Source organism: Plecotus auritus, assembly GCF_963455305.1.
Source record: "Plecotus auritus genome assembly, chromosome: 4".
NCBI lineage: Eukaryota > Metazoa > Chordata > Mammalia > Chiroptera > Vespertilionidae > Plecotus > Plecotus auritus.
The window spans coordinates 33,222,697-33,511,054 of NC_137775.1; the positions used below are offsets into that span (position 1 = coordinate 33,222,697).

Consider the following 288,358-nt stretch of genomic DNA (forward strand, 5'->3'; position numbering starts at 1 on the left):
GCTTCTCCTCTCTGGGACCACTCACTCCCAAAACTCTGCCTCTCTGAACATAGCTGCCACCCTGTGAAAAGCCCAGGCGACATGTGGGGCCATGCGAGGCGCTGTGATCAACATGCCCAGCTGAGTTCCAGCCTTCTGCCAGCATGAATGGCAGCCGTGTGAGTGAGCCACCTTGGATATCTCAGCCCAAGAGAACCACCCACTCGCTGTGACCCCAGGTGACATCTACAGACTAGAACTACCCAGGTGATTCCAATCAACACACAGAACCATGAGGAGTAATAAGAAGATTGTTTTAAGCTATTGCATTATGGCTGGTTTGTTATACAGCAATAGATGATCAAAATAATCATCTTGCATCAAGATGTATGTTAACTTGTGTTCAAAGTTAAGTGTTACAGATGGCAGAGTAAATAGAAAATTAGTAAATTTAACCTATATCAACAATTGTGCCTGCAATCTAATGGTCTCCTCAGAACCTTCCCACTAGGCATCCACTTAGAAAGCATCCCTCATGGATAAAGGGGGACTAACAGTATCATTACTCCCTTGTTTCTATTTCCTTTTATATTTCTCCTGAAACTTCGTATACATGGAATTACATAGCAAATACTCATATTTTGCTTCATTCATTAAACTTAATTTTTTATGATTTATCCAGGTATTTATCCATACATGGTTAATTCCTTTTTATTTCTGAATGGTATTATTGAAGTTATCATATTTTGTTTATTCTTCTATTGATGGAAATTTAGGTCATTTCCAATTTTTGCTATTATGAATAAGCTACTGTGCACTTTCTTACATGTATATTTATGTGGACATGTGTTTTAATTTCTCTTAGGTAAATGCCTAATTCTGGAATTGCTGGATATTAAGGTAAGTGTGTGTTTAACTTTATAAGAAGCTGACAAATACTTTTGCAGAGTCATTTCCCATCATCGGTGACTTAGAATTGCAGTTGCTTGGCCTCCTCTCAACATTCAATATTTGTATTGGTTTGTTTTTTGCTTCAAAATAAACGTCTACATAAATTAGAGCCAAAAAAATAACACTGCTCTAGCCAGCTTATTGGAACTGGATGGCTTCACTTGTATACTTGGTGGTACCTTATTGTCAACTGGGATGACAGGCATGGCTTGGCCTTGAGTGTTTCAAAGTCTAGCGAGGAGTCATACACATGGCAACTGGGATACAAAATCAGCGAGAGAAAGTGAGCTCCAATACACTTTTACTTTCCAACCCTCCTCTGGGTTCATGTTTGCTAATGTCCCAGTAGCCAGAGAAAGTCTTGTGGTCAAGAACATATTTAATGGGTGAAGAAATAGACTCTGCCTTTAATGGGAAGAACTGAAAGGTCACTTTGGAATAGAAAGTATTTGAGGCCTTTCTGCAATCTACCACAGTCTTCTCTTTAGCTCTTTAGCCACAAATCATTTTTATTCTCTTCACATGAAAAATATAATCATTCTCATTTCAGAATTCCCAAGTTTCATTTCATTGGTGGCATCAGACTCAGAGTTGAGGATATTTATTTAAATCAGATCCAAATGCAGATGAGGTGCCAAGAACTATAGTAATCAAGCTAACATGAGTGTTATTGGATAAAAATTAATTATAGAAATTAGACCTTACACAAAAGTGAGACTAGATGGACAGGTTGTGGAAGGATCAGAAAAAGAGTCCACTGAGTCTACCTAGTGTACTAGTGCAGGCAGACAAGTTAGAACTTGCAGGAAATTCTGAGAAACAAGTATATCCAGCCACTGCAGTAGGACCAAGAAGAGCAAGTTCATGGCAATCTCTATGGGAAGTTGTTGCCTTGGTGTAGGTACCATTTTTGGGGGTCCACAATCAAGTATCTGATGGTAGAACTGGGACTACTGTTGATCAGTCTGGATAATAGGTTGGACAACTTGGCAAAATGTGATCATACTGTGACCCAATGGACACAGCTGTTTCACTCTAGCACTAAATCTGACACCAATAAGAGTAATGGCCACTGTTTCATTTGTATGCTTTAAATCATACATAAATACCTCTTTTGGCCAAATCTAAAACAGAAAAGGAAATTCTGGAAAATGTAGTCCTCAAGTTGACCAGGTTGGCATAGAATAATCCACTATATTATTTATAGTGGGTTTTTTTTTTTTAATTTTAGCATTGTAGAAGATCTATGTCTACTCATTATATCTCATTGTTTTTGTTTTATTTTTTTTCTCATTGGGTTTTAATTTACACTACCCTAATGACTGTGCTTATTGGCCATTTATATACCTTACTTTGTAAATGCCAGAATTTTATGCCAAATTTTGTTTGTTGTCTTTTTATTATTGAATTTTAAAAATACTTTAAATATTTTAAGAACAAATCCTTTTTTTGCATAAATATATTGCAATACATTTATCTCATTGAGGCTTGCCTTTTAATTTTTCTTAATAATTACTTTTTAAACAGAAGTTTTTAATTTCAGTGAAGTTTAGTTTATCAAATAATTTTATTATGGTTAGTAATTTCTGTGCTCTAAAATGTCTTTGAATACTGTAAGGTTGCTGAGATATTGTCTGATATTTTCTTTAAGAAACCATTTAGATTGAATTTTTTGTTTAGATCTGCATTCTATCTCGAGTTCATTTTTGTATATGGAATAGTGTATGGATCAAGTTACAGTTGTTTACATGTAGAAATCCAGTTGTTCTGGTACTATATGTTGAAAAACACATATAATCTTTTCTATCCATATTAAATTTAATTGGTATATTTAAAAAATAAATTTACCACATTTTCTTATATATGTATCTATTTCTGACTTTCTATTTTGATTAATCTATTTTTCTATTCCCTATTAATGATTATTATGGCTTTATAGTAATTCTTGAAATAAAACAAATCTTCCAAATTTGTTTGATTTTCAATTTTAAAAGACTATATTGTTCTAGATCATTGGCCTACCTATATAAACATCAATATTAGATTGTCAATTTATAACAAAAAATAACCTGCTTGAGTTTTCATTGAAAACGCACTGATTCTATAGAATTCTGGGAAAAATTAACATTTTAATAATATTCGGTCTTGTAGTCTACGAATATGAGGTATTTCTTCATTTATTTGAGTCTTCTTTAACTTTAGCAATAAAATTTTCAGGTAGAAGCCATGTACAGCTTTTGCTCAGTTTTATTACTAGGCAGTTCTTCTTGCTGACATATTTTCAATAGGGCAGCCAGATTATTAGACTAAAATAAGTTAGATAATGTCACTCCTTGTTTCATGGCTAACAAGTGGCTTCTTTTTAGCAAGCATAGCAAACCTAAATAATTTTAATAGCCTAAAAATTCCTACATCATCCTGCCTCATTGCCTACAAATTCTTCCCCTTGTTTTCTCTTTAACAACCACACTGACCTCCTTTCTCCAAATGCCTCCATCTTCAGAGATTTTTCATTGTTGTTTCCTTCGCCTGCAACAGTCTACTTCCAATAAACGCATGTCTCCTTCCTTCACTGACTTCAGGTCTCTCCTCAGATGTCACCATCTCACCTCACTCGTGACCAACCACTTGATATGAAATAAACCTGACTCACCACCTCAGCACTCCCAATCCAATTCATCTGTGTGACTTTACATCTTCATCCACCCAGGATAGACACCCCCGCTTATGCCTGCTGACCTGGCATCCCATCCAGTTTTCAATTCCTTTTATTCTAAAAATTGTCCCAATTTGAACAATAAATTATTTATCACCCAAACTTATCCTGATTCATTTTTCTTCATGGCACTTATTAATTATGTGTCATATTGTACTTGCACTTTTGTTTTCTAGCTCTTCCAAAGGGACTGTAAATTCCACACAACAGACTCTATTTTTTATTGTTGACTGTTTTATCTTCAACCCTTCAGACGTCACCTAGCACCTAGTGCTCAGTAAATATTTGCTATATTGAGTAAATAATTAGTATGCTATACTAGCTGAGTGACTTTGGAAACTCACTTTGCCTTTTGAACTTCTGTTTTTTCCTCTCTCTGTAAAATGAACTCGTAGATTAAACAAGGTCATTAAGACCTTTCCAGCTCTAAAATACAAGGCTTGCATGGGAAACCTCACTCCTTGCTGATACAAATTTCATTTAAGTCAACAGTTGCTCTGTGCAGAGGGAGAACAGTAGAGCAGTGTTTTTCATAAGCTAGAGTAATCATCTAAAGCAATAAAAGAAATTGTTCTAAAGTGAAATCTCATCTAAGCAGCACAGATTGACTTAAAAATAATAACCAGGGTAACTTTACTTGCCAGAAGACTCAAGCACAAATTCTTCTTAATTATTTTCTGACCTGATTGAGCTTGTTTCCATACATTTTAGTAATATTAAAAAATATTTTATGAGATGGGTAAAGTAATTCAGGGAATTCATCTTATGAGGATGACCCCCAAATTTCTATCTCTAGTTCAGACTAGTCCCCTAAAGTTCAGACTCTCACATCTAACTGCCTCTCTGCTTGTGTTTCTAATAGGCAATTCAAATTGAGCATGTTCAAAGCTGAACTTCTCACTTTTCTCTAAAAATCTACTTCTCCAGTTTTTCTCATTTCAGTGGATGACAGTTCCATTTTTTTTATTTGTTTAGTTGCTCAGGTCAAAACGCTACTATCATCCTTTATTCCCCTTTATCTCATAGCCCACACCATTCTATCAGCATATCTTTTATCTATACCTTCAAATTCGCTGAGATCAACCCATTCTCACCCTTCCACACTTCTGCATTGTAGATAATGTTGCATTTCTCTGAATTACCACAATAGCATTTTAAATAATTTTCCCTAGCTTTTTCTCTCTTCACTTCTCAATACCTACCCTTGCCTATTATCAACAAAGCATCCATAAAGATTTCTTTAAAGCCTAAATCAGATCATGTCACTTCTCTGTCCCAAATCTAATTGCTTCCATCCAACTCTGAACAAATGCAATGTTTCTGAACAAATGCAATGTTTCTCTTAGGGGCCCATCGGGCACTCCACTGCCTCTCTTACTTTATGTTTCACGACTTTTCTCCTTGCTTTTTGCTCTGCTCATGGTGGCATAGAGCACACCACATACCCTCTTACCTCAAAAAAGTTCTTGCTATTGACCTTGCCTAAAATACTCTTTGCCTCAGAGGTCTGCATGGCTTGATTAGGTCTCTCTTCAGACATCACGTTACCAGAGGAGCCATTCCTGTGTTCTCCATGTAAAATATCAGCTTCCTCCCTCGTTCCCACATTTCCTGTTTTACCCTCATTCCTTTCTCTTGCTTAGTGATTAGACCCATCTGACATACTATAACAACACAATATATTCTGTGTATGTTTACTCTCTGTCTCCCTCACCTAGAATAAGTTCATGAGGTCTAAGGCTTTGTCTGTTTTATATCTCTCCATCCCCTAAAACTGGGACTGGAACATAGTAGATGTTCAATAAATATTTCTTAAATGAAAGAATGAGTGAATCTGTTTATTAAGCAGACTATTTATATTATCTAATGCTCTTCGTCCTCTTCTAATTTTTAACTTTAGCTCCATTAAAAAAGACTCAATGAAACAAATTTATTTTAAATGTCACCTTTACATTAATGTTCATTTTATAAAGCAGAAAATATGCACAAATGCAAACAATGTAAAGTGCCCAATCATACTTGTAAATATCATCCTCCAATTGCAAACACATGCTTGAAATCTAGAGGTTGTATGACAAGGTAGGATGTCAATCCTTCTAAGCTCTCAGAGGAGAGGAAAGGGCTGGTAGAGTCAGAGGAAGTTTGATGCTTTCCCACTTTTCCCAGTGCAAATGCTCACTTCTTGCTGTTTTACTTCTTTGAACAACCCACAAAGTGTAGGTCCTTATGCTGTCTTCAATATCTACTAAGTTCAGAGTTCTACTAAGATCTTCCCCACTGAAGTGATTTTAATCCTGGGAGTGCAGTTGTCTGTCTGTGTTAGCACTAAATAGGATGTGAAACTTCATCTAGTTCAGCCCAACAATTTTCTAAGTGAGGAAAGGGAACTCAGAGAGGGGAAATGACTTAACCAAAACTTCTCAGAGCTGACCCTGGAGTCCAGGCATCCAGTTCCCCATTCCTACTAATCTCTACTGCACTGAATTTCATTACCCTGTTTTCATATTAATGTAATATAAGAAATAAGCTACATGTCCAATAACAAGACAATGGTTAAATATGTCTGATGACCTACTACACAGCTATTAAAAATTATTGAATGACATGGGTAAATATTGGCAGTGTAGCTAACTAAAAAAATCAAGTAATATAACCTCAATTTTAGAAAATAGTTGTATATATAATGAAAAGACTCAATATGTCAAAATATTATTGGATGCTATTTCTGGAAGATGGGAGTAGAGATGTGTGTTTTTTTTTTAACTTGTATTTATACTTTTATAATTCCAAAATTAATAATTTTATAATAAAAGAATATTTTAAAGGAATATTTTAAACTTTCCCTCTGCACCATAGAGATAAAGATAGAAACATCAGTGAGAGAGAAATATTGATCAACTGCCTCCTACTAGGGATGGAGCCCAAAACTGGAACATGTGCTCTGATTGAAATCAAAAGTGACCTCCTGGTTCATGGGCCAACGCCTAATCATAACCATGGCACCACACCGGCCAGACTCATTGCATTGTTTTGTATCGGTTCTAGTTTCTGTTTGCTCCACAAGATTATGAGTTCTTCAGGGGCATGAACCAACTCTTATTAATCCATTTAATAATACCCAATGCATAGAATTAAATCTCCAGATAAATTAAACCTCCATATAAATACAATTAACTTAAAGATATAAAAGAAACAAATATTATTATTCATAGATATGATGCTAGCACCATACAAGGTAAAATTCACAATATCATGTAGCTAATAAAAAACGTATCAAATAAGCAGGAAAATACTTCCCATTAGGAGGGGGAAATGTAAATCAACTGAACTGACCCAGAAATGGTATAAATGATAAATTTAATAGGTCATTAAAAGTTATAACTATAGTTCATATTTTTAAGATGGCAATAGATATTCAGTTTCTTTATAATTACTATTTCCCTCAAACTGTCATAGGCCTGACATGCATCTGTCAGTGCATCCTCTTCCACTAATACCGGGTCCTAGTTTGCCACAGGTCAAAGTTGAACAATAGCACTGCGATTTTATGTCAGGGCTGTCAGAGCTCCATCTATCACCAATGACAACTTATCACCAATAGGCAGAATTTCCTGAAATTCTATTTTAAGATTTTTCCTTTTACTGTGATATCAATCAATTTGATTATGAATGTCCTTGCCTGTAGGGTTGTTGTTGTTGTTTTTCATGTTTATTGGGCTCAGGGTTTATTGAGTTTCAGGGATTTATAGCTTATACAAAATTTGGAAACATTTCAATCATTATTTTTCAGTGTCTTCTATCCACCCACCTTCCCTGCCTGTTCAGGGACTCCAACTGCATATATATTAGTCCATTTGAAGTTGTTTCATAGATGCCTGATGCTCTATTCTTCTTTTCTAAGTCTTTTTTTCTCTGTTTCATTTTAAATAGTTTCTATTGCTGTCTTCAAATGTGCTAATCTGTTCTTCTGCAATGTCTAATTTGCCATTATTGCTATCCAATCTATTTTTTCAACATAAACACTGTATTCACAGTTTTAGATGTTCTTAAGATGAACCTAACACATTCAATCTTTCTCCTAGCTTCTTAAACATATGGGATACAGTTATAACTATGTTAATGTCTGTGTTTTTTCTGAGTCATTTTCAACTGGTTGATTTTCCCCCCCTCTTAATAGGATATATTTTTCTACTTCTTTTTATCCTTAATAATTTTTATTGGACACCATTTATTTTGAATTTTACGTGTTGGGTGCTGGTTATTGTGGTATGCCTATAAATATTCTTAAGGTTTGTTCAGGGAAGCTATTGACTTACTTGGAAATAGTTTGATCAGTTCAATCCTGTTTTTAAGGCTTGTTAGATGGGACCAGTGAAGCATTTAGTCTAGGATGAGATTTTCACCACTACCCAGGGGGCAAAGCTCCATACCCCATTTCCTGTGAACTATGAGGTTTTTCTCATCATGCTGGTGAGAACAGGCCCATGTGAGCTCAGAGAAGTTATTCCTTTGAATCCTTTCATGTGTTTTTTTTCTGTGGCCTCAGAGCATTTCCTCATGTGCATGTGCTGATCAGTACTCAGGTGACACTGAGGGCCTATCCTCCCAGGGTGTCCTCCCTGCTACTCTCCCCTCCAAATCCTCTGCTCTGGGAACTTTAGCCGCCTACCCTCACTGGACTCCAGCTCCATCTCCCCAAATCAGGTCCACCATCAGGCATCCTGAGTTCCCTGGCCCTATGCCAGAGCCTCACAGTAAGCAGGGACAATGATAAAACATTTTTTGTTTTCCACCTCTCTGGGATCACTGCCTTTTATTGCCTGTTAGCCAATGTCTTCCTATATTTTATTTTGTTTATTAGTTATTGCATGTAAGAGGTTAAATTCACTCCTTGTTACCTCATCTTGCTTGGAAGCAAAAGTCTTCCCAAGTCTCATTTTACAGTCGGCTTCTTAGATATCAACTGGTCAAGGCCAGTTCCCAGGAAACAGATCCTAACGCTGTGATTTTCCTGTACAGTGTTCTCTGTAATATCTCTAAGGATGTAAGGCAAGCAGGATTGGACAGAACAAGAAGTTAAACCACAAAGTTGGGAGCTCTGGAGAGAAAATGATCTTTCAGAGCTGTCCCAGTTATATCCCTAGTGAGATGCAGGAGGCTATCAGGGAGAAGGCATAACCTTAGGTTGAGTGAAGTGGCTGCCTCTGGTGGGGGAGTGCCTTTGTCTGGAAGGGGATCTGGATTAGTACCACTGGATCTGCTGCATGGCCGCTTTCAACATTATACAAATGTGGGTAGTTGGCACCCTGATGAAGTGTTTTATTACAGTCAGAAAAACTATGGCTTCTTATTTAAATAGCTTATGAAAGTAGAAATTATTTTTTGCTAATAATTATTTTCTTATTATCCCATTTGTAAGACTCTTCAGAATTTCCTTTAAAAGATAACTAAACTATAACTTAGGGTTTGCGTAGAATAATGAGGCTTTCTCTGGTAGGGACAATTGGTTTCATATCTGCAGGATCCATGTCCTCCCTAACTAGTGGGCTCTGAGGAGACTGAAATTAGGAGACAGAACTAAGTGGCAATTTATAATATTTTCAATGACATAGAGTAAACATTTTTTGTACTCCCACTGTTTGAAGGAGGCAGTGTAGCAGAGGGCTTAAGACTATTCACAGGTATAAAATTTTAGTTATGCAAGGTGAATATGTTCTAGAGATCTGTTGCATAACATTGTAGCTATAATTAACAATATTATATTGTACACTCAAAAGTTTATTAAGTGTTCTTACCATAATGAAAAACATACTGCAGACAACTGCTGCACCCACGGAACAGCTGCGAGCCCCAGAACAACACCCCCCAATTGGCGCAAACACACGGGTTCAGAGGAGCTCTACACTCCACCACTGAAAGGTCAGATTTTGCCTGGGATAAGGAGAGAGAGAACTACATAACCAGACACCCAGAGAAGAGAGACAGACCATGGGGAGACAAAGAAACAGCCCACATATGAAAGAAAAGCAGGCATCAGCAGAAAAGGAAGTAAACGAAATGGAGGAAAGCAACCTTCTAGAAAAAGAATTCAGAGAAATGGTCATAAGGTGGATGAAAAGAATGGAAGACAAATTCGACAATATGAGCAAGAACGAAGAGGAAATGAAGAAGAACCAAGAAGAAATGAAAAATGACATCGCTGCTGTAAAGAACTCAATAGAAAGCATCAAGAGTAGACTAGAAGAAGCAGAGGACCACATCAGTGAGCTAGAAGACAAGATGAGAAAAAATACCCACGTAGAGCAACTTCTAGAAAAAAAAAGTTAAAAGGCAGGAGGAGAGCTTAAGGGAACTTTGGGACAACACGAAACAAAACAACATCCGCATAATAGGGGTTCCAGAAGGAAAGGAAGCTGAGAAAGGAATAGAAAACCTCTTTGAAGAAATAATGACAGAAAATTTCCCTGATATAGGGAAGAAAAAACCCACACAAATCCAAGAAGCTCACAGAGTCCCAAGCAAAATGAACCCCAAAAGACCGACGCTAAGGCACATTATAATTAAATTGGCAAACACCAAGGACAAAGTAAGAATCTTAAAAGCGGCAAGAGAGAGACAGAAAGTTACATACAAAGGAACCCCCATCAGACTAGCAACTGATTTCTCAACAGAAACTCAGCAGGCCAGAAAGGAATGGAATTAAATATACAAAGTCATGCAAAGTAAGGGTCTGAATCCAAGAATACTGTACCAGCAAGGCTATCAATCAAAACTGAAGGTGAAATCAGGAGCTTCACAGACAAAAAAGGACTAAGGGAATTTATTACCACCAAACCAGCAATGCAAGAAATGCTAAAGGGTCTACTGTAAAAAAAAAGAAATAGGAAGCAAAGAAGGAACACAGGGGTAAAGAATAGGAATGGCGATAAATAAGTACCTATCAATAATAACTTTAAATGTAAATGGATTAAATGCCCCAATCAAAAGTCATAGGGTAACGGATTGGATAAGAAAACACGACCCATATATCTGCTGTCTACAAGAAACCCATCTCAGAAAAAAGACGCACACACAGACTGAGGGTGAAGGGATGGAAAAAGGTTTTCCAGGCAAATGGAACTGAAAAAAAAAGCTGGGATAGCAATACTTATATCTGACAAATTAGATCTCAAAGTGAAGGACATAACAAGAGATAAGGAAGGCCACTTCATAATACTAAAGGGAGCAATCCAACAAGAAGAAATAACTCTGGTAAACATATATGCACCCAATACAGGAGCACCCAAATACATAAAAAAAAATCCTGGAGGATATCAATGGAGAGATTGACAGGAATACAATCATAGTAGGAGACTTTAATACCCCACTATCACCATTGGACAAATCCTCTAAACAAAAAATCAGCAAAGAAACATCAATCCTAAATGACTCACTAGACCAGATGGAATTAATTGACATATTCAGAACATTTCACCCCAAAGCCACAGAATATACATTCTTCTCAAGTGCACATGGGTCATTTTCAAAGATAGACCATATGTTGGGACATAGGCAAAGTCTCTTCAAATTCAAGAAGATAGAAATCATATCAAGCATCTTCTGAGACCACAGTGGCATAAAACTGGAAATCAACTACAATAAAAACAACCCAAAGAAATCAAACACATGGAGACTAAACAGCATGCTATTAAACCATGACTGGGTTACCAGAGAGATCAAAGAAGAAATAAAAAACATCATGGCAACAAATGACAATGAAAACACTACAATCCAAAATCTATGGGACACAGCGAAAGCAGTCTTGTTAGGGAAGTTCATAGATCTGCAAACCTACTGCAAAAAAACAAGAAACAATGGTAATAAATTACCTAACCCAACAACTCAAAGAGTTAGAAAAAGAGCAACAAGAAAAGCCCAGTGTAAGCAGAAGGAAGGAAATAATAAATATCAGAGCAGAGATAAATGACATAGATACCAAAAAAACAATATAAAAGATCAACAAAACCAAGAGCTGGTTCTTTGAAAGGATAAACAAGATTGATGAACCTCTAGCCAGGCTCACCAAGAAGCAAAGAGAGTTCCCAAATAAACAAAATCAGAAATGAAAGAGGTGAAATAACAACAGATCCCGCCGAAATACAAAGGATTGTTAAAAAATACTATGAACAACTCTATTCCAACAAACTGGACAACCTGGAGGAAATGGACATATTCCTAGAAAAATATAACCTTCCAAAACTCAATCAGGAAGAATCTAAACAGCTCAATATGCCAGTAACTATGGAAGAAATTGAAGCAGTCATCTAAGAGCTTCCGGCAAACAAAAGCCCAGGGCCAGACGGCTTCACAGGAGAGTTTTACCAAACATTCAAGGAAGAACTAAAACCTATCCTCCTCAGACTATCCCAAAAAATTCAAGAGGAAGGAACACTTCCAAGCTCCTTCTATGAAGCCAGCATCACCCTAATACCAAAACCAGATAAAGACAACACAATGAAGGAGAATTACAGGCCAATATCCCTCATGAATGTAGATGCCAAAATCCTCAAAAAAATTCTAGCAAATCGGATCCAGCAGTACATCAGAAAGATCATACACCATGACCAAGTAGGGTTTATCCCAGGAATGCAAGGATGGTACAATATCCACAAATCAATAAATGTGATACATCACATAAACAAATTGAGAGATAAAAATCACATAGTCATATCAAATGATGCAGAAAAGGCATTTGACAAAATCCAACACCCTTTCTTGATAAAAACTCTCAACAAGGTGGGAATAGAAGGATCATACCTCATCATAATAAAAGCTATATATGATAAACCCACAGCTAACATCATACTCAATGGTCAAAAACTAAAACCATTTCCCCTAAGAACAGGAACAAGACAGGGATGCCCACTCTCACCACTCCTGTTTGACATAGTACTGGAAGTATTAGCCATTGCAATTAGACAAGAAGAAGAAATAAAAGGCATCCAAATTTGAAAAGAAGAAGTAAAGCTGTCCTTATTTGCAGATGACATGATATTGTACATAAAAAACCCAAAAGACTCCATCAAAAAACTAACAGACTTAATAAATGAATTCGGCAATGTAGCAGGATACAAAATTAATGCCAAGAAATCTATGGCATTTCTATACACCAACAGTGAACTTACAGAAAGAGAGACTAAAAAAGCAATCCCATTTTCCATCGCACCAAAAAAATTAAGATACTTAGGAATAAACCTAACCAAGGAGGTAAAATGCCTATACGTGGAAAACTATAGGACACTGAAAAGAGAGATAGAGGAAGATGTAAACAGATGGAAGAACATACCATGTTCACGGATTGGTAGAATCAACGTCATTAAAATGTCCATACTACCCAAAGCAATCTATAGATTCAATGCACTCCCCATTAAAATACCAATGGCAAATTTCACAGACCTAGAAAGAACTCTCCAAAAATTCATCTGGAATAAAAAAATGACCCCGAATAGCCACAGCAATCCTGAGAAAGAAGAATAAAGTAGGAGGGATCTCAATACCAGATTTCAAGCTGTATTACAAAGCCACTGTCCTCAAAACAGCCTGGTACTGGCACAAGAACAGACATATAGATCAATGGAATAGAATAGAGAATCCAGATATCGACCCAAACCAATATGCGCAATTAATATTTGACAAAGGAGGCATGAGCATACAATGGAGTCAAGACAGTCACTTCAATAAATGGTGTTGGGAAAATTGGACAGATACATGCAAAAAAATGAAACTAGATCACCAACTTACCCCATACACAAAAATAAACTCAAAATGGATACAGGACTTAAATATAAGACGGGAAACCATAAAAATACTAGAGGAATCCACAGGCAACAAAATCTCAGACATATGCCAAAAGAACTTTTTCACTGATACTGCCCCTAGGGCAACAGAAGCCAAAGAGAAAATAAACAAATGGGACTACATCAAACTAAAAAGCTTTTGCACAGCAAAAGAAACCATCTACAAAACAACAAGAAACCCCACTGTATGGGAGAACATATTTGCAAATGTTATCACTGATAAAGGTTTAATCTCCAACATCTACAGGCAGCTTATACAACTTAATAAAAGGAAGATAAATGATCCAATAAAAAAAATGGGCAACGGACCTAAATAGAATCTTTTTGAAAGAAGACAGAAGGAAGGCCAAGAGACACATGAAAACATGCTCAAAGTCACTAATTATCTGAGAGATGCAAATCAAAATGACAATGCGATACCATCTCACACCTGTCAGAATGGCTATCATCAACTAATCAACAAACGACAAGTGTTGGCGAGTTTGCGGAGAAAAAGGAACCCTCGTGCACTGCTGGTGGGAATGCAGACTGGTGCAGCCACTGTGGAGAACAGTATGGAGTTTCCTTAAAAAACTGAAAATGGAACTCCCATTTGACCCAGTAATCCCACTCCTAGGAATATATCCTAAGAAACTAGAAACACCAATCAGAAAGGATATATGCACCCCTACGTTCATAGCAGCACAATTTACAATAGCTAAGATTTGGAAACAGCCTAGGTGCCCGTCAGCAGATGACTGGATCAGAAAACAATGGTACATCTACACAATGGAATACTATGCTGCCATAAAAAAGAAGGAATTACTACCATTTGTAGGCACCTCGATGGAATTAGAGAACATTATGCTAAGTGAAATAAGCCAGTCAATGAAAGAAAAATACCACATGATCTCACTCATTTGGGGATAATGAAAAACATTATAAACTGATGAACAAAAAGATAGATATAGAGGCAGTAAAGCATCAAACAGACTGTCAAATTACAGCGGTAAGGTTAGGGAGAGGTGGGGGAAATAAGTGATCAACTGAAGGACTTATATGCATGCATATAAGAGTAACCAACGGATGCAAAACATTGGGGGGTGAGGGCATGTATGGGAGTGGGGTGGGGGGGGGACAATGGTAAACTATGTACACATATAATACCTTAATAAAAAAAAGAAAAAAAAGAAAAAAGAAAAGAAAAACATACTGCATTACAATACAATACAATATTTGTGCACTCTGAGACTGCTCACTTTTACATCCTGGCTCCGCTTCCTCAGTGCTTTGGACTTTGGACAAGTTGCTATGCCTTTCTAAAGCTCACTTTCCTTCTCTATAAAATAGGCTGATTGTAACACCTCATAGGATTGTGATCATTGAGGGAGTCAGAGACAGAATAACCTGTTTATAGAGAGGACTGGTCTGGGGCTGACTTCATAGGCTTGAATCCTCACTAATTTAATTTAATCTCTGCCTGTGTTCTTATTTACAAAAGAGAGATTGTTATAATAACAAATTCCTAGGGTGTTTATAAGGATTGAGTTAGCAGAGAAAAAGAGCTTAGTAGAGTACCAAGCATATAGCAAGTGCTCAGTAAATGTGAGCTCTGACTATTAGATGTGAAGGGGGCTTGCAAAGTTTGAATTGAATTTGCTGAAAAGTAGAACCAGGTCCTGCTCAAAGGGCCCTTACAGTCTAATAAACAAGAAGGGCCAGGGCAAAAGTAATGATATATGTAGATTTTACGTTTGCTTATTTGGTTGGTTAAGTGTTGCAACCTGTTTCAATAAAATGAGGGATGACGAAATGACAGACAGCATACACACCGACAAGACAGACGCCTAGCTTGGTGAAGACTGCAGTAAGTTTATTAACTGCGTAATGCCTTTTATACACAAAACACTGAATAGGAGGTCTGTCAAGAGGAATGTATTCTTTGTTCCTCTTAATCTCTAAGGGAGAGACAGAGCAGAAGGACAAATTCTCAGTACAGCAAATCTCAGTAAATAGTGACAGACTTCTTGGTAAGCTATGAAAGGTTGCTCTCATTCTACTGATAACCGCCATCCAAGCAAGCCTGGGAAAACTGTGTGGGTAGGGGACCCAAAACTTTAAAGAATAGCTTTAAAGGTCATTCCCTTGTGGCCAAACCCACCCTTCCTGTTTGCAGGCAAGAGGGGAGCACATCTGTTTGCAGAATGTGCTTCTTTGGCATGTACACAGTTGGGAATGTTTCCAAGTTATGCTGTTTGCAGCTTTTCCTTGGCTGATCTCTTCAGTTAAGTTCTAGGCAATAGAATGTCCTGTGACTGTGGTTCCAAGTGTCTGAGGTGACTTAGAACTATGACTTTAAGAAACAGAAATGCTGCCCCTCTCCCTGCCCTACCCCTACCCTTATCCCTGTTTGGTTGCAGTCATCTGGAAGGGTGGAGAAGTGGTCACTGAAGCTCACTTTCCCATGTCAGCAATCCCTGAGCAGTCCAAAGACAGATCCCCTGCCTGTTCTGTTTCTGCTGGCATGGGGAAGTGAGCATTTCTAACCACTTCCCTACAGAGCAGGGGTTATTGAAGCCAAAGAATTCTTCCTCAAACATTAAGTATAGATTGGAGAGAGGCTCCACTCTAAGTAGCTGTAATAAAGTATAAGTCTTGTTTCTCAGCTTTTGAAAGTTATTTAACAGCCAGAGAGCTTGGAAGTCACCAAGCTGAGTTGCAGGGCAGTCATCTGCATTTGCTGTGCTCAGAAGTGACTCTGAAGGTCACAGCAAGGACCGTCAGCCTGCAGCATTGCAGAGAGCAAAGGGTATGCAGTCAGGTTGATCTTGCTCTACCACCTGCCCCATACCAGGCAAGTCCTTACCTGTCTACACTTCAGGCTTGTTACCTGTGAAATAGTGATAATATTGGCCATTACTATTTGAGTGCTTATGATGCTCCAAGCACAACATTTGAGGTAAGTACTATTCTTCCCTTTGCACAAATGAAGAAAATGGAATTCAGAGAGTTTAAATAACTTACTGAGGGTAAGAATCGGTGTTTATATTCAGGTCTGTCTCTAAAACCTATGCTAAGGAGCCAGAACCCCTCCCTAAGCCTGGAATGTAGCAGGAATGCATTAAATCACAACTCTTATTAACATTTAAAGATAACATTGACCATGATTATCATCTGCACTTAAGAATATGGGATAAAAGAAAAAAAAGATTAATGTAGGACCAATTGTCCTTTCACACTGACACATACAAATACCATCTTAAGGTTTATTGAGGAAAATATCCACTTCTTAGTATTATGGCTTGACCAGAATTTAACTCCATAAAGAAAAGAAATGCCATATTTGCATGCTGCATATATAATATAATAAAGGTGAAGGAAGATGGCACTAGAAATTAATAAGAGAAAAAGAAAACCTTGTACACTGTTGGTGGGACTGTAAATTGGTATAGCCAGAATGGAAGACAGTATGGAGGTTCCTCAAAAAATTAAAAATAGAGTTGCCATATGTCTCAGCAATTCTACTTCTGGGTATTTATTTGAAGACAACAAAAACACAAATTCAAAAAAATATATGCACCTCTATGTTCTTTGCAGCATTATTTACAGTTGTGAGGATATGGAAGCAACCTAGGTGTCCACTGATGGATGAATGGATAAAGAAGATGCAGTATATATACAATGGAATATTATTCAGCCCCCCCAAAAAATGAATGAAATCTTGTCATGGACCACCATATGGTTGGAAGTAAAGGATATTATACTACGTGAAATAAGTCAGACAAGGACAGATACTGTGTGATTTCACTTATATATGGAATATAGAAAAATACGCAAATGAATAAACAAATAAAATATAAGCAGATCCATAGATATAGAGAACAAGCTGATAGTTGCCAAAGGGGAGTGGGGAGTGGCAGGATGGGGGGGGGGAAAGAGACTAGAAAAAAAAAAGAAATGAATAAGCATTTTATAATTTTTCCAAAATATTTTATTATTTTATTCCATCTTATGTCAACTCCCTTATTTTTATCCAAATTTAAAATGAAAAAGCAGTCTCTGAGTATAACAATGCTATGTTTGGCTTACACTGGCGTTTCTCCCTTTCATGCCTCTATTCCAAACGCTACCACTGAGTAGCTATACAACCTTTGGCAAGACACCTCTCTTCTCTTGGCCTGGGTCACCTATTACCTATAAAATATGGGCAGGCTGTTGATCATTTCTAAGACTTTTCTTCTCTATTATCTTGGCATCTTACAAATATTAACCATGGATGGCTTCAGGGGTGGTCTGTTTCAAGATAAAACTCACCATGGGTTGGTTGCTTAAATTTTGCTATTTTTTTACCCAGTAGTCTTTATCTATGATTATGGCTATGCATTCAACTACTCTGATGAGATTTTTCTATTAAATAATATTTCCTCAAATTTTGATCCTCTGCTGTCATCCAAGAGAGATCTCTGGAAATTTTAATCATGGGATAAATGAAGGAACGCCCTCAAGATATCTCCATTGTCTTCACATAGATAGATGTTTTGTAGGGCACTTCTTCCATCATAACATTAACACTACTAACTTTGAAATTATTTATTTTGCTTATAGAAATACAACCAAGTTGAAAAGAAAGAAAGAGAGAAGTACAACAAAGTTGCTGTCTGATTGTTATCTGTATAACCCCCAATAACAATTAGATTGGGATAGTCTAACCAAGCAGAGGCTAAGCTAAGTGGAGAGTGGACATTCATTTGTCGGAGCAGTTGAAAGATTTGCTTTTCAGGAAGCTGTTTCTCCCCTGTAGTTGGGCCTCTGAGCATTGCCCAGTCCCAAGAGCAGAGTGTTCCTTTTTTTAAAGATGTTTATGTCTAGGCTCATGGGAGAGGCTACCTAGTGACCGGAGTTCTAAACCTCAGTCAGATCTCTCTGAAGTGACATTGAATTGGGCCAGCACAATGTTTTCTTTGGCTTTAATGAATTTAAAAATGTTTCCAGTCTAAGCGTTTCTCAGCTTCATTCATTCTTCTTTTTTTATTTTTTCCTGTTCCTTGAGGACAATGGATGGTAGCCAACATCTCTGAAACAGGGGCCCCCCATTTGCTGGCCTTTCATTGTGTGCTAAACATTTTACATACATTTCATTTATCCTCAAAATAGAATGGTGAGTTAGGTATACGTATCTCCTGTTTATAAATGAGTAAACTGAGATTCAAAGGAAGAACTTGCCCATGGCAAGATACTAATAAGTACGCCTCGGTTGGCTGAGCATTAAGCTGGAGCCTAATAGATCTTGGTTTGCTTGGATCGTGTCATTTGGCTCCGTGTCTTCTCAAGTGAGTGTTTCAAGGGCCACTGGACTCCACGACTTGGACTTGTTCTTTCAGATGAACAAACAAGACACTGGACTTTATTTGATCATGAACATCAAACCTTAAGCATCCACTATATTTAAACCATAGGCAAATTCAGTGATCTCATAATTTTTCTTTAGTTATTCTGGAAGGAACTTGTTCAGAGAAGACCTGGGAGAGTGACCCTCATAGTATCCGTCTTCAAATAGCAGAAAATCCAAGAGAGAGTATATACTAGTATATATATTACATATAGCAAGCCTGGTAGAACTCCAATTGATCAGGGCTGCCCATCAATCCTACTGTCAAGCCCAGATTCCTCCGCAGACCCCCAACCCCTGAGATTCCGCCTGGATGCAGAGATCTGGGCCTCTGCGTTTGCGCAGCACTCACGCCCCCAGAGCCCCGCCTGTGTCTACAGGGCGCGTGCTGTGGTCTCCTGGCAACGGCAGACGCGGAGCCCAGGGTCGCAGAGCCTGCTCCAGTCCCAGCTGAGCCCAGCCTTTGCCATGACCACCAAACAAGCCAAGAAGAAAGAGGTGCATGGTATCACCTCGGTGCATAGCTCGGATAAATCTAAAGAGTAAGGGACTTCTGCCGGCCCATCCACCCCTAGCCTAACTGCTTGGCCTTTTTTCTAGTCCAGGGGCTGCTTTCTTTAACAAACTGCCAGAGCTGGATTTTAGCGGGTCCTCCCAACTGCTTTATCTTCTGTGGGAACTCAGATCGGGAGATGGAGATTCTTGCTCCTGTTCCTCCCCCACGCCAGCTTCGACCGCCTCCTTCCCCAAGACCGCTGCTGCTGGGCTGTGTGTGTGTGTGTGTGTGTGTGTGTGTGTGTGTGTGTGTGTAAGAGAGAGAGAGAGAGAGAGAGAGAGAGAGAGAGAGAGAGAGAGAGAGAGAGAGAGAGAAGGAGGAGGAGGAGGAGGAGGAGGAGGAGGAGGAGGAGGAGGAGGAGGAGGAGGAGGAGGAATCTTAACTTTAAATGGTGATCCCCTAGTTTAGGTCTGCTCCCGTGTGTAGTTAACTAATGTTTACTCCAAGAAATTATACAGAGCCTAGCTTATGGAATCTGTATGTCTCTCTATCTGAGGTGTCTGTGTATGTACCTCCTTATTATTTTTTTCCCTTTGGTCTTCTTTTTTCTCTAGAAATACCCAGTCATGAATGGCACAGACTTTGGGCTACCATTTGAAGTTACAAAATTGCTAAAATATATTCCAGTTATGAGAGGGTGCCAGCTGCCAAATCTACCTCAGGGGGATCACTCATGTTCTTCTGGCTATGCCTGTGGGGGTGGGGAGAGGCATTCTTTTTAACTGGATTCTCACATTTGGATGCCTATTTCTTCGCCTCCTTCCTTGCCTAAAAAAAATCTCACTGGCCTTCTGTTCTGGTCCCTAGTATTTTTCCCCCCTAATCTCCTCTCCCATCCTCATTTCCATGTTCGTGATTCCAGATTCTCTAATTCCTAGTTCTGTCATAAACAGGCTTCCTGCTACCTGGCAGATAATACATTCATTTTTAACTTAATTTTTAGATAATGTATTATATACAAAAGTATAATTTTAACAAGATCGCTCCCCTGCTAATGGCTTCCATTCGTATAGATCCAAGACCCACAAGTCCCTATAAGATTAGGTCCCTATTACTTTTCTGGCTTTAGCTTCCCTTGTTCTCATATTGGCTTCCTCTGCCCTAGTACACCCGGGGCTTGTGCCTCCCTCAGGGCCTTTGCACTGGCTGTGTCCTCTGCTGCAAAGCTCTTCCTCACAGATCTCCATACTCTCCTCCCTCACTTCCACTAGGTGTTTACCTAAATGCCATTTCCTCATGTCAGCTTCTTTGGCCAATTGGTTTAAAATCGCAACCTCCACTTTTCTGTCCAAACCAAAAAACTCCCTGTTTTCCTTTTTCTTCATTAATCTTTTGCTCATTTAACATGCTATATATTTCACTTTTTAAAAATTTTGATTTACGTGTCTTCATAATAGAATGTAAGTTTCATAAAGGCAGGGCATTTCCCATTTCTATTTTATAAACCATTGAATCCTTAGTACCTTGACTGATTCCTGGGTCATACATGGTAGATACTAAAAAATATTTATTTAGTGAATGAATGACAATGATTAAATAAGAAGTTATAAAATTATTGTAAATAATTTTAATAGACTAAAAATAACTTAGTCAATGATGGTTAGCATTAATGCATATTGAAGGCTCATAACTCTTAAGGAACTTGGGAAAAAATGTTTGACTTTAAAGAGTTTATATCCTGGAAGACATGAGATTCCTAACTCCTGTAAGAAACTCATCAAACCAGATACCATAAACACAGTAGTGGCCTGGTCCTGTGATGGTTAATAATGCCCCTATGGTAAGATGCTAACTCTTTCCTTGCCTGTACTTCTTATTTCTTTTTGAGATGATAATGTTATTTCTAAAGTGTTTTCTTTTCCAGAAAATATCTGAGTTGAATTATGTCAGTAAAAACATATGTGTATATTTATGGAAATGGAAGAGTAAAAGCTAATAGTTATACAAAACCTAGGCTTTGCTAGAAACTATCTACTGAGCATTAAACATCAAATCATTAGGTTTGGCTGTAGCATTATATGATAGATTGTCAAGTTCATCATAAATCAAGTTTTTCCTCTAAGTCCCACTGGAGGACTAATCATAGATACCAGGCTAAGTCATTAATAAAAAATAGTGTTACACAGCATAGGGCCCAGAGGTCAAAGTCTGGCAAGGCTCTGCTGTAATTATTATTTGAATATACTGGGGACATATAGAGTAAGTTTTTATATGCCATTTTACAACACCTTGTGGTTATACATCCAATAAATGCTGCTAACTCTACCTAACGTGGTTGTCCTGGATAAATAAATAAAAAAAAAAGTCTTCAGAGTCTTGAAAATGGCCATCCCATGGAGTCTCATTCTCCGAGAGCTGCCATCTATAGCATATATCTTTTCTTCCCTAAAATTATGTGTCCGATTGGGAACAGGGACCATGTCTGGCCTTTGCCTAGCATGTGGCTGGCACATAATAAGCAGTTACCATTTGTTTATTAAATGAGTTCACAGTTTAGTTATACCCAGCTTGGTTTTCATTCTTTCCGATTTTGATGGAGGCCCAGTTCTCCTTCCCTTTCTGTCTGATTCACTGTTGGCAGAGTAAAAAAAAATTAAGATGTTACAATTGTGAAAGCAGAATTATCTATCCAGTTGTGACAAAATTTGTAAATAATTATGACTTTGAATCCCCAAGAAAAATTATGCCAGGTAACTGAGCTGTCAGTTTTACACAAAATTATCATATTTCTGCTTTAGTTATTCTCTATTTCTCTGTATTTGGGAAGAATAAAATCTATATTATAGGGTTTGCTTTGACACCAATTTTGTGATATTGGACATGTCATTTTTCTATTTCAACATTTAATTTTCTATTCTTTAAACGAAAGGCTATCTAATTAAAATCACTACCAATCCAACATATTCTGTCCTCTCTTCTCTGATTTATTTTTTTCTCTCTAAACTTCCATGACTTTCAATATATATATTTACCACCACTGTGTCCATGATAAATCAGGGAATTTTGCTATAGTTAAATAGTTAAAACTTTGAACTATATGTCATGGACAAGCACAGATGGTTTTAAATATTAAAATGATGAATTATGAGCTATAATTTGAAAACTGCATGGAATTCATACTGGATAAGAATCAGGGTAGCAAGAAATTGGTGATGGTCTGAGAACAGGGATGGCTGATTCTGGGAACTTTCAATGATAGGAATATTTTTAAATGGGGGAGGTGAATGGGTACAGAGCAGACCTGAAGGTGATTGTGGTCAAAGCCTACAAGAGCCAGATTTCTGATCTTCATTGAAGTGGCAAAATGTGCTCTGCTGTCTAGGTGATGATGCCACCACATCTGAAAAGACAAAAAATTAAATAGTGTAGATAAAATTCAATTACAATTTTCTAAATGCCTTGCCTTATTTATTTTTGCATTCTCTTCAGGGCCCGGCACAATGAGAGTTTAATAATGGTGTGTAATTTCATTGAGCTGAACTGGAAACCTGGTATGGCAGCTCGGCCATAAAACCCTCTGACTCAGAACCAGACGGGGACTGGAAGCCAGAGGGAAGCGGCCCTGTCAGTCACCCAGGGATGCAGGGCAGCACATGGCATAGACGGGGGCATTGTAGAAATGTCACAATATGTAAATATAAAAACCTAGCCCCAAAGCCCTGTTTAATGAGGTTAGATGTAGCCCCTTGGTCTTAGTGGGGTCTGCCTTCAGTTCTTCCTTTGGAATAGTCTTCATCTGAACATGTATTCAACAATTTATTAAAATTTGACACAGTTTAAGAATCATCTCTGGCAGTAAAATACATTTTTTTTAATCACCCAGTTTTTAGTTTGTTCAGTTAAAATGGTTCCAAATTTACTCTGTAGCATTTTTAGTGTAGTAGACATTAGATTAAAAAGACTTAAATTTATAAACTCATGGAATTTGTACTTTATTATTACCTAAAAAATAATAAAACTCATACTTTGAAACAACATTGTTGTTAATGTTTTTAGATTTAGCAAATTAATATTGCCTCAATCAGAAGCGACTATTTAAAAATATTTTGATTGACTTTAATATTTCTTTGGCATTTCCAGGTCACAGATTATTTAAATAATCTGTAAACTGGTCATGCCACTTAATGTGAAATAAAATTATTAAAACTGTATCCAAGATGGATTAAAAATATACCTCTGATATTACTTGTATACTTGGTATAATAGGACAGATTTCTCTCTCACTTTCGCCCTTGACAAAGAAGGTACACTGTTGTAAAAAGTAGCCAATCAAGGAATGTCAAAATTTTATTAACATTCCTTCCCAAGGTCAGTCCAGGCTAATTAATTCCAGGTTCTGGGGCTATAACTGTGTTAATTTTGTATGGCTGAATTAACATATGGTACATTTTTTAAAGTGAACAAATATTTATATTTTGTATGTTCTTTTTTGCGGGTGTCAAAATGAATGCAATAGTCCGAATATTTTGTAATTATTCTTAGTCCATCCTTCTGACCTGATAACTGTCAAAAGTTCATATATTCCCTCAGTTCAAGTTCACAGAAGATCCGTGTGCCCTTTCTGCCCCCATTCCCTCACTCTAATCTTCAGCCCAGGGTTGGGGCTTCCATCCACCCTCTCACACTCTCAGAGGTCCGGGTAAACTCAGGGCCGCTTCTCCTCATCTTAACTTCCCGCAGCACTTGTTTCTGAGTAGCACTGCTTAGGAGGGTGTTCAGAGGAAACGTATTAAAGCTGAGAGGAGGAAATGTACCTGGGTTAGTTATCAATTAATGAAAACGGCCACAGGTCACCAAACCTTGTGGATACACCGGCAAAAGGAGAGAAACAGGGAGAACTGTGAATGTTCTGCCTGCTTTTGCCCCAGGTCTGAGTCACAAACACAATGAGACTTGAACCAGGTCAGGCAAAGGTCAAAAGTGAAGGCTAGACTGATCACACTGCCAACAGAGCCCTTTCCGCATACCGTTATACTGAATTGGAAATTAGAGGCAAAGCATCCAAGGAGCACAAACAAGCTGGAGCTGCTCCACCTTGAATCGAAGGCTAGGGGGGATTTAGGACTGGATGCACCATAGACAAAGAATGAGCTTACGAGGAAAATAATTTGGAGTTGTGTAAAAAAAAAAATGTTCATTGGAACCTGTGCATGTACTCGCCTGTGGGTTTTGGTTAGAGTCATCATGGATACTCACGCTCTTGCATGCCATGTGCTGTGCTTGCTCTTTATAAACATCAGCTTTGCCGCTGGAGGTGTCGCACCCTGGGAAGTGGCAGAAGCTTAACTTACGATCCCAGCAGCCTTCCTGCACTGGGGCCAGAGCAGCAGGAGCAGCTCCAGCTCGTTTGTCCCTTCCTGGCTCTCAGGAGAGTTTGGCTGCTTGTAGGGGAACACGTGTCACTCCAGCTACACCCTGTCTGGACCTTGCCTGGAGTTCTCCCTTCTTTCTGCCCCTCCTTTGTTTCTTTCTTCTGTTCCCCAGAATTAAGTGATTCTCCAGCTTATTTCGCTCTCCTTTCTTCTCTCATCTGGTCATCTAAACAAGCAGTCCCGATTCAGACAACCAAGTTAGCATCTGTAGTCCTTGTCATGTAACTGAGCTCAAGTTCACTTGGATGTGCTCATATACTCCAAGCTAAATACGTCCAAAGTGGAGGTCATCAGTTTCTCTCCCAAATGCATATACCGGGGTGGGCCAAAGTAGGTCTAAAGTTGTGAGTATCCAAAATACAGAGCTTATTCTTGTATCGCTCTTTGTTAAGTATTGTATTAAAACTGTAAACCTACTTTTTCCCACCTCTGTATTTTCCGTGTTCATGTTGGAGAATCTTATTAGGACTTCCCTGACACCTCAAGTCTAAAGAGCAGTCATCTTTGACCTTCCCCTTGCCTCTGCTCATCCTATCCAGTCAATTTCCCTTTGAATTTCCCCTCCAAATTCTTTCTCTTCCCTGGCTCAGCATTCATTGTTTTCCTTGACATCCTCTAGTTTGGTCCTTTATAAATTCCAGGTAGAAGCATTGAGAAAACATTCTAGTTCCCTTGCCTTCAGTCATGGGTGTTTCTTACCCAGTGTACTTTATATGGAACTAGAAGCCCGATGCATGAAATTTGTGCAAGGGCCTTGGCCCTGGCCCCCACCCACTGCAGCTTTGTCCAGAAGGAAAGACATCTGGAAGGACATCCGGTCTAATTAGCATATTGCCCTTTTGTTACTGTCAGTAATCTTATTACTGACAATTCCAATGATGGATGTTCCTGTTTTAAAAAATAACAGAAGGAAAAGAGAGAGAGTGAGCTAAGTGTCAGGGCCCCACCAAGCTTCTGCTCCCTCCTGTTCTCTGTATCAACCAAATACTAACATACTATTTACAGTATCCACTTTCTCCCTTTGCGCCTCTTCCTATCCTCCTTTTAGCTGCTCTCCCCCAACCTTCAATCCCACCCTTAGTTTCAGTGCCACTTGTCCATGAAGCCATCATTTGATTTTTGAACTTGAAAGCAATTTTTCCACCTCTTCTGTGTCGACAAAGCACTTTGTTTATAAGTTCACTTAAACTCTTCACTTTGCCTTTGCATTTTTTATTGTGTGTACTTATTCCCATTAATTTTGTTATTTGAGAATAGAAACTGAGTCTTATTGATCTTTGTATTCACATAAGCACAATGTATTAAAAAAGATAATGTTGAACTTTTATTTTTTATTCTATTTTTAAAATTTTACTTCATTTTTCATCACGATTTATCCCCTCTATGCTCTCTTCTACCTCCACCCACTCCCCTCCACCCCCCATCACCACACTTCTAAAATTAAATGCCCAATTAAATACATCTACTAAAACCAGGAGAAAAAAGGTCAACATTGTAATCTGACTTTAACAATTTTAAATTTTTCTAAGATTGTAATTTATTTCCTTACATAGTTAATATTTCTGAAGAGTGTGGCTCAGAATGCTCTAATCCAAATTAAGTCAATTGTGTAATTCTATTCATATTTTGACTACTTCAGGATATTAGCTGACACTACTTATGATGACATGCTGATTGCACATTGCAGAAATAAACTGCCTCCCACAATGAATAAAATTATGTCCTTACCCTGAACAGCATGCTTGAGGAAAACAATGGCAAAATTTCAGAACCTCATTCTATTGAAATTTTAATATCCTTACAGTGAAATGATCTAACGAATATATAGGAGTTTGTGTGTGTGCATAAGATTTTGCTGCTTTTGTTCCTCCTAGAAGTCTCTGTGAAGATCTCTCCTCTAGTGCTCTGTCCTGCAAACTCTACCTGCCTTGGTCTCCCCAGACTCTCATCTCCTTCTCCTCTACCCAGGGAGTCTGCTGGGATATGCATGGGCTAACTCTCCTGCACTGGCCTACTTCTGGTGTCCTGACAGTTACAGGTTAAATTCAGCTTCTTTTCCAAAATACACTTAGAGACTTTTAAGCTTGGACTGCCTCTGCTCAAATCCAATTCCTCATACCTACTTGTAGATTTCATGCACTATTCCAGCCCCCAATCCACAATTAATTAGTCCATTGACTTTTTAAATTGAGATATAATTGACCTATTACAATATATTAGTTTCAGGTGTACAACATAATAATTTGATATTTGTATATATGGTTAAATGATCACTATAATAATTAGTTAATATATGTCATCATATATACTTTGCATATTCATTTTCTCATGCAAATTAAGATTTTTTTCTTGTGATGAGAACTTTTAAGATCTAATCTTCTAGCAACTTTCAAATATACAATATGGTATTATTAAATACTAGAGGCCCGGTGCACGAACTTTGTGCACGGGGGGGGGGGGGTCCCCTCAGCCCAGCCTGCACCCTCTCCAATCTGGGACCCCTCAGGGGATGTCCAGCTGCCAGTTTAGGCCCAATCCTGTGGATAGGGCCTAAACTGGCAGTCAGCCATCCCTCTCACAATCCGGAACCACTGGCTCCTAACTGCTCACCTGCCTGCCTGCCTGATTGCACCTAACTGCCCCCCCCTGCTGGCCTGGTCAACCCCAACTGCCCCTCCTGCAGGCATAGTCACCCCCAACTGCCCCCCACCTGCCGGCCTGGTTGCCCCTTAGTGCCCCCCGCTGGCCTGGTTGCCCCTTACTATACCCCCTGCTGGCATGGTCGCCCCCAACTGCCCCCCCCACCAACCTGGTTGCCCCTCACTGCTCCCACCTGCTGGTCTGGTTGCCCCCAACTGCCCCCTCTGCGGGCTTGGTAGCTCCATGCAGCCTGCTGCTCAGTCATTTGGTCACCCCTCACTAACCCCCTGCCAGCCTGGTCGCCTGACACAGCCTGCTGCTCAGTCATTTGGTCACCCCCTCACTAACCCCCTGCCAGCCTGGTCACCCCACGCAGCCTGCTGCTTGGTCACTTGGTCACCCCTCACTAACCCCCCTGCTGGCCTGGTTGCTCCATGCAGCCTGCTGCTTGGTCGTTTGGTCACCCCTCACTAACCCCCCTGCCAGCCTGGTCACCTCACACAGCCTGCTGCTCAGTCATTTGGTCACCCCTCACTAACCCCCTGCCAGCCTGGTCACCCCACACACCTGTTTGGTAGTCTGTTCAGTTGTTTCGGATGCAATGGTCGCTTAGCCTTATATATATATAGATTCTGCACCATCAGACTGTCAAACCTCCGAGGGAAGGTAGAGGAGGTGGGGGTAAAGGGGAGAGATCAACCAAAGGACTTGTATGTATGCATATAAGCCTAACTAATGGACACAGACACCAGGGGGGTGAGGGCATGAGTGGGAGGTGGGGTGGGAGAATGGGAGGATAAGGACACATACATAATACCTTAATCAATAAAAAAGTAATAAGAAAATAAAATAGTCACAAGTATGTTTTGTATATACAGACTTATAGTCTCTGCTGAAAAGGACATTGACAATCCTCCTATCTCAAAAGCATACTTAGACTGTGTGGAAGGGAGCGTTTAGCAATATATAAAGAGAATAGATTTATCTTTGAAATCTTTTATAAAACTTGTAATTTTAATGGATTGAATCATTTACTAATACTTGGGTATATTGCTATTTGAGTAAGATAACTCTGTGTATATCCCTGATTTTTTTTCCCAGTTTGTTATGTTTGATTTCTTTACATGTTTATATTTTCTAACATTTGGCAACATATATTTCCTAGTATTATCAGTTCTTAAATCTTCAAAAGTCCTAAGCTACTTTTATGTTTAAAGATTATCTTGTTCTCAGAATTGATGAGACCAAGAATGAGGTGATTTAAATATTTAAAGGATCCAGACTATGTAAGAGCAGTAGTTATACTCTGGCAGTGAACTTTAAAGGCATACCGTGCAGAGAGTTTCAACACTTGTACGTCATCATTTGAAGTCTGCAGTATATTTGACATTGGGCCTATTTGACCAGTGTTTATATTGTGTGTATATAGCACTATAGGTGAGCTACTGAACTGATATAAGATACCTCTAATTGGTACCAGCAATGTTGGCCCTCGGTTCCTGAGTTCAGCAAAAAAAGAAATCACACCCAATAACTCTAGTGAAAGAGGAAGTTTATTCGTTTATTTAGCATCAAAGTGAAAGTACATGAGAAGAGATTTGAGCAGGCTGCTCAGAGAGCTGCCTTGCCCCTATAGAAAGAAAGTTATAGGGGCAGAAGAATTGAGCCAGCTGGGCTGTGTGGACTCAGGAAATAAGTTACAGAGACAAAAGAAGGGCCCTTGGAGAGAGGTTCAGGGGATTAGCCCAGGATGAGCTGCCACTGCCCACTGCTGTCCTGGTTGCAAGTCTCCTGGGGACCCTTAGAGCTTAGGAGAAAGAAAGCAAAGATAGCCCTAGCTCAGTGGTCGGCAAGGGGGTTTGGCTCAGTGGGTACAGCATTGGTCTGTGTACTGAAGGGTCCCGGTTCAATTCCAGTCAAGGGCACATGCTGGGTTGAGGGCTTCATCCCCAATAGGGTGCATGCAGGAGGCAGCTGATCAATGATTCTCTCTCATCATTGATGTTTCTATCTCTCTCTCCCTCTACCTTCCTCTCTGAAATGTATATGAAAGCGAAGATACATCCCTGAAGAGAGAAGGTGTGGGCTTTCTCTAAAGAGAGAATATATACGGCATCCTTTGTCTTTAGGGGTTTTATTTGTTTTCTAAAGGCAGAAATTTTAGGGAAGGTCTCAGGGAAGGGTCTCAATAGAATATTTCACCAGCTATCCAGGTTTGTCCTTTAATATGCTGACTCATCAAAATGAACATATATGGTCAAGGTCGTGGTCTCTACTGATTGTTTAGTGCTAGGGCAGGGGGCCATTCATCAATGCTGCTGGTCCTGATGTTAGCCATGGTATTACTTCATCTGGTTTTGCTGTTTTTCTGGGCCTGCAGCTGAAACACAATTGAGGCCTGGATGTTATTTCTAGTTTGACCAAAACTCTGTCTCTTCAGGCTGCAGACCCAAAGCTTTGTTCCTAACATTATTTGATGCTGGTAAGAACCTCATTGTCTGAGGGCTTAATGCTTTAAGGAGTGGTCCTGCAATGGAGAAGGAGCCAGGTGAGTGGGGGTGCTGGCTATCTGTCTCAGTTTCCCTATTCCACTTGCCAATCAATTTTTCTGGCTTCGTACTATCCTGCCTCATAACGAGAGTCTTTTTAAATGATCTTCAACACAGATGGAAACAAATTTGACATGTTACAGGGAAAGTAGGCCAATTAGTGATAAAGATGAGCAGCTTAAGGGAGGGAGCCAGAACAGTTCCTTACACTTGACAGAATGAAGAGGAAAGCAAAACATGATCTTAGCAGGGTCCTCGTTTTTTAAGAAAGTAGATTTTCCTTTTATAAAAATAGCTTTCATTTGAGCTCCCCAAATGAGGTAATTTTATCATGGTTTGAGTGGATACAAAATCACCAATTTCTTTTATCTGTTGTACCAACACTCTTGATTTTTCCATTAATATGAAAAATTTCCCCTTTTTCCTAAAACAATTCTTCTCATCATTTTCTCATATTTCCCTACATGCTACTTAGGGACAGTCCTTTACAAAGTATATATTCTCAGACTTTCTTCTCCAACAAGATGGTAGATTAAGATTTTTTTGAAGGTAACAATATCTAGAAATGCTTACATAAAAAAAATCTCCAGAATTCAGAAATGAGGAGGGAACTGGAGGTCAAAATGTCATGACTCTGAGCTGAAGCTGCTCCTTCACTAGGGAAGGCTTACCAGTCTTATGAAAATGGAATCTTTTTTAAAAACCTATTTGGTCAAGGTCTTGAGCCCAGAAAAAGAAAAGGAGTGCTCCAACCTTAGATAAAGGCATGTCTTTCCAAGAACTAAATTCTCTTTAAAATGATGAATGTGAAAACCTACCCAACCACAAAAATAAACAGAGAAAGGTAGCTCTTCTCTGCGTGGGGTCTGACTGGAAAAAAGAAATTTTTTCTCAAGAAATAGAAACTCTTGCATGAGACTGCAAAAGTTTGAGATCTTGCTTTAAAGCACCTATGGGAAATGTAGGAAATGGAAAAAAAATTGGTGAGCATCTGGTCAAACTCTACCTACATGCAAAAATTTGAAACAGTATTAATTAGAAATATATAACTATAAAGACATTTGTTCTTTTATTTTATGTAAATAGATAGATGACAGAGAGACAAATAGATTGCCTATGTTGTTCAGGCACTAAATGTTGGAGATGAAGGGAATGAACAAATAACCCAATGTTCCTACCCATGTAGACAATACAAACCCTTCCTGTGGAAACATACAACAGCACATAAATAAGGATTGTCAAGCACTCTAGAAATAAAGCAACAAAAGCATGCAGAGAGGTGAGAGTTGCTATATAAGAAGTTCTTCCTGCCCCCAATCCGAGAAGGTGACTTTTGAGAGAGGCCTTAACCTTCTTGTTGCTAAGTACACTTATTTGTTTATACTTCATCTTGTTTGATCTATTAATAACATTTAGACCTGTAGCTCATTATCTCAGTTTTGAAAAAAATTGCTTTTCTTGACGTCCAAGGCATCACTCTCAATTATGTTTTTCTACCTCACTATTTCTTATCACTGCTGTAACATAACACCACAATCATGACTGAAAACAATATGAATTTATTATTTGCACTTGTAGAGGTCAGAAGTCCAAAAGCAGTCTCACTGAGCTAGCTTCCAGGTGTCAGCAAGGCTGTGTTCCTCTCTGAGACTGGAGCAAAGAATCGTTTCCAGTTTTTGAAAGGGTTCCACCTTCCTTGGCTGTGGCCTCTTTCCTCTTCGTCAAAACCAGCAATTTCGCCGAAACCGGTTTGGCTCAGTGGATAGAGCGTCGGCCTGCGGACTGAAGGGTCCCAGGTTCGATTCCTGTCAAGGGCATGTACCTTGGTTGCGGGCACATCCCCAGTAGGGGGCGTGCAGGAGGCAGCTGATCGATGTTTCTCTCTCATCGATGTTTCTAGCTCTCTATCCCTCTCCCTTCCTCTCTGTGAAATATCAATAAAATATATTTAAAAAAAAAATTAAAACCAGTAATTTCGCTTTTCTCTGTGCGTTCTTCAGGGGTCACATCTCCCTCTGACGACCACTGTCTCCTTCTTCCACTTTTGAGGACCTTTGGGATTACATTGGGCCCACCAGATAACCCAAGGATAATCACCCCATTTCAAGATACTTAAAGATATCGACAAACTCACTTTGCCACGAAAAAGAGATCCATGTATCCATTGGCTCCAGGAATTAGGATGTGGAGATACACATATATATTTTTTGTGGGGGGGGGGCGGGAGGTGGGGGGCATTATTTTGTCTATCATACTGACTGCTTTTCTCAGTTTTCTCCCTACTCTCTCTGACTTTTAACATGGAATGCTAGGGCAGATGTACAGCTATAGTGACAGTTCTAATCCTGAAACTTTGTGAGAGTGATTGGTGAATAGCCTTAACAATAACCTTACCAATAACCCTGAGCCCCAGATATTTCTGCCTCCTGCCCTGGGTCCTGACCTACCCTGAGGCCTTACATACCCAACCCACCACTTAAAGTAAAGAAGAAACGTCTGGCCTGTCTGGTAGCTTTGAGGACATGACCCAGCACTGTGACCAGGGTCCATTTAGATTTTTCATTCCATACCAGCTGTTACCTGTTTTGAATAGTGTCTCTGGGAGTGCCTATAATAAATTCATATTGTTTTAAGTCATGATATTTGTGGTGTAGGCTTGATCCCCCATTAGGGTGTGTGTGGGAGGCAGCCAATCCATGATTCTCTCTCATCATTGATGTTTTTATCTCTCACTTTCCCTTCCTCTCTGAAATCAATAAAAATGTATTTTTAAAAATGTGTTTAAAATATATTTTAAAAAAATATATTTTTTAAAATTTTAGTCATGTCATCTTATACTTCTGCTCAAAACCCTCCTTTGCTTCCCATCTTCCTCAGACTAACAACCAATGCTCTTACTTTGGCTTAGATCATCTTTACAATCTTAGCATCTCCTGTTATCTCTCATAATCTGCCCCCACCTTCCCTTCAGCCACACTGACCTCCATGTCATTCTTCAAATATGCCAGGATGCTCTCTGCATCTGGAATATCCTTCCTTGCTCTTTGGACTTGCTGTTCCTTGTGTCCAGAACATTCTTTCCACAGATATCCACACAGTTTGATTCTTTATTTTCTTTCACTACTTACTTCAATATTACCCTGTCATAGAACACTTTCCTTGACCACTGTATTAAAACTTGGGTATCTTACCTCTTCAGTTCCCTCATCCTGTTTTTATTTCCCCTTAACATTTCCCACTTTCTAATATACTGTATATTTTACTTAAATTATGCTGTTTATTTTGTGTCTTCACCCACTAGGATATGAACTCCATAAGGGTAGATTTTAGTTTGGTTTGTTTATTTCTTATTCCAGGGACTAGTGCAGGGTTGTAGCCTCATGTGTAGTTAAAACTTGAACAATTAAACAAGATGCCTAGTTTAGACTTTAACATTCATAAAAATAAAAGGTTTAGAGATGTGAAACTGTAATACACTAGTAATGAGATTATAAATCAAGTCCAACTTTTCTACAGAAAATTAGTCAAAATATATCATAAGCTATAAATATGCATATATTTTGGTAGAGTGAGTCTCTTTATTAAAAGCCATCCTAAGGAAATAATTAATAATGCATAGCAATATTGCATGTCCATATTTAAAAAATAGTCTTTAGGCTTGTTTTCAATAGTGAAAATATTTTAAGCCAATACCCTCAAATTTCTAAAATAGAAGATTATTTAAAGGAAAGGCAGTATATTCATATAACGAAATATTATGCAATCAGTAAATTTATATTTAGATAAATATTTATTGATTGGGGCACTGTTAACAATATGCTGATAAGTGGGTAAAAGCAGTCTATATAAAAAGAGTATGTTGAATGATGTCATCTTTGAAGAAAAGATGTATATTCTTGTATATTAGCTTAAGAAAATGGGCAGTTGTTAATGTGGTTTCTAGAATGGATTGGGTGTGCCCTTCTTATTTATCTGATTTGTTAAGTTTTCTTTTTAAATAATGATCACATAGTACTTTTATCCTGAGAAAAATAAAAATTACGTTTGTACTAATCTTCAGAAAGCTATTAGTATTATACATGTAAAGGATTTTCAAGTGGGAATTGTATATAAATATTTCCCTATGTGGCATCTTATAGGTTTATGATGAATGTCCTGCATTAGTAAGTAGGGATTAATGTACAACATTTATTTATGGAATTGTCTGGGGCATTTCAGTCTTTAGAACCCTAACATGTGGAAGCTGTTTGGCCATAGGTATGACTGTATTGAAAAATGCATTTACCATGACTGCTGACAAGAGAATTACATTTATGTCATGCAATTAATCTAACATTTCGCCTCAGAGATTTGAATTAAAACTAACCCACCTCCCTCCCGCTCTGTCTCTAGTCAGTACTCTTTTGGTAGTAACACACAAAGTACTATTGAACAGAAGAAGTGGAAATTCCCAATCTGGCCAGAATGGAATGAGATTGACATAAATGCAGAAAAGTGGGATGCAGGCAAAGTTGGAAAAGAAAAGGACAAAGCGGGGAAAAGCCCTATATTTGTAAGTAAATTTGAAGGTGACCAGATTTCATTTTGGTCTTTACAATAGAAAAAGATTTGCTAACCTGTAAGTGTACCCATTTTTCTCCACAGCCTCAATTCAAAAGAGAACTTCTGTTTTTGTCCTCATCCCACCTTGTCATCCAAACTTAGTCCTGAGCTTTGGTGGATCACACTTGAATAAATGGGATGAGGGAGATGACCAAACAGGCATATGAAATAAAAGGGAAATGGATAGGACAGGTTAGCTAGTGGGTTTTGGACAGAGTTGGGAACCAGGCATTTCCTTAACCAGGCTGTGGTTTAGAAAATGAGAGACCTCTGCAGACTTGTGAGCTGTTATTTGGAGATTACAGGAAAGACAGGTTTTTTTTGTTTTTGTTTTGTTTTAAAACAGAGTGAGAGAGTGTTGCAGAATGGCTAGGTTGAACTTTGGTGTCTTTATTTATATAGAGTACTCTGAAATAGTACTTAGTGGCATTTACATCTTTTTCATAAAATGCAGAATCCCAAACTGTATGATTTATATCAGTAACTTGTTTACAAAAGATATTCAATGCATATTACTAATTTCTGCCTCTCAGTACTTGAGCAATTTCACATTAGCAATGTGTGTGGGAATGCATTTTTTATACCACACCTAAGTTGATTATGGAACTCTTAGGTGCAGAGGGCTTTTTAACTTTCTGCGTCCAAATGAAAATGGTCACATTTTATATATTTTTATTGATTTTTTTTTTCGAGGGAGAGAGAGAGATAGATAGAGAGAGAGAGAGAGAGAGAGAGAGAGAGAGAGATGAGAGAGAGAGATGTGAGAGTGAAACATTGATTGGTTGCCTCCTGCTGGGGATCTAGCCTAAAACCTAGGCAATGTGCCCGGATTGGGAATTGAACGGGATTTGAACCGGCAACCTTGTGGTGCAAGGGACGATGCCCAACCAAGACATACCACCCAGGGCTATTTTCCATATTTTAACATCATTCCAAACTTATGGAGACTGTGTGAGTTTACATCAGGGAGGTAGTTTGTGCAAATCCTTAGTGAAGCCATTGAGCACAGCAGTGCCAAGTGGTACCATCTGGGACAGAACCTTGCCCCCCTGCCCCAGTTCTGTTCCTCAACGTCAGCGTTCATGGCTTGGGAAGCAGCAGTCCCTCCGCTGGAGTGAGTGGTGGACACCGCAAGGCTTGAGATTGCATTTCTGTGGTATATTGGCACAAGAGCTCTTAGCCATGATTTGCAGCATTGATTTTTTTTTTTACCATGGTTAATTGCCTTAAGCATCAAACCAAAGCAGAAATCCTTGAAACTTTACAGAAGGCCGCTACTTTGGTTGTGAGGCTAGTGATCAGGGTATTAGCCTCAGATGGATTAAACCTTCCCTGCAAGCCCAGAGTCCGGCCCCCTTCTTCAGCTAAGTAATGGCAATGAAAAGATATGATGGGTGAACCAAACTGAGAAGTATACGATGAAGTATTGCAAGGTGGATATAAGAAATATACCTAAAGTAAAGTGAAATGGAAAAGTTACCATTAACTTAATGTGAGGGGCTCAAATCCTATAGGAAAGGGAATCAAACCAGGATGAGCCCCACATTCGCCTTGGCTTTGTTGATTTGTTTCTCTCAAAGACATTTGTCAATTTAAGTCATGGCAATTAGAGTCCAAGTACAGACTAAGGCCTTGGAGCTCGTATCCGAAGGGAGAGAATCATTAAGGGCTGCCAAAGTAGGTAGAACTTGTCCAAAATCCCAGCGGTATCTACAGAGAAGTGATCTGATAATTTTGCAAATAATTTTATTTTGAGGCATTTGCCCAACTTCTAAGCTATGTGTTTGAAGCTTTTGCTGCTGAGAAAATGAGTAAAAAAAATTAGCAGTTTGAAGGCTAAATAACTGAGAAAAGAATTAGAGAATTCCTGGTGCTATTGCCAGAAATTGGAATTCAGGGTACACCAAGGGAAAGGACGCTGATAAAAACTCCATCCTTTCAGGTAGGACTGCACTGTGTTCTGGATTGAGGAAGGGCAAACCAAATTTACACCAGCCTTACCAAATCCTGAGGCCCATTCTTGACTGGATCAAGTTCGTCTTGTACTCTGCCTGCCAGAAGAGAATAAAATCCTCCTCTCTGGAGGAAGACATTATTATTTAGAGCCTGTAAAACTTTTTATGTTCAGTGTATAGCATACAATCAATTTTACTGGACATGAAGATAAATAGAACCAAGCAACAGAAAACCAAAAGGAAAAACTAGATAATATAAACAGAACCACGGGTGACTCTGATTTTTGAATTGTCAGATAGAGGATTTTAACCAAATTAATATTTGCAAGAAAAAAACAATGGGAGGGAACCCCAGAAGTCTAATAGAGCTCTGCCTATTGTTAAAAAACTCATTTGTGAATCATTTGACTAGATGTTGGGGTTGCCTTTGTCTCCATCCAAATTATTCCAGTATCTTAAATGTGTCAATAAACCACATGCTCCAGATTCATAATGTGTCAATAAACCACATGCTCCAGATTCATATAGACACTTAGCTTTAAAGCTTAGATGATGCCCTCGAATATAACTCATTCTCAGGACACTCCAGCATTGGGATAAAAATATGATTACCATGAAAATCACAAAACAGTATTTATTCTCCCTCATCCCCATTCATTCATATGAAATTTAGTTACCTTTTTTCCCCTGTGAAGATAGTTCATATTTCTTAAGTATTTTGTTTGTACTCCTACCACTTTTCATATAATTTCTTGTAAGGAGCTACACACACACACACACACACACACACACACACACACACACACCCCCTTACGAGCTGTGAAAACTTTTACACAGTACCTGCCTGAAGCCTCTCTAACTTACTAGACCACTAATACTTGTGAGTAGACTCTTAGATATCATTCTTTCTTCAGAGCTCACTAATTGACCTCAAAATTTAGTGAATTAATTTAATCTGGGGCATTTATCCCAGGGAAATGTAAATATGTTCACATAGAACCTGTAACCTGTACACAAATGTTCATAGTAGCTTTATTAGTAACAGCCTCGAACTGGAAACCGTCCAGATGTTCTTCAATGGATGGATAGATGGTAAGCAAACAGATATCCAGATCATGAACTATTGCTCAACAATTAACAAGAACAAACTATTGATACATACAACAACCTGGATGAAATGAATCTCCAGAGAATTAGGCTGAGAGGGGATAAAAACCGGTCTAAAAGGCTACAAACTATATGATTCCATTCATATAACATGATGGAAATGGCATAATTATGGAAATAGGACCCAGATTAATGATTGCTAGGTGGTAGGGATTAAGCACAGAGTGTGGAGTTTAGGGTAGGTGTGGCTATAAAAGGGCATAGGAAGGATCCTTGTGCTGATAAAATTGTTTTGTATCTTGACCATGTCGATGTCTATTTCCTGGTTGTGAAATTGTAGTATAGTTTTGCAAGATGTTACCATTGGGAAAAGAGAAAGCAGGAACTCTCATATTATTTCACACAATGGAATGTGAATGTATAATTATCTCAAAATAACAACTTTAATTAAAACAATAAATGAAAGTCAAATCAAAGGTACACATTGCATATACATATTATCTTGTTTATGGATTCTAACAGTTGACAAGTAAACTTGTTCAATTTTCTCCATTAAGTTAAACAAAAACAAAACAGTATTTTCAGTGGGAAGTAACTCCATATCTGACCTATCCAAAATTGTTTCTCTCCATTCCTAATTCACATTCCAAAGAAGCTCATGCTTGCTTTTCCTGTTTCTTCTCCAATCAAAATGCTACTCTACAATCAAGGTTTCATTAATTAAATACAGTATCGTTAACTTCAGTATTTTCCAAATATTCCATAAACTAGCTCTGAGACCAAACATACATAATGCTCTATAAATGCCTTTTTATTGATCTATGCATTATTAATTTTTAAGATTGAATTGTTTTTATTTTAATAAAACCATATAGAGATTAAAACTCAATGTATTTTTACGTAGCATTGTTTTGAAGACCCTGAAGGCAAGATTGAATTACCACCATCACTGAAAGTTTATTCCTGGAAACGTCCACAGGATTTTTTATTTAATCGGGTAAGAAGTATTTTTATTATTAAACAAAATATATATTAATGATGGCATGCAATATGCTAATTATGAAAATCTACATTTTTAAACAATTTAGGATAATTTTTTCTTGTGGTATTCAATAATAATAAGTAATTGCGTTTTGGCATTTAAATTAGAAATAAATGTTTATCGGTATGGTTGAATATTGCTTGTACTGATTTCCAAAAGAATATTGAAATTTTGTTTAGTGCCTCCAGTTTTCTTTTTCTTCTCCCCATGATGTCACATTATAGCCCTTAATTTCTGACAGACTTTCTCCTTTCCACTTTTTAGAAGGAACTTATATGGCATGAAGGTCTGTTTACTTTAGTGTTTATTAACCTTAATTTTCAAGCCCGAGAGACTTGCATTTGGATCTCTCTATCCCAGGGGATTGTTGAAGCACTTTCCAAGAGCCACCTTCCTTTCTGGACCCTACGCCCAGCCACTTTAATCATATTGACTAGGACGTCATCTGAGAAATCTTTATTTAAAATAGCACTTATGTACATGAAATGTTAGACCCACTGGCCTATCTTCCTAATAGCTATGTTCATTTAAATATATTTGGTGTTTCCAAGTACTTAATTATCTTTAATGCCTTTTTTCCCTTCTTGGATCTTTTATTATTTTTTATTTAATGCATAGAAAATCAGTAGGTTTAATTAGTTACTAGTTAGCTAGCCAAATGGTTGCAATGGAGCTGATTCTTGCATACATTATGGAATTCACTGAATCTCTGTTTCTACACAAAGTGATTTTAACCCAAAAGTTTTATCCTTTATAAGCACTACCAATGCAAGAAAATATAATTTATCCACCAGATTTTTCAATTACTGTTACTAGCTGAGGAAGTCAGATAATCCTACATTTAAAAATACTAAGATGAGAAAATGGAAAGATACATCTCTCTTCATCAGAGTATTTATGGAATGTCTACTTGTAAGACATTTTAAATGCAAGGAATCAAATATACATGAAGCATGCCTATAAATTACTTACAATGTTAAGTAATGTTGACCTAAAGACTACGAATTTATGATGTTAATATAATGCACTTAATATCAAGATATTATTAATAATATCTAAGCTCTGCTCAATTTAACTGCAGTGTTTGCATTCCATGCAAATAAAGGATATGAATGCCAGGAAATGGGAGTGTCACAAATTTGAATAAGTAGAAAAGTTTTATAAACCCTATTTTGTTCATTTTAGAATACCTTATTTCTGAGAGATACATTTACACTAAAAGTAAATTAATGGATTGTTGTTGATGATACTTCCACCAACATTTATCATAATATTGCCATCCCTCTACCTCTACTCTCCCTGGGCACTGACTCCTTCTTTTGATTCATCATGTTGATGTGTAGACAGACAGAACTGAAAGTCTAGCTATGTGGGAAAGTCTTCGGATAGTGTTTTTCAAATTTTAGTGTCTAAGTCCACCATGACAAATACATTTTACACTGGGACTCATTAAATATAGACATATATAAAGTTTAGACAAAATTTCTGCAAAATAATAATGACCTTTCTATATAAAATTTACTCTATTTTAGTGTACTCCTTAGATATATCCTTCTGATCATAATATATATATATATATGTATATATATATATATATATATATATATATATATTCCTGACTCATTAAGCTGATTTCATGAATCAGTAAATAAATTGCAACCCACAATTTAGAAGCACAATACAGCCTAGAAACATACCCCAGAACACACTAAGCAAAAGATGAAGTCAGAGGACATGATTTAAGTCAGAGAGAAGCTAAGATATTAACTTAAAGGCCTGGGTTTTGAGATATCAGAATCAACATGGACCATTCTTAATCAAGAAGGTTTGCAAGCCCTGAACACAGAATGAGGGAGCAAATCTGTTTATTGATAAGAACCAAATATTGGTGACCCAGGCCCATGACTGTTGATTATATTGAAAAAATGTAAGATGTCTGAGGACTTATCTTGCCCCAGGTATAGGCATAGGGGATAGAGATGCTAAAATACCATTGTGGATACCTCTGCCTCAGTATCTGTGTCTTTTACAAACTGTTAGTTCCTCTTTTTCTTTTGTCAGTATGTGTCTATTAAGTCTAACCCTTAAAACTTGAGGTATCCAATAGTTATTTAACTTTTAATTGACTAAGTATAATCAATCATATTTAACTAGAGGCCGGGTGCATGAAATTCGTGCACAGGGGGGCTAGGGAGTCCCTCAGCCCAGACTGTGCCCTCTCGAATCCTCGGAAGATGTCCAACATCCTATTTAGGCCCAATCCCTGCCTAAAGTGGCCGTCGGACATCCCTCTCGCAACCCAGGGCTGTTTAGACAAAATTTCTGCAAAATAATAATGACCTTTCTATATAAAATTTACTCTATTTTAGTGTACTCCTTAGATATATCCTTCTGATCATAATATATATATTATGATCAGCTCCTAACTGCTCACCTGCCTGCCTGATCACCCCTAACCACTCTTCCTGCCTGCCTGGTCGCCCCTAACTGCCCTCCCCTGCCGGCCTGGTCACCCTAACTGCCCTCCCCTGCCGGCCTGGTCGCCCCTAATTGTTTTCCCCTGCCTCTGCCTCGGCCTCCACCACCGTGGCTATGTCTGGAAGGATGTCTGGAAGGATGTCCAGAAGATGTCCAGTCTAATTAGCATATTACCCTTTTATTAGTATAGATATTTAGTTAATAAATTTTAAAGTTGGGCAAGAATTTTAAAAGCTGTCACAGTTAATAATTTTTTTTATCCAAGATGAAGATATTTTTTCAGCTACCAGATGTTAATTAAGCATCAGTTTTAGCTTGAGTAGTTAATTTAAATTTCAAATCACAATTTTAAACTCTCAGTTTATGCATGCTCAATTTGTCTGTATATATTATGTCTTATAACATTTTATTTATATGTTAAAATATTATATTTTATAGGCATTATATTATTAAATTAATGTCACCTGCACCTGTAACAGAAATAATGTGCTTACTTTTTGCCTCTAATTTCTCTGGTTGTGAGAAATGAAATCAGGTTTGGCCTGTGGACAGTACATGAGCTACATATCCTTTCTATTTCCTAAGGAATAATACCTTCTTTAAAATATTTTATTTCAGGTTCCAGTAGTTGTAAAGAATGAAACCCAGTTTGACTTGTTTTCAGTAAATGAACATTTACTCTGCAGTGAGGTATGTACAGAAGCATGAACTAAAGCCTCATTGCAAAATGCCTTCCTGACCAGCTTAAGCAATTCCCAGTCTCACTTCTCCTTTGATCACCTTTAAGTTTTGGTATAACTGAGCTGTGAATACACTGGACTTTCAAAGGGAAAGAGAAGCCCCTTTGTGTTCAGCATGCAAATTGTGGGGAGCTGTTAGTATCAGCACTGCTTGGTCCCCGCTTCTGCACAGGGTACTGGCTTCTCACAATCTAGGCTTTTCTCCTCCAGCTCCAGTGCCTGGCAATTGACTTAAAGTTGCTCTCCGCGAGAGTAGGGTGTTATATTGTTTGATTTGCTAATATGGGGGAAATCATGGGGTGCGGTTTGATTGCAACACCTCCTCTAAACAAGCCAGATATTCAGCACAGCGGTCCTACTTCCCGTGGGGGTGCACTTCCCCACCTCCCCACCCAGCCTTTTATCCATCAGAAGCAGACTTGTTCCACTTCCCCAACGTAGTTATTCAGAGACAGGGGATTTCTGATCATTTCCTTTTAAGACCAATCAGAGGAGTGGAACATAGTCATTATTGATTCAAACCCTTTGTCTTTCTTATGTTTAGTATCTCAACAAAATTATCTCCAAATTTATGAATCCTAAACATATATAGACTTTAGCTTTTTTATTTTTCAAGAGAGGAAATTATAAAATAATATATAGTATTGTCATATATATAAGAGGATATCTGATTGGCCTATTTCAACTTAACCAAAATAAAGCAAATTAAGAAAAACATAAATCTTATGAGGTGAGTTTCAAGTATTTAATCTGTAAATACCTGTCAGTAAAACATGAGATGAATATTTCAGAAAAGCTAGTACTACTGAGGGTGGTAATAGTTTTACTCAACACCCACTGTGACACATAAATTTCTTATGTATTGTTTCTATTACTCGCAAAGAAGGCTGAAAAATAGTTTAATCTACATTTAATAGATGAAAAACTGAAATTGATAGAGGTCAAAGTGACTTTACTCAAGAGCAGAAGGATTTGAAGGAGAATTCAAATCCTGGTCTCTATTTCTACTCCAAAGCTCAGCTCCCCACTGGGCCTTCCTGCACGTTTTTAATGCTGCAAGTGGGAGTTTCACTTGGAGCATTTCTGCATTTGTAGATCAACACATGAAATATGAGTTTAGAGTATATTTAAATGTGTGTGCAATTTTTACTTTTTCATGTCTCATTCCTTGTCTAATTAGTCTTATTGATAAGAAAGATATCTTTTTTTCTCAAACTTCTCAACATTTACAGAAAAGTAGCTCCCTCATTTATAAAAAGTTCATTCCAAAGTAAATCATTGTTTTCAGAAGCATTCAGTCTCTCTCTCTCTCTCTCTCTCTCTCTCTCTCTCTCTCTCTCACACACACACACACACACACACACACACACACACACAGAATTCAAATGAAGGTCTATGTCAAATGGAGGTCATTGACAGTTTACTCTGGAAGACGGATCTTAGCTAAGAATATGTTTAATATTACATCTTTTAGCCTGTAATATGACAATACTTCCCCAAAACAAAAGCAAGATGTATGACTTTATTCTGCAGGTCAGTAAAGAAAATGTGAACACATTACATATAGAATTTAATGTTATTATTGGAAGTAGGTTTTTAACTGATTTCTCCCCTAAATTACAGTGCCAACAACTGAAAATTAACTAATTAACACTAATGGTTTTTGTCTCTAGTTGATGAGATGGATTATCAGTGAAATCTATGCAGTGTGGAAGATATTCAATGGGGCTTTTCTGAACAATAATTTTAAAGGGACTACAGGGGAACCTCCTCTTCCCATCTGGAAGCCCTGGGAACACATTTACGCTCTGTGCAAAGCTGTGAAGGGTCACATGCCTTTGTACAATAGCTATGGAAAGTATATTGTGAAACTTTACTGGATGGTAAGTTCATGTTCGTGTGCACTGAAATTCATTTTCTTTAACATCGAAATATTTCTGCCTACGGGCTGATACCTAAGCTAATACAAAATGATGTAGTTTATCAATCCGGTAGCTGCTGGGGGGGTGGGGGGGAAATGTCCTGCGTTCGTAATTTGGGATTAATAAGAAACAGTTGTTTCTCCTGCGATACCAGTTCCCTGTGCTTTTTAAACCCGGTGCTTCATGAACCGTTTGTGGTTCAGGCAGGCAGGCTGTGCAGGCAGGTGGATGCACGGGGCTCTCTCCCTTCCTCTTTTCCCTGTGATGTGCTGTCAGGGTCATGAGCAGGAGGAAGTACTTGAGCATGGTCCACTCCTCTCCTGGCACTTGCTGCTGCTGAGGAACCTGATCCCATCGTGTGTTTTTTTTGTCCTAAACTTGAGATTTGTTTTCATGTAAACAAACCTTACAGTGACACAGAAATTTTTACCTCTGCCTAAAAGGAAGCCAGTGGGATAGTAAGAAGTACAAATAGAGAATAAAAAACCCTCAGTTATTAGGACAAGGTAGACTCACACCACGGGTAGCAATGCGAGATTATATTAGACACCTTTGGGTTGTTCATGGGGAAATGCTCTTTATGAAGACCCAGAGTCCTGGGCAAGACCAGCGACATGATTTGTGGGTCTCCTTGTCCAAAAGTTGTTAGCAATTTCAAGGCAGTGATAGCAGCACTTTAAGCCAAATCCGAGGCCCTTCTGAGCATGGGGTCTTGTGTGAAAGGTCATATACCCACGAAACTGGTCCTAGTCACCGAGAATGTTCTTGCACATTTGAAGAAGTGAGGAAAGCTTGAAGAGTTACACATTCCATTCTATATGTCTAGGAACATGACTTTTTCTTAGTGAGCCAAGCCATCCATCTGGCTGGGATAGGGAACGTTGAAAGACCAATGCTTAGGAATTAAAAGGACCATGACAGTGGGAAGGTGAAAGTAAAGAAGACAAGCTTAGCCACTATTTTCCAAAATAGGATTTTGGGGTTTGTTTTTGGTATTCATAGCAAGACCATAGACCTTGAAAGTCAAAATGTTATTAGAAAAGCCCAGCCTGTGTGGCTCAGTGGTTGAGCATCAACCCATGACCAGAAGGTCACAGTTCAATTCCTGGTCGGAGCACATGTGTGGGTTGCAGGCTCAAGGCAGCCAATCAGTGATTCTCTCTCATCATTGATGTTTCTATCTCTCTCCTCTCCTTTCCTACCTCTGAAATTATTGAAGTCGTATTTTTTTAAAAAAATGTTATTAGAAAATAACTTCTTAAATTCCCTTATCTATTTATTTATCATCAGGAAGTAGGCTGGCAGACTAGACTTCAGAGTTTAAATGTGTGCAGAGGCATGAGAGAGAGGCTATGGCATTGAGAAAGTGGATTCTTAGTAGATAGTGTTGAGGGATGATGGAAAGAATGTAAACATGGGAAGAGTGAGGAGGTCAGATGTCTGGGCATTTGGCCCCCAGTTCTGCACATTCACCTAAACCTGATTTGAGATGGGATTTGAAGTTATTAAGAATTTCAAAACAGCATCAGCAAAACATTAAACCAACAGAATTAGTTTCAACCTCAATCTCTCTCTCTCTCTCTTTCTCTCTCTCTCTCTCCCTCGCCCCTCTCTCTCTCTGCTTCCTGACATCCTTCCTTCTTTTCAAATTTCCTTCCAGACAGGGATCAACATTTATTAATACTGCATTCCATTTTGTATAGAAAACGTGATTTATTTCTCTTTAACTATATTGATTCCTCACTATCCCAAACCTACTTAGATTCAGAAAATTTTAAAAAATTGTATAGATAACATAGTCTGTCCTTGAGGTCTCAGAGCCTCTCTATATGAAATTTAAAGTTCAGGTTTTCATACCAGTTTTTCCCATAAAGTATTCCCGTTATTTCCAGTTTGGATTCTAAGTAAACAGCATCAAGGTTCTTTGACACCAGCCAGACCAGAATGTACTGTAGCATAAAGAACAGCATATGAGACAGAGCAGTTTTCTCTCTTCTTTCATCTGCAGTGATCACATCGCTACTGGGATATACAGAGTCTGGTCATGTACTTTCCAATGTCAGCATGCTTTTGGCTCCTTGAAAGAAACAAATTCATTATTGCTTTCCACTTGAAATATTCATTGCTCTTGGCAGCCATTCCATGATTGTCCCAATGCTTTCATTTGTCTCTGAATAAACAGAAAATACACACATTGGGACCAATAATTTTCCCCAGTTGCCATCAATCTATTGGTATAAAAACATGTATTAGCTTTTGTTTCTGATTAAACCTTGTACTTTTTAAGGACAGTATTATTGTAGAATTCAGAGTTTATTATTTTTATAGATTTTTATGGAGAAAGAGAGGAAGGGGGAGAGAAAGAGAGAGAGAGAGAGAGAGAGAGAGAGAGAGAGAGAGAGAGAGAGAGATGAGAGAGAGATTAATTTGTCATTGCACTTATTGATGCATCCGTTGGTTGATTCTTATATGTGCCCTGACCAGGGATCAAACCTGCAACCTTGGCGTGTTGGGAAGATGCTCTAACCAACTGTGCTACCCAGCCAGGGCCTGAATTCAGAGTTTCTTAAAGTGTGAAGGTGCAGAAAACCTTAAGTGCTTCCATGCCCCAGTCCAGATCCCCTGAGTCAGTCTCTGGGCAGAGCCTGCAATCTGCATTTGAAACAAACTCTCTCCAACCGGGGAGATTTTTGTTGTTCTTTAAACCATGTAAACAAGATATAGACCATGACATACTATTTTTCTAACATGCAATTACTTTTTTACAAAATGTAAATTTTTAAATTCTTATTTCATTATTATTCACATTCGACATGTTTTTAGTAAAACAAATTCAAACACTGTTAAAATGTTCAGAGTAGAAAATGAAAATTCCATGACTACCTATATAGACAATCACAGAAAATGATCCTATATAATAAAGAGGTAATATGCAAATTGACCATCACTCCAACACACAAGATGGCCACCCCCATGTGGACACAAGATAGCCGCCACAAGGTGGCCAGCAGGGGAGGGCTGTTGTGGGGGACCAGGCCTGCAGGGGAGGACAGTTAGGGGCGACCAGACTGGCAGGGGAGGGCAGTTAAGGGTGACCAGGCCAGCAGGGGAGGGCAGTTAGGGGCAATTGGGCTGGCAGGGGAGCAGTTAGGCATTGATCAGGCTGGCAGGGGAGTGGTTAGGGGGTGATCAGACTGGCAGGCAGAAGTGGTTAGGGGCAATCAGGAAGGCAGGCAGGCGAGCAGTTGGGAGCCAGCAGTCTTGGATTGTGAGAGGGATGTCCCAGATTCGAGAGGGTGCAGGCTGGGCTGTGGGACACACACCCGCCCCCTCCCTCTCTCCCCCTGCTCTGCATGAATTTTGTGCACTGGGCCTCTAGTTTATGTATATCCTCCTAAACTTTTTTCCTTATAAACATAAGCAAACCTACTGCATATCATTTGTAGCACCTATAATATTATGTAGTAGTTATTGTTCTGTAAAGTATGTTTTTCCTAACCATGGACTTTTTTTATGCCAGTTTATCTACCTTGTACTCCATTGTTTGAATATAACAATGACTACACATACTTTGCTAATTTCACATTGACAGACATTTAAGTTATGGACCAGTGTTTCACCAATACAAAAATAATACTGTAAAATAGCATCTTTGTGTATATACCTTTGCCCATTTTCATGAATATTTTTTCTTGGATTTCTACATGTGTAATTAATTTTTCTGTCAAAATACATGCAAATTATTAATGTTGATAATTATACTTAGTTACTCTTTTGTTTTAATTTGTGTGTACTTTTATATTTCATATAATTGGAATTTAAGTCTGTTAGTTTTTTTGGGGGGGAGGGATTTGTTTCCCTTTTCCTGTCCTCCTGTGAGTTTCTTGAACATTTCATAGGATTCCATTTTGATTTATCATCTATTCAGAGAGAAAGAAAAAGACATATAACCATTAAACCAGGCAATGTAAGTTTAGAGTTACAAGTGTCATACAAAGAAAGCATTTTTGTGTTTTCTGATGGTCTTAGGCTCTACAGCAATGCTTCTCAATCTGTGGGTCGCAATCCACGGGTTGAGAACCACTAGCAGGGTCGCCTAAGACCATCGGAAAACACAGATATTTACATTACGATTCATAACAGTAGCAAAATTACAATTATGAAGTAGCAACGAAAATAATTTTATGGTTGGGGGTCACCACAACATGAGGAACTGTATTAAAGGGTCGCGGCATTAGAAAGGTTGAGAACCACTGCTTTAGATGTAAGAAGTTAAAATAAAATTGTAAAACAAAAAATATAAAACAGTAAATAATGTCAGTAGTATACAAGGTGGGGCAAAAGTAGGTTTACAGTTGTTTGTTTGGAAAATAATACAGTAATTAATGAATAATAATCCAAGAATAAACTCTGTGTCACATACAATTGCAAACCTATTTTTGTCCCCCTGCTCCCCCTCCCCCGCGTAATAATGTATGAGTGAAAAGAACATAAATCATTGATGACATATTTCTTTCTTCTCATTTTTAGGGTTGCTGGAGAAAGATAACTATTGATGACTTTATGCCTTTTGATGAAGATAACAATCTATTGCTTCCAGCTACAACTTGTGAACTTGAACTCTGGCCAATGCTTTTGTCTAAAGCTATCATTAAGCTGGCAAATGTTGAGTATGTAGAATGTGGAATTATCATTCACTTGTATAAAAACAAAAAGGCAACCCACAGTAAAAACAACAGTACCACATCTATATTCCACAGATTTATTATTTTGATTAATTTTTTAAAACTTTCTTTTCAAACAGTGTAAATTTTCTTATGTAAAAACGTATATGCCAAAGTCACTAATTTGAAGTATTGGGTTAGCCAGCAATCAAATAAAATTCCCCCCAGTAAAAGTATTCAAGAAAACTATTCTATATTCAATGCTCTCCATGAATGGAAAGTCAATCACATAAATGAATGCTTCAGCATAAGGGGAGAAAGAAGTTGTTTTGTAGAGAAAAATACTGGCTCATCTAAATACTAAATAATATGCTGGGATCCAGTTAAAGGGTTAGGTCTGTCTGTGCAACAATAATGTGCTAATCTTGAAAACCCTGAACTGTTTTGAAGGATGCCAACATGCTCCTCATGCTGTTGATAACATTGGTCCCTTTCAATACATTCCTGGTATTAACTATTCATATTTCTTCAATATCCTTATGAAATCAGCTTGCATCCTGCATGACCTGTGCACCAGCATAGATGAGGGATTTCTGCTATGTTTATTCTCTCAGATTCCACGCGCAGAGACCTATGGTCATTCTATCTTGGCCCTAGTGACGCAAACAGGCTTAGATGCTTGAGTTGCCAATGCATGGGTACTTTGTGTCTTTGCTTGGTGGGAGAATGCTCACTTCCACTGCACCAGCTTGAATTTGACCCCCCGCCCCCGCCTGCCTCACAATGTGTTCTGATAGTTCAGTGTTTAACACAACAAATGTACAAGCTTTAACAGATCACATCTGCCATTTGCTCAAAGCCCAGCACTCTCCCCTTCTCTAAACACAGCAAGATCAGTCAGAAGGCAGGCCTGCTCTTCCTGGATTTTCTTTAGCTCAGCTTCCTTTTTCTCCCCGGAGGCTAAAAAACAAAACCACTCCTCCTGCCATCCTCTTCATCCCCCTTTTCTCTTAACAATCTTCAATTTCCCATTGGAAATTTGTTTCACCCAGCTTGCAGCACTTCATTTCAATAATTTTAAAAAAACAACCTTATCCGATAATTTTTTTGGTGTACTAGCACCCACTGCAGTTTATGTGTGACAGTTTGCATGGATTTACAGGTTTTTATAATCTAGTTTTCATAAAACTAACCCTAAAATAAAAATTATATATATATGGTGATGCTAGTAATCTCTCTAAATTATGAGATTCCCTCAAGTTTCCTTGTCTGTCATTCAGAGCAAGAGAGAGACCAGTGTCAATCTATTTATTAATTAGTAGTAAATCTTAATTTATGTTTTATTTTCTATAAAAATAACTCCAAAGCCCTAGCCAGTTTGGTTCAGTGGATAGAGCATCAGCTCATGGACCCAAGGGTCTCAGGTTCGATTCTGGTCAAGGGCATGTACCTAGGTTGCAGGCTCAATCCCCAACCCTAGTTCTTGGTGCATGTGGGAGGCAATCAATTGATGTGTCTCTCTCACCTCGATTTTTCTCTCTCTTAGTCTCTCTCCCTTCCACTCTCTCTAAAAATCAATAATCAATGGAAAAATATCCTTGGGTGAGGATCAACAAAAAAGATAATAATTTAAAAGTAACTCTAAGTTCAAAAGTTTTCTTCCTGTAAAATAAATAAATACTCATCCAATATGTTTCTAGGTAGCTAAACACTTCTAAGTATTCACACTGGTGACAACTATGTTTATTTTATTTATTTATTTATTTATTTATTTATTTATTTATCAATCCTCACCACAGGATATTTTTCCATTGATTTTTAGGGAGAGTAGAAGAGATAGGGAAAGACAGAGAGAAAAGTCACTTTTTAAAAGAACAATATGGCAATATATTGAATATATAAAATATATAGTATATTATCTGTATATATTTTAACATATATCACATATATGATTATGTTTTATGTATATGACAGTAATCTTAATTTATGTCTTTTAAAAATAAAGCTTATAATCATGTTTTGTAAATAGATATGACATTTTATCATTGGATCAACTTAAGTGCTTTGCCAAAACAAGTAATCTGACTGTTGGAATAGTATTTTCCTGTGCTATCATGTTTAACCAGTCTGACCCCTACGTTCATTATTATATCACTATTTAATAGAGATTCCTCTTCTTATATACTTCTCTGTGTTTCCAAATTTATTAACTGTACTTCTGTGTATTTGCTTCTTTAGCATCCATATAATAGAGAAGAGAGAGATGGGGGAGTCCACCATTATTCATGCACTTACAGGATGGCTACCAGAAGTCATTCCTCTCCAGTAGGTTTGACCATTAACTTACTTGTGCGTTTTTTTCTTTTTCCCCTTGTAAAGTTTCTTTAACCAAAATATTTGTACTTTCTAAGAAAGTTTCGAGAAAAGTTACATTTTATAAAAATGTTGGGGAGAATAACATTTTATAGTTTTACATAAAATTCTTTGAGAATTTCAAGATAAATTCTGTTTCCTTACATATATATTGTAAATTTAATCCTATAATATCTGAATTATAAATATTAAAATAATGTTATTAGACATTATGCACTTTAATATATCATTTCTAATTAAAAACCACAGTCCTGAAAAGATTATCTTATTTAATCATCCATATAACCCCATCAACCAAGTATATATCATTATAAGTGAGGAAACTGAAGCTCAGAGTGTTCGACCAAACCTGTTCACATTGTACCTGGAGGAGACAAAATTGGAATCTGAGTATTTTTGAGCGTATCATCAATTCAGATGTTGATTTTTACAAGAAGATCAAAGCCACATACAGTTCTCAATTTGCATCATCACTGATTGATTTTTGACTGATGTTGGGAAGCTACCACTCCCCAGGGTCCTGCTTAGAGGAGATTGAAGATAGGCCCTCGTAACTTGAATATTAGTTATATGATTTGCAAATATTTTCTCCCATTCTATAGGTTGCCTTTTCATTTTGTTGCTGGTTTCCTTTGCTGTGCAGAAGCTTTTTAGTTTCATGTAACTTTCCTTTATTTTTGCTTTTGTTGCCTTGGTGTTGAATCCAAGACCTCATTGTCAAGACCAGTGTCAAAGGTCTCACCACCTATGTTTTCTCTGGAAATTTTATGGTTTTTAGGTCTTATATTCATGTCTTCAATCCAATTTGAGTTGATTTCTATGTATGGTATAAGATAGTGGCCTAGTTTCATTCTTTTGTATGTGACTGTTCAGTTTTTCCAACACCATTTATTGGAGAGACTATGCTTTCCACGTTGTATATTCTTGGCTTCTTCTTTTTTTTTTTTTTTTGTCATGAATTAATTGACTGTATATATGTGAGTTTATTTCTGGGCTCTCTTTTCTGTTTCATTGATCTATATGTCAGCACTAAATAGAATGTTAGCTGTGGGCTTGTCATATATGGTCTTTACATTGAGATATGCTCTCTCTATACTCAAGTATTTGAGAATATTTATCATAAATGGATGATGCATGACAAAGGGTGCATAAAGATAGTGCCTGCCCTCTGGTCTGTGGAGAGAATTACAATTGGCCTTTAGATGTGTGTTTAATTATAAGCCTGTCCTTCAGGCCAATGCATTAAAATTAGCAAATAAGCCTCTTTCATATAAAGTTTGCTGCCTCTGCACTGGGCTTGGGGTGGGCAAGTCTGTGGGATCTTTTTAAGAACTATTTCTGAGGATACTAGCCTCATGTGTCTTTGGATGCAATCCCCATGAGCTTTCAAAGCTAGATGTTTTGTGGGCTCATTTATTAGGGGAAGGTCTTAAAAGTTTGGGTGCCAGATGTGAGTTTCAAACCCTTTGCACCTCAGGGATAAACTCAGGGTTGTGAGTTCCCTCCAGTTGTGGGTCACCATGCTGTGTTTATGGCGATATTGTACCTCAGTCTCTCCCACCTGCATCAATGTGGGTTTATTCTCATTCACCAGATGTGTAGGAGCCACTCAGCTACTTTTTTCCCCCCAGAGGTAACTGTTTTATATGTACCTATAGATTCAGGATAGTCATGGGAATGGATGAATTCAGAGTCCTCCTATGTCTCCATTCTGAACCAGAATTCCTTGTTTGGTCTCTTTCCATCAGCAAAGCCCAGCACATCATAGGCACTCAATTCAAATTTGTTTAATCAATGAATACATAATGGTGTTTTAAACTAATATTTGAAATTAGTCTTTTAAAATAGTAAGTTTATTTTTTTTCTGTCAATAATTTCTTGATGTGGAGTTTAAATCTTAATTTGAAAATTAGTGTTGATGTGTTTTATCAAAGCCCGCGATATATGGACAAAGTTTGGGAGCTCTTGAAAGAAATATTGCCTGAATTTAAGCTGACAAGTGAATCCAACTCTGAGAGTAAAATAACAGAGGTAGACAGCAAATTAAAAGATACAGGAAAAGAAGTGAATTATGGGAAAGAAGTGAATTATGGCAAAGAAGTGAAAGATGGGAAAGAAATGAAAGATGGCAAAGAAGTGAAAGATGGCAAAGAATTCAAACCTGAAACTTCAGCTACAACATTAAAATCACTTGAAAAAAGTGACAAAGTTCCAAAGGGTAAGGCATTATATATCACACATTATTTAATATGGATATTGTATGTAAATGCTTTACAAACATTGCTGAATTTGATGGTTCTTCATTGTTATGATCATGTATTAAATGTGGAAATAATTAAGATCCTTTCTTGATAGGATTTCAGAACTTCTAATGGTATTTGCTACATGTTAACTATTGTTTCATATTTTATTCTCTTTAGAAATCAAAGGAAATTATACAATTAGATGATACTAAATTAATATAGTATTAATATAGGAAGAGACATTAAGTTTTCAAGTTTCATCAAACACATCTTTCTTATATATTACTAGAGGCCCGGTGCACGAAATTCATGCACAGGGAGGGGGGTGTCCCTGAGCCCAGCCTGCACCCTCTCCAATCTGGGACCCCTCGAGGGATGTCCGACTGCCCGTTTAACCCGATCCCAGTGGGATAGGGCCTAAATGGGCGGTCAGATATCCCTCTCACAATCCAGGACTGCTGGCTCCCAAATGCTCGCCTGCCTGCCTTCCTGATTGCCCTAACCGCTTCTGCCTGCCAGCCTGATCACCCCCTAACCACTCCCCTGCCAGCCTGATTGATGCCTAACTGCTCCCCTGCCAGCCTGTTTGCCCCTAACTACCCTCCCCTGCAGGCCTGGTCACCCCTAACTGCCCTCCCCTGCAGGCCTGGTCACCCCAACTGCCCTTCCCTGCAGGCCTGGTTGCCCCAAACTTCCCTCCCTTGCAGGCCTGGTCACTCCAAAATGCCCTCCCTTGCTGGCCATCTTGTGGTGGCCATCTTGTGTCCACATGGGGGCAGGATCTTTGACCACATGGGGGCAGCCATCTTGTGTGTTGGAGTGATGGTCAATCTGCATATTACTCTTTTATTAGCTAGGATAGAGGCCTGGTGCACGGGTGGGGGCCAGCTGGTTTGCCCTGAAGGGTGTCCCGGATCAGGATGGGGGTTCCCTTGGGGCGTGGGGTGGCCTGGGCGAGGGGCCTGTGGTGGTTTGCAGGCCGGCCACGCCCCCTGGTGACCCAAGTGGAGGCCCTGGTATCTGGGGTTTATTTATCTTCTACAATTGAAACTTTGTAGCCTGGAGCAGAGCCAAGCCATCTGCTTGCTCTGTGGCGGCAGCCATTTTTGGGGGGATTTATGTATCTTCTATAATTGAAACTTTGTAGCCTTAAGCAAGGCCTGGGCCGGCCAGGGTGTGCGGAAAGCTTGGCTTCCTCCATCACCGGGGGCAACCCTAGCCTCCTGCTCTTTCCAGCTCCGTGGCTGCGCCATTTCTGTTTGGGTTTATGTATCTTCTATCATTGAAACTTTGTAGCCTTGAGTGGAGGCCTAGGCCAGCAAGGGCAGGCGGAAAGCTTGGCTTCCTCCATCGCCAGGGAAACCCAAGCCTCCCTCCTGCTCTCTGTGGCCGTAGCCATCTTGGTTGGGTTTATTTGCATATTCGCTCCTGATTGGCTGGTGGGCGTGGCTTGTGAGCATGGCTTGTGGGTGTAGCGGAGTGATGGTTAATTTGCATATTACTCTTTTATTAGATAGGATATGTAGGGCACAATGAACCAAAAGGGACAAAGTGGTCCTGTTTATTTTTTCAGGAAATGTGAAATGGCCAGGGATTAGATGATGATTCACTGATCATTTATTGTAAAGTGGAAGTTCAAATTTGAGAAAATAATTCTAGTTGTTTTACAAGTATAGGATTATTTATTTTCTTAAGGCAGGAAATGTATTGAGTAATTTTTATTTCTTAAATATTTTATATAGCTATGTAAATAAGCAATAATGCTTGTTAAATATTCTAGAAAAGACTCAGCTTCCTTTATATTTTGATCTTTCAAATATTTATGTTTTAGAAAATATTGACATTTTATCCAATTATTTTTTATCAAGGTCTTATCTACAGTACAGTGCATAGCAATTATTACCATAAACGTTCCTCAAAAATATACCAAGACCAAGTGTGTGAGTGATATCTGCCTATCATAGGCCCTTTTTGAAATGACCTAATATGCACTAGTATGAAAGAAAGCAAAAAAAGCCTGATCAAATTTGTTTTATCTAGTATATTCCCAATTAATTTCAACTGAGAAGCCCTTTCTCACATATCACAAATTAACAATTATCTATCCACCCATTCATCCAGCCACCCATTCATCCAATATACAATTTACTGAGTATAATTCCAATAAATGTTCCAGGGATTAGTGATAACTTGTTGAACAAAATCAGATGAGAAAGGTACTTCCTGAATCTTATTGTCTAGAGATAGAGACTAACATTCATTTAAAAATCATAACCACTTACTAACAAATAAGCCTTAAATGGAAATGAAAAAACTATGGGAGTTCATATAGGGGACTTAGCCTATGGTGTAGGGCAGTGGTCAGCAAACTCATTAGTCAACAAAGCAGCAAACCATGGCTCACTGACCACTGGTGTAGGGAAAGAATTTCCCAAGGAGTTTTGAGCTGTTTTTGCAAAGATGAGAGGAATATCTGGAAGAAGATGAGGGACTGTGGAAGAAAGGTCATTCTAAGTAGAGGAAATAACAGATATACTAGTAAAGGCTATAAGACAGTAGGAGGAATGACATTTTGGAAGACCTGGCAGAAGCTATATTTAGCTGGAAGAAAGGATGTGAGGATTAAAGGATTGTTTGAGAAAACCTGGAGAAGTAGGTAGGAGAATCCATACTAATAAAGAGGTAATATGCTAATCAGGACGTCTTCCGGACTTCCATCCAGACAAAGCCACAGTGGCTGCAAGGGCCTAGGGCCGGCTGCATGGGAGAGGCGCCACCGCAGGAGAGGTGGGCTGGTCCAGTGCCGCTAGTCCGGCGCTGTAGCCCCTTTTGCAGAGGCAGCGCCCGCGCGAGAATGTGGCGCCACACCTCCTTTTGCGCCCCCTTCCACAGAGGTGGCACGGGACAGGCTGTGGTGTGGCCCAGTCCAAGTGCTGCCCCTTCAGCAGCAGCAGCCACAGAGGCAGCAGCGCAGGCCTGGTCCAGGTGCCACACCTCTGGAGAGCTGGACAGGGTGCAGTCTGCTGTGCCTCAACCTCCCCTAGCTCCTCCCCCAGCTGGCCTGGCCCCAGATCACCCCCCACCCACCAGTGGGCGGGGGCAGGGCCAGCACTAAGAAGCAAGGGCCAAGGGCTGGCAGCTGCGGCGGCCGGCAGTGGCAGCAGCAGTGGGGTGATGGGGGCAGTGTCTTCCCTTGGTCAGCCTGTTTGCCTCCCGCAGAGGAGGACATCCCCTGAGGGCTCCTGGACTGTGAGGGGGGCAGGCCGGGCTGAGGGGCCCTCCCCCCCCAGTGCACAAATTTTTGTGCACAGGGCCTCTAGTGATCATATAAAATCTAGGTTGTGTTAAGATTATTGATCTTTATCATAAGAAAAACTGACAGCTAATGAAGAACAGACTAGATTCTGCACAATCTAAATCCTATTTTAAAAACAGCATTCTGATATTTAAAAAGAAAAGACCTTAGGGTGGGGGTCAGGACCTTGAGGTTTGGTGACATGAATGTATATAAAAAAACAGTTTGGAAACTCTTGTACCAGCTCATGTTAGAGACAGTGGTAGCTGGGAGTGGGTAGTAGGGTAATAACAGTGAAGTCCCAGACAAGGTGAATAATTTGAGAGATATTTAAAAAGTAAAAGACATGGTAGCTGAAATGGAGATGATGGTGGATACTGAAAAACAAATGGCTTTATGAGGAGAGATCATAAAATGATTTTGAACATATTGAATTTGAGGGACCTTTTGAGATACGTTATGAGTTTCGGGGTGGTAATATATGTTTCGGAATTATTGACAAATGCATGCTAAATGACACTATGAATGATAGTCTCAAGAAGACAGCATGGATTAAGAAGACGTGGCTGCCTGAGACTGAGCTTTAAAGAAGCTAAGCCTCTGAGAGCCAGGTACACAGTGATGATCTGGCAAAGGAGGCTAAGGGATGGCCAAAGAAGCAGGAAGAAAACCAGCAGAGCATGATGCTACTGAAGTCAAAAGGAGAGAGTTTCAAGAATCAGAAAGATAGTCTGTGTCCAATAGTGAGAGTTGAAATATGATGGGAACTTAGGTTTCCCTGTTGAAGGTTGTGATGTGAAGGTCATGGGCACTGGTGGAGGATGGGAGTGGAAGGCATATTGAGAGTGTTAAGAAGTTAGTGCAAAGTAAAATAGTGTACAAACAACCCTGTTAGAAGTTTGTGAACAGGAAAGCTACAAAGAGGAACCTGACAGGGACTATGTGGACTTACACGGGATACTTAGGTTTAATCTATTAAAGGAGAACTAAGTATTTTTAAGTGAAGATTGAGAGATTCCAGCTGAGATTTCAGCAATAGTGTATGTTTCCTGAGAAGGCAGGAAGAGGAGGACCGGAGTCCAGGTGGGAGAGCTTGGACCAATCTAGGGGAGCAGGCACTCCTCCATTCTACCAGGTGGGTTCATGCCACGAGAGAGGATAGGCGCAAATGTCGGTGGGTGAATGGGTTTCATAGGGAGAAGCTGAGTGTTTCTGACTAAAGGCCTCTATTTTTCTCTTTCTATAAGTAGCTTATTGATGAGCCCAGAGTGAGGTGGAGGTGGAAGGTGAAGGTTCTCATAGTGATTTAAATTAGATGTAGCAGAGGTTTGCAGAACTAGGGAAAGGTTATCTCCAGTAGGACTCAGCTGCTAACTTTACCTAAAGTGATATTTACTAGATGGGTGGCATGAAATGGCAGAGGAGCAACACATTTGGGTAAACACTGTTGTATATTATCCAAATTGCTATGTGAAAGAGTGTATTTTTCTATTTTTAACTTTTATTATAAATTATATTTTCTGAATTCTGAATAGGAGTTTGAAGGCTTTAAAGTCCCATTTTAAAATCATACACGAAATTATATATTTCTACCTAAAATTAATTTTATTGAGTGAAGTCAAATATTTATAGAAACCCAAAGCATAAAATTTGATAACTTGATAAAATTTGATAACTTGATATACTTTAGTTTCCTAGTTATATGTCTCCTCCTATACTTAAAGTTAACAGTTATCTTCACTTTTGTATCTTGCATAGGTGCTAAATCTACTATAAAAGCTAAGATATGAGACAGGTTTCCATTATAGGCTAAGGAACTTTACAAGTTGTTAATGTCCCAGTTTTTATTTATGCAAATTGAAAAAAAACAACCTGATTATAAATTTAGCAGATGATGAAAGAATAAAAAGGCAGAAATCTGATTTTTTGCTTCAGAATTGAATTGACTTCATTAGGGAATAAAAAATCTTGGATTTTTAATTTTCAATCTTTATACTAATTTTTTTCTTTTTAAATTAAAAAAATAATTACAGTTTGCATTCAATATTATTCTGTATTAGTTTCAGATGTACAGCATAGTGGTTAAAAATCATACTTTTCAGAGTGGTCCCCCGATATTTCAGGCACTCACTTGGCCCCATACACAGCTATCATGATATTCTTGACTATATTCCCATGCTGTAACCTACATCTGCATGACCATTCCGTAACTACCAATTTGTACTGCTTAATCTCTTCACCTTTTCCACCCAACTCTCAACCCCTGTCCCCTCTGATAATGGCCAATCTGTTCTCTGTATCTTTGACTCTGTTTCTATTTTGTTTGTTTATTTTGTTCTTTATGTTCCACATATAAGTGAAATCATATGGTATTTGTCTTTCTCTGACTTATTTCACATAGCATAATACCGTCTACCCAAGCTGTCAAAAAAGGTAAGATTTCATTCTTTTTTATGGCCATTGTGTATATGTGCCACAGCTTTTTTTTTTTTTTTTTAGCTGAATGTGAATACGTTTTATAGAAATGTAATTATGAATGGAAATTCAAAGGGTGCATATAGTTCTGTGTGTAGGATGTGATTAAGAAAGTCATTTTGGCCATAATGTATTGGTCTGGCATTCAGTTTTCATCAGAAGATATTCTGGAGACAGCAAGCTATATTTTCTTGAGATGTAGGGCCCAAATAAAAAAGATCTGAAAGGTCTCCACATTTAGAACTCAACTTTAAGAATATAATTTGTTATACTTTAATTTTTCCTTTTAAAATGAGAAAATTAGTCTGTAATTTTCTATACAAAAATCATATATCAAATTATCACCTATGTTGAACATAAAATGATGAGTAGGCAACAATAAATAGCGCTGCAGGTCTTTCACAATACACATTGATTTTCAAAATTTTGTCTTGCTTTATTTTAATGTTTCTAATTAGAGGTAAATAGTGTTTGAGGGACTTTGTGGCTATTGTGTTTGAGGTTTTATAATTAAAAGATTTATTATATTTTTTAATATGTTAGAAAAAGCAGATGCAAAAGACATTGGGAAGAAGAAGAGTAAAGATGGAGAAAAGGAAAGAGAAAAATTTAAATGGTCGTTTCATGGTTCCAGACCCTCATCAGAAGTCCAGAACTCTCTGCTGTCTCTGTCGGACTGTAAGCATGCACCAGGCCTCTAGTATATTATATATTAGCAGATTACAAAATTTATATTACTCTACATAAGTAAAATATGTTATATATTATTTATTCTATATAAAGTACATATATTAATATACAATTATACAAAGTGTATAAATATTAGCATATCCTATCTATAAAAGAGTAATATGCAAATTGACCGTCACTCCAAGACACAAGATGGCTGCCCCCATGTGGTCAAAGATGGCTGCCCCCATGTGGACACAAGATGGCCACCACAAGATGGCCAGCAGGGGAGGGCAGTTGTGGGCAGTTAGGGGTGACCAGGCCAGCAGAGGAGGGCAGTTGGGGGAGACCAGGCCACCAAGGGAGGGCAGTTGGGGGGACTAGACCTGCAGGGGAGGGCAGTTGTGGGCAATCAGGCAACCAGGGAGGGCAGTTAGGGGTGACTGGGCCGGCAGAGGAGGGTAGTTGGGGGAGACCAGGTCAGCAGGGGAGGGCAGTTAAGGGGGACCAGGACTGCAGTGGAGGGCAGTTGCGGGGGGAGGGACCAGGCCTGCAGTGGAGGGCAGTTGGGGGGGAATCAGGCCTACAGTGGAGGGCAGTGGAAGAGACCAGGCTAGCAGAGGAGGGCAGTTGGGGGGAACCAGGCCAACATGGGAGGGCAGTTGGGGGTGATCAGGCAGCAGGGAGGGCAGTTAAGGGTGACCAGGCCAGCAGAGGAGAGCAGTTGGGGGGTCCAGGCCAGCAGGGGAAGGCAGTTGGGGGGGACCAGGCCTGCAGGGGAGGGCAGTTGGTGGGGGACCAGGCCTGCAAGGGAGGACAGTTAGGGGGGGGGACCCAGGCCTGCAGGGGAGGGCAGTTGGGGGTGACTAGGCCAGCAGGGGAGGGCAGTTAGGGGCAACCAGGCCTGCAGGGGAGGACAGTTAGGGGCGACCAGACTAGCAGAGGAGGGCAGTTAGGGGTGACCAGGCTGGCAGGGAAGGGCAGTTAGGGTCAACTGGGCCAGCTGGGAATCAGTTAGGCATCCATCAGGCTGGCAGGGGAGTGGTTAAGGGGTGATCAGGCTGGCATGCAGAAACAGTTAGGGGCAATCAGGCAGAGGCAGGAGAGCTGTTGGGAGCCAGCAGTCCTGGATTGTGAGAGGGATGTCACTGGGATCGGGCCTAAAGAAGTGGTTAGACATCCCTCAAGAGGTACCAGATTGGAGAGGGTGCAGGCTGGGCTGAGGGACAACCCCCGCCCCGTGCACGAATTTCGTGCACTGGGCCTCTAGTGTATTATATATTAGTATATGTCTTCTGTATAAATTATATGTAACATATATAATATTTTAAGATTATATAATATATATTATACCTATTATCTTTGTTTTTAATAAATATGTTTTTATTGACTTCAGAGGAGGAGGGAGAGGAGAGGGAGAGAAATAGCAAGCAGCTGCCTCCCGCACACCACCTACTGGGGACCGAGCTCACAACCCAGGCATGTGCCCTGAGAGGAATTGACCCAGTGACCTCTCCATGTGTGGGAAGATGCTCAACTGAGACACACTGGCCAGGGCATATTATACACATTGTCTTTTTTAAAGACTTTATATTTCTACTATTGGGTCATCTATCTTGGTGCTTCCAGAATGTAGGTTCTAATTCTCAGCTTCCCGTTCATTCCATGGTTGGAAACACATCCCTTTTCTTCTAGCACCATGCTTTATCTAGTTTTTCTTTTCATTTTGTCTTCTTTTTTAATACATTATTATGGTTTTTGTGAGGGCATTTTAATAATTATGGTTTTTTATAATTACAAAAACATGTCTGGTGGTTTGTTAGAGTAAAGAGTCACTAGTCATATTTTTAATTCTGTATTAAAAATTTTCTTCTTTTGATGCCTTAAGCAATCTTTTTTTATAGTAGATGACATGACATTCCCAAAGTTACCGATAATTCATCATCACTGTGAAAATGACTAAACCTTTCTCTGAGTTTCTTTCTTTGGGAAAATAAAGTTAATAATGCCTTTTTCCCCTACCGAATTAAGAGATAAAGTTAATTTCAAGATACAGAATATGGTTTAGAATTTGGGCTGTGGATAAAACTGCCTGGGTTCAGATCTCTGCTCCATGAAAATCACACAAAGTTCAATTTTTTCATGTAAAAATATGTTTGTATAACTTTGTTATATTTTACAATTAATCCATTCAAGGGAGATTCTGTTTCATGTCTAATTTATATTTTGTGTCTCAAAAAATACTATTCTCAATGAACACATCTATTACAATTACATGTAAATGCTCAAATTAGTAAAGAAATAACACAAAACTTTTAATTAAAAATAAAAATAATAAAGGAAAATAAATTCTATTATTTTGGCCAGAATCTTTAAAGAACAAAAGGACACCCAATCAAATATAGAAATATCAGGGATGTTAAGGAACATGTTGATAAATAAGTGATGCTCAGAAGCAAAGTCTAAAAGCATTAAACATTTCAAACTAAGTTACTTATGTTTTCCTTCTTCCTGGACAGATTCATTTCTTTATAATTTTTTATTCCTTTTCTTTAGTTTTTATTGATTTTGTTGAGAGGAAGGGAAAGGGGGAGAGAGAGAGATAGAAACATGAATGATGAAGAGAATCATTGATCAGCTGCCTCCTGCATGCCCCCTACTGGGAATTGAGCCCACAACCTGGGCATGAGCCCTGACTAGGAATTGAATAGTTCAATTGCTGGTTCCTGTGTCAGCGCTCAACTACTGGGCCATGAAATGACATGAAAACTCCTGGACTTCTTTAAATTCAAAATAAAGATTTTTATATACGAAAGCTAAGAAATGTCACAATGTTAAAATCATTTGTTTGAACATAATTGCTTGTAGACCATCCTAAGTTAGATTGACTGATGACTAGTAACTCTATGTGATAACATTTTTACAGTGAGATAAAATGATTTTTAAGCAACTAAATGGTACTATAATGAAGGTAAAACTAATGAGATATTCTATAAAATGAATGCACATATTTATTTTAAAATTTAGAATCATCTATTTTTCACCAGCAAAGATAAGGAATTATCTTTAATTCTAATTTTTAACCTTTAATTCTATCTTAATGGCATTAAGGAATTTTGGAATGAACTACTGACAGACCCATTATAACACAATATATGCTTGCTTTTGTAGGTTCTTCAGGAATACAGTCCCCTCACATGGTTGTATATGCTACCTTTATTCCTCTCTATTTGTTTGAAAAGAGGATCTTTTCACTAGAGATGATGGTGAGTACTCATGTCCAGGAGGCACAGTATCATTTATGGTTTGTGTGTGTGTGTATGTGAGTGTGATTACTTCTTGTGATAGAAGGTATATCTGGGTTTAAATAGAAACCACTCCTTCCTGTAAAAGTCTCCCATACAACAAGGGTAATATTGTCAAGCTAATAGGACATAATGTGCCATTATGAATATATAGTACCAGTTTCTCTGTTTTAATTCAAAGTTTATTAACTTTAGCCTGGGTAAATCTCAGTGTGCTTCCCAGCCCGCCCTCCAATTTGAGCCTCTTGTGAATATCTGAATAGGCCATCTCAGCCCTAGTTTGTTGTTTGTTTGGTTAGTTGTTTCTAATTTCTTTTTTTATGGCATTGACTAAGGTGCTACCTTAGACATTTCCGAGAGATTAACTGTTCCAACACCAAGGGCTACAAAACAATATGAGCCATGCTTTTGGAGTGCCATGGTCTCAAGTAGAGGAACCACTGAAACACTTTTAAAGCTGAAAAATGTAAGGATGGATGAAGGCCTTACAAAAAGAAAAGGGCTCAAAAGAATCCATGTGAACTTCTTTCTGGTCATCCTACTTAAAAACTAACATTTAAGCACAAAGTTAAGTTTTGAATTTAAAAGATGAAAAAAAATGACATTTATTCATTAATTCAACAGATATTTATTGTTACTATAATGAGCTAGGTTCTGAACACGATGAACAAGATTAACAAAGTGCCTCCCACCTCTCCGCCCCAGGAAAGTTTAGTCTAATGAGGACGGCAGACAAGCAAACATCAGCAATGAAGTTAGAAAACTGGTCTAACAGGGAGCACACGAGGTGCTTGGCCTATGGTAGTGACGGTGTTCAAATAATGAGTTGGATGAGTGACCTAATGGATGGGAAACTGAATATGGCACACAGAGCAGAAACTCATCTTTCTGTCTAATGGTTGGCTACAGAAGTCTTCCCAAAGAAGAAATAAAGTTTAAGCTGTGGCCTTAAGAAGTTAGCCTAATTAATAGGAAAAGCTCTCAAAGCAGAGGAAAGCCTGAAGGTGAAGGAGAACCCACTGGGTTCAGGAAACGACTAGAGGTTGAATAGATTGCAAAGGAAAAGTCTTAGAGGCAGCTTGAGAAGTGAAAGGGAGTCAGGACAGAAAGAGAACTATTATTCCTCCTGACAATGGCTTGAGGGACTTGAGTCTCAGGAATTAGCCCAATGTCTGTAGCAGTAATTAAATGAACTTCAAGGCTGTAATGAACTGACTGTACTGTCAGTCTTCCTAACTTGCCTGCTAATTCTTTTATATTAGCCACTAGGGTGATCTAGTTCTCCTGGTAAAAATCAAAATTCAATGGAGGTATAATGTTTTAAAGATAGATCTACTGAAAAAATATCTGTTCTAATGGAATTTTGTCCAATGGATTGACAAAAATTATAGCCCCAAAGATAATGAGTCCAACATATAAAATAAAGACAATACCTTACATTTATTTAAAGAATTGGTCCAGAATGCAGAAAAGACAACAAAACTTGGGAAGGAAAAATATGTCATGAGCATTCCACATTTCCCCCATCTTCTTGCTCTTGAGTATTCTAAATGCATTTAGTTTTATTTAAATGGGTCCTAAAAAGGCCTCTCCCATCTGCTCAAACCCTACTTTTGGAATGTTTGAGGTGGGATGGGAAAAGGGAGTGAAAGGGTCTTATGGGCAAGGAAACTTCATTAATTATTTTTAAATATTTTAAAGTGCCTAGTTAGCATTTCATTAGACTGTTTCACTGTTCTAAATTCCTCTCTGTCCCTAATTCTAATCAAAGGAAACTTGAGATCCTTTAACAAAGTTTCTCAACATCAAACTATAACTACTATTAATAGCACTACCTTACATCACTCAGCAATATTTTGTGTTCCAAATAAAATGAAGCATGAAAAATTGGCTTACATACCTTAAATCTGGCTAGATAATACTTTTGCAGATTATTCAAACAATACAATAGGTACTAATACCAAACTTAATTATTTCATACAATAACTTACACTTTCAAAATATTTCAAATTGTCTTGTTTCATAACGTTTGACAGCTCAAAAACAGAAAGTAAATAGTCTGCAAGTTTGGTTGAAATTATGAGAGGGGATTGAGATTTGCACTAAATTTTATGAATAGTATACTGTCTTAGAAATATGTAGCTATCTTTGAGTATGACTTCTATTTTCAATATTACTTCAATGTAGATTTTATAGCAATATAATTTTTGTTTCATAACTGAGGCCATTATCTTTTTGAATAAGAGCCATAAATTTTATAATAAATTCCCATAAAAAGAATTACTTTAAAATATTGGGAAATTTCTAAAATTTGACAGGTTAAAACTGTAGAAAAAAAGTTAAACTTTAGAACATGCATGAAAGTAATTTTTAAGCTACTATTAGGCATAATTCCAGAGTTTCTGATTTTTTTCAATAAATTACTAACATTTCACAAAAGAGATTAAGTGAATGTGACAATTTTATTTATTTTTAAATTAGTCCTTTTTTAAAAAAATCACTATTCTCTTTATTTTGAATATTTATAACACTTTTATGCCTCATCTGGATTCAAAAGCACCCTGATGAACTCCTTACAATTCTTGTTACAATGACTGACTAACCCCTGAATTCAGGAGGAACTGTCCAATGTTACAGATGCCCCACCCCCTCCCTATTTGGTGTCTCCTTGAAGTTTAGATTGAGCTATAGAGAAAGTCACAAGAGCAAGGCATGTTCTAGCTGAGGCAATAATTTGGAGTAGCCTGAAAGGTGGGTTTCTGGTCCTAATGACAGCTTTATAAATTTACATTTTCAAGCATTTCTATTTACATAGAGATCAATGATGCAAAATCACCAGGAGAATAATAGTTACTGGTAAAACTGACTTTAATGTAGTTAATATTTTATTTTACTTTAACAGTTTCAACATGTAGACTGTGAGCATCAGAATTTGACTACAGTGTAAATTCCTTTAATCTTCACATTCTTCTTGATTTCTTATGGCATATCTCAGCCATCAGTCACTAACTGAATTGCTCCAAAGCCGAGTGGCTTCAGATCTGAATGGTGGAATATGGGAAGCATCTGCGTGGGAATCTACTTGCTTTGGCAGGATACAGGGCAGACTCTATTCTCTGTCCTATGAATGGCTCCATTGTCAGAGGGACCACGGGGATTTCCTGAGGGGAACTGCTGTTTGCAGGCGAGGGCATAAACTATGGACAAGGCAACTGATTATGCCCAGACACTCAGGGCAGTAGATTTTATGAACATTGTGTAGCGATTGCTGGACACCACACACACACACACACACACACACACACACAAACACACACACACTACATATTAAGTACCTGTATCAAAGTTTTAACCTATAAATGCCACGATTGATTACTTTGGACCAAAACCAATGTACTAAGATTTTCATAATCTCATAGATCAAACTTTTAGAACTCAAAAGTAGCTTATACCAGTAGTTCTAGAGTCTCATTTTGTAAGAAGGAAATGGGGCCACAGAAAAAAGAAGAGATGTTAAAAACACAAAAGGTAATAGTGCTTATGTTAAGAAATGTAGTAATATGGGTGCTTATTTCTTTTCCCATTATTACCACTACATCTCTATAGTGGTGGCAGTATTTCTATAATGACAAAAGTATTGTTTTAAACGCATGAGACAATGGCAAGCATCCTTTTAAATCTGCCTTTTACCTGTTAGACCACTTCTGCTGAGAAACTCAGAGAATATGGCCTGTCCCACATTTGCAGCCATCCTGTGCTGGTCACCAGAACCAGGTCCTGCCCACTCATAGCACCACCAAAACCACCACCAGTGCCCGCCTGGAAACTCATTCGTCTAAAAAGGGAAACTGTGGTAACAGCTGAACCTCAAGGTATGGCGTACATTGTCTGAAAGTCTTTCTAATCAACATCACTCTGTATGCAGGTTCATAGTTTAATTTGTAATGAAAGATGTGTTGCCCTAGCTGGTTTGTCTCAATGGATAGAGCATTGGCCTGTGGACTGAAGGGTCCCAGGTTTGATTCTAGTCAAGGGCACATGCAGAAGGCAGCCGATCAATAATCTTCTCTCATCATTGATGTTTCTATCTCTCTCTCCCTCTCCTTTCCTCTCTGAAATCAATAAAAAAAAGAAAGATGTGTATTAAGGCAAACCACCCAACATTATGCCTAAAGCCTTCATTGAATTTTATGTCTCCTTTGTAAAGTATATGATTATCTAACCACTATGTGGTATACCTGAAACATACAAAATAATATTGAATGAAATATTAATTTTTTTCATTAAATTTTATATCTTTAAAGGATTAATTCTCCATAAAAGATGGGGCAGTTTGGTTTATGCGTAAACTGACCAGCTATATCAAGGCCACTATGATTATTATAGTGGTAGAAAAGTGATTTGTAGTAAATAATATAGAAACTTGGGTAGCATAGGTTAAACTACTGCAGTGAATTTCTAATATAGAAATCACTCTAGGCTACCCTTAGGACAGTGGTCGGCAAACCGCGGCTCGCGAGCCACATGCGGTTCTTTGGCCCCTTGAGTGTGGCTCTTCCACAAAATACCATGGCCTGGGCGAGTCTATTTTGAAAAAGTGGCGTTAGAAGTTTAAGTTTAAAAAATTTGGCTCTCAAAAGAAATTTCAATCATTGTACTGTTGATATTGGCTCTGTCGACTAATGAGTTTGCCGACCACTGGCTTAGGACATAACCTTTGAAATAACTGGTTTCTATTTAAAACTTCTATAGGAATCAAACTTTTGTTCTGGGTTGCCTCCTGTGTTAACCTTATCATATAGCCACTTAGGGAGTGGCATTTGTCCTCAGAAATAGAGTCACACTGGCTGAGAGCGGGGCAGGGGAACCGTTCCCACCCTGCTGTTATTCCCTCAGCTCATTGCTAAATTCCTCACACCCCCTGCCAAACTCTTCACTTCTTCAGTATTTTTGTTGACAAGTCTTTTTCCATGGGCATTCACTGAATGAAAGAGAGACGAAGATGGCAAGAGAAGAAATGAGATCGTAATCGAAAAATCAATTTTAAAGTAGAAGCACAAATATAAGGAGATGGAATTAAAACAAAAAAGCACTAATAATTTAAAAATTATGACCTAGCAGAATAACTCATAATCAATGTTTCAACGAACAGAACCTTTCCATAGTGACTTTAGCAACTGTAGTTTTTTATGAAGGATGATAAAAAACTGGAGTGCTTCGTTATATATGTTATATATTGTTATTAAACAAGCTTAAGTTATGTTTAATAAGAACAACGGCTTTTGTTATTTTTTGGTGTCATTTTCTTGCTTTTGCACTTTCTCCCTTTGTGGTTTCTAAGACCTCATCATTATCTCAGTGCATTCTCCCCTCCCCAGTACTTCACGCCCCCGAGGTTAGTACATCAGGGGCTGTAGTCACAGGCCTGTCGCCTGAAGGAACAAGAAAACCAAAGCCACAATGAACATGCCACGTGCCAGTTTACAGAAGGCATCCCTGTGAAGCGTGTCAGGGTGCTTCAAGCCTGTGATCCCATGAGCCATGGTTTGTACCTCTACTGGCGGTGATGCTTGGTGTCGCTCCCGGTGCCAATGCAAGCATCGCTGATCCTTCCTTGCAGGTTACAAGAGAAGCACACCTCGGTCACAGTATAGTTCATACATCTCAATGGTACTCAGGGTCCTAGAGCTGCGATAACCACATGTGTTGGAATATATACCTATTCCTCACCTCCTACTTCCAACCATAGTTTCCACATTTTAAAAATGTAAATAACAACTGTTAGCCATGTCATTTTCTTCACATTTGCTTTCTGCCTACATTCATACAGCCAGTACAGCTGGTAGCAAAGCCTTCTCTAGCACAAATGTTTTATTCTTGCCAAGAAAGAACAGAGAATAAAGAAATGTCTGGTTTGGGTGGAGAGGAGAAATGGTCAACTTGTTCTTTCTTTAGGCCTATCTGCCTCTCTCCCTCCTGCTTGATTGTGTTAGTAATCTCTTTACATTTCTTGTGTTTCTGCAATGGGCTATTGGTGCCAAAAAGTGCCATCAGACACTGAAAAGGAAATAAACTCTTTTATCTTTAAACACAATATTTTAGTTAAGTGGACAGAGACACATTTAAAATCATTGTTCATCCAGATCAGGGGTCCTCACACTTTTTAAACAGGGGGCCAGTTCACTGTCCCTCAGACCGTTGGAGGGCCGGACTATAGTTTAAAAACAAAACTATGAACAAATTCCTATGCGCACTGTGGGCCCGGGACGAGTCAGCTGCTAAGCAGGACAGGCAGCGGCACCCGGCGGGCCAGATAAATGTCCTTGGCGGGCCGCATGTGGCCCGCGGGCCGTAGTTTGAGGACCCCTGATCCAGATCATCAAGGAATTTCTAAATGAAAGGAAAAATATTAAACATATAGATATTTTCTATTTCACTACTGATTGTTGTGTAATTCTATGAGTGATTGGTTTTGTAAGCTGGTCAAGAAAATTAAGGAATCAAGGGATTCCATAGTCACAGTGTCCCACCTCAAGACTTACAAATAATTGTCTCTCTTCTTTCAATTGGGTTTAATGTTTAAGGTGAAAACTAACAAGAAATAGAGAGAGAGCATTTCAGAGGCTACCCCAAGCAAGCACAGAAAAGTCATGTGCATGTGTCAAAGCTTCGGTTTCTCTCCAGCGGGCATCCCTTCACCGTTCCAGGAGCTTCTGTTAAAATAACCTTTCTTAGTGTTTAATTTCAGTGTTCACGAGGCCAGTGCAGAGTCTGTGTCCCGTGTCTACTGAGAATCCCTTCTAGGTTAGCCTCACATTCCTAGGAACATCCACATGTCCTTTCTCGACCTGCTGCTTTCTTTGCTGCTCATGACCTTTACTTTGTTACATTTCTGTTCTTCCACTACTACTTCCATGAGTTAGTCCACGTTTCCTTTTCATGTCCTAAGCTATTGCACAGGGGTTAACGAAGAGAACACCTTTTTTTTAGTAAAAGACTTTTTATAAAAAGCCACTCCTGTACTTGAAATAGCAAATGCCAGGTAATAACTCCAAAAGACATTGCTAATGTTCTCCATTGAGACTCCATTGTTTCATGCTGTAAACCTGAAAAGCAACTGAGAAGTAAGCTAAAGAAATCTCATATTGGCATGACTGATAAGCTTTTACTTTTTTTTTTTTTTTTAAGGAAAACTACCTTATGTATCCTAGGACATTCCTATTTAACTTTATTGAAATTTGATGGGTAAATAGTAATGCAGTTAGTATTACATGTAATCTTAGCAGATGGAGAAAAAGAACATCACACTGCCCTTTTCTCTTCAGAAATAATACAAAAGAAGCCTGAACAATTTCTTGAAATATCAAGTCCATTCTTGAATTTTAGAATGACTCCATTTACAATTCCAACAGAAACGTAAGTATGTTACATTCTTTCTTTTTTAAAATTTAAGAATGAATTTTATTTATTTTTTCAAAGCCGTTTATTTCTTATTTATTTTACATTTTATTTTTTAATTTTACTGGGATGACATTACTCAACATGAACATATAGGTTTCATGTGTGGATTACTAATGTACAAAATCTGTATATAGGACCATGTGCCCACCACCCAAAGTCAAATCTTCTCCTGTCACCTCATAGTAGGACCCCTTTCTTCCCTCCTCCTGCTCCCTCTGGCAACCACCACACTGCTGTTTGTGTTCATAAGTTTCAGTTTTATATTCCACATAGGAGTGAAATCATATGGTTCTTAGCTTTCTCTGTTTGACTTATTTCACTTCACATAATGTTCTCAAGGTCCATCCATGTTGTTGTAAAAGATGCTATTTCATCCTTTCTTATGGCCATTGTGTGTATATACCACATCTTCTTCATCCAGTCCTCTATCGTAGGACACTTTGGCTGTTTCCAACTCTTGGCCACCATGAATAATGCTGCAATGAACATAAGGTGCATATATCTTTGCAACCCTATGAATGATTTTGAGTTTTTCGGGTATATACCCAGGAGTAGGATTGTTGGGTTGTATGGTAGCTCTATTTTTAATTTTTTGAGGAATCACCAGACTGCTGTCCATAGTGGCTGTACCAGTCTACATTCCCACCAGCAGTGAATGAAGGTTCCCTTTTCCCACAACCTCTCCAACACCTGTTGTTGCTTGTCTTGCTGATAATGGCCACTCTAACTGGTGTGAGTTGGTATCTCATTGTATTTTTAATTTGCATTTCCCTGATTGCCAGTGAGGTTGAACATCTCTTCATATACCTATTGGCTGTTTGTATTCTTCTTGGGAGAAATGAAGCATGTTACATTCTTTCCCACAAATGCATCTTGCTCTCCAAAAAGTATTTTGTGGTTTGTGTGGATAAAAATAACACTAAATGGGAGCATTTTGAAAAAAATATTAATTTAATGAAAAGGTGAAATATATGTGTAAAATATAGTAGACGATACTTCTTGGACCTTGTACAGCTTGTGATTTCACTAATCTACTTAATTAACAAACATGTCTTTTTCACTTTTTATGTGTGAGTGTTATGGGCTGAATGTTTAAGCCCTGCTAAAATTCAGATGCTGAAGCACTAACCCCAGTGTGGCTGTTTTTGGAGATAGGGCCTCTAAGGAAGTAAGTGTGGTTAAATGAGATCATAAGATTAGTGTCCTCATAAGGAGACAGAGTTCTCTCTCTCTCTCTCTCTCTCTCTCTCTCTCTCTCTCTCTCTCTCTCTCCATCCACTGAGGAAAGGTTATGGGAGGGCACAGCTAGAAGGTAGCTGTCTGCCATCCAGGAAGAGTGTCCTCACTAGAAACTGACCATGCTGTCACTCTGACCTCAGACTGACAACCTTCATAACTGTGAGAAAATAAATTATTGTCTAGGCAACCCAGCAAACCTAGAAAACGACAACAGGGCACTATATTTCACTTGAAAATGGAAAGAGCACACTTGTCTTGCCCCACAGAGATGTCAGCTCCTGGGGAAGCTGTATGTATAAGGAAATAATTGTAATAAAGTATAATTGTCATAACAAAGGTATGTCCCAAATGCTATGGTTGCCACCCCCCCCGCCACGAACCTATTTTGCAGAAAGAATTAGAACCCCGAGTGAAGGAGCCCTGATGTCAGTGACTGTGCAGGCGGTGGGAGACCTTGCCACCGGCCTGGGATACAGGTGGCTCTCTTTGCAAATGTCATGGCTCCTCATCTCCCTGTTGGAAGTATGTGAGGGCCTGCCGGCTTCTCTCCCTCCATCACCCACAGATAACCTAATTCAGAGCTGCACTTCCAAGCCACAATGGAGGCTTTACCTGAGGCCAAAAGTTCCATTCAATTGCTGGGGAGGTGATTGGAGAGTTAGCTCACCTGCCCTCTCCATCATTTCCTGTTGCTTTGCCCATGTCTTTCCCTGGCCTCTGCTGCCTCCAATTTAAATTCTCCAGAGAGGCTCCAGGGTAACCTCACAGGCTTTGGATGCCCTCCTTTTTGTCCTAATGGGCTTTGGGGTTCTCTGCTTTGCTGGGTTTTGCCATCTACCTCTTCTTATCTGTCTCTAAGGGATGTGTTACTGTTCTAATCATGGCACCTCTGTTTTGCCAGTTCTGTATGATTTTGCTTTTATTTCTTCTGAGACCCCAGTGGGGTTGTAGGTGGGAGGAGTGCCTACAGTACAATACATCTGTGTTCAGTTTGGTGTCTTGAACTGGCTGTGTAACTCTGGTGGTGATTCCCTGTTTCTCCTGCCCCCTCATTTGCATTTCACCTGCCATGGCTGTTCTCTCCTCTCTGCTCCTTACCTATTGGGTCCAGAATTCACTTTACCTTAATTATTCGCTAGTTCCTATTCTCTAGAATAAACCAAACAAAAGCAAAACAAACAAGAAAAATACCCCAAAATTTGTGCATACAGCAGACTTTTTTTAATGGTACATGGAAAGTTAGGATAGGTTGAGGGAAGTATTATATTTTGGTCCTATTTGAGTAACCCAGTTAATTAAAAGAGAGGATTAGGTACGCCAGCTTTTAAATCATTCAGCCACTCTACTATTGGGAAATCCCATTGGCCACCATTCTCCATAGTCTCCACGCTTCTTGGCATGTTGCATAGTCTTGTCCATCTTCTCCTCAGGCTGGTCCCTCTCCATCTCTTCAGTTCTCATTCAGAGAGCAGGCTAGCCCTCCGTTTTGCTTTTGTGCTGCCTCTTCTCAGACGGTGTTCTCAAAGCACTTCTTACCTCACCCTTCCCTTACCCCTTGATCTAGCAAGTAATGTGTTCTGCCAAGATGTTTCCTAAATGAATACAGTTCTTCCCCCAAAAGGATTAACCTGTGAAATTATTAAATTAATATGCCTCAGTTTTTCATTATCTTACTACATATCAGATCTTTATATATTTAACAACAATTATATACCTATTAGGTTTCTAGACAGGTAAAGAGAATATTGCATAGGTTATTTTCCATTCCTGTTAGACTTTTCAGTTACAAAAGCCAATGTGGCTTCTTTTTCTACTAATTCTACCAATGAATTAGACTTCCTGCCATTTGGGGACAGAAATAGTCCTAACTATTAGTATAATATAAATGACACAAATGCTATCATCATCACTGTTGTCATGAATTTGATAAAAAAAAAGTTGTGTTATGGCAACTACTTGTTTATGTTATGAATATACACTGAGTGGCCAGATTATTATGATCTCTGAACGCATAATAATCTGGCCACTCAGTGTATATCCTATATAATAAAAGGCTAATATGCAAATTGTCCCCTCAACCAGAAGTTCGACCAGACGGCAGGCAGGCCAACCGCCCATGTCCCCTCCCCCTGGCCAGGCTGGCCGGACCCCACCCATGCACGAATTCATGCACCGGGCCTCTAATATATATATATATATATCCTATATAATAAAAGAGTAATATGCAAATTAACCATCACTCCGCTACACCAACAAGCCACGCCCACAAGCCATGCCCACAAGCCAATCAGGAGCGAATATGCAAATAAACCCAACCAAGATGGCTATGGCCACAGAGAGTAGGAGGGAGGCTTGGGTTTTCCCGGCAATGGAGGAAGCCAAGCTTTCCACCTGCCATGCCGGCCTAGGCCTCCACTCAAGGCTACAAAGTTTCAATGATAGAAGATACATAAAACCAAACAGAAATGGCGGCAGCCACGGAGCTGGAAAGAGCAGGAGGCTAGGGTTGCCCCCGGTGATGGAGGAAGCCAAGCTTTCCGCACACCCTGGCCGGCCCAGGCCTTGCTTAAGGCTACAAAGTTTCAATTATAGAAGATAAATAAATCCCAATAGAAATGGCTGCCGCCACGGAGCAAGCAGAAGGCTTGGCTCTGCTCCAGGCTACAAAGTTTCAATCATAGAAGATAAATATACCCCAGATACCAGGGCCTCCGCTTGGGTTGCCGGGGGGCGTGGCCGGCCTGCAAACCACCACAGGCCCCTCACCCAGGCCGCCCCACGCCCCAAGGGAACCCCCACCCTGATCCGGGACACCCTTCAGGGCAAACCAGCTAGCCCCCACCCGTGCACCAGGCCTCTATCCTATCTAATAAAAGAGTAATATGTAGATTGACCATCACTCCAACACACAAGATGGCTGCCCCCAGGTGGTCAAAGATCCTACCCCCATGTGGACACAAGATGGCCACCACAAGATGGCCAGCAGGGGAGGGCAGTTGGGAGTGATCAAGCCTGCTGGGGAGGGCAGTTAGGAGTGACCAAGCCAGCAGAGGAGGGAAGTTGGGGGCGACCAGGCTTGCAGGGAAAGGCAGTTGGGAGGGACCCAGGCCTGCAGGGGAGGGCAGTTGGGGGGGACCAGGCCTGCAGGGGAGGGCAGTTAGGGGTGACCAGGCCTGCAGGGGAGGGCAGTTAGGGGCAATCAGGCTGGCAGGGGAGCAGTTAGGCATCAATCAGGCTGGCAGGGGAGTGGTTAGGGGGTGATCAGGCTGGCAGGCAGAAGCAGTTAGGGGCAATCAGGAAGGCAGGCAGGCTAGCTGTTGGGAGCCAGCAGTCCTGGATTGTGAGAGGGATGTCTGACTGCCCGTTTAGGCCCGATCCCACCAGGATCGGGCTTAAACGGGCAGTTGGACATCCCTCGAGGGGTCCCAGATTGGAGAGGGTGCAGGCTGGGCTGAGGGACACCCCCCTCCCTGTGCACGAATTTCGTGCACCAGGCCTCTAATATATATATATATATATATATATATATATATATATATATATATATATATATATGCACACACACACACACACACACTGAGTGGCCAGATTATTATGTGTTCAGAGATCATAATAATCTGGGCACTCAGTGTATTATACAATGTCTTTTCTTCCTAAGTAGAGCACACTCTAAGGTTTCCTTACCTAAATGAATCATACTGAGCATTGTTGCTCTGCTGCTTTTCTTATGTCAGAGGGACTTCAAGAAACAAAACTTAACCAACACTCAATGGCCCCAGATGACCGGCTTCTCTGGAATGTGTTTGTTCGGTTGGTTTAGTTGTAGTTTTAGTTTTGCTTTCACAGTTCCGATTATGGTTTTATCAGTGCTCAATATTGTCTGCTTCTAGTAACTTAGCTTCCTCCAAACTTGGCCCTAAGTTTGTGGGTGCAATGAGAAACATCACCAAATTTTATGGCTTAAATAAAATGAGAATGGGGACCTTAAGGATGCATATTAGTCAGATATTTTGTAGATTATAAGAACTGACCCTGAAAGCCACTGGGACAAATTTCCTCACAGTTCAGAATGCCACCCAGACTTCTAAAATCTCTATGTCAACAGGGACCACAAACAGGTTTGTTTTATAATGGGAACTCCTCAATCTACTTTCTTACTTGATTTTCCTATGCCTCCTTTCAGCTTTATTACCTGATTAAGGTACATTGACTTCTATAACCCAAGTCCAGGTGACTAACACTTGATTTAATTCAACTAACCTGTTCACCACTTGAAACTGTTACGAATTTGTTAGCCTATTTGCTTTATCTGTCAGACGCAAACGCGAAGATATGTGAATGGCATTTTATCCCATGTGTGAAAGTAATATCCCTTCTCCCGCTTTGCTGTAGAATCTCAGTTCTCAGATCAACATAAAAGCAAGTCTTTTTCCCCCAAGCCCTTGAAAGTGACTGCTAGCACTATTGCCATTCATTGGAACAGTCCCTGTGTAGCAACAAGCCAGACTCACCCCTTCTTGGCTCCTGGCCTTGTCAGAATGGAAGCCTCATAAATATGCTTGTGCTGCCCTCTAGTGGCAGCTGCGTATGGCTTCAGGGGGATTAAGAAGTTTTATAGAACACTGGCAAGGGAAAAAAATCAAAACATTTAGGAAGTCTGTATACATGAATTTAATTTTATCTTTGAACACACTTACCTAAAAACATATATGTATACATATATACTAAAACAAATGTCTTTTTATTGAGCTTATAAATTTCTCACTATGCAATGATGATTTGGAGTCATATTTGCAATTAGGTACTTGAAAGGAAATACTGTAAACTTGGGTAGTTACTATGAATGTTTCAGTTATTAATTTGAGTGCTCATCACTCATAATTAAATCTGACTCTGAGCTCTATTTCCCTCATACATAACTCTGATGCTTAGGTAAATCAATTCTACATGTGGTCAAATTCCTATGTTCTGTTCATTGACATTCAAAATTGATAGCCATTGTTTTAAAATAAATAGTGCTTCAGAAAATTTTTGCACAAGTGCATTAACTGATAGAGGATACTTCTTTGGTCTTATAGAAAGAAGTTTAATGTTGTTGACAGGAAAGAAATACGATTGGTTGTAAAAAATGACAATGATGAAATGAACAAAATCATAACGTTCTGTTGTTGACAAACTTCAGTTAATTAATATCCAATGAAACATTATTCAACAATCGTAAATAAGGAAATCTTGCCATTGGCAACAACATGGGTGGACCTTGAGGATATTGTGCTAAGTGAAATTAGTCAGAGAAAGACAAATACCGTATGATCTCACTTATATATGAAGTCTTAAAGAAACAAACAAAAAAACAAACAAAAAACAAAAACAAAAAAACCCACAAATTCATAAGTACAAAGAACTTAGTGCAGAGGTTGGTTAGACTGGTGGGTGGGAAAAATGGGTGAAGGGGGTCATAAATTGCAGTTATAAACTAAATTCCTGGAGGCACAATGTGTAACATGGTGAATGTAGTTAATAACACTGTGTGTATATTTGAAAGTTACTAAGAGAGTAGATCACAAGAAAAAAAATGTAAGTATGAGTGGCTATGGAAGTTAACTAGACTTGTGGCGATCATTTTACAATATATACAAATTTCAAATTATAACTGAAACTAATATTATGTTATATGCCAATTATATCGCAATAAAAACTGCAGTTGTTGATCAGTAACTTTAAAGAAGAGATCAGATAACAAGTTTGTTTTTGCTTTCCATTAGTCATTTAGTACAATCTTTTATTAAGAAAGGGATGCCTCCAGCATCTGGTTTATCTTCCGTTCCTGAAAATGATGAGACTGCTATCTGTACCCAGTCAGATGTAAGTCAAGTGACAGGAACTACATCTCCGGTAACTATGTTACTTTTACTCTTGACCCAGTTCTTAATTATAGTAGATGTTTCTTCCATTGTAAAATATATTCTACATAAAAAAGATGTGTAACATGCATCTGAACAGAATAAAGAGTACTGTTACAAGAAGCTTCTTAGGTATCCATCACCTGTATTAGCAAAATGAATATTCATCGCTTACAAAAAGTCCCCTATGTGTCTCCCTTCTGAGTTGTATTTGCCATTCAGAATTTGGCATTAATTAACTCCATACACTTCTAATTTTCCAATTATCTGAACATTTATAAACCACGTGTATCTTAGTTTAATTGTTACATAATTGTGCTTAAATGGACTCTTGCATTAATTCTCCTGGGCCTTCATTCACTGAACCTTGTTAATGAGATGCATTTATTTTGCCACATGGTCACCGTTCACTCATTTCACTGGCCAAAGACATTTAATGTATAACTTTCACAGTGGTACCGACCATATCCATTGCTTGCTGTTCAGCGGTACCAGGGCTATTCTTGAATATCCCTGAACACATGCACAAGAGTTTTTTTAGTTCCAGAGTTGGTAAACTTTTATGTCATGGCTCCTTTTGTCAATTTTCTAAAACTTTAACACACAATGAAGCAAATCATCTCTTTCTGTGTATTAGTTGAGTGTTTTTGATAGGGAACAGGGGAAGGCAATATAGCTGTCTGGGTTAGCACTGGGAGGACACGCAAGTTCACTATTGGGTGGCTGAATGACTGCTAAACACAGTTGCTAGATAGTTGGCCAGCTGCAGGTCACAGAACTTTCTGTAGACAGAAAGATGTCACCACTTGAAATCTAACAATGGGCCTAATTACTGTTTTAATTTCAAAGTAGTGATGAGTGATATTTTAAGATATTTGCAACAATTGGAATATAATGTAAAATAGTGTGATTTATTTTCTGGATAAAGTCACAATTATTGAAAATTGAAGAAATGTTGAGTTTCAGCTAAAGATGTATTTTTTAAAACATATCCATGTTCATGAACTCCTGAAATCTAAGCATAGGCCCTGTTCACACTAGACTAGGAAGCCCTGCTAGGATAAGAATCTGGTCATAAGGCATGTATCTGTTTAATCTATACTAATAAAAGGGTAATATGCTAATCAGGGGGGACGCCTTCCAGACGTCCTTCTAAACAAAGCAACAGTGGCTGCGAGGGCCAAGGCGCAGCTGCAAAGGGCCCAGGCTCAGGCCGGCAGTGGCAGCACAGTGGGGTAATGGGGGCAGTGCCTTCCCCTGATCTGCCAGGTCGCCTCTGCAGAGGGAGGACAGACTGTGGCTTAGGCTGGGGGCCAAGGCAGAGGCAGTTAGGGGCAATCAGGCCGGCAGGGGGGCAAGATAGGGGTGATCAGGCCAGCAGGGGGCAAGGTAGGAGTGATCAGGCCAGCAGGGGGCAAGGTAGGGGCGATCAGGCTGGCAGGCAGAGGGGTTAGGGGTGATCAGGCAGGCGAGCGGTTAGGACCTAGTAGTCCTGGATTGCGAGAGGGATGTGTGGGATGGGACCTAAACCGGCAGTCAGATATCCTCTGAGGGGTCCCAGATTGGAGAGGGTGCAGGCCGGGCTGAGGGACCCCCTCTCCCCGTGCACAAATTTTGTGCACTGGGCCTCTAGTGATAAAATAAAATACCAAGCAATTTTCAATATTGGTGTATGCTTAACCACTCCTGTCAGCCCTGCATGAGAACTGTCTTTGCTCCATATCCTGGCCAAGACTTAAGTTGTCTGCCAGTTCAACATTTGCCAGTGTGGTGGGTGCGAAAAGATATTTGTTTTTAATAGGGAATATATTCACATGTTCAAAAACAAAAATATAAGGCATGCATTATGAAGTCTTAGAAGTCTTGCAGCTTTCCTCTTATATTCTCTTCTCAAAGTGTTCATCTATTTATCTATTGTATTGACTTTACCATTTAAACATTCTATTGAATATATTTAACTTTTCTATTTTTAGTTCCTAAGAGCTCTCTCTTGTTCTTGATTATATTTTTGTAGAAGTTTATTATTTGATAAATGAATACCCTCTTATCTTTCTGAAGGTACTAATTTAAAATTTTCCCCTTGGTTTCTGTTTTCTATGAATCTCCCCACTCACACCCATTAGTGTGTGTGTATATATATATATATACTAATGAATCTTTCCTCAATTATCTTGTGACACAATTTATTGTACATATGCATTTAAGGAATTTATGACATTAAAAAGCTACCCATTGGAAGCAACTTTATGACACTGATAGACCTTGTCAACTGGTAGCTTTAATTCAGGATAATTGGGGATGAATGAGCTTCATTTGAAGGTGGGATTAGTTCCAAATGTCAGATTCCCTGAGGCTTTCCCTGGACTCTGGTCAGTTTATCCAGTTGAGGGTCCTCTAATCTTTCTCTTGGGAAGGAGGGAGTCACAGGGATTGGCATGCACTTATCCATTAATGTTATTGAAGCCAAGCAGTACAGAATTACTATCAAGGTTCAGAATGTGGACTTCCTCTCTACATTGTAGACTCTCCTGCTTCCCATGGCATCTGTGAACCCAGATCTGAAGGTTTCTCAAGTAATTTCTTCACGTGTAGCAATTTCCAGGGCCCTGTTCAGGCAGAAGCAGGATAGATATTAAATGGATTAGAGAGAACTGGAGACTTACCTGTTCTTTATATAGATATTCAACCCCTTTCTGAGTGTTCAGCCCATATCTCTTTTTCTCTATTTCTCAGATACCTGCTAATTGTTTCTGGGGTCCTGAGGCTTGGCTGGGCTTCTTTCTCACTAGCACTTAGCTATTCAGTTATCTTTATTATAGTATCACCTCCATCCACTTTACATTATCCAAAATATTGTTGATATTACCCATCATAAGCATGTACAAATTTACACCATTTTAACTTCTATACTTATTTTAATTGTGTTAGAGAGAGAATAGGTTGTAAATGTGAATTCAACTAAATTTCCCTGTTAAAATTTTGAGGAATCATTTTTATAATTTGAAACCAGTCTTTTTATGATCTGTCCACTAATTGCCTATCATAACCTCAATATATTCAACCTGTGTTAATAACAGGTGCCTCATACTAAGTTATATATCTACTTAGGGATATTATTGTTTTAATTTAACTTTTATTATAAAATTAAATTATGGAAAGCCCTCAGATATTTTGTATTTTAATGTCAAATCTAAATCCTCAAGAAATTATTTAATTAAATTCACCTCTTGAATTTTAAGGTTAAGAAAATTCTCTGTTTTACTGTATGCTTTAGTATTTTCAGAAATCTATTTCTAATGTTTAAAAGACTGTATTAACTTTTAAAAACTGTGATGCTTTAGAACTATAATGTTTTGTTAAGTTTATAAATGGTTTCTTAGTGTGCTTTTTTTCAATTCACAGGGCAATGTTTACTCCCAAGTTATACATGGAAAAGGTAAGTGAATCTTCTCATGACTTTGCCTCTTGACAGCTTTGAGCTCTCCTCCTGACTCCCAGAAGCCTCTCTCCAGGGTCTCTTCTTATGTAATGAGGCTAATCTGCTCTCAGCTAGAAAAATCAGATAATCTCACTTGTTTAAAGTCAAAATAAAAGGCAATCTGATTAGTCCCATGAGTAAAGATCATGTGTTTTAATGCATGCATGTTTTGATCAAAGCACTAAAACATATTAGTTCTTGAACAAAGAAGACTTGGCCAAACCCAAAATCCCCAAAAGTGTTAGGTAGCAAATTTAGGTTCAAGAAGTCTATAGGAATTTTGTGGATTTACCAAATGAGCATGAAATAAGATCATGGGATTACCGACTGTAGGAGCAATTAAGTCACTTACTGAAATACATTGATTCTAATAAATCTTTCAAATTTTCATTTCTCCTTCTGTTATCTAAGCTATGCCCTCTTATATGAATATGTCTGTCTATTGTAGATTTTAAGTACATAAGCTAGCTAATTTCTGTTATCCTATCTAATAAAGAGGGACTATGCTAATTGACCCTCATGCTGTCACAAAGATGGAGGTGCCCACAGCCAATAAGGAGGGAATATGCTAACTGACTGCCCTGCCCTCAAATATGGCAGCGCCCACAGCTACAAGATGGGGGCACCCAGTCCCCTCAGCCCTGCCAGGGCGGCAGGCGCAGCGCGGGCCTGGCTGCTCCACGTGCCTGCCTCCATAGTCCCCCAGTCCCCTTAGCCCCCCTAGCCGCCCAGGGCTGGCCTGAGGTGCAGGCAACCCTTGGATGGTGGCTGCCCAGCTGCCAAGGGCCACCTGAGGCTCAGGTAACCAGGGCCGGCCAAGGCTTGTGCTGCCGGCAGTGGCAGCAGCAGAGGTGTGATAGGGCATCGCCTTCCCCTGATGGTCGGGTTGCCTCCTGCCCCTGAGGGCTACCAGACTGTGAGAGGGGGCAGGCCAGGCTGAGGGACCCCCCCGTCCAGTGCATGAATTTTCATGCACTGGGCCTGTAGTAACTTTATAATCTCTAAAGAATGTGTGCACAAATTTACAAAGTAAATTAGAAATTTCTAAAGACTCTACTATTCATATGTTATGAATAAATTATGTTGAGTTATGAAAATATTTATCTGTATGGACCTCCACAAATTTGAGGCCTGCATGTAAATGATTATCTCAGTAAATATCTTCTCAAAAGTAGACTTTGAACTGCCCTCTATGATTTTCCATGTCTTGATAACTTAATACTTAACAACATAGGTGGGTTTGACCTGTGGTTGTCTTCTGCCATGCACAGATGAACTGATAGACCTTGCTTTGAATGACTCATCCCATCCAGTTGACGGATTGAGTTTGGAAAGAGATCTGGTTAGCCTGACAACAACACTGGATAAATTACAGGAGGAAGTTACAGATATGAATACTAGTATTACTAAAGAAATATGGTTAGATTTTGAAGACTTCTATGCATGCTTTCAGTAAGTATGTTTTTCATGTGCATTTAACATAGTGGATATGTAAGGTATTAATTTTTAGCTATTACTTAAAAGGGTTAAGTCAATATTAGTCTGGTGTTGGTATAATATTAAGAAAAAATGTTAGGAGAAAAAATGGCTGAGCTGATTGTCCACATAGAACAGTAAGAGGTAAGCCAATTTTTAGGCCAGTTTTAGCTTATCCTCAAATACTTGCTTAATTAAAATAAAAACAGTTTATTCACTGAGGTCATTTTTGTCTCTTTCAGGCAATTCAATACAGTTGTTATTTTTTCCTAGATTTATTAACGTATAATTGACAAATAAATTTTTTACTGGTATTTAAAGTGTACATGGTTTTGAATTGATGTACAAATACATCATGAAAAATCCCCCCCCCATTGAGTTAATTAATATATTCATCGCCTCACATATTTACCTTTTAAAAATGAGAACACTTAAATTCTACTCTCTTAATAAATTTCAATTATATAAGCCAGTGTTATCCACTACAGTCACCATGTTATATATTAGATCTTCAAACCTTATTTATCTGAGAACTGAAAGTTTGTACCATTTTCTCAATCTCTCCCTATTTCCCCCACCCCTCTATCCCTGACAACTACTTTTCTTGTCTCTGTAGTTGCGGGGGCCAGATGCGGCTGGGGCCAGATATGGCGGGATCTCCCTTTTCTGCGTCCAGCACGGAAAGAGAGATGAACGAACCAGTTCTAAGTGGAGGCGGCCAGGGATTGAGAAATAAAAGAATGAAGGAAAGAAAGAAGATGCAGAGATGGATTTAAAAAGCTGGGAGCTGGGTGGAACCGCTGCCACCTCTGATGGAGAGGCAGGGACCCCAAGCCCAAGCAGTGCATTTATTTTATACCCCCAAATACCAGGAAGTAACACCAAAACTTAGGATCAAAGGAGCTTATTTGCATTCTTGAGTAGGCCCTAGTATTCCTGGTGCTTGCCTGGATTTACATATCAAAGCCTGCTCCCCGACACCTGGACTGAAATGAAGGCTGATAACATGTCCAGCCTTTTTGGGGAAGCATGTTCCCAGGGCGTGGCTCTGCCTATCGCCCTGAGTTCAGCTGACAATAATTAAAGAAATGCCCATGTGCCTTCCCAGACGCTATCTACATCAGTCATTATTTTTTAACTTTCATCTGTCTTTACTTTGTTCTGCCTATAATTAAATCTAAGAAATTTAACATGTAATAGTAATTTGTTGAATATAATGACAATAACCTATTATAAATAATGTTTTTCAGAAATCTGTATATTTTCCACAAGCCAAGTTCATATTGCTTTAACTTTCAAAAGTCAGAATTCAAGGTAAATAGTATGATCTCTTATCCTCTTTTCCTTCTTATACTTAAACTAGAGGCCCGGTGCATGAAATTCGTGTGGGGAGAGGCGTCCCTCAGCCTGGCCTGCACCCTCTCCAATGTGGGATCGGGCCTAAACCAGCAGTCAGACATCCCTATCACAATCTGGGACCGCTGGTTCCTAACCACTCACCTGCCTGCCTGCCTGATCACCCCTAACTGCCTCTCCCTGCCTGCCTGAACACCCATAACTGCCTCTGCCTGCCTGACTGATGCCCCTAACCACTCTACCCTGCCGGCCTGATCACCCCTAACTGCTCTGGCTGCCTGCCTGATCGCCCCTAACCGCCTCTGCCTCGGCCCCACCACCGTGGCTTTGTCCGGAAGGATATCCGGAAGATGTCTGGTCTATCTGGTGTAATTAGCATATTACCCTTTTATTAGTATAGATCTTTGATAGAATCATACTGGTAAAAAATACCTTCAAATTTAGCAAGCATTTCTAAATTTGTGATATAAGTATATTTTAAAATCAATTCTTAGCATTTTCTGCTAATTTCTTATCTAGATAACAAGCAAAATTCTGCTACTTCTTATCCCCAAGTGTAATTATGTTGTAGTGGTTCATTATTATATCAATTCACAAGAAGAAAATTTTCATCTTTGAGTAAATAAAAGAGAAGCACAAATAAATTCACTATATATGATTTCAATTAATTGTTTACTGAAACACTTGCAGTTCCTAAAACATAGCACACTTTTCACTAGCATTTATGTTATTTTTACCCACGTTCTTCCCTCTGCTGGGAGTTCATCCCCCTTCATTCATATTGCTTTCATCTAACTAATACCTATAAATCCTTCAGAACAGCGTGGATGTCCTTGACCCTGTCTGACCTCCTTCCCTGGCCATAAAATCTGGATTAAGTTCCCTGACTCCACAGACTCTGTAGAACCTGTTCTCACCCAGACACAGACCTCTCTCCATTCTAACTGCTTGACTACTTCTCCGTGTCCTTTCACCTTCTCACCCAACTGATATCAGCATCTTTGGGAGAAGAGCTCTGCCCCTTTGTTCACTATTGCAATACCCATCCTGGCATAAAACATTGTTGAGTGAATGCATGAACGAATGTCACCTTGAGGGGACTTTTTTGGAAAACTCTGAAACACGTTCTGGGAAACTAAATTGTTCTGAAATTGGCATGTTGCTTGCCCCACACCTCCGGGAGCAGTAGGCAGCATTGGGGGAAGTTAGGAGTCTTGGCGATGACTTTTCCTGTTGCACTTGGACTGGATGACAACACAGGCAGAGAAAAGCTTTTGAGCATTCTTCAAGAGGGGCTCTGTAGCCAGCTGCCTGCTCTGAAAGTAAGAGTCAAATCTGTAGTAGTGACTGGGGATGGGGTAGGCAAAACATGTTCAACCTAATCTTCAGTGTATCTATAAGAACACACAGAGGAATGCTTTGGCTTTATGAAAACAACAGAACTTTTAATTGCAAATGACTAAACCCAGAGTATGCCATGAGAATACTATACAGTTTACAGTTAACTTAGCAATATACCCATGTTCAAACTATTGGTAAAAATAAAATGATAGTCATTTATAGACGCTTACTCTCTTGTTACCCCTGAACTGGGCTCCTATAGCAAAGCCTGTGAAAGGACTATTGTTACAGTTTTTCAGGTAGGGAAACTAAGGCAGATCAAGGTTGAGTAAATTGCCCAAGATCACCAAACTAGTAAGTGGCACAAGCATCCTGAGAACTGGGTTGTCTGGTGTGGAGCCTGCGCGATTCTCACAGGTGGGCCTTTAGGAGGAACAAATTAGTGGCTCTGGAGTATCACTGGTTTTGAATCTGTGTCCCACTTGGGGAGGGACTCTGAGCAAGTTGCTTAACTTCTCTTTACCTTAGTTTTTTTCTCTGTAAAATGGCAGTAATAACAGACCTGCATCATAAAGTTGGAGGGTAAATGAGATAATGTGTGTAAAACACTTAGAAGAATGTCTGCTAGTAAATGAAAATAAATGTTGGCTGCCATTATTAATTACTAAGGACAGTTTGCATATGAGTGTTTATTTTATACATCACTATTCTAACATATTTATATGTATACTAGAGGCCCAGCCTGCAAAATCACGCAAGACCCAGACCTGCCGCGCCAACAGGACCCCAGACCCACCCTGCACAAGTCTCGGGCCCTGCCAGCACCACCAGCCCCACCAGCCCCGCCAGCCCCACCAGCCCCAGCCCCTGGTGACTGGTTGTTTGGTTGTTCCCCCATTACGGTGTCACTACCACAGACCTTTCATGACATAGATGTGTTTGAAAAATGGCCAACTGTTCTTTATGCTGATCCTGTTTTTAAGAAGTGATGGTAAATATGTGTTTTTTTTTTTTAATTTTAAAGTCCCAGCTTGGTAAAATAAAATGATGACATCTATATATGTTTCTCTTCATTACCCTGATTTTTTTAAATATCAATGGTGTGAGAAAATGATAACTTTTTCTTAGGATTTTTGGAATGCAAACTTAAAGACATTTAGTAAGGCAGGACAGGTTGTGGCCTGAGGCCAGGATTCCTGGTTCTAGTGGCCACAGCACCACCAGGCAGGCTGGAGGCGTGGAGCCTGAGGCCTCTCCTGGGCACCTTCCTTAGATGTTCCCTTGGTGCTCAGTGTTGGGGTGAGGCAGGGGCTCTCAAAGGTGCCTTGTGTGGCACCAAGGCAGTCTTTTCACATGGTCTCCAGGGCCATCCTGCCTCAAAATTCTCAGACCCTTAAAAATGACAGCAAATGAACTCTGCTTAGAAAATCCACTCAGGCATGCACACAGGGCTGGCCAACCCAGGGTCCTTCATAGGTTTAGATAGTGAGTATTTGAAACAACTGTCTCTATCCCAACATGCTATAGCTAAACAGAAACAAGGGAAATAAAGTGTCAAATGCTAAGTATTTCAAAATACTGGGGAAGCAATCATGGAACCCTTGTTACACTCTATGAAGCATTTCTAGCAATCCTGTCATATTTGATTAAATAGCAAGGTTTCATTTTTCACATTAATACTAGAGATTTTTCTTTCATATTTTAACTGGTTGTTTAAATATTGTGGTAAAATAACATGAAAAGCATTTAAAATATAGTGACAGTTAAATTAATTTAACACATTTACCATGTACCATAAGTCAAAATTATGTTGAAGCATTGAGAATCTGAGATGCAACAATAGCACAATAGTCGAGATTACTAGTCTTGGGGTCAGATAGACAGAAAGACCGACTTTTGAATCTCAGTTTTGCTACTTGCAAGCTCTGTGACCTTTGGAAAATTACCTACCCTTTCGTTTTTTTCATCCATAGTTATGGCTATTAGTAGTGCCATATAGGATGGATTGAGATTACATATATGTAACTCTTATGCGGCTGTCCTTTAAGGGAATTTTCAGTTTTGCTCAGTACTTTCTTCCATCTCCAAAACAAAAATCCAGGCTGGTGCCTTAGCGTGCAATGGATATAATACTGAGTGGCCAGATTATTATGATCTCTGATATATTAGAGGCCCAGTGCATGAATTCATGCATGGGTTGGCTCCAGCCAGCCTGGCCAGGGGGAGGGGACATGGGCAGTTGGCCAGCCTGCCTGATGGTCGAACTCCTGGTTGAGGGGACAATTTGCATATTGGTCTTTTATTATATAGGCTATACACTGAGTGGCCAAATTATTATGCGTTCAGAGATCATAATAATCAGGCCACTCAGTGTATTTCTGAAGATCTTGTAGAAAGAAGGAAGAGAGGGTTTATATGGCATTACACTCTGTAAAATACCTTAATGCGTCCCCATTACACACTTCCATTCTCTGCCAGAGTTACCCTGTGGCCTTCTGCCTATCAGGGACCCATTCTCTGAGCATTGCTCAGCCTGGGTCCAGTCTCCTCTCTATTTCCGGGACAAGCACACCCCTTTCATTCCTCATGGAGATGAACTTTGACTCTGATATGGGACCAATCCCCCACAGGCCCTATAGAACCTGCCAACATTAACTCTGTATGATTTTCTTCATCTCACGAAACCTGTAAAGGACTTATTGTGGTGTCTGGAACATAGTAAGTTCTCTGTAAATGTTAGATGTTGTATTATTATGAGAAGTGGGGAATACAGCACTTATAGGCGAATATTAAGTTCAATGTTTGGTATGATTTCTTGCAGTTCTCAGATGAGCGTGTGTCCTACTATCTCTTTGTGGATAGTCTAAAACCTATTGAACTACTCATTTGCTTTTCTGCGTTGGTACGCTGGGGAGAATCTGGAGGTAAGAGAGCTCTGAGGAAATTATAGACTTAAAGCCCAGCTTACTTTCATTCAGTCCAGGGGAAATACAATAATAATATTTTAAGGCTCTGTGTGAAGGAACTTATTTCCTCTTCAGACCCTCTTCAGGTGATTATAGGAGATGGTGTGTATATCTCTTGTAATTGTCTTGCTCCCCAGACATAAGGGTTGTGCTCACTTTTACCACCCACACCTCTTCCTGCAGTCATTTGTTCACCTCCTTGGCACACCTGGTCACCCTGTTCTTCAATTCTTTCAAAATCTATATGGAAGAGCATGAACTGCTTCTTCTTTAATTTGACAATTCTAAAGATCTTATTTCTCATCCACCTACTTTCATGATTATATTTTAGAACTCATTGTACCAGTAACTGCATCATATCCAATGTTTCAATTTCAAGCTCTCTTACAACTCCCTTCCCTCCCACCCCCAAACTGCCCCGATTCTCCAGTTCACTCTCTTGGGAACTCTCACTCCTACAATTGTTTGACTTCACTGGGACTACCATCCATTGGCCCTACCACTTTTTCTCTTTCTATTACTCTCCTCATATCTTTATTTCTCTCATTACTGGTATATTTTCCATGCTCCACCATTATAATTGTATTCTCACATGTACCTCAGCCTTCTCATCTGACCTTCCTGGAAAAATCACAATATTGGGTGAACTCAACAATGGAACTCTGCACCAATCCTGTGGTTACATCAGAGCAGCTGAATGTGACTGAAGAAAAAAAACAACAACAAAAAAACCATTTCAGCTAGCTCCACTTTAAATCGAGGACCACAGATCTCAAAAAGGCCTTGGGACACTGACGACATTTCTCAAGTTTGTTTATTCTCCCACTCTCGTTTTTCTGGATGTCTACCTTAGACCTTCAAATCTCTCCCTTCAGATGTTCACTACCCACTCTCATTCTTACTCATTTTCAACTGATGATGTTTTCACTGAAGAGATAGAAAAAATTCAGAAATGACCTGCCTCATACTCCCATAATGGACTCTTCCCAGCTTTAGTCAGCCTCCCTTCCACTTCTAATGGATGGACTGTTCCTGCTTCTAAGACCAGCCCTTTGCACACACACACACATTTGCACAAAATATTCTTAATTATTTGGCTTGTTTTCTTAAAACATTTATCTCTAACTCAAATTAACAGTACCTGGCACTGTAGAGGTTCAATACATATTTTTGAGTGGTTTATATTGAAAGTCCTACCAACATTGAGGGCAGAGACTATGTCTTTGCACTGAGATATAGCCAGTGTTTTCAATAGTATCAAGAATGTAGCAGGTGGGCAATAAATACTTGTTTAATAAACTTCAAACTTTAGTGGTGTAGGCTTAGTATTTCTACCTAAACAAGAGCTCCTAAGCCATACCATGTCCTCAAACATTTAAATTCTATGTGTATAGAGGTGCTTTGGGTCATGTTGGGATCCTTATATACTCAGCTTGAGTATTATCTGGAAATAAGGTAAAAATATAAATCCCAGAGGTGACTATAGTTAACAATAGTGTATGGTATATTTTAAAGTAACTAAGGCAGTAAATCTTAAAAGTCCCCATCACAAGAAAAAAAAAATGATGTGTGGTGATGGATGGTAACTGAACTTACTGTGATAATCATTTCATGATATAGCATATATCAAATCATTATGCTGTTCACCTTAAAATAGTGCAATGTTATATATCAATTTTATCTCAATTGTTTTTTAAAAATTTTAAATGTATTTTGCCCTCAGCTACAGATGAATAGTCAATATTCTTTATTTTAAGAGAAAACATGTAATATTAACATTAAATATATGTTAATTATTTGCTATTTCTACACCCAGTCAAAACTAAGAATCAAAAGTAAAACCTTTTATAAATAATGGACTCTTTTGACCTTGCTTTGCCACTCTCTTAGGAAAATCTTGATGTCTTTTTTTATTTAAAAGTACATCTAGAGGTATATTCTAATTCCTGCCACAGATAATAAAAGTGATGGTTTACTCCAATAAATGTCCTTGCCTGTTCTGTTCCTCACGTTCCCATCCCTGCTTTCTTCACCTGAGGAGATGCTTATGAGGAAGAAAATGGGATAGGAAGGAAGATCTGGATTCCACTTGAATATTATTTCCAATAAATATTTACCCAGAGTAATTTCTAATGTTTATGAAAATATTAGAACATCTCTATTTCCTGATGTTATTATGATTAATGTTGTGAAGTGAAAGCCAGCTACACTCTATCAATAAAATTTTAATATTTTTCACTTTTTCTAGCTCTTACAAAAGACAGCCCCCAGGTAGAGCCTGGACTACTTATAGTTGAAACATTTTTTTGGAAATCTGTGAAGCCACGTGACATCATTCTGAAGATTCATACTTATAATACCAAGGCATCTATGGTTCGCCTGCCTATTGGGTATGGAATGACTTTATTTTTCTCAGAGTAAGAATTTTTAAAGTCTTGTAAGCTGTTAATTATTAAGCAATTAAACAATAAAGAACCTCAGATATTATTCCCTAATGTGATTTGATAAGAACAAGTCTATCATTATGGTTATTGAGAACAAATAGTTTGAAAAAATGCTGTACACAAAATATCTTCTAGAAGATTCATAATTGTCAGACTAGTAATTTCTTTAGTAAAACATATGGTTTAAATTTATTTTATCAAGCATTTCCTAAAATTCATTTATTGAAAAATCTTTTTAGTTTTCTTGTAAATCTCATTATATTTCTTAGCAAGAACCATGGTTTTATTAAAAAGATTGAGAAAGAGAGCATTTCCCCTGCCAAACCATAGTTTTATCTGCAGTTTGTTTTTCATTTTACTTGTAGTTTTATTTTTCATTAAGATAAAGTTGGCTAATCAATCACATCACATTTTCCATTTTAAAGAAAACAGGTATAATCAGAGTTTTTTGATTTTGGTAAATAAAATTCAAAATATTACCTCATATTTTAGATGAATTGAATATTTTTCCTGGATTTCCCAAGATCAATCATGCTAATTCCAAGTGATCAATGACAAGCTATGGCTCTGGTACAAAAAAAAAAAAAAAAAAAAAAGGCAGAAGCAACAAAATCAACTGCTAAAGTAATCTATGGCAAGCATACAATATTTATTTAAAAATAATGAATTTTAGAACTTCAATAATTCTTACATCTGCCTTAAAAACTCTGGCATGGAGAGATTCTCTTAGAAATCTTACTCTTTCTGAGTGCTCATTCATTGAGACAACTAAGGTCAGGGACCTAATAAAAAATCTCCTTAGAACAACACTCCCCAATTGGCGAAAACACACGGGTTCAGAGGAGCTCTACACTCCACCACGGAAAGGTCAGATTTCGCCTGGGATAAGGTGAGAGAGAACTACATAACCAGACACCCAGAGAAGAGAGACCATGGGGACACAACGAAACAGCCCGCATATGAAAGAAAAGCAGGCATCAACAGAAAAGGAAGTAAACGAAATGGAGGCAAGCAACCTTCCAGAGAAAGAATTCAGAGAAATGGTCATAAGGTGGCTGAAAAGAATGGAAGACAAATTCGACAATATGAGCAAGAACGAAGAGGAAATGAAGAAGAACCAAGAAGAAATGAAAAATGGCATCGCTGCTATAAAGAACTCAATAGAAAGCATCAAGAGTAGACTAGAAGAAGCAGAGGACCGCATCAGTGAGCTATAAGACAAGATGTGAGAAAATACCCAAGTAGAGCAACTTCTAGAAAAAAAAATTAAAAGGCAGGAGGAGAGCCTAAGGGAACTTTGGGACAACACGAAACAAAACAACATCCGCATAATAAGGGTTCCAGAAGGAAAGGAAGCTGAGCAAGGAATAGAAAACCTCTTTGAAGAAATAATGACAGAAAATTTCCCTGATATAGGGAAGAAAAAACCCACACAAATCCAAGAAGCTCACAGAGTCCCAAGCAAAATGAACCCCAAAAGACCGACGCCAAGGCACATTATAATTAAATTGGCAAACACCAAGGACAAAGTAAGAATCTTAAAAGCGGCAAGAGAGAGACAGAAAGTTACATACAAAGGAACCCCCATCAGACTAGCAACTGATTTCTCAACAGAAACTCATCAGGCCAGAAAGGAATGGAATGAAATATACAAAGTCATGCAAAGGAAGGGTCTGAATCCAAGAATACTGTACCCAGCAAGGCTGTCAATCAAACTTGAAGGTGAAATCAGGAGCTTCACAGACAAAAAAGGACTAAGGGAATTTATTACCACCAAACCAGCAATGCAAGAAATGCTAAAGGGTCTGCTGTAAAAAAAAAGAAATAGAAAGCGAAGAAGGAACACTGGGGTAAAGAATAGGAATGGCGACAAATAAGCACCTATCAAAAATAACTTTAAATGTAAATGGATTAAATGCCCCAATCAAAAGACATAGGGTAAAGGATTGGATAAGAAAACACAACCCATATATCTGCTGTCTACAAGAAACCCACCTCAGAAAAAAAGACGCACACAGACTGAGGGTGAAGGGATGGAAAAAGGTTTTCCAGGCAAATGGAACTGAATAAAAAGCTGGGGTAGCAATACTTATATCTGACAAATTAGATCTCAAAGTGAAGGACATAACAAGAGATAAGGAAGGCCACTTCATAATACTAAAGGGAGCAATCCAACAAGAAGAAATAACTCTGGTAAACATATATGCACCCAATACAGGAGCACCCAAATACATAAAAAAAACTCCAGGAAGATATCAAGGGAGAGATTGACAGCAATACAATCATAGTAGGAGACTTTAATACCCCACTATCACCATTGGACAAATCCTCTAAACAAAAAATCAGCAAAGAAACATCAATCCTAAATGACTCACTAGACCAGATGGAATTAATTGACATCTTCAGAACATTTCACCCCAAAGCCACAGACTATACATTCTTCTCAAGTGCACATGGGTCATTTTGAAAGATAGACCATATGTTGGGACATAGGCAAAGTCTCTTCAAATTCAAGAAGATAGAAATCATATCAAGCATCTTCTCAGAACACAGTGGCATAAAACTGGAAATCAACTATAATAAAAACAACCCAAAGAAATCAAACACATGGAGACTAAACAGCATGCTATTAAACCATGACTGGGTTACCAGAGAGATCAAAGAAGAAATAAAAAACATCATGGCAACAAATGACAATGAAAACACTACAATCCAAAATCTATGGGACACAGCGAAAGCAGTCTTGAGAGGGAAGTTCATAGCTCTACAAGCCTACTGCAAAAAACAAGAAACAATGGTAATAAATTACCTAACCCAACAACTCAAAGAGTTAGAAAAGGAGCAACAAGAAAAGCCCAGTGTAAGCAGAAGGAAGGAAATAATAAAGATCAGAGTGGAGATAAACGACATAGAGACCAAAGAAACAATAGAAAAGATCAACAAAACCAAGAGCTGGTTCTTTGAAAGGATAAACAAGATTGATGAACCTCTAGCCAGGCTCACAAAGAAGCAAAGAGAGAGGACCCAAATAAACAAAATCAGAAATGAAAGAGGTGAAATAACAACAGATCCCACCGAAATACAATGGATTGTTAAAAAATACTGCGAACAACTCTATTCCAACAAACTGGACAACCTGGAGGAAATGGACATATTCCTAGAAAAATATAAACTTCCAAAACTTAATCAGGAAGAATCTAAACAGCTCAACATGCCAGTAACTATGGAAGAAATTGAAGCAGTCATCAAAGAGCTTCTGGCAAACAAAAGCCCGGGGCCAGACGGCTTCACAGGAGAGTTTTACCAAACATTCAAGGAAGAACTAAAACCTATCCTCCTCAGACTATTCCAAAAAATTCAAGAGGAAGGAACACTTCCAAGCTCCTTCTATGAAGCCAGCATCACCCTAATACCAAAACCAGATAAAGACAACACAATGAAGGAGAATTACAGGCCAATATCCCTCATGAATGTAGATGCCAAAATCCTCAACAAAATTCTAGCATATCGGATCCAGCAGTACATCAGAAAGATCATACACCATGACCAAGTAGGGTTTATCCCAGGAATGCAAGGATGGCACAATATCCACAAATCAATAAATGTGATACATCACATAAACAAATTGAGAGATAAAAATCACATAGCCATATCAATTGATGCAGAAAAAGCATTTGACAAAATCCAACACCCTTTCTTGATTAAAACTCTCAACAAGGTGGGAATAGAAGGATCATACCTCAACATAATAAAAGCTATATATGATAAACCCACAGCTAACATTACACTCAATGGGCAAAAACTAAAACCACTTCCCCTAAGAACAGGAACAAGACAGGGATGCCCACTCTCACCACTCCTGTTTGACATAGTACTGGAAGTATTAGCCACTGCAATTAGACAAGAAGAAGAAATAAAAGGCATCCAAATTGGAAAAGAAGAAGTAAAGCTGTCCTTATTTGCAGATGACATGATATTGTACATAAAAAACCCGAAAGACTCCATCAAAAAACTAACAGACTTAATAAATGAATTCGGCAATGTAGCAGGATACAAAATTAATGCCAAGAAATCTATGGCATTTCTATACACCAACAGTGAACTTACAGAAAGAGAGAGTAAAAAAGCAATCCCATTTTTCATCACACCAAAAAAATTAAGATACTTAGGAATAAACCTAACCAAGGAGGTAAAAGACCTATACGCGGAAAACTACAGGACATTGAAAAAAGAGATAGAGGAAGATGTAAACAGATGGAAGAACATACCATGTTCATGGATTGGTAGAATCAACATCATTAAAATGTCCATACTACCCAAAGCAATCTATAGATTCAATGCACTCCCCATTAAAATACCAACGGCATATTTCACAGACCTAGAAAGAACTCTCCAAAAATTCATCTGGAATAAAAAAAGACCCCGAATAGCCACAGCAATCCTGAGAAAGAAGAATAAAGTAGGAGGGATCTCAATACCAGATTTCAAGCTGTATTACAAAGCCACTGTCCTCAAAACAGCCTGGTACTGGCACAAGAACAGACATATGGATCAATGGAACAGAATAGAGAGTCCAGATATTGACCCAAACCAATATGCGCAATTAATATTTGACAAAGGAGGCATGAGCATACAATGGAGTCAAGACAGTCACTTCAATAAATGGTGTTGGGAAAATTGGACAGATACATGCAAAAAAATGAAACTAGATCACCAACTTACCCCATACACAAAAATAAACTCAAAATGGTTACAGGGCTTAAATATAAGACGGGAAACCATAAAAATACTAGAGGAATCCACAGGCAGCAAAATCTCAGACATATGCCAAAAGAACTTTTTCACTGATACTGCCCCTAGGGCAATGGAAGCCAAAGAGAAAATAAACAAATGGGACTACTTCAAAATAAAAAGCTTTTGCACAGCAAAATAAACCATCAACAAAACAACAAGAAACCCCACTGTATGGGAGAACATATTTGCAAATGTTATCACTTATAAAGGTTTAATCTCCAACATCTACAGGCAGCTTATACAACTTAATAAAAGGAAGATAAATGATCCAATAAAAAAAATGGGCAACGGACCTAACTAGAATCTTTTCAAAAGAAGACAGAAGGAAGGCCAAGAGATAGATGAAAACATGCTCAAAGTCACTAATCATCCGAGAGATGCAAATCAAAAAGACAATTCGATACCATCTCACACCTGTCAGAATGGCTATCATCAACAAATCAACAAACGACAAGTGTTGGCGAGGATGCGGAGAAAAAGGAACCCTCATGCACTGCTGGTGGGAATGCAGACTGGTGCAGCCACTGTGGAGAACAGTATGGAGTTTCCTCAATAAACTGAAAATGGAACTCCCATTTGACCCAGTAATCCCACTCCTAGGAATATATCCTAAGAAACTAGAAACACCAATCAGAAAGGATATATGCACACCTATGTTCATAGCAGCACAATTTACCATAGCTAAGATTTGGAAACAGCCTAAGTGCCCGTCAGCAGATGACTGGATCAGAAAACTATGGTACATCTACACAATGGAATACTATGCTGCCATAAAAAAGAAGGAATTACTACCATTTGTAGGCACCTGGATGGAATTAGAGAACATTATGCTAAGTGAAATAAGCCAGTCAATAAAAGAAAAATACCACATGATCTCACTCATTTGTGGATAATGAAAAACATTATAAACTGATGAACAAAAAGATAGATACAGAGGCAGGAAAGCATCAAACAGACTGTCAAATTACAGCGGTAAGGTTAGGGAGAGGTGGGGGAATTAAGAGATCAACTGAAGGACTTATATGCATGCATATAAGAGTAACCAAGGATGCAAAACATTGGGGGGTGAGGGCATGTATGGGAGTGGGGTAAGGGGGGGCAATGGTAAGATATGTACACATATAATACCTTAATTTAAAAAATTAAAAAAATAAAATAAAATAAAAACAGTTTCATTGGAAGGCAAAAAAAAAAAAAAAAAAAAAAGAATCTCCTTATATTCACGTTTTCCTCCACTGGGCTTCAAATATCAGCATGTGTGTTTTGAACATACTCTAATTGCTCAATAACTGAGAGAAATGAATCACCTGCTCTCGGTGACACTGCATCCTGGTAGGAGAGACATAAACCGCATTCATGAAAGTATGTATTTGTAAAAAAGTGACTATGAAATCTACAGAGACCTGCACCACCATGAATGATTGCTGTTCAGGAAACAACATGGAGAGGAGTCTTTCACAATGTGACCGCTGTGTGTGACAGGTGTGGCCACAGTGTGTACATCTGTCACTTAGTGTAACTATTTTCATCTGACAGTGAAATGTAGATTCTATGATATCTGATGGCTCTTTGCAGTGAAAATTCAAAGGGCTTTATTCCATCTGTGTTAAAGAATTCATTGCTGACTAATGTTTAACTTTGAGTGCAAACTGTCATCAAGAAACACACAGAGGCAAGAATTCCAACAAAGGAAGCCCTTGGTCCTCAGCATTCTCCATTCTCTCTAGGAGGCATTTGCTGCTCCTCACCGCGTACTCGCCCATCGGGCACTCCTTACACGTCTGCAGCATGGTGAATTTTGTCATCGGGGATGAGGATGTGGTGCTGCCCAACTTTGAGCTGGTAAATAATTTTAGCAACTGTGACATGTGTGTGTGTGTGTGTGTGTGTGTGTGCCTTATTTCCAAAGAATTTGCACTAAACCATGTTTTAATTTTATATTTGACTTGCCCATTTTTTAACCCTTTAAAACTATTATAAGTATACTCTGCAAGAAATTCCAGAATATGACATGTACAATAAACACTTTAAACTCTGCAGGGAGGCAAATAAAATAATTTTAGCTTTTCTCTAAAAACTACCTTCACCTCTGCTCTGTTGAATCCTCTTTCACATCTGTAAACATTTCACATAGATTCATTCCATAGAATTAGTGGTCTTTCGGGAGATAGAAGGATCAGTACAGTCCTTTTTAATATACTTTAAAATTTGGTATTATACCTTTCCCTAGGCCTGAGGAACCTACAGTGTGTGTCCCTGGCATTCAGGAGGAGAGGATCATGGAAGATTCTGTCCCTCTCCTTCATCTCCCCTTCCTCCTCCTCATGGCCTCTCCTTGGTTTCTGAAAGAAGAGAGGAGGTAAAGGGGTCCAGCATCTCCTCTGAGGGCCTGTCTTGGTTTTAGACATCCTCTAAGCGGCATCCTCTTTAGATATGTAGGCATGTACATTTGGGGGGCAGATTTGCATAGGGCCTTCCCACTACACAAGTCAGCTTTATCCCTCCCCCCAATTCATCTCCTACATAGCACAGTTTCATAGTAACAAGATGGGATTTTCTCAGCCAGAGAGTAAGCTCTTGGTCAGGGTAGCAACAAGATGGCTTAAGATCAACCACTGAGCCCAGGCAAGCTGAGGTCATGCATTCTTGCCTCTCTGGCCGTGGTTTTGCAGGCTGCCCCATGGCTGCCTCCAGTCTTTGCTGCACCGTCTCTCATGAGCCTCTCCCTCCTGCTCAATGGACACAAGGGAAGAACAGCAAGCCCACTTGATTAAGAGATGTCCCTCATTACCTTCATCATGTTTACCCTGCTTATTTTAAATTCTTGTTTTGTCTTTTCTCTCTCTAAAGAAAAATAACTGTTTTAGATAGCATGGATTTTCTGCTTTGTTTCTTTCGTTAGATGGCTTAACTTCCTAGGTGCTTAGTTATTTTGGTCTGTGAACCTATATTTCCCTGGGGTTATCAACTCCTCCATCTTATAAAAATTATTGGGGCTCAAGGCCAGGCTCCAGTGTTCTTTGGTTCTAATGAGAAAGCAAAAGGGGACAGCCTTTCGTTGTTTCTTCCTAGTTGATAGCAGGAAGGAGCCAGCATCCCATGCTAGTTCGCCTTCTTGTCTTCTCTTTTTAAAATATATTTTTTATTGATTTTAGAGAGTGAAAGAGAGAGGAAGAGAGAGGTAGAAACAGTGATGTGATGAGAGAGAATCATTGATCAGCTGCTTCCTGCATGACCTCCTGGTTCCTGGGCCAATGCTCAACCACTGAGCCATACTGGCTGGGCTACCATCTTGTCTTCTTGATCTTTATTGCTCTCTCCTGGACCCTTCCCTGCCCATATGTCCTCAGACCCCATGCTATTTTTGTCAGACTAATCCCTAGACATTCTTCACAACTAAGTCTGGATATTAATACTGTGGAGAAGCTTTCCCTAACTCCAATATCAAGTACGTAGTCTTCCTATGTGTTCCCACTGCAGCAGGAACCATGGTTTGAAATCTCTGAGACAACACCACCCAGTGAACAGCCTTGGTGAAATAACTTCTTTATAAGTAACTATTGAATCAGCCATGTAATAGAGATTTAATATATTCACAGAAATTAAATTGTTGTAAATCTAACTACACTTGACTAAATGAAAGTGAGGCTGGCTGCGATGCTTTCTCTTCACAGGAGAGCTACCGATTTACAGAGCAGGCTCTCACAATTTTGAAGGCTGTTGGAAATGTGATTGCTAATTTCAGAGACAAGGGCAAACTTTCTGCAGCGCTGAAGGACCTACAGGCAGCCCACTACCCTGTGCCCCTCCACAACAAAGAGCAAACTGCACAGCACTTCAGGGTAAGCACATCCACCACATGCTCTTAGGAGGAGACTTTCTCATAGAAAGTGACTCCCAAATCAGAGCCTGAGAAATGTTGTGGATGAAGGCAATTTGGGGGGAAAATGACTTTGGAAGCAGAAATGATGGAGTAGGCAGAATGAGATGATAAAGAATGTGGTATTCTGACTGACTTATTGCCAGAGGGAAGTGGGTTGGAGAAGAAGGTCCTACTATATGGTAACAGAAGATTTGACGTTGGGTGGTGGGCAGATGGTGCAATATACAGATGTTGTAACATAGAAACTCACACCTGAACCCTATATGTTCATGTTGACAAATGTCACCCCAATCAATTTAATAAATCAGAAAAAAAAGAATGTGTCATTGGCTGCTGTGGGCTGCTATGACTAAATTGTCCAGGGGATGCTGATAAGTTAGGACATTCTTTAGAAGGGTCCCACTAAAGGATGGGAGATGGTGACACACCCACCAACTCTTTTCCCACTGACAGGTGGTTACTCCCAGGGGCGGTAACTTCCCCACAGTTAAAACTTCCCAGTGGCGGGGAGGTGGGGGGTGAGCTGAGTAGCATGCTGGCTTCACAGAAAGCACTGAGGGAGTGAAACAGAAGACTCCATGGTACCTGCTAGGTTTTGGTTTTTCAATCCAGACACGATTGAAATGTTGGGCCAGATGATTTCTGTTGTGGGGTATGGCTGGCCTACACCCTCGAGATGCCAGTAGCATCCTGTTTTGACAACTAAAAATGGCTTCAGACATTATGAGATATCCCCTGGGCAGTAGCATTGCCAGATCTAGCAAATAAAGATACATGGCACCTGGTTAATGTTTTGTTTTGTTTTGTTTTGTTTTTGTTCTTTTACTAAAGACATTTTTATAGAATTTAGGTTTACAGCAAAATTGAGAAGAAGTTACAGAGATTTCTCATATTCTCCCTGCCTCCTCCCTTCCCTCCCCCCACAGGTACAACCTCCCCCATTAGCAGCATCCCCACCACAGTGGGACATTTGCTATATTGATCAACCTACATTCACACATGATTATCTCTCAAAGTCCTTAGCTTACATTAGGGGTCATTCTTGGTGTTGTGCATCCTATAGATTTAGACACATGTATAATGACATGTATCCATCATTATGATAGCAAACAGTATTTTCACTGACCTAAAAATCCTCTGTGTTTAACCTATTCATTCTTCCCTCACCCCAGCTCCTGGCAACCACTGCGCTTTTCACTCTCTCCATGGTTTTTCCTTTTCCATGATGTCATATACTATAGCTGGAATCATACATTACATAACCTTTTCAAATCGGCTCCTTTCACTTAGTAATATACGTTTAAGATTCCTCCATGTCTTTTCATTGCTTAATAGCTCTTCTTTTTAGTGCCGGATAATATTCCATCGTCTAGATGTGCCCTAGTTTATCCATTCACCTGCTGAAGGACATCTTGGCTGCTTTCAAGTTTTGGCAATTATGAATAGAGTGGCTATACACATCCATGTATTAGGTGTGTGTGTGTGTGTGTGTGTGTGTATGTATGTACATGCGTGTACATAAGTTTTTAACTACTTTGGGTAAATACTAGCCTGCATGACTGCAGGCTCATATAATAAAAGAATGTTTAGTGGCTGTACCATTTTTCATTCCCACCGTAAGGAAAGTAAGCTTCTGTGGCTCCATAGCCTCAGCAGCCTTAGGGGTGTTTCTGTCCGAGATCCTGCTTTTCCAGTGTGTAGTGCTATCTGTTTGTTGTTCTAATTTTCATTTTCCTGATGACATACGATATGGACCATCTTTCATATGCTTAATACCACCTGCATGTCTTCTTGGGTGAGTTGTATGTTCAGCTCATTGGCCCATTTTTAATCAGGTTGTTTGTTTTCTTATTGTTGAGTTGTAAGAGTTCTTTGTATAATCTGGATAATAGTTCTTTATTATATGTGTCTTTTGCAAATATTTTCTCCCATTCTATGGCTTGTCTTCTTATTCTCTTAACATTTTCTTTCACAAAGCAGGAGTTTTTCATTTTATGCAGCCTAGCTTTATCAATTCTTTTTTTCATGAATCATGTCTTTAGTGTTAATCTAAAAGGCCATTGCCATATCCAAACCCACTATTTTCTCCTAGGTTATCTTTTAGGGGTTGTATAGCTTTGCATTTTATATTTCTGTCTGTAATAAATTTTGAGTTAATTTTTGAGAATTGTGTCAGGCCTATGTATCAAGTTATTTCAGCAAGTTAAATTTTAATATTAACAAACAACATGTGCAATAAATAGGACATATACTAAAATTATTTATACAAAAATTTATTTTATGTATTATTCCAATTTAACTGGGGATTGGATTTTGTTGGGGAAAGGTAATTAAAAACAAAATCTCCAAACTCATAAAACCTCTCTATGAAAATAGAAGAGAAAGAAGGTAATTTTGTTGTTGAATGAGTATTAAACCAGGATAAAATGCACATCACACCAATCTGTTAAACAGATTACAAAGACAGAAAGAAATCTCACCCTCTTGCATGGCCAAGCACATATAGCTCATCACAGACATGTTCTAAAGATAAATGGTCACGAGTAAAAGAACTTGATAGCACCATTCGTCACACTGACTGAATACTAAATTCACTTGGTATTGGGGATGCTCGACTGAGTTTACTAATTGACTCTATCCAAAAGAAAAATAAACTTCTCTTGTATTTATAACAAAAGTCGTTTTTTTGCAACTTGGAGGTAGATGCCCAACAAAGTTAGGCGATGACCTTCCACAGATACTAGAAATAGTGGTGTCATCTCCCAGATGATTACTTTTCAAAGAGATGATTCCAAAATCCTTGAAAAATATATTTCTGTATCTTAAAGTTGGTAAAGGCTTATTTAGCTTTTAAAAAGAATTGCATACATTTTAAAGAGAGAGAAAGAACTTGCAACGATACGTTTTCTAAAGGAAATGCTCTAAGAAAAGGGAAGACAGGATCCTCTTCCCTTATTTTTCATAAGGAGAATTAAGTGTCTCATTTTTTAGTTGTATTTTCCTTTGCTGTGTCCTGTTGTTGTTTTCATTTGGCAACCTTACCTGGGATACAAATCACTCCCAATCGAAAACCATTCACCTGGGGCATGAATAATATACAAGAAATATCTGCTGAGATCCGCCTCTTGAGCCAGTATGATTGTGCCTCCTTTAGGAGAACTCTGTCATCCACTCTTAAAGTGGTGGCTCCAGATGGCTCAAGGTGGTAGTTAAAAGCTCTAAACATAATTAAATCATTATCTGGCAAGGCGACAACAGAGCCCACTGCTGGCCCCAGGCCATGATTGGTCTCCAGCACCTCTCTCCTCTCCTTCCCAGCCCATTCTTTCTAGAGCTCCCCTTTTTTCCAGCCAGTGTTTCATCTGATCTAGTTGGTTGCCTGATGGGTGACTGAGACCACCCATCTGATAGCTACAAGATCTTGACTGCCCTACTCTTATCAGGCCCCAATTGCTATAATTAATCATTTTTTGTAGAAGCACCAAGAAGTATCTGAGCAAATGCAGACATCATTCTTCCTGTCGCCATTTTGTGGCAGAAACCCTGCTCTTCCCCAACTCCGTTATATTAGTTCTGTTTTTCCTGCTTGTCCACCAGGATGAAGACCTCAGTCTTGTCCTCGGCATGAGTCATATGTCATAGTTAAGATTTATTGTAAATTATGTTGTGTTGCCTGGTGGGGCCTTTCCCTGCCACCCAACTCCAGGAATCAGATCCTCCATTCCAGCAAACTCCCTGTTGTGGGGACAGAAAACACTAATTATGGCAAATGAGTGACATGATGGTGAGTGAGACTGTCCTACATCGCATTTGTAAATCCCAGGTCTGTTTTACCTACTACAGATAGAGCACTACATATTGGCGTATGGTTCTGTACATACATCCTGCATCCTGCAAGGTACTGCTTCAATTAGGCAGGGTGTCATCTCCAGGCATTTTTTTTTTTTTTTTTACTTTCTTTCAGCTGAGCCTTTTATATGTCATTCCAATCTACCTGAATTTTTTTTTCATTTTTAATAAATCTTTATTGTTCAGATTATTACAGTTGTTCCTCTTTTTCCCACATAGCTCCCCTCCACCCGGTTCCCACCCCACCCTCTGCCCTTACTCCCCCGCACTGTCCTCATCCATAGGTGTACGATTTTTGTCCAGTCTCTTCCCGCACCCCCCACACCACTTTCCCACGAAGAATTGTCAGTCCACTCCCTTTCTATGCCCCTGATTCTATTATATTCACCAGTTTATTCTGTTCATCAGATTTTTTATTCACTTTATTTTTAGATTCACTTGTTGATAGATATGTATTTGTTATCACTTTGTTGTTCATAATTTTTTTATAATATATTTTTATTGATTTCAGAGAAGAAGGAAGAGGGAGAGATAGAAACATCAATGATGACAGAGAATCAATGATGGGCTGCCTCCTGCACACCCCCCACTGGGGATCGAACCCACAACCCAGGCATGTGCCCTTGACCGGAATCGAACCTGGGACCCTTCAGTCCACAGGCTAACGCTCTATCCACTGAGCCAAACTGGCTAGGGCAGTTGTTCATAATTTTTATCTTTACCTTTTTCTTCTTCTTCCTCTTCTTAAAGAATACCTTTCAACATTTCATATAATACTGGTTTGGTGGTGATGAACTCCTTTAGCTTTTTCTTATCTGTGAAGCTCTTTATCTGCCCTTCAATTCTGAATGATAGCTTTGCTGGGTAGAGTAATCTTGGTTGTAGGTTCTTGCTGTTCATCACTTTGAATATTTCTTGCCACTCCTGTCTGGCCTGCATAGTTTCTGTTGAGAAATCAGCTGACAATCGTATGGGTGCTCCCTTGTAGGTAACTAACTGTTTTTCTCTTGCTGCTTTTAATATTCTCTCTTTGTCTTTTGCTCTTGGCATTTTAATTATGATGTGTCTTGGTGTGGTCCTCTTTGGATTCCTTTTGTTTGGGGTTCTCTGTGCTTCCTGGACTTGTAAGTCTATTTCTTTCACCAGGTAGGGGAAGTTTTCTGTCATAATTTCTTCAAATAGGTTTTCAGTATCTTGCTCTCTCTCTTCTTCTGGCACCCCCATAATTCAGATGTTGGTATGCTTGAAGTTGTCCCAGAGGCTCCTTACACTAGCTTCATATTTTTGGATTCTTTTTTCTTTTTGCTTTTCTGGTTGGGTTTTCTGCTTTTTGTTTCTGCTTTTTGTTTTTTGCTTCTTTGTATTTCAAATCTTTGACTTGATTCTTGACATCCTCTAGTCTGCTGTTGGATCTTTGTATATTATTTTTTATTTCAGTCAGTGTATGCTTAATTTCTAATTGGTCATTTTTCCATATCCTCAAGGGTCTCGCTAAATTTATCGGCCTTTTCTAGAAGATTCTTGAGTAACCTTATAACCGTGGTTTTGAAATCTTTATCTAGTAGGTTGCTTTCCTCCATTTCTGTCATTTGTGACCTGTTTCTTTGTCTCTGCATTTTGGTTGCTTCCCTGAGTTGATAGATTGGCTTTGTGTACAAGGTGTCCTATAGGGCCCAGTGGCTCAGCCTCCCCAGTTACCTGAGGTGGACACTCTTGGTGCACCCCTTTGTGGGCTGTGTGTACAGTCTTGTTGTAGTTAAGACTTGATTGCTGTTGTTATTACTGGGAGGAATTGACCTCCATGCCAATTGGCTGTGAGGATCAGTTGTGTCTATGCTGGGAGAACTTCTGTGCTGGAGACACCCTTATGAGACAAGACTTGCTTCAGCGGGGCTTTGTTGCTCACTGAGTCTTCCCCCTGAGTATGTCCCTTATGGATCTGTGGAGTTGTGATCTGGATGGTCCCACTCTGACCCCTGGGTACACTGGCTCTTGGATCTCCAAGGAGGTGCTAATTTAGCCTCTGCCTGAGGCCACCCAGCAGGAGCTACAGAGAGATCTGCAGATTCCTCTTCTTTGTTTGGGTTTGGAGGTGCCCATATGAGGCCCAGCTGTGAAGCAATGAAAGCTGTTGCAGGGCCTTGGGCCTTCTTTTGGATGTTCTGGGTCTCACTGACTCAGCTGCAGTTTGTTAGGTAAGTTTAGAATTCAAAGGACCAGGTCATTCATATGCAAATGCATCTGCGCTCAGCTTGGATGGGGTGGAGTCTCAGGTTGGAGCAAATAGCTATGACTTCATGAGGCCGGATCTCAGGGCTGAGCATACAGCAATGGCTTCCCATCAGCCCTGCCCTAAGAGGCCCCTGGGTCTCAGTGTCCCATGGTAATCGCTGCAAGCACTTCTGAGAGAAAGCTGCCCTCGAGTTTTGCCCGCTGCCAGACTGTCCATTTTCTCCCCGTATGAGTCTGGGTACCCAGAGTCTCCCAGAACTGGAGTTCAGAGCAGTTGGGAGCTTTTGTCTCCCTCCTGCTTGAAAAAGCCAGCCGCATACTCAGTTGCCAGCCCTTCCCACGCATACGCAGTTGCCAGCCCTTTCTGGGCGTGCGCCTCCGTACCTCTGCCTTCCACAGCTCGTGTGAATCTCAGTGTGCTTTTCTCTTTCCTTCTAGTTGTAGAATTTCCACTCAGCCTGCCTTCCTGTGGTTCTGGATGATGTCCGTTTTGTCCTCTAGTTGTAGTTTTGAAATTGTTGTGCGAGGCAGCAGTTTAGGTGTTTACCTATGCCACCATCTTTTCTCCTCCCAATCTACCTGAAATTTTATCAATTCTATCTATGATATATGTTAGGACCAATGGGTTCCAAACATTCCCTGGTGGTTAAATCTGTATAATGTGACCCTTGGTCCAAGAGATGTTAGCTAGATCCCGTGTTTGTAAATCAAATTTTCTGTGACAGTTTAGATAGTGTTGGCACAGGTGCTGAGCACAGGAAAAGCAAACTCATATCTGAGTTAAGTATCAATTCTAGAAGGGCTTGCTGACTCTCCTTGATAGAAGTCCACTAAAATCAACTTGTCACCAAGTGGCTGACTGGGCTCCTCAGAGGACAGCACTATATCACAGGATCAGTCAGTTTCCACTGCCGACAGGTTAGACAGCTCAGCCTGGGTAAAGAGGGCCCATGCCATTGGGCCCATTCATACTTACTATCCCTGCTACCAAAGGGGCCTTTGTGTATGCATCATTTACACAGTAGGGAGTTATTGTGGTAATGAAATATCTTCATCTTATATTTTAAAAATTACACATCTATATGACATTTTTCAGAGAGCCAAGTTTCATAAATCAATAGATTCCAAGTTATTCTCAACAAATCAGGTGCATTGTGTTGTAAGTATCCCATAATAAGAACTCTCCCACTAGTAAATCACACCTGTGTGTGTGCTAGGAGGTCTTTCATTAGCAAGTTTATGAAAAAAATTGGAGCAGGTGATCTTTCTGTCTTTCCTGGCCTACCTAAACCTCCAGCAGACTGCTCTCTTGCTTTGGATCTCCCTCAAAGCTGATGGTTCTTTGAATTGTTCAATAAGTTCTTCAGAATAATATTCCCCAAAGCAGAATATTTTATGACCACAATCCAGAGAGGACCACCAAGCACTGTTCTTTTTCTTCATTGCAATATCTTATGCTATACTTTAGAGGGGATGTCTCAGCATATCCAGCCCTCTGGACACCTAAAATCTCCATTGATGTGGTAAATTCATGAATCCCTATAGGGATTATTCCCCACTCTCTAGCATTCATGTGTCTTAATCATGAATTCAGAGTACTGGCCACTTTCTGCCCACAGAAAGAGTTCACTGAATCAACAACATTCACTTATAGACCAGAGTGATGTCCTACAGAATGAAGATGATCAAGGACTATGAGCACTCAAGTGTAACAGAATGAAAGGATTAACATACTTATATATTGATTTTTTCCATTTTTATCTTGAATGTTGAAATATTTAGGACATTTTTAGCATGTCATAGAAAGCACCAAGAAGTTGGATGTGTGTATGTTGATCTATTATAAGAATACAGGGACATTTTTTTTGACACCTAAGGATAGGAAAGATTCAGTGAGGAACTGCAAAGAGGGAACAGAAGACCCTTAGAACTTTCCTTTCTTTTTCTATTTATAGATGTCTTTTCTCTACTCCTAAGTTCATATCATGGAAAATATGGCTCCTCCATTTTACATCCTTTTCCCTCATATGAGGCAAGTCTAGAATGTCTTGGTCCTGATTTTATTATTGGCCAAAGTGACAATGATTTGCTCTTGGGTTAACTGCTTGCACTCAGGATTGTCTACTATTGCTGGGTGATGGGGCAGGTACAAATACAGGTTATGAGATTAGGTGACGGTTTCTATACATACGGGGAGGAGTGAAGAGTTGTCAGAAAATGTGCACTAAGCAGGAACTGTAGCAGTCATTTGCCTTTGAAGGAACCATTTTTCACCAATTCTGTGATGCACATTTCTTCACCCTTTAACATCAGAACGAAATCAGAGTGTGTGCTATAATTGGTGGTACCTTATAATTGTTGCTTGTCAGGTGACCTCCAAATTCTCTGTGTGCTTGTGGACTAGTTCATAGGGTTTCATATCATCATTGCTTCAAAAGATATGAGTATTTATGTGTATCATTTGACAAAAGCCTAATCCTTCTGGGAAGAGAATTAAATGGCATAATAGAGATTCTCAAAAAAAATGTGAAGGGTGAGAGATTTTTCTCATACCAAAATGATCCCTTAAGGCTCAAACAACAACAACAAAAAGAGAGAAAGGTGTGACTGACAAAAAGTCACCTCAAATGGTCCCCCAGGAGCTCGGCATAATGCGCCCAGCACAGCGCTTCCTGTGGACAGGGAAAGAGCTGAAAGTAAGCCCGCAGAAATGTGTTGTGGCTTCATTGTTATTCTCAGTGGCTTGACTGCATAAATGGAATCCCTCAGCATTTTAGGGTAAAAACCATGAAACAGCATTGGAAGTCGTAATATGTGTTTTTATTGTTGTCTAAAATCATTCCATCAGTCATCTTTGGCAAGATAAAAAATGAGCCAGCACCAACACTTTCTGAATGAGGGTCAGTGGCTTCAGAAAACCCCAGGGACAAAACTAGAATATTCTTTAGGCAATGGTGCATCTTCAAAGCCTTTGATAACATAAAGGACACATTATATAGGAAAAACAGATGTTAAGTATTTTCTTTTATAACATGTAAATAATTTTATAAGTACTAGAAAGAAAAACCTGGTGAGTTTTTGTTGTTGTTGTTTTTAATCCTCGCCCCAGGATATTTTTACATTGCTTTTTAGAGAGAGTGGAAGGGAGAGGGAGAGACAGAGAGAAACGCGGATGTGAGAGAGACACATCTATTGGTTGACTCCCACATGCCCCCTACCAGGGCCAGGAGCCTGCAACTGAGGTACTGCCCTTGACTGGAATCAAACCCGGACCCTTCAGTCCACAGGCCGATGTTCTTTCCACTGAGCCAAAATGGCTAGGGCGAAAAACATGTTTTTAACAAAACTAGAGGAAGGTTAAAGTATCAGTTATGGAAATCAAAGAATGATGTTAAGTATTATCAAAAAAATAATTTGCAAAAGTATGAGTTTGAATATGAATAAGTTTTTGGAATACATAACCAATTTATGTAGCTTGTTTTATTTTTCATGTGTATTTAAGTGTGATAAATGAAAAACTGTGTCTAAATCTAAAAGAGCTTTTTCAATAAGAAGTAAATACTCATCGATAATAAGAAAGGGATAAAAACTCTAGTCTATTTTCTTTCCTGTAGCACATGAAATAATAGTCTTACAATAGATGGCATCTTAGAATCTATGAAATACAGTATTTAACTTGCTTAAGCTCAAGGATCATAATATTTTTTATCTTATGCTGAATCTTTTCAACCAGTTTAATGTTATATTTTGATTGAATGTACATTATAACAATTGTTATAGTGTTAACATTTTATTAGATTAGAAAATCATATGATTATTTTTGTTCTTAGTGGATGAGTGAGACTTTGAAGAGTCTTTTTGTAGATTGCGTATATATCTAAGAAATATATTTTTAAAACTTTTAGAGTATCTGAAGTTTTTTAGACCTCTCTGACCAGGTAATAGTATTTTCTAGGTTTAAAAAATACACTAACCTATTTCTGTTTTAGTTTTTTCACACTTCTTTATGGCGTTTAATGAAAAAAGCTCAAGTAACGAAACCTCCTTCAAACTTTAAATTTGCATTCCGTGCTATGGTTTTGGACTTGGATGTACTCGATTCCTCCTTGGAAGAGCCTTCTATAGGTACTGATTAATTTTAGATAATTATTAGACAAAAAAGTTCCCAGGCTCACATAGGAGAAATAATTTGAGAGAAGTGCACTCAAAGTGTTTGTGGAGTTGTAGAGTTCAAGGTGTGCTCTGGGATGCTCACAGGATTCCAAGGTTCTGTGTGTCCCCTGCCACACATACATCCAAAATCTCCTTGTTTCATTTGTTCTTGACCTTAAAAGTTATGAAATTCCTTAATATACAGGGTGTTCCCCCCCAAAAAAATGTATATATACTTTAACAGCTGATAGCTCAGTTTTGAAAGTGAAATGTATTTTAATGAACACTGCCTTTATTATTATTCAAAGTGTGTGTATACATTTTTGGCACACCCTATTTACAATATAATTTGAGGAATTCTGGAAAGTTTTTCTGATCCAGGTAATACTTTCTCACCTCTCCCAATACTCCACTGTATTTCCACCCTTTTAACATTTTCTTTTAATTTTGAGAGAAGCCTCTTGCTGCTTTCACAGAAGACTCAATAGTAGTTCACTAAGGTGTCAGTATTTAGTGTTACCTTCTCCAGAACAGTTATTTTCTAAACAAGGATCATGTATAGAGGACAATCATATCTAATAAAAGAGAAACATGCAAATTGACCATACCTCTGCTACACCCACAAGCCATGCCCACCAGCCAATCAGGAGCAAGTATGCAAATTAACCCAACCAAGATGGCAGCAGCCACGGAGCTGGAGCAAGCAGGAGGCTTGGGTTGTCACCGGTGATGGAGGAAGCCAAGCTTCACTCCGCCCTGGCCTACACTGGCCTCCACTCAAGGCTACAAAGTTTCAGTTATAGAACATAAATAAATCCCAGATACCTGCTTCCAGCCTATGCTTGGGTCACCGGGGGGCGTGGCTGACCTGCAAACCACCACAGGCCCCTCGCCCAGGCCACTCCACGCCCAAAGGGAACCCCCACCCTGATGCGGGACACCCTTCAGGGCAAACCTGCTGGCCCCCACCCGTGCACCAGGCCTCTATCTTATCTAATAAAAGAGTAATATGCAAATTGACCATCACTCCAAAACACAAGATGGCTGCCCCCATGTGGTCAAAGATAGCTGCCCCCATGTGGACACAAGATGGCCACCACAAGATGGCCAGCAGGGGAGGGCAGTTGTGAACAATCAGGCCAGCAGGGGAGGGCAGTTGGGAGGGACCAGGCCTGCAGGACAGGGCAGTTAGGGGTTACCAGGCCTGCAGGTGAGGGCAGTTGGGGGGACCAGGCCTGCAGGACAGGATAGTTAGGGGCGATGAGGCTGGGAGGGGAGGGCAATTAGGGGTGACCGGGTCAGCAGGGGAGGGCAGTTGGGGGAGACCAGAGCAGCAGGGGAGGGCAGTTGGGGGTGACCAGGCCTGCAGGGACAGGCTGTTAGGGGTGACCAGGCTGGCAGGGGAGGGCAGTTAAGGGTGACCAGGCCAGCAGGGGAGGGCAGTTAGGAGCAATCGGGCCAGAAGGGGAACAGTTAAGCATCAATCAGGCTGGCAGGAGAGTGGTTAGAGGGTGATCAGGCTGGCAGACAGAAGTGATTAGAGACAATCAGGAAGGCAGACAGGCCAGCGGTTGGGAGCCAGCAGTCCTGGATTGTGAGAGGGATGTCCCAGATTGGAGAGGGTGCAGGCTGGGCTGAGGGACACACCCTCGCGTGCACGAATTTTGTGCACCGGGCCTTTAGTGTTAAATAAAATAATAAATCTATAGTTGTGGGACTTTATATGTCAGAGGGCTTTAGTAGTTAAAGACATTGAAAATTGGGGAAGAGATTAAATATAGCTTTCAGTACACTTTGTTTTTCTCTTTCCAGCAGAATTAGCTGATGTGAAATATTTCGTGCCAGTAATTGATAAAGAGGCAGTAGCAGCAGCAAATAAAATTCAAGCCATGTGGAGAGGGACTTATGTGAGATTGCTTATGAAAGCTAGAACACCAGGTATAATTTTTCAATCACTTATAAAATGAACTTGCCTCTATATCTATGAATATTTGTGTGTGTGTTAATGAAAAATATTTTAGAGTCATCTTACTTTATGAACAGGCTAAATATTTTCATTTCTATAAATATTGAAATTTTTTGAGATCAAAAAACATTGTCAGTACACTCAATCTCTTGCTTTCAGAATTTAGCACAGTGCCTAGCACAGAGTAAGCACACAACAAATACTTGCTAAAAGAATGAATGGGAGAATGAATGAATGACTTGATGAATGGGTAAATGAAAGAATGAATGAATTGAATGAAGAGACTTCTATGTATGTCCATGGTGACATACATTTAGAAGGCAAACATTTTAAGTGTATTAGTATATTTATTAAATCAAATATATTTGTGTATATAAAATAAACAATTGTGTGAAAAGTTATATTTTATTGATATTTTTACAGAGAGGAAGGGAGAAGGATAGAGAGTTAGAAACATCGATGAGAGAGAAACATCGATCAGCTGCCTCCTGCACACCCCCTACTGGGGATGTGCCTGCAACCCAGGTACGTGCCCTTGACCGGAATCAAACCTGGGACCTTTCAGTCCGCAGGCTGACGCTCTACCCACTGAGCCAAACCGGTTTCAGCAGTTTTAACAACCTGTTGCAGTAAAACATTGCAGAGGCAAAAAATTAAATACAATTATTTTCATACTGCAATTTTGTTTACATTTACATAGGAAAAGCCTTCCCTCTAGTAGAATTCTTCAACTTTATTGAAACATTTTGTTATAAGAAATGTCTCTTACAACATTAATGAGAATCATCCAAATGTTTGCCTAAGCCATAAAAACTATACATGCACAAATGTAGAACAATCTAACTACACTGCATATTTTCATGATAGAAATATATTAGTGTTACATGATTTTTATATTTTTTCTATTAGAAAAATAATTATAAATTTGTCAAATTAACTATATGGTAAAATACACTTTTTATTGTCCAATTGCTATAAAAGTTACATTCATACGATAATTTTTTCTCTTGATGAAGACAAAATTTGAGCAATTTAAAAGTGTTTTCATAGTATTTGCACACCTTCATTCAGCACATACTTATTGAATAACTCTTGAGTATTCAGCACTGTTCTAGATTCTGGCCTTCTAGGAATCAGTAAAATCTGCAAGCTTTCTGCTCTGATGAATCTTGTGTTCTACTGGTGGTGGGCAAATAGTAGACAAGTAAATATATTAAGATATTAATTTCAGATACCGGTAAGTACTTTGAAAAAATCAAGATGAGGTAATTAGAAATATGTCAGTTTTTTACATCAAATTTGAAGTGTTTACTATATATTTGCATTTTTCTTTCTAAATCATTTACTCTTAAGCCATTTGTGAATTATTCTTTAGGTTGAACTTTAGTGAAATCTTATTAGTCACTGTTTTGTTTGTTTTTTTTAGAAAACTTGGATGGATTATTTTTTCTGACATGATAATTTTTTTAAATATATTTTATTGATTTTTTTTACAGAGAGGAAGGGAAAGGGATAGAGAGTTAGGAACATAGATGAGAGAGAAACATCGATCAGCTGCCTCCTGCACACCCCCTACTGGGGATGTGCCCACAACCAAGGTACATGCCCTTGACCAGAATCGAACCAGGGACCCTTCAGTCCACAGGCCGATCGATGCTCTATCCACTGAGCCAAACCAGTTAGGGCTGACATGATAATTTTCAAAACAAATTTTTGGTGCAATAAAAAGATCTGATGTGAACTCATTAATGAGTATTTCATTAGATAATAGAATATTTTATGATTTTTTAAACTAAAAATAAAGTGAAAGCATAAAATGGTGAACAATGCTCTCTGCTAGAGGGATATATCTTTATATTTTATACATGATTTTGCTGCTAATAAAGCCTATGACTTTGATACCACCTTACTCATGAGTTTCAATTTCCTTTGTAGAAAGAAGGCTTTGAACAAAATCATCTTCCAGGCAACTTACAGCATTTATATTGCTATTTTTATTGCTATTTTTAGACACAAAGGAAAATGCCAGTGTTGCAGATGTTCTTCAAAAAGTTTGGGCTACATTGGAAGTTAATATAGATCAGTATGCAGTTTCTCTCTTAAGGTAAAGTAATATAATGATATTTCTTTTTTTACTTAAAAACTTTTAAAATTATAGTTGACAGAAAATATTACACTAATTTCAGATAGTCAACATAGTGATTAGACATTTATATAATTTATGAAATCATCATTCAGATAAGTCTAGTATCCACTTAACCCCGTACCTAGTTATTACACCATTATTGACTATATTTCCTATGCTGTACTTTACATCCCCATGACGATTTTTTAACAACCAATTTGTACTTCATGTTTTCCTCTTTTTCACCCCTCCCTCCAACCCCCATTCTGGCAACCATCATTTTGTTCTCTGTATTTATGGATTTGTTTCTGTTTTGTTTGTTTGCTTATTTATTTATTTATTTATTTATTTATTTATTTATTATTTTTTATTTTTTATTTATCTAACATGGGCCAGAAATTATGCCCAATGCCTTACTTTCATGTAAATGAAGTGCTAAAAACATGACCTCCCCTCTGAGGGTATAAGATCAGTTCACTGTGGAGGTGTATTTGAAACACAGGCATAACTTCTTCAGGGGCCTGGTATTTCTCTCCAAATGACCTGCCCACCATAGCCAAGAGCATTTATTTCCCAGAAACTCAACAAATATCCAACATAGAGGACATGCTCTTTCAAAAGTTTGAATTCCACACCCATGTCTAGGGGACCAATGAAACTGACAAGTCTGACACTTAAATACCAGGAGCATCCAAAGCTACCTCCTCATTTTAGCAGGCATTAATTACACGGTCAAGAGCACATCTTTTGGTATAAGACCTAATGCCAACTTCAGCTCTGTTAATTATCAGATGTATGACCTGGGGTAAATTCCTTATTCCCTCTGAACTTATAATTATTTTTCATCTGTAATATTAGGGGTAAAATCTAGCTTATTTTACCATCCTAACTAATAAGAGTAATATGCAAATTGACCATCACTCCAACACACAAGATGGCCACCCCCATGTGGTCAAAAATGGCTGCCCCCATATGGACACAAGATGGCCACCACAAGATGGACAGCAGGGGAGGGCAGTTGTGGGTGATCAGGCCTGCAGGAGAGGGCAGTTAGGGGTGACTGGGCTGGCAGAGGAGGGCAGTTGGGGGGAACCAGGCCTGCAGGGGAGGGCACTTGGGGGGAGTGGGCCTGCAGGGGAGGGCAGTTGGGGGGGACCAGGCCAGCAGGGGAGGGAAGTTGGGGGGGCCAGGCCTGCAGGGGAGGGCAGTTGGGGGCAACCAGGCCTGTAGGGGAGGGCAGTTAGGGGTGACCAGGCCAGCAGGGGAAGGCAGTTAGGGGCATTCGGGCCAGAAGGGGAGCAGTTAGGAGTTGATCAGGCTGGCAGGGGAGTGGTTTGGGGGTGATCAGACTGGCAGGCAGAAGCGGTTAGGGGCAATCAGGCAGGCAGGCAGGCGAGTGGATGGGAGCCAGCAGTCCTAGATTGTGAGAGGGATGTCTGACTGCCTGTTTAGGCCTGATCCCAAGAATTTCATGCACCGGGCCTCTAGTTTCATTATATAGTTGTAAAGATAAATTAAAGTAACGCAGGAAACATATTTAGCACAATGCTGCACATTGAGCTAATACTATTATAAATTGTATATGTACACTATTATAATTATTGGCATTATTATTACTACTATATTGAGGACTTTGAGGTTGAGGAGCTGAGCCTTTTTGCTTAGACTAGAGGTCCAGTGCATGAAATTCATGCATGGGGGGTGGGGGGAGCAGGGAGTCCCCTCAGCCCGGCCTGCACCCTCTCCAATCTGGAACCCCTCAGGGGATGTCTGACTGCCTCTCGCAATCCAGGACTGCTGGCTCCTAACCACTTGCCTGCCTGCCTGCCTGATCACCTCTAACACCTCTGCCTGCCTGCCTGATCACCCCTAACTTCTCCCCTACTGGCCTAATTGCCCCTAACTGCTCCCCTGCTGGCCTGATTGCCCCTAACCACCTCTGCCTCACCTCACACCCAGGACCCAGGATTCCCTCCTCTGGCTGGTCACCTGGTACCTGGGCTTCCCTCCCTCTGGCCAGCTGCAGGCACCCAGGACCCAGGCTGGCTGCCCCTGGGCTGGCCCCAGCCACAGGGGACCATGGGTGGACAACTTTACCCTCTCCCAGGCTGCAGGCACAGGTGCTGCCACTGATGCCCAGGACCATAGGGCGGGAGGCTTGTCCCTTTCCCAGGCCACAGCCTGGCTGGTCCCAATTGCTCTCTCACTCGCTCTTTTGTTCCTGGCTGGTCCCCATTTCTCCTTCGTGAGCTCATTTGTGCCTGGCAGGTCCCCATTTCTCTCTCCCCAGTGTTGAGTGTCTGAGCCATTATGGAATGACAGCGTGAGGGCGTGATGACCATTTGAATATTAGCTCTTTATTATATAGGATCATAAGGGGCAGAACTTCCCCAAGTCTACTTTGGGCAAGGCTCAGTTTACCAATATGACTTTCTCTCTGTCTTAGAATGCAAAGTTAAAACAAAATCTTTCAAGTTTGTCAGGGTTATCTCTCTGGGTCATTCAAAATATTTTACATGGTTCATCAAGATAGTCTAATGAACATGGCTGGCCCCATCTTCATTAGAATTTCCTGAGGTGTATGAAAAAGGAAAGAAACTGGGGAGAAACCAAGATGGCAGCATAGGTAAATACCTAAACTTGCTGCCTTGCACAACCACTTCAAAACTACAACTAAAAGACAAAACAGAGTGGAGATCCAAGATGGCAGCGTAGGTAAACACCTAAACTGCTGCCTTGCACAACAATTTCAAAACTACAACTAAAAGACAAAACGTCTATCACCCAGAATCACGGGAAAGCTGGCTGAGTGGAAGTTCTACAACTAGAAGGAAAGAGCAAACAGCACTGAGGGGTGCACAAGCGCTGAAAAGCTGAGGTACAGAGACGTGCGAATCGGGCTGGCAACGGGTGACTGGGAGCGCTGCTGTTTTCAACCCGAAGGGAGATAAGCTCCCGATTACTCTGAACTCATTTCTGGGGAGACGCGGGGGACCCAAACTCCTACTGGGACAAGCTGGACTGTCTGCCGTGGTGTTGGAAAGTGAGGGAGGCTTGCTTGCATGGCTGCGCGCAGGAACAATTGTTTATTGTGCTGAGGCGCGAGACACGGGGACACAGTCGGAGACTCAGAGCCGCAGAGCCGGCTTACTGGCAGCCATTGCTGTTTGCCACGCCCTAGCCTAGTCACGCCCTGAGACCCCGCCCTGCACAATCTACGAACCCACCCAAGCTCCAAGCAGCGGCTTTAGCATATGAATGGCCTGCCCTATCACAGCTTAACCTAGCAAACTTGCAGCCCGGGTCAGACAGCTCCAAAACCTCCAAACCCCAAGCAAAGAGGAGAAAACTGTAGATCTTGCTGTAGCTCCTGCTGGGTGGCCTCAGACAGTAGCTGACCTGCACCCCATTGGAGATCCAGAAGCCAGTGTACCTAGTGGTCAGTGTGAGACACCAGATTTCAACTCCTCACATCCATAAGTGATACATTCAAGAGGCAGACTCAGTGAGCACCAAAGCCCCACTGAAACAAGTCCTGCACCATAAGCGTGTCTCCAGCGCAGCAGTTCTTCCATTATAGACACAGTGGGTCCTCACAGCCAGTTGGCCTGGAGGTCAATTCCTCCCAGTGTACCAACAGCAATCAAGGCTTAACTACACCAAGACTTTCACTCAGCCCACAAAGGGGTATACCAAAGGCGTCCACCTCAGGTGATTGGGGAGGCTGAGCTACTGGCCCCTATAGGTCACCTACCACACAAAGCCACTTTATCAACACAAGGAAGCAGCAAAATGTGGAGACAAAGAAACATGTCACGAATGAGAGAAATGGAGGAAAGCAAACTAATGGACGACATAGAGTTCAGAACCACATTTATAAGGTTACTCAAGAATCTTCTGAAAACCGCTGAGAAACTTGATGAGACCTCCAAGGAGCTTAGTGAGACCTTCAAGAACCTTAATGAGAATGCCAAAAAAATGGAAAAGGACCAGTCAGAAATTAAGCACACACTGTCTGAAATAAAGAATATACAGAATCTCAACTGTAGATCAACGTACCCTAAGAATCAAACCAAAGATCTGAAATATGAGGAAACAAAAAACACCCAACCAGAAAAACAAAAAGAAAAAAATCCAAAAATATGAAGATAGTGTAAGGAGCCTCTGGGACAACTTTAAGCGTACCAACATCCGAATTTTTGGGGTGCCAGAAGAAGAGAAAGAGCAAAATATTGAAAACCTATTAGAAGAAATAATGACAGAAAACTTTCCCTACCTGGTGAAAGAAATAGACTTACAAGTTCAGGAAGCACACAGAACCCCATACAAGAGGAATCCAAAGAGGACCACACCAAGACACATCATAATTAAAATGCCAAGGGCAAAAGACAAAGAGAGAATCTTGAAAGCAGCAAGAGAAAAATGGTTAGTTACCTACAAGGGAGCACCCATACAACTGTCAGCTGATTTCTCGGCAGAAACTATGCAGGCCAGAAGGGAGTGGCAAGAAATTTTCAAAGTGATGAACAGCAAGAACCTACAACCAAGATTACTCTACCCAGCAAAGCTATCATTCAGAGTTGAAGGTCAGATAAAGAGCTTCACAGACAAGAAAAAGCTAAAGGAGTTCATTACCACCAAACCAGGATTACATGAAATGCTGAAGGGTGTTCTTTAAGAAGAGGAAGAAGAAGAAAAAGGTAAAGATAAAAATTATGAACAACAAAATGACATCAAATACATACCTACCAACAAGTGAATCTAAAAATCAAGTGAATAAAAAATCTGAAGAACAGAATGGACTGGTGAATATAATAGAATCAGGGACATAGAAAGGGAGTGGACTGACAATTCTCAGGGGGGAGGGGGTGTGAGGGGTGCGGGAAGAGACTGGACAAAAAGCTTACACCTATGGATAAAGACAGTGGCGGGGGGTAAGGGCATGGGGTGGGTTGGGGAATCAGGTGGAGGGGAGCTAGGGGGAATAAAAGAGGAACACCTGTAATAATCTGAACAATAAAGATTTATTTAAAAAATAAATAAATAAAAGACAAAACAGATATCATCCAGAACCACAGGAAGGCTGGCTGAATGGAATTTATACAACTTGAAGGAAAGAGAAAAGCACATTGAGACTCGGAGGAGGTGCAGAAGTGAAGTGTGGAGGTACGGAGGCGCGTGCGGAAATGGGCTGGCAACTGAGTACGCTGTTGTCTTTTTCAATTGGGAGGGAGATACAAGCTCCCGATTGCTCTGAACTCCAGTTCCGGGTGAGACTCTGGGGACCCAGACTCATACAGGGAGAAACTGGACTGTCTGGCATCGGGCCCAGAACATGAGGATGGCTTTCTCTCAGAGGTGCTTGCAGCGATCATTGTTCCTGCACGGTGCCTCATGACACAGAGACCCGGGAACCTCTTCAGGGCAGGGCTAACAGTCATCCATTGCTGTTTCCTCTGCCCTGGTGATTCCCTGCGACCCCACCCAATTTACAACCCCACCCAAGCTGTGCGCAGAGGCTTTTGCATATGAGTGGCCTGGCCTTTTGCAATCTAAATCCTAACATATTGTAGCTGGGTCAGAGAGCTCCAGAGCCCCCAAAAGAAGGCCCAAAGCTGGACAGCAGCTTGCATTGCTTCACAGCTGGGCCTCATCTGGGCACCTCCAAACCCAAACAAAGAGGAGGAACCTGCAGATCTCTCTGTAGCTCCTGCTGGGTGGCCTCAGGCAGTGGCTGTCTTTGCACCTCCTTGGAGATCCAAGAGCCAGTGTACCCAGTTGTCAAATAAGACCATCCAGATTACAACTCTTCACATCCATAAGAGACACACTCAAGGGGCAGACTCAGTGAGCACCAAAGCCCCCACTGAAGCAAGTCTTGCCCCATAAGGGTGTCTCCAGCACAGAAGTTCTCCCATCGTATACACAACTGATCCTCATAGCCATTTGGCATGGAGGTCAGTTCCTCCCAGTAATAACAACAGCAATCAAGGCTTAACTACAACAAGGCTGTACACACAGCCCACAAAGGGGTGCACCAAGAGTGTCCACCCCAGGTAACTGGGGAGGCTGAGCCACTGGGCCCTATAGGACACCTCACACACAAAGCCAATCTATCAACTCAGGGAAGCAACCAAAATGCAGAGACAAAGAAACAGGTCTCAAATGACAGAAATGGAGGAAAGCAACCTACTAGATATAGATTTCAAAACCATGGTTATAAGGTTACTCAAGAATCTTCTAGAAACCTCTGATAAATTTAGCGAGACCCTCAAGGATATGAAAAAGGACCAATTAGAAATTGGGCATACACTGACTGAAATAAAGAATAATATACAGAGATTCAACAGACTAGAGGATCCTAAGAATCAAGTCAAAGATTTGAAATACAAAGAAGCAAAAAACACCCAACTGGAAAAGCAAAAAAAAAAAAAAAAGAATCCAAAAATATGAAGCTAGTGTAAGGAGTCTCTGGGACAACTTCAAGCATACCAACATCTGAATTATGGGGGTGCCAGAAGCAGAGAGAGAGCAAGATACTGAAAACTTATTTGAAGAAATAATGACAGAAAACTTCCCCTACCTGGTGAAAGAAATAGACTTACAAGTCCAGGAAGCACAGAGAACCCCAAACAAAAGGAATCCAAAGAGGACCACCCAAGACACATCATAATTAAAATGCCAAGAGCAAAAGACAAAGAGAGAATATTAAAAGCAGCAAGAGAAAAACAGTTAGTTACCTACAAGGGAGTACCCATACGATTGTCAGCTGATTTCTCAACAGAAACTATGCAGGCCAGACGGGAGTGGCAAGAAATATTCAAAGTGATGGCCGAAACCGGTTTGGCTCAGTGGATAGAGCGTCAGCCTGTGGACTGAAAGGTCCCTGGTTCGATTCCAGTCAAGGGCATGTACCTTGGTTGCAGGCACATCCCCAGTAGGGGGTGTGCAGGAGGCAGCTGATCGATGTTTCTCTCTCATCGATGCTTCTAACTCTCTATCCCTCTCCCTTCCTCTCTGTAAAAAATCAATAAAATATATTAAACAAACATACAAACAAAAAACAACAAAGTGATGAATAGCAAGAACCTACAACCAAGATTACTCTACCCAGCAAAGCCATCATTCAGAATTGAAGGTCAGATAAAGAGCTTCATAGATAAGAAAAAGCTAAAGGAGTTCATCACCACCAAACCAGTATTATATGAAATGCTGAAGGGTATTCTTTAAGAAGAGGAAGAAGAAGAAAAAGGTAAAGATAAAAATTATGAACAACAAAGTGATAACAAATACATATCTATCAACAAGTGAATCTAAAAATCAAGTGAATAAAAAATCTGATCAACAGAATGAACTGGTGAATATAATAGAATCAGGGGCATAGAAAGGGAGTGAACTGACAATTCTCGGGGGGGAAGGGGGTGTGGGGGTGCGGGAAGAGACTGGACAAAAATTGTACACCTAGGAATGAGGAAAGTGGGGGGAGTAAGGGCACAGGGTGGGGTGGGAACAGGGTGGAGGGGATCTATGGGAGGGGGAGAAAGAGGAACATCTGTAATAATCTGAACAATAAAGATTTATTTAAAAAAAAAAAAAAAGGAAAGAAACTTTGACAAGAATAGTGATTAGGCCAGCCCCAGGTGTTAGATGATGGTGTTCTACATTGTCAGACTACCACATTATAGTTGGTCATTAGGATGATTAGTTTATTTATCATCCAAACTGGGACACTTTTACAGACAGAGGGGGTACTGTTTATAATTATGCTAGGACTATGAGCATAACCCAGGCTGCTTCAAGTAAACCAGGATATATGGCCAGTCCTTGTTCTTGTGACTACTTTAAAAGGCTTAAAAGTCTTCCAAGTATAAACCTATCAATTTCCTCTCACCACCAAAGATGTGATCACATGGACATATAAATACAACCCCCCATGAGAATCTCCATGGCTTTACAATTAAACCATCTAGAAGCCAAGAACACTGAGAGCTCTGTCTAGACCTTTAGTAGGGAACCATTTTCTATGCTTATTATGCCTTCTATCCCAGCCACTACCAGGGAGATTATATGCAAGATCCTAGATTCCTTGTGCTAGATCCAGTTGCTGACAGAGTGGGAAGAATATGACCCAGAGAATCCCTCACTTCACTTTCATTATGTTCTGGAATATGTCACCGCCTTCCAGGGTGCAAACGTGGAGACACTTCAGCCCATAATTTACCAGTTGCACTCACTACTCACTCATGTACCAGAAATCATGTAAAAAGAAAGCTCTGCACTCTTCCCTTGTTCAAGGTCTTAGTCTTTTACTCTATATTTTTCTAAATCCATTCCACACTTTAAACTCCATCCTAGTATCGATTTCTCTATGTCCACTCCAGAATTTTCATGGCTGCCACCGAGTTTTATTGCTACTTTGCCTGCTTCTAGTTTTCCTACCCATACAGCTTGAACTTTGGTCCTGATTTTCCACCTATAAACACAATTACTCCCAGGATCATGAATTAGGTTCTTCCTTGACAAAGAACTGCAGATAACTTTGAGCACCTTTGAGTGATATCTTTCATGGTTGACCTGGAGTGGTCTGCCCTACCTTGATGCCATGACTGATGAGCCCCACAGCTCCCTTTGATCAATGAGTATAATACTTTATGCTAATTTTTACCAATTTCTTATTTTGTAAATAGAATTTATTTTTAAAGTTGCTGTTGCCATTGGTACTTAAATTATTTTTATATTTCTAGACTAATGTTTAAAAGCAAGTGCAAGTCTATTGAATCTTATCCATGCTATCAAGATGAAGAAACTAAGATTGCTTTTGCTGACTATACTGTAACTTACACAGACCAGCCACCAAATAGTTGGTTTATAGTATTCAGGTGAGGCTCTCATATATTGGTAAGTGATGTCTCCTTTAAAAGTCATGTATATTCATATATATAGAGTTTTATTCATGACAGTAGTAAATGCATGAACTTGTAAGTTGCTTTCATAGCTTAGTTAAAATTTTTTCTACATTTGCTATGGATCAATGAGATAGTACAGAAGTATTTATACATGTTTCCTTAGACAAAATATGAAAAATGTGAAGTTAATTATTAGAGCTTTTTATTAGTGTGGTAACCATAATATCATAAATTGATGTGCTTTTGGTATAGAAAGAAATAATTTAATTTCTAAGCAATGGCATATTAGGTAAAAGTCATAAATTACTTACAAAATTGAATTTCTTAACAGATTTGCATTGGCATGATAAAATAATATGTTAATCATCATTTTAAAGGAAAGCAATAGGTGCACCTTATAGTTATTTGGAACTTTAAACTTAAGTGTTTATTTCTTAGTATCAAACCTAATTTCAAACTTTCTTTACAATTCGTGTCAAGGGAAAGTTCATGCTTTTGTAATTACAGAGAAATATTTTCGTTTCATCAAGATATGATTTTGGTTCCCAAAGTATATACTACAATTCCAGTCTGTATGCTCCATGTTGTTAATAATGACACAATGGAACAAGTGCCAAAGCTATTCCAAAAAGTGGTGCCTTATCTTTATACCAAGAATAAGGTAGGTATAAAATTTATTCTCCCTGTCTGATAGAATGGCGGTGAAAAGCTTGTACTTTGTAGAGGTTTCAGGAGGAGGTACAGTGGAGATGCCTTCAATCTACGTAACGGAGGAATAAGGTCATGGTCTTGTTCCATAGAAGTTCTCTTATTTGACAGCAGAATGTACTTAATGTGAGTGCTAGGACATTCACCTCTAAACCCTCTTCTTTCTTCTCTCCAAAGAAAATAAGAAAAGGAAAGCAATAGAAATTCTCATTATTAAAATCATAAAACCATACAAACCCTTAAAATGGAAATGGAACTAAAGAGCTCGTTTAGTCCTATCCCTAAATCAAATCAGCTGGTTGTCTCAGTTTCCCACTAGGTCTTTATTCTATTCCTAAATATTTCAGATGACTGTACAGCCACTCAGCACCTGCCACCCCATATTTTCTAGGGCTACGATTCCTTCCCAGGAGAGGAGCACTTGGCACATTACTCCTGCTGTGTGAATGACCCTGTCATTCACTGAAATCACACTGCCTCTCTGTTTATTTGAATCTCATATTTGTGTTTTTGGTCATTTCCTCTGGGGGGAAATCATGACAAAAATTAGTGTATACATGGACTGGTAACCAGGAAATCTACTTTAGCTGTGATCTTTCATTGTTTAGCTGTATGACTTTGAACTTCACTTTTCTCTTTGAGTTGTGGTTGTAACTGACTTCTGAGGTTTACATCAGTCTATGATTCTATGCATTATTTTATAGAAATTAAGACATACCTATCTAATGAGTACTGATTTGTAGAAAAAATAAAAAAGTTTAATGATTCCATAAAAAACCCAATAGCTCTTTTGAGTTGTTTTAGTGATTTTTAAAAATAAGACCTAGCCGAAACCGGTTTGGCTCAGTGGATAGAGCGTCGGCCTGCGGGCTGAAGGGTCCCAGGTTCGATTCCGGTCAAGGGCACGTACCTTGGTTGTGGGCACATCCCCAGTAGGAGGTGTGCAGGAGGCAGCTGATCGATGTTTCTCTCTCATCGATGTTTCTAACTCTCTATCCCTCTCCCTTCCTCTCTCTAAAAAATTAATAAAATATATTTTAAAAAAAATAAGACCTAGATTTCCTTTTGAATAGAAACATTTATTTAATTTGTGATTATTGGAAATAATCACAAAGACTCATATAGAAAAGATTATTTTGTTCAAGGGGCAACTCTATCAAGGTCATAAATGTCATCAAATTCTAGAAATGAGCTCTTTGTTTTACTAGATAAGTAAACTTATATTAGTCACTGACACTTAATTTTGGTAGGGACCATTTGAGTTGAACCAAAAAAGAATCTGATACTTATTTACAGGTAGCATACTTTGTTGTTTGGATTTGGTTTGGTTTTTGTTTATTAACTCCAGTGAAGATCTCTCTTCTGTGAGTAAGCATGAATTTGGGGGCTCATTGGGGGAGCTCTAAATGATGCATTTTCAGTCCATATACAGAAGACCATCCTATTTTCCATCTATAATAATAAAAGCATAATATGCTAATTAGACCAGAGAGCTGAATGACCTTCCAGATATCCTTCTGGACAATCTTCCAGACAAAGCCAGGGCTGCGAGGGCTGAGCCTCTTGCACAAATTTCATGCATCAGGTCTCTTGTCCTATCTAATAAAAGAGAAACATGCAAATTGAATGTACCTCTGCTACGCCCACAAACCACGCCAACCAGCCAATCAGGAGCAAGTATGCAAATTAACCCAACAAATATGGCGGCGGCGACAGAGCTGGAGAGAGAAGGAGGCTTGGGTTGCCCCCGGCAATGGAGGAAGCCAAGCTTTCCGCCTGCCCTGGCCTGCCCTGACCTCCGCTCAAGGCTACAAAATTTCAATTATAGAAGATAAATAAATCCCAACAAAATGGCAGCAGCCATGGAGCTGGAGCCAGCTGGAGGCTAGGGTTGCCCCTGCCAATGGAGGAATCCAAACTTCCCGCCCGCCCTGGCTGGCCCTGGCCTCCGCTCAATGCTACAAAGTTCCAATTATAAAAGATAATTAAATCCCAGATACCAGGGCCTCCGCTTGAGTCGCCGGGGGGCGTGGCCAGCCTGCAAACCACAGGCCCCTCGCCCAGGCTGCTCCACACCCCAAGGGAACCCCCACCCTGCTCCGGGACACCCTTCAGGGCAAACCAGCCGGCCCCCTCCCATGCACCAGGCCTCTATCTTATCTAAGAAAAGAGTGATATGCAAATTGACCGTCACTCAAACACACAAGATGGCTGCCCCCATGTGGTCAAAGATAGTTGCTCCCATGTGGACACAAGATGGCCACCACAAGATGGCCAGCAGGGGAGGGCAACTGGGAGGAACCAGGCCTGCAAGGGAGGACAGTTGTGGGCAATCAGGCCAGGAGGGGAGAGCAGTTGGGGGGGGACCAGGCCTGCAAGGGAGGGCAGTTGGGGGCAATCAAGCCTGCAGGGGAGAGCAGTTAGGGGTGACCAGGCCAGCAGAGGAGGGAAGTTGGGGGCGACTGGGCCTGCAGGGAAGGGCAGTTGAGGGGGACCAGGCCTGCAGGGGAGGGCAGTTAGGGGTGACCATGCCTGCAGAGGAAGGCAGTTAGGGGTGACCAGGCCTTCAGGGGAGGGCAGTTAGGGGTGACCAGGCCAGCAGAGGAGGGCAGTTAGGGGCAATCAGGCTGGCAGGGGAGCAGTTAGGCATCAATCACGCTGGCAGGGGAGTGGTTAGGGGGTGATCAGGCTGGCAGGCAGAAGCGGTTAGGGGCAATCATGAAGACAGGCAGGCGAGCAGTTGGGAGCCAGCAGTCCTGGATTGTGAGAAGGATGTCTGACTGCCTGTTTAGGCCTGATCCGATAGGATCGGGCCTAAATGAGCAATCGGACATCCCTCGAGGGGTCCCAGATTGGAGAGGGTGGAGGCTGGACTGAGGGACACACCCCCCGTACACGAAATTCGTGCACGGGGCCTCTAGTTTAAGTATAATTTTTAATTGAAAATTCAGGATTGCAACAAAAGTAGCCACCCCCTCTCATATGAGCTAATTTTAGGGGGGTTGAAAGAATGAGGAGGATGATGTCTAAGAATAGCTTCAGTGGTTTCTTTTGTGGTATGGTTTTTCTTTCTTAATGATTCCTGTTCTTTGGATATTTCTCCAAATTATCTCTGTTCCTTCTATATTGTGGTTTCCAGAACTGAATGCAGCCTCTAAGGAAAATCTTGACCCACCTAAATCTAAGGAGGATCATTATTCCATTGTCTTGTAGCTCATGATTGCATTAGCATTTGGCACCTGCAAGGTATTTTGACAGTTGGTCAACATTTTTCAATGTATGTCCACATAACTAGTATCTCTCAAGATATTCATTTGTTTTATGTAAAAAAAAAAAACCTGTATTCTAGATTTAAAAAATAAAACAGGGTTAAACATTCGGAATTGTTTTATTTTTTCATAATATTTCAAAAACTGTGATTCAAAATACTCATTTATGAAGTTTCTCATTGTGCAGTAGTCTATTATGTTTCTCTTTTTACTCAAGAGTTTTAAAATCATTCAGAATAAGCCAGGTCTTCTCTTATAATCCTATCACTGGTTTAGCTTTAGATTTTCACTTACTGATACCTATCCTATTATTTTATAACTCTTCTTTTCCCTACCAAAGTTATTCTCTGAGTCTAGACCAACAAAAAATAAGAATCCTTTTACTTTGTTTTGCTCCTTTAATACATTAGTACACAAGTTCAAATAATAATGAAAATAGCAGTAAATCTTTGCATTACAATTTGCAGATAAAAATATTTCATATACCTGATTTATTTTTCTTTTCTCCTTGCTCTAAACATATCAAAAGGTCTTTATTAGTGTTGCAAGTCTCATCTCATTATGAGTATTTGCATTCTAGTTAATACTCCTGGACATTTATTGCAATGTTACGCATTTATTCTATCTTATGCATTCCTGATTTTTGTTTCTGGAAATCTAAACACATCAGAGAGCTTTCTCTCATCTGATAGCAACTGAAATACAAATCTTATCTTTTTCTTTCTTATTAGAAGTATCTGGAGTTATAAGCTCAAAATTACTTGGGGCTCTTGTGTCTCATTATGTTATTGTGCTTCTTTGTACTTCATTATCATCTCTTACTTCACCGACTCCTTGGCCAGTTATGTTGAACCCAGCTATTGCCCACTAGGATGTTATTACTTTCTCAGGTCCCTTAGCTGCTGCTTTTCTCCAACCTAAAGAGCTCATCTCCAGACTCACATCTCGGTTTCATGGAACCAGATCTGCTGTCAGTTTGTTATCTTTACCTCCCAAAGGAACTACATTTCCATAATCTCTTCTGCTTTCCTCATCTTGTACCTAGAAAGATGATTCGAGAAGACAGGGATATCAAGTAGGAAGCTACTGGGGTACTCCAGGATGATGCAATGATAAAAAGCTGCCTTAGGAACCAATAAAACAATTTATTACTACCGTTAATCACTTTATCTTATAGGTAGGGAATCACACAAATCAAAGTGTTAAGAGTTATTCATTGTCTCTGAAAACATGTAAGATGACTCTTTCTAAGAGGGATTTCAAGAAATAATGCTACTGATTTGGTGTTTATCAAAGACCTTGGGATCTTTATGTATATCAAGATGCTAAAGTATTTCAGTACTGAAAAGCCACATATTGTACATGGAAGAGACTAGTGGCAATGTGACTTTGTTCTGTGCAATTCTCTTTCCTTATCTTTAGAAAGGATACACATTCGTGGCTGAAGCATACACTGGTGACTCATATATATCCGCCTCACGATGGAAACTACGTCTCATTGGTTCTTACAACCCACTCCCAAGCCTCTCTCGAGATTTTCCATGCAGCACCTTTGCCATAAAAGAAATCAGAGATTACTATATACCCAATGATAAGAAAATTGTATTCAGGTATGAATATAATTCAGTACATGATAGAAGGGGAAATACAGTCTTCTTAAAATATTCCTTTTATTACATTTTTACATATTAGTATTATTAAAAACAATAAATTCTGTAGCAAAATTCTGAGTCATTTGGAATTTTAATTTATATACTCTCTTAGAAACAATTAAATTAGAGAGTAATTTTATTATATAGATGGTATACAGGATATCAAGCCTATGTGGTTGCATATAATGACAGTGATTCTAGCTAAGTATCATTGACTTTTATTAAGCATTCTTCATAGCACTCTTTTCTCTTAATACTTTCTTTTTGTGCTATTGCTTCTTTGACTAGTGGGTTTCTCCTTATCTGCCAATTAACCTTCTTTTCATGTGTATCTATATACTTTCCATGAAAAGCCTCATTATAGACTCCACTCTCTTTCGCTAATCAGTCCTTTTGCTTGCTAATCAGACTTGCCTTTAATCTCCAAGCCCTTCTCTCTGTTCTCAATGTCCCTCCACTACTTCAGAGCCTCATTATATTTTGTCTATAGAAATGCTGTTTTCTGGAATTTATGGCTCCATTGTATTTATGACATATGAGTTTGCTTTGCCCATGCCTTTTCTGTTATCTCAAAATAGCCTGGATTCATTTTTGTTATTTTTAAAGATCAATCACTTTTAATGATGATTTTCAACAGCTACTCCTCTGTGCTGAAATTTCAGAATACAATTTGTTGGTACTGGTCATTTCCTACAGCCCCTTCTTCTTTCTGAAAATATGATACAAAAGTTGTCATGCTCATAAGGGAAGAGTTTTAGAGAAGGTTGATTCAAACATATCAAATTCTCCTTAAAGGTCAATAAACATGAGAACCAGAAGTTTCTAAAGGGTGGTGACAAGCTGCTTGAAACTGTGTCAAGAGCAAGTTTCACACCTGGGTTGGGGGCCCAGTGGAGTGCTGTGAGCGACTGGGAGGTGATGAGATGAGGACGGTGGAGGTAGCCAAGTCCCCTAGATGGCGAGCTGGAGAGGAGTGAGAGTTCTTGGATGGCAGGGTTGGCTGGAGATTTTTTTGTTTTGTTTTTTGTTTTGTTTTGATGCGTTTTTAAGATGGATGAGACTGCACGTGTACAAAAACCAACAACAAGGAGGAATAAGGAGGGGTGTTAAGATAAAGGAAAGGGAGGATACTCAGAAAAGCTAATTTTAAGAGAAATTGAAAGTTGATAGGATTCTGAGCATTTGCAAGGATTCCACAATAATAGGGGAGGGGAAACCCAAAACAAACAAAAAAACCTCTTAAATTGTTTTAAGGGAGGAGTTGGGATGGAGTTTGACTGTATGGTCCAGTTTTTAGCAAGAGGTTCCCAACCTGCGCAGTAAAGGTTGCGCGTGCAGGCGGTGCAAACTACTTTTGATTTTTCTGTATTTTGAGAATCAAGGAAAGCTTTGAGGCCTGCTGCTCTGGCCAGCTGTGGTTTTTGCCCAGCTGGAGAGGAGGAGGCTGTATTGGACAAGTTTGACACTAGTTTGCCGATCTGTCAAGTTTTATAAGTGAATGCTTATCATAGCTAACAAAAAGTTACATTTTCTGTTTAAGATTTAATGATAACAATGAAGGTCCTATATTTATTTAATTGTACCAGACCTTTTTGGGAATTTTGCCAAAGTGTACAATAGCCATAATATTTACAGGATTTTAGTTGATTTTGCAGAGTGGTTTTACTTTTAGGTTATCATATCAGCAAGTTATAGTTTCCTTGCTGGTGGAGGAAAAGACCAATACAGTTGCTGATAAACTTGAGTGTCTTTCTTTATAGGTATTCGGTGAGAGCTGTATTACCACACCTTGTTACAATCCATGTACGTGTGTCCAAGCCAGATGCCTTCATCAAGCTACAGGTTCTAGAGAGTGAAGAAGTTGTCATTAGCACCACCGGGAAAGGCCAAGCCATAATCCCAGTATTTAGCTTCTTGGGGAATGAAAAAGTTCTGAGCTCCCAGTGTAAGCTTGTTTTGTTTGTTTGTTTGTTTGTTTTGTTTTGTTTTAATTATTTACTTATTTATTTATATTTTTATTTTATTAAAAAAGTTTTAATGTTGACATTATTGCAGTTGTACCCCTTTTTGTCATTGTAGCCCATGGATATGCCTTCCCAATATGATTAAGAATTTGGAGGAGCAGAGAACTGAAAAGACTCCACACTGTGATGACACTGTTAGCACACAGATGTAGTGCTTTAGATACAGGGAAGTGTCTAAAGCTCTACATACTATAAAACATGCATTGTGGCCGAAACCGGTTTGGCTTAGTGGATAGAGCGTCGGCCTGCGGACTGAAGGGTCCCGGGTTCTATTCCGGTCAAGGGCATGTACCTTGGTTGCGGGCACATCCCCAGTGGGAGGTGTGCAGGAGGCAGCTGATCGATGTTTCTCTCTCATCGATGTTTCTAACTCTCTATCCCTCCTCCTTCCTCTCTGTAAGAAATCAATAAAATATATTTAAAAAAAAAAAAAAAAAAACATGCATTGTGTCATATTAGTGAGGCTGAGCTTGGGTAAAATTGCAAGTTAAGCAGGTTTTTTGTGCGTTTTTTAAATATGTCTCCTCTCCCATCATTGGTCCTTCATCCCTGCACACCCTTTGGGTCATTTTCAGTACTCAATTCACATTGTAATTTTTCATTCAAATCTGCTTGTACAACATTAAGCATCTCCATTAGGCTCATAAAATAATTTGTTTGCCAGATACAGTTAGGTGTTTGTATAAATGAAGTTTAGAATTCAGCTAAGAACTCTGGTGGAACCCTCTGCATAATTCTGAGCTCCTTTGCTTCTTAGCTGCTTCCTCTGTGGTACCTTGCCTCACAAACTCCCATCTTTGCTTCCTGAACATAACAACACCGATGCTCCCTGTCGGGACTCTCCTTCCCTGTGCAGTGTAGAAAGTTCTCACAGGCAGAAATCTGGGGGAGTGGAGCCATCATCTTGTGTGTTTCCCTTTTATGAAGGACCACATCCTGGACTGTCTATTGCCCAGTGACTGCAAGTAGTTGCTTTATATATTTTGTCCAATTTTATCATTTGTATGGTATGAGGATAATCCAATGCCCATTATTCTGTCCTGGTTGAAATTGGAATACCTCTATGTTCTTCACTTATGTCCCCTCGATACACATTTAATGAATTAATAAATGACATTCCATACATCTTTATTTTTATCTCTCCCAGTGGTGCTCATTGTTAATTACAAAATAATGAATGTAGAAATTAAAATGAAAGTTTTTAAAAAGTGTGATAACATATACACACTTACTATAAAACACTGAAGCTGTCATATTGTGTGGTATTGGTATCACTGGAGTGGCGCAGAATGAATGAGAAATCGTTGAACTCTTGTGTATTCTTTCAGCAGTCAGCGGCTGCTCGGAAGATGCATTGCTCTGTGCTAGTCACATACTGTTATAGTAAGTTTCTGTAAGATCAGAATATTTCCAAGAAGCCAGTTGGTTTTTATCTCATTAAAACAAAACAAATTGACTTTCCTTTTGAATGTCTTATAAAGGAAAATAACTAAATAATACAGTCAGTAATATCTGTGCATTTCACATATTTTAACTTAAGCTTAATATTTTTTCTATTCAGCTAGCAAGCAAATTCTTTTACTTCATACTCCATCCAAGAAAGAACAAGAAATGTATGCTAAGAAGAAATTTTCCCAGGGAAGCCAGAGAGCCAGTAAAGGTAGACCTGGAAGTGCAACAATAGACACCAGTCAGCTTGTTTTGGAAGAGGAAACTGCCAATATGCCCTTGCTAGACGAAAATGCTGGCATATCACAGCAGGTATATTACATTTAAATTAAGTATTCAATTGCACTGCTCCTAAAAATCTCACGTAAATTCTTTTCCTAAAAATTGTCAATAAATAATGCTCTGTATATACACTGTCATGGGTGCATAATCAGAATTGAAGGGTTTCTCTATGCCAAAAATTTTAAATATGTGGCAATTCAATCTGTACACTGACCCTATAGTGTAAATATAATTATCTTATGTTACATAGGTGGTTATCCTAAGTTGTAAAAGGCCTCATAACTTTTAAAAGGGTCACAATATTAATAAAAACTGATTTGTATATCTTGTTAAAGAAATGTAAAACAATGCATATAATTTAAAGCAACAGAAAAAAAACAAAAAAACATGGCCTATCCATTGAAAACTAAAACAAGAAATTAAGAAAATAAAATGCCAGAAATGAATTCTGACAGTAATATAATAAATACAAATGGATTATTAATAAGTTGAAAAGATAAATGTTTAAAGTTAGATAAAATCAGGATCCACAGAAAGTTTAAAGCTGAAACAAAAGAGAGCTGTGATGATATTTTAATATCTCAATACACATAATTAATGAGATATTATAATAAACTAGAGGCCCAGTGCACAAATTCGTGCACCAGTGGGGTCCCTCAGCCAGACCTGTGGGGTCCCTCGGCTGGGATCAGGCAGAAACCGGCTCTCTGACATCCCCCAAAGGGTCCCAGATTGCAAGAGGGCACAGGCCAGGCCAAGGGACCCCACCAGTGCACAACTGGGGCCAGGGAGGGACATGGAGGTTGGCCAGCCAGGGTGGGACTGTAGGAGGGCTACAGGTGTGTCTGGCCCCTCTTGTTCAGTACTGATTGGCCGGACCCCAGCAACAAGCTAACCTACCAGAGTGTCTGCCCCCTGGTGGTCAGTGCACACCACAGTGAGCAGTTGAGCAGCCTTAGCATATCATTAGCATTATCACGCTTTGATTGGTTGAACAGCAGACCGGACAACTGGACACTTAGCATTTTAGGCTTTTATTATATAGGATAAAAAGCAAAAATTATTTTACAGAGAAAAATTAATGTTAATAATTAATAGTTAAGATTTTAACACAAATCTCTCAGCAACTGATAGGTCAAGCTGAAAAGCAAAACACTTAATTATCAGTAGGATTTGAAAAATATAGATATGTGTAAGCTTAATCCTTTAGACATCTATATAAACATCTCACCTAATAAACACGAAAAATACTTTTTTCATAACACAGAAAGCCTCAATAAAAAATCAAACTGTATTATGTAGATCAGAACAAAATGCAGTAATATAGAAGTTAATAAACAACCTAAAATTCCATAAATGTGGAAACAAAATAAAATATACTAATTTTTAGTGAAAACAGCAAAAAGAAATTATGAAATACAAAGAATTCAAAACAATAAAAAGTTTCATATCAAAATTTGTAAGTCACATCTAGAGTAGCATTTAGTGAAATGTTGACTTTTAAACTAATTCACTAGAAAGCATGAAAGATTGAAAAATGAGTTAAGCTATAGGAACAAAAAGTTAGAAAAAGAGCCAAAGATTAACTCAAAGAAAAAAACTTTAATAACATTGAGAACAAAATTTTAAAAGATTAACAAACCCTCATTTTTAAAAAAGAATAATACAGTAGACATGCTACTTATAAGACCAATTAAGAAAGAAAATATAAATAAATGAAATATAGAACCAAAAAAATAGGCTGGAAGTACAACTCCAAACAACAGGATTTAAAAAAATAGTATTATATACAACTTTGACAAATTTAAAACATAAAAAAAACATGATAAATTTCAGGGGGAAATGGAGGAATGTTGAAGCTGCTTCACTAGGAAATAGAAAATATAATAATAATAATAATAATGATAATAATAATTAGAAGAATAATTAATAAAACTGAATTGATAATCAAAGTCTTACCTTTCCAAAAGCCTAGGCCCAGCTGGCTTTACAGGTTAGTGCTAACAGACTTTTAAATTGTTCTAGAAAACTGAAAACAATACAAACTTTCTAGTCTTTCCTCTGAGATTAATGTAATCCTAATTAAAAACTGATAAATAGAACAAAAGTAAAATAAATACAATTTATTTATAACATGGATAAAAAAAATATAAATGCTAGAATATATCATGTCATGTATTGGTGGGAATGTGAGGATAAACTTTTATAGACTGCGGTGTTACAGAATTTGGGGGAACATCTGATAGTATGTAATTAAATTATGATTGTATGATTCAGAAAAAATAGGCACTTATTATGTGACTAAAATAATAGATTCTTAGGCACATATGTTTATTGTTATTGATTTTGCTTAAACATTGCATTTTATTTCAGACTTACAAGTATATTATACAGTGTTTGGTATTGTATAACAGTTGGCCTCTCACTGAAAGTCAACAGATATTTGTTCAAGCACTAAAAGACTTGGAGAAAAATGACATCAAAGGTATGTCAGCCTAATTATTATTTATGCATTTAGTATTTCATATAAATATTTAATAGTAAAATTATCATGTAATTATTAAAACATTATCAACTCAAAATGGATTAAAGACTTGATCATTAGACCAGAAACCAGAAACCCCTGGAAGAAAACATAGGGGGTAAGCCCCTTAGCATTGGCGTTGGCAATCATTTTTTGGATTTGATACCAAAAGCAAAAGTAAACAAGTGAGACCACATCAAACTAAAAAGTTTTTCCACAGCAAAGGAAACCACTAAAAAAATTAAAAAGCAACTCATGGAATGGGAGAAAATATTTGTGAATTATATACCTGAGAAAGAGTTAGTAATCCGAATATATAAAGAACTTATAAAACTCAATGGGAAAAAATCTGATTGAAAATGGGTAGAAAAATTGAATAAACATATTCCCAAAGAAGACATACAAATGGCCAACAGGTACATGAAAAGGTGCTTGACATCACTAGTCACCAGGGAAATTCAAATCAAAACCACAATGAAATACACCCCCTACCTGTTAGAGTGGCTCTCATCGAAAAGATAAGAAATAACAAGAATTGGCAAGGATGTGGAGAAAATGTAGAATGTATATTGATGTAGCCACTATGGAAAACAATATGGAGTCTCCTCAAAAAATTAAAAAGAGACCTACCATATAATCCAGCAATTTCACTTCTGGGTATAAATTAGAAGGAAATGAAATCACTATCTCAAAGAGATAACTGCACCCTCATGTTCGTTATTTACAATAGCCAAGATATGGAAACAAGATAGATGTCCATCAATGGATGAATGCATAAAGCAATTGTGGCATATATACACAATGGAATATTATTCAGTCATAAAAAGAAGGAAAACCTGCTCTTTGCAGCAATAAGAATGTACCTTAAGGGCATTATGCTAAGTGAAATAAGTCAGACGGAGTAAGACAAAAGCTGTATAGTCTATTTTATATGTGGAATCTGTAAAAAACAGAGATCATAGAAACAGAACTGATTGGTGGTTGCCAGAGAGGGAGCAAAAGGGTGGAGGAAATGGGTGAAAGTGGTCAGAAGGTAAATAAGTCTTGGGGCTGTAATGTATAGTATGATGATTATAGTTAACAACACTGTAGTATATAATTTAAACTTTCTACGTGAGTAGATCTTAAAAGTCCTCATCACAAGAAAAAATTTGTAACTGTGAGGTGATAGATGTAAACCAAACTTATTGTGGAAATTGTTTCACTGTGTATACTTATCATTATGTTGTACATCTTAAACTAATACAATGTTATACTGTATCTATTACATCTCAGTAAAACTTGACAAAAAAAAACATTGAAAACTCATGTCCATACACAAACCTTTACACCGATGTTTACAGCATCCTTATTCATAGGAGCTTCACATATATTGACACAATTAATCCTCACAATAAACCCATGAGGTAGATGCTATAAGTAATATTTTGCAGATGAGAAAACTGAGGCACAGACTGTTTAGTAACAGCTAGTTACTGCCATAGCTAGAATTTTGAATGGGAATTAACTGTTCAGTGAAAGCTTTTGAACAGGAAAAAAATAATTTACAGTAGTACCAGTTTCAGATCTTCATTGTGTCCTCAACAAATGCCTTGATTGGGGGAACTGCATGTTTTTTCAGTGAACATAAAAGTTTGTATAAATTATTTTATTATATTTTTCCTTAGGCTCTTTTAAGCTTCTCAACTCCAAGTTATTCAGCAAGATGGATTTCCAGTAAACAAACCACTATAACAAACTGCCATATTTAATACATTTAGGTATTTTGATGAATAAATGCTAAAAATTCTAGAGGAAAACCAAAGAAAAATATTGATAACTGAAATGGACACAGTGGTCTAATTCGTAAAATAGAATGGTGCAAAAACATAGAATTAGATAATGGTACAAAATTATAATATGAATTAAGTTTTTAAAAGGAAGTCAATATTAAATAAAGAAATGCAGCATAGCAACTAAACTACCCTAGGTTGGCTACCTGAACCTGGGTTATTGGTCACCTGTAAAATTAGAATGATAATCCCTATCTTTTAAAGTTGTTGTAAAGTTTCAAGATAATATACATATATTTCCTAGAATCCAGTAGCACTAAAAAAGGGTATTATTAGTAGTATATTTTCCAAGTAAAAAATAAGTCTTCAGAATTAATTGTCTTCTTTTCTGACATCACATTTGACAGTTTTATGAGTAAATGAGCAGCTGCTAAAATTAAATTACACCTTGCATTGCATAATACATTTGTTGCTGAAATTCAGAATTGAATTGTGTTTAAAATGAAACCAGGGAAATTTTCTATTTGAAAGAATATATGGGTTAATATTTTTGAAAGTTAAGCAGCTTTTGAATTTAGAATAATGTCTCTGATATGTTGATAAATGTGAACTTTTAGCTAATTTGTTTAAAACATATCAATATGTCAATTCTATGAGGAATTATATTTACAGCTCAGAACCTACAAACTTTAATTTTAAGGGTATGATATATTTTAGAAAAATTAAGTTGCTAATTTCTTCTGACTATAACTTAGCTTACTTTTTAATTATGAATAATTTATATCAGGAAGAAATTGGTCAGGCATTTTGTTAATATATTGGTGACCCAATTTAAAATTTTAGGTACATCCTAAAGTCAATGGAAATCTTGGCCCATTAACTTATTTAAACTCAACAGTTACTTTCTATGAAAAATGTGATACGTAACTTAATGTTTTTCAAGAATTTACACTTTTATTATCCATGATAAAAAGTAAGGCTTGAAATAAAGTGATATACATGCAACCTAGGATATTTGTGTCATAAATATGAAATTTAGAAAGTGTGGCCTCTGGTTAACATGAGGCAATAGTGCCACCTTTAGTTACAATTCTATACCTACGTTTTGGTAAAGATTGCTTACTGAGACAGCTCTCACTTAAGAAAATTGAAATTGGAGAGTCTTGAGCTGGTAGTACTGTGCTTAGTAATATTATCTGCTGTGATATGTAATTAGTGGTTTTGCAAAAACACATATAAACTTTGTTATCATTCTCAGTTCAGGTCTTTGAAGAAACAAAACCATTTTTATATGTATATTCCTGTTTCTGTTTACCAAAATGATTGTGGTTGGTAAATGTATACTTTGTCTTAAACAAGTATGCAAGTTTGGAAATTACATTAATGTTCAAATCCCAAGCAGTTTTTAGCTCCTGGATATCTATATATATAAAAGGCTAATATGCAAAGTGTCCCCTAGGGAGTTTGACTGGGAGACTGGGAGTTTGACTGCTCACTATGATGTGCGCTGACCACCAGGGGGTGGCATGGAACATGACGGGCGACCAGCTGTGGCAGTGGGGTGCTGAGGGAGTGATGGAAGGAGGAGGCAGGGAGGCAGGAGGGTGGGGGGAACTGCACAGTAGCTGCACGCAGGTGACGAGGGAAGGAGGAGGCGGGGAGGCGGGGAGGAGAAACCACGTGGTGGGGGTGCACGGGTGGGGAGGCAGGGAGGCGGGGAACCTTATTGGCCCCGGTCACTGGGAACCTACCTGTGCACAAGTTTCGTGCACTGGGCCTCTGGTATAAATATAAGCATTGAATTTTAATAATAAAATCAAAATTACATTCCTGTAAAAAGTGTTATAATTCACAAGACTTCTGTCTACTGTATGCTGGATATGTGTAAGATAATGTAAGGGCATATCTAAAGGCATAATGCTAAAGATCCTTTCAAGCTCATTTTATCAACAGATCCTCCCTGAGCAGGTCCTCTCTGCAAGCGGTATATTCGTTTATTTCAGTGGTCATTTCCTTTTCAGCTCTTCTAATTACATGAGTACACAGTGTGGGGGTAGGGCCACATTTTTTATAATTTTTGAATCAGTAGGATATTTAGTCCTACCTCTTACTGATATATACACTCCCAACACAGGCAGATTCCCTATAAAGCTTTACCTATGAAAGGTAACTACCTCATAATGAGTACATACTATAAGTTCAGCATTATATTAGGTGAAAGTAGGAATTTAAAATGCAGTGTATAATGGTATTCTGGCCTTTGGAAAACTTGTAAATCATGGGAGAAAAGGTTACCATGCTGTATGCCATTAAAATGTGGAAATTGTTTTAGTCTATTAACAACATAAGCAAATAAGATGGTGTACACACCTGCTATGTGCCGGACACTCTAGTAGATGTTCACTTATGTGAACTTGAATATTAGAATATGGCAATTTGAATAGAATCCAGACACTAAGACCTATAGATAAGAAAAAATGAATTCCAGAAATATCTAATGGGGCAGCTTGATAATCCATGTCATCTGACATTTGTTAACATCTTAAAATCCCAAGGCATACTAAGTATGATCCTATTTTTATTTTTTTAATTTCTTTATTGATTAAGGTATCACATATTTGTCTTCATCCCCCCATTCCCATCCCAAACCCCTCCCACACATGCCCCCACCCCCCTGTTGTCCGTGACCACTGGTTAGGCTTATATGCATGCATACAAGTCCTTTGGTTGATCTCTCCCCCTTACCCCCACCCTCCCCTACCTATGATCCTATTTTTAAAAGATTATTTTAATCCCTGTAGGCTTGATGTCAGTTTCTCCCTTAAACAGAGGAAACTTAAACTCAAAGAATGTAATAAACCTGCCAGAGTTAACCTATCCGCTGGCTAATCAAGGATTCACCTCCAAGTCATTTGACTATTTGGCTGAAAGATTTTCTCTAGTACAACACTTCTCAGCAGCTGGAATTGTTGGAGAAAAGCAAGTCACCCCTGTAAATGCATGGTGCTTATATTCAGTCCCTTCACCCTCACACAGGAGGATCTGCCCCCAGTTTGAAAGTACCTAGTAACTGGCACCTATAAGATCTGGATGCTTTACGATTACTATTTTACTTTGCTACTGGGGTGACTTACAAGACTTTTTGAAAGGGACAAACATGTGCTTTAAACTTGTATTTGAATTCCGATTCAATTCTTATCAGTTGGGAGAATTACGTAACCTCTCTGAACTTACCCTACTGGATGCTTCCAGAAATAAAAGAGAAAGAAACATAGTAGGGATTCAACTAAAATTATTTGCTCCCCTGCTACTTGGCTATTTAGTTGTTAGAATCAATAGAACATAAAAGGAAAAAACAAACAAACAAACAAACAAAACCTCATGTTGAGAAAAGGTAATGATGCCTCCTAAACGTAAACCAGTGGTTTTTCTAAATGTGGTCCTTGGACCAGCAGCCTCAGCACCCCTGGGAACTTGTTGGAATGCAAATTTGGGGCCTCTACCTCAGACCTACCAAATGAGAAATGTTAGGGGTTCTACCAGGAATTGGTTTTTAAACAAGCCCTTCTGTGATTTTGATGCAGGCCAACATTTCAGAACGAGGCTTATGAAGAAAAATCCAGCCTCCTTGAATTCTAAATCATTGGTCTTCTTCCCTTTAGCTCATCCTTTTGCAACACCTGTTTCTAGCAAAAGGGAGAATTGTCTCCATTTCTTAAAGCGGTGTTTCTCAAAGTACAGTCCACAGGCCATTCGAATCAGAAGTCCTTGAGGTAGTTTTTAAAGTTGTACATTCCTGGGCCCATATCAGACAAAGCCATTGAAATCTCTAGGTTAGGGCTCCAATATCTACATTTTATAGCTTTCTGGGTGATTCTTTTGTTCACCGAAATTGTGAATCACTGCATCGCTCTAACAGTTGACACTAGGAATTTAAAATGCAGTGCGTGATATTCTGGCCTTTGTATTAAGTAATACTTAACAGTTAGCATTACTGGGCAACAGTTATCTGGCAGCACGTGAAAAGAATGAGTTCTACCCCAGTTTTTGTGAGGTCCTTTTATCCAGCACTGGCCCCAGGCGGAGCTCTGTAATATAGTTACCTCCTGACTTTGCTAGCCGTGAAATCTCTGGGACCTGGATTTCACAGGAGCACGAAGCGGGGGTGGTGGCGGTGGCCACCGAGACTGGAGACAGCCCAGTGGTTTCATTTGGGGCTTAGGATGATGATGAGCTGGTGCTATGCCACCTTTACGTCGCAGAGGCAGCATGAGGAGACCAAAACACATGGGCTCCCATTTCTGTACAAGCAGTGTTTCTTCAATCTCAAAGTTTTTGATTGATAAAGGAGACCAAAGAAAATGTATCCTCTGCAGCCTCTGACCTTTTATCCTGGGTTTCTAATAAAACATGATTTTACTGCGTGGCTTCCAAAAAATATCTTTGTCCTTCTTCACTTGATACTATTTCAGTGGCTTATCATCTCTACCCGTATGCTTCATCCTCCTCTAACCTTATTTTTTTTTCTTTCTGTGGTCTCTTATTTTTATTTTTTGCTTTTCTGATCACAAGTTAAATCAGTCCTTTGTTGTTGTTCTTGTGGTTCTACTCATCACACTTAAGCGCTGAGCTACTTAGAATAGAATCTCACCTACCTCCACCGAGTTTTTTGCAATTCCATGCTTTTGTGACAGGGTCTCCATAGACAACTCTGAGAGACCTGGCCTATGTGAATTCTCCATTCTCTCAGGATTCTGCCCCAGACAAACAACATGCAGAGTTAAGTCAGGAGGTTCAAATAAGAACACACATCCAGGAGAACAATAATGGAAATGACAAAGTAAGGTCCAAAAATTAGCTCTTCCATAAAAAATCAACAAAAAAATAAATGGCAGAAATAATCAGACTCAACATTTTCAGAACTCTGGAAATTAACAAAAACTTTATTCAATAAAAACAGGCAAATCTCTTTGAAAGCAGTGAGTTGTATAGTATTTTAATTTGCCCCTGTCTCATCCCTTGGTCTCCGGCTCATAAGTCGCCTTGAAAACTAACAGCCTGTCTGCCTGGTGTGGGTTAGTAGCCACCAGAAAGAGCAGAATGGAAGTGGATCTCTTTTAAAGTCTCATTCCAAAAAATAAAACAAAACAAAACTGAGAAAAATTGTCACCAACAATTCTGCCTTCTGAGAAATACTAAAGAAAGTCCTTCAAACTGAAACAGAAGAACACTGGGCAGTAAATTGTATCTACGTGAGGAAATAAAATACACCATAAGAAAAAATTTAAAATACTTAGAGATGAATAAAAAGTATACCAAAACTGATGAAATGTAATGAAACCAGTGCTGAGGGAAATTTATTGATATAAGCTATCAATATAAGCTATAAGTGCTTATATTTAAAAAGAAAAATGTCCCTAGCTAGTTTGGCTCAGTGGATAGAGCATCAGCCAATGGACTGAAGGGTCCCGGGTTCGATTCTGGTCAATGCCCGGGTTGCAGCTCAATCCCCTGTACGGGTATGCAGGAGGCAGCCAAACAGTGATTTTCTCTTATCGTTGATGTTTCTATCTCTCTTCCTCCTTCTCTCTTCCTCTCTGAAATCAATTTAAAAAAGAGATATATTTAAATAAAAATAAATAAAAAGTAAAATGATCTCAAATCAGTAACTTAAACTTCCACCTTAAAAAATTAGAAAACTAGGAAAAAAGGAAACACTAAGCCCAAAGTAAGCAAAAGACAGGTAATAATAAATATTAAAGCAGACATGAATCAATTCACTATTGTTCTGGAGGTACTGGTCAGGACAACTATGCAAGAAAATTAACTGAAAACATACACATTAGAAACTAATTACATAATAGTGATGGTGTATAACCTTATGGATATTTCAGAACCCACTGATTTATATCCTTTAACGGTGAGTTTTTAGTATGTGAATTATTTCTCAATTATATAAAAGAGTCACAGATTTTTACAAAAAAAATCAGTTTGTTTGCTTGTTTAAAAGAAAAAGAAAAGAGAACCCAAATGCCTTAGACTAACCACTTTTTCTTGAATCACTTCCTTTGTTTCTACATGACATGATTTTATTGTTCTATCATGACTCACTGGTTTCCATTTTTATGTCTCCCTAGCTCATGGGGAGAGACATGAGGAATTAATTTCCTTGGGAATCCCAGATTCCCATTTTATTAGTGAGGGGCAGAAATCTTCAGGAACATCCAAAGCAACAAGGAAAGGCAAAGAAAAGTCTTCCGAGAGAGAAAAGACAGCCAAAGAAAAACAAGCACCTCGCTTTGAGTCTCAGGTGGGTGTGGCACTTTTTTGATTGGGGTTACTTAACACACAGGTTCATCGGGTCCCTCCTTGCCCATCAGGTCCCTCCTTGCCCATCGGGTCCTTCCTTGCCCATCGGGTCCCTCCTGAAGACAAAACTGTGAGAAGTTCCACCTCCCTGTTTTCATCAGCCATCTAGATAGCTTAAGGACAGCCCTTGAACACCTTCTGTAACAGCCTTCCCTGATTTAGTATCAAAAAGCATTAGTTTAACTTTTAATATGTAAGATAACTGTTTGGAGGTCTTGGGTTTCTAATAATAACATTATACACATCCCACCCTGAAAAAAATTACAGTCTGATGGAGGAGGCGGAAGGTAAACCATTTTAATTAGAGGCTGAATGTGCAGTGGAAGAAAGCATAGGTCCCTTATCTAGCTTCTTCCTAGAAGAGCAGAGTCCTGAACTGAGTCGATGAGCAAGGGCATGCTGGGGCAAAAATCTAACAATTTTTTAAAATTATTAAAGTATGAGATATAAAGCGGGAGGGGTAAGTATCCGATGGAGGAAAGCCTTTAAGCCTCATTAGAAGCTGGAGCTCTTTTACAGCCCAGGCATCCTTAACCCATATTCCTTCCGGGCCAGTTAGATAATTATAATGATGGGGATAAGAAAGATGTAGGTGGAAAATGTGAGGAGTGCAAGCACAGGCTTAAAAATATTCAAATTCAAGTTATTTAAACACTGACCTCAAAACAAAATACCTATGAGGAAGGTCTCTTCCCATCATTTGTGATCATTGTTTAAGCTAAGCAGGGCTGGGAGGTCAGGGGTTTAAAATGTGTATTGCCAAGGTCAGATTTACATTGCAGATCCCTGGTGACTTTTAAAGGTATGCATTTAAAGGAGGAAATAATAGAGATGGAGAAACCATTCAGGAAAGTACCCCAGTACTCCAGGTAAAAGAGTGTAAGATGTACTAGGTACAGTTCAAAGAAAGGAAGACTAGGACAAATCAAGAAATATCTAGGAAACACACAGGATATGTAGTTATTCATCCAACATAGAGGATAAGGAGCAAGAAAAAATGAAGGATATCTTCCAGGTTTCCAGGTGGATTAACTAAATAGGCTGATGGTACCACTAGTAAAATGGACACTAAAGAAAAATGAAAAAATTAGGAGATGATGACTCAGTTATCCCAGACTCCACTTGCATCTCCAAGATTTCATTTCTTAGCTGTTGGAGTCTACACTCCGCAACATTGAGAAGTAAATAAGCCATATCTGATTTCCACGGGGATAAGAGGGTGGCCCTGAGGCTACTGCTCTTCTGTTTGTGTCAGAAGCCCATCCGATGCAGCCCATCCCCAGTCCATGTCAGTGCGGGAAGAGGCAAGTTTCCGCTGCTGAAGTGGTTGCAGCCTGCCTCCCACAATGCAAATGTCTTATGGAAAAGCAGAGAAGCAAGCAACTGCTTTTCATGTGCTCACCTCCACATTATTGGATGGTAAGTCACATTAGTCTACAAAGAGGATCTCAAACAAGCAAAATAAAGTGTAAATGGACCAAAAACACAGCATGCACTTGAAGTAGCACTGTTAACTCTCCAAGCAACTATGGTTTACATATTGGGGCTTTGAAACTTAGCACTTCTGCTTTGCCAGGACTTACACAAGTGAGCCTTCCTGCCCTATTTTAAAAGCACTGTGAACTTTGTTTCAAAAGCTGTTCTTGACAATCAGAATGAAATGATTTTACGTTTAGCTCAACCTCAGTCTAGGTCTTGAAATCTTAAGAAAAGAAATGGATCCAATAGTGGCTGGTTAAAACAGAGAATTATTAAACAAACCATCATAACTCTTAAAAAGGCAGTGCTCAATTAGAAGAGCAGAGTTTTCCAGGAAAGGGAAGCCACGCTGTAGATGAAGATGAAGATACAGGAAACAAAGCCTCTTTCATTACACAAGTAGCTGAACCACAAATTTTGGAGAGTCATTCTACTTTTTACCAAATCATATTAATTCATACTTCAAATGTGAGGCTAAAACGTCCCAAAGAAAATAGACATTCCCAGAACAAATGAGAAATTAAAGATAAAAACACTGAAGAAGGGAAATGCTGTTCTGCTGATATGGGCCATGTGGGCATCTGGACTGATAAGAAGTGTGACTCTGAACCTTCTTGATAGACTGATCACAACAGGCAGGTCCCAGTGAGACATCTGAGGCTCATCCAGTTTCCCTTAAATGAAGTACTGCTAACGTTCTCATCCCACTGAGGGTGTCCAAACTTGAGCAGGTGGTTATGTTGGTGGACTTTTCTCCCCACGATTCAGTGAGAAGTCAGTTGGAACAGAAAGTGGCAATGAAAGCTGAGTAGGCTGTGAGCAAAGACAGAAAGGCATAGGAGTAAAGGTGTTTATCTCTCCCACCAGCAAAGATTGTGAGCATGAGTACTGATGACAGAACTTGGGTGTTAGTTCAAGCCTTAGGAACATCTGACCCAAAGCTCTACATCAACAGGATTGAAAAATTGACTTTTCATCTTCTAGAGTTTCCTGAGGGAAAAGGAGTGGCTGCCAAGGAAAGAATTATTCCATACTTTTTACTTGAGACAAATTAAGGGTGACATTCTTCAGACAGCAGTTAGATAAATTTTGGCCTTAATTGGCTGCATGAATCCATTAAAAGGAAGAGGAATCCTAATTTGAGCAATCGATGCTGTAGGAACAAGGGGTGTGGTTGCTCTTCAGATATAGCAAAAAGAAGCTGAACTGACTCAGAAGTCAATTCATTAGCTCATTAATTGCATTTGTGGTGTAAGCACAGGGACCATATGAGCTTTCCTGTTGGGATTGTTTCATATGCCCTCGCATAAATGTGAAGAACTTTACATAAAATTGGGGTCAGGTGAGGCTTCACAAAATGTCATTGTTGGAAGAGTCAAAATGACTTGGAGCCATGTGCTTTATGATAGTCAAATGTGGGGAAATAGTCTTAAGAACAGAATGGGATACATACTGATGATTAAAGCAGCAAGAAATCCCACACATCCTAAGGTAGATGCTAGTAAGTACCATGGTAAACAGAGGGATAATGCCAACAGCTTTTGTGTTCAGGCACTATGATCATTTTCTTGCAATCAACTCTTACCATGTGGGAGGCTGTTGTTATAAAACGTAGCAGGCCATTAGAGTTTCATCTGCTACTTTGCGGAGTGTGCATTTGGGAAATGATCTTCCTCGGGATGGAGGATTGCATCTGTATAACCCCTCAGCATTAGCGATGAATGACTTAAATCTCTTTGGCCAGATGTCCCATTAGAGTGCATAGTAAGCCTGGGCAATGGACATCATAAGAGTAATATGAGAAATACCATGGCATACACAAGCCTAGAAACCAACCTATCTAATGTTATCAACAGTGCTAAAGATACAGAAACAGGTCTTCTGACAACTATTTTAGATTCAGTCCTGTAATGCTGAAAACATACCTGTGGATGAAAGTCAAAATGAAAAGCTGAATCAGCTGCAGTTAAAAGGTTGAAGTTGTAGAAAGAAACAAAAAAAGAAGAAGAAGAAGAAGAAGAAGAAGAAGAAGAAGAAGAAGAAGAAGAAGAAGAAGAACCTTGAAAAATATTAAGCCAGAAAAACCAATTCTGCAAAACATTAATGATTGGATAAAACTAAAAACTGGCATATATGTAGCCTTCCATTCTTTTAAAATCCTGATAAATATATACGTGCAGTCTCAAAAATGAAAGACTCTGCAATATTATACATTGCATTTTTGCTTTAGTCTTCATAACCATGTGGAATTTATGCCATCATTGATTTTGTTTCAGACGGAAAAGCTAATTTTTTCTTAAATTTACATTGCTTATGTTTTCACTAGCATTTAGATTATTTTACAATCCAAATGCTGTCTTTTCCTGTAATATCATCTAAACAGATATGGAAAAATAATTTTTTTTATCTATCAAAGGATGATTACATTTGAAATATGAAAGAATTAGATGCAGTTTTCACTTCAAAGCTTGCTTGTTTCAACAGCTTGGTTCAAAAACATTGGTAGAGTTCCAATCAACTACTTTTTCCCCTTGAAACTTCAAGATAATTCTGTGTGTTAACTTTTTAGACGTAACTCCAGTTTTTTGTTCACTGTTATAAAAGCAATCCATTTAATTCATTGAGAAAATATCCCTTTCATTAACAAAAATAAACGATTGCAATTTAAAATAGACAAACTTAAGTCAATCCATAAATTCGTATAAGACATATAGCCTTCCCATTCTCCTTCATAGTGTTTTCTTCCCTGATCAAAACTTGATCCCAGAAAAGTTTGTGATAAACTCATTTATCCAGCAATATAAAAGATAGTAACAGTTCATGTATTGTGTTTTTTTCTTTCTTTTTTTATTAATTTCTTTATTGATTAAGGTATCACATATTTGTCCTCATCCCTCCATTCCCATCCCAAACCCCTCCCCACATGTATTGTGTTTTAAAAGGAAGAAATTTTTTTTAAAATCTAATTTTGAGATTTATGTTCTCATCAGAATGTTAGGAGAATATTGTAGGGAGCAAGGAGGTCTTTTTGGGAACATTAAAACCAAACTGAAAATTGTATTCAGTGACCTCCCCATCCCCACTTCCCCACCTGCATTATGGATGATTATGGGTACTTAACATTGCATGAGTCTTACCTAAAGTGACTATGAACCACATCAGATTCAAGCCTCTCACTGGATCAGGCAAACACCAACGAGCCTCACTTATCTGGATACTTTTAAGTCTAAGGCCCATGAAAGTGACCTTACAAAACATCAAAATGTTAACTTTCAAAATGAATATATCTGCAGTAAATTATCAGACTTGGAAATGATCAATTATTCTGCCCTCATTTTTCTGAAGAGATACTAGAAGCCTAACAGTAATTTAGAGTTTTTTGCTTAGTGTTTAGGTGAATTTTACATACAGTGAAATGCAACAATCTTAAATATATAATTCAATGAGTTTTGAAAGTTGCATTCATCATGTAACCCACATCTCAATCAAGATATAGGACAATTTCTATATTCTTAGAAATTCCCTCAAACCTCTTGGCAGTGGATTCTGTCATCCCCATACCTCATCCCAGGCAACGGATTTACCTGTCCTATAACATCATACAAAGGAGTCATGCAAGAAGTTTTCTTTTGTGTTCAATTTTATCTCAGTATAATGTCTATCTGTAAGAGTCAGTTACTATACTGTGATGTATATCCATTTGTTTATCCATCAAGCACCAGTCATTTATAGTGTTTCTTTTCTTTCTTTCTTTCTTTTTTTTTTTTTAAATATATTTTATTGATATTTCACAGAGAGGAAGGGAGAGGGATAGAGAGCCAGAAACATCGATGAGAGAGAAACATCGATCAGCTGCCTCCTGCACACCTCCCACTGGGGATGTGCCCGCAACCAAGGTACATGCCCTTGACCGGAATCGAACCCGGGACCCTTCAGTCCGCAGGCCGACGCTCTATCCACTGAGCCAAACCGGTTTTGGCCTTTTTTTTTTACTGTTATGAAAAGGGCCATAATGAATGTTCTTCTCCAGGTCTTTTTGTAAATAAATGTACTCATTTCTCTTGGGTAACTACTTAATAGGGAAATTATGGATCATAGGGTTAAATCTGAACCCTTTTGAAAGAAGGAAAGCATCTGACCCAAAGGTTTTTATTTTATTTTATCAGATACCCACTGCACACTTCCAGCAAGAAGACCCAAATAAACCCTACTGGATTTTGAGGTTGGTCACTGAACATAACGAAGCAGAATATCTTGAAGTGAAAAAAGATACAGAACGAGCAGATGAGATCCGAGCTATGAAGCAAGCCTGGGAGATGGCGGAGCCAGGAAGAGCCATCAAGGTCACTTGAGTTTGTAGAGTTGTACTTTTCCTTTTCGTTACTAGGCATGGTTGGAAGAAAGAGCCAGGTTGGTGAAACCGCATAGTCTTTCCTTCAGGAATGGCATCTGGAACTTTCTCAGACATTGGCTGACTCGATATGAAGACCACATTTGGACACACTGTCCTGATACCCAGATGACTTGCAAAAGCAAAGCATGCAATGGTGCCATGTGTTAACCCAAACTGTGGGTGACCTCATTCTTTTACATAGTCAGGCTCAATACTGTCTATCCTTCACGCTCCCAACTAAGACAGCCTAAAACTGCTTTCAAGGACTTCGAACAGCCTTAGGCACATAAAAAGCATGTGCTGCTGCCTGTGGTATAGTATATACAGGGGTGTGCAAAAGTAGGTTTACAGTTATAGTACAAATAAATAATACAATAACTAATAAGTAACGATACAAGAATGAACTCTGTTTCGCATAGTCACAACTGTAAACCTACTTTTGCCCCCTTATACCGCATGTCTCCCTCTCCCTACATTTTATGTAAGAACCGTTGCCATAGTGAAACAGTATTATCTGTGTGTGTTTCAGGTCCCAACTCAGGGTGACTGAGGCAGATGAAAGTGATTCAGAATCAGGAGACGGGATTTCAGTGCATTAATTTTAGGACCACTTCTTCGTTAGCTCTCAGAAATGGCTGTCAAAAACACGTATGGTTTAGAAATTGAGTTTATTTGCTAATTCACAAGCGTGGCCTGGTCCCAGCTGCCTCATTCATTCACAGTTCCCTGTGTGTTTTCTTGTTTTTCTTTGGGTCTTGAGAACCTTTAAGATGTCTGTACTGTCTGTTGATATTTTGTTCCTTAGGCCTATCAGGCTCGTCTGCACTACCTCAGCCGGTTCATTAAGAAAACACCTGATGGCGAGAGTGTATCTATGACTGTGCCTCTGACAGAAAGCCACTCGAGAGGAGTGGAAGAAGGTCGGTGAGCCTGCTCCCGCCACCCGCCCCCTCCGGGCCTCAGGGCCCTGCCCTCCAAAATGATAGGCAGCAAGTCATGCTTGTTAAAAAGAAACCATGTCAGAATCTGTTTTCTTAAGGGTTGTAAAAAGTCACATACAGTCCTATAAAAGATAGATATTTATTTCTTTTTCACCAAGCATATGTTTACGTTTCCCATCAAGAAGATATGGTTTTCTCCACTGAATGAGAGATGAAACCAGAAATAAGGGTCCGATCTGGCTGGAAATAGTAGTATGCAAACTTGAAGGCAGACATCCTGCTATAAATCTGGCACCTTTTCTAATCACCATAAACATGAATAATGGCAGTTAAGAATCATAGCTATTAAGTCAGTGATTGCCTTGGACATGGAACTGTGAAATGCTAATTATTTTAATACTCACATCAACCCATTGATATATAATATTATTCTCAACTTACCAAGAAGGACAAAGACCTATAATTATTTTCTCAGTAATTTACTAAATTCACAAGATAGCCAGGATCAAACCCAGCATGCGGACAGAGCCCTGCATCAGCCCAGGTGTATGGTATCTTCTTACCAATATGTGGTTGCCTCATTCACATCCCAAAACATGCTTTCCTATTCTCACATCTTCAGGAGAATAATTTAATAATTGTTATAAAAATAATGTTTCTTAACTTTTCTATAAACAATCTAAACAGTAAATATCACCCTAATTCTGTTATCCTGGGATGGAGCCTGTTCAAAATGCTTCATGTTTAGTATCTCACGTTAACCTATAGCACAAACCTTTAACTATGACACAAACATTACTATTTCCGTTTTATAGATAAAGAGACCAAAGCTCAGAAAGTCATCTTATTCTTCCTAAATCATATATATATATATAAAGTGACAACAATGGGATTTAAAATATTTCTAACTCCTAAAGTACTTACTCCTCTAATTGATGAAGTTAAATAATATTAGGAATACAAAGGTAAATAGAATACAGCTCTTGTTCTTTAAGCTCTAGATTATGATTATTATGTAAATGTATTACATTATATGTAAAAGAAAAATTGTTGTGCTGGATATTTGTTAAAAATGGCAAGAAAGACTTTATTCAAGACTATTGCAATTGGGAGAGAGATTGAATTCAACTCTGAATATTACAGGGACAAGTGGGGATTTATAGCCAATAGGCAGAGAGTAGAGAGAAAATACTCAGAGGAACTTGAATAGGTCTCAGGGGTCAAGGAAGCGGAACTTGATTAAGTATCAAAGATGGGAGAAAGAGAAGCTTAATTGGTTATCAAGGGTAAGGGCAATCTATAATAATAAAAGCAAAATATGCTAATTAGACCACAAGTCCTTCTGAACGACCTTCTAGACAAAGCCAGGGCTGTGAGGGAAGCCTGGGTCCCGGGTCCTAGAGGGAAGCCGGTGCTGGCAGCCGGGGGAAGGAAGGCCTACTCTTGCACGAATTTCGTGCATCAGGCCTCTAGTTCTCAATAAGCGGGTTTAGCAGGATTCTTTGCTAAAACTGGAATTCTTCCTAAGCCAAGGACAAGATCTAGTGGAGAGCAGGGCTCTGAGGAGCTTGATCTTGTCATCCAACATTGATGCAATAAAGGCACAAATCTCAATTCTACAAACTTAACAAATTTTCCCATATGTATGAAAATTCAGACCAAGATATAAAATACTTAATACATCCACAAAGTCCCCCTTATTCCCCTTCCCCGCCATTTCCTTCTTCAAAGTAACTACCGTACTAGTCTGACCTCTATCACTAGGAATTAATTTTCCTTGTTCTTGAACTTCATATATTTGAACTCACACACTATACGATGAGAGGTAAAGAAAAAGATATGGGTGGCCAATTTGAGGAGTGTGAGCATAGGCCTAACGTTACTCAAATTCAAGTTATTTAAACATTGACCTATGAGGAGGATTTCTTCCCATCATTTGTGATCATTGCTTAAGCAAAGCAGGGCTAGGAGGTCAGGGGTTTAAAAAGTGTATTGCCAAGGTCAGATTTACATTGCAGATCCCTGGTGACTTTCAAAGGGGAAAGAATACAGATGAGCAAACCGTTAGGAAAGTACTGCCACAGTCCAGGTAAATTTGTACAGTATATGCACCCTATATGTCTCGATATTTATCTCTTCTATTTCTTCTTGTGTCAAGGTTAGTAAGTTGTGTTTTACAAGAAATTTATCTATTATATCTATCTAACTTAAACTTCCTTTTGACAATACTGATGCAACCAACATTGACTCCTGATTGTTCTCCCTTTTATTTCAACATTTCTCCACACTCTTGAGCACTAACCTATTTCACTCAAGCAGAATATAACACCAGTTAAAACATGGGCACTTGATAAATAGAGGGAAAATGTCTGCATAATGTGGAAGTTGTGGTAGGTCTTCCAGTTTTTCCTGGGCACAGAGATATGGAACAAGGGGAGTAGAATTATAGCTTTAAGAAAAAAATTTTCAAATTTTGCAGCTTCACAAGAAAGATCCCTTTCCAGTTCTGTTTTACTAGTATGACAATTTTAGACAAGCACCTGCACACAGGGCTTGCTCTCCAGAAAGAAGGGTCCCATCGATTCTCAATTCTCACATGGGACAAGCGGCACTTCCTCCAGCACCAAGAGAACAGCAGCCCCAGTGGTTCAGAAACCCCCTTCCTTATTGGTAATGTCTTACCTCCACTAAGCTTCTGTTTTTATGTTACCTTTTTGTATCCTGAGGCAGCTTCCAGACCCAATGGCTGCTCAGGTCATCCATGTCACCTTCTGAAGTGCCAGTGGTTATTTTTGCCAGTGCTTTGGTTTAGAAGTTGCAAAGCTTTCAAGTCTTTTGCTCCAAACCTGTGCTCTCATAGCCCTGCTACTTTTTGCACATGATTTCGTAGAATGCAAGTTTTTTTGTCAGTAACGCACATGCCATGTTGTTAATAGAAACAGCTATAAGTTTTGCAAAAGAGCCAGAAACAAAGATTTTGGAGCCCAGAGAGCTAACACAACAGGGGAGTGTGCTGTGGAAGAAGTGGCAAATGACCAAGAGCTTAAAGGATCTGACCAAATCGGTAATGGGTGACTTCGGAGGGAAAGAGGACCATGAGCTGCTGCGGAAGGAAACCTGGAGTGAGTATCACTCTCGTGGGTAAGATAAGTACATATTTTGAAAGAAAAATCCTGGAACATATACTAACTTCAAAAAACGTGACGTCGAGGGTTATGCCACAGAAAAATTTGTATTTTAGATGCACAGGTCTTCATTTGGCTTATCAGACTTGATAATCTGCTTAAAAATCTGATTGTTTCAAGACTTATCCTAAAGATAAAAGTAGGCAAACATTTTTAAAAAGTAGCAGTTCCAAAGTGTGTAGTTATACCTGAAAGTAACATTGTACTAATGACAAACACATTGTCACCAAACACAGATCCTTTTTATTTTCTCTACAGTAATCTACAGGATAGATTTTCTTCTTTTCCTTTTATAACAAATTTTAAATATTTAGTTTCTAAAAGGTTGGAAGAAAGCAGTTTAAAAAAAGAAAGAAAGAAAGCAATTTTCAGTGGCACACAAGCCACACTGACTTGGTTCATTTTTGTGTGGCATGGATTTGCATTTATTTACTAAAAGGAGCCTAAGTCCTTCATGGAAGGTGTTACTGAGAGAGATGTCTGCACATTCCTGGCTTCCGGGGCAGAGGTGTTGGAGGACCGGTGAGGATTTTCCCTAAGCAACTCTCAGACTTTCTATTGTTAAGAGGCTTCGTGTCTTATCTGATTGATAGCTCTGGAAACAATAAATTGGGCTGCTCATGGGGGCCCAAGTTCCCTGCTCCTTCCTGAATCGGAAGCACTACTTATGAGTAAGGGGGGCCGCCTGCTGGCCACCTCCAGGGTTCTGTGATCTTGGCCCATTTGCCTCCCTGAGGCTACATCCTCCAGTTACACCTATATCAGTAGTAAAATCTCACTCTTTTGTTCTCTACTTGTTAAGAACCCAGGCAAGAGAGAAGAATGTTCTAGAAGGAAGCATCCTCAGAAATGCCAGCGATGGTTCTCTTTTCAAAATTACTGAACCAGTCTGAGAATTTTAAAATTAAAAACTTTAGGACTAAAACATGTCCTTAAATGATTTCCACTGTAAAGAAGAAAATTCAAAGGCTCTTTTATTACACTAAAAAGAGATACTGATAGTTTTGAACCTGTATTTTGAAAGCAAGCATTCATTTAATAGGTAGTGTGCATGGTAGTGGCACTAGGACATATCTATCACTTCAAATTAATATTCCATTGATAGAGTGCTTTGGCATATTTATCTCAGTTGAGCCTCTGTGAACTAGATAAAGGATATATGGTATCTCTGCCTTGGAAGTGAAGGAGTTGATAAATGAGGACTCACCCAAGGAGAGGAAGCTGGTGGAGTTTGGATAGAATGAGCACTAAGACCCTAATTCTTTTGATTCCATAAACTTTTTCCCCCACACTTAGTTAATTTAAAGATCTATAAAATGAAAATAGAATTTAATTCCCATATCAAATGGTTTATTTTTATGCTAATGAGGTACGCTTCCAGTTGACAAAATGGAATGTAACCAGAGCAGTCTGGATAACAGTGTCCTCTGCCATCAGAGTGCAGATTTTACTTTTAATCCCAAACCCCAGACCAGGCTTCCGTGTCAGTTCTCCTGCTGCTCATTTCTTCACACTTTTGGCCACTAGTCTTCAGACATTTGCCTTCAAGTTCGCACAACTGTAAAAGAGTATACTTTGGGGTGAGGAGGAGGGGTCAGCAAACAGGGAAGAAAGGTAAGAAGAGTAGCAGGAAAGGAGGACCACAGTAGCCTGTCCTTAAGCAAAAATTGCTTTAAAACATTCTTAAATACTTGGTGTTATAATTTTAATTTGATATAAGATGGAAAGTTAATTTACACACCATCAAGAAAAGCTGTGTTGTTGTGTGGTTGCAATACATCCTAACCCTCTGAAACATTGCCATGTGCCCAGATACCGTGGTTGTAGAAGGAATCCTACCGGAGATCATGGGTCTGATTGTTAGCTGTTATCTGGAACTTGCTATGTTACTCCCACTTCTGCTGTTGGTGCACCACAAATTGGCCCTCATCCCTGGAAAAGCATTGCCCATAAGATATTATATGAACTGCGTCCAGCATGGCCAGGGGTGAGCCTGAGGAGGGGCAGTGAAGGATTAAAGAAGACAGACGAGAGAATACAGTTGGGGCCAAGTGGATCACTGTGCCTGGATGAGGAAACAATGACACAGCCTGCAAGCCAAAGCTTTATTTTATAGTCAGATCACACAAAGCCAAACAAGGGCAAGATGTTTAAAATGTTCTTGCGAGTTTCAAATCTGCTTTTTTCCTGTTGTTGCCATTCTCTGAACTCTATCAAACTTTGTTTAGGCAGCACTTGCTGCACCTCCTGCAGCCCATACATCCCTTAGCTACCTAGGACTGCAGGGTCGGACTAAGGTCAAGCTTACAACCATAGCCTTTTGGCTATAATTGGGAGGGCTTTGCCCTCCAAGCTGGGACTTGTATGTGGCTTTGCCACAAGTCAGTCCGAGGCTTGAACCTGTCCAAATGCTGTAGCTGCTCTCTACAATTATAGACCCTGTGAGAGCTTCAAGTAGTGTGGCCTCTACCTTCCCATCAAGTGACCCTAAAGTGACCTTATTCTTGCTACTTTCCATTTTCATATAGTAGGTAACTTAGAACAACTTGCTTCATAATGAGAGAGGTCATGTAAACAATATCATTATGGAATTCACTCCTAAGCAGTCTTCTACACCAAGCCATCGTCAAGGCCAAGAGCCTAAACATTGCTTTCAACTTCCCTTTTATTTCTGGGGGCCTCTGAAAAGTGCCTCTTCCAGAGGTTGGACATGATCACTGTCTTTATTCTAAAATCTTTTCTTCAGACCACACAATCAGTCAAACCATTCTTTGCCATGACTTTTAAATACTAATTTTCATACTACCTGTCATGAAAGTCATCTTCGAGTCTTTTGCAAACTGAAACTTTGTAAAATATAATAAAATGACCTAGTGATGACCAATTGCTGTAAAAACACTCTTATGCATACTGTCACTTTCAGATGGAGGATGATATACATACACACAAAAACACACACACATACACACACACAAACTTTGAGCTGCACTGTTCAAAGGTTCAAGACTGTCATACTACACTCATACAACAGAGTTTTTGCTCTGATACAACAGAGTTTTGTAGATTAATATGAAGATTTCTCTGCCCATTTTCTACCCTCTGTGTTTAAATATATATCATTTGGCTGGATGTAAAAAATCACAAACATCTAATTAATCAGAAAATATTTTCTTTCCAGCCAAAGTCAGCAGTTGGTATCTTAGAGAAATAATTCGTTAGAAATGCCAAAAATACACCCAACATTAATATGGTAGATATGTGATAAGAAAAGCAAATGTACTTTAGAAACCTAAGATCCTAAAATAACTATGATGAAAAAAGAAAAGTTAGTGCTACTGGTTTTTAAAAGAGTGATATAATAAAATTTTAATACTTTAGCAATCTTTTATTTAATGTTATAAAATGAAAAACATGATTGAATTTTGTTTTAATAATGGAATAGAGTTGGGCTTTGTATTATTATGTTTTATTTTCTCAAGTGTACATTACTATGTATTTTTGGGAAAAAAACTAAAAAATTTATTTGGATGTTATTTTTTATATTTTTAAAGGTTTACATTAGATTATAAATATTTTGAATGAAAGATTGCTTTTAACAAGTTGTTAAAAATTGAATACTTTATAATATTTTCGGAGACTATTATAAGCACATGTAAAAAGCAAGGTTAAATAGTCAGTGTGGGGGGGAGGGGGTGAGACTTCTTAAATGGTGAATAGTTGACATGCCTCTTCTCAAAAAGCAGCGATAAGGAAAAAATGGCAAAAAAAAAAAAGACATTTCAAAACTCTGAAGGCATACAACAAAGTAAAAAATGTTTATTAAAAATAAGAACAACAAATAAATTTTCTTAATTGAATTAGTTTTCTTTTGCTGCTGTAACAACCACAAACTTAATGACTCAAAACAACACAAACTAATTTCTTATAGTTCTATGGGGAAGAAATTCTAAAATTCAAGTGTTGGCAGGGCTGCCTTTTTCCTGGAGGCTCCAGGGGAGGATCTGGGTCCCTTCGGGGACTGTGATGCTAGTCAAGGAAAGCAACTAATCAGTCAAAAATTGGACAGGGAGATCTGGGTAATAAAATGACTATAGTGATTTCAACCTAAGGTGAAGAACAAGGCAAAATGGCCACTCTAACCATCTATATGCAATACTTTAAAGGAAGTTCTAGCCATCTCAATAAGAAAAAATAAATAAAACACATCCATATTGGAAAGAAAGAAGTAAAACTGTATTATCAGACAAATTGATCCTGTATATTGAAAATCCTAAAGGATCAGAGAAAAAGAACCAAGAATATCATTTACAACTAATAAGTGAGTTTAGTGAGGTCACATGATAAAGATTAATATACAAAATATGCTTTTATTTCTGCATATTATCAATGAACAATCAAAATTAAATTTAGACATTTTCCATTACAATAGCATCACTAATGAATATATGGAAATAAATGTAATAAAAATGAAACATTTACATATTGCAAGTTATAAAACATCACTGAAAAAAATGTCAAAGATCTAAATAAAGAGAGAGGTAGTCCTTGCTTTGGATTAGAAGATTCAATATAGTAATACAGTATATTTATATTTAATTCTCTCCAAATTGATCTATAAATTTAGTGCTTTCCCTATTAAAATTCTAGTACATGTTTTACACAATTTGATAAGCTGACCTCCAAATTTATATCTATAATAATAAAAGCATAATATGCTAATTAGACTGGATGTCCTTCCGACGTCCTTCCTGGGGACTGAGGCAGAGGCAGCTGCCGCGATGGCAGGGGCTGAAGCCCTGGCACTAATTTTATGCATAAGGCCTCTAGTGGAAATATAAAAGGCTCAGAATGACCAAACTAATTCTGATAAAGAACCAAGGAGGAGGATTATGACTTTGTGATTTCAGAGTTTATTATGAAGCCAACAATAATCAAAACAATATGACTGGAAGTTTATTGAAAAGTTAGAAATCATTTTACCATTTCTACTTACATGAAATGTCCAAGAAAGGCAAATCTATAGAGACACAGAGTAGATTAATGGTTGGCTGGGACTTGTGGAGGACATGGAGAATGACTGTAAAAGGGCATGAGATTTTATTTGGGTAACAGAAATGGTTTAAAAGTGGATTTTGGTGCTGGTTGCACATCTCTGTAAATTTACTAAAAAGTATTGAATTATACTTTTTAAATGGGCAAAATTTATAGTGTATAAGTTATACTTTAGTAATTTTTTTAAAAAAGAAACTAAATGGTCTAGAAAGATGGAATATTATTCAGCCATAAAAAAATAAAATCTTGCCAGTTGCAACAACATAGATGAACCTAGAGGGTATTATCCTAAGTGAAATAAGCCAGACAGAGAAAGATAAATACCATATGAGTTCACTAATATGTGGAATATAAAAAAAACAAACACAAATGAATAAGCAAAAACAAAACAGAAATAAACTATAGATACCAGAGAACAAACTGATGGTTAGCCGAGGGGAGTGGGGTGGGGCAATGGGCAAAAAGTGCTGGGGATTAGAAGGTACAAACTTCCAGTTATAAGTCTCAGGAATATATTGTAAAGCATAGAGTCAATAATATTGTAATAACTATGTATGGTGTCAGATGGGTACCAGACTTATTGTGGTGATAACTTCATTATATAAAAGCCTAAATGACCGTCCAACCGTTTGACTGTTTGGTAGCTGTGATGCACACTGACCACCAGGGGGAAGACGCTCAATACACAGGCATAGAAGCATGGAACAGACTGATGAATCTCAGAGGAAAAGCGGGTGGGGGAAGGGTGGGAAGAGATTAACCAAAGATCTTATATGCATACTAGAGGCCCAGCATACGATATCATGTGAGATCCAGACCCGCTGTGCCGGCAGGACCCAGACTGACTCCCACCACGCTGGGCAGGATGCAGGACCCAGAGTCAAGTCCCCACCCACCCGCGCGTGCCTCACCGCACACACAGCCTCCTGGTGACCAGTCTTTGGTCATTCTGTGTTATGGTGTCACAGCCACAGGCTTTTATTAGTATAGACTAGAGGCCCAGTCCACAGATTGTGCACCTGTAGGGATCAGGCTGAATCTATATACTTGGCTTCTAGTATATAATATCTACACTAATAAAAGAGAAATATGCAAATTGACCATACCTCCACAATGCCCACCAGCCAATCAGGAGTGGGTATGCAAATTAACCCAACAAAGATGGTGGGTTAATTTGCATACCAGGAGCGAGTGAAGACTGAAGACTGAAGATGACTGAAGAGGCTTGGCTTCTCCTCTGCGGCTGGAGCGAAGGCCTGGGTCCCGGGTGCTGAAGGAAAACCAGTGCCGGCAGCCTGGGGAAGGAAGGCCTATTGCATGAATCTTCGTGCAACGGGCCTCTAGTATATATATGTATATATATATATATATATATATATATATATATATATATATATGCATATATATAATCACTATGTTATGTACTTGAAACTAATAATATAATATTGTATGTCAACTACAATTTAAAAATAAATATATTTTTATAAAATGGTCTGGAAAGGCTGATGGTAGGTTAGTATCCTAGATTCTGAAATTTTTCTTAACGCTGTTTTTATGGGTTTATATTGGTCTATAGAGTAAAAAGCTCCTACTAATTTGACATTCACTGTTTATCTATTGTATGTTGCCTACTCCACCAAACTAAAAGTTTTCTGAAGATAGAATACTGTGTCTTAAACATTTTTATGTTCTACTCATGCATGCTTAGTATAGCTTTCACATATAAACCAAGTTCTTTAAATTTTGGGCCATTTAATTTGTTTATAATGTAGTTTCATAACTTAAATGACTTCTTTTTGTTCCCACCTTCATTTAACCATAATTAGAGTAACATTTTATTACGTTTCTTATAGATTATATTCATTTTGTCATCTTTTTTATTTAACTATAAGTATAGTAACATCAGTGGAAGATAAATATAAAACATAATTATATTTTAAGGCATATTAAAACACATTAAAATCATTAAATAAGGCAAGTCCAATCAATTGTTGTTTTCTTAACAGAAAATATTATCTTTCATTAAAATGAAATCTAACACTCATTTAGTTAGTCATTGTTGATTTTTTTTTAAGTTTAAGACTTTTTTTTTTTTTAACAGGGATGACTACACAATCTCAATCATTTTTGGAAATGTCTCCACAACTTTTTCAAAAGGCGCTAGAAGATCTAGATATAAATCAATATGTACGGTAAGTTTTAGTAAACATGATTAGTGTAGACATCTGTGTTTGTAGAATTTTGGATATGCTGCTAATAGACAGCTGTTAAGTGAAATTTGAAATTAAATGCTTAATGTATTTTCAGTGTATTTAAATTTTTAGAAGTACATGAATTTCAGTGTTTTCTGTAAGACTTAATGTGCAGCTTGATTAAGGTGAGTTGAGCTACAGAAAATTCTCACCATATCTACTGCCATTATTTAGTTAGATTCAGCTTTCTTAAGAACTACACAATAGGATTAATAAGGAGCTAGTTACTCAAGCATATTTGTATGTTTGGAAACATTTTCAAAATTATTTAGCTGCTTAAATTAAAAAGGAAGACCTGAAAAATAGGCTCATATTTTCAAACACCACAAACATCTTATCAAATGGTGCATCTAATTATACTGATATTTTCCTAAAGTAATTTTCTAAAATATCGATGATTCAATGGATGGAACATAGTCCATCTAAAAATAATAGTTTATTCTTTCTATTCCTAATATTTGATTTTATTCAGACCACCATACTGTTATGATATTAAATTATTTGAGTTTTAAGATAAAATTCATTTTAGAGTTCCCAAATGATTCAAGTCCCTCTTTTATTTTTTATTTTAATTTTATTTTTTTCCATCTCCATTTATTGCCTCTCTTTCAATGTTTCTTATATGAAGGAAAACAAACACTGAGCCTTTGCTGCAAACAGATGATCTGAATCAGCAGCAGGCAATGCAAAAGGCAGAGGAGGTTCACCAGTTCCGACAGTATAGGGCCAGGATCCTTAGCATTCGAGACATTGACCAAGAAGAACGGGCTAAACTGCAGGACAAAGGCCTGGAGATGTATGCAGAAATGTGGGTGAGTCTAAAAATGCATGGATCACAGTCGACACATTCTTTTGCATTGTGTAAAAGGTGTCAGAGTCATATAGTACCTGGGAACAAAGAAGTCTTGAAAACATTTAGTTCCCAACTTCTCAGAAAAGACAGCAAATTGATTATACACACTAATTTCAATTATTCCCTAAAATCCCTCTACAATGCCATATTGGGAATCAGTCCACAAAGGGAGAAGAATGAGAGGGAAGACAACAAAATGTTTGCGAAGTTGGAAAACAGCTGATGAAGATTGCCTTAACAGACTTGAGGCAGCCAAAACTTAAGCTGGCAGTAAAAAAGAAACATGATCAGTATCGTGTTTTTCATCAGATAGGAGGAAAACGTACCAATCCTCAAGGGGTTTCTGACACATATTAAATGTAATTTACACTAAACCCTTAAGATGGCTCTTTCCATATTTTTTTAATGCCACTGCTATTATCCTGTACTTGTGCAAATAGTTTAGAAAAACCAATTTTATTATAGTAGATACAGTATTTTTCTCTCACCTTGTAAAACTATCAAACATTTCTTGAAGAATTTAGCAATGAACACAAAACATTTCTAGAAGCTTTTCTTATAGCCAGCATCGGTTCGTTAATCATTCTTTCATTATGTCATCTTGAAACAATAAACAACACATTGCACCATAACTGTGGCCATGCTATCAGAAATGCAAATGAAGTTAGGAATCACTGCCTTATTTACAGCCATTTTGTAATCCATTTCTAGAATGTTACCTGGAACTTACATTAAGTGTCCATGTCTACAGTTTTGAAAATTATTCTTCTTTTCTAAAATATTTATTGTAATGTTTCTAGTTTCCTGACACTTTCCATTTCCACAGTGTATTCACTCAACAAATATTTCTGGGTAGTTTTGTACTGGGGACTCTCCTAAGCATAAACAAAAGAGATAAACCCCTGGCTGCCCTGTGGAGTTCAAATTCTAGTGAGGAAATAGATGCTTAAATATAAACACAATACGAAAGTGCGTTGTATACTCTGATGGAAAGGGGTAAGTGTTGAGAGAGAAAAAAAGTAGAGTAGGATGAGAGCACAATGGTTGCACTTGGTGTGTTGGAGGAAGCACAGTGGGAGCCTGTGCCAGAGGAGCAGTGAACAGAGGGAAGTGACTGGAGAGGAGGTCAGAGATGAAATGGGGACATGGGGCTGGGAAGGTCATCGTGTAGGACTGCAAAGGCCACCATAAAAACTTCAGCTTTTATTCTGAGGGAAATATGGAGCCATGACAGGACTCCAAAGAGCAGGGGAGTAACATGATCTGACTTCAGTGTTAAAGGGATTGCTCTGAATATTGTGTGGAAAACAAGTAGAGAAGGGGGCACGTGCAAAAAAAGACAGATCTGTGAGGAGCACGTGAGCGGTAACCATGGTTCACACCAAGGTGGTAGGGTGGAGATGGTGGTGAGAAGCAGTGGAATTATATGTTCAAGGTAGAATCAATAGGATTTTCTGTTGGATTGTTGGTACAGTACAAGAGAAAGAGAGGAGTCAAGAAATGCTCTTAATTTTTTTGCCTAAACAACTGAAAGGATTGAGTTGCTATAAGATCTGATGGTTTGGGAGAAAAGATAAGGACTTCAATTTGGGGTATTTTTTTAATATACCTATTGTATCAAAGCAGGTATCTTAATTTATCTATTAGACAGTCATGTGAAAATTGTATTGAAGTTAGATGTGTTGATTCTGGAATTTGGAAGGGAGATATGGGCTAGAGATTTTAAAAAAAGGACCCATCAGTGTATACATGAAATTTAAAACCATAGAGTTAGATGAATGAGATTGCCAGGGGATGAGGCCTAAGATCTAAGGTGTGACCACTTCCACATTAAAAGATGAAGGAGAAAAAGAGAAAAAAGCAAAGGTGACTGATAAGGAACAGACAGTGAAGTGAAAGGAATGTTAAGAGGGTGTGATGTCAAAGAAACTAAGCGATGTCCATTGATTCAGGAGGAAAGAGTATGGTTAAGTAAGAATAGGACCAAGAAATTATCTTGGATTTAGCTACATATAGGTCATTGATGTCTTTGATGAATACTGTACAGTTTTTTCGAAGTGGTAAGAAGGAAAGCCAAACTGACACTAACAAAGATAACCAATGGATTAGGTGATATTTTTTGTAAGTACAACTGAGATATATTTTGTCAGGACTAGACTATGTGTGGGAAACTAGTACTTTATTGAGCACAGTTACTGTGGGAGACACACGAGAACTGTACATTTGATATAGATTATATTTGAACTCATTTAAAGCAGATAGCTGCTTTGCCAAAATGTCTGCCTATTTCTTAACTTTTTATTTTCCTCCTATTGATGCTTTTATTACTATTCTGTTAAAATCTCATGTACCCTTTGTTACTATTTCATGTTGTATGTATTGACAAACATTTGAGATCATTGCTTAATTGTCATCTTTCTTCAATAATTTCCCCCATTAATCTACTGGCGTCAAGAAAGGATCAAGGTCTTGCATTGTGCTTGTTTGTTTGTTTGTTTGTTTGTTTGTTTTCTGGGACCATAAGCCTTTAGCAGTGGGTCTTATTTGACTGAGTTTTTCTCTTGAAATAGGACTCCTTAGATGATGCCCGTCAAAAGATCTTCAATATTCGGGAAGAGTATAGAAACAAGATGCTGGAGGCTGAGCGCCTGAGGTTGGAGGCTCTGGCTGCAGAGGAAGCAGCAATGCGGGCAGAGACAGCAAAGAAGTCCTCCTCAGTCCATGAGAAAGACAAGAAGAAGAAAGGGAAGAAAAAGTAACCAGGAGATACCCAATACCACCTTTCTTCTGGAAAAGGAAAACCTGTTTTTCATTATCTTTAACTATTCCTGTTGACAAAAAAATAAAATAAAAAAATAGGAAGTTAAAAATTAAAAGTTTCCCTACCTTAGAAATAGTTTCTGTATTTTAATGTTAATTTGTTAGTTTTTTTCTCAGGAAGGTTTATTTGAAGTCATTGGGAGTTTAATTTTTCTAATTTCAATAAAAATGCCTCAAATAGATAGAATGTGATAAAATGTATGTCTCACTCTGAATTGTTCTGGTTTAGCTAATACTAAAACAAGATCATAAATGAGCAAACAGAATTGCCTTTGAAAAATTCAACGATGAGAGAAACAGCTATTGTTCTTAGAGAAAATTTCATCTCTAACTTTAAAGGCTTTACAATATTAAAAAAAAATATGTTCCAGACTTGTGCTTTTATTTTTTAAGCTGAATATCAATAAACCTCCCTCACTGGGCAAGAGCTATTGTGGCTTAAACTCATCCAAAGTGTTAGAACTATGAATCGTAACAGTGAGTCATGGTAACCCAGGAACAGAGAATATGATCACAAACATGTCTCTTGTCATGTGTACCCACATCATATTTTATGTAAGACAGAGAACCTGTTCCTGTACAGTTGTTTTAGAAAAATATGAGTAGATAACTGAGGCACACAGAAGGAAACTGGCTTTCCCAAAAGCACACTTCCAAATCATGACTTTCTCATATGAGAATTTTAACCAGTCAAAGCTATTTCACTGCGATAGGTGATTTTCCCTTTTTGCACTTATTTACATTTTTATTTTTAAAAATTAATTCTTTATACATACATGTCATTTTGTTTAAAGATGCACACACATGCTTGTTTTTCTCTGTTACTTTGTCTATACTTTCCTTCACAACCCTATGATCCTCCAGCCCTCTAAAATAATACATGATAACCTACTATGAATGTTTCCATATTTTTCACTTATTTCATATAATCATATATCAATATTTTACATAATATTATCATTTGTTTTGTAAAATGTCATTTTATTATACATGCTGTACTGGTTCTTGATTTTTTTTCTCATCAAACAATACAAAATCTTAGTCAAACATAACTTACTCTTTTTAAAAGCTGTGTAATATTCGATGGTACAAATACATCACAACTTATTCAGCTAATTCTCTATTGATAAATATTTGCTTTGTTTGTAGATATTTGCCATACAGGCTATCTACTTAAAAATGTGTGTGTCTTTGTGTATGTGTGTGTCAGCATATTAAAGTATTGACACTGGTATTAAATATCTCTTCAAGTTTCAAAATTCAGCTGCAAAAATATCTTATTCTTATAATGAAATGATATACAGGTACCCCTAGTTTCTGAAAGTTCAGGTTATTTCCATTTACTTATGAGAGAGAAAGAGAGAGGGAGAGAGAGGATAGAATATTGTTCAGCCATGAAAATAAAAGAAATCTTGCTATTTGTAAAAACATGGATCTGGAAGACTTTATGCCAGACACAGTAAGACAAATACTACCTGATCTTACTTACATGGAGAATCTAAAACAGTAAAAAAGAGACTAATTTATAGGTGGTTTGTAGTTGTGACTCACATATTTAGAATGGGGTGATACATTTTCCAAAATGGTAAACAACCCCTGGTAAATTTTCAATGATAACAATGTTTAGTCTGCCTTTATTGTACATAACGGTTGCATTTCTGAAATATTCAGTGAACTTTAAAACTACAAAAAATACCTTAGTTTTATATATCTTAAAGAGTTTCTTGGATCATTAAATTGCTTTGAAACCACATAAATAATGGTCCATTCAAATCATATAACACATAAGATAATTCTTCGTTGCATGTGACTCTTTCAAAAATTAGGGAATGTCTAACTTTCTTGACCTTCAGCCTCTAAATAGTAGTTCTCCCATTATTGGGACAACCCAAAATGCCCACCCATATTTCCTAAATATACTTTAGAGGTTTCACTGTCCCCACCGGGATCATCCCCAAGTAAAATAGTAAAGATTGCTGAGAAGCTAAACATTGTAATGTCTGTTGATGTCAGTTAATAAATAACTGCTTAGAATACATAGCCATAAAATACCCTCCATTGTGTTGACTGAGTTAACAGGGTATATCTGTGATGGATAGTATATGGTCTACCATTCCGTTTCTTTCTCCTTAGTCTCCTATCCATCTACCTCTTTGCATCCACTCCCCACCACCCAGATACTTCAAGGTCAGCCCCTTCTTTCTCAGGGCTCTTGTAAGGGCAAAGGAAACAGTTTTCCTCCTCTGCAGTCTCAGGCCTGCTTCTGAGTCAATAGTAATAATCCCCTGGGTGCAAGTCTGGTGATAATGAAACATCATTATAAGGGAAATTTAATACCTCGGTGCCTCCAACTCCTCCCCTGGAGAAAGGATTGTGGCTGTCCCTCTTGCAAAATCAGAGGGTCCACTAAGTGCTTTTAGAAATGTGACAAAGGAAAGTCTTCAGTTAAATGAATCAGAAATTTGCTGGCAACTTCAATAAAGTTTAACTGGCTTCTAGAAATCAAGTTTTCAAAAAAAAAAATAACAATAAACAAACAAACAGAAACAATAACTTCTAATCTCAAACCCCCCTGTTACATATAGATTATTTATACACATTAAAACGTTGCATAGTGTTATATGTTAACTGAAATTCACCTAGTGTCTCTCTCATTCAAAGGAAACCTTTGCATCCACTGTCTCTAGGAAATAGAGGGAGAAGTGATTAAAAGAACCGCGTAGTTCTGGAATTTGCCTCTGAAAAGAAACTGTGTGCCCCACTAGCACCCCTCTCTCATCCCCCAGCTTGGGTCATATCCCAGATGGGATTATTTATAGCAGATTTATGAGAGTTTCCAATGACCTTTACAAAACATTTCTGAAATTAATATTATGAAGGAACTTGGTTTCTAGCTGTTGTTTTAACATCTTTTGCCTAGTGAATTATAAAACAGATTTTCTTCATCTCAATTTAGGTAGTTTCTAACCACAGGTGTGTCTTCATGGGATAGTTTTATTATGTATTGAAGGCTTTGCATATACTTAGAACTTTAGGTTAAACATCCTTATTTTAGGTATGGGCACAGATGGCAATATCACCACACAGGAAGCCACCTTTAATACATTTTGTTAATCTAATCAGTAAAACCCTTTTCCATCTGGTATGTAATATAGTGGCACTCCTTATTTTCAATGTTTATCAAATTTTTTATTTCAGAATCAACAATTCAGATAGCATATGATGTCTCTTTCATTCTACTGTTAGAGGTTGATATATTTAGACAGATACAAAAAAACCTAGTAAACGTGTTATTTGCCTGTGTGGAAAAGATTCCAAATTAATATGTTACATAGCAAAGACTGATTAGTTAATATTTAAATTACTAAACAATATAAATCATGATTATACCTTGTTAGTGAAATTGGGCAAAATTGTTTAACATCTCTATAACATTTTACAGGTTTGAAAAGAAAATTTACATGCTTTTTTCACTGAAAGATTAGTTTAAACTTGTGGCAATGGTCAAAATCATAATAGATATAATAATCTGTCCATAAACCATTCCATTGTTTAAAAATAGTATGATTCAGCCCTGCCGGTACAGCCCAGTTGGTTGAGAGTTGACACAGGAGGTTGCCAGTTTGATTCCTGGTCAGGGTACATGCCCTGGATCAATCCTTAGTAGGGAGTGTGCAGGAGGTGGCCAATCAATATTTCTCTCTCATTGATGTTTCTATTTCTCTCTCCCTCTCCCTTTCTCTCTCTGAAATCAATTAAAATTTTTAAAAAAAATAATGGTATGTATATGCCCTGACTGGTTTGGCTCAGTGGATAGAGCATCAGCCTGTGGACTGAAGGGTCCCAGGTTCGATTCCAGTCAAGGGCATGTACTTTGGTTGCGGGCACATCCCCAGTAGGAGGTGTGAAGGAGGAGGCTGATCGATGTTTCTCTCTCATCGATGTTTCTAACTCTCTATCCCTCTCCCTTCCTCTCTGTAAAAAAAACAATAAAATATATTTTAAAAATAAAATAATGGTATGATATAAAATTGTTCCTATGTATTTTTTCCTCAATGAACTTTAATGTTTTCATGTATTTCACCTGGAACTTAGCCCAGTTTTAACTCAGTTGCTTCTGGTGTAGCATATGCCCAAAGTCTATATATTTTACAATACAATATCTGCAAAACAACCTTTGGCAAATAATACTAACATTTTTCTAAGGACCATCATTTCCATAGCAAACAATCTGAAGCCATTAAACTAGTAAAATAAGATTCCATGAAAACAGTTTTTAGAATAGTCAATTTGAATTCAAAAGCTGTTTTCCAATTATAATTCACATAGACTCCTTATAGTTCTTGTCTTTTTCCATTTATCAACATTTAAGTTATCTTTGGCTTGATAAAGACAGAAAGCAAGCAGGGGAAAATCCAAAGTTTCATTTGTGGTTTTCAGATATGATAAAAAAGTTATTGAAAGGAAGTTAAAATTCATCATGAAGCTGCTCATATGTCATTTGCAGATTTCAAAAATCCTTGGCCTCAGTACCCTGGATGCTTCAAATTTGGCTAAGCTTTATTTCTTCAGTTGTGCCATTACTGTTTAACTAGTTTATCACCTTAAGAGCATTTATAATACTTTGTATAAAGATTTTATTTATCTGTTATATAATGGGTTATAGTCTCCTTAAGTGCAAGAACTGTATCATAATTGTCATATATTGTGCATTTTAATTACCCACTGATTATAACATGAAACCTCATAGAATAGGCTCTCAGTAGATTATAGTTTAATAAAATACACTATTTGTATTACTTGGGCTATTAGGCTGATGCTAAAATGGGTCTACATAAAAGCTTATGCTAATTTTCTTTTCTTTTTCTTTTTGTTTTGTTAATCCTCACCCAAGGATATTTTTCATTGATTTTTAGGAAGAGTGGAAGAGAGAGGGAAAGACAGAGAGAAACATCGATGTGAGAGAAACACACTGATTGGTTGCCTCCTGCAGGAGCCCTGACCAGGGCCCAGGCCGGGGAGGAGCCTGAAACCAAGGTACATGTCCCTGACCAGAATCGAACCTGGGACCCTTTGGTCTGCAAGCCAATGCTCTATCCACTGAGAAAAACTGGCCAGGGTGAAGCTTATGCTGATTTTCAAAAATACATTAGATTGGCCTCAAGTGAAAATATTGAAAAATATAGTTTACAGAGCTTAAAAAAAAAGAGATTCACACCCTTAAGAGACTGTGATAATACCAGATGGCAGGTATTTTGCAATGTTCACAGAAGACATGTGTCATAGTCTAGTCGAGACAGCTTCATTTTTCAAATAGGATCTTAATTTATACACTCTCCTAAAGCAAACAAGGAGTTCATATGCATGCAATTAAAGTGAGAATGTTACAAACTTATGGCAGTATATATCTTTTACTGATGTCTTTGGCCAGAAGATCCCTTTGTTTTTGCCCATCCCCCACACAAATCCAATAAACAGTTGTAGATCAGAGAATAATCAATAAACACTCTTCAGAAAGGAGACACTGCTTCATAGCAATTCTGAAATTCCTCAGGGAGACATTATGAAGGCCCCACCAAGAGTAGGGAAGATCCTTAGTCAGGTCTGCTCTTGTACTATAGGACCTCTCTGTTCAGTTGATCTCCAGGACCCCTGGTTCTGTTTTCTGAGGATTTCTTTTTGTCTGTTATACGTTTTGGCCACATCTGAAGTGGTTGTTTGAAAATATATCTTTCTTGGAAGCTGACCTGATTCCTCAAAATCATATAGGTATGTTGTGTGTAGACCTAATAAGTAAGAGAATGATTGTCACCATAATGTAAATATCAAAGGCAGTTAAAATAAGGGATAGAAATAATTTCTATTCTTACCTCCCCAGAAATCCATGGATACTGTAATAAACATTGCTGGTTCTGCCTGCCCTGAATACCCTCTACTGTCTTTTGATAGCGACAACAAAAAAAGCTGAAGCTGTGTCAATATGAGCATCTCAAAGAGACTCTCCATTCCCTTAGCACATTCCTCACTTGTTGTTCTGTCTAGTAAGACTTTTCTTCAAATCTATGAGTGACTCAAATATATCACCAGTGACTCCTCCCCTGCCCTTAGTTAGCTAGAGTTTGTTTCTGTTAAATATAACCAAAGAATCATAATTTGTACACTCAAACCTCATTTTGGATTCTACTTCTTGAATTAGTTCCTATTTGAGAAACTTTGAAATTTAGGAGTCACCTTAGAAGTTCTCTAATAAAATTACCTATACTCCAGGCAGAGGATCTTAAGGCTTGTGGAGGGGGCTGGGGAGGGAGACCTTAGGTGACACCTGAGACTTCTGCAAGTATATATAAATTTCTTTTAGTGAAATCTATAACTTTAATCAAATGATTAAAGGAGTCTGTAACTCATAAAATTTTAACAAATACTACTCTAGAAATTTATTTTCAGTTTTCAATTTGCACAAGGGAAAGTAAAATGGTAAAATATTTTGTTCTAGTATAAATTATTTTTTCTTTGGAGAAAGGCTAATACCTAGTAAACTTGGAGAAATTTATTTGCAAATAAAGCTGCTAAAATTAGGATAAATCTGCACATATAACATGAAAATTATTCTCAAGAAGGTTTTAAAATGTAATGTAAATTGTTTGGTTTAAATTTGTCCTTAAAAAGATTGAGTTGTACATCTTACAAAGGGTTCTTTTGAACCCTTTCCAATCCCATGTTTTTAAGAGTCTGTCTTTTATTTGGGGGTGGGGGGGTAGAATGGCATTTAAATAGAAAATAATGTGTGGTGTCAGAGCTCTGGGCCAGAAGTTATTAAGGAAACAAGAGCAGAGAGTTTCAACTGGAAGGTGTTCGTTCAATTGGAAGGTAAAAGTGGAGCCTGCTTCTGCAGGTGAACTATCATGCGGGAGGGTCAAGCACTGAAGTGTGTACAGATACATTGGCAGGAGTTAGTCCACTCACCCAAATGTTGCACTTGGAAATGTCAACATGAGTCTTTATTCAGCGAGCAGATCTCTATCTTCATAGAAGTATTAGGTAGATACAAACACAAGGGCAGAGAAAATAAGGAGGGTTCACTTAGGGAGAGACACAGAGCGCCGATTCAAGTCCACAACGTTGCAGACGTTGGTGTTATGTAAGTCTGGCGGGATAATTAAGGGAAAGGAGTTTCATCTCCAGGCAGTTCAGTAGAACTCAACATCTCTCTCAGTGTGCATAGCCACTAACTAGTTAAAGACAGAACATGAAAAGAACTGCGTGTGATTTACAAGGGAATTTGGAAGATCAGTATACTTACTCAAATTGGAATTTAGCTTAGACTCTATTTTTGTCAAAGGAAAAATTTAAAAAACGTTTAAGCATTTTAATTAAGCACAAGCACATTGGTTAACTGGGGTTGTGGCAAATATTTTCTAGGCTCTGAAATTTCTGTTCCATTCTGCATAAGGGGTCATGTGCTGCTCTTGTTATACCAATATCTTTTGGATTAAATAAGCAGTTGCTTATCTACTTGGTTGTTTTTGGTTTTTTTTTAACATCTCTTTGATACAGCCTTACTTCTAGTCTTGTCCTTGCTCCTCCCCATTAAGTGCAACTATAAACTCTGGATGCCTCAGATAACCAGAGAACTCTTGAAAATGGTAAGAAGATGAACTGGTTTGGGACCCCAGGACTGGAGAAACAGCACAGCAGCAGTGGGGCATCTTTCTTTCGCCCACACAGCAAAGGTGGTCCACCCAGACCCATTGTCTTCTGATCACCAAACCAGCAAAAGAAGGCAGTCAAGGAGCGTTATTATTCTCCCGGTCAGAATGGGAGTCCTGAGAACATCAGGTGAGCTGACACCCTTGTAAGGATGGTCAGTTGGGGGTCCCACCACAAATAAGCAGTTAGAGGAAGCATTATCCTTCCCTGCTGGGTCTGCTTCCCTTTATCAATGAGATTCGGAGACAGGTCAGTGGAGCTAAAAGGAGGGACCTGGTCAAAGAAGCATCTTTGTCCCCATGGGCCCAAATTCTCTAGGACACAAGCCCTAGAATAGCTATTGACAAAGGAAGAAAGTCTCTATCCAATATTAAGGCTAACTTTCTAGCTATCCTACTCAAAATAATGTGGTAGTGGCAGCATGATAAACAGTAGATCAAGAGAACAGAGTAGTGAACCTAGAAAAAGATCTGCACAAATATGCCCAACTAATTTTTGAACAAACTGAGAATGGTGATGTCAATGTCCTGGAGATGACATTATAGTCTAGCACAGTGGTCGGCAAACTCATTAGTCAACAGAGCCAAATATCAACAGTACAACGATTGAAATTTCTTTTGAGAGCCAAATTTTTTAAACTTAAACTTCTTCTAACACCACTTCTTCAAAATAGACTCGCCCAGGCTGTGGTATTTTGTGGAAGAACCACACTCAAGGGGCCAAAGAGCCGCATGTGGCTCGCGAGCCGCAGTTTGCCGACCACGGGTCTAGCAGAAGGCAAACTATGTCCTTGAAGAGGTTGGGATTTGGGGTTTTTAGAAAGCAATGTTTCTCTTGCTTCCTATGTATGAACGGGATTGACAAGGACCAGGTTGACACTGGTAGTGTCATCTGCTGTCACAAGCAGTGAGTAGCTCTGTGTCCAAGCAAGAGCTCAGTTCCTGGGATGATAGTGACGATACATGATGACCATGGTAAGAACCATCTGAAATGAGGTGATTTCCTTAAAGGCTCAAAAGAAGAACTAATTCTTTTTAGACTTTAAACCCACATACCTATATCCCTGAAACCTCAAGGACCTGAAACTTACCCTGTTATTGAAATCAGTACACGAATCCTAGCTTTCAAAGAGAAAGTAGAGCTACTTCATTTGTGTTACTTTCCAAGTGGCTTTCCCCATCTGTCCTACTTTATTTTGGCTGGAATTGTGTGTGTTACAACAGAGTGGAGACAAGTCAATTATGAGATAACTTGATGCTACATTTAAAGATCTGTTGAAGTGTGAAATGATTCCCAAGCCTCAGATACAAGACTGAGTAATGGAGCACCCAGAATAACTTCTAATCTGTTAGAACCAAAAACCAAGGAAGGCCGTGGGGAAGAAAGTTTGATGTTGCAAATTGATAGACTTCAATTCCCAACAAAATTAAAGTCCATTATGTAAATATTTTCATGAACAAAGGAGGGAATAAAAGCTACGACTTTATACATCTTCAGTGATTCAGTGTTCTTACATTTCCCCCATATTCTTCCCTTTTAATTTTCATCTCCCATCCTTCCTCCTCCTCATAATCATTAGGAGATGTGCATTTATTTGTATTTCAAGGAAAAGAAGGCCTGTTTGCTCCATGCTCTTTGAATATCTCATCTATAGACCACACTCTACCAAAGAATGTCACTGGGTCAATAATCTAAGTCTAGTTTAGATTAACCCCATTAATTTACCTCTAAGGTCCCTCTCTCTCTGGTGTGGCAGTGGACAAAGTTGGACCATCACATTCCGGAAGTTCCCCAATTTCCTTACCCAACCCCAGTTATCAGTCTCCCCGTATAGCAGTTAAGTTGAAACCATGAATTCAGGGTTTCTATAATAAAATGTTATCATTATCAAGACTCTTCTACACTCAAAAAATAAAAACAAAAGCAGAGACAGAAGCAAGAATTAATAAATGGTTGATATTTTATACCTTACTAGGATGTGGAAAAAATATAGTCCATTTATCTTTTAAAAGTACAGCACTCAAAATGAAAAGACCTATTTTCCCTAGGAGTCCAAAACTAGAGAATTGTCTCCATCAGGAGTGTGGAATAAAGCCAGCACCAGGCCCTCCTCATAATCATTAGGAGATGTGCATTTGTTTGTATTTCAAGGAAAAGAAGGCCTGTTTGCTCCATGCTCTTTGAATAGCTGGAAAGAGCAGGAGGCTAGGGTTGCCCCTGGCGATGGAGGAAGCCAAGCTTCTGCAGCCCTGGCCAACCCAGGCCTTGCTTAAGGCTACAAAGTTTCAATTATAGAAGATACATAAATCCCAACAGAAATGGCTGCCGCCATGGAGCAAGCAGAAGGCTTGGCTCCGCTCCAGGCTACAAAGTTTCAATTGTAGAAGATAAATATACCCCAGATACCAGGGCCACTGCTTGGGTCTCCGGGGGGCGTGGCCGGCCTGCAAACCACCACAGGCCCCTCACCCAGGCCACCCCACGCCCCAAGGGAACTTCTACCCTGATCCTGGACACCCTTCAGGGCAAACGAGCTGGCCCCCACCCGTGCACCAGGCCTCTTTCCTATCTAATAAAAGAGTAATATGCAGATTGACCATCACTCCAACACACAAGATGGCTGCCCCCATGTGGTCAAAGATCCTGCCCCCATGTGGACACAAGATGGCCACCACAAGATGGCCAGCAGGGGAGGGCAGTTGGGAGGGATTCAGGCCTGCAGGGGAGAGCAGTTGGGGGGGACCAGGCCTGCTGGGGAGGCAGTTAGGGGTGAGCAGGCCTGCAGGGCAGGGCAGTTAGGGGCAAACTGACTGGCAGGGGAGCAGTTAGGCATCAATCAGGCTGGCAGGGGAGTGGTTAGGGGGTTATCAGGCTGGCAGGCAGAAGTGGTTATGGGCAATCAGGAAGGCAGGCAGGCAAGCAGTTGGGAGCCAGCAGTCCTGGATTGTGAGAGGGATGTCCGACTGCCCGTTTAGGCCTGATCCTCCCTTTCAGGCCTGGTCCCTCCCAACTGCCCTCCCCTGCTGGCCATCTTGTGGTGGCCATCTTGTGCCCTTAAAGGGGCAGTCAGACATTCCTCAAGGGGTCCCAGATTGGAGAGGGTGCAGGCTGGGCTGAGGGACACACACCCCCATGCACGAATTTCGTGTACTGGGCCTCTACTTTAAAAATAAAATTGAACCCTGGTCTCTGTGGCTCAGTTGATTGGAGTGTTGTCCTGTGCACCAAAAGGTTGCTGGTTCAATGCCTGGTTAGGGTGCATACCTGGTTTACAGGTTCAATCCCCAGTCTGGGTGTGTACAGGAGGTAGCCGATCCATGTTTCTCTCTCCTCTCTCTCTCTTTCTCCCCTTCCTTCCCCTCTCTCTAAAATCAGTAAAAACATATTCTCACATGAGGATTAATTTTTTTAATTGAACAATAAGATGTTTACAAAATTATAATGATAACTGCAATGCGTAGGTTATATTCTGTGTCTGGTAGCTAATTTTTTCACTTAATCATCACAACCATGCTGTGAAGTAAAATCATTATTATCCTTGATATTCAGGTTAAAAAAAGAAGGTGAGGCAAAGGAGTAGAGGGGTTATGTTGGTCAAAGTTTTATAGTTAACAAGTTAAGGTACTGGAAAGTGATCCTTATCTCTGTGCCTCAGGATCTTATAACTAATAATTAGCATGTTATATAAGCCCAGACATCATCACTATTAATAGTGTCATTCCACATCATTTTTACAAAAATGACGTTAAAACATATACTATTCAGCAACTTGCTTTTTTTCACTCACCAATCACAGATAACCTTGCACATTATGCATAAACTAGAGGCCCGGTGCACGAAATTCGTGCATGGGGGGTGTCCCTCAGCCCAGCCTGCACCCTCTCCAATCTGGGACCCCTAGAGGGATGTCTGACTCCCCTTTTAGGATCGGGCCTAAATGGGCAGTCAGACATCCCTCTCACAATACAGGACTGCTGGCTCCCAACCACTCACCTGCCTGCCTGCCTGATTGCCCCTAACTGCTTCTTCCTGCCAGCCTGATCACCTCCTAACTACTCCCCTGCCAGCCTGATCGATGCCTAACTGTTCCCCTGCTGGCCAAATTGCCCCTAACTGCCCTCCCCTGCTGGCCTAGTTGCCACTAACTGTCCTCCCCTGCAGGCATGGTTACCCCCAACTGTCCTCCCCTGCTGGCCTGGTCACCCCTAACTGCCCTCCTCTGCCAGCCTGGTTGCCACTAACTGTCCTCCCTTGCAGGCCTGGTCACCCCCAACTGCCCTCCCCTGCTGGCCTGGTCACCCTTAACTGCCCTCCCTTGCCAGCCTGGTCACCCCTAACTGCCCTCCCCTGCTGGCCTGGTCGCCTCCAACTGCCCTCTCCTGCAGGTTTAGTCCCTCCCCCAACTGCCCTCCCCTGCAGGCCTGGTCCCCCCGAACTACCCTCCCCTGTAGGCTTGGGTCCCCCCCCCAACTGCCCTCCCCTGCAGGCCTGGTCCCCCCGAACTACCCTCCCCTGTAGGCGTGGGTCCCCCCCCCCCCCAACTGTCCTCCCCTGCAGGCCTGGTTGCCCTCAATGGCCCTCCTCTGCCAGTCTGGTCACCCCCAACTGCCCTCCCCTGCAGGTCCAATTGCCCCCAACTGCCCTCCCCTGATGGCCATCTTGTGTTCTCATGGGGGTGGCCATCTTTGACCACATGGGGGAGGCCATCTTGTGTGTTGGAGTGATTGTCAATTTGCATATTACTTCTTTATTATATAGGATTATTATACAGGATGTTGTCAATATGTTCATGGCCTGCTTAACAACTTTAATTCATAACTGACACTGTGAGACCAAGTGTAAAGTCATTAAATTGAAAGGAAATATTTATATCAATTTTAATGGGAAAGATTGACTCCCTTCACCCCAACCTAAGATACCAAAATGATTTTCACAGAGAAAAAAATATATATATTAATTGACAACAAAGCCAAGTGTGTATAAGCAATGAGAAATAATGTGAGGAAAAGCAAAATGAGTTGTTTTATAAGAGCTGTAAATGTGATAATGTCATCAAGGTCAGTGGACTCATTAAGGAGGGAGAGATAGTGAATGGTGAGGAGGAGGGGGGTGGAGGGCAGACACTGGGAGGAAGGCTGAGAAAGATTAGGCAGTGGATTTTCAGCCAGGCATTCAATACCATATATTAGGAGAGTGAACTACGTTAAAAGGTTTCAGAAATTTTTCCTTTCCTGCTTTGATCCTCTTTTCTCCCACCCATCCTTTGCTTCATGATTAAAGTTGATCTCACTCTTGTTTCTGCAACAATTACTTTGTCGATTTGTGAGCCATATGGGGCTCATGGTTAACTTAAATCAAAGTATACTTGAAAATGAAGACTAAACACAAGAGTGGGTGGGACATTTGGAAATAGGAGTGCATGTGCGTGAAAGACCAAGAGCCTTAGAAGTTGCTACTTTATCCCTCTTGGTCTGTGTGTCCACATAAAGGAAGATGTCTCGGGGTCAGAAAAATCTAACAACAACTCAAATTTGTCCCACATATCTTCTCTGCACATAGAAATTGTGTTGAGTAAATGTGGAACGTGTCATTGCCTAAAATTATAAAGTCAAATATTATTTTTATTATATTTATTTTGTATGTTTTTAGGTGAAAGCATTGTTACTAAAAAGAAATAGTCACCCAAAAAGTGGTATAAATTTTCAAAAGACATTATGGTCAAAAGTTAGTAATTAAATGGTCATTTTGTGAAGTAGGTCTACAGTTTTGGTGGCATATAGAATCGCATAGAATGGATAAACTCCGAATTGTTTAACCAGTTCCCTATTAATAAATATTAATCACAGTGTTTAAATGGGTCTTCTTAAACTAACTTTATGTAGATTCCCTGATATGAAATTGCTGAGTTACAGGACAGATATATGTAGAATTTTAATAAATCACATCAAATTATTCTCCAAAGTATAGTGTAACTTATATTCTCTCTAATACTATGTAAAACAAATATCTTTTCTTATCACTTCACTGGAACTGAAAGTTATCAATTTAAACAAATTCTGTGGTTGTGATAAGTAAAACTTTTAACTAATTACTAGTCAGTATAAGCATCATTATCAATTTGATTACCATTTCATTCATATTCTTCAAGTATCTCTTCTATAAATATTGTACAAATATCTTTTCTCCATTTTTCTGGGGTTTTTTTTTGTTGTTCATTATCCTTTTATTGGAGCTTACCTGTACATTAGTGATATTAATATTGTGTTACTTAACATTTCAATTTGTTTAGATTTTACTTTGTAAGGTGTTCATTAATATACAAACATTTTAACATATTTTGCAATTAAATTTGTCATTTTCTTCTTAATGGTAGTTGAATTCTTCATCTTGCTTAAATAGGTTTTATCCACTATTAGTTTATTACAAACTGTGGCCAATATTTTTTTCTGCCATGCTTACAACATATGATATTAGAAGTATCTAAAAATTACTTGTATCACGGTATGTGTGAGAGATTTCGTTGGTGCCCATCATTACCTAGCTCTCCTCTCCTGCCTAGACATCCATCCAGACGATACTTCTCAGCCTTCAGGCAGTTGTGACAAATGGACTTGAATCGATGTACTGCAGGTGCCACTTCCATGTTGGAGCAGAAAACACCCCCCTTGTCATTTCAGCTCCTTTGTTTCCCTGTGTGCAGCAAGTGGAGGCCCTGAATTAAACTGTCAGAGCCATAAGACCCAAGCAGCCTGGGTCTCCGAGTCACATGTGGAAGACAATAGCCATGGAGATTCTTCTGACCTGCAGTGGATTTTTATGAGCAAGAAACAAACACCTGGTGTTAATCCGCTAGACTTTACGGGTGTTTTACTTCCCTTACTCCATCTGGTACCACCCTCCACTGCAGGAATTTTTACCACTTACAATCCCATGTAATTTTAGTTCTGTCCTCCATTTTTCTTTGTTTTTCTATTGTTTGCACTCACTTGAGTAGCCAATCCAGCCACACACACCTGGCAAAATAGGGAACTTTCTAGAAAGACTCTGAGAAAGCTACTACTCCTGGACTCAAGGAGTTCACCTTCTCGCTTGGCCAAGAGATTGGACTTGCCTAAACTCCCAGAAAGTGTATTTTTGTTCCTGAGACTTTAATGGATTTGTGTCCTGCCTCCTCTAAACACCTGGCACCTCAGTCTTCTGCTTCAACCACTCAGAGCACCCTCTGTGTGCCAGGCGAGGCCTCCTGCCAGGCTGCCTCCCTCAAACACAGGCAGCACGCCATGCTTTCTTCCTCATTAGGTGGCTTTAAATTCTTCCCTGTTCCCCACCCCTGCCTGTCCTGCTGTCTTCTCCTTCGTACCCTCCAGTTCTGCCCTCCAAGGATGCGAGAGTATTACCAGACCAGACACAGGCTGCCTGGGGTGCTTTTCTCATCAGCATTAACCATCTGACACATCTCCTGAAGTCTGTCCTTGCAGCTTTCCACCCCTAGGTTTGGGACCGCCTTTATTGTATTACTTATCCATTCATTCATTCATTACAATATTTCAGCATATTTGTCATAAAGGAGTATACATCCATTTTTTGCCTTCCCAGACTTCATTCATTCATTCACTCATTCATTCATTCACTCATTCATTCATTTACTCATTCATTCATCAAACATTGCTGAGTTCCTATTTTGTATAAGGTCATGTGCTACACGCTGGGGAGATAAAGACTAGGACAGTGGTTCTAATTCTTAGTTTATCCTTATAGTCATCTGAGAATCTTTTTTTAAAAAAAATATAGATGTCCTGGCTGCACTCCGAAGTTCTGATTTAATTGTTCTGGGGCAGAGCCTGCGCATCACTGATTTTTAAAAGCTCCCTGGGTGATTCTAAAGTGCAGCTAGGATGGAGAACATGAGAAGACAAGTACACAAAATAGCTTGGACCAAAACTAAATGGCAAGGGTCCCCTAAAAGATTCAGAGAAATTACTCTGGGGCCCACATTCTTTGCCTGCACAGCACTGCCCACCCCTGAGTCTCTGCTCAGCCAAGTCCACACTTGAGCCACAGGTCAGGTGGGAGATGCGTCACATCTGTTACGAGCTGAGCAAAGAGAAGGTAACAGTGTGGTTGACTTTTTCTCAGCTGAGCAATCATGAGGCCACCTTCCCTAGTGAAAATGCACGGTGGTATGAGAGTTGTGACGCTAGAGCCCACCTAAGGTCAGGGGTCATAAAACTTCGAAAGAGATGATTTGGAGACAAGACTGAACACCTCTGACATTTTTATGACTGGGTGAGGGCAACAGCTTTCCCTTCAATACAAGCCTGCAGTTCTAGACAAGTGACTGGTGATTTGTCAAGATTGGAGGAAGGGCAAGGAAAGAAGCGGGGGACATCCCCGCCGTCTGGGGGTCTTTCTGCTTCTAGGATGCTATGCTGAGGACTTAAAGGTGAGAGAAGGCTGCCAACCCGGCCCCTTCACCCTTCACGTTGGCCGCCTCTCTGCCTGGGGTCTGCATCCTTCACTGCAGGCTTAAAGGGAGAATCGGAGCCGTGTGGGGGAGCTGCTAGGAATGGGCCCCTGCTTCCACGAAAACTGTCTACTGATTGATGCTCCAGCGGATGTTCCGTGCTGCGGGGTGAAAGTTCCTTGCTTCTCTTACTCTGCAGAAAATCCCCTTCTGGTGGTGGCATGGTGAGAAAATACTAGACTAAGTGGAGAAGGCCCCGGGCAAGGAGCAGATGTCGGCGAAAGCGGCGTTCTTCTGTTTGTCCAGCAGAGGGAGCCTACGACAAGCGCGGGAGCGGCAGCGGGATGGTTATGCAACGCCCAGGGCGCGTGCTCGGCGGGGACCGCCCAGTGGGGCGCTGACGCAGGCCCTGCTCGGGAAGAGGCGCATCTGGGGCGCAAGCGGCCCATTTCCCCAGAGCCGAGGACAGGCCATTAGGACTCTGCATCCTTCCCGTGAAACCTTGGAAACAGTTCCGCAGTTCTGGTTGACTTGCTGCTGCGCACAGCTGTCAGCTGCCTGTGAACCCGGGGACACTAGCCCATGCTCCTGATTGTTTTCCAAAAGGGGTAGTCCTGATGGTGTTTTTAGACTAAATAATAATGGTTACTTTAGCGCCCTTTCCTCAGCAGCCCCCTGGATGCCTTCACTGAACCAGGCTCTCGGCGTGCGGAGTACCTTTTCCAGCTCTGCGTTTCCTATCCCCCAGCCTGCAGCCAGGGGTCCCACCAGCGCCTTGCAGCACCCCCGGCCGCAGCCCCAAGCACAGGTTGTTTTTAAAAGGGAGACAGAGGAAATCAATCCCTCCCCTGATGAACTCGATTTATCAAACAAAGAACTCGAGTTTAGACTAGAGAATGAACTGGAAACTATCCTCGGATTTCCTTCTTTTGAAACCAGTTGAATCCCATGGGGCGTGTGTGTGTGTGTGTGTGTGTGTGTGTGTGTGTGTGTGTGTGTGTGTGTGTTGTATTTATCAATCTCCCTCAAATGTGTTGATCTTTTCTGATACCGTATTTTAAAGAAGGATACTGGTTAAAAGGGAGAGAAAAGGCAGTTTGGAGTTTTTTTTTCTGGTCGGGAAAAGTGCTGCTTTTTTTCTTTTCATCCCTTTATTTCTTAGGTCATAAGAAAAATCATGAATTTTTCTTTATAAATAAGAAAATGGTCAAAACCAAGTTTACTTCAGTGAAGACATGTTAATTGTAGAAAATTTGGGAAATATGGATCTGGAAAAAATGAGGATAAAATTCACCCATAATCCTTTAATCTAGATATAGCTGTTATTTAATTTAGTGAATGAACTAATGGCCATTTTTTTCTAATGTTACATATACTAGGCTACAAAGTGTTATAATATTATACATACTGGTTTAAAAATCTATTGTTTTCCTCACTTAATATATTGTGATAATTTTTAAAGCCTGCATAGTATCTCTGATCGTATGTCATATAAATGTAGCAAACATATTCAGTTAATCACATCGCGATAGACGTTAAAGTTATTTCTATTTTTCACAATGGTAAACATCACTGGGATAATAATCTTTCTATACATTTGTATTTCCTTTGGGGAAATCCTAGAGGAGAAATTGAAGATCAACAGATTTTTGTTAAATTTATTGATTTTAGAGAGAGAAAGGAAAGGCGAGAGAGAGGGAAAGAGAGAAAATGAAACATGGATTTGTTGTTCCACTTTATGCATTCATTGGTTGATTCTCGTATGTGCCCTGACCGGGGGTGGAACCTGCACTTTGGCACGTTGGGATGACGCTCTAAGCAACTGAGCTACCCAGTCGGGGCCAGCATCCACAGATGTTTTAAGACACTCAGTGTGTGTTTACAAATGCCCCTCCAGAAGCATTGTGCCAGTTTGTATTTTGACCATCAATTATGAGCCAGCACCAGTATAATTCCTTTTTGTATGCTTTGCCAGTTTTATAGGTAACAAATAATATTTTGTTGTTCTAACTTGTATTCCACTGTCATTTTCTTTCGAATTTCCTTTAAGGACCTTTCTAACAGGTTTATATTCTGATGTAAGCAACAAAACATAAGAATGTTCAGCAGCCAAATAAACAAGGTATATGCAGTGAGATGTGCTGGCACTTAAGATATTTGACCCTTGAATAGACTGAGGTTTTTATAGAGACTCAGGAGCTATTTATTGGGAGAGAGTCACAGCCAAGAAAATTAGAGAGGAACTGTGCACTGGGGATGCAGGTGGGAATAATTCTTAAATTTGGTTATTCAACTTTAATAACTGAAAGACCCACCATGGTCAGAAAGAATAAACAGGAGAATTCTGGTGATTTTTGGTCCCAACGTGTCCTAATATAAGGCAACGTTGTAGCACGGGGGCAAGAGGCGACCTTTGAGAAGACATTCTTCACCTTGTGACTGGAACCCCATGACTGTGTGTGCTTACAGGTGTGCACATGTCATCTTGTGGTGTGCATATGTGCATCGTTGGGTATGCCTGTCTTCGCAGATGTCATCCTCCTCATTTTCATCGCGTGTGAATGAGACAGGAGCCTGTGCTGGAAAAGAGAGAGACAATTAGGAGATAGCTCTGCTTTGGGGAAACAGGTCAATTTACGAAAACACACATTTACTGAAAAATAATTTGCCAAGTGCCCAGTTTCCAAAATTGGAGAGATGTTTTAAAAGTTTTAGTTTCATCCTCACCCTGTGCTTTCCACTATCCCGTCTCAACAGTTTGCCTAGGCTGTTTTATTAGAAGCAGGGGCAAGTTCAGAGGCAGGGGCAAGAGGAAGCAGAAGGAAGGGTGAAACTAACACTTATAAACAAACTCCTCAATGAATTAAGAAATTGGTCACTCATGAAGTTAATTTTAGTCAAGTGGCTTTCAATAGATTGACCCAGGGCCCTGCTTTGGCACCTTCTTCTGGAAATATCTCCCTTTCCTTTCCCAGTCCTTCTCCACCCAAAGTTGTACTTCACCTAGACCTTGAGACATGCTATTCATAAGTGTAATCCTAACACTCACCACTTGCTTTAGGACAGAAAGATTTAACTGTTTACTGGCTAAAAAAAAATGCTTCTGTGGAATCTTAGAGAACCTTTAATAATGTCTGATAATACATTCAAAGTCCATAATATGATGATGATTTGGAAACAGCTTCTCTTACTTCTGCTAACCTATGTCCAGCTCCTTCTATGGTCATGAGCCCCATTGTTGGACAGAAAGCACCCCTGTTCCTCACCCTGCAAGCCCTTGCCTGCAGTCTGGCTATAGTCCTTCTGATCACCACCTGTAGGTCAAAATAAAGAAGTCAATACACAGCAGCCTCTGCCTCCTCCACTTGCCTCTGCTCCTGGGATGAGTTCCTGGAGGTTTGTTCCTGGACAGAGGCCTCGAAAGCTTGGAGATTAGCATGGACAGCCAGTCTCCCGGAGTGGAGGAGAGACAAAGGGGGGAGAAGGCATTTTGCACTGAGATTAGCTCCCTGCCAGTTTTCTCAAGAATTTCCCTAAGATAAAAGTGCAACTCCTTTTCAGCCTGCTTACAGTTGTAAAGTCCTCTTCTACTATGGCAGCCTTGATAGATGCCAGACTCCAGGGAGGATTAAGGTGATGGGGATGGTGGGAAAGATGAATCGACATAAAAGCTGTCCCTGCCACACGTTGAGTCATAGCAAAATTGGCAAAGCTCCCGTTATTTGCAGCCACCATTATCATCTCTGTATGGGAAATGTATACTGGCCTATAGTTACAGTGTACAGAGAGATAAAATATATTTACAAAAACTTCAAGAAAAGACCTTGTGTGCTAACTGGTAAGGCACCAGAATGGTCATAAACTTCACTGGGACATCAAGGATGTTGGCAGAGGTGACATCAGAAGCAAAATTGTGAGCCAAGTGCTGAAATGACTAAGAAAGATGGAAGAGTGAGCTGGAAGACAGTGTCAAGGGCACGTTGATATATGGCCTGAAGTATAAAAGAGGAGGCATAATAATTGAGTAATGGATGCAAAACACTTTCATCCATCATGTTGGAAATCTAGCAGGTGCCTCTTTACAGCCAACCACATAGAATTCTAGACCCAGGGATGATTTATCTGCAGGGGTGAGCCAGATTTGCTCTGGACCAAGCATGAAAACATATTAAATATGTAGCCTTTCAGAGAATCTTATTGCTATATTTACAGATATAGATATAGGTAGGTATTTCTGAATTGTGAATTGAGGCAGATCATAACATAATAAATTGAAAATCATTTGTGTTCTTTTTAAAAATTCTCATTCTGCGCAACAGAAGGAACAATTTCACGCTTTCAAAAAGGCAGCGTCACCTCTGATCTATGAACCATTTTATTTCAAACACAACTTACTCTTACAATTTTGTCTGCTGCTTGTTTGGGAAAAGGCCTTCCTATATCTCTCTCACTGCAGAGCAATTCAATTTTCTTGTAATATCCATCTGCTGTTTATATCCATCTCTTGAATTGTGGGGGCTATTAGAATTAGATAGAAATATTCCATGTAGAATGGAGTTAAGATTCATGGGGAGAGAGTAGGGGGGGAGAGAGAGAGAGAGAGAGAGAGAGAGAGAGAGAGAGAGAGAGAGAGAGAGAGAGAGAGAGGAGAGAGACAGAGAGGAAAGAGACAAGGAGACCAGAGACTATATGCTGAGGTCCTGGATGGTGGGTCACCATCAGCCTGAGGCAGCAGAGCACCTGGATTGGTTACACTGTCTCATTTCAGAACACCCGCCTCAACCCTTACCTCATTTATTTATTGACACTAGGAATTCTTTTTTCAAGAGGAAGAAATCTTTTCATTCTGATTAGAAATAAAGTTTAAAGAAAAATGGGTGGGAATGGTGATGTGTTTAAGCTCACACTTGGCTGTACAAGGTGGGTGTCAGAACTTTGTCAGGAGCAGGTTTCTGTGCAGGAAAGGAGTTAAAGGCAGTGTGCCACGGGCAGCTCAGGGAGAGGGGGAGGCATGGCCTGCAGGTACCAAGCCCACCTGGGCACTGGACACGTGGACCAGGGCACCCTTTACTCTCTAGAATATAGGTGTAAGCACCGTACACTTTCTAGGAATTCAATCTAGAAATTAAAGCCCAAACTACTGAAACTGCAATTATTGAGCATTAATAACTTCAGTCTTTATGTTTCCAGTTTGTGAAGAACAGCATCAGTTTATATCTGAAAATCCAAGGTTGCCCCTGGTGCCTGCCAGCCCTCCAGCAGGAGTTCTGAGTTGGGTGTGGACACAGTAGGACCACTGCTGGGGAGATTTACGGCATCATCCAGCATGGGGGGTGGGGGGAGCTTCCAGTCACCTCCCCCAGCCTCCAGGCTGACACAAGCACTCCCTTCCCAACAGGCCTCTCAGGGCCCTCTGGTCCTGGGCTGTCGAACCTAGACAAAGCCCGTGGTGCTGAGGATAGCCTCAATTGTAGGAAAAGTTTTTGTTATTTTTAGTCAAAATATATTCCTTTGTTTAACTTTGGTTCATAGGTTCTCCTCTAGCAACCCAGAAAACAAGGTGCCTCTTTTGACATCAGAGCCTTTGTCTAAAAGTCAGACATAAAATGGAAAGAGCGAGGGAGTAAGTTTCCAGAGTCCCAAATTTGCTCCTTCATTCTGCTGCAAATCAAATGCGTGACCTGTGCTTAAACTCAATTAGCCTTTTCCTAAGAATTTCTTTTTCTTTTTTTTTTCCTTCTTGGCGAGTTTCTTTTTTTAAAGATCAGCATCTGCACATTTCAAGGGGAAATACTTTTTTTTTTCTTTCAAATCATTTTAGTTTAAATTGGGAGGTAGGGTTTAACTCTTATTCTTATGAGAAATTTTAAGGCAAAAGTCAATGTAATAGAATAATGAATGCCCCTGTAGTCAACAGCCAGCTGCAATTATCAACTTGTGATCAATCTTATTTCATCTTTATACTCACCCATTTTCCCTCCTCCCTGGATTTGTTTTGAAGCAAATCCCAGATGCCTTACAAAATCATCCATAACATATAAGGACTCTGACTTTGTAACTACCACAATACCAATTTTATTCTCTTCCAAATTAAAAATAATTCCTAGCCCTAACCAGTTTGGCCCAGTGGATAGAGCATCAGTCTACAGACTAAAGCATCCTAGGTTGGATTCTGGTCAAGGGCATGTACCAGTGGGGGGTGTGCAGGAGGCAGCTGATGGATGTTTCTCTCTCATCGATGTTTCTAACTCTCTATCCCTCTCCCTTTCTTTCTGTAAAAAAAATCAATAAAATATATTTTTAAAAAATAATTCATAAATATCTTAAACTATACAGGCAGTGCTCACATTTTTTCCAACATACCTCCCTCTCTCTCTCTATCCCTCTCTTTCTCTCTGCTTGTTTAACATCAGGATGCAAATAAGGGCCTACCATTACAATTAGTTAATTCTCTTTTAATCTACTTTTTCCTTACAATTTTGTTAAAAACTAAGTTACATGTAACCACTGCACAGCGGATAACTTAGTAAATTTGTGTTCTGTGTTTTTGTTTTGTTTTTTTCATTTTCACCAGTTTATGTTCACATTAATGTCAGAGAAGTGGAATTTCTGGGTCAAAGAGTAAACGAATATGTAATTTCTTACAATACTGCAAAATATTACAATATTGTCTCCATAGGTCTCCTTTGCACTCCCACCATCCCTAAGAGGCCCCAAACTGATGATGTTGGAGGCCACTGACGTTCTCAAACTATAGAATAAGAATTTGATGAGACCGCCCAGGTTTTCACGACTCTTCTCTTTTCCAGCCTCAACTTATTCTGGTTCTTGCACATTTGATAAAGAACCTCAACTTATTCTGGTTCTTGTATCTTCTATGTTTATAGCCATTAATAAAATTATTAAAGACAAGTGGACTAAGATACCTTGACTAGCACCAGAACACTTCCTTCCAAGCTGCCATTGGTTGAGTATCTTTTTAAATATACACACACACACACACACACACACACACACACACACACACACACTGAGTGGCCAGATTATTATGCATTCAGAGATCATAATAATCTGGCCACTCAGTGTGTGTGTGTGTGTGTGTGTGTGTGTGTGTGTGTGTGTATGTGTGTGTATATTCAGAGAGGAAGGGAGGGGAAAGAGATAGAAACATCAATGATGAGAGAGAATCATTGATTGGCTGCCCCCTACTGGGGATTGAGCCCACAACCCTGGCATGTGCCCTGACCTGGAATTGAATCATGACCCCCTGGGTCATAGGTCAATGCTCAACCACTGAGTTACACGGGCTGGGAAAATATCTTGAATTTATCTAAAGGCCATCTATAATTTCTCCATTATGAGTTTGTATCCAGCGGCAGTCAAAATTAATATACCATCATTGTCCACATCTTTCCCCTAAAAGGCAGTGGGTATAACTAATTAAGATAATAACTGTTCTTTTGGATCAGTTATTTAAACCTCTGTGCTATGTAGGGATTTTAATAGTACCTGTTGTGATGATTATAAGAGATAATACACATAAAGTATTTAAAATAGCACCTTGAAAGTAGTATGTCTTCCAAAGATGGTTGTTCTTAAATGAAAACTACTAATCTGATAATAAGGTTTCAAAATATTAAGGTAATTTAGCAATAGTTGTTCTTATTGAATGTGTCTTGTCTCCTAAAAATCACCATTTCATTCCCTAAATACTTTCTAGGCGACTTAAAATGCTTTTTTATGGGTTTTTCCTGGAATTTATGCTCACTTATTTCTAGTCTCTAAAATCCATTTATGGTCTCTGGAAATTTTATCAGTTAGAATTAAGTTAAGCTGCATAATATACTCCAAAATAACATAATCTTAATCAAATAAAAGGTGTGTGGGTTTTTTCTCTGAAATAAAAGAAATCTAGAGGTAAACAGTTCAGAGTTGGGCATGATGGCACCATGGAACCATCAAGAAGCCAGGTTTTAATCTTTGTTTTTCACTTTTATTAGCATATAACTTTCCTCCTGCAGACTATGGCATGGTCTCAAATGGTTTCATTACAGTATGACAGTAGTTCAAAGAGAAAAGAGTCCAAAGGGCCACTCTTTCCAGGTCATTGATCTCAGTCAACCTGGAAGTTACATTAACGCCTGCTCTTTTATTTCATTGACCAGAAAATATACTCACATAGCCATAATGAACCATAAGAGAGACTGGGAAATGTATGTTTTGCATTGGATGCAGTAGGCCCCAAATGAAATAGGAGTCATGCTACTAAAGTAGAAAGAAGACTAGCCATTGGAATAGGCAACTAAATACCTTGGCCATAATATTTTTGCATCTTTTGACCCCTCGCTCATTCTTCATGTCTCATCACATATTACCAACAGTGATACTTGGATTACATCAACAAGTTATTTTAAGAACCTGGGATAAAATTTCTCCAAACTGTAGAATCAATGAAAGAAAGGTGGTGACTCTAGAACTATAGTAGGTTTTGGTGTTATGAAGATGAATAAAATAGAGCCACGCTTTTGTCGTTTTCAGAAACACTGCCCCTTAGGAGTCTAATAAAGATTGTTTTTTCTTTATGCATTGAGTCTTTCTTTTTTTTTCAGATCAAATTCCTTTTAAAAGTAGATACTGAGTGCTCTCCTACTGCACTAGTTTCTTAAACTGCCTCATTATCAATATCTTCCAAGATTGTATACTAGACTGTTCCTTTTGAGCTGTCTTTACTTTGTAAAAACTTCAACCTGTGGATTGTGTTATTTATTCTTCGTATTTCCCTCCTAGTTTATTATAAACACAAAAAAGACATGGTTACTGGTTACTTTCTCTCAACATTCTTTACTATTTTACTTCACTTCGAATTTCTTCCCAGTTTCTCAGACGTAAGTCTACAATGGTATCCCCCACCCCCCGCCCACACACACACCCTTTAAAGGTGAGCCTAGTGACAAAGCAAATTAAGGAATGCTCAGGAAATCTGCATTCATCAGAAAGAATTTTTCTACCAATATTCAAATGATCAAAATTTAAAATTCAGCATTGACCATGATTCAGTTACATTGTCTACACACACAAAAATAGGAAAACCCACCACTGTGTTCATGGAGAAAAAAAAAAATCAGACCAAGTGATTAGTATGATTTGCATTGCCAAAGATTTGAACATCTTCCAAAGCTTCAGAATGTGAAACAGTATGGTATCAGTGTCACGATAGGCACCCATATCAATAAAACAATACAAATACCAGAAAAAGGCCCATGTATAGAACTTTTTAGTGTGCATTTAAGGTAACATTTCAAATGAGTGGGGGAAATGATGAATTATTCATTAACTTGGATGATTTAATTATTTATAAAAGGCGATTACACAAGTGCCAATTGTATGTTGGAAGTGGGTTACAGATGAGCTGGGATGTGATCCCTTCAGTGATTAGGGTAGCTGATAAACTCTGGGAGAGCAACCTCATGTTTACCCCAGAGTGCCATAAAAATAAACATTTTCTATGTGCACTATAATGCAAAATATGATAGAAAGCACTCTTTTAATATATACCCAAATAAATTTAAAATGAATTTAAAACTAAGTGCAAACAAAACTATAAAAGAACTACCAGAAAATATGAACAAATATTTTAGGTTCAGGAGGCCTTTGGAAGAATAAAACTGAAGACATAAATTGCAAAGAAAAACAAATGAGATTTGATGAGCTAAAATGAAGATTTCTATACCTCAACAGTAGAATATTAACAGCATTAAATTGGACATAAGTGTCAGACAGTGTTGAACAAATGGAAACCTACTGCAAACCTATAAGGAAAAGAAAGATAAATATCTACAGATTTTTAAAAGTAAAAGGCATGAACAGGCATTCATATGGATGATTTAAAAAAAATCAAACTTATGCAAACATGTTAAAGATCATTAATAATAAAGAAATGCAAACTGAAAACATAGTGAGATTCACAAAGACAAAAAGATTCATGACTCCCAGGGGTGGCTAGGTTGTTGGGCATTGAGCACTTTCATTTGTTGCTGAGGAGTAAGTAAATGGAAATTAACATTTAAAGGGCACTTAAACATAGCTCTCCCAGGTTCTTAAAATGTTCATATATTTTGACCTAGTAGTTTGGGGGATCTATACTAAGTAAATAATTAAAGATGAAGTCAAAGTTACATATATCCAATCAGCCTAATTTATGAAAGGGGCAATTTAAAGGAATCTAAAAGTTGTTTAAGTAGGGGATTATTAATTTCTGTTATATATTTACTATAGAGTTCTATTTAGTCATTAAAAATGTTAGGGAAAACACTTACTGAAAAGAAAAATACTTACAAAATAGAGCCAAGTAATTAAATGCAGGATGTAAGAGTATGATGTTATTTTTTAAAAATAATATATAAACAAATGAAAACATAGTACACAACAAATATAATTGATTTTATATTGGTGCCAGATTATAGATAACTATTACTTATTCTCTGTGATTTTTCTATATTTTAAGTTATCTGCATGAACATGTAATCCTTCTGTAACTATTTTTAAAAGAAACTTTATTAAAATACAAAAAATAAAACACTTTATTGCATTTTCACTATGCTTATACAAGCATGATTTAAATTAGTAATTTAAGCTTCAGCTACATAGTAGGGTTCCTATCCCCAGAAGAATCATTCTCCTGATTATTGATTTGCTGTAATCACAGAAGATTGCAACATCTCACAAGATGGGATGATGAGATAGGAGTGGAAATATTTAATGGGACTTGTGCACTAACCAATTCTTCGGTTCTAGCTTTGCTGTACATCCCACTGAGAAGGCATCACCTGAATAAAAGTACCTTGTACTCAGCCAATAAATATTTGATGATGTCTTTGGAAGTTCCTACTGTTATTCACTTACATTGCAGAAATTTTGCATCTCTGATCCTGAAAAAAATGGCAATCACAAACTTCAAAACTATCATTTATATGTAAATTGCCTGAAATTGTGTGTTTATTTAGTGCTATATTTTAATTTTGCATATTAAGTTAAGAAATAAATTTAACTTTTAGGACCATATATAAAAGGAAAAACATTTGATCTAATCTGTTTGGGTGACACTCTGAGGTGGGATGTGGCTTTAGGTGTTCATATGTTTGGGGAACTTATACAATTTTATGACCTACTGAGATTTATTTATTTACTAGAGGCCGGTGCATGAAAATTTGTGCACTCGGGGGGAGGGGGTCCCTCAGCCTGGCCTGCACCCTTACACAATCTGGGACCCCTGGATAGGGTCCCTAGGCCTGGCCTGAGATCAGGGCTTATCGGGGCTTTCCTTCCCCGGGCTGCAGGCAGCTGGCCCCACCCCCGCCACTGCCACTGCTTGCCATCTGTGCAGCGCTGTCCCCCCCACCGCCCCCGTCCCCTGCCACCGGTGGCCTCCCTCTGCAGGAGACAGGCTGGGTGCAATGGCTTGGCTGGCCTGGGCCTCCCTCTTTCTTTGCTGGGGGGCGGGGCCAGCCCTGCAAGGGGCCATCTGCCTACCTGATCTCCTGTAATCCCTGGTCTGCCTACCTGATCACCCCTAATCACTCTGCCTGCCTGCCTGATTGCCCCTAACCACTGGTCTGCCTACCTGATCACCCCTAATCACTCTGCCTGCCTGCCTGATCACCCCTAACCACTGGTCTGCCTACCTGATCACCCCTAATCACTCTGCCTGCCTGCCTGATCACCCCTAACCACTGGTCTGCCTACCTGATCACCCCTAATCACTCTGCCTGCCTGCCTGATTGCCCCTACCACTTGCTTGGGGGCGGGGCCAGCCCAGCAAGGGGCCATCTGCCTACCTGATCTCCCCTAACCACTTGCCTGCCTACTTGATCACCCCTAACTGCTTGTCTACCTACCTGATCACCCCTAACCACTCTGCCTGCCTGCCTGATTGCCCCTAACACTTGCCTGGGGGCGGGGCCAGCTCAGAGAGGGCCAGTCTGCCTACCTGATCACCCCTAAGCACTCTGCTTGCCTGCCTGATTGCCCCTATCCACTTGCTTGGAGGTGGGGCCAGCACTGACTTCCAGTTGGTCAGCCTCGGGTTGTTACTGGTCGTTGCAACCAGGGTTTTTATATATTAGGATTTTTAGATGTAGAATATTGAAATGTAACATTTTCATGGATATAATGATATCGACAACATGGATTCTTGTTTGAAGACTTAAAGAGTGGAGCCACATAATTGGGCTTAAGAGAGAGAGTGTGTGAGCATGCTGTAAATGTCTTAAACATTTAGGGATATTTAAATATTTCTTGTAACTCAAGGCATTAAATAGAATAAAAATGGGGTGATGTGCAATTTGTGAATCTTTTCCTTTGTTCTGAAAAAAAGACTTGTACTACCTTTTACTCCAGAAAGGACACTCACTCTCCCAGTGAGTTTGAGGCTGAACTTGAACTTAGAATGAGCATGTAAAAGGCCCTCCTGACAAAAGTCTAGGAGGCACCTTAATGGATAATGGGTAGTATTTCACAGCATGGGTTTCGAAGCAACATCAATTTGACCATAATATGTTTCCATGGTTTCCACACTTATCACTCTCTACCTTGGTAATGAACACCAATAAAATATGACCTGACTGGATAATAGCAAGAGAAAAATCTGAAGAACACTCTCTTTTATAGTTTCTTCTCTTAAGAAATACTTGACTCACTCTTTTTGCTAAGGGCTATCCTAAATTTTACTGTACAGTGCAATATGAGGTCATCGGTTTTCAGTATTTCAGGAGGATTCTATGCTGCAATCAGATCAATATTGTGTGCCTCACCTTTGTTATTAGAAGAAGGAGATAGCTGCCTAGGAACTGTAGTGAGAGAAAAATGCTGGAGAGTGGCACAAACAGGAGAATGCCCGGTGCCACCAATGTCTATAAAATGCATGAAATGCACAAAAATCTGTATCTTTTATGGATAAGTAACAGATGGAGCTGTCAGGTAATGGTCAAAAGAAAAATCAATTGTAATTTAAATGATTCTCCCGAGCTGTCTGGAGAATAGACATGCTGCGTTCAACTTGCAGCTCGTTAGGGCTGTGTTAGGTGATAGAACAAGATGGAGCAGGTTTTCGTGGTGTGATGGATTAAAGGTCACTCAGTGACAATGAGGTCCTTTTGTGGAAGATTCAACAGCAACTTATGTTTCCTGTGCCATGTGTATGTCATTTTCATCAACAGGAATTCACAGTCTGTCGTTCCTTTTAATAGAATGTGCTGCCATGATTGGAAGAAGGGTTTTCCTCACTGTAATGTACAGCCTCGTGTGCACCCCCGCCGCTGCACCCCTCTCTTCCTCTCTCCTCTCCAGCACCTGGCTTGCCTAGTGCTGCCTCTCAGCTTCCCTCGTTGGGTAGGAGGCCTCACCAATGGGCTTTTTGGTATGTGTCTGGCTGGTAAAACTGGTATGAAGGACCTTGTGTCTCCAGCGGGAGGAGCAGCTTGATCGCAGGCATCCTTGTTGCTTGGGCTTTGACAGCGCTGATGACTGAGTCATGCTCAGAAAATCCCTAGAAAACGTCATAGGGACCTGTTTTTCTTGAGCATTGGAAAATCTCCTCTAGCCATCACTGGTAACAACTGTAGGATACAAGGTTTATCTTCTTTTTTAACCCCAAAGAAAACGAGAGAGAGAGAAAGAGAGAGAGAGAGAGAGAGAGAGAGAGAGAGAGAGAGAGAGAGAGAGAGAGAGGGAGAGAGAGAGGAAGTGACACAAAGAGAGAAAACAAAAATAAGCTTCTCAAGCTAATTGAACAGAGGTTGTGCAGTGACGGCGAAAATTCCTATCCATTTTCATATTCAGATACCTTGTTAAGAGTCTCAGGATAAGAAAACCACATTTTTTTAAAAAAAATTCCTCAAATGTTTAAGTCCAGATAGAGAACTCTAGTCATGGCCAAGTTATCTATTCCATCCTGAGCAATTTAAAGATTCCTCATCTGTAAAATTAAGATAGTGATGATTCCTACAATGCAGTCGTTGTGAAGCTTAAACAAGAGAATGCACCTGATGATGTGGCATATGACAAAAATTCAATAAATGTCACTTATCAGTGTTACAATTTCAGGGGGACAGAATAATATTTTTTCTAATTACTACACATTTTCTAGCTGTTCTATGCATAGTCTGCTTTTATTCAGGGGGAAAAATAACCTTCAAGAAGTGCTTTTATTTCCCAAGGGGCTATTAAAATGTCCAGTCCTATTATAAAGACTTTTTCTTTCAGCCCAATAGACATGCTCGGAAATGGAATGGACTCTGCGGCAATGGGGCTATGGGTTTAATGACATCAGGTACATAACTCCACTTCAGGCAAGTCTGAAAATGCCCTCTGCCCGGCCTGAACCCAACACAAGCCAAAACCTCACAAGTTACACAGCCGAGAAATGACTTCTGGGTTCCTGGGTCTGTTTTTATTAATTCTTTATCCATTATGTATTGAGTATTTATTGAGTTCTATGTGTGAAGTGTTGTTGGCTAGCTGCTTTGGGACTGCATAAAAATGTATCAGACACAGTTTTGTAACCCCCAGGAGCATATGTGTAGTAGAAAAATATTACATGAAGAAAAAATACAATAAAAGTAGGTGTGAAAACCACTGTCTGAGTCATGAGAGCTCAAAACATCCCCTTGGTTTCCACAAAAATGTTAGGATTTTGCTGGGTAATTATGCACTGAAGGAAAAGGCCTTCAAGAAGGAGCGAATGACATAAACAAAGGTGTTAACAATTCTGAAAACTATTACTGTAATAAATAACTAATTTACATTTTATACCAAGTGCTAGGTGATGTATCAGATCAAATGGATGGATGCTATAGAACATGTTAAGGCAGGCAAGGGATTAAGCTGCAAAGATAAGCTGATAAAAAAGGCATCTCTAACCACTCAGTGATGTCAAACTTTCCTACCTGGAATGAGATGTTTTCTGACCTGTGGTGAGCTTATGGTTCTAGTGTCTGGTGGCAGGTAACTAAATGAATGTAGGTCTAGTCTGACCAGCTTTTCGGATTCAGCACCTTACAACAATTTTATGATTTAGGCAGTGAAGGGATTGTTGCATCCAATTAACAAGTGATAAGAATGAGGCACAGGAGACTTAAGTGACTAAACCAAGAGTACTTGGGGGGTTGACTGCAGTGCTGGAATTAGAATCTGAACCTCACTTGACATACTTCCAATTCTCAAAGCCAAGTTGTTAGCCTGTGGCTCCAAAGCACCTCACATTACTGAGTTTGTAATGGAAGGCAAAACCATTATGTCCAGAGAGCACTATAATAGGTTATGATAAGTGGCAGCAAACCCAGTGTGCTTGGGCTACTTGAACTGCGTGCAAATTGCAGAGATGCTAATGGCTACAGTTTTGCTAATATTTACTTGAGAGGAGAGTTATAGGGGTGGCTCTGAAGGACTTGGGAGAGTCCAAGAACCTGAGCATCCAGAATTCATAGGTCACAGAATTTCAGAAGTGGGAGAAGTTTTGAGATCATCTCTCTTGTTTGTTTTACCAATGAAGAAACTAAGGCTCAGGGAGGTCAGGCAAATTGCTAAGGTCATATGGAGAGTGGAGTGGGAAAGAGCTTGGTCTCTTTAGTCTTAATCCACTTTATTAGTCAGGGTTCTACAGAGAAATAGAACCCACAGGATATAAATATCCATACATATCCATGTGTAGAGACATTTGTATGTTTTATGTAAGACTTATATACTTATGGGTAAAATAAATTTATGTTATGTATGGAGATTTATTTATTAGGTGGAATTGGCTCACACATTATGGAGGCTGAGAGTTCCATGATCTGCCATCTGTAAGCTAGAGACCTAGGAAAGCCATTGCTGTAATGAAGTCTGAGTCTGAGTCCTGAGTCCTGAGAACCAGGGAAGCCAATGGTACAAATGCCCATCCAAAGGCCAGAGAAGATGAGATGAGCTGTCTCAGCTCAAGCAACGCGGCAGGAAAAAAAAAAAGTCAAATTCTTCCTTCCTCTGCCTTTTATTCTATTCAGACCTGCAACAGATTGGTTGATGCCAACTCACATGGGGGAGGGCAGCCTACGCTACTGAGTCCACCAAGTCAAATGCTAAACCCATCCAGAAACACCTTAAAGACATACTCAATGATGTCTAAGCTAAGCAGCCCCACTGGTGGCCAGTCAAGTGGATACCGAACGGTAACCATCACAGCACTTCTTATGGGGAATAAAGATCTGAGTTCTCAGTCTTTTAGAAAAACCATTAAAAAGGGCAACAGATGAGGTGGAAAAAGTGGTGAGTCCAGGAACAGAACATAGTGAACTGAGCATGGCTGTGTGTCCAGAGGGGAAGTTGGTCCTATCAACAAATCCTGTAACATTTTCCAGAGCGGGATGCAAATGTGAAACTATAAAGTGTCCTGCTTCCCCTCTGAAACACTGCCTTCAGTTTTACCACATTCATTTTTACCAGGTTCCTCTCCAGACCAGGAAGTAGGAAAAGGTAAGTGGTCTTGAATATGTCTGAATTTTCAACCCTGATTGACTGAGAAGTCATTAAATTTTATTAGATTTGAATGGAATTGGTAGAATTAAATCTTCTACATAAGACAAATTGGGAGTTCAGAGTCATGCATTAAAATTTCGTTTTAGAAAATAAAGTTATAGTTCAGTGTCACCTGAGACTATCATGGTGAAGTTTGTATTTTATTTGTAAAAATTTGGGTGAAAAAAAAAACAAAAAAGATCGTGAGGCTTAAAATAAACTTTCAAAAAATTCTGATGTATTCCACAGAGAAGTTTGAAAATTTCTTATCCATTTCTACAGAGAAACTCAGGAATTTGCCCAAGGTCACAAATAACAGGAGCTAGAGCAAAAACATGACCCAGGGATATTTCTACATTGACTTAGAATTTTCACGAAGCAAAGGAATGCCAGGTGCTATTTGTGTTGAGTAGGATAGAATTCTTTTATAAACATACCTTCCTCTTCTATCTTGAGGTATCTTGGGGTGGATATTCCTGGTTCTTCCCAGGGTGATCTGAAGCCCCCTTTGGCTATGTCTATGTAGGTTGCAGAGACCATTGCAGTCCTGGGGGAAGAAACACTAGAACCAGACACTAGAACAGACTTGGACTGAAAGCTGCCCTCCTTAAGGCCTAAAGAGAAGGTGTATTCATTTGCATAAAAATCCCAGAGGCTTCTGGGAAGCAAGGAAATGAAGAACTTTGATATTTGCAGTTCAATAACGTGTATCCTAAATGACCAAAAGACCTATTGACAAGAAGAGACATCAAGTAAACTCATGGAAAGAGATGGGGTAAATTGCATTGGTAACTTTGGTACAACAAAAGCCTTCCAGGCCTAGGCAAGGAGGGCTGGTTCACATTATACAGATCCCTTCTGATAATAGTCTTCAGTGGTTCTCAACCTTCCTAATGCCACGACCCTTTAATACAGTTCCTCATGTTGTGGTGACCCCCAACCATAAAATTATTTTCATTGCTACTTCATAACTGTAGTGTTGCTACTGTTAATGAATTGTAATGTAAATATCTGTGTTTTCCGATGGTCTTAGGCAACCCTGCTAGCGGTTCTCAACCTGTGGGTTGCGAACCGCTAGCAGGGTTGCCTAAGACCATCGGAAAACACAGATATTTACATTATGATTCTTTACAGTAGCAAAATTACAGTTATGAAGTAGCAACGAAAATAATTTCATGGTTGGGGTTCACCACAACATGAGGAACTGTATTAAAGGGTCGCAGTATTAGAAAGGTTGAGAACCACTGAAGCATCCATCTTACATAAAAACTGCTGTTTGAAATTTTAACCCTGCTATTTTGACTTCTGTAAACGCTTGCTTGCTTAAATAATAAGGAAAATAAGACTACTCCCATTACAGAGAGGCCATGGACTATGCCCCAGACAGAGTTGTCAGTGCTGACACCAGGCCAGGCCTTGAGATATGGTCTCATGGCCCCTTCCCAGCATGTAGGCCTTCTCTCCCAGAAGGCCCGGAAGTCTCATTCCAAATTTGGGAGACAAAAGAGCTAGGAAAAGTATAAATAGAAAAGTTTTCCTCCATGTGGGGGGGCCCAGAATTTGAAAGGCACATTTTTCTGTGGCCCTGCCCTTAATAAAATGTAACTCCCTTTCTCTAAGCATGGCTTGTTTTTTTTCCAGTCTTCTGTAACACCACTCGTCTAGGGAATGTGCAGCATGAACTTAGAGTATAATGCCACATTATTTGCATGGCTACTTTTTTATTTTGTGGTTCCTTATTTTTAAAAATATATTTGTATAAAAGGTATTCCAGTGAAAGAATCATAGAATATCCTCTTTGTTTTCTTAATTTGATTTTACCCTTTAGATATAAAAATGTTACTAAGATACATTGTTAAAAAAACACACAAAAGGTGTATGAAGGCTGAAATATTCAGTAGTTACTTTAAAGTTTACAGGCATTTAGATTTTTTAAATGAATCTCTCTGCTTGTTAAATTTTCCCTAATTATTTCCAAACTTAATAGTAATTTCACCAGCAGTGCTTGTGTTAACAATAGAGAAATATTATTAGAGCCAAATGGGTGACTTTTACAGCAAATTCCCTTTTCCTGCAGTGGTATCAAAAGTTAAAAAGTCAAAGATTTTAATAAAACATTTCAAAGGATAGCCCTAACTGGTTTGGCTCAGTGGATAGAGCGTCGGCCTGCGGACTGAAGGGTCCCAGGTTCGATTCCGGTCAAGGGCATGTACCTTGGTTGTGGGCACATCCCCAGCAGGGGGTTTGCAGGAGGCAGCTGATTGATGTTTCTCTCTCATGGATGTTTCTAACTCTCTATCCCTCTCCCTTCCTCTCTGTAAAAAATCAATAAAATATATATTTAAAAAAAAACATTTCTAAGGATGAAACCAAATGTTCAAATCAGGAAACAAAAGACTCAAGTTATTTCTTCTTCCAAAATTGTGTCTAAAGATAGAGGTTGACAAGGAAGTGAAATGCTACCACCATGTTGCATAAGGCTGAATACTTTCCAGGTTTGCAGACAACGTTTTAGAGAAAGAGAGAGAAATCAGCAGGTCTTTGACTTTTCTTGGGACTAAACTAAGCAGATTTTTAAGCCACTTACACTCAGCTGCTTCAGGTGCATGAAGACTCTCTCCGGCTTGATTGAATTGCTGGTTAATACACAGGAACTAAATTAGGTCTATAATTTCAGATGCCCTTTTTTAATGACTCATTTTTCTGTCAATAAAATTGACAACACAGACCAGCACAGTTCCTTTGCCCACCTCTGATCTGCCTTGTTAATTCATGTGACATAGACGAGTGTTGCCAGATATAGGCCATCACTCTCTACTGGCGTTTTCATGGAAATAAGATTAAAGCAATGTAGCCTGCACAAACCCAGAGAGGTTTTCAGCAGACAGGAGGGAGGGCATCAATCACTCACCACCAAGTCTCACATGGGACCTTGTCATTGATAGGGCAGACTTCCTCTATTAAAAGGTAAAGTCAGTCCCTTTTCTGGTAAAAGTCATCTTCTTTGACATGGGGTTTCCTATACTGACCTCAAGAACTTCCCCAAAAAAATTCAAACAGCTTATCTATCTCCCATTCTTGAAACTAGAGAAGAATCTCTAAGATGAAATGAGGAAGTTACTTTTAATCATGAATTGAAGTCACATAAAGAATTTATAAAATGTGTTCATCACAGGGAAAAAGTCTATTAATCCCTTTACAGTCCTCTTCAAAGGAAATAAAAAGTATAACTCTCAGCGTTATTCTGCCATTTTCCATCATTGATGCCAATCCAGTCATTTATTGTTTAAGGTACCAGATAGATTCATGAATATGTCAACATTTAGAGAAAGATAACAAAGCGACAGGTATATGCTTACCAAAGGAGTCACATAAGGGATCCTATCTAATAAGAGAGAAACATGCAAATTGATGTACCTCCACTACGCCCACAAGCCACACCCACCAGTCAATCAGAAGCGAGTATGCAAATTAACCCAACAAATATGGTGGCAGCCACAGAGCTGGAACAACCAGGAGGCTTGGGTTGCCCCCGGTGATGGAGGAAGCCAAGCTTCCCACCCACCATGGCTGGCCCTGGCTTCTGCTCCAGGCTACTAAGTTTCAATTATAGAAGATACATAAATCCCAACAGAAATGGTTGCCACCACGGAGCAAGCAGAAAGTTTGGCTCTGCTCCAGGCTACAAAGTTTCAATTGTAGAAGATAAATAAACCCCAGATACCAGGGCCTCCACTTGGGTCGCCAGGGGGCATGGCTGGCCTGCAAACCACCACAGGCCCCTCACCCAGGCCACCCCACGCCCCAAGGGAACCCCCACCCTGATCCAGGACACCCTTCAGGGCAAACCAGCTGGCCCCCACCCATGTACCAGGCCTCTATCCTATCTAATAAAAGAGTAATATGCAGATTGACCATCACTCCAACACACAAGATGGCTGCTCCCATGTGGTCAAAGATCCTGCCCCCATGTGGACACAAGATAGCCACCACAAGATGGCCAGCAAGGGAGGGCAGTTGGAAGGGACCAGGCCTGCAAGGGAGGGCAGTTGTGGGTGATCAGGCCAGCAGGGGAGGGTAGTTGGGAGGGACCAGGCCTGCAAGGGAGGGCAGTTGGGGGCGATCAAGCCTGCAGGGGAGGGCAGTTCGGGGTGACCAAGCCGGAAAGGAGGGAAGTTGGGGGTGACCAGGCCTGCAGGGAAGGGCAGTTGGGGGGGACCCAGGCCTGCAGGGGAGAGCAGTTGGGGGTACCAGGCCTGCAGGGGAGGGCAATTAGGGGTGACCAGGCCTGCAGGGGAGGGCAGTTGGGGGGGACCCAGGCCTGGAGGGGAGGGCACTTAGGGGTGACCAGGCCTGCAGGGGAAGGAAGTTGGGGGTGACCAGGCCTGCAGAAGAGGGCAGTTAGGGGCAATCAGGCTGGCCGGGGAGTGGTTAGGGGGCAATCAGGAAGGCAGGCAGGCAAGCAGTTGGGAGCCAGCAGTCATGGATTATGAGAGGGATGTCCGACTGCCGGACATCCCTTGAGGGGTCCCAGATTGGAGAGGGTGTAGGCTGGGCTGAGGGACACACACCCCCATGCACGAATTTCATGCACCGGGCCTCTAGTATGCTAATAAAAGCCACCTTGAAGCCCGGCCAGTGTTGCTCAGTGGTTGAGCATCGACTTATGAACCAGAAGGTCACGGTTCCAATCCTGGTCAGAGCTCATGCCCAGGTTGTGGGATCGATCCCCAGTAGGGGGCATGCATGAGGCAGCTGATCCATGATTCTCTCTCATCATGGATGTTTCTATCTCTCCCTCTTTCTTCCTCTCTGAAGTCAATAAAAATATATTTTTTTAAAAAATCTTGATGATAATCCACTTTGTATATACACTCCTCTCTACTTTTAAAAGAGAAAAATGAAGAGGCCCAGAGAAAGCGGAGAGGTCAAGTGCAAATTTAACAATTTATATCACCAATATATGAATTATGAATCTATTTGAACTATTGTTAATTTTTTATTAATTTATTTATTTTATTTTTTTTAAAATATATTTTTATTGATATTTTACAGAGAGGAAGGGAAAGGGATAGAGAGCTAGAAACATCAATGAGAGAGAAACATCGATCAGCTGCCTCCTGCACACCTCCCACTGGGGATGTGCCCGCAACCAAGGTACATGCCCTTGACCGGAATTGAACCCAGGACCCCTCAGTCTGCAGGCCGATGCTCTATCCACTGAGCCAAACCGGTTTCGGCAATTTTTTATTAATTTCAATAACAAATTAAGAGACACAAAAATAAATTTTAAAACTGATGCTAGCTGTTCAAGAAAAAGAAATAAAAGTAACTTTTAAATATATGATGAGATGCTTATCATTTAAAGTAAAAAAATTAAAAATAAGATAATTGGCAATAATTTTTTAATGTCTAATATGCTTATTGACCAGAGTATGGGTAACCCGGCATTCTCATCCTTTGTTGTAGTTAACATAAGTTGGTAGAGCGCAATTTGGTCATATCCATCCAAATTATAGATGAACCACACTGTTTCACCCAATAAATTCCAATTTTAGGAAATGATTCTACTGATATACTCCCACTCATGCAAAATGCCTTTGAACAAAGCTATTAACTGAAGCACTGCTGGTAATACCAAAAATATTTTTTAAATGGAAATGGTTTAAATGGGCATCAGTAGAGGGCTATTAAATATGTATTTTTAACTTATAAATATGTACAATAAAATATTATATGGCATCTAAAAAGGATAAGACAGAAAACTACATAGGAATTTATATGGCATAGGTTTAATTACAAAACCAAAAAGCAACAAATGTGCAAAATATAACTCTATTTGCACATATAAGCTTATTAGTACTCATGTTAGTTCTAGGAGGATACGTAAGAAACCAACAAAAGTGGTTACATATGGATATAAAAATGGAGAAAGTTTTTCATTTATATCACACAGAGATGTTACCCAGAGGGAAAAAAGATAACTAATAAGATAATTAAAGAGAGAAAAGAACATAAAAATAATTCTTTGTGTATAGTCAATTCAACATGTTGAGTAAAGTGCTTACTGTGTGAAAGGCAATCAGCCTTTATTGGTAATTATTCTCTCTGCTTTTATAGGATTTTAGAGTTTGAAAGCATTTTCCCAGAGTTGGTCCCAAGAGATCTATATTCCAAAACTTGGACCCATGCTGACTCATTGCCTAACTGTGAGGAAGTAGTTTTATCTTTTTGTAGTTTTATATCTTACTCTTTGTAAAATGATTATAAGACTCCTATCCTCTTTTCATATCAAGTATAAGGGTGAAAAATAGACCACAGAATTAAATGTTTTTATTAGCAAATGGGCAACATAGTTCTAAAAATTGTTTCTTAGGATCATTAGGGAAAGAGGAGAATATTTTAATGTTAATCCTTTTAATTCAAAGAAAACTTTTCTTAAACCATTTATTTCTCTAATGTTTTCCCTGACTTGAATTCATATATTTTAGCTACTTCTGTTCTCATCTGAGCTTTTGTTGATTGGCTTCAAAAACAGCATTTATTTACCTCCTGCTGCCAATGCAGTGAGTTATTCACCTTTTATTTTATTTTTTTCCATTTTTTATTAAGGTATTATATGTGTACATATCTTACCATTGCCCCCCCACCCCACTCCAATACATGCCCTCACCCCCCAATGTTTTGCGTCCATTGGTTATGCTTATATGCATGCATACAAGTCCTTTGGTTGATCTCTTATCTCCCCCACCTCTCCCTAACCTTCCCGCTGTAATTTGACAGTCTGTTTGGTGCTTTACTGCCTCTGTATCTATCTTTTTGTTCATCAGTTTATAATGTTCTTTATTATCCACAACTGAGTGAGATCATGTGGAATTTTTCTTTCATTGCCTGGCTTATTTCACTTAGCATAATGTTCTCCAGTTTCATCCAGGTTGCTGCAAATAGTAACAGCATAGCATTCTATTGTGTAGATATACCATAGTTTTCTGATCCAGTCATCTGCTGACGGGCACCCGGCTGTTTCCAAATCTTACCTATTGTACATTGTGCTGCTATGAACATGGGGGTGCATATATTCTTTCTGATTGGTGTTTCTAGTTTCTTAGGATATATCCCTAGGAGTGGGATTACTGGGTCAAATGGGAGTTCCATTTTCAGTTTTTTGAGGAAACTCCATACTGTTCTCCACAGTGGCTGCACCAGTCTGCATTCCCACCAGCAGTGCACGAGGGTTCCTTTTTCTCCGCATCCTCGCCAACACTTGTCGTTTGTTGATTTGTTGATGATAGCCATTCTGACAGGTGTGAGATGGTACTGCATGGTCGTTTTGATTTGCATCTCTCGGATAATTAGTGACTTTGAGCAATGTTTTCATGTGTCTCTTGGCCTTCCTTCTGTCTTCTTTCGAAAATATTCTATTTAGGTCCGTTGCCCATTTTTTTTATTGGATCATTTATCTTCCTTTTATTAAGTTGTATAAGTTGCCTATAGATGTTGCAGATTAAACCTTTATCAGTGATAATATTTGCAAATATGTTCTCCCATACAGTGGGCTTTCTTATTGTTTTGTTGATGGTTTCTTTTGCTGTGAAAAAGCTTTTTTATTTTGATATAGTCCCATTTGTTTATTTTCTCTTTAGCTTCCATCACCCTAGGAGCAGTATCAGTGAAGAAGTTCTTTTGGCATATGTCTGAGATTTTGTTACCTGTGGATTCCTCTAGTATTTTTATGGTTTCCCGTCTTATGTTTAAGTCCAGTATCCATTTTGAGTTTATTTTTGTTTATTGTGTAAGTTGGTGATCTAGTTTCATTTTTTTGCATGTATCTGTCCAATTTTCCCAACACCATTTATTGAAGAGACTGTCTTGACTCCATTGTATGCTCATGCCTCCTTTGTCAAATATTAATTGCGCATAGTGGTTTGGGTCGATATCTGGATTCTCTGTTCTATTCCATTGGTCTATATGTCTGTTCTTGTGCCAGTACCAGGCTGTTTTGAGAACAGTGGCTTTGTAATACAGCTTGAAATCTGGTATTGAGATCCCTCCTACTTTATTCTTCTTTTTCAGGATTGCTATGGCTATTCGGGGTCCTTTTTTATTCCAGATGAATTTTTGGAGAGTTCTTTCTAGGTCTGTGAAATATGCCATTGGTATTTTAATGGGGAGTGCATTGAATCTATAGATTGCTTTGAGTTGTATAAACATTTTAATGATGTTGATTCTACCAATCCATGAACATGGTATGTTCTTCCATCTGTTTACATCTTCCTCTATTTCTTTTTTCAGTGTCCTGTAGTTTTCTGCATATAGGTCTTTTGCCTCCTTAGTTAAGTTTATTCCTAGGTATCTTAATTTTTTTGGTGCGATGGAAAATGGGATTGCTTTTTTAGTCTCTCTTTCTGTAAGTTCACTATTGGTATATAGAAATGCCATAGATTTCTTGGCATTAATTTTGTATCCTGCTACATTGCCGAATTCATTTATTAAGTCTGTTAGTTTTTTGATGGAGTCTTTTGGGTTTTTATGTACAATATCATGTCATCTGCAAATAAGGACAGCTTTACTTCCTCTTTTCCAATTTGGATGCCTTTTATTTCTTCTTCTTGTCTAATTGCAATGGCTACTACTTCCAGTACTATGTCAAACAGGAGTGGTGAGAGTGGGCATCCCTGTCTTGTTCCTGTTCTTAGGGGAAATGGTTTTAGTTTTTGCCCATTGAGTATGATGTTAGCTGTGGGTTTATCATATATAGCTTTTATTATGTTGAGGTATGATCCTTCTATTCCCACCTTGTTGAGAGTTTTTATCAAGAAAGGGTGTTGGATTTTGACAAATGCTTTTTCTGCATCAATTGATATGACTATGTGATTTTTATCTCTCAATTTGTTTATGTGATGTATCACGTTTATTGATTTGCGGATATTGTACCATTCTTGCATCCCTGGGATAAGTCCTACTTGGTCATGGTGTATGATCTTTCTGATATACTGCTGGATCTGATTTGCTAGAATTTTGTTGAGGATTTTGGCATCTACATTCATGAGGGATATTGGCCTGTAATTCTCCTTCATTGTGTTGTCTTTATCTGGTTTTGGTATTAGGGTGATGCTGGCTTCATAGAAGGAGCTTGGAAGTGTTCCTTCCTCTTGAATTTTTTGGAATAGTCTGAGGAGGATAGGTTTTAGTTCTTCCTTGAATGTTTGGTAAAACTCTCCTGTGAAGCCGTCTGGCCCCGGGCTTTTGTTTGCCAGAAGCTTTTTGATGACTGCTTCAATTTCTTCCATAGTTATTGGCATATTGAGCTGTTTAGATACTTCCTTATTGAGTTTTGGAAGGTTGTATTTTTCTAGGAATATTTCCATTTCCTCCATGTTGTCTAGTTTGTTGGAATACAGTTGTTCGTAGTATTTTTTAACAATCCTTTGTATTTCGGCGAGATCTGTTGTTATTTCACCTCTTTCATTTCTGATTTTGTTTATTTGGGTCCTCTCTCTTTGCTTCTCGGTGAGCCTGGCTATCGGTTCATCAATCTTATTTATCCTTTCAAAGAACCAGCTCTTGGTTTTGTTAATCTTTTGTATTGTTTCTTTGGTCTCTATGTTGTTTATCTCAGCTCTGATCTTTATTATTTCCTTCCTTCTGCTTACACTGGGCTTTTTTTGTTGCTCTCTTTCTAACTCTTTGAGTTGTAGGGTTAGGTAATTTATTACCATTGTTTCTTGTTTTTTGCAGTAAGCTTGTAGAGCTATGAACTTCACTCTCAAGACTGCTTTTGCTATGTCCCATAGATTTTGGATTGTTGTGTTTTCATTGTCATTTGTTGCCATGATGTTTTTTATTTCTTCCTTGATCTCTCTGATAACCCAGTCATTGTTTAATAGCATGCTGTTTAGTCTCCATGTGTTTGATTTTTTTGGATTGTTTTTATTGTAGTTGATTTCCAGTTTTATGCCACTGTGATCTGAGAAGATGCTTGATATGATTTCTATCTTCTTGAATTTGAAGAGCCTTTGCCTATGTCCCAGCATATAATCTATCTTTGAATATGACCCATGTACACTTGAGAAGAATGTATATTCTGTGGCTTTGGGGTGAAATGTTCTGAAGATGTCAATTAATTCCTTCTGGTCTAGTGAGTCATTTAAGATTGATATTACTTTGCTGGTTTTTTGTTTAGAGGATTTTTCCAATGGTGATAGTGGGGTATTAAAGTCTCCTACTATGATTGTATTGTTGTCGATCTCTCCCTTGATATCCTCCAGGAGTTTTTTTATGTATTTGGGTGCTCCTGTATTGGGTGCGTATATGTTTACCAGAGTTATTTCTTCTTGTTGGATTGCTCCCTTTAGTATTATGAAATGGCCTTCCTTATCTCTTGTTATGTCCTTCACTTTGAGATCTAATTTGTCAGATATAAGTATTGCTACCCCAGCTTTATTTTCATTTCCATTCGCCTGGAAAACTTTTTTCCATCCGTCACCCTCAGTCTGTGTGTGTCTTTTTTTCTGAGGTGAGTTTCTTGTAGACAGCAGATATATGGGTCTTGTTTTCTTATCCAATCAGTTACCCTATGTCTTTTGATTGGGGCATTTAATCCATTTACATTTAAAGTTATTATTGATAATAACTTATAGGCACTTATTTGTCGCCATTTTTATTCTTTACCCCTGTGTTCCTTCTTTGCTTCTGATATTTTTTTTAAAGCAGACCCTTTAGTATTTCTTGCTTTGCTGGTTTGGTGGTAATAAATTCCCTTAGTCCTTTTTTGTCTGTGAAGCTCCTGATTTCACCTTCAATTTTGATTGATAGCCTTGCTTGGTACAGTATTCTTGGATTCAGACCCTTCCTTTTCATGACTTTGTATATTTCATTCCATTCCCTTCTGGCCTGATGAGTTTCTGTTGAGAAATCAGTAGCTAGTCTGATGGGGGTTCCTTTGTAGGTAACTTTCTGTTTCTCTCTGGCTGCTTTTAAGATTCTTACTTTGTCGTTGGTGTTTGCCAATTTAATTATAATGTGCCTTGGCGTCGGTCTTTTGGGATTCATTTTGCTTGTGACTCTGTGAGCTTCTTGGATTTGTGTGGGTTTTTTCTTCCCTATATCAGGGAAGTTTTCTGTCATTATTTCTTCAAACAGGTTTTCTATTCCTTGCTTAGTTTCCTCTCCTTCTGGAACCCCTATTTTGCGGATATTGTTTTGTTTTGTGTTGTTCCAAAGTTCCCTTAGGCTCTCCTCCTGCCTTTTGATTTTTTTTTCTAGAAGCTGCTCTACTTGGGTATTTTTTCCCACCTTGTCTTCTAGCTAACTGATGTGGTCCTCTGCTTCTTCTAGTCTACTCTTGATGCTTTCTATTTAGTTCTTTACAGCAGCAATGTCATTTTTCATTTCTTCTTGGTTCTTCTTCATTTCCTCTTGGTTCTTACTCACATTATTGAATTTGTCTTCCATTCTTTTCAGCCACCTTATGACCATTTCTCTGAATTCTTCCTCTGACAGGTTGCTTGCCTCTATTTCGTTTACTTCCTTTTCTGGTGATGCCTGCTTTTTTTTCATATGCGGGCTGTTTCTTTGTCTCCCCATGGTCTCTCTTCTCCGGGTGTCTGGTTATGTAGTTCTCTCTCTCCTGTGTTGATTTAAAGGCACGAAATACAACACAACCAGGTACAACACACAAGGCACTGAACAGAAATGTATTCACAATATTAATAACCCCCAATAAAGGTGACCACCAGAGAAAGGCAAATTAGGTGATAGGAGAGAAAGAAGAGGAAAAAGGAAAAGAAAAAAAGAAAAATAAATAAAAAGGAGTGCCAAAAGGAAATTGGGAAAAGGAAAAAAAAAGTAAGAGAGAAAAGAATGGGACTAAGAAAGAAAAGAGGAACAAACTATATATATGGGGACAAAACTCCAAGAGAACAGCCACTAATACCAGCAAATGCCAGCAACAAGTACCTGGAGATTAATACAAACTACAAACAACAACTAATACCAAGCGAGGCAAGGGAAAACAGAAGCAAAAAACAAACAGAAACAAAGCAAAAAAAAAAAAAGAATAAGCAAAACAATCTCAGAAAAAAAGCATAAAGAATCAATATAATCAACATTCAAGCAAACACCAACATAAGGACAGAGAGAAAACAATTTTTTGGATAGATAAGACAGAGAAGAGAGAGGTTTATATGGACTTTGAGCAGGGGATTGGAAATTAGATATATAAGTGGGATGAAATTTTAACAGGGGATAAACAGAAAGAATAGGGAAAATCTAAAGAAGGAAAAGGGTAAGAGAAACAGGACACCAAAAGGGGAAAAGTTAGGAAGAGAGTGATGGCATAAAGGTAGAGCTGAGATAGAGTAAAACGATGCTGAAGGAAAGATGAAAATAAAATGCAGAACACTAATCCCAAAGTAAAATAAAGAGAAAATAAAATGACACTTAAAAAAAAAGGTAAAATAGTAGTAGTAATAATACTGATTGAAAATAAAAATGTAATAATTAAAAAGGTAAAATCAAGTGACGAAAAAAGAAAAAAATAGTTTCTTAAGTAAAAGATGAAAAAATAAATAAATAAAAAATAAAAAAATTAAATGTGCAGTAGTGAAGGTCATTTACTTCCTCTGTTGTTCTGTTTGGCATGTCTATTTCCCATTCAGGACAATATTGCAGATTCCCTACGTTCCACTGCTCCTCAATGTTGTAAGCCAGTCCTGATTTTTAAGCAGGCGGTGTCTTAATTTCTTATATTCCGTTATTTTTGATTACACAAGAGTCAATTTGTGATTCAGCCCCTGGGTGACAGTGTTTCTGATTGACTTCTGGGTCTATATGGCCTCTTTAGCCTGTGCTTAGATCCTGCTTTCCCTGTGGCACTCAATACCATTTTGTGGGAGTGGGCTTCCCCAGAGCTGGCTCTCTGATGGTCACTACCCGCTCCGATCCCCAGGTTCCAGAAAAACAACTTTCCCCTGCAGTCTCCCAGGGTGTCCCCAATTGGATGACCCTATGTATTGAGCTTAGTAATCAGAAGCAAGGATTTGAAGAGGAAAAAGCCCAAGTGTGCGAACAACAGGGCTTCAGGCAAGTCTGCACAGTCCCCCTTTCCCCCTTGGGTCTAAGCAGCTGGCACAATTTTACAATTTTTAGGCTGTCCTTTTGTGTCAGATCAAAATGGGTTGCTTTTTAGAGATCCCTTCTGTTAGCAGCTCTGAGGACCCCCTTCCACATTCATGGATCACGCCAGCCCCAACAGCCACGGATTTTTCTAGGCACAGACTTCCCCCGGTCCTCCAGCTCACGCAGTGTGTGCGTTTCTCTCTCCCGCCGGGACCAGAGACCTCACCTTATCCCAGGAAAAATCTGACCTTTCTGTGGTGGGGACTGGTGTTCTGGGGATCACAGTTGTTCGGTGGTTGCCGCAGTTGTAGATTTTCAAGCTTCCTATAACCTCCACTTTCCCCTTCAAGATGGCGAGGTCTCTGCATCCGAGCCTGTAGCTCTGGGAGGGGACCCAGCAGCAGTGGGGGCTGCCCGGTCAGGGGAACCCCATCCAGTAGTCCCCCACCTTCTCCTGGAGTATAGATGTCCCTTAACTTGCCAACAAATGCTCCCCGTGCAACCCTCAGCTGTTCTTTCTTTCTGCTCTGGGACAAGGCTCGGGACCCGTCTGTCTATTCCACCGCCATTTTTCTTTGAGTTATTCAACCTTTTAACCATTGCCAATCTAATCCACGCAGCTACCTTGTGCCTGCCTCGCCACTCCCTGAGTTACCCTGGGCACTCTGTCTTCTTATAGGTCCACCAGATTTCCCTTTCCCATTCCCACCAAGCCACGTTCTTGCTCAGTCTGTTGTTACTTCTACTGAAACTAAGAGCTGCTGTCAGCTCTGATCAGATTCTCTTTCTCACCACAAGCATATGGTGGAATGTGCTTCTATAATAAAATTTAGTCTGAAATAGACTATGTGCTAAAGGTCAAACTAAGGTACCCGTTGGCTTCCCCTTAGATCAGTGGTTCTCAACCTTTCTAATGTTGCGACCCTTTAATACAGTTCCTCATGTTGTGGTGACCCCCAACCATAAAATTATTTTCGTTGCTACTTCATAACTATAATTTTGCTACTGTTATGAATCATAATGTAAATATCTGTGTTTTCCGATGGTCTTAGGCGACCCTGCTAGCAGTTCTCAACCTGTGGGTCGCGACCATCAGAAAACATAGATATTTACATTAGGATTCATAACAGTAGCAAAATTACAGTTATGAAGTAGCAACGAAAATAATTTTATGGTTGGGGGTCACCACAACATGAGGAACTGTATTAAAGGGTCGCAGCATTAGAAAGGTTGAGAACCACTGCAAGGCTTAGATTATAAATTGATGTTCTAGTTCAGGGGTGGGCAAACTTTTTGACTCGAGAGCCACAATGGGTTCTTAAACTGGACCAGAGGGCCGGAACAAAAGCATGGATGGAGTGTTTGTGTGAACTAATAAAAATTCAAAGTAAAGGAGCAGAGGGGAGAGCAAGAGAACCCTCAGCTCTTTCGGCTCCGTGGGCTGGATAGAACAGCCGAACAGGCCGGATCCGGCCCACAGGCCGTAGTTTGCCCACGGCTGTTCTAGTTCATGAATCTCCTTTTTTATATTTGTCGGCAGGATGGCATAATCTTAGTGGAGAAGAGTTCTGATAATCCACCCCTCTTTGTCCATTGTCTTTAGGTGACTTTATTTGGAATGGGTTGGATTCTGGGGTCTGATATCCCTGCCCCTCTAAAACTAGGCAATCAAGGTCATTGTATTTCTATGCCAGAGCCTCCTCTGATACCTCTTCCCTTAAGTGTTTATGCCATCCCCTCCTCCTTGCTTAATATATAGAGTTCTGCTATTCAGGTTGAACCTTCATATGCTTCTATAACACGTATACCACAGGGGAATGGGGCAGCTCTTCAGGATCTTGATTTACAAAAGATAACCAAGACCCCAGAGACTTCTCAGAAATTGTAATAGAAAAGACTCAATTAACAGGCCTTTATTAAATCACACGTTATGTAGCCTCAAGTAGTATATAATATAGCTTGGGAAAAGAGACATGGACTCGTGAATAGGCTATGGAAAGAGTAAATAATGAATACCAAATAAAAGATACTTGAAAGAAATTGGAAGCACATAATCAGATAACAACGACCTCCAGCTGGAGTTAGCATGGGACACTTCCTGGGCAGTAGCAAGGACAGGGAGGATTGAGGCCATTAAGGGGAAAAAATAGACACATCCAATGGCAGAGCAGACATAAACCGAAGAATGAAATCAGTAACAAAGTGTAAAATAGGTTTAGGTTGCAGTGAGCACACATACTGGCTTGACTGGAGGTGTTTTGGAAAGTAGGTCAGAGGGCTTGCCATACCCAGAGACCCCTTTTGGAAACTGCCCAGCTCACAGCCTTCTGCTCAGGGCAGAAGCCACAGTGACACTTCCCACCACCACTTTTGTTTTAATTACATCGATGAATAGCTACTTGTTAAACTGGATTGGGGCAAGTGACTCGAAAGTCAATCAATTGCCACCATGGTATCCTTGGCCTGACAATCTCTGGCAAGATATTTTAACTTTATTTACATCATCTACCTTTGGAATTTGAAGATTGGTCATGTGATAGCAAAGGAAAGCAAAGCCAATATGATGGGGAGACTATATAGGATGATAACCCTTCTTACACTCCCCTTATATCTTATCTCTCTTTCTCACGTCCACAAAATTCCAAGGATCCCAGGGCTTACTCTATGAGATAGGAGGATTGGGTAATGGGGTGGGGCCTTGGGCATTAGCCCCTACTTATGGCTTGGGAATTTGTAGAAATATCCAGAATGCCTCAGGTCCTCCAGCCCCATGGCCAGAGAAATGTGAGAGTAGGGTAACATGGGGGAAGAGGGAGATAGCACAGATGCCTTGCTGTCTTCCAATATATGAGGCTTCTTTCCATCTGTACAAAAATAATGCCACCTGAAAGACACATATCTCCATTTTCATTTCAAGAGACAGTATAGTATAGGGGTTCAAACACCGAAAATCTGGCACTCTTTGGAAAGGAACCCCAGCTTCCACACCTGTTAGCTATTTAATGTAGAGCAAGCTACTTTCTCTGTGCCTCAGTTTCCACATCTAAAAACAATGAGGAGGAGGATAATAGCTATATCTACCTCATAGGGTTGTTACAAGAATTAAATAAAGCACTTAGAAAAGAGCATGGGACATAATAAGAGTTATATAAGCATGGTTAAAGAAGCATAGCATCTTTTTACTTCCAAAGATCCCATATAAATGCAGGAGTTACAGCCCTAACCAGTTTGGCTCAGTGGATAGAGTGTCAGCCTGCAGACTGAAGGGTTCAATTCTGGTCAAGGGCATGTACCTTGGTTGCGGGCACATCCCCAGTAGGGAGTGTGCAGGAGGCAGCTGATCAATGTTTTTACCTCTCTATCTCTCTCCCCTCCTCTCTGTAAAAAATCAATAAAATAAAATATATTTTTTAAAATGCAGGGGTTACTGTATGTCATATAGACTTGTCCCTCAGCCCAGGCCCCTATGGACTTATATAAGCACTAACAGTCATGTTCATGATCAATGTATGATATGACGGTATAGGGAGTCCTGCTTAGGTACCCTGCTAACAGAATATAATAAAAAGAAAAAAAATTAAAGGACTCTAAAATATCTTTCTTCCCACAACATGGAGTAACAGGGAGAGAAGACAATAGGACCTCGTCCAGGTGGTGAGTACCACAGAGGGAGGGACAACAATTCCAGGTAGTCCCAGCCATCCCTGCACCTTCTCTTTGCATAAATATGGGCGACTGCACCACACATGCAGGGGGCTCGATTCTTTCTTCAAGAGGGGAGGGCAAGAGCCAGTAATGCGAAGGTTATATCATGGAGGCCTTTTAAAATTCCCTGTTAGAAATTCTCTAAAACAAAACAACAGCAAACAAGAGCAATACCTAGACTGCATGCCCCAGCAGGCTGCCCGTCACTGCCCTGGCCCTGGCTGTGCCCTCAGAAGGGGAGTCACAAGCAGGACACTTGGAGACCTGCAGATCTGAGAGGGAGAGAAGCTTCTTTCACAGCAACCCCAGGGAGATGGAGAACTAGAGAGCAGAAGCCAGGCAGGGATCAGTTCTCCGGGGGCGACTGGGGTGACATGATCTTAACCGATCTGTCTTTATGCTACCCTGGTTTCCAGTCTCCTCTAACACACTTGAGTCACACAGAGGTCTGTCTTACTTCCCAGGCCCCAGTGGGAGTCTTTGCTGACATTAGGTCCATTTTCCTTCTTTTGTCCCCACAAACCTAACATCTAGTGAAGCCTTACTCTGTGAGAATCCGCTCCAGCTGTGCTCTCTAAAGCGCCACGATCTTGGTCTTGACATTGCTAATCAAAGCAAGATCTTTATTTCCTGAATCTGCTTTATCTTAAAAACCTCCTTCCTCTTCTGGTTTCAATGGATCACAGTCTATTCAGAACACTTGAAAAGACTGCATCTGCCCAGGCACTGCTTTGTCACAATATTTCCTTTTCCAGAATCCTACATTGTTCTTCACTGCTTCCTGAATCCCATTAAAACCTGAGACAATGGGCTTTATTGCCCCAGGTATTGGACCTCCCATCCTCCCACATTCGATCTCGTCCCTGACTACCATATTTCCTATTATTTTACCATTCTGCTGCTATCAGAGCTTTTTATAGGCCATCCTCTTTCTCATGCCTCATTGTTCATGCTACATCTTCCATTTGAATATATTTGCCCCAGCCACATCTTTAAAAACCTTCTGGATGATGGCTTTCACTCAAAACTTGCTTAAAATTCATTTTCCAAAACAGTAAATCATTCTTTTTCTTCCTTCTGAGAAATTCCTGAGAAATCTACCATTATAAACATAGAGAATGATGAAGTAGAAGATAATGATATCTTTGATGACTAAAGTAGTAGTCACAGTTTACATGTGGGCAAAAGTTTGCATAGCAATTTCACAGACACACACATACACACACACACTGTACTATATTGTCCTTTAATGAGCAGAAACTATGTCCTGAACTCTTGCTTTCCTCACATCTTCCTATATTTCATTTAGTGTTTCATATACATGGAGTGAAAAAAGGTAGATGGATAAACTGAGTTTTCATTGCATAATTTTAGAAAATAATTTCCCCTGAGACCTCTGATTTTCTCAATTTACAGGTTGGAGTGGTAAATAGTTTGCTACACCCTCTCTGCTACAGGAGAGCTTTGAGGATTCATTACATAATCTGAAAAGGACTCATTTTACAGTCACCAAGAGAAGTGAAATTCAAGAGAATGATGGCCCAAAGGGGTACCCAGATCAGCATATTCCTCCTGTCTCCTTCCTTTAGTCATCCCAGCTTTAAATTTAAGAAATAAGCAAAGCAAAAGAAAAATTATCCCAGAATCCTAAGGTCTTTATCCTAAAAATCAAGACACACACTGGCTACTCATTAAGTTGACCAGCAAGTTTGGCAGAAATATATTTCAAATGGTATATAATTAACTGTGCACATAATTCCAGCCCCCGAGGCAACTTCCGAATAAATGTTCATCATTTCCACAGGCAATAAAACCTACTACCTTGGGGAGGAAAGCTCTAAGAAAAGATAATCTGGGCATCTGCATTACTAAATCAGCACTCTGAAATAAGCATGTTTACTCTATTTTTGTATTTATTGAAAAATGTTAATATTCTGGGTATTGGTTTTTGCTGTAGTGCAGACTGCTAATTCTGTCCTCTTAATTCTGCAAAACACTTAACATGCAGCACCATGCGCTGCCCCTTTTGGAGAACAGATCAACCTTGCAGAGCTGCCAATTATCGCCGCTCCTGGCACTTCTACAACACGCTGCCCTTTTGTGCTTTATGCTTTTTTCAGAAACTACTTTTTTTAGGGCAATGTAACTAGACTCAATGTATATTTAAATAACCATAATGAGGGCTTATTGCAATGGAGGAAAGTGAGTAAAACTAGAAGAGGAAAAAGGAAGAAAGAGGAAAAGGTAATCAACATAAGATGAACATAGACATGGTACTTGATGTGATGCTAGGTATTTTACTTTAAATTACTTACACAGTAAACATTTTGAAAAATTTGGAAGAATGGCATATAAATACTCAAATACTTTTCACTTATATTCACTAATTTTTAATATTTGTCCCATTTGCATGATATATATACAATAAATTAGATATACATATATGTTAAAGATATATAGAGACATGTATATGCATATATGTGTGTATATATAACAATAAAGATACTCATATTAATGTGTATATATATAGACACATATCCTATATAATAAAAGAGTAATATGCAGATTGACCATCACTCCAACACACAAGATGGCAGCCCCCATGTGGTCAAAGATGGCCACCCCATGTGGACACAAGATGGCTGCCACAAGATGGCCAGCAGGGGAGGGCAGTTGGGAGGGACCAGGCCTGAAAGGGAGGGCAGTTGGGGGGCAATCAGGCTTACAGGGGAGGGCAGTTAGGGGTGACCAGTCTGGCAGAGGAGGGCAGTTGGGGGTGACCAGGCCTGCAGGGAGGATAGTTGAAGGGGACCCAGGCCTGCAGGGGAGGGCAGTTGGGGGGGACCAGCCCTGCAAGGGAGGGCAGTTAGGGGCAATCAGGCTAGCAGGGGAGCAGTTAGGCATTGATCAGGCTGACAGGGGAGTGGTTAGGGCAGCCTTGGGCAAACTACGGCCCGCAGACTGGATCCGGCCCATTCGGCTTTTCTATCCGGCCCGCGGAGCCGAAAGAGCGGAGGGTTCTCTTGCTCTCCCCTCCGCTCCTTTACTTTGAATTTATATTAGTTCACACAAACACTCCATCCATGCTTTTGTTCCGGCCCTCCGGTCCAGTTTAAGAACTCATTGTGGCCCTCGAGTCAAAAAGTTTGCCCACCCCTGGGTTAGGGGGTGATCAGGCTGGCAGACAGGCAAGTGGTTGGAAGCCAGCAGTCCTGGTTTGTGAGAAGGATGTCCAACAGTCGGACATCCCTCGAGGGGTCCCAGATTGGAGAGGGTGTAGGCTGGGCTGAGGGACACACCCCCCCTCCCCCTGTGTACAAATTTCATGCACCAGGCCTCTAGTATATAAATATGTGTATATGTGTATGTATATATGGCTTATATACACACATATATAGTATATATGTGGTAATTTTAAAGTAAGTGTCATATAGATATCATGACATGTCACCTGCACATAGTTTAGAATATATCTCCCAAAAACAAGGATGATTTTCCACAAAATCTCCATACCATTATCACTCTCATTAATGATTAAATTAAGTCTTATCTCTTGCCTATGTCTCAATACAAGATCTCTTATAATTTTTCAATTGTAAGAACATTCAATTGTAAACATTAAATAAATTTTATTCAAATTACATTGCCAAAATGTTCCCCAGAACAGGATTCATTCCTGAGACAGCCAACTTTCCCAACCAGCCTTTTCTTTCATTCTGTCCAAATTCAGGGCGTCAGACTGTGGAGCATCCAGCTCATTTCACACAGGATCTTTGACTGCTTTGAAGTTGAGAACAACAATGTTGATATCTATATGCTGTTTAGGAATGGAAGAGAATACAAAAGATTTCCCAGTAGGCTACTCTGACAGCTTGTCACAGGAGAGCAAACACAACTTGTGAAAAAGGACAAAGTCCCTGGTTGTGTGTGCACTGCCCTAAAAGATGCCACTTGGAGTTGACACCACTTTGTTTCCTGAGGCCTGTCAATACCCCTGACCACCTCGCTTCTCCTCCCCAATATCATATCTATTTTTCCCAACCACCTATCTATGAAAGAGTTTTCTTCCCTGTGGCCAGGACTGTGCCAGAGTTCATAAAAGTCTCACCACTCCTGTGCCTCTTTGCCGACACCATCTCAAGAGAAATAACTCAGACAAGAATTGTTCCTAAGAGGAAAAAGAAGAAAAGCCAAGGAGAATTAAGCTAATTTTAAGTCTTTTGAAGATCTTTTCTCTTTAGCCAGGATCAAGGTGAATGATTACTCCCTTTAGAACCCCTCCTCTTCTAATCATTGTTATAATATCTTGTTGGACAGACCTGTTGCATTTTCGTCTTCCTCTAGCTTCCAGAAGTTACATGGAATATAAGAAAATTGCAGAATGATAATGGTGACAAAGTCTAGGGTAAACCAGAGAGATGATTTTGAAAGATTTGGGGGAACATGTAGGGAAGTGTCAGTAGTTTTTTAAAGGAGAATTTCAGAAAGGAAAGGAAGAATGGGCAGAGGGGTGGCATAAATCTGGAGAGATGTTGTTTGCCAGTGGTAACAAAATTTAAGTAGTTCAGGTACTGAAACGTGATATCCAAACTGAAACACATGGTTTCTTTCTGGGCAGCATGCAAAGGTAATTTCTTTCCCAGGTTCTTGTCTAGGTAGATTCAAAGAATGAAACCACGGACAAAAGGTGGTGTATGAAAAAGTGGAAATTTATGGGAAACAAGTACAGACTCCCACATGAGGAGGAGGTTCCAAAGGGGTAGCCCACTAAACCCCTCTTTCTAAGGTTTATATAGGTAGCAGTTCTTTGTGTCCTGATATTCCCCTCTGATTGGTCACTACAGCAGCTTCAAAGCTCAAACCCTACATGCCCCCCCCCCCCAACCCCTTTCTGGGGTAGAATTTTCTATCTCCTGTGAAAATCTGTTTTCCTCTTTCTCCCTTTTGTTTCTCTACTCCCTATGGCTTTCCCCTGTCCTCTGTGAATGGGTATATTCCTCTCCCCTTATCCTGTGGCATCTCTTTTCTCTCTCTGTGAATGTATGCCTTTTGGCAGCTCCCAGCCCCCCAACTTTGCAATTCTCCCCCGTGGACCCGCTTTATTTCTAAAACTCCCTAAACCTGACTATTTTACCCCTAAAAACGCCTTTCAATACCAATAAGCAAGTCATTTTTTGTTCTTAAGGAAGGTTATACCTTCCTGAGAGTAGAAAATATAACAAACTGTGGGCATTTCCCCATAAATGTCAAGGAATCTATTAGCCTGATAAAAAGATTCCATTTCTTTTACTATATTTAATGATCAAAATATGATTACTATGAAATAATAAATAATAGTTCACAATTGTTTAATAGTTGGTAGAGCTACATGTTATTTAAGTGTTTTGCAAGTGTTAACAGCAAATAGCAGCAGATGTTAGATCTTAGTCCTTGAGTTTTAGCTAAGAAAGAATTCAAAGCTAAGACTCAAATGCAAGCAAAAGTTTATTTAGAAAGTCATAGAGATAGAAGAAGTGAGCCAGCTGGCTGCATGGGCTCAGGAAACAAGTTACAGAGGCAAAAGAAGGGCCCTTGGAGCTTAGGAGAAAGAAAACAAAGGTATGCACCTTGAGGCAGGAAAGTCACTGGCATGCGCACTGGGTCCTTCTCTTAAAGGGTTTTTATCTGGAGGTCTTAGGGCAGTGGTTCTCAACCTTTTTAATGCCGCGACCCTTTAATACAGTTCCTCATGTTGTGGTGACCCCCCAACCATAAAATTATTTTCGTTGTTACTTCATAACTGTAATTTTGCTACTGTTAATGAATCGTAATGTAAATATCTTTGTTTTCCGATGGTCTTAGGCTCTACAGCAGCGGTTCTCAACCTGTGGGTCTCGACATTAAACCTGAGAACCGCTAGCTGAGAACCGCTAGCAGGGTCGCCTAAGACCATCGGAAAACACAGATATTTACATTATGATTCATTAACAATAGCAAAATTACAGTTATGAAGTAGCAATGAAAATAATTTTATGGTTGGGGTTCACCACAACATGAGGAACTGTATTAAAGGGTCGCGGCATTAAAAAGGTTGAGAACCACTGTTAGGGGAAAGTGTCAATAGAATATTCATCAGCTTTCCAGGTGTGTTCTTTCTCTCTACTGATTGGTAGGCACCATGACAGGGGTCATTAGTCATGGCAGCTGGTCCTGAGGTCAGCCATGGCATCCCGCTGCCTGGCCTTGCTGTTTTTCTGAGCCTGAAACTGAAACACAATTGAGGCCTAAATGTTATCTCTAGTTTGACCAAAACTCTGTCTTTGTGGTCAACAGACCTGAGGATTCATTCCTGATATTATTTGACATGGGTCATAACCTCATTGTCTTGAAGTCTTATTGCTTAAGGGAGTGGTTATGCAAGGGCTTGTATAGGAGTCATAGGCTTTTCTCTGGCCCCCTAGTTCCTCCTCTGAGGGGGTCTACCACATGACTAGTGGCATGCCACAGGAGGAAAGGTCAGCCTGGGGGCAAGGTCCTATCCTACAACCCTTGTCCTTCCAGATTTGCCCCTTGCTAGGGACCTGGGAGTTTCCACCCTGGTGACCTTCTGCACCTGGCCAATCATTCCTGCTCTGTTCATGTCTGTCTAACTGTCTATGACAGTGTGTCCCCAAAAAATGTATTCACATACTTTGAATAATTACAGAGCCAGTGTATATTAAAATACATTTCATTTTTAAAATTGAGCTATCAGCTATTAGTGTGTATACATTTTTGGGGACACCCTGTATATCACTAGGATTACTCTCATTTTATAGATGAGGAATCTAAACCTTAAAGAAATAAAACAATTTCCCAAATTTCCAATATTATATAATTAGTAAGTGGTGAGACCATGCAGACCTCCACAACCTACTCAATATCTTGTACTCTGAAGCTGAATTAGCCAATACAGAAAAACTCCTGAAGAAAGATTTGGGTCTATGGGGGATCAAGAGTGATACAATCTTAACATCCTACCTGTGGCTCTACCAGATCTCCCCAAATCAACTTCTAGTTAGTGTCATCAGTACCACTTTTAGGTAAACCAAGTAAAAATGTACAAAAATAGACCATCAAAAGAGGGTAGTGGAGTTTTACTGGTCCTAGGAAGCTAGTCAGCTGTTCTGTTATCCTGAATGCATTAGGAAAGAGATTCTCATGCCTGCAGGGTGGGGGAAAAGAATGACTAAAGGTTGTTTGTTGGAGAGAAAAGAGAAACAGCAGCGCAAACTTGCCTGAGGGTAAGAATGCTCACTTCCAGGAGGTCCCTTTAGGAATGAAGTAGAAAGAGAATGGGGAGCTCTCAGGAAAGCTAAGCTGCCTCTGTCTCCCAGGGAAAGGTATGGGGAACTCCTTGATGCTATCCTCAGATAGCAAAGATTCTGGCGCTGTAACTGTAGCCTTAAAGTGGAAATCCAGGTGGGGCTCTTACTATTTCCAGATCCCTACTTCATTCAAGCCTTCTTGAGTAAGTAAACACCAGCAACAATTTCCAATCAAACATTTCACCTTTGTGTTTGCTCACTGTCGACCATTTGTCTTTGATTTCAGCCAGATCAATGTTCAGAAATGAGACCTTGGAGAATCAAGGCCTTTCACCTTGCATTTATTCCTCTGCCTGCCCAATAACAGCACAATACTGCATTGCTCTGGAGCCCTACTGCAGATAAATTAGCTAATGTCTACAGAGGAAAATGAAGATTAAAATGGTGCATATACAATGGTCATGAATAATGAACACATGAGCGATTTGTCACTCCAAACATAGGTATTAAAGCTGATCTGCTATGAAACCTGTGCCATTTTTCTCGATAATAGTTCAATTTAAAAGGATGCCCCTTTAAAAAATGACCTAGTAGCTTTAAATTAGATTTTAAAATAATTTTCATGTTTCAAACTATTAGCTGTTTATTTAGAGTCCCATTTTACATAATGACTCATTATCTGCCAGGTCATTCTGAGCATTCCACAAAAGGATTCAACTAGGGCCAGATATTTATTTTTTTTTAACCTAGCTAGTAAAAATGTTTCAGAAAATTGCCAGCATATTAGAAAAAAAAAAATAGACCTGGTTGACGGAGTACTGCCCACTCATCAGACCTCTTGAGTCCTCCCACTGATGTTACTGACCTGATCCAGTGAAGCAACCCACGTATGTACTTTTCTCAGCCTAGCGCCAGTCAGCTCGCTTGTCAGTCTAACTGCCTAACCCAGTGGTCGGCTAACTGCGGCTCGCGAGCTGCGGTTTGCCGCTCTGTTGACTAATGAGTTTGCCGACCACTGGCCTAACCCATCCCAATTCAAATATCTGAATCCATGATGAATCTTTTAAATTTTGATTTGTGGTTTATGTACTCAATCAACCAATCTGTGTTAAGTAATTCTAAAGTAACTACACCTAAGTAAGTAAGACTTTCACGTTTTTACCTGGGACCTCCTAATAAGGGTGTCTGTACTCCAATGTCTGTTCACACAACAGAGGTTGTCGGCCCTCTAAATGTCCTCTTGATATTTATGGGCTTTGTGGCCCCCTCAGGTTTCACTGCTCCAGGGCATCCTTTGCACTCACCTCAAACCCTCCCTTTGGCCTCTTCAGCTTTTTATTTATTGTGCAAACGGTAAATTGGTTGTGACTTGTGCCTTTGGCACTTTCACTGGACAAGCTTCTTTACTACAACACATTTGAAACTAATCGGCTCTCTGTGGAAGCTAGTAGGAAATTTTATTATTCTCAGAGACAGAGCCACGAAGGAGAAAATGAACAAGGAAGAAGTGACTCATTTCTAAACAAAATCCTAAAATAAGCAGGCTTTCCAAATGTGCACAAAATTTCTACTGCATCTGTATGTCCAGCAGGCAGCAGTGAGTTGTATGTCCCACTTATTTCTGGTATAATGAGGCAGAGCTTGCTCCATGCTCCAGTAATATTGACAGTGCAGTGTGGCAAGACAGGAGAATTTGTGCAGCAGAAGATAGACTGTCTACAGAGGACAAACTGGAGGGCCTGCCTCTTCAACACTGCTGCTGGCCATGTGCAGATGCAGGACTGAGTCTGGGGCCTCGGAGGTGAAGCAGAGAGAAACAAGGTGGTGGTTATTTTTATGGGATTCATGGAGAAGCAAAAAAGTTTCCTAAAGAAAGTCTTTGCCTGAAAAGGATAATTTGGAAAGGATATTTCTTCATCCCTGGTATTAAATGAGAAATTCTTAAAGCAGAAATAATTCTTACTTGGGCTCTATGGAACCCCTTAGGATTCATGGGGTGGCGGGAGGGGGGGGCGGCAGGGAGAGGGAATTCTGCAATTGGATACAGTCATGTGATGTGTATGGATGTGGTGTGTGTATTGAGTGAGGAGAATATTTCCAGAATGAATATGATTCTAAAATATGATCAGTCTCAAAGGATAGTTCATGACATATATATATATATATACATATATATATATATATATAATTAAATGAAAATTATAACTTACAGAGATGCAAAGAGAGAGAAATTCTGAATTACTGTATGGAGACTTTATAAATGGGTATTGTTTTATAGGGTAAGGTAAATGATGACCAAGGTAAATGAAACACACTATTTATTGTTATTATTATTATTATTATTATTATTTAACCTTCCCTTTCTTATGCACAAACCCAGTGGAAGTGGGGAGTGCCTCATGGAAGACAGAGACAGCAGGATGGACAGTACTCTGGGGTCCCAGGGATTCAACCATCTAAGCCTCTTTTATCAACTCTAAAATAAGGATTAGATCTGATATTTCAAGTGATCTTTCAACTCTAAACTTCTATAGCAAAGCCTTTTCTATATTATGATTTAAATGTTTGCTCTCAAATTTACATTCAAAACAATATTTCCAAATAAAAAAAATACACGAGCAAAACACTCCATGCTTTTGCATTTTCTAAAATCTCTCCAAAAATTAAGGCCTTTTATTGTCAAAAACAACTTTGGAAAATCTTCAGAATTTGGCTCAAAGCACTACTTGCTTATGATTTGGAGATAGTCATTGAAAAGAGGTTTGGAGGCTTGCCTAATTTCCTGATAACTAAACACTAGCAGTGATTCTAAACGCTAGCCTGCATCATAATCACCTAGAGGGCTGGCTGAAATAAAGATTTCTGGGCACCAGCCCCAGATTTTCTCATTCTGCACATCCTTGGTATAGAACCATGTATTTCTAACATGGTCCTAGATCAGCCGTGGGCAAACTATGGCCCGCGGGCCGGATCCGGCCGTTCGGCTGTTCTATCCGGCCCCCGGAGCCAAAAGAGCGGAGGGTTCTCTTGCTCTCCCCTCTGCTCCTTTACTTTGAATTTATATTAGTTCACACAAACACTCCATCCATGCTTTTGTTCCGGCCCTCCGGTCCAGTTTACGAACCCATTGTGGCCCTCGAGTCAAAAAGTTTGCCCACCCCTGTAAGATGATGCTGATGCTGATGCTGGTCCAGGGAGAACAGTCCCCTCCACCCTACATGGCCGGCCTCCACCTCCACACTAGAAGGTTGTCTGGACCCAGGAATAACCCAGTAGACTGTCTAGAGGCTTAGATCTATTTTTTATTTAAGTCTCTTAGAGCAGATAAAGGATGTTTAGAAACATAATTCTCTTACATAATATCTGTGTTTTCTGATGGTCTTAGGCTCTACAGCAGTGGTTCTCAACCTGTGGGTCGCGACCCACAGGTTGAGAACCACTAGCAGGACTGCCTAAAACCATCAGAAAACACAGATATTTACGTTACAATTCATTAACAGTAGCAAAACTACAGTTATGAAGTAGCAACGAAAATAATTTTATGGTTGGGGGTCACCACAACATGAGGAACTATATTAAAGGGTTGTGGCATTAGAACGGTTGAGAACCACTGTGCTAGACCCTATAGTGCAGGGGGTCCCTGATCAGCAGCATCAGCATCAGCATCACCTGGAAACTTATTAGAAAGTAGATTCTTGGTACTCTCCACAGAACTACTGAATCAAAAACTCTGGGTCCCAGAAATCTGTGTTTACCTAGCCCACAGGTAATTCTGATACTTGCTTAAGTTTGAGAATCACTGTCATAAGAAATTCAAGGAAGCATTAGTATTAAATAAATGGATTGTAATGCAGTGAAGATCAGAGTTCAAATAGCTACCACACTAGGCAATATGCAACAGCTGAGTGTGACAGAGCTTGATGAGTTCCATGGAGGCACAGAGGACTTCAGATCGGCGTATTAATAGGGGATTCAGGGAGAGGGTACAGTAGAGTGAGGACTAAAGGATCTTAAAATGCAGAGCAATGGGGAAGGGCAAACAAGCTTCAGGAACAGCCTGAGCAAAGTTTTGGAAGGCGATTAATGATTAATCCAGAGACCTCTGGGTGGTGAACCAAGAGAATCAGAAAGGAATTTGAGGAATTTGGAACACTGCCAGAAGCCAATTCCAGCATGTCATAATTACAAGAGTTTCATCAAAAGGTTGATGAAATTTGGTCTCAATAAGGGCTGAGTCACATATGTAATCACCTGTTGGAATGGCTGAAAGGCACTTCCCCCAAACCTGAATAGGGTGATTGTTAGCTGCCAGACAGCTCAGGGCATTTTAATCTACATGCTATTGCCTCTTGTTGGCCAAACACCTGAACAGCTGTAGGCTATTCCCCAATCTGACAATGCTTCTGTACCCTACCCTTTGAAGTGTATTATCTCCACCTTGCCTTAGGACAAATTGTGTTAATAAAAAGCAAGGGTCCTGAGACAAGGAAAGACTTTAACTCCTTTAGCTGAAGCTCCTCTGACCCTCAATGCCTTTCAAAATTATTTTTCGTCTTTGGACTCTTATTTAATCTATGCACAGCCTTTCTCCAGATTGCTGAATCCTTTATAATGCTGGAACAAGAGCACCTACATTAATGGCATCCCGACATTAATGGCATCCCGAACTTGGGCTTCCTGAACCCTTGCAGCACCAACAGAACACTGTGCTAGAAATGTACTCCCAAGGCAGTGGGAAGCCACTTACGTTTTGAGGAGGAAAGTTCCTCAAACTGACCTGTGTTTTAGAAAAATAACCCTGGAAGCAAAGTGAGGGATTTGGCATACAAGAGTTTAGAGGCAGATAATGATGTCTTATAGCTCTTTTATGAGTGACTCAGTTCTAGTTTAAGAAAGCCAATGTTGCTTAAAAACTGCAGGATTAAAATAATGTTTTGTTTAAATGAGAAATGTTGCCAGTCTCATTGGATTCTGATGCATACCATGCCTTGTTACAAACTCCAAATCATTTGATTAAGTAATAAATGTTTATGTGAATGTGTTTTCTATGTTACAAAGGAAATAAAATTATTGAATAGAATGGTGTTTCTCTTCCCAAACTTTCCTGTCAAAAAACTATGCTTTCAAGTCAGTGGTCTTGTGCTTATGTGTCATCCTAACTTCCTCTTTTCTGATTGGATGACCCAACCTTCCCTGTTTATAAGTCCATCTGGTATGATTGCCAGTTCCTTCCACCCTTCATGAGGGAAATTCTAAATGAGACCAATCTCATGAAGGGTGGAAGGAACTGACAATCATGCCGGATGGACTCATATTAGACCCCCAAAAATGCTCATTAGAAGCAGGGGTGGCTTATCATAAAATCAGAGAAAAGGGAGTCAATAATTTGGACAAACTGAAAAGACAAGATTGTGTTTGGAGGCCGTAAGATTTGAGTGGCATGAATACACGTGGCTGTGTAATATTCACCAGAATCATCACTTGTGAGAGGCAAGAACTGAGAAGATCTATAACTAGATTAATCCAAGGTTGGGATGCAGCTGGGCACATGAAATAGAAGGACAGGCAGGCAAGAATATTAAACTGAAGTGACTGAAGTGATGTGTAACGGGGTGTAAGTTGGTTAAGAAAGCAGTAAAGGTGGGAGGAGGTTGATGGACAGAAAGAAGAATAGGAGAGGGATTAAGCTCTTGATGAGGCTGAAAAATAGAAGCTGTGGGCCTCATGGGTTGAGAAGGCTGAAAATATAGAGGTGCATGATCTGAGAAGGTTAGTGAGAATGGGATAATTAGAATTAAGAGCTGAAGTGGGGAAAGGTGACGGACATTAGGTCTGAGATCAAAAGCTCAACTGGTCAGGGTATTGCATGGATGATCCATATGAACAGGAGGGTAACTCACAATGGAGATTAGGCTTGGGGAGGAGAATAAGGCTATAAGCCAGGTAAAAATGAGGGGCAGACCTAGGAATTTAGCAAAGGAGTGAGATGAGGAGAGGTGATTTAGTCAGATGTCCCATGTCTCAAAAGAGTAATGATTTTTACATGAGAAAGAAGAGGACTCATGACCTGGAAGCAATTTTAGTGATGAGGAGTAAGCTCCCAAGTTCCTGGAGGTGGGAATTGGGATGCCTCCACTTGGGGGAAACAATGTCTTCAGGGCGAGTCAAGCACCAGCTATAGCAAGAATGTGGTGGTAATATTCAGTAAAGGGCTGAGGGCATAGGGAGTGGTAGATATAGGATAAGAATGTGCACCAAAGAAAAGTTTGTGAGGCAGGGGAGGAAGGAAAAGTCTGGTAATAGGAAGAAAAGCACAGGACAGTGGAAGAAGAGCTTACATGTTGAACAGTCACCAAAATAATGGACAGAAATCACTTGTTACAACTGTCCCTAGTAAATGAGGAGGTGATATGGTCAGGGATCCATGGATAAAACTTCCATGGTAGAAAATAATCATGACCTGTGTTGATGGTACTTTCTAGGGAATTGGGGAGGTTGAGTTAGAGTTGTCCCACGAGAAAAGACATAAAAGAGAGGGGATATGTTGAATAGGGGCTAGATACTTTTTTTTTTTTTTCTTTTACTGTCTGGTCTGAAATAACCTTGAACCCAAAGGCATGCTGGCTGAATGTCTCCTCCACAAGAAAAAGTTTGACCCCTTTCCACTCCCTCCTGGGGTTTTCTGAGCTCAGAACATTTCTTCATATGAGTACTGTGAAACAGTGGGCATAAAACAATATAGATCACAGAGCTGCAGTGCAAACAGCGAACATAGGAATCTTACAATATGTCTATACTGGTGTAAATATTTTCAAGTTTAGTTACCAGAGGATTAGTGCATTGAATCCAGGTGGGGAAATACAGTATATTGTTGTAGCACCCGATAAAATTGCAAAGCATCAGCTCTTCATTTATTCTGCCTCAGTATTCTTTTGAAAAGATAGTGTGGTTCTTTGTATATGCTGCAGTCCTTGTCCTTCCTCTGCTTAAAACAATATCTCACAAACAGCAGATTTTCTGGGCAGAGATAAGAGGATCTGGGAGTGTTCAAATGCAGCCAGAACAGTTGGGGCCCTTATCTGTTCAGATTCCCTTGCCTTCACTATTAAATGCTAACCTTTCCTGTTTAACAAGAGGTGACTCCAGAGCAGTGGTTCTCAACCTTTCTAATGCCGCGACCCTTTAATACAGTTCCTCATGTTGTGGTGACCCCCAAACATAAAATTATTTTGGTTGCTATTTCATAACTGTAATTTTGCTACTGTTAATGAATCATAATGTAAATATCTGTGTTTTCCGATGGTCTTAGGCTCTACAGCAGCGGTTCTCAACCTGTTTTCCTGACCATCGGAAAGGCTGCTTTGTGCTGAACTGTTCTGAGTGATTCACTCCAGATCCCAGATGTTTGTAAACAATCACATTGCAAATATGTCTTTCCCTTACCCAACTCACTATCCTCAGAATCAAGTTGGAAATTCTGTTCTGAGATCATGAGTCTTGGAAGACTCTACTCTCATCTTGTTGTCTCATCAGAGTAATTCTTGCCATTCTTTTCCCAAGAGGAATTCTGATAAATATTATTCCTTCTACTTATATCCCCATGGATGTCTTTGCACCCAATGACATTTAGCTCTTCTCATAGATGGATGCCCTGAGCCATCTACCCTTTAACTCAACTCTGTTGATAACTAACCTACCAAAATATATCAAAGTCACTGATTTTGATGCAATGGTAGCAATAGAACAGCAAGGCAATATCTTTATATTATAACAAAGTAATGGTCAAGATTGAAAAAAAAAACGAATAGAGATTCTGGTAATTTTTAAAGTTTTGTTTTGTTTTATTTTTTAATGTTTAATTCCAATGTCTGGGGAAGTCTAATAAATTTACCAGACAATTAACTGAGAGGAATGTTTTTGACAAAATGTATTTTGATTTTAGCAGAACACTGGGCAAATTTTCTGCTGTATTGTCAGATAAGATTGCTAAAGATAAGTATAAATAAGAAGATAATGCATGGGCAATTTTATTTTTACCTTTTATTTTAGAAACTTTTAAGTACATGCAAAAATAGAATGGTAGAATGAACCTCTATGTATCTGTCATTTAACTTTAACCATTTTCATCACATGACTAATTTGCTTCTTTTCATAGCTAATTTCATTTCATCAGTACCATTACCTCCCCTCAACCACCAAAATTCAAAAACATCTCAAAAGACTAAGTAGATATATTGATACTAACAAGATAAAGTTTCATCTGCATAAGTAGAAATTTCTAATTTTGAGGATTTTTAAATGTATGCTTTTTCATTAAATTTGATTAATTTTAAAGATGGAGAAGGACTGGTTTTAAAGACCTTTGTGAGGAAAAGATCTTAGTGGGTTAGCTCAACATAAACCAATCTTGTGAGAGAACTGCTAAACAGATAGACACCATTCTAAACCAACATAAAAATTGTTTTCAGATCAATGGAATCATGAACTTCTGTCTTTGGGTCCCTAGAGAGATACCATCTTTAACTCTGAAAGTGACATTTTAAGATGGATAAGATAAAAGTAAGCTATACGCTGGGGGCCACAGAGAAGGTGGAGAGTCTAAAAATCATACAGGGAGCAGATGAAGAAATTGGCTATGTCTCATTTGGGTTGAAAATAATTAAAAAGTCAAAGGACAAGAAAATTGCCTTAGTAATTTTCCTCGTGTCTGTGGAAAAGGGAGTAGTTTTGTCAAATTTAAGGTACTGTGTGTTTTTTGTGACCCTTTGCAAGCTTCTACTGGTTAATTTGGTGATAAATTTTAGACTTTTTCATGTCCTTTATTTCTGTATAAGCTAAATACCAGGCATACTAAATACTATCTATCAAATGCTTACTGTTTTCTAAAAGATAACCAGCCCAAATGCAGACTTTAAAAATGCAGTCAATATTGGGTATGGAATGAAAACCTTAGACATCCCTCGTAACTAGTATCATAGATTCTGCTAAGGCAGGATGAGAATTATTTTTAATGTAAAATAGAAGAACAAGGTACTGAGGACGTTGTTCCACAACTTGAACTTTCCAGAAAAGAGGGATAGATTATTAAGGAAGAGAAAAGGGAAATGTGATTTATGACAATCCTGTTATCATTCCCAGGATCTCTCGCACAGAACTTGGCAGATGTATGTACTGATTGAACATATATGAACATCAATGTTGGCTGAATTGACATGAATTAGAGCAAATACACTGTATCAGGGACCTATCGCAACCTGTCCCCTCCAGTGACTGGAAGTTTGATTGTGGAATCTATCTTTCACTGTCTGAACATGTTCATGATTAAATGCAAATGGTCTAGGACAAGCTATCACCCAGGCGGTCACACAGCATGGAGGATGGACTGCCTTCAGAGTTTAATTTTTAGCTCTGCCATTAGGTGAACCAATCTCTTGATCTCTCTGTATTTCTTTCCTTGTATACTAGATGCAGGGTTTTTATAAGGACTAGCAATAGAAAGTGTTTGTCAAACATGCTCAAGTATTGGTAGCTGGCATTAGTACTAGTATCTGAAAATTTTGAGAGAGGAAGAGAAGAAAGATCCTGAGGAAAGCAGGACCCAGGGAGTGAGGCAGAAGGCATGCCACCCAGAAGAGGAGCCAAAAGAATCTACTTCCATTTGGGGAGGGAGCCAGCAATAGCCTTTTTGGATGTCCCATCTGTAAAGTGGCTCACATCCCATTTGGTTATAAGTATACTTATGATAGAATATTCCATGCTAAAATTCTGGATAAACCTATAAATGGGTACTCATTCTTTAAATAATGAAGGATTCTTTTATAAGAAATAGAAAGGAGCCAATTAGATGAGAACCAAAGGGGCGGGGAGCAAAGAAAGAATCCAGGAAGGAACAGGATATATATAACATAGATCACTTTTTATTTATTTATTTATTTATTTATTTTTTAAATATATTTTATTGATTTTTTACAGAGAGGAAGGAAGAGTGATAGATAGTCAGAAACATCGATCAGCTGCCTCCTGCACACCTCCCACTGGGGATGTGCCCGCAACCAAGCTACATGCCCTTGACCGGAATCGAACCTGGGACCCTTCAGTCCGCAGGCTGACGCTCTATCCACTGAGCCAAACCGGTTTTGGCAATAGATCACTTTTTAAAACAGAGAACGTAAGATGTGATTTCTCAACCTTACACTGAGGTGAAACCAAATTCTTTAGGACAATTTAATGGTTTGATACTAACAATACAAAGTTTCATCTGCATAAGTAAAAATTTAAATAAATTAACTTCAAAAATTATAACTATTTCTTACGTTCAAAAATAGAAAAAAATTGTAAAATATGAGGGTTATAAACTAGGTTCCAAGAAACTTGCTATTGCTGTTTTAAATATTGAACTGGGATCTCAAGGGGGTTATTAAGTCTTCTCAGAGATACTTCAGCCTAGAATTGATTCTCACCTGTGACTTTGTCAGCAGGCAAGCTCACAGGTACCCTTCATGACCAGCCAGGTGACACTATCAAGAAATGAGAACATCATTCAATGCTGATGACCCCTCAGTGTTCCCTCTTCACCTTCCCTGCTTCTTTTTTTATCCTTCTTTCTTAGCATCCTCTAACAAACAGTATATTTTACTTACTGTCTGTATTTCCTAAGAGAATATAAGCCCCTTGAGGGCAGAGAGTTTTATCAATTCTTGTCTATTTGATTTTTTGTATTACCTGCAGGGCAGACTATGGACACAGTACTCACTCCACAGTATTTGCTGCATGAGTGAATAAAAGGGTACACAAAGCTACTCTTACTATTAGTGCCCTTTTCCCCTGATGTGGCTACCCTTTTTTCATTTTCTACAAAAATACTTCCTTTCCCTTTGCTGAATGATGAGTTCCTATTAGTTCATTGTGTTCATGTAATTGAAACACTGTTTCTCTATAAATTCTCACCTCCTTCAATCCTTAAAGGAGAACCTATAATCCTGGTCATGTTTGAACTAGAAAGTTCACTTTCTTTTGCATATCTAGATACAACAGAGTAGGAATAGGCATATGACCATGTATCTCAGGCAACTGACTCAATAGTGCACTACTTCTAGGACTATCCATGGAGATAGGCTACTAGATTGTGGTGCCAGTATATTGAGAGAAAGTAAAAAATGTTTGTCTTATCATTGACTGAGCTTTGGTGCATGGATAGAGTATAAACAATGTTGTTACCAGAAAGGGGACCTGGCCCTTGGCAGGTCTGTCTAGGGCCAGCCAGTAGTGTGTGGGTTCTTGACTTTGCTCAGGAAAAATTTAACAACATGAATCCAGAAGACTATGAGGGAACATTTATTAAATCTGAGGATGTAAAATAAGGAAGGGCTTAGCATAGAAGAAGTAACAGGAGAGCTCAGGTTGGGCTGCCCTAGCTCTCTGGGAAGTCAGAGAAAAGGGGGCCTTGGGATCAGGTTCAGGGCTTACCCTGGGACGAACTGCTGCTGCACATTGCTCCCCTAGTTGTAAATCTCATGGGGTCCCTTAGAGTTTAGGAGATGCATGCTTGTGGGGAAAAGTGGGGGGAAAAGAGGGGAAGGGGAATAGCAGGGGCTGCTCCCCAGAGGGAGAGCACACACTGGGTCCTTTGTCTTGAGGCTTTATCTATTTCTCAAAGGCAGGAATCTTAGGGGAGATTTCAGGGGAGGATTTCAGCAGAATATTAATCAGTTTTCTAGGTGTGCTCATCCAAGACCATGGTCTTCACTGATTGGTCAGCATCAGGACAGGGGTCATCAGTCATTGCAACTGGTCTGGTGTAGTCCATCTGGTTTTGCTGCTTTTCTGCATCTGGAACTGAAATACAACTGAGACTCAGATGTTATTTTAGGGAGTTGACCTTCAGTATCTGCTGTAAATTGTTTAGCTGTTGGTCTCAGTTTTCTTATTGCACTTGTCCTGGCCTAATGGCCTGTCTCAATATGATAGAACTAGAGGCCCAGTGCACAAAATTCATGCATGGGAGGGAGGATCCCTTAGCCTGGCCTGCACCCTTTCCAATCTGGGACCCTTTGGGGGATGTCCGACTGCCTCTCTCAATCCAGGACCGCTGGCTCCTAACCGCTTGCCTGCCTGCCTGATCACCCCTAACCACCTCTGCCTTGTCCCGCACTTGGGACCCAAGATTCCCTACTCCATAGGTCACAGGCACCTGGGACCCAGGCTTCCCTCCCTCTGGCCAGCAGCAGGCACCCAGGACCTGGGCCAGCTTCGCCCAGGCTGCCCACAGCCACAGGGGACCGTGGGCCGGTGGCTTTGCCTGGGTCACAGCCGCAGGCACCCAGGACCGTAGGGTGGGCAGCTTGTCCCTCTCCCAGGCCACAGCCTGGCTGGTCCCCATTTCTCTCTTGCAAGCTCATTTGTGCCTGGCTGGTCTCCATTCCTCTCTCCCCAGTGTTGAGTGTCTAAGCCATTATGATGTGATGGTGTGAGGGCATGATGACCATTTGCATATTAGCTCTTTATTATATAGGATTACATTGTGGGCGATGGTGGCTACAGCAACATCACCTAGTCACATGGAAGCATCATCAATAAAATACTAAGGGTCTTAGATTTTATTGTAATTACCATTAATTATTCCAACTTTTGAGAATTTTGCCTGAGCTTGGACTAGTACTAGTAGTGAATGCATTTTCTACTGACTCAGCACAACACCCATTTCTGTGAACACAGTTCATTCACTAAAGTGTATGCTGGCACATTGAGCTATGACATTGTTTATGTAGTAAACATTATAATTTGGATGAACAACTTGGAAAGGTAGGAAGAAAATTTTCACTCCAAGGAATATTGGTTTGGCATTAAAAAATATTTAAAGTAGAGACAATTTGAAAAATGTAGTGGTAGGTCTCTCAGTGAGATGGCACTCATTGTCTTTCTTACCTTTTGCTTAAAGTTTTTGATATATTCATCAAATATATATACACATATGTATATATACATATGCATATAGGCATGTTTGTATTTAGTGTCTCTATCTTAGGTTTTATGATTTACCTAGATTGTTCATATTTTTTAAAAATTTAATCACATTTTGACAAAATTATCATTTATTTGGGCCCCTTGTGGCGATTGGGACAGGGAAGTATGTAGGGTGTTGTGTTGGTGGGTATGGAGAGGGAATCATCTTCACCTTCTTCACTTTCACCCTATGCTTTGCTTATGCCAAAGGATGAAAATATCACGCTGCTTGGAGCCTAGCAGTCTATCACACCAGGTGAGGAGGAAGTACAAAACCATAGAGAAAGACAAGGAACAGGAATCTCATCAGATAAGCTATTTATAGAAAGAGTCCTATCTAGATTGTTAAAGGACCAAGCAAGGTAGGAATTTGAAAAGCTGGTAACTTTTTAGAAAACAACACACATTGAGATTTACTTCACCCAGAAAGAATCTTGTTTCTGGTAGTATCTGAGGTCTGAGAGTACCGTTCTTTTCCTTTGTTAATAAGGTCTTATAGGAATTAAAATAAGGTCTCCTTTACTGGAAGGGCTCCCACTGTCCTCTGCAGTCTTGTGTTTAGTTAGGATGCACCACCAATGACTGACCTTACTTTGGATTTTGAGGTCAGACTCAAAATTACAGTCAGCTGGAGAATCAACCAGGGCTTTAAATCACGAGGAAATAATTTTGTTTTCATTACATTAGCACTAAAAGAGGGGCAAAGATCAGAAACTCAGACTCTCTAGAAAAGCGTATCAAATAATCGATGGGGGCAAAACAAGTTTCTCAGCAACGATGACATCAACACACAACAGCAAACTAGATATTCAACTCAAATTGACCTTGAAGGCACTCAAACCAAGTGGGCACTTGGGGACAGAGATGGGAAAGGCCCTTTTAGCCCTCTCTTATTGCCACACGCCTTCAATAATGGCAGCCAGCCTGCTTGCCTTTTCCGGAGCCTCTTCCTCATGTGGCCTCTTTCTTTCTAGGAGAAAGCTCTGCACATTCTACTTGCATGCTTCAGTTTTGCTCTCTGTAAATCCCTAACATCATGGCTTATATTTATAAAGCACTTTGTTCATTCTAAAATACTTTGACATCTAAGAATCTTCTTTGTTCTCTTCAACCACAGTGGTATGGAGGTTGATATGTCCATCCTAATTTTACAGATAAGAATCCTGAACAGGGGAAGTGACATGTCTAAAGTCACAAACTAGACAGAATTGAGGCCTGAAATGGAGAGAACCTGGTCCCAGACCCCAGCCTACTCTGCCTTTCGTCTGCTCATGTAAAAAGCCCAATATTGACACATCATAGGAACTAAGGCTCCATTTTCTTCCCTGGCAGATACAGGGCAGTGTGTGAAACTCCCTTCCCAGCGGGTAATTTACATGTGGTGCTTTCCACCCCTAAATATTATTTGCTATGGCCTGCTTGAGGATAGACTCATGAGCTCAGAGAAAAGACAGCATATTAAATTTCTCCCAGTCCCCAGACTGCATTTTCATTGAGGCCACTTCCTGATTCTTTTTTGGTACTGCCCCAGGCATGTGGGGAAAAGCTTATTTTCATGGCTAGCCAAGGCATCATTCAAAAGACAGTTTGAATTGAAGCCGTTTATGGTTTTCCCCCAGAAGCCAATGTTTGGGTAACCTGCAGGGAAAACTTTAAAACACCATGAAAATGAATGCTATTTCCTATCTGGTAGACACACATGAATAGAATAGTGCCTAATCTGAGTGTTTGTGTGAGTGTGTGTGTGTGTGTGTGTGTGTGTGTGTGTAGGAACAGGAGATATATTCTTTGAGAAATAACTAGTCCAGAGACTCTTCTTAATTCACAGGCCAATGAGTCAATCCTCTATTTCCCAGCCCTTCCCCACTGGATTGAAGGAGTCTGAGACTATTCAGTCAAACCAAGAAAAACTCAAAGTCTGGGGTATTAATATTATCTAAAAAACATTCAAATTTGCTTCTTTAAAGATTTTGCTCTGAGCTTCCCAGAGCTGCCTGAGACAGACCCTAAAGGCATGGCTAACTCTACTCTGTCAAGTTGCTTTCTGCTTGCTGCCCAGGCAACCAAAATGTCACTGTGCACACGTGCATGTGTGCATAGAAGAAACACAGCTGCATCTCTCACATTTTCCTTCTTTACGGGCTTTCTCTCTGTCTCCCTCTCCCTCTGTGTGTGCGCATCATATGTATGTTTAAAGTCATTTTTCCATTTTAATTTTTGCTGCTTCTTATTTTTGAAAGACCAATGGAAAAGGTCTAAAAGACAACAGATTGCATAAAAAATCTGTTTTACCAAACTGGCTTTTGATTCTGTTTTCATGTACTAATGTGCACACATGCACACACACACACACACACACACACATCTTTTTCACCCCCTCTTAGTCCTTTGAAAGAAGCATGCTCTCACATTAGAAACTCTATCATTCCTCTGCCAAAATGCAGCGGATTGGTCTTCAGAGCTATGACCCTGTTGATTTCGCTCACTGCCAAACTTTATATTGTGAAAAAAAATAGCTTGATATTGGAGTGATTAAATTTCAGGGAGAGCTGACAGAATGGAGTTCTTCAAAACCTAAACTCTGCCAATTTTGATATCTCTAATTTATTCCGACAACCATTTAAGTCTAAATGCCTCCATTTTAATCGCATTAACAGTATATTACAAAGAGACTGAAAACCCGAAGAACTCCAGTTGCAAAATGAATTTGGCTCTTCCCCCGCCTCTATGTTTGGAATGAGCAAGGATCTGCTAGCAGAACCCATTAGCTGGAGCCAGCCCTTCGGTAATTCCCTTTGACTCCCTCTGTTTCTTTAGCCAGAGGCCTGGACCTTGGCTCTTGCCCAGATTACACAGGAAAAATAAACACACCTATTATCCAAACAACAGCAAAGGTACTGAGCTCCCAGGGCCAGCATTTAGCTCACCTTGAAAGCTCACATTTTCCTTGCATTTGAGTGGTGCTTTAGAGAATTAGCTAAATGACATGAACCCACATCAATTCACACCAACCCGGAGCCCAGGTCTGATTGACATCTTGTTCAAACCAGCAATGACCCCCAAGAAACTGTGCTCCTGGCCCCCCTCCTGGATCCTGCCAGTTGATAATGTGTTAGGTCTTCAATAGGGCGATGTAGGGGTTCGTGCCCAGCCTGAGCTCCTGCCAGCTTGCCCGTTCCTGTGGTAATGTGCTCAGCTCACATAAAGCTGCAGGAAAGCTGAATATTTCATGCAGATATTTTATCTGAAACCAAGTGTTTCTGTTCTCCAGGGTCTCCTTTCTGTCATCAGCCTGCATCCTAGGAAATGGAATAAGCATTTTTCTGCCCACAAGCCAAGCTATTTTCATATTTTGTTTCCTAGCAGTTATTCAAGTGCATGTGTGTACAGACTCCATAAACTCAAATAGCTCCTTACCTTTTTGGTAATATTGCATGGTGGGTGCAAACTGGGGCCTTCCTGTCAGCCAGCCTGTGCTAGTCTCTTAGCTCTGCCCCTCACTATGTGACCTGCGGCAAATTATTTGTGCCGAGATTCAGTTTTCTCAACTATTAAGATGGGGAAAATAATCGTATCAACTTCACCCAAGTGCTGCTGTGAGAAACAAGTGAGATAATGCACAAGAAGTCCTTAACAAAATCTGGCCTATAGTAAGTGCTTAATAATGTACTTACTATAGTAAGTGCATTAAAAAACCACACTAGTTAAGTAAGTGCTTAACTAGTGTGGTTTTTTAATATGATCATTGTTAATATTATCTACTTGTAAATGCTTGAATTCAAGATTTATCATAACTTGATAACAACTTAGAATAAGAGATGAGGAAGCTATAAGTTACAAGAATTTCTAACTTATATGACAGCCATATGCTTGGAAGAGGGACTAGGCATTATCATGAAGTAGCATTTGCATAGTAAGACTACTCATTTTCCTTAGGGGACGTGATTACTTAAGGTGGCTTGGTGAATATAGGCACTGATGGAGACTCAAGGATGCCATCCTTTAGTCTCTTCACATTACACATCCTCTATTCTACCCCTTGGTGTTCCATGATATACTTTTTCTGCAATTTTATCTCCCATGGCCAAGAATATTTAAAGATTTAATAATTATTTTGCAAAGTCTCCTATCTCCATTTCAAAATCTTTGAAAGAAGTACACTGTGGAAAGAGAATTAAACACCTAAGTACCATTGTTTTCCTCCTTTTTATTAAGCCAAGGAAACATCTTCTAAAGCTGGGCTCTGCTGATAACCTTGGGAGATTTCACAACAACCGATATGGATGGAATCCCACACTGAAAGATAAAAGAGTGAATCAAACAAGAGGTAATTGTCTTCAATCAGACTAAAAAGGTGATAGAAAAACAAGATATTTTAAAGTTTATTTTTCATCCAGTCAACATATACTTTGGAGTATAAGCAGGAGGGCTTGAGGATTGTGAAAAATGAAATAGAATTTTTTTTGGTGATTCAAAGTAGATGGAGTCTTCAAGTGTCTGTTCAAGCAGCAGACCTATTTTCTCTGTAAAAATCAGTAATATTTCCTTGTATATTGGTTTAATTAAAACCTTGATTTGGTTCAATAAATAGAGCTAGAACAGATTTTATTTTTCCTAAACAATTGGCCCTTCACAGAGCGACTCAGACTCAAAAAGGAATGAATACAACACAAGTACTAGTAAGTATGAATGCCTCCTAGGTGCCTCCTGAAAGAGAAGTTTCCCTAACCAAAGAGAAAAATGTTCAAATTTCTCACCTCTCCCAGGAAGAATCTGATGTTTGCATTTGAGAAGGGAGAGTGGAATTTTTTGGACACTCATGGGTCCTTGAGAAATCAGAGTTCACTTTTATCTGGCTGGAGAATGGACAGGAACTTCGTGGTGCTGAAAGCAGTAAGGCATTGAGTGGTGCCCTGTTGCCTAAGGCTGTCTTGGAATTAGGACACTGGGTTCCCTTGCTTCCGAAGCCAGTGAGGTGTATCCTGAGTGTATTAGGTGTAACCAGTCAGTCAGAGAACAATCAGCCTAACTTTTGGAGGGTCACCAGATATCTGGGTCAGACTGATGAAAAACATCAACAGCATTAAGCTGCTGAGGGTCCCTAAGGAAGATGTTACTCAACGGTCATCTTTAAAATGTAGCTACAAACTAATCACACTTAAAATACAAATATAGCACTGACTAGAAAATCATTCCAGCCAGCTATATGTCTAAGGTCTATAAATAATAGATAGTTGACCCCCCAAAAAAATGTAGTATTTTCTTGGAGCGCCCGAGGTCCCAAGTACTAGAAACCTTTCCAGCATACAGGGGAAGTAAAATGTCTTGAAGGAATAGGCAAACCTCATTATCAAATTTTGGATCCTGGGCAGTAAATTCTTTTTTACAAGTTCTTTTATGAGGCTAAGGATATTTGGAAGATACTGTTTCCTGCAGAGTATTTTGATTAAGCGCAAGTAGCTTTAGTCTCTCTATGCATAAGAGGACATAGTTATTATTAATTGTTTCATGTTAAGATACATATTTTAGCTCCTTTTGGTCAATCTTCAACAAAAAATGTAGTAATAATACCAGTAACAAATGTGGAGAAAAAACTTTGTTCCTTTATCCTTCGTGGCACCATCTCTGCCAAGATGGCTTCCTCTTGAACACATGATACCCTGAATTTTCACTGTATATTTTCTTACTAATGTTCTTTTTTAAATCCAGTCCTGGATATAGGAAGTTCCTCTCAATTTTTACCTTCATTCTCTTGTTATCAACTATCTGAGATATTGACTGATCTCTCTGTCCTGTACATTCTCTCTGGTTTACAGAGCCTGAGTCATTTATGTACATTTAGAGCTATCTTTGGATGCAGACCTGCTAAAGTACAAGGCAGTCTGATGATGAAGTACCTTATCCATTTACACTTGTATAGAAGAACACCATCCATTTATCTGCAGTACTTCTCAAGTAAAGCAAGTTGGAGATTTGCTCCTATGTCGGCCTTTGTGTGCGATTTCTTTTGACTCTTAATCATTCTGGCAGCAAGTGCACTGACATTAAGTACACTGTACACTGTGGCTTTGCTCATGGTGTCTCCAAGTATTTGGAAAAATCTCAAAGTCAATGCTAGTAAAATAAATGTTTTAAACAGATTAGAGAAAATAGTCAGTTACTTGTAAGAAAGTATGCTCAATTATAATATAATCTGTGCAGTATGTACACTAATGATTTAGAAATAAAGCAATGCTTGTCTATAGGGAAAAGTGAATGCTAAAACTAAACAGTTACAGTGCTCTGAAGAGCAAACATAAATAAATGTTCTGACTTAAGACCTTGGCACAGAGTACAATAATGAGTTTCTTTTGACAAGTCCAAAAAAAAAAAAAATGATCTGTCTCTCCTCTTTCCTATGATTCGGCACCTCCTTTACCTCGTATTGATTTGTTTCTCATTTCCCTTGCAACAAAATTTACTTTCTTGTAAACATATCATCTGATATTCTGTCCACAAAGACTATTTCTAGCCTCTACATTCTTCCTAAATTATTTACTATTTTTTTCTTTCCTATCCTCCTTCAACTCAAAAACAAAAATTTAAACAAGACAGAAGAGAATATTGATTGTATTTTTCCAATGATCCAGAGAATAAAGACAAAGACAGGGCGAATGCTGTGTGGACAGCCACCTCGGTTGGCACAAGATGAACATTACCAGAACTCGTTTCACCATTAAGTCTTTGTCTCTAAGACTTTGTCTCCAAGTCTGTCTTACATCTGGATTGTTAATAACTGCTCTCCCTGTGTCTCCATGTCAGGGTGGGTTGACATGCATCTTTCTCCTTGACTACTCCCATGTGCTCAGCTACAGCTGAGGAACAGGATACAAGATAAACTTGCAAGGGAAGACGCTGAATTCAGCCAACAGACTTATGAGACACAAGGCACATAGCATTATGAATACTTAATCACCATTTCCTTTTTAACATTTAGATTCTGTCTCATGTTTCCTAACTGGAGATTCCATTTCTTTTCAAGGGATAATTACTTCTCAAAGATACATTTTACATCACCTTGTTCTCATTCTCTTCACCAAGGTAAATATCCCAAAGATATGCAGTGCAGTTTAACTAAAATGTTTGTCTCTTCAGGCAAAATGTATGTCCTCCCTCGGAATTGCATAGCAAGGTGCTATGTCCCTTTTATGCTTCTTCCTTTCCTCTGGAAGGATCATATTTCTTATTTGAAAACCATGATAAATTAAACCATGAATTGAATTACTTTCTTCTGATTATTATCAGACCTTAAACTATATTAAATAAGCTATCTTTTGAGTTTTAGAAGGTCAACTCAGCACATTTCTTTTAGTTTCATGGTTTTACAACTGGTAATGTGCTCCAATACAATGTTATGTTTTATAAATAAGAAAAACAAGGCCTGGAATAGCTACATGACTTACTCAAGATTACACAGCTACTTTGTAGAATAAAGTGGACAGTACCCTAGATTTTCTGATTTTTTTTCATTAACTGCCACATAAGTGAAATAATTTTGCTATAGTTCCATATATATATATATATATATATATATATATATATATATATATATATGAATATCATGCACACCCATTGAATATGTTTAAATCAATCTTCATGCTGAGAATTTTTTCATGTCTGGACCCATATAGTACTTCCATCAGAGCAGAGTAGAACACCAATACTATGATGATCTCTTTATCCTCTATCTAGAAAAGATAGCTGACATTTGCATACCATTCTACATTTATAAAGAGCTTTTATACACATGCTGACATTCTACCCTCACTCTGACCCTTAGAGGTTGATATTATTAATAGTTTTGTTTTATAGATGAGGATACCCAACATTCCAAAGTAGAAACTTTTCTACTGCTCCAGTCACATGACTTCACATTCAAGGAGATCTTCCTCCAGCCTGGGATCTATTTAGAGCCCATTCCAAACTGATGGATGTGCCCACACTTTCTTAGCTGAAGTGTCCTGAATGAGAAAAGCTTTAATTGATGAGAAGCAACAACTGTATAATCTAATTTCACATTTTTGTCCCACCTAGCACCTGGCCAAACATACTTGTGTGCTTACAAGTAAGTTTTAATGAAATAGTGTTATATGATTCATCCTCAAGTCTCTAACATGGATGACAAATCCTACATTGTGGTACACTAGTTTTTAAATTACAAATTGGAATTTAATAAAAGCAGTTATAGTTCCCTTTAAATTATTTTGACACAATCATTTGGTAAACAAATAAGCATCTAGACAAACATTTCTGTTTTCATTGCTACTTTATTAACCATTTTAAAAATGCACACAAATCATGGTAATAATTATTTTTCTCTGGATGACTTCTATTTATATTTTTCTGTCTTTAACAGAATTTTTAATAATTTATAATCTCATTTTCTAAAGTTGCTTTGCTGCTAGAGCCAAGATAAAGGCAATGTGATTTAGCTTCACAATGTTTTATTTCTCTCTTCACCCCTAAGAGGGTGGGTTTCCCAAGAGGACTGTGTTATCATGAGGGGATATTCTGATAATTCCATAGAAGTCTACAAAAATAGCAATATTTTTTTCTAAAATGAAAAATAAATGTAGGGAAATCATTTTTCAATATGCAGATAGATAGTGGTTCATGTTGGTGGTTTGTGCTTATCCTGAAAAGAGGCTCCCTGATTTTCAAATAAATAAAAGCTCCCACTGCTCTAAGGGACCCCAATACAGAAAGAAGTTTAGACCCAATGCATTCAGAAAGCCAACATAAAATCATTAACAGGAATATTCTGACTTTGTATAAAGCCAACAAAACAATCCCATCAGCATGAAGTTGTAAGCATTAGAGAATGTTCTGGAAGAGAGAGTCACAAAAAGATGACACCCACACAGAACAGAGAGAGAAGGATGGTCTGGGAAGAAGTGGGGGGGTGGGCAGTAAAGCTCTTAAGCATTACCCATTTCCCTTCCCTCCCGTCCCTCTTGTGAACACTCAGGGATCCTGCACCCACACGCCTCCCATGCCCAGCTCCTCAATACCATACTGTTTCTGCTCCAGCCCTCCCCATCTCCTTTAGATGCTACTCCTAGGGTTAATTGCTCTCAAGGTTCTGACTCCTTAGAACACAGTCTGATGAAATACAAAGCTGTGTAAGAGGTTCGTGGCTGATGATGGGACAGAATGATATTACATCCCCGATCACAGACTCTGTAAGAGACGCAAAGCTGTAGCAGCTCAAAGCCTCAGCCCAAGGTGCTGACACATAGTCGATAGAGTTTTTGACCAATGGCCTTGTTAATTGTGGTAGGGTGAGAAAGCTCTGAAAAATCATGAGTTGCAGGGTTCAAGCCCTGGCTTTCCATCAGGTAACTCCTCTCATTTTGAGTAAGTCACTTGACCTGCCTTATTAGATGGTTCCCCCATCTAATAAATGAAGATTTAAAGGGTGGTTTGTGAGGGAATAAAACAGATTGTCAATAATCTGTATTCCTGCAGGCATTATAGGAGTTTAAAATCATCTCACATACCTTGTGCATTTATTGTGCATGGTATAAATCAGCCATGCTACTAGTGTTGCTTTCAATTACCAAATGATATAAAATGTCCAAAGCAAATCAGAGTACTGTAAATGAATTTTCATCTCTTTTTGCCTTCATTTCTGCTTCTTTCAAATGCAAAGACTCACACATAACCACTGTCAGGAGTATTTTTCCTCCTTAGAGTCGGTTGCTATTTGGTAAAAAAGTCAGGACGATGCAGATCTGCAGGAATGAGGAGGCTCTGCACCATGGGCGTCCCGCCCGCTCCAGGAGGTAGTCAGGAGCGGATGCGATGCCCAGGGAAGTGGCGAAGCGCGCCCAGGCAGTGACATTTTCCTGCCTGCTCTGCTGGCCGCAGGCCTCTTTCCTCCCCAGCTGTGCAGTTCAAAACTGCCGATTCATGCTCATGATACCAGCCTAATGACCAGGAACACTCTGATTTTTTTTTCTTCAGGCACATTTTCTTGGTAACCAGGCGGATAATATGCTAATGCAAATTGGCAGAGTTGAACTGAAACGACAAAAATACGGTCTGCCACTTGGAAGGATCAAGGACAAAAGATTTCAAGGTGGCCCTCTTGCCTTGGGTTTCCCCTTCTGTTGCGATGCACACAGTAAGTGATCAACAAGAGATGTGGTATACAGGAGGGGCCTGTGGTGACCATTAGGATTTTAAATCACTCTGAGCAATAATTCTTTTCATTGAAAATAAGTGTCCTTTCAGACCTTTTAGTAACCTTGTTTTAAGAGACTTGGTAGTTTTTCTCTTTGTGTGGAATAGCTCTGCGTCAGTGGCCTGTGCTGAATCCAGTGAGGCAGAAAAGTTGTGATTTGCCTTTTCTCTAAATCCATCTTGGCCACAACCTGGCCACATCTGACTTCTGAGTCATATAGCAAAGGTTCACTGGAGGTCACCCTCGTTCCATGGACTCATTGGGAGTTTTAATGTATTGTATTGAAATAATGTTTAATCTCTTCTTGTCAGCTGGCTGGGTGATACAATAATATTACCCTGTGTTGCTGCACAAGTGATTAAAACACAAGAGCACAGCAGGTCCTGTTTCAATAGCTGCCTCACAGGAAAGCGCTGACGATTCTGCAGAAAGAACAAGCCTTCTGCAACATACAGATATTCCCAGAAAGACAGTTCCAAAAGCAATTTATTCGTGTCTGTGTTCTCTGCACTGTTGAGTGCAATGCCAAGGCTGCTAGCTCCTGTTTTATTAAGGTTCTCTTCTGTCTGAGTCTCACATATTTTCTGACCACAGACTTAGAATTTACTGTAAAGTGAGTGATTTTATAGGAACCAATCAAAATTCCCTAAACAAATTCTAAAATAAGCCTATTCTTATCTGGGAACTTGTCAGCTAGGTGGGTTTGGGCGAGTCTGTTTTAATATGGTAAAATTAATAAATATATCACCTTGGGCAATTTCATGCCAAAAGCCACAACATCCCGTTGGTAAGAAGGAAGATGTTTGGTTTCAATTGGGAAGGTCACGGTCGCTCTGCTAAGCTGATTTTAAACATGATATGGTGATAAACACAGAAAAGGGAAAAGAAATTCCTTACAAGGCAGAATAACAATGAGGATTTCTTTTTGCATCACAGGGGAGTGAGATTCATATCAAAGTCCTGAGAAAGAGGTCATTTTGAGATACAGAGAAGTAGAGGTTGGCTGTAAGAGTTTTCAGTATTTATAAATTGCTTATAACTGGTGGTTTCCTTAATCAGTTCGGCACCTATTACAATCTTGAGATGCTTAATACCATTTTACAATAAAACTACTAGAAATCAGAATTTTACCTTCTCTTCTATACTCTGGAGTGCCAAGTCTTAATATCATCCAAACAACTAGATTCCTACTTTGTCTCTTGAAGTGATCCGGAGCCAACAACTAGCCATTCACCTTTAGTGCATATGATCCTGGTGGTCAGGTTAGCCCTGGCGCCCACTCTGAAGGATGAGTCAGGAGGACAGACACAGCCACCACCATCCCCAGTCCCTAGGGCTGTCATCAAGTACTACTGTGGGCAGTATCTGAAGGCTGATCACCATGAACCTGAAGTGTTTCAAATACCACTCATAGGAGGAGTTTCCAGAGTCCCAGACAGCATGGCCCTTGCATTTAGACTCCAGTGGAAGTGCCCAAGCCAGAAGTTCAAAAGGAGGAATTTATATTAAAATTGCTATCCTTATTAAACAGACAAGGACAACAAGGCTAGAACAAGTCAGTGACTGCCCCACATCCTGACAGCCAAGGAGTGAACTGGAATCAATATTTCCTTCCCTTGTGACTTAACTTGGACATCCATCAGACCCTGCCACTTCTTTCAGGGAAGGGAAAAGACAAAATAGATCATTGGATCAACAAGCACAAAAGCTAAATTCTGAGGTTAAAGGAAAATCCAAGTTGACACAAGAGGTGCAATTTTCCAATGACCCATTGTTTGAAGATTGAGGAGTAGACATAGGCTCCAGGGAAGAACCAGAAACAAGTTCCATTTAAAAAGTATTTGACTCAGGGCAAGGATATTAAACAGAATTCTGAAAAGCTGATCCTGACATATATTTCCTTCTAATAGATGGCTAGGTTAGCAAGGGAAATAAATTCTCTGCTCTTGCCCACTAAAGGAAAGGCTAATTTAGTCCTTCACAAGCATGTGCTCATATCCCAAGTGTCCGATGAACAGAAATGGTCAAAATAGCATGTCTCTCAAATGCAAAAAATAACTAATGGAAGGAAAAGGTCTTGGATTGAGAGCCTGCTTATTTTCAGAGAGAACATGTATGAAGAAAAAAGGTAATAATGGCAAACATTAGCAAAATATGGGAAAGATGGCAATGAGAGAGTGCAGAGCAGAGTGGCCTTGGCCTGAGAGAGCTGGCCTCTGATCTGACCTTTCACCCTGGCCACCTGTGACCCTCTGTGCCAGCTCCAGTGCCTGTACTATTCCCTGGAGGGCTCTTCTACCCATTAGAGTACAGAAGCTGTGGCTCGGCTCTATTCAGGAACGCCCAGCCCCAGGCCAGGTTTTAAAAAGTAAGGAAACTGCAGAAATGTAACAACTGAACTGCCTACTGAATACGGTTACTAAAATATGGGCGATTGCCAGAGATGAGGGACAGAGCAAGGACTTCATTGAGCATTTTATTGAGCAAGTACTGTATGTCAGTTCTCATACCAGGAACTCTGTCTGTTTCGCACTGAATGTTTTTAAGAACCACATGAGATGTAAAACGGTGCCAATTTTACTAGCAACTGAGAAACAGAAAGGTTCTGTTACTTCCTCAAGAGCCTACAGTTGTAAGTGAAGGGGCTGAGATTCAGTTCCAGGTGGGTTTTAGTTTCCATCTAATAAAGACACAGGTGAAATTTTTGTACACATAGTACATGCACGCACATATTTCAAAATGCATGACCAGTAACTAATATCTTTGTTATACAATTATAAGAGGTATCATAGGCCAGAACATAATGAAGCAAAATTTTCCATTAGTACATCTATAATTTTGAATACTGTAAAATATAGGCAAAGTAATTCTCAGTGAGAGGAGTCAGGGAAGAGGTGCACATCAGAATCACCTGTGCAGCCTGTTCAAGCACATCCCCCATTCTTATACCCTCCCCAGTCTGCTTCACTTCTGTTGGCCAAGATTTTGGGTAGAATATGTCTTAATCCTTAGAAGCACTTGGTCAGAAAAAAACACAATGTTGTGACATCACTTTGTAGGTTTCCATGCTCCTGCGTTATCCTATTTACTTAAAGTAAAGGAATTTCTAGATAATCTGTTCTCAAGTTATTCAGGTTGTCATATGTTTTGGTAGTTTATTTATATTACACACAATTGCACAGTAACCAATATTCTCACAATAACATGAATGATTTGCATCTTTCATTTGCTTCACTGGCATATTCTGCACATACACATACACAGCTTCACTAATGTACTGACTTCTGATAAGATTAAAATAGAGTAAATTACTTCACTAGAAAATAGCAAAACTCCTAAGGATGGTATAGGAAGTGATTTCAATAGAGCTGGCTACTTTATCACCTATTTTTAAATTCATTTTAATATCGATTTACAGCAGTCTACAATATGCCAAGCAGTTGGGTTTTACCAGCTAAAGTAGAATGTACCCTCTTGTTGAGATAGCCATTTGCTTATGTTGGAAAACCCATTTCACATTAAGGATGTACTAAATGATACTGAAGATACTCAGAAATATCTTGGGAACTGTTGGTTTGTTCTTCAGTGATTCTATATTTATTGGAGATAATGTTTTCCTGCCTCTCAGGTGACACTTTCCAGATGGCATCAATTGTAACAATTATTACTAATAATTTAATTCACTACAACCTATGTTGTTATTTAGGCTGAAATTTGAGCTTTAAAGAAAATTGGGTGGGCTAAACAGTATTGAGCACAAGAATCAAACACTAAAATGGGCCATTTAGACTCCAAATACCTTAGCAGTGCCATTTTAGGAAATTCACAATAAAACTCTAATCTTTGTATGAATCTGTACTGGTAGCTGGTGCTATACCACCCAGGACACCAGAAGAAGGGGAAGATACCTGGGACTGGGACTCTCAAGGCTTGCATCCAAATCTCAATTTGCAAGTTTTGGAACCACTGATAAATCATTTAATCTCTCTATGTTCCACTTACTTCAACTGTAAAGTAGAAAAAAATAATGACTTTGCCCATATTACTAGAATGTTATAAAGATCAAGTGATCTAAAGATTGTGAAAATGTTTCAGAAACTGTAAAAGAATATATTAACATAAAATATTAATTTTGTAAAAGTGCTTCAGAAACTGTAAAGTGATATATTAATATAAAATTTTAGTGTTCCTATTAGACCTCAGATTTTTATCTTTTATCTTATAGCCATATTTAAGCTCATGTAAAATAAGATACTTGTTCATTATACATATTCTACAAGATTCAGAGATGAGGCAATCCATAATAATAAAAGCGTAATATGCTAATTAGACTGGATAGCCAAACAAACTTACCGACGTCATTCTGGATGTCCTTCCAGACAACCTTCCAGATGAAGCTGCGGCAGTGGGGGCCAAGGCAGAGGCAGCTGCCATGGCAGGTGGGGGCAGAAGCCGAAGTGGTTAGCGGCAATCAGGCAGGCAGGCAGGTGGTTAGGGGTGATCAGATAGGCAGGCAAGCAGTTAGGGGTGATCAGGCAGGCAGGCCAGTGGTTAGGGATGATCAGGCAGGCAGGCAGAGTGGTCAGAGTTGATCAGGCGGGTAGGCGAATGGTTAGGGCTATCAGGCAGGCAGGCAGAGTGGTTAGGGGTGATCAGGCAGGAAGGTGAGCAGTTAGGGGTGATCAGGCAGGCAGGCAAGTGGTTAGGGGCAATCAGGCAGGCAGGCGAGTGGTTAGGGATGATCAGGCAGGCAGGCAGAGGCAGTTAGGGGTGATCAGGCAGGCAGGCAGAGGCAGTTAGAGGTGATCAGGCAGGCAGGCAGAGGCGGTTAGGGGCGATCAGGCAGACAGGCAAGTGGTTAGGAGCCAGCAGTCCCAGATTGCGAGAGGGTATAGGCCGGGCTGAGGAACCCCTTCCCAGCCCCCCCGCATGAATTTTGTGCACCAGGCCTATAGTGTAGTATAAAGGCAAAAACTCAAGGCTTGAATATGCTGAACTTGAATCCTAGTTACACAATTTATTGAACAAGATCACTTGGCCATGTTGCTTCTCTGAACCTGTTACTTTATCTGTTAAGCATCCATAACAATACCTACCTATATTAAAGGATATAATGTATGCAAAGCATGCAGTTCAGTTGCTTAGTACATGGACTAATGCGAATTACTTCTATCATTACAGAGTTATAATAATCTGTGATCTCCCCATTAACCACGGTTACAAATGTCCATATGGCTCAAGGACTGTGTCATATTCTGCTGGTTTTGTAGCCTCCTCCTTATGTTTTTTTTTGTTTGTTTGTTTCTCTCATTCCCTTCCAAAAGAAAGGATTTGCAGCCATCATAATCACTATGAAAATGTATTGGGTATGCAATTAAAAGTTCATGTGAGAGTTATTCTTTATACTAGAGGTTATATCCCACTGATATTTAACAGTGAGTCTAGGTTGAAAGGTAAAGCAAGGAGAGGGTCATGCAGGTGTGAGACATGTTCTTGCAAGGTGACTATTGTCAAGTTTATAGTCTCGCTTTTGTGTTATTATATTTTTTATTTTCCTTTGCTTGAAGTGGGTTTTTTGAAAATATTAGAGGTTTTTTTTTTGTGTGTTTTTTTTTTACTATTGTTCCACTTGGATAGATCTGGTAATTGGTTAAAAATTTTAAAAAGTCTGTCTGAGAAACAAAACACTGCAGCAGAGAATCTGATTTAGTATCATGACTTTTATTCATTTCTAAGATAGAGTTTTTATGGCTCATCAAGGAGTAAGCAGTCCACCATAAGAAGTTGTCTTTTTTTTTTCATTTTAGAAAGCGCCCTGCTGTTACTGCCTCTGAAAAATCAACACGGTTTAAAAGCAAGGCGACCGGCACTCTGCTCTGTGCTCTCTCCTCTCTTCCTTTTCAAGTTCACTGAATTTGCCCTAAAAGGCCATCTGACAGTTTTATCAATTCCTTCCTGAAGCTCATATTGAGTGTCATAGCTTAGCAACAATCATCATTTTATATTTAATTTATAGTTCAGCTAATGTGATGGAATGAACTCCATGCCAGAATCTCTTAATTTCTTTTCCGTTCCTTCACACAACTGCAGACTGGAACCAAATGCTCAGTCAAATATCTTTCTTACATAACTAACAGGAGGTGAGTGTTCTCCTGTTTCTCTTTCTCTCTCACCCTTATTCTCTGTCTTTCTCTGTATTTATAGAACCAGCTTTAAATATAATTAACCAGTGTGCTGAGGGCACATCAGCGATTGTCCAGATGGCTCAAACTGACCCTGAGAATACATTTCTCTTCACGTTTGATTTTCGAATAGCTGATATGTCCCTAGCAAGAACTGACCAAGCAACTGACCTGTCCATTTGCAGGTAGTTTTCATCTACCTGCTCTCTGATAATGAATACTAATATTCCTTGATATTGTTGATCCCCGAATGCATCTTTATATATTTTCCCCTTTTAGATTTTATGCTTAATCTGTGGCTCAGTAGGAGGAAAACCTTTAATTAAAAAATTATTTGGTTATTTAAACCAGATTTTCTTTCTAGAATATGTTACAACTTCAAAAATTAAGGTTTTAATCTTCATGTTGAGGAGTGCCAGATATTTATTCTAAAAGCGTTTCTGAGAAAATGAACAGTATGGCTATAAATAAATGAAAAGAGAAAGATGGGGGAAAGAAAGGTTTTATGTTTGATATGTTCTTTCATTTCCTCTGATCAAATTCTCTGCCAAATTTTTTAATAAAGTTATATAATACCAATTTGGTTACTGTGTAGCCAAGCACTCCTACCATCAGTGCAGATTTTGCATTTCTTTAATTCCAAAATAATGGAAAGCAAATGTTCCAGAATGATCCTAGGAACTGTAAGTAAGCCAGAGATGGCAAAGTGTTTATTAGAAGTGGTGATGCAATATATGATACAGGATTCTCATCCCATTGCCTGCCCTGCTCTAAAACCAACTAAATATAACAGAATGATATTTTATAGTAAGTGAAAAGTATTCTTTCTAAATAAATATTCTTTCTAAGTTTGTTATTGGGTCAAATTGAGACTTAAGCAAGTGGAACACTATTAAAATTCTAACAGAATTTAAGAATGTTAGACTATTTGTGTTCATATATTAGTAAACATAAAAGCAAATGCTTTAGCCTTAGCTGGTTTGGCTCAGTGGATAGAACATTGGCCTGCAGACTGAAGGGTCCCGAGTTTGATTCCAGTCAAGGGCGTGATCCTCAGCAGGGGGCGTGCAGGAGGCAGCCAATCAATGATTCTCACTAGTTATTGATGTTTCTTTCTCTCTCTCCCTCTCCCGTCCTCTCTGCAATCAATAAAAATATATTTTAAAATAAATAAATAAATAAAAGCAAATGCTTTAGCTTTCTTTCAATGCCTATTCTGAACATTCATGGTAATTCTGTTGTGCCATTTATTCTCTCATTTGTTCACCTGACATACCCACTGTGTACCAGCACTATGAATATGTATAGGGGATGAGAGTAGGGCAAAAAGAAGAAAAAGTAAAGAAATGTTAGGAATATTTCAGGCAGAGAGTTGCCCCATGAATGGAGAGGTGAAACCACCTGCCATTTATGGTGATTATCTTCATTTATCCGTAGCATAGGAAGGAGGCATAACTGGCATAAATGGGAGACAGAATTTAGATGGCTTTGTGTCCTACACTGGAAATTGGATTTTGTCCCTTTACCATAGGTAGAGGAAAAACTGTTTCATTTTGAGCAGGTAAGTATCACATATTCCTTAGATATTCTCATTTGCCTTTGATATTCCCAATGGCAGCAATTGAGGGGTGTCATGAGAGGGTATGAAACTACAGATATTACTTATTAGGATGCCATTATTGTAGTCAAGGTGAGAGATGAGAAGGGCCTTAATTAAGACTAGAAAAGTGGAAATTTAAAAAGACATCATATATAGAATGTAGTGATGATTAGACATCAGTGTCAAAAGAAAGACACAAGTTTAGGGTGACTGAGCTTTTTGGCTTGAACAGCTTGATAAAGTGAGGAAGGCAGATGTAAAGATGGGCTTGTGAAAGATGATGAGGCCAGTTTTGAACATGTTGTGAAGTATATGAGACACATCTCAGTGACAGACAGTTGTGACACATAAGTCTCAAGCTCAGGAAAGAGAGGCCTGAGATGGATAAAACAATTCATCAGATTTGGGAATCATCAACATGGATGATTGTTGAAACCCAGAGATTAATGAGCTTGCTCTGAAAGAGCCTATTTGAAGAAAAAACAAATCCCATTATCAGAGCCCTGGAGAACACAAACAGTTAAGCCATCATTGGAAGAAGAAAAATTAGCAAAGAAGAATTTTTAAATAGGAAGGAGGACCACCAAGAGAGTCATGATTCAGAAGGGAAGGCAATAAATAATTTCAAAATTAAATAAGATGAGGACTAAATGATAACATTGTCTTTGCCCATAATTATGTCACTGGTAAACTTTGCCAGAGCAAATTAGTAGGGTGAATTGCAGAGGCTATGACCAGTAAAATTTAATATGCACCAATCTTATCAACGGATCAACTCATCAATTCTAAAAATTACACAGAAATAACTTATTCAAAAGACTAAGTTCATTTAAAAACAAAAAAGTATTTGCATATGCTAATATAAATATTGATTTAGAAATTACATTTCTAGAAGAAAACTGCTTAAAAATCTGATTAAAATAATGGTATTTGGGGAATGTGAAGCTTCAGTTTTGGCTATTATGGAGCAACTGATACTGGACTAGTCTCCTTGCTGTACACAACTAGAAGCTAAAATATACTATATATTGTATATATGTTTTTAACATATATAAAATGATCCCTGTGATGATCCAGTCTCTCTAGCAGAGGCAGAGGCAGGAGGAGCAGTCCTTACAAAGCACAGAGATCTCACTAATCAGAGTTTGGAGAGGTTGAAGTATTCGGAATAACAAAACAGAGGAAGGGAGAGAAGGGAGTAAAGTGAATCCGAGTTCTGGAAACCTGCACAGAACTATCCTTAAAAATTTGGTGTAATACAAAGTTGCTGATGCCTAGGGACACTTCACAAAACTAACTACCAGGGAGCTATAAATTTAACAACTATTAGCGCTTGCACAGACCTGGGCTAGGTTCAAGTTCCAACCAACCAGAGTTAAGAGACTTCAATGAACACTCTGAATATTCAGTAGAGAGCAGAGAAAGGCCATGGCTTAGGACAGTGGTCAGCAAACTCATTAGTCAACAGAGCCAAATATCAATGGTACAACGATTGAAATTTCTTTTGAGAGCCTGATTTTTTAAACTTAAACTTCTTCTAACGCCACTTCTTCAAAATAGACTCGCCCAGGTATTTTGTGAAAGAGCCACACTCAAGGGGCCAAAAAGCCGCATGTGGCTCGCAAGCCGCGGTTTGCCGACCACTGGCTTAGGAGAAAGCCAACTTAGCTGAAAAGTAGAAGATACTCTAGACCAGTCTTACCTAAACTTAAAAACCAACACTCGAAAGATCAAGCTGATTTCCTAAGTAGCTTTCTGTTCAAAACTTACTCAATATTTTTAAAAGAAAGATAATAGCATACAGTGTCAACCATAAACATTCAAATTGTACAGTATCTAATAAAAATTAATATACATGCAAATAAGCAGCAAAATATGACCCATAGCCATAAGAAAAAGAAATCAATAGAAATAGGCCCAGAATTTACTGAGATAGTGGAATCAACAGACAAGATTTTTAACAGCTATTATAAATATAATCAAGGATTTAAAGAAAATCATTCACAAAATGAGAAGAGAAATTGAACCTATAAAAAAAAGAACCAAATGGAATTTCTGGAGTTGAAAATGCAATATGTGAAATAAAAAATTTACTGGATGCGCTTAAAAGCCAATTAGATGGTACAGAAAAAAAGATCAGTGAATTTAAAAGCAGAACAATAGACTATAAAGAGAAACACACTTAGAAACAGATTTATACCAATAAGTTTGATACTTTAGATCAGTGGTCGGCAAACTGCAGCTCGCGAGCCACATGTGGCTCTTCGGCCCCTTGAGTTTTTAGCAAAGGCCAGCTTAGGAGTACCCTAATTAAGTTAATAACAATGTACCTACCTATATAGTTTAAGTTTAAAAAATTTGGCTTTCAAAAGAAATGTCAATTGTTGTACTGTTGATATTTGGCTCTGTTGACTAATGAGTTTGCCGACCACTGCTTTAGATGAAATGGGCAAATTCCTTGAAAAACACACATTGCCAAAGCCAGTAAAAGAAAATAGAAAATCCAAACAACTCTAATCTATTACAGAAATTGTATCCTTAATTTAAAATCTTACCACAATAAGAAAACAAAAACTGCAGGTCCAGATGGCTTTGCAAAATTTTATCAAATGTTTAAAGAAGAAATAATCCAAAGCACACACACATTCTTTAAGAAAATAGAGGAGCAGGGAACACTTCTCAACAATGATATTACAGGATCTTACAGAATAATTTTAACAAAGACTTATGGAAGGTCCTTATGGACGAAGAAGTTTCTTAGAGATCTCTTCTGGATGCTATGGTCAGGAACAGAACTACAGAGAACCTGAGTGTTAAACTTATCTTTAAAGAAGTTCAATAGGAGGGGGAAGGATCATTCTAATTTGGAGAACTAACATAAAATGATATGATGCAAAGAAGCGTATGTGCATGGGACAGTGAGTACAATCAGATGACATTCAGGTTCACTTCAGAGACTTTTAGGGCTGGGCTTTAAAACATAGATAATGTCACAACCATGGAGCATCTTCAGTTCCAAGTGAGGGAGTTTGGATTTTATTCCATAAGCGGTTGTAGAGTCAATAAATGCTTTTGAGCATGGGACTGGCACAGTCAAATAGAGATTTTGGAATCTTGATTGCATAAAAGCTATTTGTACTTGAGGGCAGAAAGTTTAGTGACAGAGACAGCAAAATTCTGCAATTGCCTGGAATGGTTCTTTGAAAATGGAAAAAAAGACATGGCACCCAGAGGAAGCCTCAGGGAAGATTCTAAAGACAGTAGCCAAAAATCTAATCATATTTTCTAAGCATTAAGATTAAAAATATATATGCTAATGCAGACTGTAATTTCTAAGCTAAGAAAGAACATCATACGGCGTAGAATTTTACTAATAAGAGCTTACCTGTCTGAGAAGATAAATATTACTTCAATTTTTGCCATGTTGTGGGTCTGAACTGACATTTTAAAATTTTGTCCAAAGTATCTGTGCATGAAAATTATTTTAAGTAAGAACCATGAAGCTCTCTCCAACAATTTTTTTTTATATATTTTATTGATTTTTTTACAGAGAGGAAGGGAGAGGGACAGAGAGTTAGAAACATCGATGAGAGAGAAACATCGATCAGCTGCCTCCTGCACGCCCCCCACTGGGGATGTGCCCGCAACCAAGGTACATGCCCTTGACCGGAATCGAACCTGGGACCCCTCAGTCCGCAGGCTGATGCTCTATCCACTGAGCCAAACCGGTTAGGGCTCTCTCCAACAATTTTTAACATGAAGCTAGGTTCAAGTACATTTATAATGGGAAATAACTGACTTATATGTATTGTGCATTTACTAGATCTTCAGTTGATTTTAGGAAGATGGATTTATCTACTGAATTTGAAAATAATCAATGCTGATTAAATCAGATGTATTTGATGTCATCCATAGTTTCACTGTTTTGCTCTCAACATAAAATTTGACTAATGCATTTTTCTCTCCTCAATTTACCGAGGTTCAAGTACACATGTCTCTGAGGTAGCATCTAAGCCTTTGTGTTTCTCTGGGGAGCGTTATCAGGAGACTTAGGCAGACAAGAATTTGATACGTTGTGATTTTGCAGCAGTAAACAAACTTCAGTGGAAAAAGCAGCAATTAACATTGTGAATTTAACATCATAGTTGATATAAAAGAATTTTAATGGCAATCACTCTACAAAAATACTTTCTGTTTCTCTGATAGGCTTCTGTAAATAGATATCAAAACAAAACAAAATTCCTTACAAAATTAATAGTTAGGAGATGAAGGATTGGTTTGAATACTTCAAGATTTTGTACATTTGAATGAATATAGAAAATATTCACTCACCTATTTATTGATTTATTCAGCAAGTACGTGCTGAGCATTGCTTTCTCTTGGGTATTGCAATGCTTTGAGGTGGATGAGAACCACAGCCTGCCACAAGGGGACAAGGACAGGTATGACTTCAGGAAATTACTATAGGCAATATTATAAGCAAAAGCTCCCTTAAAACATTGCCCACTCTTGAAAACAACTCTTTTCAAACACCCTGGAAACAGAAAATGCATAAAATCTTAACATCTCTGTTTTACTGTTCACATCAAGTCTTATACATCCTATATAATAAAAAGCTAATATGCGAATTGACTAAATGGTGGAACAAACGGTTGCTATGACATGCACTGACCACCAGGGGCAGACGTTCAACACAGAAACTGTCCCCACAGAGGGAGCACCACTCAGCCAGAAGCTGGGCTCACAGCTAGCAAGCACAGTCAGGTGGCAGGAGCCTCTCCCGCCTCAGTGGCAGCACTAAGGATGTCCAACTGATGGCTTAGGCCCGCTCCCCATGCAGGCCAGGTTGAGGGACACCCCCCCCCCTCCACCCCGAGTGCATGAATTTCATGCACTGGGCCTCTAGTTTTAAATATTTTCCTGGCCTGTTGCAAACATCCTCTCCTTAAGAATTCATATTGCACAAAGCTAGTGAACATTTATTGTCTGGCAGACACCAAGAGCTGTCGCTCCCCTGGAAAAACTCCATTCTATTGGTAGAACACCTCCTGTTTTCATTGCACTTTATAATTTGTGAAAGGATATTTTTCTAAACCCATTTGGTCTCCACATCCTGTGAACTTAGCAAGCAGGCTTTTCTATTTTTTCTAGATACACTGCAGCTCTAAGTTCATGTTTGTACTACTAATTAGAAGTCGTGGGATCCAGATATGCTCATTAATCATCTAACTCCTAAGTCAGTGTTCTTTCAATCACAACACACAGTACATGTATACTAGTATACTAGTATGTTGTGGGGAATGGGATTATATAAATACATTTCCTTTCTAGTTCTCTGTCCCACATAATTCATGGTTATGGAATGATGGGTTTAGGAAAATTTTTTCTTAAGTCTCTCACTATATCAAATTACCACTCTGTAGTCAAGAGGCTCATATGCAAGCAGTAACATAGACTTTAGAATTATATAGGGCCTGTCACTTGTTCGGTACCTTTCTTACCACATTATGTATATTAAATTAATTAAACATCAGGACAACCATAGGAGCTAACTTTTCTTATTATCCCCTTTGTATATATGAAGAAACTCTCTGTATATATGAAACACTGAGAAGTTAAATAACTTGTTCAAGGTGATACAAATAAAAAGGGACAGATTTAATCTGTGGTAATTTGGCTTCAGAGCTTGCCCTATATCATATAATGATATTTAGGATGGTAAGAGTCTCCTTAGCCAGGTACAATGTCTGACATAGACTCTACTAGTTACATTTTAAAGCAAATATTAACATATATCATATAATACATAAAACATACATTTCAAACCTGTGTCTGAAAACATTTTATCATGAATTGTTTAATTGGATTAGCTGGTTGCTAGTTGCATAGCTTGGCTATTAGGATTGGGTCACAAGACAGAAACATTAAGGGAGATGAATGTAGAATGACCAAAAGAATTGAGAACCTTCTAGAAGGTTAGGATTGTATGGGGGTTGTCATAGAGGAGACCTTGGAAGCCAAGAAGTTGATAATGCTTAGTCTGAGACAGTAGAGCACATAATGGCCCCAAGAGTGAGAATCAATGGCCAGTGGACATCCCACAAGGAGTTCTTAGTCAGGAAGGGTGGTAGATATGTCACACATGATTATACTCTCATAGGCACATGTTCTAATATAATGTGTGCAAGGTTCAAAAAAGGTTCAAATAATACTGACTTTACCAGGGGTGGGGAGAGAGGTCAGAGAAAAGACACATTTAGGAAGATAGCTCCTAAAGAATGGGAGGATCACCAGGCAGAATATGAGCTATAGTAGGTGATTACTGCAATTTTGATTTCCAAAGCACTCAAAAGTACTTCCATGGGGTAAGATGTTTGAAGAATTTTAAATAAGGAATAAGACATTTTATTTTACTATCAAAGAGAATATATTTTAAGACCTTATCGAAATAATAGATAACAGATTGCTACAAGTTTAAGTTAATAAATCAACCAGAGGCACCAAGGGACATGAGAAACAGAGTTTTCAAAACAACCCTGTCAGTTGCTGTGCCCATTTACAGATGAGAACATAGATGTTTAAAGAAGTATTTGCTACTAGATAAGTGCTAAATCTAAAATCTGAATCCAGACACGTCTGTCTGATTCCAAACTTTATGCCCTTTATAGAGTATCATTTGTTCCATTCACCTGACCTTGCCGCTCTAACCTCCTCAGGAAATACAGATATGAACGTTCCATCAGGAACCTACAAGAGCTTTCTGCAGCAATGCCCAGCAAACCCTTGCTCAGGGTTGGCAGTGGAACCTTTGGGAAGAAAGAATCGGGGAATTACCAAAGCTCTCTTCCTGCTCCTGCACTCTCTTAATTTGGAAAGATTTGGAGCAAGATATTCCCTTTTGTTGCTATATGCCTTTGGCCCTAGAGATCTGATAGTGGTTGAAGGACCAGAGATGACAACTTAGCTATACATAAGGCTTTAAGGGAAAGGGAAAAAGATCTTGGGGTTTCTACATTGCCCAACTGAGTTCCTCAGGGCAGAGGAGCAGAAAAGGTTTCAAACTAAAACCCTCAGGTAGAAAAAAAAAGTCTGAATTTACTTGAATTAGCATCTAAGCAGAGTTGTAGGTGTCTGGATAAAGCATAAGTCCTATAGAGGTGAGGGTTCCCTCATGTACACCATCGGAGGGAGGGACAGTTGCAGCAGCAAGATGCAGTTAGCCAGTCTTCCCAATACTTCAGAGCATCAGAAAGAGAAATAGAGTAATGAAAAGTTCAGGTCTTTGGAAAGAAGACCTACCCAACAGGAACATCAGAGGAGAGAAGCATGGGTGTGAACAGGAAATCTAAAGAAGTGCTAAATGTCAAGAAAGTTCATGAGAAGGATGCCAATCCCCAGGTCAAGGGCAGATTGGTTTTTACTACCTCTTACCTAAGCTCTTACATTCTCTTCAGCTTTCTCCTCTCTTTCTTAGCAGGATCATGATTCTACTCTGAAATTTTCAACAGCTTCTTTCTACTTGCAGAATAATCCATGCTTCTCAGGCAGGCATTCAACAAGCACTACAATGTAGCACAACTTGAAACCCTTAAGCACATTAAATCGGTGTATGCCTCATTCCTAAATACTATTGTCCTTTCCCACCTTCATGATTTTGCTCTCTCTATTCCCTTATTTTCTACTCTTTTGCTCTCTCTGAACCTTATATACAGTATGGAGTGTAATCAAGTTGCCCTGTGGAGCCTGCATTGAGGTTACATCTCTATGTCTTATCTCCTTTATATTTTCTAAACTTTTGAAGGTCAATATGATATCCTTATAACCCATTAATTCAAGGGATAATTCCTGTGCATAATAGACAATCAATATAAAACTGATAAATGAAGGTAATAAAAAGAAATAATGATCATATTAATTAAAGAGATCATTTGCCAATATCTAGTTCAACACCTTCATTTTAGAGATGTAGAAACTAAATCTAAAGAAATTAATAATCTTTATCTCCATAATAGCTAGTTGAACCAGAGCCAGGACTAATAGCTAACACCATTTGACTACCTAACATGTACTACGCACACCTGTAAGACTTATTTCAAGTTTTTTTTAACTGTTTAACAATTCTGTGAAGTTCTTAATAGCTGATTTAATAGAAAAATAGTCACAAAGGTTAATTCATACCTAGTCACATAGCTTTGTAAACAGCAGAATGAAGATTTGTTTACACTCAGACCGATTCCAGAGAACCTATGCTTTACCATGACTTTATTCAATGGGCCTTCTGTTAATCTTGCCCTCATTCTACCATGCCTTTCTATCTCCATTTGTTAGTTAAATAGAGCATTAAAATATTGGCTAATTCTGGTTCTTGCTACAAAATGAGTGCTTGGAATAATCACACACATGTACTCACTGATATCACTAACAAAGTTAATAAAGAAAACGAGGTTAATTCAAGGCAACAAGGGATGTGATTCTTATTGAGAAATGAGGTGTAGAACCTACTTAACAAACTTAAGTCTTTTAGTCTCTACTATTAAGTCTTCCTCACAGGAGATAATAAACAGACAAATCCTCTGCCAAGACATAATCTTGGATATTCTGAATCCACCATCCCTTAAATTTTAATTGCTATCTACTGGAAAGGAAAATATATATATACTATATTGTTAGTACTCATGGCAATTTGGGGGATTATATTCTTTTTGATGATCGCAATGGTGGTAGTAACAATATCTCAATTCCAATTTTTTCTATGTATGAGTAACCTTATTTTCTAGAGCTTCAGAAACTGACGCTTGTCTCCAGAAAGCCAATTTTGAACTGTTTTATGCTTAGTTTTCTTTGCTAATTAGATTCCATTTTAAAATTTATAAGTGTTCCTTTTTCTCATTCACTGTATTTCTGTGAGCTATTTCTAGAATTGAATTTTGAAATTTTCTGAAGGAAATATAAACCTTGCCTTTCTGTTCATTATAAGAGCAACTGTGACCACAAGATAATTATGGAAAAGCAATTAAGGAGTGCTTTGATATTCTCCAAAGTTGTACATTTGTAGTTAAAATTCACAAGTCTTGAAGGTTACCCTCTCCGGACCCCCACTCACTGGGAGCACTCTTTTCACAAAATATTCTTTGGATGGCAGCCTCTGCTTGACCAGTGCAGCCCAAGAGATCTCCAAAAATAGAAAAACTTGCTCATGTTTCTCCATTGCTTACAGCCCTCTGTGTTTTCTCATCATCTATCCTCCTTAACATGGCTTACCTTTTGATGATTTGGATTCTATCATCCAGCCTCATCTCTCATCACTTCAGGTCCTAGCAATCAACTAACCACCATGTTGCAATTTTTGCAATTGAAAGTCTAGAGGACAAATCTAATAATTCTTCCTTGTGACCATCTCTCAAACATTTAAGTGCAGGTACTGTGTATTACCACAATTTTCTATTTTTCAGGTTAATTGTTCTGATTCTGGCCATTTTTCGGTAATTATGCAGTAATGTACCCATGTCTTGGTAGAATCTGAAAAAAACTGAATCCAGTATTTTGATATTGTCTACTCTCTTTAGAGAACATTAAGCTTTTACTTTCCTCATTGTGGGCACTATCATGTATGTGAAACAAAACTTCATACATCTTTTTATCATCCACATCCACTCCAATTTGCACTGGCAACTAAAGTCTTACATTAATTTTAATTACAGTATTCCAAAAATCTGTGCTTTGCATTGTTGCTTTAAACATACATATCATCACTTATATTTATTTCTGTTGCATTGCATCTTATTATTTTTAACCCATCATTTCACCCTATTGAGAATCCTATTTTCTTTATTATTTTTATAATGTTTTTTTTATTGATTAAGGTATTACATATGTGTCCTTATTGCCCCATTGCCCCCCCCCACTCATGCCCTCACCCCCCTGTTGTCTGTGTCCATTGGTTAGGCTTATATGCATGCATACAAATCCTTTGGTTGATCTCTCCCCCTTACCCCCACCCTCCTCTATCTTCCCTCTGAGGTTTGATGGTCTGATCAATGCTTCTTGTCTCTGGATCTGTTTTTGTTCATCAGTTTATGTTGATCATTGTATCATTCAAAAATTGGATAAATTAGCTGATTTTTTTTTTTTCGTTCAAGTTATGGATAAAAAAATTGAAAAGCACAGGGCCATATACTTAGTTTGAGAACAGCCACTCTATTACTATGATTAAAGTCACATTTCACCATCTCATTTATGAAAAAATCTAGAAACTTTCACAAATACACTATACTCAATTGTATTAAATCACATTACATATTCTTGATGAATCTGTTAGCTCTTTTTGATCTAAAAAACATCCTCATAATCATCTTTGAAAGTGTATTAAGCATTAAGACACATATATGAGCCCAGAATAGACTTTTTTCTCTTAGAAAACATAAAAAGAGAAGAAAGAGGAACTGTCTCTACTTTCTATAACTTTTATAGATAATTCATAAAGTCTCCACAATCACATCAGCAATTTCTTAATCATGTGATAAATATGCTGTAATCTTCTCTTTACCTATATTGTCATTTGATATTTTTCATAACCACAATGACTCAACTTTTCCTAATGTAAAAATTATTATTGCTGCTAGGGAAGACAGAAGTAAAGCAGGAGCTAGATTTTTTAAGTGTGGATAGGTTTTAATGTAATTTTACCTATATTTTCCAAAATCACATTAAATGAGAGCTAAAAAATTCCCAAATTATTGTTTAAAACACATTTTTCTAACTCAGTCTCCTCCAGCAGAATTTCAGAAGGCCATACCCTGTTTTCCATCAGTCCCAAACTTTCCTAAACTTCTGGATCTGTGGAAGGATGAATTTCTTGATTTTGTGTAGGCAACGGTGCTCCTTTTTCAGGGCCATCCCTGCTTTCATGCCCTTTCTCTCCTCTGGAGTTCCTGTTTGTAATGTCATAGTCCCTGCTTACCCCCAAGCCTTCTGCTACCCTGCCATGTCTGTGGGCGTGCTGCTCAGGTCGCCATGCTTTCTCCTGCTCCTGATACTGACTACTCTGATGTCACCTGCTACTTTCTTGCCTTGTCTCCTTGACATAAACAAGTCACCTTGCTGAAGTGTTGGAATACCTTTCACTGACAACAAGCTGTGTGAGAGCTGTTACTCCCTCTTCTTATTTAGATTCTAACACCAATCCTGGTAGAGGAAGGTGATGATAACTGAGCAGTACACACCCAGCTACACTCCAAACACTCACTCCCTTTTGACAGGGACTTGTTATATTTCAGCACACTCTCTACTATGTTGGGCCCAGGATAATCCAAAGTAATCTCTCCACTTCAAGATCAACTGGTTACCTACTTTAATTCTACCTGCAGCTATAATCCCCTTGTCATGTAATTTAACCTATTCATGGATACCAAGAATTAGGACATAAACATCTTTAAGAGGCCACTACTCTGCCTATTATACCCACTATCCAGTAGGTCACATCTGTCCATAGGCATACCTATGCCCAACTTGCTCTGACAAATGGAGTGCTAGCTGATCCCAATTCAGCCACTTTAATGTACAACTACAGGGCACTTGAGCTTTCTTGGGCAAGACTACACACCACATTCTCTGCAACATTCAACTTGGAGGAACATATTTATGAGGAATCCTCTCTAGAGCTCCCAACTTGAATTATTATCATATATTTCCTTCTCCCTCTTAGAAACAATGTCCTTACAGAGCCTCTCCAGTCTCTGCCCCTTCCTCATCATCCTCGACCTGTGCTGATGGATTCAAGAGTTATGAGATCACTTCGATAGTATTTTCTTTGTAAGTCTTATGGAAGGAAATCTATCTTAAGACTTAGGATTTGAAATTCAATTTATTGGCACTTAGTGAAAGTGTCATTTTAAACATCCTGTTACATGGTATTTTCAGTTGATTAGTATTACTAATGATTCTGCAGTGGAAGTTTTTGTACATATACCATTTCATACATGTTCAATATGTTAGATAAGTCCAAGAAGTAGAATTAATGGCTAAAGGATCCTGATTTTAATTTTTGATGGATATTGCTAAGTTGATGTGTTCTCAGGTTTATACTCTTGTATTCATGTATACATCAATTTATACTCCCAGAAGCAAAAAGTTAAGGGAGATTGTTTTCCTACATCACCACTAACAAGACATACTGTCTACTTTTGGAGCTTTGCCTATTAAATTGATGGTAAAATATATTTCATTGCATTTCTTTCTTTGGTTAAAAATAGAAGAGTTATGATTGAGAACCATTTGCAATAATATTGTTTCCTATGTGTTTTTATATGTTTTAGAATGTAAAATACTCTGGGAATTTTTAAATGACTTCTAAGAATTCAAGTAGAATGAAGCCGGAGTGGCTGGAACAAATTTTGAGAAGCTTCCATGGCAAAAAAAATCTAGGAAAAGGGAATCTGAAGCAATGGTAGTCAATAACCAGAGCTGTGAAGCCTCAGACTATTCAACTTTTCTGATTCTTCTAAATGTTGCTGACAGCTTGAAGAGTGATGATCATGAAGATCTTCTTATGACTCTCATACTATCCCCTTCTCTCTTAGCAGAGGATACATAAACAGAGGCTGCATTCCAAGAAACGTGGAGGAAGTCTCTCTTTGGTTGGAGCTCAGATAAGGGTAGAGTTAGTATTAAGGGAATCAAGAGGGAATATCCTTAAGAATGCTGGTGTATGAGCAATCCTTAAAATGTGCAGAAATTCTGAATGATAATTTTTCAATTGGATTTTATTATATTTAAATGTTATGCATCAATAGCAAATGAATGACCAAAATATTTAGGCTTATTTTTAACCTAAAAACATTAGAAGTCTACAAATGTCAAAATAATATTGATGCCTGCTTAGAAAACCTTAAAGTTTGTGTTCTTTCTTAAGTTGGATAAAATGACTATAATGCTCTCTCTGTTATTTCAGATGAACATTGACATTCAGTGCCCTTTAGTGTGGGATCTTACACAATTCAAGTTCTATATCGAGCGTATAATTTATGTCCAATGACACGCTCTCCTGAACTGCTGACGGTAAAAGAAAAGACTCCTTTCACTCCTTCCCCAGGAAAAATACAGGGCCAGGAAATGAGAATGCAGACTTCAGGTATTTGGATCTATTTAGAGAATCCTTGTTGATGAGTAATCCACATAAGTAAAGTTCTAAACATTGGGTCAAAAAGCATCCCAAGGATAAAATAACTTGCTATGTTGGAATAAAACCTTTATTGTTTTCAAGCTTCTTGCCCAAACAGCATAATCGTTTTTGCTCGGGTGATTTTTCTCACCTCTCTTATTGAATTGGCGCTGCCTCCAAAATAGTACATGTAATCCTCACTTTGCACGGCAGTGCAGGGCCATATAAATGACCAAGCAAGCTGAGACCACACAGTGATCTTCATAAGTGATGGGGAAAATCACAATTGCCCCATGGCCTTTAAAAATGTTTCTTAAAACTTTAAAAATTCTCTCATCATAGCTTATAAATACATATGGACATTTCAGAAAGGGTAAAAATAGTATTTACTTAGTACACTGTGATTTAAAATACTAGAACCATTGAGAATTCAATTTCTTTGTACTTTCAAACAAGAATAGTTTGAACAATGCTTGCCTTCTCTTTGTCATTGTATAACTTAAGATATAAAAAAAGCATCTTTCCTGCTTCAGGGCATTTTCATGGTGCTTTCTAAGTTTTGATCAGCTTCAAACATTTTAGCCTTCATGTTTTCAATATTGTAAAATATCTAAATAGCTCTGAAAGTTCTCTCAATGTGAAATCACATTCTCTAGAGCAGCTTTATCCTTTCTATCACAACCTCTTGCCTAATTTATGTAAATAAGTTCACTTGCACTAAGTTCTTCTGGCTACATATCCACAGTCTCTCAACTGGGCCCATGTCAACATTCCCTCAGTCAGCTATTTCTTCGACAGCTCCATTTATGTTCATTTAATTTGCTATCACCTGTATTTCCAGGGTACTTTCATCTTTGTTGACCAGTTCTTCTGTTGATTATCCATTTGTGTCAAATGTCATATGGGTCTATCACTGGGAGACAAAGAAGCAACACAACAACAGGCTGAATTACATATATGCAGTGACCAATCACCAACTAATTTTAAAAGAAGTGACATGATTCACGATGGGCTCCTGTTACTGACACCGTGATTATGGACTGAAGAGCTCGCAGGAAGTGTGCACTATACGCACTTACTCAGTTAATATGCCATGGTAACTAAAATTCCAACCATATTGTTGAAGGATTGGTGTTAAGTAAGCCACAGTAACTGAAATTCATGCATATGGGAACTGTACAAAGCAAATAGTGACTTGCTATAAATAGAAATGATGTGTTTATTTCTTTATTCATAAGGCCTTACTTTTGGAAACAAATAGTTCTTCTTTCTAGGTGTACTTTAAGAATATGGGAGAAAAAAAGCAAACAGAATACTAGGATCTAATGAGAGTTCATTCCCATGTACATATCTGCATTGTACTTTATTAAATAACTTACATAATATTTATTATGACAGACATTTTTCTAAAAGCTTTACAAACATGGTCTCTTTTAATAATCTCAGCAGCAATGAGCTAGTTACTATCATTTTGCTTCTTAAAGACGGGGAAATGGGAACAAAGAAGGTAAGTGACTTGCCTAAGGTTACACAGCTAGTAAAAGGAGGAGCAAGATATAAACCCAAGCACTCTGGCTTTGGGAGGTGTACTTTCTTTCCACCATAATGCTGCCTTGTGCCATCGGCATGTGTCACTAATTCTGCAGGTACCATGTTATCAGGTCATTGCTCTTTCCAGTAGAGTTAGTTCTATTTCATTTATCATTGTAGTTTATGATACAGAATTCAATACACACAACTGCATTGTTTGCAACAGAGATTTCTAAGACCCCACACAACTTAGAAGGGAGGTTGTGCCTCCCAGCATGAAGGTAGAGAAAAAAAACAAAACAGGGCCCTAACCAGTTTGGCTCAGTGGGTAGAGTGTCGGCCTGCAGATTGAAGGGTTCCGGGTTCAATTCCAGTCAAAGGCACATGCCTGTGTTTCAGGCTCAGTCCCCAGGAGGGGGGCATGCAGGAGGTAGCAGATTGATGATTTTTCTCTCATCATTGATGTTTCTGTATCTCTCTCCCTCTCCCTTCATCTCTGAAATCAATTAAAATATATATATTAAAACACACACACATACACAAAAACAGGGATCAGGAAATGAATAAATCTCTACTCAGATTACAGGGATCTCTTAAGGGAAATATGCAAGCCAATTCTACTGAAATTTAAATGGCATCAATTTTACTTTGCTTTCCAAACAACAGTCCATCCCTCCAACCACTAAACCTAAAAATTATAAAAGTAAATTTTAGTGAACCTGACAAACATATTAGAAGGAAAAATAACTGTAGGTAGACGCAACTGATAAAACACAGCAAGTTCAAAAATATTATGTCTGTTTGGAGTAATCAGATAACAGTCTGCTTCATTGGAATTGTGGTTAAAGATTAAAATGGTTGTTTATTTTTAAATCTCCTTGTGTTTCATTGCCACTTCCTGAATGTCTGCTTGGTGCCTAGCAACTGCCAACCATCCAATTTTCAGTGCTGTCTTTTTCTCTCTTTGGCAAATAAAAAGAAAAACATCAAAAGGTTATGCAGGCTGTTACTAAAAATAACGTATTTCATAAAACGATATGAATGACCTGGAATAAGTCATTCATGAATATAAGATCACAAAGAAGAGCACAGTAGAGGGTCTATTTCACATAAAGTCTTTCTTTTCTCCTGAGTCCAGTTCCACTAGTTGTAAGAACTTCTTTATTATCTATATAATAGATCTTGGTTTGTGAGTGATTTCACTGAAAAGGAAAAAGAAATGAGAGACTCTATACTAAAGGAAAATTAGTGAAATGGTGTGGAGGTGGTGGGTAGCACAGTAAAAAGTATAAGAACTAGAGTCAAGAGACAGACTTTGTTCCAGACAAGTGAATTAACCAATGTAGGCACCAGTTTCTATTAAGAAGAATCAAGCTATATGACCTCTAATTAATTCAAAAATTAATAATATCCTAAGCGGTAGATCATAAAGAGAACTCAAAAACAAAAGAAAAAAAGGATAATCAAGCTATTTGATCTCTAAATTCACTTTCAGTTCAAAATGTGAATAATTCTACAAAAGCACTTTAATTATTTTAAGGTCATCCAATAAACTGTAACCTTCATTACCACATGCTGTTCAATGCTGAAATGCCTTAATTGGCTTCCCATTTCTCTTAGAATACAATCCAAATTCTTTATCATGGCCCAGGAAGCCCTGATTGTTCTCTCTCCACAAGCTTCTCTTCATTCCGACTACTCTCTGTTCACATGCCTAGGTCTGTTATTTACACTTGCTAAGCTTATGTCTGTCTTGAGCATGTTGCCCATCCTTTTCCTTAAACATCCTCAGTTCCACCTTCTTGGCCTTCAGGTCTCAGCTTAGATGTCACCTCCTCTTTCTCAGAGAGGCATTCCCTGTCCAGCTAACAAGAGGGAGCTTTTCTCCAGTTAATCTTTATCACCTATTCTATAGCACTTACCACAACTTGCAATGATCTGATTACTTGTTCTTACCTGCTTTCTTCTATATAAGAGCATTAGCTGCCTTATCCCACCATGTGTCCCCTTGAACAGTGCCTGGCAAATAGTAGGCATTAAATAAGTATTTTGAGAATAAATGAATGATCATATAATATGACATATGTCATTCACTGATGTACCATTAATGCTGAAGGAAAATGCTTGGTATGTAGTAGGCAATTCAGTATTTTCTAAAGTATTTTCTTAATGTAATTGAATGAGTGAACCTTTATAACTTTCTTATAAAGGTGTCAGTATGAATTATCTACTATGCATTCTGTATCATTGCTATAAAATATTTCCACAAACTTGGTGACTTAAAACAACACAGTTATTACTTTATAGCTCTGGAGGTCAGAAGTCTAACATGAATCTCATGGAGCAAAAATCGAAGTATTAGGAGAGCTGCATTCATTCTGGAGAATCTAGGTAGAATCGGTCACCTTGCCTTCTCCCGTTTGTAGAGGATGCCTACATTCCTGGGCTCGTGGCCCCAATTCCATCTTTAAAGCCATGTGGCCAGTTGAGTCTTTATCATGCTGTATCAGTCTGACAATGATTCTCCTGACTCCTTTCACTTATATGCAGCCCTGTGATTATATTGAGCTTACTTAGATAATCCAGAAGAATCTCACCTAAATACCCCATTTAATCACATCTGCAAAGTCAATTTATTCACAGGTTCCAGGGATTAGGACATGGGTATCTTTGGGGACCATTATTCTGCTTGCCACATTGTCATTTGGTATGATTCTGGGAACAAATCACCCTTGTCTTGGGTAATCCATTGAAACCTCTTTTTCAAGCATGTGCTACATGGTCGCATTCTGGAGATAAATTTCCCATAAATAATCTTATTTCTCATTTCTCCCTCTCTGGGCTATGGCCTGAGGGTGTTAGTAATACTATTTTGCATAAATTGAACTACTACTTTATATGCATGTAAATTGCCTAAAAGTAAACATTGACATCTCTGGAAAGGCTAAAGATTCATTTCTGTAGCTGGTAGATGATAATTACAAGAAGAGAAAACATATTCTAGTCTCATCATCAAAATAAGGATGACAAATGTATAATGTAAGAAGGTAAAATTCAGTGAGCGTCAAGCCAATTGCATCATTATTGGAAGGATCTATCTTTTTAAGGGTTAAAGGTAGGATTTGTTTTTTATTATGAAATTTAAAAAAAAATAACTCCTCAGAATCTTAACGAAGAAAAGGAATATTTCACACTCAGGACACCAGGATACAAAATTACAAGTTTTTGACACCAGTCCTCTTCTCCTCTCCTCTACGAACAGAGATGGGAAGGAGACAGTTGAAGCAAAGAATCAATTCTGTAAAACAAAGATTTCAGATCCCTATAAATATTATTAAAATATAAACTTCTGTTTTGCTTTTTTAAAAGGAGACAAGGGCACAAGGGCAGGACGATGGACTCCAAAGCCTGCTTTGAGTAAAGACAGTTCTCACTTGCTTAAGGTAAGTCAGCCTGCACAAGTAAGCAAACCCACAGGCCTATCAACCTGCTGTCTATATATTCTGTCTGCCTTGGCACAGCTTGTGTTTCTGGCATTATTTATGAAGGCACTCTTGCTATATTTGCACAGCATGCAGCATTGTTCACAGCAGGGTACAGATTATTGTCAATGAATAATAACCCCAAAGCTCCTAACCCTTTTGTGCTGATGCCTAATAACTAAAACACCAAATAGCCACTTCTCTGTGTTCTGCTTAAGTTTATAGTACAGCCATAAATAACCTACCAGCAGCAGGATCCATTGGGCATCAGTGACCACCACAGCAAAGTTATAAGTTTTATTGTTCCCTATTATACTATAAACAATATTTATTACTAAAAATTTTTAAGTGATGCACCCTAAATGTGGACATCAGAATTTTCTGAAATCTCATATTGCTTGAGTTGTTAATCAAGCCAAAGTATACATCAGGTCTGGTTTGGGAATTTACTGTGAAAAAATGGGAAGAACATTTCAGAGAAGTGGAAGTCCCTACATAGACATTTATTCTCTCCAAATTATTACAATTGCATGGAAATTCATCTTCTAGCATTCAGCAGACAATGGAGCTTTTGTTCCTACCAACTGGTTTACCTTGTTTTGGCTCTTTTCTCTCTTTTCTTTTTCCTGATCCAAGATAATCCTATATAGTAAAAGCGTAATATCTAAATTGACAAAATGGCGGAACGACTGGTCACTATGAAGCATACTGACCACCAGGGGGCAGACGCTCAATGCAGGAGCTGCCCCCTCGTGGTCAGTGCGCTCCCAAAGGGGGAGTGCAGCTCAACCAGAAGCCGGGCTCATGGCTGGTGAATGCAGCGGTGGTGGCGGGAGCCTCTCCCACCTCTGCTGCAGGAGGGCAGTAAGAAATGAGGGGTCCCGAACTGCAAGAGCCCCAGACTGTAAGAGGGATGTCTGAAATCCAGCCCCGCCCTGGGCCTAAGCTGGCAGGCGGACATCCCCCGAGGGATTCCAGACTGTGAGAGGGCACAAGCCAGGCTAAGGGACCCCACCCCACCCCCCAGTGCACAAGATTCGTGCACTGGGCCTCCAGTTTTACTATAAACACTAAACATAAACAGAAATCTTCCATGAATACTTTGACTGAAATTGCCATAATTTTCCTTTGGACTATAAATCTATTATATAAAGTTACACTTACCTCTATTTTTAGTTACTAAGCAATTATTCTTAATCATATTTTACCCAACAATACTTAATATACCTGACCCTAATGTCCCATCTTAAGGGACCACACTAAACTGACTTGTCAATTCAGGTCATCTATTTCAAACAGCCCAGAAGAGTTGTAGGACAAAAGGGAAATTGCTTAGAAGTTTGGGGTGGCGGGGAGGGGAGAGAGGGGAGACTAAGTTACAGTTCCAAATATTGTTAACAATATAAGTTTATAAATCAAGATAAATAAAAATTCACTTAACCTATCCTTTTTATTAATTAAAATAGTACAAGCATTTGGATATACACTGAGTGGCCAGATTATTATGATCTCTGAATGCATAATAATATGGCCACTCAGTGTATATCCTATATAATAAAAGGTTAATATGCAAATTGTCTCCTCGACCAGGAGTTCAACCAGCAGGCAGGCTGGCCAACCGCCCATGTCCCCTCCCCCTGGCCCGGTTGGCTGGACCCCACCCATGCACGAATTCATCCACCAGGCCTCAGTATATATTATATACTGAGTGGCCAGATTATTATGCGTTCAGCGATCATAATAATCTGACCACTCCGTGTATGTTATTGTCAATACAAAGTATTTCAAATATTTTATGATTACAAAATGATGTAAAGGCTAGCCTGATCCAATATACCATTGTTCTAGAGAATGGAACAAAATAGACATTCCCTAATATTCTTGTTTATAAAAAAGTATAGGAAATGCATTAGGTTCAGATGGCCATCTCGTGGAGCTTATCACCAAGAACAGCTAGAACAACTATGCCAGCTTTAGTTCCTTCCGAGTCCTCTCCTCTACTTGTCCCACACTGTTCTTGTTCCTAGCTGTCTGGTCTGCAACATTTATCTCTTGCTTTAGTTATCTATACATGCTATTCAGAGTCATAAGCAAATGTACATATAGTTTCCATGAGCTTTGGCAAAAAGAAGTTAAACAATACACTCATCTAAATTGTGCAGAGTATCAGCAGATAGTGAATTACCTTTATTTTCTATGAACTTGGATAAAATTGAATAATTAGGTTGCCACATTTATTCTTCTATAGGCAACAACTTGTTAAAACTTTTGTTTAGTCTATTCCAAATGTCAGAACTCATAAAAATAAATGTAATTTATTAATTATTCATTCTTTTCTCTCTTGACACCTAAATAGGTCAAATTTCTTATTCAAAGATCAAAAAAACCTCATCTTTATATGTTAGGGTTCTTTGTTGTTTCCTTTTTGAGAATTGAGTTGAAGCATATTAGGTATCAATTAGGTAAAGTTTTAAAACTAATTTCAATGGTAAATAAACGGTTGCAAAGTTCTACAGTGAAGCCCAGGTTAAAGTGCCAGCCATGAAAACAGGCAAACCTGCAATGAGCCCTTCTATGTGATATCTGTATTCCTTTGTATTGATCTCAACCTTACCTCCCTTTAAATGGTTAGTTTCTCAACCCCAGAAACTCTGCCTCTTTGGTAATTGCATGAGATGCAGCACTTAAAAGATGTTCTGGCCCTGGCCTGTGTGGCTCAGTTGGTTGGAGCATCATCCTGTTCACCTGAAGGTCATGGATCCAATTCCAGGTCTGAGCACTTGCCTGGGTTGTGGGCACGTGCAGGAGGCAGCGGTCGGTGTATCTCTGCCACTGTTGTTTCTTTCTCTTTCCCTCGCTTCCTCACTCTCTAAAAAAATCAATAAAATATGTAACCTTAAAAAAAAGTGCTCTGGAAGTTCTGAGGAACTACTCCAGCTTCTCTATATAGGTCCCCGGATTCTCTTACAGTAGCAACAGGAAGCCTAGCCATCTGGAAGAATTATCACTGGGGATTTCACCAGGGATCTCAGGACTTGAACATGCCCCTCACACAATGCAGAGGGATCCTTTGCAAACACCATTGCTAAAAAGATCTGTGTAAAATCCAAAGTTCTCCTGGGTACTGCACCCGCAGAATCACAAGGGGCAAGACCAGAAAAGCTGCTTCCACCATGCAGGCATCAGACCGAGGCTGTAAAGGCATTCTGCAGTGGTTGCTGTACCTTAAATTCCAAGTACATAGGTCTTCTTCAAAAGTCTCTTATCCAAAACCTCTGAAATATCTTATTTCCCCCAATATCAAGTGGCAAACACTCTATAACTAGATATAATTTAATTTCTATGTAAATGAAATTACATTTTCATTTATGTTTCAATTGAAGCTGAAAAAGTCACTATGTCTGGCTTATTAAAAACAAAAAGATTGAGTAGAATGAGTTTTCTTACATGGTCTAAAGATAGAATTCTCAATTATATTTATACTTTTCAATTTAGTGACATGATTATAGTGAATCAGACTTGTGACATGTCTAAAATGTCTATAGTTTTCTTACTCAGCCAGCAATTTTTAAATCTTCTTTCCTTATTAAAAGCTCATGAACTCACTGTCTCACTTTTCCTTTTCGACCCCTACATTGATATCATAGTAGTCACACATTATCTTGACAATTAGAGGCAATAACTACTCCTTTTAGGACAACCTTGTTGCATGTAACTTTCATGATCTCTGGACATCATGAAGGCATTTACCTCTTATGACTGCTTTCTTTATGTTTAAAATAATTTTAAAAGTTCTTACTTTCCCCTGGATCTTTGTCATGAGACATTTTAATTCCTCTGGGGTGATATCATCATAGAAGTTGACAAATAAAGACTCCAATAATTCTATGTACAGGGTCATGCAATTAACATACATATAACAGCCTGACTCAATGTAGCTCAGGGTTGAGAGTCAACCTATGAACCGGGAAGTCACTGTTTGATTCTGGTCAGGCCCATACCTGGGTTGTGGTCTCAATCCCCAGTTGGGGCCTTGCAGGAAGCAGCCGATCAATGATTCTCTCTTATCATTGATGTTTCTATCTCTCCCTCTCTGAAATCAATAAAAATATATTTTTAAAAATACACATAACATTGCTTGAGTAAACAAATAAATGCTCAGGAACATATAATTAAGTTAAGCATCCCTTTTATTTACTAAATTAATTTTAAATGACTCATGAGTTTAATGTTACATTACATGTAAGCAGTCTAAGGTAAATTTTTAAAACATGCCCAGAAATTTATGTGGATCTTCTAATCACTTATTAATATATATATACAGTTTTTTAGATGTGCCAAACACATCATGCTTATCAGTCCACTTAATCTTTACAACAACTTTAAGTTAGTTTCTATTATCCCCATTGCACAGATGAAGAAGTTAAGGTACTGGAAGGTTAAGTAACTTGGCCAAAGTCATGTAACAAACAGTGGCATGGTCAGGATTCCAACACATGCCACCTGACTCCAAATTCATGTTCTTAACCGGTATGCAATACTGTCCCTAGCGCTTATTCCCAGCAGTTTCCCATCCGTGAATTACCCAAGAGCCTGACCTTATTGAACTTCTGTCAGCTGAGTTGTGACTGATTCACATAGCTTTGCAGGATGGAATTTACAATTTTGCAATAACACCCAAAGCTCCTACAGTTTGGCAATAACTATCCAAATTAACTGACAGAAGATCTTGATTAAGAAATGCCAGATTTAGCCAAAACCGGTTTGGCTCAGTGGATAGAGCGTCGGCCTGCGGACTGGGAGGTCCCGGGTTCGATTCCGGTCAAGGGCATGTAACTTGGTTGCGGGCACATCCCCAGTAGGGGGTGTGCAAGAGGCAGCTGATCGATGTTTCTCTCTCATCGATGTTTCTGACTATCTATCCCTCTTCCTTCCTCTCTGTAAAAAATCAATAAAATATATTAAAAAAAAAAAAAAAAAAAAAAAAGAAATGCCAGATTTAGCAAATAAAAATATAGTCTGTTCATGTAAATTTGAATTTTAGGTAAACAATTTTTAAAAATGTAAATATGTTTCATGTAATATCTTGGACATACTTACACTAAAAATATATTTGTTATTTACCTAAAATTCAAATTTAACTGGGTGTTCTGTATTTTCTCTGGCAACCTATCCTGACTTCATTTCTTTCTCTAATGATGTCCACTGAGCAGGAAGGGAACACCCTTATGCAAATGTGATAGCCCATATTAATCATCAGGGTGATCCCAAGAATGGTTCAGACTCCTCAGCCAACCAACTTCCCTGTGGTAGCAACCCCTCAGGTCCAGTGTCTGTGTGTGACTTAATGGTCTGATTTACAGGAAAGCCTCCATTTCAAAGGGTTTACTCCACGCCTTTGTATTTCAGTTGAAGCCTGAGTCACACATCAGCAAAAATTACCAAAGCATCAGCAAAAACTGTCACAAACTCCTAATGGTCATTTTCACTCCCACCATAATCCTGGTCTCCAATCCTCAGTGCAATAAAACATTCAAAATTTCATATAAAGGCCTTCATATTTCTCATTCTATTGATTTCTGGGTGTTCAGTTTGCATCATTAAATTTAGAGACCAGATAGATGTAGTCTTTGAACGTCTGAGGACAGAATTGGGTCCTGGATGTTTTTTAGTGTTGTTTTTTTTTTGACATATTTTTATTGATTTCAGAGAGGAAGGGAGAGGGAGAGAGAGAGAGAAACATGAATGATGAGAGAGAATCATTGATTGGCTGCCTTCTGCACACCCCACACTGGGGATCAAGCCCACAACCCAGGCATGTGCCCCTGACTGGAATCGAACCCAGGACTCTTAAGTCTGCAGGCCGATGCTTTATCCACTGAGCCAAACTGGCTAGGGCTGTATCTGACTGTCTTAAAGCCTATATCGGGGACCAGGCCAAAATGCATGATTCCACGTAAAATTAATTACTGGGTGAGCTTCCCATTACTGAGTTCACAGTGGCCTTGAAAAATATTGTCCTTCGAGGGATGCAAAGTCAATCATGCAAAGTGCTATTTAATTGCTGCATTGAGCTTAAAAGCAGCCAACTCTATCATATTAGCCCTGTATTGGTCACATCAGCAACTGCTGAATAACTTGTTGGCTGATTGACTGAAGGGCTATTGGAAAGGTACTGGGTAATTCTCTTTGCTATTTGATCAGATGTCCTTTTCAAGGGTGAACCCAGCAGGGCCCTAGAAAGCAATTGGGGGGAGCTGCTGAAAACTATTCATGAGAGCAAAAGAGAAGAGAATCACATTATCTGCACTCTATGCTGGACGCATAAGCATTGGAAATGGAGTTGTCACACAGTGAGAACAGAGAAAATGGCACAGGATTGCGAGTTTAGAAGCTTGGGTTTTGGTCCTCTGCTAATAACCCTGTGGGAGGCCATGGAGAGTTCATTCTCTCTGGAAGTTTAGCTAAATGTTTTCTAAGGTCACTTCTTTAATTTATAATTTTCCATCTGACTCAGATTTTTATGCATTTTACCAGGAAGAAGTTTTAGCCTTTTGTCCCATCTCAAATATTGATTTACTGCTTTTATTCCTCACCTTTCTAAGCAGATCACATACTTAAAAATGTGATATCAGTTCTCATGAATATCCCAATTATTAAGAGAGTTCAGCTAGTTAGGTTAATCAGTATGGCCCTGGTGCTATGACACAATTGATCCTTTTTACAGTTATTCATTCATCCTTTTATTCAGTGCATGCTGAAATTTTAGTCAGTAAATATTTCATACTTATTAAGAACCTACCTACTACATGTTATGCACTGAGCCAGGTGCTGGTGAGAAGGTCCCCAGCTACAGAGCTATCATCTCAGTAGAGAAACAAGAATGTAAACAGAATTTCAACATATTGCAGGTGTTATAAAAGAAGTGTTGGTAAAGAGCAATGGTAGGCTAGAGGGAAAGTGGCCATGGCCTGTCTGAATCAATCAGAGAAGACTTGTACAGAGGAAGGACTATTTGAGCTGGACTTTGAAAGGTGAGGTTGTCAGATGGAAGAGTTAGAAGAGGCATTCTGGGCAGAAAATACAAGATTATTCTGTAATTATAAACACAACTGATGTGAACTTGAAAGTAAAGCAAGGTTGAGAAGGCTAAAGAGGCCAGATTTGATGGCTAAAAGGTCCCAAAATAAAGAGAAAATTAAGGAACGTATGTAGAAAAAATATTTAAATAAATGTTATGTTTGTGATGCAAGGGTTGAGATTGAGAATATGAGCTCCTGCCCTCCAAAAAAAAAAAAACCCCATCATATTGAATAGCACAGAGAACACCATGATCTTCCATAGGCCAGTCGTTAGAACAAAAAATTTTATTGTTACATCAACTAATGATTCTGCATGGAGTTTCCAATTTCCTTAACATTTGGTCTTCACAAACCTTACTTCTCATTGATGCCCAAACTATGGTTTCCCTTCTTTCCCCAGCAAGTACTTGCCATGGCGTAACATCATTGATTACTACTTGTAGTGCCTTGTCTATTCATCTATTTATTTGCTTCAAACTTGAAAAAAATATTTTTCTTTCTGCAGACAATATTACTTGAATTTATGTTTCCATTCTTGAGTAATGAGTTAATTTCATATGTACTCCAAACTTGTCAGTTCTTGGCACAGTTTTGGCATAGCAAAGCCAAAAATCACATATTAACAGCTTGGAGTAGGAACCATCTTTTCTCCTTACATTGCACTAACCTTCACATCTCATATTTCCAGAGGCCTTACTATCCTTCAATAAATAGTGGTCAATTTTCTATTTCATATATATATTCTATTTTATAGCTTTAAAAGCTCTGAGGTTGGCTTCTAAATCCTAAAGAAACCCATCTCTCTCTGTATATATTAGAAGGAGGTAAGTTGCTGGAATAGAAACAGATGGGGGGGAAAGAGATATAATTAGAAGTCAGCAGAAACTGTGGCTTTCCTATTTGTATTGCATGGTTCCTTTCATTGACTGTAATGTATGAGCTTCAGCATAATATGTAATGTGGTCATCAATTTTAATTTTGCCAGCCTTTCATTTGACTGTTGCTGCCATTCCCATCCGAATCTTCAAAGGACACTATTAGGATGATTATCACAGTTACCAGATCTTTCTTCTATTATAACACTGAATATGATCAACCTATTTTTTCTTTGCAACTTGGGACCACAGAGAGTTAGCATGCTCACTCTGATAATCATCTTTTTCTAAAAGTACAGCTTTTAGGAGCGTAATCACAATTACATATTCTCTAAGTAACTCAGTTGATATAATAATTATTAATACTAATATGGCTCATTTCAGGGAAATATTTAATTCTATTCCACGTTTAAATGGTTACAGCACATTGAATTGCACCCCCCTGCCTCTACCCAGTTAAAGCAAGGTTTGCATTCTCATTTGAAGACATAAGAAAAGAAAGTGCTTTCAAACTTGGCCAATTCACCAAAAGATAGCTCTGATGCTTTGCCTGAAAACTCTTCCATATGCATATAAAAGCCAGGAGCCCCCTTCTTTCTTCTGATGTTGTGCTTTGCACATTTTCACAAACCAAGTTTATGCAGGAATCAGTAATTAGTCCTAAAATGCATGAATAAATGTGATCCTAGTCAGTGTTTTAATTCAAGGGAGATGGTTTTAACACAAATCTATATGGGCGGACTTATTGAATTACCAACCTTAGTGAATGTTTACATTCTCTTAGTTCACTTTAGATTCCCCCAAGAACTAAAAAATCAGGACATTCTTTTATTAGATTGGTAGTTATGTTTTTTCTCTAAAATTTGAAGAAATTCACTTGGTGTCTGACTATAATGTTACTATCTGATAAATGTCTTTCCCCTGGAATAATCAAATATACAAGTAATTTCCCAGTTATTCCAATAAAATTATGAAGGAAAACTATGTAAACTGTGAGTTCTTGGCTTCCTACCATACATTCAAAGCTAAACATAAAATAGCTATTCTGACATCCTTGCTGGCTGCAATCCACTTCACTCACGAGCTACAAGATACTGTTTTTCTCACCTAATTCTATTACTCATATAATTCTTAAAAGCTCTCATAAAATGAACATGCAAATAGCATCTTCTGTGCTTCTGAGATGAATTTATTACTGAAATTTATTAGCACTTAAGGACAGCAGAAAATACTCACTTGAACTCATAGTCTTGTAAATATAGTTGACCACATATGCTACACAATTCAGTTCTCTTAAACACTGTCAGACACACACACACACACACACACACACACACACACCATGATATTATAAATAATGGCATTCTGCATGGTAGACAATTACGTTTTGAATAATTAGTCTCCATTAATATCCTCGTAGGTAGTTGTGTTTACAAATAAATGAAGACCAGCTTAATTGCAATATTCAGAACAATAATTAATGGCATGAGTTCCGAACTGACATGTAAGGCCTATTAAGTAAGGAATGTTTATTCTTGTTCACCACTGTACCTCAATACCTAGAGCAGTGCCTGAATTCTACTAGGTTTTTAAATATATGTATTTGCTTAAAAATGAATAAATAAATTATCTAGAAATATTAGGTAGGAAATAATTTCCTCCTTTTTAAATTCCTTTATAGTAGAGCAATTTAGAGGATATACTGTATTTCAGAGGAAGAGAAAACACAAATTTGACCACATATATTTGATTTAGAAACAGTAGCTGACTTGAGCAGGACTTTAAGTGAATATTTCCCCTTAGTAGGAGAATCTATAATTACTTAAAAATTGAAAATCACAGTGATTTCCAGTCGCTGAAAATCCTTATGTGCAGCAAGTTGCGGTAACCAAGGAGATTAGTGCGTGGGGGCTGACAAAGGGCAGAAGTGAATTCAGGTGAGCACATTGAGCCCAGGCTCTCTGTGAAACGTGCATCTGAGCACAATGCACTTACCTGCTTAGACCTAAATATCACAGTCGTCTGTCTGGTTGGAGATAATTGGTCTAACATACCTGGCTTGTGGAGAAAAGCACGCAATGTGCCTGGACCATGGGAAAATAGAGTCCTCCACAAAGTGTTGAATCTTGACCACTTATGCACTGGATCCATCGTTATGCTAACCCCCGCATTTTCTCTTTTTGGCTGAAAATGTTGGAGTTCTTACAGCTTTCCCTTTTGTGTGAGATCAGTATAAAAACAGGATGATGGAAACAGGTTTTAACAAGACAACTTTCTAGCCAAGTAATTCATGATATAAGACATGGAACTTGATTTTCCTGTTTATCCTGCTGGCCTTTAGCCTGGCCTAAGTCCAAAAGTTAAAGTGAGGTTGACTCCATTGGGCCAAACTAACTCTGTAATCCACAGCCCCTAATGTTTCATCAGACCTGCTCCAAGAACCTTGCTGAGGATTTCATGGTGCTCACAAGAACTTCTGAATAAATAGGGCCCACCTATTAGATTTTTAAAATTAAATCAGAAGATATTTGTGGGCAGACTCAAAAAAGCATGTTTCATAATTGCTAAAGAATCCTGCTACATCGTGGAACATGATGGTAATTGTATGGGGAACAAAGAGAAATAATAATGAAAAGGAAAACTAAAGTAGAAAAAAAGCCAGAGACTTAACACCTTTGGGATTTCTCCATCCTCCGGCTGTATCTGCTTGCTAACTCTGCCACTTGTTCACAGATGTTGTGTGGATCTCAGCCCAGGTAACTACACAGTGCTAGTCGCACTGTCAACTCCAGCATCCCCTTTCCTCTCCAAGTACAGCCAGGAAGGTGTCACGGGGAAAGCTGAAATACTATCTGAGAAAAACAATGAACTAAAAACAGTACTAACTGGGACATAGCCTAGGGGAGGGAAGGCTGAAGAGAAGGCAATCCATGGGATTCAGATCAGTTCACATGCCTGTGGGCCTGCTGCATGCTGTTCTTGGTTAAGACTAAACTAAACAGAAACCTGAACATTATACTGATTGAAGGGACTTTAGAATTCATCTGGCCCAACATCCTCACCTTATAGCTAAGACATTTATGGCTGAGATATAACCCTTAGGACTAAATACCTGAACTTGAGAAACCACAACTACCTACAAAGGAGATCGATATGCTGAGGGCATGGCCAACTAACTCTTTATAAATCGATTTTTCATTATAGATCTGACTTTAGGTAGTACAAAGGCAGCAGTATATTTTAATATTTATGTATTTATTTTAATATATTTTTAAAATATAATCAGCACATCAATTTAGTAATGTATAATTTCCTGTAAACAAATCCTATGATGTGCCAAAAAGAAATTGCTCTCTTGGAGACTAGTGTAGTAATTGCCCTGATCTGCATTGCACCATCTCAGCCACCTCCTTAGAAGTGAATGGGGTTGGGATGAAGGCGATTGGAGCTTTTCTGAGAAGCCAACTATGAGGAAGCCTTTTCTAACTTAAGGGGGTCTTTACTTTTAAGGGAAATTGGTTTAGTCACTGACGTTAGGGGAATTCCTCTGGATGCATTCCTAGAAAAAAATTAAATCCATCCTTCCTTGAAACTATGAGAAATTAGACAAATTCTTCACATATTTCTATCCATACGTGTCTGTAATTATTGAGATAATATAAAAAGTGATAATACTGCCAAAACAGTAACAATATACTAGTACTTAATGTCTATAACATATCACGTGGTACACAAATCAGGTGTAAGTTAGGATCTCATCCTATATAATAAAAGCATAATATGCAAATCGACTAAACGGTGGAACAACCAGTCGGCAGGGCCGTGGCCGGTGATTAGGCAGTGCCAGGCCAGCCAAGTTGTGTGCCAGCGGGCAGAGGGAGGGGATGGCGATGGGGGTGGGGGGACCAGCAGTGACCAGCTGCAGCGGAGGGGCAATAGGGGGGTGGGGCCGGCCATCCCCTGATCGGCAACCTGGTTGTCTCCCACAGAGGGTGGCCAGACTGCGGACATCCCCTGAGGACTCCTGGACTGCAAGAGGGTGCAGGCCAGGCTAAGGGGGGAACCCCCACCCTGAATACACAAATTTTCATGCACCAGGCCTCTAGTATTAGATAATACCAATCTCCTATCATAGTTTTTGGACTGGATAGCAGTGAAACAGAGAAACCTGGAGCATATCTAGTTGGGTTTTATTTGGGGTTGATTATCATTATTATGGACTCACATTACCCCTAATTAACAGAAGTGTTAAACAATATTATTTCAACAGTGAATCCCAGCCCCTCTGTGGTTAAAGTGACTGACAAATAGGTTCTCCTGAGTTAGGTCTTGTTTCTATTACCAAAGCTAAGCTTGATAGAGACTATTGTGGCACATTGTAGACGTGGCTTTATATGGAAGTCAGCTAGACTGACCGCTTCCTACCACTGAACATGGAAAGAAACCTGGTAAGCAACTTTGGATCACTCCATTTTGGGGCAGCTGTAGTGTCTGTACCCCTCATTCTCAGACATTTTTCTTTTTCCACTGAAGAGATGCAATGGTGACATTGTGCCTAATATTTCTGCCCATAAACCAGTGGTTCTCAACCTTTCTAATGCCGCGACCCTTTAATACAGTTCCTCATGTTGTGGTGACCCCCAACCATAAAATAATTTTCATTGCTACTTCATAACTGTAATTTTGCTACTGTTAATGAATTGTAATGTAAATATTGGTGTTTTCCGATGGTCTTCTGCGACCCTGCTAGCGGTTCTCAACCTGTGGGTCGCGACCCACAGGTTGCAAACTGCTGCTGTAGAGCCTAAGACCATCAGAAAACACAGATATTTACATTACGATTCATAACAGTAGCAAAATTACAGTTAAGAAGTAGCAACGAAAATAATTTTATGGTTGGGGGTCACCACAACATGAGGAACTGTATTAAAGGGTCGCGGTATTAGAAAGGTTGAGAACCACTGCCATAAACTCTTTATTCAACCATAGTTAAATGAATAAATAAATATTGAGAGAACATGAAAGAACAACTGTATTTGGTGATTAATTTTCATATATAACTACAGAACTCTGATTTTTGCAGGCCTGAGAGATTTGTGATAGGACTCAACAGATCCCCAGCTACTCTCAGAAAAATATGATCAGAATCTAAAAGTTCCTGTTTAGTCACTTCTCAAGAACATCAGTTGTCTTCTAAGATTTATTCCAAGTCTCCTGGCAAGCAGAGGATACACTGTCATGCTTTTATTTTTTTATTAGTTTTAGGCTACTAAATATAATTTACACCAAAGCTCTGAGACCAATCACTCCAGGAAAAGTTTCATGTTACCAAGACAATGTGTCAACTGCTTTGTAAAATAATAACACTATTGATCAAAATAGACTTGATGAGTAGGAAATACATTATTAATTTATTAATGGGTAGCTTCAGCTGGCTTTCTCATGTCTAGCTATTCCCTTCTTATAAATATGAGATACAAAACTATATGTACAAGTCAACTTAAGATCCTACATAGTTAATAAAGGGCTTTGCTTCATTTGAAGAGGTAAGTCAGGGGTTTCTTCTAAGATCAAAACTTCCAGTAGAATTAGAGTAACAGATTTGAATATGGGGTGAGAAAATTATGCATGAAACAAACAAAAATTCCAGAACTAACCCATGGTCAGAAAGTATATATATATATATATATATATATATATATATATATATATATATATATATATATTATTAGGTAAAAGTTCTCAATAAAACTTTCTGATTGTGCAAATTATAAAGTTAAGTACATTTTTCTTTGTACATGAATCTCTAATTTGCCACAACAGTAGTAAGTCAGGCTAATCCATTTTCTTACTGAAATAATAAGCATTGCTTGATTTTAAGAATATGTTTTATGACTCACTGTCATAAAATGCCTATTTTTAAGCATTTTAAAATGCCTATTTTTAAGCATTTTAAAAAGTAACATGTTTTTTGCAAAGTCATCATGTGGTTTAGAGAGTAAATGGATTCTTTAGGTTAGATCATCTAGTCACATAACCAAAAATTATTTCACTTTACCATTTAGCTCATTATATTTCTTTTCTACTATCTTTGGTTTCTTTTACTTGATGCCGGTGGGCATAATTATGAACATTGACTTCTATTGTGTATAAGAAACTGTTGGGATCTCATCCCCGGAACTTCTAAATATTGGAATGCCCCAATGTTGAATTCTTTGGAGATCACTTTTAGTCCCAGGGCTTTATTCAACCTAGTCTATGTTGTAAACAGGCAGATTTATATGTCCAGCAAAGCCCTCTCCCTTGAAACAAATCTATATGCAACTTCCCACCTCACATCTCCACATAGATGTACACTAGACATTGCAAGTTTCACATGACCAAAACAAATAGTGGATCTTCACCTCAAACCTGCTCTACTATTGTCTTCTTCATCTCATTTAATAGCAATGACATCCTTCCAGATTCTTTGTCCACATCCATTGGTTTCATCTTTGAATCTCTCTTTCTCTCACATTCATTTATGATGACGGGGGAAGCTTGGTTGTGAAGAAAAAAACAAACAAATAAACAAAAAACAGCAGTTCTGATCATCGAAACTGCACTCATTAACTCCTTGCAGAACAAATACCATCTCTTTTTGTCTTCTGCACCATTGAATGCTAATGCTAGGTATTTTGTACCTAATATATAAGGCAAAATAAAAAAATGTTCAATAAGTGCTGAATTGCTGAAGAACACATAGTTCTTTCAATAATTTTGGCAAGTAGTCTTTTTAAAAATGTTATGAAAGCTATCTTTAAAAGTTAATGATATACCATACCAAATACACATACACTCATGCTATTTATAGATGTGTTTACCAACACCAAAACATCCCCAATGCTATTAGCTAAGCAGTTCCTAGGTCTCCCTGCTAATGATCAGGATGTCTAATGCTAAGTTATGTGAATAGTTGAGAGGCCCCATTTGTAGGTTTCATTTTAATGGTTTCTGCATGGGAGACCTTCTCATTATAACCCTTACTTATACAGAACCTACAATTTATCTTTGAATTTATAGCTAGTTTCTTGGTAAAGTTTTTCAAGCCTGGATATCTATACTTATCAGATAAATTTCTCAGAATTTATATTTTCTGTATTCCAGTGACCAAGAACATAACTTGATTTCTCCATATTAAAACTATTGTGTGTGAATAGCTGGTCCTTTCATTTCTATAACACATACATTTGCAGGCTTACTGACTAGAAATTCCTTCTGAGGCATTTCACATGTTAAATTGAGAAGCACATTAGGGAGTTTCAGCTTGAAATTTCATATCCATTATGTCCAGCACCAAGTTGTCTATGAAATAATAGTAATGAATAGCATTTGGAAAGATGATGCAGTTGTGAAGTAGCATAACATCTAACCTTTTATTCAGAATATAAAAGTATAAGTTTTTACCTTCAATCATGACTGAATAGTAATGATCAATGAGATTTCTGCAGTTTTTCAACAGTTTCAGAAGTGTCTCAGTCATAGTTCAAGCGTGGCCTGGATATAAAGATTTTTATGATAACACTAGAGGCCCGATGCACAAAATTTGTGCATGGGGGGGGGGGCTGTCTCTCAGCCCAGGCTGTACTCTCTTCAATCTGGGACCCCCTCAGGGGATGTCCGACTGTCGGTTTAGGTCAGGCCTAAACCGGCCGTCGGACATCCCTCTCACAATCTGGGACTGCTGACTCCTAACCGCTCGCCTGCCTGCCAGCCTGATAGCCCCCAATCTGCTCCCTTGCTGGCCTGATGGCCCCAACTGCCCTCCCCTGCAGGCCATCTTGTGGTGGCCATCTTGTGACGACATGAGGGTGGCCATCTTTGTGGCAGCCATCTTGTGATGATGTGGGGTGGCCATCTTGTGATAACGTGAGGGTGTTGCGTGAGGGCATGAGGGCAACCTAGGCTTTTATTAGTATAGATATACTGAAAGATTGAAGGAGCATATGTTTTGCATTTTTATTTTATTTTTCACATGCTTTAGTAATTTATTTTGTACTATGTCAAATAAATGAATACCAAGAAATAAAATGACTAATCTTAAACTTTTCAAAAGTCCTCAAAGCAGCCATTTTTCATGACAGCCTTCATCCATAGCATGTTACATGCATTATTTCCTCTGTTTCTAACACCTTTCCACCTTGTTCTGAAAATTCCTACTTATTCTTCAAGGATTAGTTCAGATGTCAATCACTGTCTTACTACTCTGAGGTACCTCTCCACTCATCACTGCAGCCTCCACTAGGGAATCATTTTCTCTTTCTCCTCTGACCTTATAGTAACTCTTACTAAGGAATATCTGTCCATATCTTTCCTGCTAGACTGTGACCATCTATATGCTAGATACCATATCTTGTTTATCTCTAATTTCTCAGTGCAAAGCAAATAAAGTATTAAACAATGTTTGGAATTTAAAGGAGTAAACCAGCTAACATTGTAATGTCTTTAGATCATGTACTTAAACAAAGCCTCTCTTTTATAGAATCTACACTTTGCAATCCTGAATCTCAAGCAAAATATCATTGTGAGCCTCTGAGTGACAGAATGTCTCAGCCAGTTGGCATGTCATGATCAGAATTCTCTACATGTGTACTGGGGACAGAATTTACAGGAGAAGCTGCCTTATCAGGGTTAGTAACAAAGTACATTGATCTTTCCTAAAAGTGGAATCACACTACCTATTCTCACACAGATTTCCTCCAGTAGAATACCATCCTCACTGAGACATGTTAGACAGTAAAGAATGGAAAGGGACCATCCACAGCCCTGTCCCACCCACTCTTTTATGAGGAAACTACCTTGAACCAACAGTAGTCAATCCACTACTGTCCTCAAACCAAAGCAACTTTCCTGGTGACTGAGCAAACCTTGACCTGCCATCATGATCCCGGCACAAAGATATTCTCAAGTGTTTCTTTCTGTAAGCATTGACCAAAGTGGGGTGAACCACACTGTAAGGCTGGCACTAACTTGAGAAGGAGATTAAATGAGTTAACAGGTACAGATACTAATTTTACTGCTCTACAGACCATTATTTAGTGTCAACAAATATTGCATTGCAATATAATTCTTGATTTAGGATTTCGGCTTCATCTGAAGCACAGTTGAGAAGGCAGCTAAAACAAATATTTGGAACTGGAAGGGGACAATGGCTTTGAAATTCTTAGAACAGGTATGTGAGCAGGAGGCAGAAAGGCTATCTGAGTCAGGCTCCTAAAAACAGATTCATTTTGTTGATGTGGCTGGTGTTGTTTTATGCTGTGATTCTATTTGAAACACTGGGAAGGGGGATACTGGATTATTCTGGAGTCCTCACAGCCTAATGATCATTCACCACTAATGTTTGAGTAATTTAACACATTGGAAAATAAGTCTGTGCTTCAAATCCTCTATACTGTGGAACCAAGTGTTCCCGACTTGTTCTATTTTTGCTGTGGACCATTTCATTTTGTAGACACACTTGGGGAAGATGACAGCGTTAATGTAGGTAACAATATTCATTTTGTTTTTATTAGTTGTTTTTGTAGTTTCATGTTTTGATGCTTGATCTGACTAATGCATAATACCCAGAGGGTGCCTCTCTGTTTGTACTAATAGTGGATCTCATTCATACTTAATCAATGATAGAACAACTCAGTCGCACTGTCAAAGGAGCATGAATCAGACATGTTCATGAGAAGGGATTATATAACGCACATGAAAACTATAGGGAGAGTGGGAGTGAGGTGATTAAGGGCAACTATACTCTGAACTGTAAGGCACTATGTAGGATTAGCAGACATGCATTTTCTAAATAACTGAATGACTTGAACAAGCCACTTGAACTATCTAAACCTCAGAATTTTTATCTTCAAATTAGGGTCAGTCTCACTATTAAAAAAATCCATGGATCTATAATTGTACACTTGTATACACTGAGGTTTTAATTTTACAAACTCTATTTAATTGAACTCTATTTGATTGAGCTCTATTTAAACTCTATTTAAGGGATCCTTGTGGTCCCTTAACAGAAAACTTTAGAAGGAATTGGTGCCAATAATATTTAGAAGTCAATAAATAATAATAACCACTTACTAGATGCTTATGTGATGTGAATTATGCTGTTTTATGGGTATTTCATCCTTATTTTAAAACTTAAAAGATCTATCCTCAGAAGGTTTATATAACCTGCCCAGTCACATATAGTTAGTAAATAGCAGAACCAAAATTTAGACCCAGGTCTCTCAGACTTCCTAGCCTAAGCATTTAACTACATTACCTCTGAGTTAAATTTCAAAGCAGCCATATTCATAAAGTTTCATCTTTCAAGTGTACATGACAATTACAAGTGTTTGTCTCTATGTCACAGAAATGACACATCATTTTGTTGTTAGCATGAATGTCCATAACATAAAGATTCATTCTACACCACTACACTACACAACTAAAAAAGGTTAAAAAATGTAGTCTTAGGAATAAATGTTTTGGGAAACCTAAGGAAGAAACAACAAGTATTTGACTTTGTCTTATCAGTTTTTATGAATGTTGGCTCACAATGTCTACATCTAGGAAAACGTGTTTGCACTTCCATTCTTATCCTTAACCCATTAGAAGAAATCATCTTACATGCCTATTTCTCTCATTAGACTTGACATTTCTGAACACAAGCAACTAAGCCCTATTTATCTTTAAATTCTCAGCACATACCCAATGTTATTTATAGAATAAATAATAAACAGTGGCCATGCATAACTGAATGAATAAGTATCCCCCAAAACCAATTTATGTTGAAAATCCGCCTTAGCATCTCTTCCTTTGTGAGTCTCTGAAAGAAAAAAAAATTAAGCGGCAAATGTTTAATTCCATTAAAGTGGAAATGGAAAAGCTGAGGCAGAAAAAGAAACTGAATGTTTAAAATATGCTTAAACATCCATGCAAAGGA

The 288,358-nt window shown here is 39.0% G+C and overlaps 1 protein-coding gene across 1 annotated transcript; it reads left to right on the plus strand.

Moving 5' to 3' along the window:
- Nucleotides 1–19,318: 19,318 nt before the first annotated feature.
- ADGB (androglobin) lies at nucleotides 19,319–163,371 on the plus strand (the record flags this gene model as incomplete). Its single annotated transcript, XM_080663871.1, has 36 exons — nucleotides 19,319–19,392; nucleotides 34,360–34,519; nucleotides 38,536–38,628; nucleotides 41,770–41,841; nucleotides 43,565–43,774; nucleotides 48,344–48,483; nucleotides 50,716–50,802; nucleotides 52,785–53,068; nucleotides 59,407–59,541; nucleotides 62,704–62,798; nucleotides 66,535–66,709; nucleotides 70,163–70,253; nucleotides 77,303–77,432; nucleotides 80,843–80,876; nucleotides 82,190–82,370; nucleotides 83,645–83,708; nucleotides 87,913–88,015; nucleotides 90,306–90,447; nucleotides 97,023–97,137; nucleotides 98,970–99,137; nucleotides 109,249–109,384; nucleotides 111,224–111,349; nucleotides 113,388–113,481; nucleotides 122,247–122,381; nucleotides 122,916–123,069; nucleotides 127,808–127,995; nucleotides 129,798–129,982; nucleotides 131,623–131,822; nucleotides 134,166–134,277; nucleotides 142,226–142,398; nucleotides 148,103–148,279; nucleotides 149,135–149,249; nucleotides 152,207–152,392; nucleotides 159,609–159,699; nucleotides 160,388–160,571; nucleotides 163,183–163,371. 36 exons carry the CDS (start codon nucleotides 19,319–19,321, stop codon nucleotides 163,369–163,371), a joined length of 4,998 nt encoding a protein of 1,665 aa, XP_080519997.1.
- Between the last annotated feature and the right edge of the window lie 124,987 nt (nucleotides 163,372–288,358).